Raw genomic sequence first — 288,358 nt, forward strand, 5'->3', positions numbered from 1 at the left:
CAACTGATGTTTGCACTGCAGTCTTAACAAAAGTCCTTTGAGGACTAAGTTGAAGACATCTATCATTTTACTAGGTGATAGATGATAGTGAATTGCATTGAGCAGGAACACACAAAAAATAACTTCAAAATGAAAAAAAAGAGTCTTTGACCAAAAATATATTTTGATGTAGGAGTTGTCTATATACATGAGTCATGAAGTCATGCAGTCATGATCTTACAGATCATGATCTTACATACAGATTCTGAGTCAGCATACACTTTGAGACATATATTTGCACTAATCTGGTCACTCACAGCTACACCAGATTACTTTTATTTTAGGAACCGTGTTTCAAAATAACACATTGGCTTAAATATACTACGACGTTTTAGCCATGTTCTTTGGATTTGCATTACATTTCAGGTTAATTTTCATAGAAATACTGCAATAACTTATCAGATATGGAGTATCCCGATGCAGATCTACAGAATGATGAAATCCTTTGTTTCAACTGAGATCCGGGTATGTTTGATACTCTTATTCTCAAATATTTAGACTTTTGCATAAGTCTTAAACTGTATTAGTTGGCACCATTAGCATAAATTAACATAAGAACATAAGTTAAAATAAGAAGTAATGCTATAAGGAAATGCATTAAAAAGGACATAATCATAGATGAGAACACTTAAGAGGTGCTGAATATCCCACAGCTGACATTTAAATGTATTTAATCACAGAATGATGAAATTGGACTAGTTAGCACTAGTTTGACTTCAGACTATCAGAATGAAGTGCACTTTCTTGAAACATTTATATTCAGATAGCTTTATATTAATGATTTTACGACAAAAATATTTCTGATGTAGAACTTCAAGATTTGACATTTGAATTCCAGAGCAGAGGTTGATCAACTTTATGGTTTTCAAATATTTTTTATTTGCGACACTACCAAAATTTTTCAGTGAACATGCATATTAAATGTAAATCTACTTATAGTAGTTTACTGTCCTTTTCTTTTGCTGTTTTTTCTTTTTTTTTAAGTTAGCAGGTCATGGGCAACATAGTTATACAGATCACAAACTGATTTCCTTCAGCATTCTAATTCTGGTGAAATAAGTTCTGCTGCTATGTTTCAGACTTCTGGCTATCTTCCCACTTCCCCATGAACAAATTTCATCCTTTCCCTTCTCCCAGCTTTATCTGTTCTAGCACTCAGTTTGCTGTGTTCAGATTTGTTGTTGTTATTATTATTTAAGATTTAACAGGGAATTTATTGTCTCCAGTAATGCATCTGTGTTTCTTAATTTTTTTTCTAATAAAATCATCAGGATTTATGCACTTCTATTCTCTTTTGCATAGCTGATGGCTTGAACTTTTGACAGCGTAACACTATGTTTAACACTATTGAGCAGAGACTAATAGATAACATGGCCTACAAATTCAATAACAGAAGGGCTTGAGTGGGAAGATGTAAGCAGAAATATTGTGAGTATTGTGTCTGAGATGAGCTGTAGACAAGATGTCTAATCAAGAGTGAAACTGGCTAAACTGTGAAAAAAGAGGAAACAAAGCAGTAGCCTGAATGCAGAGTTCTTACTACAAAAATTGGCATTACTCCCATACTTGCTTAAAACCCTTTACAGCTACCATCCAACTGCAGTCCTGTTCTGTACTGAAAAATCTAACTTATTCATGTCAGTTCTCATTAACTTCTTCTCCAAATATCATTTAGATCACAGCTAATAATAGTAAAAAGTGGGAGTTAGGTAGATTTTCTTGTCTTGGCAATGGGAGCAAAAGGCTAAAAATCTCAGTTGCACCTTAACACCTTTTAAATTCATAGCTGCTCCATTTTTTTACATTTTTCCTCAGCACATTGAAGGAAGTAGTGAATAACAAACAGGACACAGTAAAGTTTTCATGACAATTTTGCATGGGAAGAGATAGAGGAAGAAGATGTGAGGATGACTCCTAGAAGCAAGTAAGCTTGGTCAATTTCAAGTTTGGATAGTCAATGGATGTTATTTTGATTGTGGTGTTGCTTTTTGGGTCAATGCTTGAGTCAGCCAAGACCTGCAAAGTGGTTGTTTCTGGATGTAAAAAGGATTGGCTTGTCAAGGTTATCCCAATGATAAAGCAGAGCTTCCTTTGCTCTGGGAGGATAAAAAGGCATCTGCTGAGCAACCACAAGAGAGACTGTAGTAAATGATTAGTTTGCATTGGGAGTGGGAATCTCTAGGAGTATAAAATTCAATTCTCCCTGCACCCTTCTCTGCACTTTTAGGTATGCCTGAACCTGAGGTATAAATAATCAGTAATACTAGGCCTCACTTTGTCTTAGCCTGTAGAGACAGAGACGGACCATAATAGGAAATTAAGTTCGTTAAGCAGGACTTTCCCCTTGTGAACCCATGCTGACTATAACCAATGACTGCATTTTCTCTCAAGTGCTTTTCAATAAATCTCTATAATTTTACCAGGTAAAAGGCATTAAATATCTATGCTTTGTCTACATCCCTATTTGTGAGGTGGCTGACCTTGTCGAGCAACAGATCAATGTTATCTCTGACTGTACTTTTGTTGTTAACGTATTTTAAAAAGCCCTTTATGTTGTCCTTCACAGTACTGGCCAGCCTGAATGCTAAATGAGTTTTGGCCACATCAATTTTCTCCCTACAGCAGTGAACAGCATCTCTGTAGTCCTCCTGTGTCACCTGTCCTTGCTTCAAATGACCATACACTTTCTTTTTCCACCTAAGTTCTAGAAGAAGATCCCTGCTCATCCTTGACTCTTGATCATCTTTGAAAAACATGGTGATTAGAAAAGGTTCCTGAGGACTGGAAGAAGGCAAGTGTGATTATTATCTCCAAGAGGGAAAAGAAGGAAGATCCAGACAACTTCAGTCTGCTCAGTCTCACCTCGATTCCTGAGAATATGATGAAGTGAATCATTCTGGAAATCATTTTCAAGGATATGAAGATCAAGAAGATGACAGTGAGTTGTCAGCATGAATTTACAAATTTGAAATCAGGCTTAACCAATGAGATAGCCTCCTATGATGAGTTGATTGGCTCTGTGCATGAGGGCAGAGCAGGAAATGTTATTTATCTTTATTTTATTAAGACTTGTCTTAACATCCTATTAGACCATCTGATGAAGTACAAATTCAATAAGTGGACAGTGAGGGGGATTGAAAACTTAGCTGACCCTGCTTTGGTCAGCCAGATTGGACCAGATGATCTTCAGAGGACCCCTCTGACCTCAGCAATTCTGTCATCCACAATGACCAAGCCAGCATTAACGGATCATGGTGTTTTCTGTTGACAAAGGGAAACTTAGGGTAAGGTAATCTCAAGAATAGAACTAGGCCACTCTGTGACATAAAATCTAAGGTCTGAGTGAGATAAGTACAGCAGGCCATTAACAATTTCTGTTCTATGTCTCACACACATACACATGGTCTATAGATAACACACTCACAACAGTAAAAGTGTCTGGCCCAGCTGTTACTGGCACTGGGGTCTTGGAAAATCAGGACACTCACTCCAGCTGGCCAAGGTGTCTAAATACTGAGTGGCATGCAGAAGTTTCACTGCCAACTCAGCCTTCAGCACGGTGTCAGTTGTCCATGGATGTGTGGGGGTTGTGTGCATGTGTGGAGAGAATTATTTTAACTATTTATTGCTTTGCAATTTAAATAGCATGAGCTGCCAATGATGACTGGAAAAGAGTTAAATTTTGCTTAGATTTTCTATTTTTTTCAGTTTATACTCATGTGAGGTCTAAATAGGATCAAAGACAGGTACAAGGTTCACATGAGCTTTTACCTTAGGGAAGTATCTTCCTCTATTTCACTTCCAATGAGCTGTAAAAACACTTGTCTAACAGTTGTGCCATTGTATGTAATTCACACACATTGCAAAAATACTTCTGAGACAGTAACTTCAATAGAATTTCTATGAATATGCTTGAAGTTCAGTATGATTAGGCTGGAAAATTACTGCATCATCAGTCTTGGGACTGCAGTATTACTCCTGTTAATATGCTAGTTCAAACTAGGACTGAAAAACATCATTTCAGACTTCACGGACTGAAGCAGCATCCACAGAATTAATGTGTTAGCAGAAACTGAAAAAAAAACAAAACACTTCTCCGATCAAAGGATTAATTTTATATTCCTTTGCCATAACTAGGAGTCTGAAAATGGATTATAGCCTTCTATTGTGGTATAACTGGGCATATATTGTACAGCTCTTATAGTTATTTGTGATATTTGTTACATGATTTCAGAAATAGTGCCATATATTCAATAGCACTGTTTTTTTTTTGTTTTTTTTTTTAAACAAAACAAAACAAAACAAAACAAAACAAAACAAAACAAACAAAATACTGCCCTTGAACATTTATGCTGAGCTCTTATAATAGAAATGTACCCGGGGGAGAACCTGTCCATTTTAAAAGTTCTAGCAAAATTAAAGAAAAAAGCAATCAGGCTCTTGCCTTAGTTGCCTAGTTAGTGCCACTGTTTCTGACATAAAAAAAGAGTATTCATTTAACTATTGTGAGCTTATGACTATGGCCAAAGCAATAAGAAAAAAATGAACTATAAAAATCAGAGACAGTATTATCTGATAATACAAATAAAGATTTTTGTTTTAAAATCAGTTCTGAATTTCTTATATATTTCTTGTATTCATGTATTAATATATCATTGCAAAATGAAAAACAACTCTTTTGAGCCAATTATGACTCCCTCTGTATTATGATATAAGACCTACCCAAAAGTTCTTTGCTTTTACCTCCATGTTCCCCAGATATCACGTACATGAATTCATGGATCCTTGTAATAAGAAGGCTTGCTCATGTGTTTATTGTCTTCCCAGCTCAAAAGGATTAAATGGATCCATGGCTATCTGTTTAAAGTGACTTAGCAAAGACAGCAAAATAATAGCTAAACATTTTCAGGAAACAAGGAGGCAACAGAGAAGAGATAATGATTCCGATAATCCTAAGCGTAATTGTTAGAGTTTATGCTTGCAATTGTACATAATGCAAAAACATACCTTTTATCAGAATACAGTTCTCTCTTTTCAATTATTCTCATTGTTCAAGTGTTCCATAATATTATATGAAATGAAATATTGTATTAGCTTTAATTATTATGATGGAAATCATTCATATTTCCAGAACTTCAAAAAAATATGCTGTCCTAAAGACTCATTTATAAAAGTATATACTTTTAAAAAAATAAATATTATATTAGCTTTAATTATTGTGATGGAAATCATTCATATTTCCAGAACTTCAAAAAAATATGCTGTCCTAAAGAATCATTTATAAAAGTATTTACTTTTAAAAACTTATTGGCCAAATCTAGGGTTTATATGTAGATAATTTTCTATGTAAATCAGAGATTTCCAAAACATGTGCTGAATGCAGATGAGACATACTGTAACATGTCCTTTAATTAGAGAAAGCCTCTTTTTCTTTTCATTGAATTTTAGTTGGTTATCAAACATATATATCCTATGTCTTTGTCTCTCATTTTGAGCCTGCCCTGTCAATAACTGTCTACGCAAGCCATCTCAACTTTGCCCCATATAACTTATATGTTTGAGAGTTCAGAAATTCGGTTTACAGGTTACTATTTGCTTGATTCCTGACTACTTTATTTTCAGACTGTTATTATTAATATTATTATTACAAATAAATCATGAACTAAGATAACTGCATAAACAGGAAGAAAATTAATGTAGCTAACAACAGCAGTGACGGTAATTGTTCTCTGCTTGGCAGATGATTTCTCATTTGACAAGCTTATGTTACCAGAGGCCATAAGCATTACCCCAAAACTAGAATTCCAAACATCAAAATCTATAAATTAATCTCTGATCATTCTTAAGAAGGAACCATCCTTGTGAAGAGGATGAGGCCACAGTCCATCATCCTCTTGGTGGCAATTTTACATTTTACGTGGTCATTGCAACACCTATTTTTATCATTTAACTGGATCTCTTCAGGCTCATGTTCTTCCTTCACTTTATTTCTTGAACTTTTTTATATAATGTTAAGCACATTCATATGTTCAGGTTGACTTCATGAACTAAGGTAATATTGCTAAGTAAGGAGCCAACTCAATCTTCACCTGCTCCACATTCAATGAAAAGAATTATGCGCTTCCAGCTATGGATTTAGACCTTAGATGAACTGAGTAATTTTCTGGAGGTGTTTGCTGCCAGGGCTCTGAGTGCACCAATAAGCCTGAATTGCCTCACCTGTGACCTCCAACTTGCTCCCTCTGGCATTCAGATAATCACAGAATGGTCAGGATTGGAAGGGACCTCTGGAGATCATCTAGTCCAACCCCCCTGCCCGAGCAGGGTCACCTGCAGCAGGTTGCACAGGATGGCATCCAGGTGAGTTTTGAATATCTCCAGAGTTGGACACTGCACCACCTCTCTGGGCAGCCTGTTCCAGTGCTCTGCCACCCTCAAAGTAAAGAAATTCCTCATCATATTTAGATGGATCTTCCTATGTTCGAGTTTGTGCCCATTACTTCTTGTCCTATCACTGGGCACCACTGAAAAAAAGGCTGTTCCCATCTGTAAGAGACGACTTGTAAATTCCCTGAAACAAATGGTGAGAGACAAAAGATGGGGGAGGCCCTCTGAGCCTCCCTGAGGAATGTCTCAAACACTCCCAAGGACTTTGAGATATGGCTGTAGCCAAGGGGTGGATACTGTGGAGTCTGGACAACGTAGGCCTTGTGCTCAAAGAACTGACAAGACTAACACCTTCTTATCTCTTGTGTGACCCAGGAGAGAAAACTCATCTGGACAGCACAGGATGCGTCTGGGGCGGGGGGGGGGGGGGGGGAAGTCTTGTGAAGACAAGGTTTTCTGCTCAACTTGTGAAGCTTGTTAGTTTCTTTGTTTTCATGGCCACTGTGTCCGATAATGACCTTTGCCTCATTATCCATGAAAGGCATATTAAAGTCCACACCCTGCATATGCTAATGAAGATTATCGAGATCATGCTAAACATACATGACTATAGGACTCGTCTCTCCACCCAAATCATGCTACACATCACCTGGGGGGGAGAGAAACCTGAGCATCGTAACAGCGGGGCGGGTCATACTGATACCGCGAACATAAAAGGGGAAAATAAGTGCCCCTGGGGATCTCATTTTTCCTGGAGAGAGACTTTTTTCCCTGGAGATTCACAGAGGAGTGCTCCTACAAACCAGAAACCCCCGTTGGCTGGACCAACGCTGGAACCAGGACCGGTAATCTCTCTCTCTCTCTCTCTCTCTCTTTCTTTATCCCTCTGTTTCTCTTTCTTCTCTCCTTTTCTTTTAAAGTTAAGTACGTAACGCAAGGCATACCTTACCACTCACTATAATTCATGGTATAATTTGTTGTGTATCTGTTGCGAAGTAACACAAGGTGTACTTTATCACTTGCCATACTTTGTTTTACCGTTTGCCATAATTTGTTATATACCTAACCAATTATCGTGGACGTCATTAAGACATATATTAATCACTGTGGGAATCTAATAAATGTTTTTGTATGGACCTTGAGAGTTGTCTTACCTTAGTCCACACTGTTGGGGATTTGCGAATCTGAGTCACTTCCCCCCCTCTCTTGTGAGTGGGGCGTGACACCATCCCCCTGGGATTTATAAGCATTGATAAGACACCTCCCCCACAGTCTTCTTTTCTCCAGACTAAAAAGACCCAAGTCCCTCAGCCTTTCCTCATAAGAAAGATGTTCCAGTCCACTAATCATCTTTTATCCAGGAGCATCATTTGAGCTCAGGCCCAGAATCCTAGTCCTTGACTGAGACATGTAGGCAAGTATGTGTCCAGCCCTATTCCTTGACAGGCCTTCATTGCTAACCAGGCTTGTGGATTTACCTTGCATTCGACTCATCACTCAGGACTTGTGTCAAGATCACTAGGCTGGTGACTGAACCTGCTACTGCCAAAGGATCTGCTCTGCTTCCCTGGTTTGGACACTATGGGGCAGTTTTCTTCTTGTTGAGCTGATGATACCTGCTTGTATTGTTGTCACCTTTGGCTCCTGGATTGTGTTCACTTGCATAGTAGACCCACCATTCTTGCTTCCTTGCATTTTCTGTTCTGCAGTGATTATATGTCTAAAGTTTGAAAGGGATGAATTCAGGTCGAGGACCTCATATAGCTGTTGTTGAGAGACAACTGTGCTTTATTTTGGCAGATGATAATTGCTATTCACACCTACGCTATCTCTTACAAATCAATTTACCTAAACATGAATCTCTGAGACTATGAAACCACATCTCATTTAGAATGTTGCATAACATCTTAACAAAACAGACTGCTAGAAATACATTAGAGCTTTCTCTTTGAGTTCCCAAAGAAGTCCACAGCTATAGAAGATTCAAGAAAAAATATTCTGCAACAATTTGGGAGGAGAGGGACCTCCGGTTCTCAGCTTCCATCAATTCAAATTTTCCACTCCATTTTATTCTCTATGTCTCCTTATTTCTTAGTCCATGCTTCTTCCTGTCTAACATCCAATCTGCTCCTAGTTTAGTCTGTATCTTCGATCCAGTGTGCTGGTTTAACTACAACATTCTGTCAGACAGTTCCTGTCTAATCTAAATTAATAGCTTTCTAAATTTTGAGAAATCAATGTTTTTTAAAGTGAGTTTCATTGCATGAGTTGTATCTTCGTTTCTGACCAGACATATTCTTATGTTTGGCCAGAGTATGTTATATTGTTATATATCACACCAAGAGACATATTGGCGAGTATGTAGATAGCAGGTAGAGGGAGGTGATTGTTCCACTCTTTTTGGCACTTGTGACACTACATCTGGAGTACTGGGTACAATTTTGGACTCCTCAGTACAGAAAAGACAATGACATACTGGGATCCTGCAGAGGGCCATCAAGGTTCGTAGAGAGCTGGAACCCATGACATAGAAGGAGAAGCTGAAAGAACTGGGTTTTTTCTACCTTTAGAAGACAAAAGGATTTTTTTTTTTCTTTCTGCAGCTAACTAATGGAAGAGTACAGTGATGACAGAGCAAGACTTTTCTCCAAGTTGGACAGTAGAAGGACGAGAGACAATGGACATAAATTGAAAAATTCTGGGAAATTCTGACTCACTGTACAGAAAACATTTTTTCAACATGAGGGTGATCAAGCATTGGAAGAAATTACCAGAGAAGGCATGGAATATGTGTCCTTGGAGATTGTTCAAGTAAAGTAGAAGGCCTCGATGTTATTAGAAAATACTAGAAAAGGCCCGAATGCTATTAGAGAATGAGGTGATATTTAGTGAGTATTACATCAGCTCACAGAAGCAGTCCATAAATACATGGATAAAACTATAGAATTTTATTTTTATTTTTCTGCTTTTTTTTTTTATATTTTTCACTCAGTTGATTTCTTGGGTGTTGTTGTTAAGGTTTTTATATTTTATAAAAAAGGCAGTCTGTACCTTTTAAACAATAGCTTTTTTCAGTGTTTAATTAAATACCAACACTTACACTCTGATTATTCAAAATCAGATTTCAGGACCAGAAAAATTTTTATAGTTGAAGCTGAAGTTCAGGTTTACCTATGCTTAACTTGGCAGAGTAAGTAATTTTAAAAGATTAATATCTTGGAATTTATACCTAAAATACCAGAGGACAAAAAAGCAAGGGGTAAAACCAATTTTAATGGCATGCAAGATGGTGTAAGATATAGGAAAGAAAACCTGTTTTTTTTTTTCCCCACACAACAACTTCAGGTGGCCATGACAACAAGAAAATGAAGAAAAAACCAGACAAACTAAAGATTTATGTAGTTAGTGAAGCTGCAACAATTTCTGGATTTAATTTCAAGAGAGTATGTAAAATTAGTCCTCACTTACTGGAAAACCTGAAAATTTGTCCTTGAATAATAATTTAATAACAATTATAAAAGCCTTAATATCTCACTCATGAGAAAAAAAGTTGTATCAGCATTTCTAGGAAGGTAATGATTGTGAACATTTAAATTCAACAGCAATTGAATGTGACCTTATTGGTAAATTAATAATAGTGATAACACCAAACTTTTATGGGATGTTACCTGCTACAGCAACAGTAGACATTCATGTAATACTCCACTAAATCATAGAATCATAGAATGGTTTGGGTTAGAAGGGACCATTAAAGCTCACCTGGTCCAACCCCCCTGCAATAAGCAGGGACATCTTCAACTAGATCAGGTTACTCAGAGCCTAAAAATGTGTGGTCCCACTAAATCAGCTTTTATTCTCTGTTCTGAAATGCAAGGTGCAATATATCTTCTTTGAGAACATGGTAGAATAGAAGAAATCTTTGTTAAATCTACTGCAAATTAAAGGTCTTTTTCTAAATTTCATCGACCATCTCAGTTAACCACTATTAACTGGTAAGACTCAGATCATATTTTCATATCTTAATGTTTAAACTTCTCTTGTGCAGCTCACAATGAAGACTGAAAAAACAGAACAGATTTTCATTGTACCTTTGGTTGCATCTATTGGTCTTACTGTCTATACAGTAAGACTACAATAAAAGTAACCCCCATTTTTAGCTATCTTGTCAAGGACTTGGAGAGTGTATGAATTCACAGTGGAAAATGTGCTATTAAATGCATAAAATATTTGGAAATTCTGAATTTAATCATGTGCTGAAGTAGAAAAAGCACTGTGGAATGCCTGATATTGGCATCAGTCAGCCTATATTAGCCATTCCATGATTCAAAATATGTTTATTAACTGTAAGTAAATGACAGTTATTTCAACAGCATGACACTGACAATCTTTAGCTGTAAAGCAGAGATATCAAGGCAGAAAAAGGGGATACAGCTAATGAAACTGCACCTGCTTTATATAAAACAACTTATTCATAATGTTCCAGGATGTGTTCTCTTTTCAGTCCAGCTATTGTGTCATGCTGCAATAGATATGTAAATGCACACACATACACAAAGACATTTCAGCAAAACTCTAGAAAGCTTTTTTCACACCCGTGTCCTGCTATTATCTGGTTACTCAGGTTAATCTATCTTGGCAGAGAGCAGAGGTGCTACTGCAAGGTTGCCATAGCCATGGAATAATCAAGCTAGCTTACGGCTGGTACTCTGCTCTGAAGTCTTTTTTAGTCAGTGTGTTTGATGTTTGTCAAAAAGCATTCTTATTGGAAACTTTAGGTGCCCTGTAGGTGTTTATCTAGTGCAGAGAACTCATCTGCTAAAAGGCTTTCAAAGTTTTGTTGAAACAAGAATAATATTTAAGTTTATGTCATTGTCTTTCTAGTAGGTTTTATTCTACATAATTTGTAGGCAGATAATTTCCATGTTAAGTATCAGTTAGGAAGTAGCTATCATCTGGACATAGGAAGCTTGTTAGTTTTTTTCCTGGTTTGGTTTTGTTGTTGTTTTGTTTTTGGTTTTGTTTTTGTTTTTTTTTCTTTTCTGAATCTCCCTTACTGTAGCTTAAGTCCATTACTTCTACAGGTTATTTACAAGAGACTTAGGAAACAATTTATCCCCTTCACAACAACCTTTCATCTATTTGAAAATAATTATCATAACTACTCTCCTTTGTAGAATAAGCAGATAAAATGCTTCAATCTTTATTCATATTGTTTTATTATGCTATTATATCATACTCACTGAAAGAGATAATATTCCTTTCCAGTTTATCAACATACCAGGTTCTGGAAATGCCAGGAAATTCTGTGACCTCCTTTTTCCCCTAAGTACTCATTTCCTTCTTTACATGCCACTTTAACTTCAGTTCTTCTTGCTACTGCCAATCTTTACAGCCAAAATAAGTAAATCACAAATTAAGTGAATAAATAAAGAGGAGGGAAGTTAAGATTGGTGCTTTGCAGTCCAATATTCAGTCTGGCAGAGCTCTTCATCACTTCTTTACAGTTTATTTTGGCTTATAAATGTTGCACTTCAAACAAAATCTACACGTCACTTGACAGTATACAGTAGTGCAGAAGTCAAGGAGCTGTCTCAGATTTGTGTAAGAGAAAGTGTAAAGTTACTCATGGAGTGGTAGACCTTGTTTTTCATGGCTTAACATAGCCTATGCTTAGCTGAATACGGTTGCATCAATTCCTGTGAGAATCTTATACGAGTGAGGCAATATTCAGCAGCAGGGAAGGTGACAAGGATCAATGCATTATGTTTGAAGCTTTACAAATGGCAGCATTCTTATTCCTCTGATCCATTTCAAGCACTAAGGTAAATGAAATTACAAAGTTAAAATGTTTTTTGAATTCATTTTTAAGATGGTTTTGCCAATTTTCAATTGTATTTATACGTATTTGATTATGTAAACATTCTGCAGCTCTGTTTTAGCAGGAAGTATTTTATAAGTCTTAAAATCAGTATGATAGCTATCTACAGGCAGGAACACATATAAGATAACATATAAGAAAATGGATATGAGACCTTGGGTTTTTTTGGTGTATGCTGAAAGATATGTAAGTGGCACAATATGTTCAGTTTGTGCTTTACTGTGAAACTTAAAGACTGTCCTATTTTCAAGTGAAGAAGACACAATGAGTGATGGAAATGGAGTGGTGAGAGGCAATCAGCACCCTTTATTTTCTTTTCTATCAAGTTAAGTCATTATTTAACCTGCCAACTACCATTTTCTGTTAATACTTGGGACATATGCAATAGTAATAGCAATTATAATAGTAATGCAATAGTAACAGTAAGTTCGTTCCCTCACAGAAAAAATGTGGTAAATCGCATGGTAGACTCATCATACATGTGTCCAAAGAGCCAACTGTATTGTTAAATATGCTTGCATGTAGTGGTTATATTAAAAAAAAAAAAAAAAAAGAAACAGTTTTTAATGCATGCTAAATTGCTGTTACATGACAAAGTCCTGTGAGTTCAGGTTTCAAACCATAAAGTTGAGGCTGTCCTCTACTTTTTCACAACCGTTTGTTCCTGTTATGATACTGCCACCTTTGACTATGTATTTGGTTTATATGGCCAGGTTCTGGATGTTGGGGGGCTGCAGGGGTGGCCTCTGTGAGATGGCAGGGACCGCCAGAAGAGCTACAGTTGATTCCAGCCAGCTCTGCAACGGAAAAACAAATGTGAGGAGGAAGGATAGGCAGAAACCACTACCACCCATTCTCTATCCTCCCTTTTGCTGCTGGGGGTAGGGGTGGGGAAGCAGTAGAGTCAGGAAGGAAGGAATGAAGTTGAGCCTGGGAAAAAAAGTGGGTGTTTTTAATTTAATCTTTATTTCTTACCATCAAACTCTATTTTTAACTGGCAATAAATTAAAATAATTGTCCCAAGTTTAGTCTCTTTTGCCTGTGATGGTAATTGGAAAGTGATCGCCCTGCCTTTATTTTGACCCACCAGATTTTCAACTTATTTCCCCCTCATCTCTCACTTAAGGAGGAGGAGTGAGAGAGCAGCTGGGTTAGGGTCTGTCAGCCAGTCAAGTTCAACACGTAATACTGAAATAATTAAAAATTAAAATAAATTTCAGTAAATTTGTATGATTTTCAGGTATAGCTTTATTATTTTAACAACTTTTTTTGCCTCAGTCTTCACTGGCAACCTCTCTCCCCACTTCTCTCGTGTGGATGGACTGCAAGATGCAGACTGGAGGAACAGTCCCTCCCACTGTAAGAGAAAATTGGGTTCGTGACCACCTGAGGAATCTGAACATACAGAAGTCTGTGGGACCTGATGAGATGCATACCAGAGTCCCGAGGGAACTGGCTGAGGTAGTTGCCAAGCCAATCTCCATCATATTGGAAAAGTCATAGGAGTCAAGAAAAGTCCCTGGTGACTGGAAAAAGGGAAACAGTGCACCCATTTTCACAAAGGGTAGAAAGGAGGAACCTGGGAACTACCGACCTGTCAACCTCACCTCTGTGCCTGGGAAGATGATGGAACAGATCCTCCTAGAAGCTATGCTAAGGCACATGGAGGTCGGGGAGGTGATTTGAGAGAGCCAGCATGGCTTCACTAGTGGCAAGTCTTGCCTGACCAACCTAGTGGCTTTCTGTGATCGAGTGACTACCTCAGTGGACAAGGAAAGAGCTACAGGTGTTGTTATTATTATTTTAATTATTGTAAGAAATATATTTCTATCACTATATTAATTTTAATAATCAACATTGTTCTGGAAAATTCTTACTGTTTTTTTCTTACTCCTTTCACTACTTGTATCCTCTTCTAGCCTCTAGTTTATTATTTATTTATAAAACTTTCTTGGTTTTTGTCTGTATATGCTGAAGTGCTTTGTATTTGGGGAAAGAGGTGTTATTTATATTTTATAACTTCTTTCCATTTCCTTCATGGAAAATATGGATTTTTTTCTTGTATGTTTTCACTATTTATTTTTACACTAGAGTTTACAATTCTAGATAACGATTAGCTTGGAAATGTCTTAAATATTTACCAATTATTGTTCATACATTTCTGCTCCTACTTTTTTCTCTCAAATAATATGTTTCATAGTTTTTAAATTCCTAATGCTTACTTTTGCAATAGCTGGCCTTTTCTTTTTACCAATCAATTTATCTGTCAAGTGAGATCTATCACAGTGCTCTCCCATATTGGATAAAGGGCTTTCAGAGGAAGAAAATGTTTTCTGCAACTTAGAAATTGTGTAGATGTTTTGTATTTACAATTTGAGTCTCATAGCACATCACAGATTTAAACGCTACATGTTTTATTTGGCTCAGATACTATAAAGTACTGTTTCAGGAACTGATCAATCTATTTTCTAATGTGTTTGGGGGATTTACTGATATATATAGTGGTAATGGGTTCCAAACAGTAAAGCCTTCCTTGACAAAATGCACTCTCACTCACCTTGCCCCAATTCAGTGTTATCTGTAAATGTTAGGAATAACATTCCTGATTTTAATATTTCAGTCATGAGCATCTTCCTAACTGATAGATGTGTTTAGACACTTAAAATAGGAATTTCCATTTATTTTGGTTTAGCATTCTTGTTTATGTACAGTCAGTTAACTAATTGTTGAAGCAAATTCTAGGTCATAATTAATTTCTCTTTTATTATTAAGGTGTAAAAAATCACAGCAATTCTATTTTAGATCGAAGTTATTATTCCATTACTCTCTGTAATAAAATTAGAAAGTGAAATATAGAATGGGAATGCTGAAGCTAAAGCTGTCCTTTTAGCTATTCTGTTCACAATTCTAGGGATCACTTGGCAGTCGACTTTGAGACTAAGTCTTACAGTTCAGCTACATCCTTCCTCAGTCATCAAAGATGTGATGGTAACCTCAGTGACTTTAAACATCTCAGTGAGGACAACATGAAATGTTCTTCAGCTGAAGAATATGCCACAAAAATACACAAGAAGAATAAAAGAGGATTTCATAACAGCTGTGATCTCAGGATTTAAATCTCTGGGATCTGAATCCGTTTATTCTGAATTCCTTTATGCAATTAACTGTTTTGTATGTTTCTGACTAGTAATTTTATTGATGTGTTAATTTTACAGACATGAATAACCATTTCAAGCCAAATAAGAGGGAATATCAAAACTACATCATACAAGATTTTTAAGAATGATGTCAATCTGTTGATGTGTGAGACGTGAGTGTTTTACTGTCACAACTATTTGTGAAGTCTGATTAAACGTTTAAAATCAGGGAAGTACTGGAAAATTGCCTCCAAAGATATTTTTAATAAATATTTATTATGTTCTTCAACATCTTTTATAGGGTTTATTTCATGAAAGTTTTTAGGTCTGAAAATTAGATATCTTAGTCTAAGACAGGCTTCCATGGTAGAATGGAAAGTAGCAGATGCTTCAAAGGAATTGGACTGAACTTTCTTAGACAGCTATTGTAGGTGTCTACATGTGGTCAGATGAATCCCACATAGTACGTCTAATCAAAATTTAGTCAAGCTGGATGAAAAGAGATGGAATTCAAGCTATATAGAATCAATGTCTTTTTTCTTTAACAGCTCCTATTTCAAATTATATTGCATCAATATTTATATATCTTAAAATAGTTGGGACATAATTAATTTCATTTAACTTTCTGGAGGAAATTCATCACATCCTAAGATGGATATGTAAGATACAGGATTAACAAGCACCTAGAATTTTGTAACAAAAGGTGGGAATAATAAAATGTCAATCAAAATCTTATTGTTGTTATTATTATTATTGTCCCATGGTTTAGTGTGCCTGGCTGCTAAAATGAATGACAGATGCTTGCTTATCTCTCTCCCCTTCAGAGAGGAGAGAAAAAGAGAGGGAGACTTATGAGTTGAAAAGAAACTAAACGATGTTAATGAAATATCATTAATAAAATAATAACAAGAAAATGTAATAATATTAATAATAAAATAATTAAATTATTAAATATATAAAAGACCACCCGAGGAACCGGGAGGTGCACAAGTCCATGGGACCTCATGAGATATAACAGCGGGTCCTGAGGGAACTGGCAGATGAAGTTGCTAAACTTCTATCCATCATATCTGAGAAGTTGTGGCAGTCTGGTGAGGTTTCTGCTGCCTGGAAAAGAGGAAACATAACCCCTATTTTCAAAAAGGGAAACAAGGAAGACCCAGGGAACTACAGGTCAATCAGTTTCACCATGATCATGTGTGATCATGGAACAGATCTTCCTGAAAACTCTGCTAAGGCACATAGAAAATAAAGAGGTGATTGGTGACAGCCAGCATGGCTTCAGGAAGGGCAAGTCATGCCTGACAAATTTGGTGGCCTTCTACGAAGGGTTTACAGTGGCAGTGGATAAAGGAAGATCAACTGATGTCATCTACCTGGACTTGTGCAAAGCGTTTGACACTGTCCCACATGATATCCTGTTCTCTAAATTGAAGAGACATGGATTTGACAAATGGACCACTCGGTGGATAAAGAACTGGCTGGCTGGTCGCACTCAAAGACTTGTGGTCAATGGCTCGATGTCCAAGTGGAGAGCAGTGACAGGGTGAGCCGGGAATGGCTGGAGATCAGCCCTGAGGAGAAGGACCTGGGGTGCTGATTGACGAGAAGCTCAACATAAGCCAGCAATGCGCGATCGCAGCCCAGAAGGCCAACTGTATCCTGGGCTACATCAGAAGAAGTGTGGCCAGCACTTCAAAGGAGGTGATTCTGCCCCTCTACTCCATTCTCGTGAGAACCCCCCTGGAGTACTGCATCCAGCTCTGGAGTCCACAACATAAGAAGGACATGGACCTGTTGGAGCGGGTCCAGAGGAGGGCCACAAAGATGGTCAGTGGGCTAGAGCACCTCTCCTATGAGGAAAGTCTGAGAAAGATGGAGTTGTTCAGCCTGGAGAAAAGGAGGCTCCGAGGAGACCTTATTGCGGCCTTCCAGTACCTAAAGGGCTGGGGAAGGACTTTTTACAAGTGTACGTAGTGATAGGATGAGGGGGAATGGCTTCAAACTGGAAGCAGGTAGATTTAGATGAGATATTAGGAAGAAATTTTTCATTCTGAGGGTGGTAAGGCACTGGAACAGGTTGCCCAGAGAAGTTGTGGAAGCTCCATCCCTGGAGGTGTTCAAGGCCAGGCTAGATGGGGCCTTGAGCAGTCTGGTCTAATGGGAGGTGTCCCTGCCTATGGCAGGGTTGTTGGAACATGATGATCTTCAAGGTCCCTTCCAACTTAAACCATTCTATGATTCTATGATTTTACACACAAAGCCAGTATTGAGCTCCCAGGATGAGCGTCACATCACCAACAGGCACAGGGAAAGTCCCAGAGAGGACTCAGCAACGCATGGGAGCTGAACTTAGGAACTAGATTCAGGAATGCATGGATCAGGATCAAAGGCATACAAACAGACAAAGTTCTTCTTGGATGCCGGCCATTGAAGAAAGAGGCTGACCCCTTTGATCCCTCTGCTTTTATACTGAGCATGAGGCAGATGGAATGGAATACCCCATTGGTCAGTTTTGGGACACCTGTCCTGTCTGCTCCTCCCCACTGGTACGGACCCCTCTTTGGTCTTCCACCTGCAACCCTTCAACTTGGTGCATAACAAAGTTATCTGGTCTTGGTTTTTATATCAATAAGTATAAGCAGGAGCCTCTCTGCACACCATTCCTTGGTATTCACTATAAACATCAGATTTTATATGCTAGAAGCGGATACTGCCTGAAAAATATGTCATTAATTTCAGAAAGACTCAACTGAAAAATAATATTACTGAAAAGAAATTTGCTTCTGTTCTACCTTAAACCAGGACATACTGTTAAATGTTAGGAGATGTTACTACTTTTCATATAAAATACAAATGAGATAATTTGCTATGCTAATTTTTCTATGACTTTATCTATGTTTGCAAAATTTATCATCATATTAGTAAATTAATACATCTTATATAGTATGATCATCATACGTTATTGAGGCAACTCTCAAAATTAACATGTGTGAATGTCACCTTTAAGGTACTGTTGGTTTTGGCTAGAGGTAACCGTTGTGACAGCAAGGGAAAACTGCTAGGAGCTACCCGCCAGCCTTTTTGCTTTTATCGGATTTTCTCTCTTATACTTTTTAATCTACTTTGGTGCCTGAATAAAAAAAAAAGGCCAAGATTAATGGCTAAGTACGATTTTCAGAAGTAAGTAATAATGTCAGGCAGTGATCCTATTTTGGTGTATCTTAATTGACATGCAATGTAGAGGTTTGATTTTTACTAGTGGGGTGCTTTTTAAATTTTGAAAATCAGTAATCATTAAAGTGTCTCAAGTGGTTGTACTATAAACTGAGGTGACCAAAATATCAAGATGCTTGACTGTCTTAGCCATCTTCTTGGCCCTCAGAGTCTTCAAAACAATTCTCACAAGTATGCATCAGCAATGAAATCAGAATTCAAATTTGCATCAGAGGGCTAAAATTGTGCAACTTCCAAACTGCCACAAAAACAAAGTTTCTAAATTAGGACTAACCTTAAAATAAGATTTACTTGAGCATGTTTATCTCCTAAGTGTGTAATAGTGCTTTCTAGAATATAATATTTAGATTATCTTAATAGTGACACAGCCTAAAATCTCCTTTGGAATTTCTGGTCAAAACCTTGGACAGTTTAGATATTTCATATACCTCATGGTAAAAAAGCTAAGGGGCCTGCAAACAGCTTGAATACAAGCAATTATTTTAAGTAGCATAAAATAAACATGTGAAGAACAGGAAAGAATTCATTAAGAAAAATATAAGGAACAGAGAGTAATTTTGAAGAATTTCAAATCTTTGTCCAGTAGATATTCATGCACACATATCTGTGTACACATAATTTCATAATAATTCTGACTGAAACATGTATATTTCACATATATTATAAACATGAAAGTAATTGTTTCAGGAGAAGTATTTTAAAATATGTCAAACAATTTATATTCTCTGTGTTTTCTTACATTAATGTTTCCTTATTTTATTTTTGCTTGAGGTCACATAGATAGTTGGATGATTTCTGAAGAAATAAAAAAAGATTTAACATCAATATTTTACTAGAATAAAAAATACTCCTACTAAGTCTGACTTGAAATACTCATTCTGGCAATTAACGTAGAATTGACACACATTGGTTTTAAAATAGTAATTTTTTTTTTCTTTTTCATTCTTTAAGACACATGTGAATCAGTGTTTCTGGGAAATATTATATATATACAGACTACATACCTATATGTATATATCAACTACAAATATATATGCATTATATGTTTTATATATACATAATATTATTTGGATTTTTTGGTGGGGGTTGTTAGGGATTTTGGTTTTGTGGTTCATGATTGATTTTACATAGTCAAAAATCTATTACAAGGGACTTGAATAACAGCAATAATGTTCGCAATAATATTAGCAATAATAATGAAAGGTAGGACACTGAAATTCTTCCCTTCCACCCTTCTTTTTTGTTAATGAATAAAACAAACAGAAAAAAAGAAGCTGTACATGTTTCTACTATGCTGGGTGCCAATCCATATTCTGCTCTAAATAAATGAAGACAGCAGCTTTCCTAAAAATGCAGAACTGGGTTTATAAAGTTTAAAGGTAGTTAATTTTACAAATGACATGCTAAATAAAATAATGTGTATCATTATTGTATGACTTCAGCCCTGCAGTGATTTACGCTTTTTGCTTCTGAGAAGGGATCAGTCGTTATCTCCTTCAACAATGAAACCAGATGCCAAATCTGGAATGTGTTTCCCATCAATGTCATGTGGCTTTATGATTTCCTGGCTGATCTCTTTCATGGTCTTGTAGCTGATTCCACTTTTGGTAGTGGTTCTTGAAATGCGTGTAGGGCTAGTTTAAGATCAGGCTTTTGGACTGGCATTTTACAATCACATTCCCATTTGAATTGTCATTGGCTCTAAAGACACTAATTTGTGTATCAAAGATCCTAGAACTCTGCATATTGCTTGAAAGACATTTCAAAAATTATTCACTTTCAAATTTGAATATTCTACTACTCATAGTAATAAACCGCAACTCATAAATGTTAGGTATCACTCTGAAATTTCCTGTATACAAATAATTTTAAGTGGAATTGATGAATAAAAATGGTGTGATATTTTAGGTAGAAGTGCTTCCTTATGCTTTATGCAACTTTTCTATGTTATCATCACAGAAACAGATGTCTCGAAGGTACATATAAATGTATCCAAATAAAGATCAGGATTAATTTGCTTTGGCTTTACACATTGTCATTGGCAAAATACCTACCTGATATTTTTGTAAATTCATAAGTTAAAAACATTCTTATTTAGAGTAGTCTCTTGGGGTTGGTTTTGTGGTTTTGTGTTTTGTTTTCAGTTTTGGTTTTTGTTTTTTTTTTTTTCCAGTGGAACCTCTTAATATTCAGTACAAGTAGACTACACATAGAATAGAAAGAACTATGCTTATTTTCTCATACATCTGCATTTTTTTGTTGGAGCTGGGTAAAAACTGGATTTCTCAGGTCATCAGTGAGATTAAATGAATTGGAAAAATAAATAGTTCAGAAAAGAAACAAAAAAACCCGAACAAATAAATAAATAAATATAAAGACTGACTTAAAAAAGAGCAAAAAGCAAACTGGCTATAATTGACCAAAACCAATCTCAGATATGAGATTCCTTCTCTCTCATTTGAAAGAAAGAGGAAAGAAATCACTTCTGTCATTTAAAATGCTCTGCGATGTGTACATCAAAAAGTCATTGATAGGAAGCAAGAAAGCACGGACTTCAACTTTCATAATGTATCTTATAAATAAATATAATAAACACTGCAGGACTTTAGAGCTCTCAAAACTATTCTGGATCCATGTGACTGTCTAATAAAGCCTAACATACTATCAAAAACCCACTACGTTCTGGAATATAAAATAAACAAAAATATAGAAATTTCTTGCTTGCTTCATCTTTTGTTAGGCCTTAAGGAAAATGCTGTTTATCATGTCCTGAATATCTACAGTCTACCTCACTAAAAGTCTTCTGAAATTTATGTAGAGAGATATCCAAGAGAATTTAAAGTTATGACTAGTATGATGCTATGCAAGAATATTCTTTCACCTGACTGTGGTTCTAATTTCTGCTTATGCTTTCCAAAATCAGAGTTCCTGTGCACTTTGAGCAGTTTTCCAAAGCGTGATCTGGAGGATTTCTAGGAAGGAAATCTAAGCAAATAAATAGAACAAACCACTCTTTAATCTGTTCATCAGTAGGAAATGGTATGAGCTCATTACTGTATCCTTAGACCACAGGGCTCATGTACATATTCCTGTTTTATCTGAGTGAATAACAAGGTCTAGGCTGTCATAAAAGTACAGGTTTGCTTTATTGTCCAGTGAAGTTTTACAGCTTTACTATTCAACACTTTACTTTTTAGGTAAATTCAGAAGTCTTTTAGCTTTTTCTCCTCATGTTCATTACATTTTCAATGTTCATCTGAGTCTTGGAGCCTTGGCAAGTTTCTCTTTCCTCTGCTGATTCATGTCAATTATTGCTTTTATCCATGTTTTCTCTTATTGTAAGGCACTTGACCATGCTGAGTAACCAAACCAATTAAAGAAAGCCACCACACTCTTTTTTGAAAATAACAAAAAATGTGACTTGTATGTACTCTCATTGAGCCAATATTGTGCTTTTTTTTCTGAAGAATTATAGGTTTGCAATCAAAGAAACAGTATTTTCCAGAAGTTCATCCAGAAGTTAAAAAAAAAAACAACAAAAAAACAAACTTAAACAGCATTGTTATTTTTGCTAAAAAAGCAGAAAGATCCTTAACATTTTTCACATTATTAAATAAATAAAACAATCCACAATTGAATTCTTGTCCTTATAAAACATGTTTAAATTAAATAATTAAATTGTGGATTATATGACTGTAATCTGTTTTTATTTTAAATGACTTTAATTAGATTTTTACCAATTGTAATGCAAAATAAAATCTGAATTATTAGTGCATACCTGCATTTATACATTAATCACATAATGGAAAGTACAAAAATGATTAGTTTTGCACCCTGTGAACAACATTTAGTTCATTAATATACTGAACGTATTACTTCTGCATAAGTGAATTCATTCTCTCTAGCAAAGATAACTTAATTTCTCCAAAGTTGATTATTAAAAAAATCATCTTTTACTTTGTCAATAGAAATTTTAAGCATTAATAGATTCTGACTTGACTGCCTTATCTCAAGAACCATAAGTTATTAAGAGGATTGTTAAAAGAATAAGACTATGCCTGGGTCAATCCTTTCTCAGTGAAAAAAACTATCACAATACCACATTTGCATTCTCAGAGTAAGGTGAAATGGAGAGTCAGTATTTTTTATTAGGCCAGCTCTCATTTTTGGAGAAAAAAAAAGAAGAAAATCAGGCTTACAAGACATTCTTTAAATTTGTACCATATGCTCAACTGTATAATAACTGCTGATTTTATATTTTATGACTATATGTATTCAAGAATCTCCAGGAAGAAATCAGGCCAGTTTAAATTTGGTGCTCAGTTTCTGGGTATCTTCAAGTGAACTCACTGCTGCCCATTGACTACTTTCAGAACTTACACACCTTCTTCAGAGGATTGCTTCATCACATGCTAAAGATGTAGATGAAAATTTGGCAGCTAAGTTGACTAAAATAGTTCTGTTATAGTTTTAAGTTTTATGTCTTTAAAAGCACAATTTCTACAGCAATTTTAGGCTGATGCAGTGATTTGAAAGCTTAGGAAAGGACAACATCTAATTATAGTTGTGTGATTACAGTAATGTGGAGCTTTGGACCATGACTGATAAGGAATTAGATTTAGGCTAAGATGTCTGAAGTCCAACAAAAGACTGTGGACAGCTACATAGAGAGTGCTATACAGAAAATGAGATGGAGAATGTGAAATTCCCAAATACAGCACTTTGAGATATAAAGTCTGTGTTGAACATATGGTTCCTATGATTAAAGTTTCGCTGCATTTTTAGTGTTTAGATTATATACTTGGTCTACTGAGTCTGGCTGGGATGAAGTTATTTTTCTTCATAGCAGCCCGTATGGTGCTGTGGTTTTGGATTTGCAACTAAAACAGTGTTTATAGCACACCAATGTTTCAGGAATTTCTGAACAGTGTTGGCACAGCTTCCAGGTCTTCTCACTCTGCCACCCTCCCGTGAATAGGCTGGGGGTGCAGAAGAGGTTGGGAGGGGACACAACTGTAACAGCTGACCCCAACTGACCAGAAAGATATTCCATACCATGTGATGTCACGCTCAATGATAAAAGGTCGGGAAAAGGAGGAGTGAAGTGGGACATTCATGGTTACGGCATTTGTTTTCCCAAGTAACCATTACACGTGCTGGGGTCTGGCTTTCCAGGAAGTATTTGGACAATTGCTTGCTGATAGAAAGTAATAAATGAGTTCCTCGTTTTGCTTTTTTAGTGCATGCATTGTTGCTTCCCTTCTTAAACTGTCTCAATCTCAACCCACAAGTTTTTCTCAATTTTTCCATTCCAATTCTGTCCCCAATTCTCCTGCGGAGGAATGAACAAGCTGGGAGCTTAGCTGCAGGTTGAGCTCAACACACAATACCTGGTTAGAAGGTGCAGGGCAGCTGCAGTAAAAGAATCAATGAAATAATATATATCATTGACAAAGAGATAAATATCTTGGATTCTGCGAACACAGTTTTCTGTGCAGCCGGTCACACGAGGCGCTGTCTGATCTCCTCTATCCAATGTATCTGCCATGCTGCCATGGAAAAAATAATCTGGATGCCAAATCCCTGTTAAGCCAATCGGTGTGGCTGAACAGAGATGGGTAGCTCTGCTCGTGGGAACAGGTAACATTAGAGACAGCTTTGGTGTCAATCAGCTGTATACAGAGGATAAGCTACTATACTTCTGCATACCTGTAAAGAGTCAGGATCCATACAGTGCCTGGCTTCTAGTTCTGGTACATGATGTAGTACCACCCAGGATAAAACGGTAGAGTAGACACTAAAAAAAGCAACCAGTACCAATTAAGAATTTTGTTTGTTTGTTTTGTTTTGGGCTGTGGTATTTTCTGACTACTTTGTCACCTTTCACTGACCAGAACTTGATTTGAAAAATCAATACATTTAAAGAATACTTTGGCCAACAGCTATAAAATTGATGCCTCTTTTGCACCTCAAATAAGAATATATAAGCATGTATAAATAAGTGTACGTTTCTTAGTGATCCCATATGAAAAATATCTAGAACTTAAAGAAGCTGACAACAGAAGAATAAACATGTATCATTTCATGGAAACTAAACAAATTAGTTTCAGATTAGCAGCAATTTCTGCTTTACCTCGGAGGGAATCAATAGATGACACCCATAACAGGATTCGTTTGTTTTTTTTTTTTCCCAGAAAAACAGGCTGCTCACTGGAAGAGAACAACAGGATTATTGCTTTCATGCATTTTCAGCTACTACCTGTGCTTTTTGTCAGGTGAGAAAAGAAGAGAGTAGAAAGATTTTGCTGAGGGTCAAGAAACTCTTTATACCACTTGAGGAACAGACCTTTTCATTGGTTTTCCACTTGCACAGTCCCAGTCTTGAATCTGTTGTGTTACAGTGTAGCCAGGATCTAGGAAGCCATGCAACATTCAGTTGAACAGAATCCCAAGGATTTCATACTTTTTCATCCCCCCAAAATTGAATGAATTGAGAAATCAAACTGTCCTGGTTTGAGGTAAAACAGAACCAATTTTGTTCAGTAACTTCGCTTCTTAGTTGGGCCTCTTCTAACAACTGAAATTAACTGCATATTGTGCAGAAAATGTTCACTCTCTCAGAGTGATAAGACCAATGTTTACAGCTGATGCCCAGGCATGGTGTGCAGAGAGGCTCTTGCTTACACTTATTGCCATAACAGCCAAGGCCAACCAACTTTGTTATTTGCCATGCTGGAGGGTCAGAAGCGGAAAAGCATAGTGGGGTCCCACCTGCAGGGAGGAGCGGACAGGACAGGTGACCCAAAACTGCCCAACAGGGTATTCCATCCCATCTGCCTCATGCTCAGTATAAAAACTGAGGGATCAAAGGGTCAGGGGCTCTTCCTTCAATGGCCGACGTCTGAGGAGGACTCTGTCTGCCTGTGATCCCAATCCTGACTCCAGATCCGGAATCCAGTTCCCGTCCGTCACTGAGTCCAGCCTGGGACTGACCCAGTGCCAGCCGGTGACGTGACTGTCATCTCGGGAGCTTGATACAGTTTTGTATACATTTTTCATTATTTCTTTTTATTTTATTATTAATATTTCATTAAAGTAGTTTATTTCCTTATAAACTCATAAGTCTCTTTTTCCTCCTCTGCCTCTCTCTTTGTAGAGGGGTAGAGGGGAGCATCTGTCGGTCCCGTCTGGGGTCCCTCGGGTCCCCAGTGGTGGATTTGGCCCAAACCACGACACAAACTTATTTTTATTTTAAAAGAAGTGGCACAACTTGAGAACTCTTTTAAAATTAATCAAAACATTTTATGTATCAAGAAAGAAAAACAATGCCACTTACATACTGATACAAGAAAAGCAGGCAAGGAGGCACATAATTTTTGAGTGATACAATATTTAGCATAACAATTTAACTTCTCATTAATGCTGACATTTAAAAGATTTGTTTTCCATAAGTCTTCCTCATGAAGTACTAGCAAATACATGAATACTGAAAGATATTTTTTTTACAAATAATACAAAACATCTTTAATACTGAATTTGGAAGGTAAAATAGATAAGGAAAATGCTAGCAGTGCAGAGTCCTTTTTTCCCTACACTTTGCTTTAGGTATTCTAAGTCAATACAAAAATCCCACAACTTCTAAATAGCAGGGTTTGGGTTTTTTTAACTCTGTGTCTGTCATTAATGAATTTGTATATCCATGTATAAGTTTCACAAACAGTAGTGCAAAGGTTATTTTACAAAAAAGGTATTTTTTTCTATAATCACCCTATCAGTTTCAAAGTATTAAGTCAAAAGCCTCTTCAGTGAGCCATAAGAAATCACAAATTTTAGCAAATAATATTTTTTTTTAATCTCCTCCCCCAATCAATTAATCTAAAACATAATCTATATCATTTCAACATAGTTTCGACTGATAAGTTAGAATTTCTGAGGGAACACTTAGAATCATAGAATCATAGAATCATAGCATAGTTTGGGTTGGAAGGGACCCTAAAGGTCATCTAGTCTGAACCCCTTGCAATGAATAGGGACATCTTCAACTGGATCAGGTTGCTTAGAGTACCATCCAATCTGACCTTGAACACTTCAAGGGATGGGGCATCTACCACCTCTCTGGGAAACCTGTTCCAGTGCTTCACTGCTCTCATAAAAAAATTATTCCTTCTATATAGTCTAATTCTACTCACTCTTACTATAAAATCATTATCCCTTGTCCTATCACTACACACTCTGATAAAGAGTCCCTCTCCACCTTTTGTGTATGCTCTCTTTAAATATTGGAAAGCTGCAATAAGTCTTCCTGGAGCCTTCTCTTCTCCAGCCAGAACAACCCAACTCTCTTAACCTGTCTTCATAGGAGAGGTGTTCCAACCCTCTGATCGTTTTTTTGGGCCTCCTCTGGACTCGCTGCAACAGGTCCATGTTGTTCCTGTGCTGAGGGCTCCAGAGCTGGCGGCAGTACTCCAGGTGGGGTCTCACCAGAGAAAAGTAGAAGGGCAGAATCGCCTCCTTTGACCTGCTGGCCATGGTTGTTTTGATGCAGCCCAGGATACTGTTCAGCTTCTGGGCTGTGAGTGCACATTGTTGGCTCATGTCGAGCTTTTAATTTACCAGTAGCCCCAAGTCCTTCTTGGCAGGGCTACTCTCAATCCCTTCACCACCCAGCCTGTATTGATACCAGGGGTTGCCGTGACCCAAGTGCAGGACCCTGCACTTGGCCTTGCTGAACATCATGAGGTTCACATAGGCCCACTTCTCAAGCTTTTCCAGGTCCCTCTGGGTGGCATCCTGTTCCTCAGGTTTATCAACTGGATCGCTCAACTTGGTGTTGTCCACAAACTTGCTGAGGGTGCACTCGATCCCACTCTCTATGTCATTGATGAAGATATTAAACAGTACTTGTCCCAGTACGGACCCCTGAGAGACACCACTTGTCACTGATCTCCAGCTGCATATTGAGCCATTGACCACTACCCTCTGGATGCAACCATCCAACCAGTTCCTCACCCACTGAACAGTCCACCGAACAAATCCATACCTGTCCAACTTAGACAGAAGGATGTTGTGGTGGACTGTGTCAAAGGCCTTACAGAAGTCTAGAGAGGCAACACCTGTAGCTCTTTCCTTGTCCACTGAGGTAGTCACTCGATCACAGAAGGCCACTAGGTTGGTCAGGCAAGACTTGCCACTAGTGAAGCTATGCTGGCTGTCTTGAATCACCTCCCTGTCCTCCATGTGCCTTAGCATAGTTTCTAGGAGGATCTGTTCCATCATCTTCCCAGGCACAGAGGTGAGGCTGACAGGTTGGTAGTTCCCAGGGTCCTCCTTTCTACCCTTTGTGAAAATGGGTGCACTGTTTCCCTTTTTCCAGTCACCAGGGACTTTTCTTGACTCCTATGACTTTTCCAATATGATGGAGATTGGCTTGACAACTACCTCAGCCAATTCCCTCGGGACTCTGGTGTGCATCTCGTCAGGTGCCATAGATTGCTGTATGTTCAGGTTCCTCACTGAAAAAACTGTTATTAGTAAAGACAAATGCTTTATAAGCATGGTTTTATAAATGTTTTATTTTAAGGAATTAATTTTAAAATGGTTTTATCTGGGTATTGCTGCTTTTATAGATGACAATTGAACACACTTAAAAAAGACTATATATTTTATAGGAATCTTCGTTTTTAACATCTCATTTTTATTCCCTGCTTTACTAATCAGCTAATATTAACAGGTTATTATGTAAAATATGAATCTCAAAATATGCTTCTTGGATAACCAAGTTTTTTGAAACTGTTAGATTAATCTTTTATTATGATCAACAATTTTTTGTAACTTTTATAGAACAAATACAGTTTAGAAGCCGGGGGGGGGGGGGGGGGGGGGGGAGAAAGAAAGGAAGGAAGGAAGGAAAAGGAATACTACCTGACTTCTTTTGTTTTGAAAGAAACTGTTGGGAAAGCATGATACAGGGAGAAAACTTAACCATCATTGTGAAATATATAACTTTTTCAGAGATTTTGGAAATAAAATAAATAAATCTATGGTCGTAAAGCTATAGAGATTTGGTGGTCAACTAGTATCTGTTTTTATTACAGTTCTTCACTCCATAAAACTACTCAGGTCAAGGCTAGGGAAGCTGTGAATATGTATATGCAAAACTTGGAGGAAAGGGGCCTTTTTTCACCAGTGAATTTTTGGCACAACAGACTGCATGAACGCAGAGATCTGTAGTCCCATGAGTTAGCTTTACATGCATAACTGAATTTCCTCAGCTCAGTTAATGGATGCCTTAATCTTCCTCTGTAGTCAAATGAGAAAGATGAACACATCCAAAAATCAAGTCTCTGTCCGTAGAGGTAACAGTGCCTAAAAATAGACCAGATGAACTCCACTGACACAGGTAGCAAACAGGGTACAGGGCAATCCAGTACTGGATACCTCTGGGACCACTTCATAGGCACTTGCCATCTTCATATATATAGGCAAACCCTTATACTATTAGCATTTCCTAAACATTTATGTTTCTTTATTTCTAGCTGCATTTTTCTTTCCAGCATGGAAAGGACATCAGCTGGAGAAACTTCTGCATACGCAACACTTTGAGAGTCGCAACATTTTCCTCCAGTGCTGATATTGTGTATTGCTGACTACCCAAACAATTGGGCAGGGTGTGCTTCTAATCATCAGTAACTATGCAAAAATGGTTAAAATCAGGTATCTTAAGATGTGACAGAGAGCAAACAACATTGGCAAGTTTTCTCAGTAATGAGGAGAAACTGAGAAGATGCAACATAAAGCATGAAACTTTTTTTTTTCTCCAGGAGCTAGGAAAAACATTCATAATTTTAGAAAACTAGGCCCTCATTACTTCATAAATTCAGAGGTAACATATCAAACATATCATACGAAAACAAAACAAAAAAAAAAACCAAGAAGAGACAGCACCAAGAAAGAAGCTTCATTTCCTGGTCAGGCCTTATTGGGAGGGTTTCTCAGGAATGCTTCTCATGACTGTGAAACTTCCAAGAAAAATACTATTTCATAAATTGAAATCTATGAGGCAGTGACCTCAATTTTTTTCTTCCTTTTTTTCTTTTTCTTTTTTTTTTTTTTTTCTCTATATCTATTCTATGGAAAGGTAGAAAACAGAGAGGATAACTCGTAATAGAGAAATCAAGATGCCTGACTTAGAGAGACAAAACTTCTCCTAGTGAATACAGTGAGTACTCTGTTTAAAGGTTTTTTATCCTAAAATATGAAAGTAATTTATTTAATTAGGACATTAAATTATAAAAAAATCTTTGCTATAAATTAGACTTCACAAGATAGAGAACATAGGATTTGTTAAAAATTTAAATGTACACAGTTCATTATATTTAATTTACTGCTAGAATAATTTTTCTTAATACAGAAACCAAATTAATGCTAATAAGGCAGTTATATTCCCCTCATTCCTAACTAAAGATAGAATAATTTGCCTTTGTTGTTTTTCTGACAGTATCTGAAAAAAACTACTAGAATTACAAAGAGATTTGATCAGAAAATTGTTAATAATTTCTCTCTTGTTTGATCATGATTTCTTTTTATATTCATTCTATCTGCAATTTTCTACCTGTCAGTACCTGTCTGTTGATTAATATGATGGAAAGCCCAATATTTGGTCAGATAAAGCACTATGTATTTAAATACAAAAACAAGGTAATAAGTTTAAAAGAATGACATGTGACATCATTCAGCAACGTTTCCAGTTAGAGAAAAGATCTTCCCTGTACAATTTTGAGATTTAAAGTTTCCTTCTTGTATCTCAGAAGGAATTAATACTTTGTTTCTGTCTTTGTTACTGTTTTACATATTAAAAACAATGAAAAATATAGATCTATATACGAGAATTTGAAGATAAAGGTTTCAGTTTTTGCACTGACTATTCAGAACAGAGGTTTGAACCTTAGTCTCCCATGTCTCATGTAAATCGCCTAATGCTAGAGTCCTTTCTGATGTCCATTAATACATAACTTAATAGAATTTGCTTGTTTTACAGTGACATGATCATGTTCATCTGTAACACAGGCATGAAATGATAGATCCTTTAAAATGCAAAATAGAGCTTGAATATAAAAGTTAAGCTCTTTTCTTTCTGGTTCAAGCATTTTCACTGGCAATAAAGATTTCATATTTGGAACTGTAATAATTATGTTGATGATACATGAACCAAAAAAGAAACTCTGCTCTCGTTCTCTTATGCATTGGTTCTACAATGTCAATGGAAGCAAAAGAAAAGTAATGAAAATTCATTTTTGCCTCACAGAAGGCATATGAGATTTCAATTTAAACAGACTACAGAAATGTTGACTAAGAAGATTTCAGTTTTAAAAATACCCTTCTCTATCCATAACTGGTTTTTAAAATATATCCAAAGGGAAATTCCATTATCCGTTCAAAAATAAGAGCAGAAGTGTGAAAAGTTACAAGGAGAATCTCAAGGTCATACACGCTACCAGAAAATAACTTCTAAGTTAAGCGTTCACAGATTTTCTAATAAAAGTTTGTTATGCTATAGCTAGCATTTATTTCATTCTGCTGGCAATATACTATATAGAGCAATATGAATGTTATTTTAAGATCCATCTCTTAGCAAGGTTCACAATCTGTTGAATTTTTATGAAGTACTTTGTGTTTCCACATACATGGAAACCAACAATAAATAAACTGTTTTTCTAGCTCTGAATACATTTCCTTTCCTGTTGGATATAAACCTCAAAACCTCTGATTGCATCTCCTAATTTTCTACAATACACATTAACTAAGAAATCATTGATTTCACCCAGAAGCATCAAAGTATATTCTTCTTCAAGCACTGGAATAAATTTTTACTTGTCCTTCAAACACATTATGACTATCCATTCATTTTCAGAGAAATTTCTCCTTTCCAGGTGGAAACTATAAGGAAACATATTTCAATTCCAAATTTTTTATTTTTTCTTTACCACAATGATTTTCTACTCTGAGATCACTTATCAATGGATGATTTTCCCAGAATAAGTATATCAAAAGGGTTAAATAGACTCAGACAATAGGTTTGGGAAATCTTTGACCTGGTCTTTTGTTCCTATGGTAATGCAAAACATAAAACTTTAAGCCATCTCTCTTACAAGAGGAAAAAAAAAAAAAACCCAGTTAATTTTTATTACATAACTAACATTCTGAAGACAAACACATTCCTACTGAATGTCAGTACATTCTTAAGGTTATTTTGTTTTTAGTGGAAGGCTATCTATAAAAAAAGATTAATACTCTCTTTCCATTTCTCTTGTGATTAATTACTTTCACTAGTAAAATATTTTCTTATGGTTATTTATTCTTCACATTTCAGTTTTGGGCCATGATATCTTATTTTTAATTTGTCTCTTAAATTTAACTTACACCTCTTCACTTTTTAAATTAGATTTCCAAGGCCTGTGAAGACTACCACAAAGACAGTCAAACTAGATAAGCATATCCTTCCCACATGCTTTTGAAACCCTAAAATTAATTTTGATCTGTTCTTTGAAATCTTTCCAACTTTTAAACTAATTTTATTTTGATTTTAGGAATACTGATCAAAGCATTTTATTAATAGTTCCACCAACAGTACCTTCAAAGTTGATATCATCTTCATACTCTTATCTAAAGCTCAGTTTTAAATATTTCCAAATTATTTTTTTTTGTTACACACAAAATATTATTAATGTCCTTGATGGAAGCACTGTAGACGATTACTGTGTGTTCCACCCATCTCCACACTTGTGATACAAGATGAACTTAATACCCCTGGAAATGTTTATAACCAAAGGAATTCACACCAATAATAAGTGATGGCCTAAAGACAGTTTATGGAGCATATCCATATTGATCAAATAATTAAAGGAAATCAACAAGCTTGTGTCACAAAAAGGTTTTTTTCATGCTTATTTTCTGTCTAGAAGGCTTACAGTTAGAAATTTTCAATTTAATCTTTTGCTTCTTTGTTTAAATATTTTTCATAATGACAGATATAATAATAATTATGTTTTAGCCACTATCATCTTGAAGCACAATAATTCTGATAGTTAAGCTGAATGATTTTTTTTTTTTTGTATTAACTAAACATTAATATGAGTTTCCCTGGGTTGATACTATGACTGAAAGAAATTATCACCCAGGATACATAAGCCTCCATTGTCTTTCACAAGGACTCCTCACCCAGGCATCACATATAAAGCACTGTGTGTTGCATTCTGATTGAATTTTTAGGGCTTATGTTGAAAAACAAGTAGCTGCCATGCATAATGGGAAGCATAGTCAGTTCTTCAACCTTAGAATTCAGCAGCTAAACTACAAGACTCATGGACTACTAGAGCAACTAAAGTGAACAGATTTATACAGGAGAGGCTAAACAAATGAAATCTGACTTGTTTTGATGAATCAAATGAATTATCTTGATATTCTATGAAAGTGTAGGATTTTTTATTGTCATTCCAACACTTTTGAGTGTTCATTAATGTGTTTTTTTTTCTTTCATATGCATTCTTCATGTTTCATTTATCTATAATAATTTCATAAGGTTTTCTTTTCCTCTCTTTCCTATTTCCAGACATCATTTTGGACCAGTTTGGGGCTGAGGTGGGTTGGAAAAGGTATTAAGATGCAGTTTCAGATTGACACTGTGGAATACCAGAACAGATCTATGAACATTTCAGAGAAAAACATTCTATGCAGGCTTAGATGGAAAGTAATAACACGGTATTTTTCTCATTCTCTATGAAATCCAAGTGAATATGCCATTAATATATTATTTTTTTTTTTATGGTGAGCAATAGAGTATACGTTTTTTTTATCTTGATATTTCCTAGAAAGCTGTTTACGAACCCTTTTATATCCATATTAAAATACTAAAATAGCTTTTAAAAATTAAGGATTTCAAGATAGTTATTAAGGAAAACAAAACAAAACAGAAGCCTACCTGTGACAAAATATGACATTTTATAAAAAACTGGGAAAATCCTGATACTACACTTTGGCTTTTGTGTAGCATATTATTTTAGTATGCTAAACTAGCTTGGGAGTGTTCCAATTTATAGATGGCAGTTCCTTAATTACCTCTAAGTAGTCTATTAATGAAAAAAAAAAAAAAAAAGAAAGTGCTTTTAGTCTCATTAAGAAGATCTTTTGTCAACTTTTTATTCTACTTTAATTATTCTTCAGAATATTTGAGCTTTGAAAGAGAATTTACCACTATAGTTGCTACAAAGGGGAATAAAAATTTATCAGTCTGCTAGAATTCCTAAAATCTGACAACAAAATACTAGATAAAGGCAAAACAGGTAATATAATTTATGTAGACTTCCAAAATGCTTTTGGCAATGTGCCACACAAGAATTTTTTACAGAAATGAATAATCATAGATGAAGGTTACAAAACTTTCTCACATGTGAAAAACTGTATAGAATACCTAAAGCAAAAATAGATGATTGATTTTCAGTAGAGCAAAATATTAATATTAAGGTATTTTGAGGTTATTACTAGTTTCATGTAGTTACATATTTTCATTAATGATCTAGAAATGAGACTAATGGTGAGGCAAGAAAATTTTCAGAAAAAAAGATTTTTTAAATTGATCAAATCTAGACAGATTGAAAAAGATCGAAAGGTCATGGAGGTATTACTGGAGGTTTTGAAGGAAATACTAGAATTGCTAATATATTTTCCATGGAAATTGATTAGGATTTGTAAAAATATATTAACATATTTTATTAGAATTAATATATATTCCTATTTGGAGTGTGTCTTTTCTTAGGCTTGATTCACAGAAATGAAGAGGCAATCAATTTAAACAGCAAATTTAAAACAAGTTGCAAGTAGTGCCTTTCAAAAAATATCAAATAATTTTTAAATTGTTACGAAATACATTTCAAAGATTTACCCAACTTCAATGATAATTTTATATGGTTACTAAAGCTTAATTTTAACCAGTACTTTGATTTAGAGCACTAGCATGGATTTCAAGTGAATGCCTTGTTTACTGCCAGTGACTGCTGTTTGGTTCACTGTGCACAACCATTCCACTGCTTGCAAACTAGAGTCTTTTGGAAGTAAACATAATCACAAGTGTCACTCCAAGTGCAAGGCCCAAACCACGACATCCTTAACAGAGATGTAAGAGTATGAACCAATGATTTTACTTCTGGACAGCCTTGAATCAGTTGCAAGATCAAGACATTGAATACAAATGACCAGATTAAATGTAATGTAGAATAAAAACACTGAACTACAGATTGTATCTGTATAGAAGATTGTAACCAACTGATTCTATACACTAATATTTTTAAGATTAATTCCTTTCCAGTATAAAAAAGATGTAAACATGAGTTTTTATATTCAGTGTTGTTTTCACTTTTACTTCAAAGCTGTAAGAAGAGTTTTAAGACAATTTATATTCGAAACTATATATCAAAACAAATAAATTCTGAAATTTAGTTATTATTTATTTATTTTATCATTTAATTATTTCATAGAATCATAGAATGGTTTAGGTTGGAAAGGACCTTGAAGATCATTGAGTTCCAACCCCCCTAACATAGGCAGGGACACCTCACACTAGACCGGGTTGCCCAAGGCCCCGTCTAGCCTGGCCTTGAACACCTCCAGGGATGGGGCAGCCACAACTTCTCTGGGCAACCTGTTCCAGTGCCTTACAACACTCAAAGTGAAAAATTTCTTCCTAATGTTAAATCTAAATCTACCCTCTTCTAGTTTAAAGCCATTCCCCCTCATCGTATCGCCACATGCCCTAGTAAAATGTCCTTCTCCAGCTCTCCTTTAGGCCCCCTTTAGGTACTGGAAGGCCGCAATAAGATCTCCCTGGAGCCTTCTCTTCTCCAGGCTGAACAGCCCCAACTCTTTCAGCCTCTCCTCATAGGGGAGGTGCTCCAGCCCTCAGATGATCCTCGTGGCTCTCTTCTCGACACTTTCCACAATGTCCATGTCCTTCTTCTGTTGGGGACTCCAGAGCTGGAGGCAGTACTCCAGGTGGGGTCTCACGAGAGTGGAGTAGAGGGGCAAAATCACCTCCTTTGACCTGCTGGCCACACTTCTTTTGATGCAGCCCAGGATACGGTTGGCCTTCTGGGCTGCGATTGCACACTGCTGGCTCATGTTGAGCTTCCCGTCAATCAGCACACCCAGGGCCTTCTCATCAGAGCTGCTCTCCAACCATTCCCAGTTTAGCCTGTATTTGTGCTTGGGATTGCCCCAACCCAGATGTAGGACCTTGCACTTGGCCTTGTTGAACTGCATGAGGTTGGCTTGGGCCCACCTCTGCAGCTTGTCCAGGTCCCTCTGGATGGCATCCCTCCCCTCCAGCGTGTCTACCTCCTCAAATAGCTTGGTATCATCAGCAAACTTGCTGAGGGTGCACTCAACCCCACTGTCCATGTCACCGACAAAGATGTTGCACAGTAGAGATCCCAGTACTGACCCCTGAGGAACGCCACTCATCACTGCTCTCCACTTGGACATCGAGCCATTGACCGCAACTCTTTGAGTGCGACCATCAAATTAATTATTATTTATTAATTAATTATTGATTCTGTTGTATGTCTTCTTCCCAATACTGACTGCTGTAATGGATATGTCACTTAAGTCCTACTGTGCTGGAATACCATATAAATTGTTTTATTTTGTGTTTGCATTAGGCAAGAACAATCACACAAGCGATTGTTATAGTCAGAAGGTTCATAGTATCATTTAAAACTTGTTAATATGCTCCCAAAGGTGTAAAATATCAGATTAGATCAACAATAAATTCTATCTTTCTTGAGGATGTTTACATCCCAGATATGCTGGCGTAAAGGCATAATGCAAAAATTTAGTGTTGTTTCCAAAATTAATGAATATTTTCATATTTGCTTTCAGTTTGTGGATTTCGGTATGCTTATTTTCTTTCATATAAATTTTTGCATCACCATCTTGCGGTTTCCTTCACTAATGAAAAAAAACCTCAAGATTTTTTTATTCAGTACTCATATACTGAAGAACTCAACAGTTGATATTTATTCTGACAGGTTATGAAGTAAAAAGCCCTGTGTAACACTGTGTTGTGGTTTGGGCCAGAGTGGCTACTGAGATTGTAATCATGAAGAAAAAAAAAAATATGGTGAAATTTTTAAAATGCTTCTTTGTGTTGGACAGATCTTATCCCCATTGATTTTTTCAGGTGTTTCATAATGGCAACAACGATTATTTTAAGAATGAGAATGTATTTAATGAACATAAATTAAAATAAATAAAAAGGAGATGTATTCCCTCACAGCTTTTGAATCTGTTCCTTAACAGTCAAATGTTTTCAATAGTTGAGTTCCCACATTTGTGTGTAGTTCTGGGCCTAAAAATTTGGCTACTCTATTTCTGATGGTAATAGTACTTACTGATATTTGTGAAGAAGAATATTGAGAAGAAACATTAAATCAACAGGAACATATGAAGGTAAACTTTACCATCACCAGTCAAATTACAAAAAACGACCTCCTGACAGTTCAAGCTGGTCTTGTGTTCAGATTGAAAATCTAACCAAATCAACAGCTGTTTTTTGCTAATATAGCATAGTTTGGTTTGGGGTTTGGTTTTTTGTTTTTTTTTTTTTAATATAGATTTGAATTAGTTTAAATATATTCAACTAAGTACATAGTATTTTATTAAGTTCAGCTCACCAAAAAATGCCCCTAAAATTGTCATCAGGCTCTGTATTCCCACTCAGCAAAAAACCCAAAAACAAGCAGAGATTAAGTTAATGTTCCTGTATTGCCAAAACCAAAGCAGTGTACTTCTATATAGATTCAGAATAGAACATGAAAGATCAGCTGTGATTTGTCACCATATAGTAGAAAAGGATAACAAAGTATACTAATTGTCCCATAAAACTTCAAGTGAGCATGATTATTGTTATCCTATCGTACCTTACCATTTCATTTCACACACATATTTTCCAAGTCTACACTTAATTAAACCATTTGAATATTTAATCTTAGAGATTCTTCAAGGAAGTCCTTTACCTTTATATTAAGCATATATCATCACTTATCCATTATTATTGTGACAAATCAACCTTACAAGTGATTTGTCAAAATGTCTGGCAATAAAACATCTCTAACATACAGTTGCTGTGTTATATAGCAAATATTATCACAGAATCACGGAATTTTCAGAGTTGGAAGGGACCTCTAGAGATCATACAGTCCAACTCCCATTATGTTCCTCAATTAATTATTTTATTAGTTATTTATTTATTATTTTATTAACAATTATATCTTAGTAAGATGCTATATTTGTCATTCATTACTTACCCTAAATACCTTACTGAGAAATGGAAAGAAATCTTTATGTAGTTAACTGTTTGAAACAGTAGCATTCAAAATGCCTTTTATAATAAGATGGAGGGACTGTTCCCTAACACATAACAAGATCCAAATTATATAAAGGTTTTGATTGCAGGAAGAAAGAGGAATGTTCTGAGAAGAGGCACAGATTTTAATGAGAAACAAAACTTCTTTCTTCCAGGGTAGAGAAAAAACAGTTTTTTCAAACCCACTTTGAAAAGTTCACCCCTTAGAGAAGTAATGTATTTATAAGAGAATCCCGAAGCAAAAGTCGCTTTTATCCCAGTTTCAGAAGTATTTTAAACATGACTTGAAAGTGTCAAGAGCAAGATATTTCATTGAGAAGAAAAGTTATTGCTTCCCTGGATCCAAATGACAGGTTCATACAAGGTCAGTATACTGAAAGAATTCACTCATTGCAGGGTACTGCTTACTACTGTATTAAGCCATTTTGTGCCACTATAAAGCAGTTAATTATTCTTCCATGGGAATAAAAGGAATGAATTGGAAGAATTCCCAAATCTTTAGGCAACATACACAGAGGGATGCATCCTCAAACATTTGATCTGTGTCAGCAAAAGAGACTTCTTCTAGAGACAGAAAATTCCAAGCAGGTGACAGAGAATGTTGCCAGTTCTAGTTGTTCAACACCACAGAGGAAAAAAAAAAAAAAATCATCATAAAGAGGACAAAGCCCTATAAATTTAATTCAGAGCCAGGGTGAGCCAAAAACTCTATGTTTTCTTTATTATTGTTCTGACTATGCTAACCGATTTTAATTATTCAGAAAAATTTGTACATGAACAATTTCTATGAGTCTTAGCTTCTCTGAACTTAATTAGGAAAAGGAAAATTTGTTTGCATCAGCACACTTCTTACTAATTTAACAGTTTCTGGTGCAAATCCAGCCACTCCAGCCAATAAGTCATCTTCAATGGTGACTCAGCTTAAGTCTTACAGACTCTATGCAAACACCCGTAGCGTGGGGAAAAATCAAGAGGTGGTAGAGATGTGTGAACACCTGCAGAGCTATGAACTTATTGACATCACAGAGACCTGGTGGGGTGGCTCCTATAACTGGAGTGTCGTAATTGAAGAATACAGGCAAGGGAAATGAGGAGGGGGTGTCGCTGCCTATGTCAACGACCAGCTGGAGTGCATGAAGGCACCCTGGAGGTGCCTCCACCTGGGGATGGATGAGGAGCCAACCAAGACCATATGGGTCAGTATTAAAGGGAGGGCGGGGACAGATGACATCACAGTGGGGGTCTGCTATGGGCTAACTGACATCACAGTGGGGGTCTGCTATGGGCCAACTGACCAGGAAGACCAAGTGGATTAGGCCCTCTATAGACAGATAGGAGCAGCCTGATGTTCACGACCCCTGGTCCTCATGGAGGACTTCAACTACCTCGATATCTGTTGGAGGGACAACACAGCAATGCAGGAGGCTTCTGGAATGTATTGATGATATCACATCTCCAAGTGACAGAAGAGCCAACGAGGAGAGGCGCTACGCTGGACCCTGTTCTCACAAACAAGGAGGGGCTGGTGGGGAATGTGAAGCTCAAGGGTAGCCTTGGCTACAGTTACCATGAGATGGTGGAGCTCAAGATCCTGAGGGCAGCAAGGAGGGTGCACAGCAAGCACACTACCCTGGAGAGCAGGCTTTGGCCTCTTCAGGGATCTGCTTGGTAAAGTACCTGGAGGGAAGAGGGGCCTAAAAGAGTTGGTTAATATTCAAGGATGACTTCCTCCAAGCTCAACAGCGATGCATTCCAACAAAGAGTAAGTCAGGCAAAACAACCAGGAAGCCTGCATGGGTGAACAAGGAGCTCCTGAAGAAACTTAAAAAGAAAAAGGAAGCCTACAGAGAGTACAAGCAAGGACAGGTAGGCTGTGAGGAATACAGAGAAATTGTTTGAGCAGCCAGGGATCAGATTAGGAAAGCTAGGTCCCAGACAGAGTTAAATCTAGCCAGGGATGACAAGGGCAACAAGAAAAACCTCTATAGTTATGTCAGTGGTAAAAAGAAGACTATGGAAAATGTGGACCCTCTCTGGAAGGAAATGGAAGACCTGATTACCCAGGACATGGACAAGGCTGAGGTACTCAATGACTTTTTTGCTTTGGTCTTCACCGGTAAGTGCTTTAGCCTAAATTCCCAAGTTGCAGAAGGCAAAGGCAGGGACTAGTAAATTGGAGAACCAGCTACTGTAGGAGAAGATCAGGTTTGAGACCATATAAGGAACCTGAAGGTGCACAAGTCCATGGGACCTGATGAGATACATCCATGGGTTCTGAGGGAACTGGCAGATGAAGTTGCTAAGCCACTGTCCATAATATTTGAGAAGTCATTGTGGTCTGGTGAGGTTCCTGCTGACTGGAAAAAGGGCGGGGGGGAAAAACCTTAATTTTTAAAAAGGGAAGAGCAGGTAAAGTACAGACCAGTCAGTCTCACATCTGTGCCAAGCAAGATCATGGAGCAGATCCTCCTGGAAACTCTGCTAAGACAAACGGAATATAAGGAGGTGATTGGTGACAGCCAACACAGCTTCACTAAAGGCAAATCGTGCCTGACAAATTTGGTGGGTTTCTGTGATGGGGTTACAACATTGGTGGATAAGGGAAGAGCAACTGATGTCATCTACCTGGACTTGTGCAAAGTATTTGACGCTCTTCCACATGATATCCTTGTCTCTAAATTGGAGAGACATGGATTCGACAAATGGACCACTCGGTGGATAAGGAACTGGCTGGATGGTTGCACAAAAAGAGTCATGATCAACAGCTCAATATCTGGGTGGGGATCAGTAACAACTGGCATTCCTCAGGGGCTAGTATTGGGACCGGTGCTGTTCAACTTCTTTGGCAACATGGACAATGGAGTTGAGTGCACCTTCAGCAAGTTTGCCAATGACACCAAGCTGTGTGGTGAGGTCGACATGCTAGAGGGAGGGGATGCCATCCAAAGGGACGTGGGCAGGCTGGAGAGGTGGGCTCATGCAATCTTCATGAAGTTCAACAAGGCCAAATGCAAGTTCCTACATGTTAGTCAGGGCAATCCCAAGCACAAATACAGGCTCAGCAGAGAATGGATTGAGAGGAGCCTTGAGAAGGACTTGGGGGTGTTGGTGGATGAGAAGCTCAACATGACCCAGCAATGTATGCTTGCAGCCCAGAAGTCCAACCATATCCTGGGCTGCATCAAAAGAAGCGTGGCCAGTAGGTCAAGGGAGGTGATTCTTCCCCTCTACTCCACTCTCGTGAGCCCCACCTGGAGTATTGCATGCAGCTCTGGGACTTATAACAGACGTAGGACATGGACCTGTTTGCCCTAGTCCAGAAGAGAGCCATGAGAATGGCTAGAGCACCTCTTCTATAAAGACAGTCTGAGAGAGTTGGGGTTATTCAGTTTGAATAAGAGAAGGCCCTGGGGAGACCTTATAGTGGCCTTCCAGTTCTTAAATGGGGCCTACAGCAAAGTTGGGGAGGGATTCTTTATCATCGAGTGCAGTAATAGAATGAGGGGTAACCAATTTAAATTTAAGGAAGGTAGGCTTAGATTAGATATTAGGAAGAAATTGTTTGAGGGTTATGAGACACCGGAACAGGTTGCCCAGGGAAGTTGTGGATGTACCATCCCGGAAGTGTTCAAGGCCAGGCTGAATGGAGCTTTAAGCAACCTGGTCTAGTGGGAGGTGTCCCTGCCCATGGCAGGGGGGTTAGAACTAGATGATCTTTAAAGTCCCTTCCAACCCAAACGATTCTATGGATTAACTTTCCTACTGGGATGAGCTAAGAATTTTGTTTGTTATTGATTTTAGATTCTATGTCTTAGTGTTCCATGCTTTTCTTGCTTGATGCAACAGATCAGCATTTTTCAAGACCAGTGAATGTGTATGCATGTATAGAACCTTGTATCTCTTTTGAGCTATTATTGTGGTTAGGTTAATATAGTATTTTGCTTATTGAATGTGTTATTTTCTTTGGAGTGATATTTAGATATAGCTATGTACAAATGTTAAACTATCACAGGCATCCGTTTTGTTTTGGTTTTTGTTTTTTGTTTTTTTCCTGGAGTAGTTAATTCTTTTAAAATATCTATTTCCCATACATGTTTTTGACCTATTTGGAGAAAAACTTTAGTAGTATAGTTGTATGTACAGTTTACAAAAAATCCCCACAACACAACCCTCTCCCTAGAATGTCCTAGAATGACCTAGAATGTCAGTGACCATGCAGTCAAGAAACAAAAGTGAGAATGCCAGCATACTGTGATGAAGATACCTCCTGTATGAAAAGATTAATTTAGAAGTTGCCATTTTAAAGGTGTTATAACCAGTAACATTCCCTGAAGGTTTCTTCAGCTACTGCAAGCATGTCTTGATGATACGTTGATTTCATTTCAGCATTTCATAAATACTGTATTTGTGAAGCTCTGTGAAAAGGCAGCAGGAGCTTTTCCATACTGCCTGTAGTACAGATGACTTCATGTATTAGCTTTCAAAAGCACAAAGGCAGAAAGTTTTCATCGAGCACAGAGTGATGACATTCAAACAACTTTGAATAACTCAGGCACTGGATCCTACTCTATATATCAGCAGTTGGATGAGACTTAGAGGCAGGCCAATGTGTCAGGCATGCCTGTGGACTCCCACCGTACACCGCAATAGCACCAGCACAACAGAGTCACAGCTATTTTACTGTTGGAGGTCTCTGACATCCATATAGTTAAAGACTGTCACTTTTGTTCAAATTTAGACTCTTGACTAGATAACTACTCAGACATAGTATATTGCTTTCCATTCCAAATATATATACAAAAATTGTCAGTTTTATTTTCCAATAGTACCAGGTATTTTAAAGACCTTCAAATATTTCTTCTTCATAGAGCTATCACATTTTCATAAGCATGTAGATTCTATCACCGACTATAGAATGTTCTTATCTTAATTGCTTACTACTGTATCTGTCAGTACAATAAAAGCATCATAATATTTTGATATACAAAGAACACAAGAAAAAGAAAAATACAGAGCATTGTTCCTTATTTTTCAGGAACTATTGTACAGACAATAAACCAGAAAAAACACTATGAGGTATTAGCATAATGTTACAAACCTTACTTTTAGAACACCCCTATATCAGATTTTTAATTTAACCCTATTTCCCAAGGTTTAGGATAAGACTAATTTCCAAGGTTGGATTGCACCTGCAATCATTATTCTTATTTTGTAGTACAAATGTGTGCAAAAAGTATCTGTCTTCATCTCACCAGTACATTCAAGCTAGCACATTTAGAGTTTTTGTGGTATTTAGGTTACTGCAGATCCAGCCTTCCTTTGTTTTGATTATGTTTTAAGATAGAAGTCTTGTACTTTCAAATACGGGACAAATTGTGGCAGCAAATAATCTGATTAGTCAAGATCTGTTTTAGTATAAGTGGGAGAAGTAAAGCATATTTTGAGAGTTTACTTCAAAGCTACGGAGGAAATTTGATTTATAACACTTTATACTATGCCAAATCTTAATATTCAGTTCTCTTTAGCTAAATGTGTTCTGCCCATGTGAAATCACCCATATAAACTAGCTTCTAGAAAGAATCGTATGGAGTGCTCCCTCTTGCCCCTTCCAAAATAAGTGTCTAATACTTATGGTACACCTTTCTGAATGTCAGAGTAAATAGTCTTTCTGGTTTTGTTTCATAGAATATTTTTACTTTTTCCAACTTGAATTTCCTTTGCATTTGCAGTTCGTTTGCTTCCTATAGACCTGCAGAAAATACTTCTTCTATACATCCAATACACTTCCCCATCAAACATCTAAATACTCTGAATATTTTATACTGATATTTGAGGTGATAATATGAATAGTAATACTAATATAATCTGTAATAAAAACTTTTACAGCAATATAAAAATATCTATTTCCATCTTTATAGAACTATAAGTAGAGAAAAGTCATTATGACTATTTTTAAATACAGAGGTGTGAGATAAAATTCAAGTTGACATACCTGGGTATTTAAGTGTTGGAGTATGTGTTACACTGAGATGATAGTAAAGACTGCTAGTATGAGCTAGTATACTTTTAAACTGTCAGCTTGGTCTGAAAATTAGAACTTCCATGCTTAAGGGAATATAGTCAAAGGAAAATTCTTCAACACATCACACTGCACACTTCCCTATTCCTCAATTGGTAAACCACTTCAATTTAAAAAAAAAACAGCAACAATTATAATCACTCATCCATTTACTTTTGTGGATCTCTATTCTCTGCAAGCATGGTAAACCTGATGCCTCAATGATGATGTTGATATTTTTAATAGCCTCTGCAAGGTACAGAATATGTGTATATGTAAATGTCAACGTGCCATTCTCTCATATGAACTTGAACTGAGAGAAGACATCAAGATACCAGACAATAACACATGAATGTGTCTACTAACACGTTTATATACTTACTTAGACACATAAAACAACAGGCCCAGGCATATTTATTTTACTAGTATAAATGTTATGTAGCTGGTAGGGAAAAAACATCAATATTATTAAGCAGCATTATTCTTCAAAACAAGGTACTCCTTGCAAACAATACATTGGAAATGGTACCTGACCTGTGCCAGCTCCCAAATCGTATCTGTGAACTGCTTGGGTAAATTCTTTCTGTCATGGGCCAAAGCTGTGCACGAGTATCATTTTAATGGCTTAATGTTAGAGGAGTGCAATCCAGTGCACAGGAACATTTTCAGGCAGTGTCTGATTTGTCAGCATAGATATAGCCTAGCTGAACCAACACTTGCACAGAGGGTACCTAAATTCTTAGTACAAGCAATGGAGAGTAAGCAGGTTGTCCTGAAGATGCTGGAGAGGCAGAATCTGACTTCCTAAATTAGGCATCAAAATCAGATGGACTAGTTCTATCTAACCATCTAACAATTCCTGGAATCTGTATTATAAATAATGAAAAAGTAGACCTAATGAACACATAGCTACTTATGTGTAAGAAGTTGAAAACTAAAGAGAAAACCACAAAATATTATTGATCAAAATAAAAGGTTTATTAATACAAATAGGATACTACAGTAATTAAGTCATAAAGTGAAAAGCTATGGAAGGACAAGGGAAACTCCCTATTAAATTTAATCCACAGGGTTAACTGCCAGTATGACTCTGGTTTCTCAACATATTTTTGTTAATATTATGGTCTTTTAGCTGAACCGAAAGTTTACATAAAAACATGGTAATGTCAGTAGATTCTCAATAAAATCAGTGCTCCAGAGAATGTTAGTTGATACATTACTTTTAATTTATAGCTCTAAAAGAAATAATTAATAAGAAACTGGAAACAAACTTCCCACTCTGTGGAAATGTGGTTTTATACACGTTAGTCAAAGTATTGTTCAGTCTCATCTCCTCAAAATCTCATCTTTGCTTGAGATGTCACAAATTCACAAATTTTGTTCTGCTTGACTCAAGCAGCCACTGCAAAGGGTTATTTAATGCTGAAATGAAGTATAACAAAGCATTCAATTTCACAACCGGGTGCTTTTGTGCACATGCTCCAGCTATTATAGCCCTGTAGCCCAGTCTTACAACGACAATACTTCTTCTGTTATATTCTTTTTTTTTCACATGGAACACCAATTTCATTAAAAGATATGTTTATTTCAAACAGTTGGAATACATGATGTGTTTTGAACTCAAGTTGCCTTTGAAAGCTAACCTAAAGATTTTTATTGCCAAGCTTGTAAAGTGAGCTTTACTAAAACTATGGATAGCGTTGATAAAGTGTATTTAATGTAATATATACATGATAAATGTTCTGGTTTCATGAATCGTCACCTGATTTTATTTTTTTTTTAATTTCTTTCAATATTAAAATGTTGTATTCATATTCTTTTTCAGTGAGGTTTGGGGATTTTTTTGGTCATTTGTTTTGTTTTTCATCTATTATGATTCTTTTGGGAGGAACTTTCAGTTTATATTTTCTTTGGTGCAAGTCAACCAGAAAGAAATACTGTAAAAATAAAATATATGCAGTGGCTTGCAAAAGGACACTCAACTCTTAGTAGTATAAAAACGTTTGGGTGGTTTCTGTGTTAGACTAACTTTCATGTTACTTGCTACAAAAAGATGAAAAGATAAATCTTACATTTTCCAAAACAAAAATAATCTTAATCTTAAATTGTCTTTCCAAACCCACATATTTTACAGGAGCACATGGGAAGGAAAAAGACTAAAAGTAGGATTCACCTCATCTAACTCCAGCATCTAGAAAATAAGTACCTAGGCAAAACTCGCTTTCTAGTAATTGTCTATAATCAGTGTAGCTGCATCCTTGGGGCAATTCATGTCATTTATCTACTTTAAAATTGAATGAATCACTAGCTGGAAATGTCTTCCATTAACTTGAAAAGGAGCTTTGATATGACTCTTTGTCTCCGCACCTCAGAGTCCAAGTGTCTCTGAATCTTCACTTTGAGTTATCAGATCTGTAAAATGAATATAAACAGGAACTTCAATTTCCATTTTGCAAATGTATGAAATACAAAATACCTTCTGATTTCAGAGTAAGTACCCTTTAATTGAATATTATATTTTTATTTATTTATTTATTTTCAGAGAAGCTTGATAGTGGGAAGGAAAAGAAAACAGTCTTCTTGCACTCCGAGTTTTTGGATTCAAATTTTTCAGCTAACAGTTTGTAATTTTTTTGTGTGAGTGTGTTTCTTACAGGCAGTTCCCTAGAATGGGTATATGCTGCATGACACGTAGGCACAGATTCCAAACCATTATCTCCCAGTTTACACCAAGTATACATACTTTATGGCACAGTCTGTGACACTGTCAGATCAGTTATGAACGATTAACCTACCAGAATACTAAGTTGTTTTTAACAGCACCCCAGGCAGATTTTTAACTTTCTCCAGTACATAGCTGTAGTGTTTGTTCTTTAGTTTCCTTTAGGAATTTCTGTCATTATTTCAGACAAAAAGGAAAAAAGGGAAATGGAGGAAGACAGAGTGATAGAAAAAAGTTTTCTTCCCTGTACAATTCCTGTCTGTTGGAGATTCAGGGTTCATGTAATAGGTCAGACTCTCTTATTTACCTTTTTCTGCTCCGACACAATGTGTGTGATTGAATTATGGATATTTTCTTAATGCATATTTAGTGTAGAAGAGCTTGGGAACTATACAACAATAATTTAATAGACATAATATGTTTAGGTGGAGTAAATTAAAGCTCTATTATGTCCAAAGGCAAGAAAATCTGCAAAGTTGATCATTTAATGCAGGAGAAATATACAGTAAAACCTGTGAAAATAGTCTTATAATTGTGAATTTATTGCATTGAAACATCCATTTTTTATTTTTATTTGACTTGCTCCATTGTAAGTATAAACTCAAATACCCTGAGAAAGCAATAAACTGCAACAAATAAAACAAAGAAAAAACTCTCACAATAGCTGTGGTATAAGGTCTAGCGTCTCTCATAATCTAGTTTTAACACTCATTGACACACTTATAAACTTCACAACAAGTAGTGTAACAATATTTTTCTTCGCTCAGAAGTTTCTCTTCTTAATTACTAATTTTCACAAGGGTTAACAATTTTTAAATAACTTTTTCATACTCTGCAAATTCTGACAGGTAAAACAGATTTTTCACCATCATGGAATATATGAATACAAGTTCACATTTGGCTTTATTTTTTCATCCAGTAAGTGTTGTGGTTTGGGATGGACTGGCCACTGAAGCGAAAGACAGATGCTCTCCTCCACCTTTCTCTCCAAGGAGAGGGGGGAGAAAAAGACCAAACTTAAGAGTTTAGAAACGAACTAAAATACTTTACTAAAGTATTAATAATAAAATAACAAAAAGGAAATAATGAAATATATACAAAACGGTATCAAGCTCCCAGGATGACAATCACATCATCGACAGGCACGGGGAAAGTCCCAAACTGGACTCAACGATGGATGGGAACTGGATTCCGGATCTGGATTCTGGATTGGGACCAAAGGCAGACAAACAGAGAGTCTTCTTCAGATGCTGGCCATTGAAGAAAGAGGAATGACACTTTGATTCCTCAGCCTTTATACTGAGCGTGAGGCAGATGGGATGGAATACTCTGTTGGTCAGTTTTGGGTCACCTGTCCTGTCCGCTCGTCCCTGCAGGTGCGACCCCTCTACACTTTTCCACTTCTGACCCTCCAACGGGGCAAATAGCCAAGTTGGTTGGCCTTGGGTGTGATAGCAATAAGTATAAGCAATAGTGTGTCTGCGTACCGATCCTTGGCATCAACTATAAACACAGGTCTTATCACTCTTGAAAGTGAACAGTTTCTGCACAACATGTAGTTACTTTCAGTAGTTAGAAGAAGCTTAGCTGCAAAGTAAAATTACTGAACAGAAAATTGTTTCTGTTTACCTCAAACCAGGACAGTAAGTAACTCTACTGTTTCCACTGAATAAATGCAGTTTCAGTCAGGAAAAGTGACTCATTTAATGGAATGTGAGCTCAGACATAGACAGTATAGTATCTGCAGATGCTGTTGTATACTCCAACCAATTTAGTACCTGGCATTTAAAGTAGCAACATTTCTTTGAAGCACTTTAATAGCAACTTTGTTAACTACCCACAACTGTCACAAATATTTTCAATCAACATTTTACTTCATAAAGCCAAGCTGTGTAAAACTTTCATTACAAAAAACAAGCCCATGCAAAACAAGATTGTGTCATGTTTCATTTGTGAATGCAAAACTCATCTCAGTTGTCTGGCAATACCCAGAGCACAGGAAAAGATTTTGGTAACATGTAACTGTCCCTTCTGGTGAATTTATTTGCTTTCTTCCAAGGTCTTGAAAATAAAATGACAGAGCCCATTAAGGTGGCTGTTGCTTTCTAGCTTATCATATGATTTTGGCAAATATATTTTACTTCCTTTCTAAAGTTTTCTGTGGCAAGCTAGGACAGCATATATAAGGGTGAAAGGGGCACACACAACTGCCAAAAATGTCTAGTCATCCAGGAGAAATATGTCCAGCCCCTTTTATTTTTGAAAGATTGCTTTCTGACTGCATTATCTACTTGTATCTTATTACCTTTTCTCAGGTATTTTTTTGGAGACAAAAGATGAAAAAAGGAAAGGCTGCAAATTTCCTGCCAAGCAAAGAAATCCTTATATAAACCACAGTAGCATTTGGAGAAGGACTTTTTCTCATTTGTTTCTCTAGAGAGGGACTGGAGACAATCTCAGGAGAACCTACTAAAGAAGTACAATTTGGAAAAATATTCAGTAGGTGTCCAAAGAAATAATGAATTGCCATCCACTTCCACAAAGGCAAGAGTCTTTTTCTAGGTAAATATTTTGTTCCACATGCTTTCTTTTAAGTGGTAAGTCTCTTTGGGTGGAATAAATGAGGATGATTAAGACAAGCTTGTCAGGACTTTTTTTTTTTTTTATTTCTGACTTGCTCTGACTTCTATGGTTGCCCACAGAGTCTGTTTACAGTTTTCAAAGCCTGTACATTTTTACTCTAAGTTGCATGCGTAAGCCACACAAAGTGAAGGATTTGGCAAAGCTTTCACAGTACATCCAGATTTTTTGCCTAATACCTTGAAAATGAAAATCACTCTGCTTCCTTTTCCTTTCAGTGCATTTCTTTATAGTTGAAATAAATACCATCAATTAAAAACAGATAGACAATGATGGTTTAAACTGATAAACTTCAGTAATAATTGTGATCAGAACATGAAAAAGACTGACAAAGTGTAGGATACGTGAGGAGAAATGTTTTGTAAAAAGACCTACAACAATATTTGCGGAAATTTCAAAAGAAAGATAGTTTATCTACATCAAGGTTTGAGGAGTGGGACAGAGTATCTTGTACATGGTACATAAAAAACATTTTTGAATAGTGGTTGAACTTAGGCCACTGGTAAAGCAGTCTGTAAGAACCATTACAGAGGTGTAGGTAGGCCTTAACTGTGTCTTCTTCGCTTTTCCTCTGCCCTTTTTGACTTTGGCTCCAAACTCTGTTGCTCCTGAGAAAAACTAAAAAAATTGTCTGCACTGTTAGTAAAAGAAGTTAGAAAGTATTATTATTATGTGCTCATTTGACTTGACTTTCATAAAATCACAGAATCATAGAATACCAGGTTGGAAAAGATTGTCTGGTCTAACTTTTCTTGGTAAAAGCATGGTCTAGACAAGATAGCCCAGATCCCTGTCCAGGTGAATCTTAAAAGTCTCCAATGATAGCCAATCCACCACTTCCCTGGGGAGATTATTCCAATGGCTGATTGTTCTCATTGTGATTTATTTTTTTTTATTCTTGTGTCTAATTGGAATCTCCCCAGGAGCAACTTGTACCCATTACCCCTCGTCTTCTCTATGTCACTCCTTGTAAAAAGGATGTCTCCATCTTCTTTGTAGCCACCCTTTAAATAATGGAATGTGGTGATAGGGTCTCCTCTAAGCCTTCTTTTCTCAAGGCTGAACAAAACCAGTTCTCTCAGCCTTTCCTCATCTGGAAGGCTTCCCAGTCCTTTGATTATCTTTGTGGCCCTTCTCTGAACCCTCTCCAGCCTGTCCACATCTTTTTTTTTTTTTTTTTTTTTTTATATAGCAGGGACCAAAACTGAACACAGTATTCCAGGTGTGGCCTGACAATCACTAAGTAGAGTGGGATAATGACTTCTCTATCTTTGCTGGTGATGCCCTTGTTGATACAATCCAGCATTCTGTTCTCTGTCTTTGCTGCAGCCTCACACTGTTCACTCATATTGAACTTGTTGTCCACCAGCACCCCCAGGTCCCTTTCCACAGATCTGCTCTCCAGCCAGGTAGATCCCAGTCTGTGCTGCGCTCCTGGATTATGTTTTCCCAGGTGTAAGACCTTATACTTCTCCTTGTTGCCCTTCATAAAGTTCTTGTTAGCCTACTCTTCCAGCCTATCCAGGTCTTCCTGCAGGGTGGGTCTCCCTTCCAAAGTGTCCACTTCCCCACTAAGTTTGGCATCATCAGCAAACTTTGTCAGGGTACACTCAATCCCATCATCCAGATCACTTATGAAGACGCTAAACAGTGTCGGGCCCAGTATCGATCCCTGGGAGACCCCACCTGTGACAGGATACCAGTTTGAAAAGGAGCTATTTACCACCACCCTCTGTGTGTGGCCTGTCAGCCAATTCCCCACCCACTGCACAGACCACTTGTCTAAACTGTAATGCATCAGTTTGTCTAGGAGGAGGCTGTGAGGAACCATGCTGAAAGCCTTGGAGAAATCCGGGCAGACGTTGTCCACCACTTGCCACACATCAACTGAGCAGGTTACTTTGTCGTAGAAGTCAATCAGGTTTGACAAGCACAATTTGCCCTTGGTTAATCCATGCTGGCTTTTCTCAATCATAAGCTTCATTTGACTTGTGACAGCCCCCAGGAGGATTCATTCCATAACTTTCCCAGGGACTGAAGTAAGACTGATGGTCCTATAATTTCCTGGATCTTCCCTTAAGACCTTCTTGTATATGGGGGTGACATTAGCCTTCTTCCAGTCTTCTGGGACTTCCCCTAATCTCCACGATTTCTCAAAGATTATGGAGAGCCACCTCGCAATATCAGCCAGCTCTCTTAACACCCTTGGGTGGATGACATCAGGGCCCATCAATTTGTAGGGGTCAAGCTCCTGTAATGGTTCACATACCAGTGCTTCTTTCATGGATGGTGGGTTTGTGTTCGCATCAGCCTGAATTTTTTGTTCCCAAGGCCTGGGGCCCTACAGTGCTGAGGTGTACAGACAGAGGTGAAGGAAGTGTAGAGAATCTATGCCTTTTCACATTGTTGGTGACAAATTCACCTCTCCTGTTTAACAGCGGGCTAACATTTTCCTTCTGTTTCTGCTTGTTGTTTACATAGCTGAAGAACCCTTTCTTGTAGTTTTTGACATGTCTGGCCAATTTCAACTCAAGCTGAGCTTTTGTTTTTCTAACTGCATCTCTGCACACCCTGGCAATACCCTTGTAGCTCTCAAAGGGTATTCGTCCACTTTTCCATCTCTGGTGGGCTTCTGTTTTGATTTTGAGCAGACTCAGAAGCTTTCAGTTAAGACAAGGGTGTCTTGCTCTGCCTACTTCCCTTATCTTTAAAGGGGATGAATTGTTTTTGTGCTTCCAGGAGAGTGTTCTTGAAAAATTCCCAGGACTCAGCAGCTCCTTTAGCTGCTTCCTGCAGAATCCCTTCCAGTTGAGCTCTGAGAGTTGAGCTCTGAGAGAGCTGAAGTTTGCTCTTCTGAAATCTAAAACCTGCATCTTAGTACTAACCTTCAGCATGCTCAGCAGGATACCAAACTCCACAATATTGTGACCACTGCAGCCAAGGCTATCAGTAACCAAGATATTGCAAAGCAGGTTTTCTTGGTTTGTGAGTAGCAAGTCCAGCAGTGCTTCATTACTTGTCTACTTCACTACAGTGCTACATTACTTGCTTCATTACTACATCTAACATTTGTATGAGGAAGCAGTCTTCTATGCATTCCAGGAACTTGATGAATGATGTGAACTGTTGTATTGTTCTTTCAACAAATGTCTGGGTAGTTGAAGTCAGGACAGGAACCAGGTTTTGTTGAACCAAAGCTGCTTAAGTGACCCAAATATTCCTTCGTTGGCCTTTTTGTCTTGGTTTGGAGGTTGGTAGCAGATGCCTACTGTAAGATCCCCTTTGGAGACAACCCCTCAGATCTTGACCCAGAGGTGTTCAATAGGGCTTCCACAATTGCCGTGGTTGACTTCTATACATTCAAAGTTCTCCTTAACACAGTGTGACAACTCCTCCTCTTCCTCCCTGCCTGTTTTTACAAAACAGCCTATAGCAGTCCTTTGTGATCCTCCAGTCATGTGAGTTATCCCACCATGTTTCAGTTATTCCTATGATATCATCACTTTCTGACTTTAGGAGACAGAGGATTAGGACAAATTAATCTTTACGAAAGATTTCAATCAGAGTAAGATTTCAAAATGTCCACAGTATTCCATAACAAAATGTTACTTCTTTTTGAATAATTTTGGATTTCTGTGGCCTCTGTAACTATATATTGATTATACGGTATTTATCTTTTTTTGTATATCTAATTTTGTAGAAACTGGGAGAATAAACAGAAAAGATATCCATTGTGAAATTATGTAAACAAGAGTTACATAGAAATAATAATTTAGTGAAGTTTAATAGCTTTTATTATTTCTCATACAATAAAATATTTTGGTTTGGTTTGTGGGTTGGGTTTTTTTTCCCATTTTGTTTTGTTTTTTAAACCCAGCAACAACAACAACAAAAGAGTTAAATATATATATATAAATGGATGTGAATGGTACTGGGCTGAAACTTTAATGAAAGAAATAAGGATTGGGGGCGGGGCGGGGAGGGGGGGGGATCATTGAATCCAAGAGAGTTTGCAATAAAGTTAGAGTTTTCTGCTAATAATTTCCTTCAAGATTTTCTGAAATATACTTTAATAAAAGGGACCTGTTATTCATCTCCTTTTTTGGATGCGGAAAACTGTATTTCGTTGTCAAAAATATTGCCAATAAAGCCCCAGTGCACTAGCAACAGAATGCATATGTAAAATCCCCAGAAATAATTCCCAGTAGCTTCTCTGGATTTACTAATTCCCTCTGAATCATTTACTTATGTTGATTAAACCTAATCATGCGACCAGACAATGGATACAAGGACACCAGCAGGTACTACTTGTGCATAGTCTTTTGTGACTCAATCAGGAATGAACATCTGGTAGGCCAAATGTGCAAGTCTGTTGTAAATATTATCAAACTCAAGAGAGAATCCCAAGAGAAGCAGAAAAGACCCCGTAGGCTTTTCTAACCTAGTCCTTGGAAGTACTCATTAATTAGTGAGAGTCTAATATCTTGAGCTCTTTCATACCAAAATCAACAGCAACACTGTAAATTTCCTTTAATTGTAGAGCTTTGTGTCTATCTTAAATTAGTTTGTTGCTATTACATATACTAAATAAATAAAGTTTCTCTGTTATTCCCATAATTATCTCCAATTTCTTTAAAGCTAACAAATAAAAGTAGAGCTTTAGAAGTGACAACGCAAAAAAAAAAAAAAACAAAAACAAAACAGAACTAAATTACTGATGCATATACTGGGCCAAAATATATCTTAAATATGCTATAAAAACCCCAATGTACTCAGTGGTACATGAATATCAGTATAAAATTTGTGGAGGAAAAATAAAATAAAATCATCCCTCCACTGTTGGACCTAGTGTCCACAAAAATCTAAGTAGTAAATGTTTAAGTAATCCTGGAAGTAGGACATGAGCAAGATATACTTTTTCTTGTTGAGGGCTAAGGAATCGCAGTAACTATATGACTTTTGTTATCTTATGTAGGGTGGGAAATCTGCAACTGAGATCACAATGTTACCTATCCCTAAAATATGGCTCAGGGTTGACAGTACAAGACAAGGAGTCCTATGGCTAGCTGCCAATCACAGGGATTGTCCTGGGCTGCCTTTCCCAAACTTTCAGCCACTGTGCTCCCCATTTATTGCACTGGCACATCTGATCATGCAAGGAGCCAGTTCAGGGAGGAAAATCATCAAGGGAACAAGAATGCATGGCTGGATGTGAGGGGAAGAGGAACAGAGCCACAACCTTCAGCATCAGATCAGCAGATCATCTGATCACACTCTCAGGCACTTGTACAGATCTAAGGAGGGTGATGTGACTTAGACCTTAACTTGCTAAAAAATTCGAAGATTAGATGTGGTTTTGTTTTGGTTTGTTTTTATTATTTCCTGGGGGAACACCTAATATACAGTAAAGATAATGAATCAAAAAATAGACACAAAAGTCAGTCATTTCATTATTCACCTGCAAATACTCAACTTCAGTTCAGGTTTCCGTCCTTGTTTGATCCCCAGATCTGCACAGATCTAAGCTCCAGACCATAGAATAATGTACATATGTCCTTCTGACCACATGCATGGGAATCTACTCTGACAAAAAGGAAGGGTGGGTTGAACTGGGAGAGAATGAAAGAAAGCAGCACAGCCAAGCCTATAAATAGAAAGTGGGACACTGAGCAGGAATACAACAGACTGCAGTCTACAGGGAAAGCAGGTAGATAAGATGATTTTTCTTAAGCTAATAATTAGGGGTGGAAGGGGCAACGGTGAGAGAGAGCGACTCATAATAATAAGACTTTTTTAGAGCACTGTCCATCAAGTATTTCAGTATCTTCATCCCTGCTCTTTATCCAATTATTTATGAGTACTTTCTTACTCACACACACCCCCCCCAGCCTCCAGAAAAAGAAAAATGGTAGATTTTATTAACAAAGGATTGAAACTTAAAATTAATTTGTGTGTAAATATTTCCCTAATTTATCACAAGCTTGGGCCTTCAGGTATGATAACAGGCTAAAACCCACTTATTCAGGAAGCTGTTCTGAAATCTTTCCATCATGTTCTGTCAAATTACCTTGTTCTTGCACTGCAAAAAACTCACTTCTGTATTCCAGGTCTAACCCAAATAAAACACTCCAGTTGTGCTGAGTTGTAGTGCTTTTTATTGGAACACTGGTGCCTGGAAGAAATTGGAGTCAGTCCAAAAATCTCGGTTCATTTGAATGTTCTTAAACTGACTTAGTCCCAAAACGCTAAAAGTTGAAGATGAATTATTAAATTGCCTCTTTTTTTTTTTTTTTTTAACTAACTGTATCTTCTTAATAAAGTTTGAAAACAATACAAAACAATGTCTCAAAAATAGTATTTGTTATAATTTTAGAATAAGTCGGAGTTACTGAGATGAAATTTGCATGAAAAGATTAAGAAAAACACAATATGTAAGAAGGATGGTGTTGAATACCACTGTCCAGTAAAATGTATTAATGTTTGATCAACAGATACACTAGTGACAATAGCTAACCACTGAAAAATGTTTTAAATAAAGAATATTTTACAGCCATTGTTTCTAAGTTCACATCTCTCTATTTGGCAAAGTATTAAATCTGCCACAGAACTTTTTGACAGCTTAACAATTTTACACAATTTGAAAAAAAAATTCTTAAATCTTTCTTTTTTTTTTTTTTAAATATCAGATTTATTTACTCCTACTTGTGACAGATGCACTTACTCTTTTCTGAAATGGTTGTGTCACCTGGCAATCATGCTCTACCTGTGCATAGGTAACCAGCAGTGTGTCATGCATAAAAGCTGCCTTGTTATGCAGTCCTCAGCCTCTGAGGGTTTTTTTTTTCTTATTAATCTATGTTTGAAATCTCTCCAAAGCAGAAGTTTCTGAAGAAAATTCACAATAGTTTATCATCCTGAAGTAGAAACCTTAATTTTCTGCAAAACCAAAGGCCCGTGTTTGTTTCTGTTGCAATTAGTTTTCATGTAAGACTTTTACCAGTGTTTGCTGATTGAACTAAGAAATTGCAGCTATATCAATACCATACTAAATATATTCACTATTGGGATGCCTAAATAGTACAGATAAAAGATATTAGCTCCTCTTTCTATTGGTCTCTTGCTCAGGTATTTTTAAAAATGCATGTTTAAAATAAAATTGACGATTAACAAATACACACTTTATTGATGTTATTTATTCATTTTTAGAATAATCCACCAATGAATCCCTGCAAGGGTTGCACATCTATCAGTGGGAGTTCACAGACTTGAAATAGATCACAGAGAATTTTATAATAAGATGACCAATTAAAACAGGAAGCTTTTCTTGGGGATTCATTTCACTGTGCTTTATTATTTTTCTGTGCTGATTTGTTCATAGCTGATTGATGTTTCTGTGAGAAAATTATAATGGGACGCATCTTTTGAAGACACTTTTATTGCATGGGCAGCACAGCGGGAATGATTATACAGTCATAAAAAAGTATCAAAATATCTTCCCATGTCAAAGGACACTTTATGTGAGTGCTAGTTAGAAGAACCCGTCATGACTTCAAGATCTGGTTCTTCAGCTGGCAGGGAGACAGCACATCAGATCATAATGTGACAGTCCCCTGGGGGGCCAAAATGCATTAAGGGCTTTCACTCTCCCTGTAGTAGCAAAACAGGCTGGTTTAAATGTTGTTAAGGTCATAACCCTGACACAAAACTTCATTTTCCCTCTCCTGACCAGAATTCTGGAGTAGAGCAACTCAGTCCAATCTGTGGAAAAGGCCAGTTCTAGCAAAGAAAGAAATTCAAAAGACTTTTTAGGTTGTAACACCCAATCTAGGAAAGAGTTTGAGTCAAATTGGCTCTTAATTGCCGAGTATGACTCAGTGCACCTTTGTCCTGGTTCCGGCAAGGATGGGGTTAATTTCCCAAGGAGCCGGTAGGGGAGGCACGTATTCCATACCACGTGACCCATGCCCCGCTATAAAAGGAGCTAGCCGGGGAGGGGGAGTCAGTTGCCACTCGGGGGTGCTGTGTGGGTCAGGTTGGTGCATGTCCAGTCGGTGCGCTTCGCGGCGGTACTGTAATCGCATTCTTATATTCCTTTACCAGTGTTATTGTTTTTCTTTCTTCTTCCCTTTGTCTGTTCTGTTAAATTATAATATTTCAACCCACGAGTTTTGCCCTTTTCTGCTGATTTTTCCCATGGCTGTGGGAGTCGAGTGAGCGGCTGCGTGGTTCTCTGTTGCTGGCTGAGGCCAAACCATGATAACCTTAAATTATATATAGAAATAAAACCAGAATTAAACTTTTAGTAACAAAGCAGGTCGTGAGGAAAAATTTATATTAAAATGACATCTCAGAATCCCAAATAACATGATGTCAGTAAAATTCAGGTGCATATACCTCATCAAGTTTGTAAGACTTCCTGCAAATAGCATGGGAAACCTCATTATAACTTTAACTTCTTCAGGTGGTAAAGGTCATGTTGTAAGTAATATTCTCTCCAGCTTTTTTGAAAGACTGTATTAAAAATGCTAATCAATCTTTTCTATATGATCCTCGAGGATTTCAACACACAATACACAGAGTAACCTGAACATAAGGGAAAAGTTAGTCTGAAGAAAACCGATACTAAAGAAATGAAATGAAAATACAGTAAAAATCATAATTTTATTAAAAACACTGTGCACTTGGATGAAGTGTATGACTGATTTAGCATGTTTATTTAAAATATATATTTTTCTGTGGTGTTGCAGGATTCTCACCTGAAATCGTTCCTTAAACTTAAATGACACTTTATTTTTGATGAACTGGGTATTAATTTCTAGTGCTTTGTATTGCAGATAGTACATTTCTTACTCTGGAGAGACAATTACACTGAATCATGATTTGTTTCTGTTACATTGCTTTGTTGGATTATAGGTCTTTTATATGTCCCATCTCGCAATAATAATAATGGACTTCCAGCCTAAGAAATAGCTTTGGGTGTTACTTAATATGTTGGTTTTGACATTTCAGACCCCTTTTCAATGTTACATGGTGGCAATAGAGAATTTTTCTCTTTCTTTGAACACACACAGGGAGCCCCAAGTGATCTCCTGACCCAAGGGGACCACAGGCACCACACTTCTCCTGGCAATGACTGTGGGGTGCTTCTGTGACTCCACTGTAACCCCACACAACTTTTTTTTGCTTGACCTCAGGAACTGTTGCCCTCTGGACCCAGAGGAACACTGGATGAGTGTAACACCAAAGAAAAGGGTTAGAAATCTGAAGGATTTTGTCTATGACAGTCATAAATGTATTAGTGAGTCTTCTTTTTATTAGTCTGGGCAGTTTATTTTATTATTGTTTGTTGAATTCTGTTAAGAGTGTGTTCACCTCCTCCAGCCACTCCTCCTTCCACATACCCTTACACTGTTGTAATTGAATTAGCAACAACCACTCGTTGTATCTTGATTAGACTGCTCAGGTTGTAAGAAGGCAAACTGTGGGTTTTTTTGCCCCAAACAACCTTTTGGATCTACATTTATGTATAGAAATCAGATTGCCTGTATCAGGAATAGTGTGGTGAGCAGGACTAGGGAAGTGATCATCCCCCTGTACTTGGCACTGGTGAGGCCCCACCTCAAGTACTGTGTTCAGTTTTGAGCCACTCACTACAAGAAGCACATTGAGGTGTTGGAGTGTGTCCAGAGAAGGGCTATGAAGCTGGTGAGGGGTCTGGAGGACAAGTCTTATGAGGAACGACTGAGGGAACTGGGGTTCTTTAGCCTGGAGAAGAGGAGGCTGAGGGGAGACCATATCACCCTCCACAACTACCTGAAAGGAGGTTGTAGAGAGGTGGGGGCTGACCTCTTCTCCCTGGTAACAAATGATAGGACTAAAGGAAATGGGTTCATGTTATGTCAGGGGAGGTTTAGATTGGATATTAGGAAAATTTTTTTCACTGAAAGGTTTATTAAACATTGGAATAGGCTGCCCAGGGAGGTGGTGGATTCGCCATCCCTGGAGATGTTTAAAGAAAGGGTAGATGTGGTACTCAGGGACATGGTTTAGAAGTGGTTTTGTAAGGGAAGGTTAATGGTTGAACTTGATGATCTTAAAGGTCCCTTCCAACCTCAGCAGTTCTATGATTCTATGAGAAGAACAGATTTTAAATTTGACAGGAAATAAGGGGTGGGATCAAGTACAGAAGTAGGCATTTACATTACCTATAATGTATAAGGATGAGCCTGAACATAAATGCCAAGTGGCATTTGAGATGCCCTGGCATACTTATATCCTTTGACCTTCATCTGCTATTACAGAAAGCATAAGTGTTTCCAAAATTTTGTGTCATGTATGCCAGGTCCATATAGATATCTTTGTGCCTGATCTCCAATAGATGGAGAATGGATTGAGGGGACGGCCCTGAGGAGAAGGACTTGGGGGTGTTGGTTGATGAGAAGCTCAACCTGAGCCTGAAATGTGTGATGGCAGCCCAGAAGGCCAACCATATCCTGGGCTGTGTCAAAGCTGGCTGGCAGATAGAGCTCAGAGGGTTGTGGTTAGTGGTGGAGTCTAGTTGGAGGTCAGTAACGAGTGGTGTTCTTCAGGGGTCAGTACTGGGTCCAGTTCAATATATTCATCAATGGCCTGGATGAAGGGATAGAGTGTACCATCAGCAAGTTTGCTGATGACACAAAACTGGGAGGAGTGGCTGACACGCCGGAAGGCTGTGCTGCCATACAGCATGACCTGGACAGGCCGGAGAGTTGGGTGGAGAGGAACTTAATGAAATTCAGCAAGGACAAGTGTAGGGTACTGCACCTGGGGAGGAATAACCCCATGCATCACCACAAGTTAGGGGCTGACCTGCTGGAGAGTAGCTCTTTGGAAAAGGACCTGGGAGTGCTGGTGGACAACAGGATGACCATGAGCCAGCAATATTCCCTGATGGCCAAGAAGATCAATGGCATCCTGGACTGCAAGAAGAGTGTGGCCAGCAGGTCGAGGGAGGTCATCCTCCCCCTCCACTCTGCCCTTGTGAGGCCACATCTGGAGTACTGTGTCCAGTTCTGGGCTCCCCAGTTCAAGAAAGACAGGGATCTGCTGGAGAGGGTTTTCCTTTTTTTTTTTTTTTTTTGTAGCAACGAATACAATTTTTCCCCTCCATCCACATTTATTTGCTGCTCAGTCCTGCAAGTACTAACTTCTTTACTAAGTATGATTTCTTAGCTCATAATTGGATTAGGCAACAGCAAAGAGAACCTAACAGTTGCATAGCCTGTGCAGTTTTGCTTGTCTTTCCATGCAGCGACATGAAAGGAACAAACGAGCTCAGTCTGTTAATACGTGGCACAGTGGCTGGTGTCATCACCACAGTTTTGGGGTTTTCAACAATGGAATGGCCTATGTGGCACCAGGACTACTGGCAGCAGATGGGGGCTGACTCACTCAAAGAGGGAGAAGGGTTTTCTCCCCAAAATTACCAGGGCACGTGATATCCTGTTCTCTAAATTGAAGAGACATGGATTTGACAAATGGACCACTTGGTGGATAAAGAACTGGCTGGATGGTTGCACTCAAAGACTTGTGGTCAATGGCTCGATGTCCAAGTGGAGACCAGTGACGAGTGGTGTTCCTCAGGGGTCAGTACTGGGACCTCTACTGTGCAACATCTTTGTCGGTGACATGGACAGTGGGGTCGAGTGCACCTTCAGCAAGTTTGCCAATGGTACCAAGCTGTTTGGCGAGGTAGACACACTGGAGGGGAGGGATGCCATCCAGAGGGACCTGGACAGGCGGAAGAGGTGGGCCCAAGCCAACCTCATGCAGTTCAACAAGGCCAAGTGCAAGGGCCTACATCTGGGTCGGGGCAATCCCAAGCACAAATGCAAGCTGGGTGGGGAATGGCTGGAGAGCAGCCCTGAGGAAAAGGCCCTGGGTGTGCTGATTGATGGGAAGCTCAACATGAGCCAAGTGTGTGATCGCAACCCAGAAGGCCAACCGTATCCTGGGCTGCATCAGAAGTGTGGCCAGCAGGTCAAAGGAGGAGATTCTGCCCCTCTACTCCACTCTTGTGAGACCCCACCTGGAGTACTGCATCCAGCTCTGGAGTCCCCAACAGAAGAAGGACATAGACCTGATGGAGTGTGTCCAGAGGAGAGCCACGAGGATGATCTGAGGGCTGGAGCACCTCCCCTATGAGGAGAGGCTGAAAGAGTTGAGGCTGTTCAGCCTGGAGAAGAGAAGGCTCCAGGGAGATCTTCTTGTGGTCTTCTCGTACCTAAAGGGGGCCTACAGGAGAGCTGGGGAAGGACTTTTTACTAAGACATGTGGCGATACAATGAGGGGGAATGGCTTTAAACTAGAAGAGGCAAGGTTCAGACTGAACATTAGGAAGAAGTGTTTCACTTTAAGGGTGGTAAGGCACTGGAACAGGTTGCCCAGAGAGGTTGTTGAGGCCCCATCCCTGGAGGTGTTCAAGGCCAGGCTGGATGTGTCCTTGGGCAACCTGGTCTATTGGGAGGTGTCTCTGCCTATGTTAGGGGGGTTGGAACTCGATGATCTTCAAGGTCCTTTCCAACCTAAATCATTCTATGATTCTATGATTGCAGGCTCATATCCAGCTTTTCATCCACCAGCACCCCCAAGTCCTTCTCAGCATGGCTACTTTCCATCCCTTCATCACCCAGCCTGTACTGATACCGGGGTTTGCCATGACCCAAGTGCAGGACCCTGCACTTGGCCTTGTTGGACCTCATGAGGTTCACACAGGCCCACTTCCCAAACTTCTCCAGGTCCCTCTGGGTGGCATCCCGTCCCTCAGGCATGTCAGCTGAACCACACAGCTTGGTGTTGTCTGCAAACTTGCTGAGGGTGCACTCAATCCCACTCTCTAAGTCATTGATGAAGATATTAAATAGTACTTGTCCCAATAGGGACCCCTGAGGGACACCACTTGTCACTGATCTCCAGCTGCATATTGAGCCATTGACCACTACCCTCTGGATGCAACCATCCAACCAGTTCCTCACCCACTGAACAGTCCACCCAACAAATCCATACCTGTCCAACTTAGACAGAAGGATGTTGTGGTGGACTGTGTCAAAGTCCAGAGAGACAATACTTTGTCCATTGAGGTAGTCACTCGATCAAAGAAGGCCACTAGGTTGGTCAGGCAAGACTTGCCACTAGTGAAGCTATGCTGGCTGTCTTGAATCACCTCCCTGTCCTCCATGTGCCTTAGCATAGTTTCTAGGAGGATCTGTTCCATCATCTTCCCAGGCACAGAGGTGAGGCTGACAGGTCGGTAGTTCCCAAGGTTCCCAAGGGTGCACTGTTTCCCTTTTTCCAGTCCCCAGGGACTTTTCCTGACTGCCGTGACTTTTCCAATATGATGGAGATTGGCTTGGCAACTACCTCAGCCAATTCCCTCAGGACTCTGGAGTGCATTTCATCAGGTCCCATAGAATTAAGTCTGATCTCTTACAGGAAGGACTTTTCTCTCCTGGACCCTCTCTTGCAGTCCATCCACTTGAGAGGTGTGGGCAGAGAGGTGGACATTGAAGTCTGAGGCAAAAAATTTTTAAGTACCTCAGCCTTCTTTTCTGTTGTTACCAGTTTGCAACTCTTGCACATTGGGGAGGGGGGAAGGGATATGCTTTCTTTGATTTTCCTTTTCTGGCTGATATACCTGTAGAAGCCCTTCTTATTATTCTTTGCATCCTTTGCCAAGTTCAGCTCCAGCTGTGCCTTGGCCTTCTTGACCCCATCCCTAAACCAGACAGCATCCCTATACTCTTCCAAGGACACCTGTCCCTGCTTCCATTGTCTGTGTATTTTCTTCTTGCCCTTAAGTTTGACTAGCAGGTCTCAACTCAGCCGTCCTAGTCTCTTGCCTTCCTTTCTTTATTTCTTACACCTGGGGACTGAGAGCTCTTGCGCTCTAAGGAAAGAGTCCTTAAAGATCTGCCAGCTCTGTTCTGCTCCCTTGTCCCTGAGGGCAGTTTCCCAGGGGGTCCTGTTGATTAACTCCTTGAAGACCTGGAAGTTTGCTTTCCTAAAATTCGGGGTCCCAGCTTTACTCTTCACCTGAGTCATATCCCTCATGACTGCAAATTCCACCAGTGCATGATCACTGCAGCCCAGGCTGCCTCGAATCTTGACGTCACTAATGAGCTCACTTGTGTTGGTGGCCATCAGGTCCAGTATTGCATGTCCTGTTGCAGGGCTCTCTATTACCTGGCTTAGGAAGTTATCTTCGATGCACTCCAGGAGTCTCCTGGATTGCCTACAGCTTGCTGTGCTGCTTTTCCAGCAAAGTTGGAGTGGTTGATGTCCCCCAGCAGGACAAGAGCCTGTGAGTAGCAGTGAGGAACACAACCAAAAGGTGGCAGTACTGTATCCAGTAAACATTTGGTCTGTATTATATTATATTATATTATATTATATTATATTATATTATATTATATTATATTATATTATATATACATTATTCTTATATTCACATTAATATACCTGTGGTGATTTAAATATGTTTATGTGTGTTTATACCGTCTCACTTGTTTGTGATTATGTATGAAGCACAAGAAGTGGAAATTCAGTTTTTCATGTTACTTAAATGGCTTTCCACTTGCATTAATTTTTTTTAAACTCACAGTCCAAAGGCAGAAAGATGACATATATCATGAGAAAGTGGAATAAATGGGTAAAAGTTAAATGCAAATTATCTTCAGGAAAATTAAGTGAAACTGGATAGCTTAAATTCTCCATTTCTAAAAATATTTAGCAATTCTGAAGGGAAACATTGTCCTAAGAAAATTGTTACACTTGGAATAGCCACTCCATGGTTTTGGTTTTTTTTGTTTGGTTTAGTTTGGGTTTTTTTAACCTGTCTTTTAGTAAATCCAATTTAACCTCAGAATTTACAAAACATGCCTTTATTCTTTTGCAGTAAAAATGAAGTATTAGCTTCTGACAATACTGTTGAACTGAAATAAATTAATAAAATTAATTACAGTTACTGCATATAACCCTTTTAGATCACAATAAGATTTGTACAACCTTGCATTTTTTAATGCAGAAATAAACTATTTATTTACAATCTGAATTGTCAAGAAATAGAAGTATCAACATAAATTGTAAAATATGAACTTACAAAATTTAAAGGTTAACAAGAACTCAGAAGGAAAGGCTGAACAACACAGCTTCCTAAGGTCTTAGAATGAAATTCCCGTAGCATTTGTCTGGGGTTAGAGCTAAACATATTTTCCTATGTTTCTTTTTCGTGAATGTTTCTTAAAAAAAATTAGGATCGATTCTCAAAGGTTTTCAGTCTAGTGTGAGATAAATTACATGGAATAAAATAAAATGTTTGAAAGAATACTCTCAACTACTTAATATTTAGTTTTGTCTAAAGTCTTTAAAATGTTCTATTGTTTTCAAAACTCTTCAGAAGTCAAGATCCCTTGCTCTACTTGTACCTTTTATCTTTCTTATTGTATGCAACTAATATTTTTTCCTGTTTCTTAGTAGGTATTTCACACTGCTAATTAACAGCTCCCTAGTTAGTTTATTACTGGGTCTTGGTACCCTCACCATGTATGCTGCATAAATGCAAGTTCACTCCTTTGAAGTCAGTCAGCATTTTCCCTCTAAAATACATTCTTGGTTCTGCAAACGGTCTACCCCAAGGACAACTCCCATTGTGAAATATGCATGGGCCTTAGCTGGAACTTGGCCCCATGCAACCTTCTCAGCTGTTGTGCACAGTTACAGCAGACTTTGAATGCCCAAACTGTCCCATATGTTGTCACACTGCTCTTTTTAAGTGAGAAAAAACACCACTCTTAGAATCGCCGATCTGGTGACACAGTTCTATTATTTCAGTTACCATGAAATAGAAAAACAATCATATTTTTGGAGCCATGGAGGACTCGAAGAGACTCAGGGCCAAGAGTTATGGACTCGGCCAGGCTGCTGGTGAAGGGGTTAAGTGTGAGCAGTCTGATCATCAGCCCAGTCAGTCTGCACAGGCCGACCTCCAGGTCAGTGATAGCCTCCCAGTGGAATATAAACTCAAAGTTAGCAAAGTATCCAAATTATCCCAGAAACACACTTGTGTTTTCACAGAATTATAGAATGGTTTGGGTTGAAAGGGACTTTTAAAGATCACCTAGTTCCAACCCCTGCTATGGGCAGGGACACTTTCCACTGCACCAGGTTACCCAAACCTCCACCCAGCCTGGCCTTTAACACTTCCAGGGATGGGACTTCTACAGCTTCTCTGGACAACCTCTTCCAGTGTCTTACCACGCTCACAGTAAAGAATTTCTTCCTAATATCTAACCTAAATCCACCTTTTTTCAATTTAAAAATGTTACCCCTCATTCTATCACTACACTCCCTCATAAAGAGTCCCTCTCCATCTTTCCTGTAGGCCCCCTTTAAGTACTGGAAGGACACTATAACATCTCTCCCTTCTCTTCTGCAGGCTGAATAACTCCAACTCTCTCAGCCTGTCTTCGTAGGAGAGGTGGTCCAGCCCTCTGATCATCTTTGTGACCCTTCTCTGGACTTAGTCCAACCATCTGTGTATTTTCTGTGCTGAAGGCTCCAGAGCTGCATGCAGTACTCCAGGTGGGTTCTCACAAGAGCAGAGTAGAGGGGGTGTGGTTGTGCAACCTGTACTTGGCACAATTTCCTCCCCACCTGAATCACCTCCCTCAACCTGCTGGCCATGATTCTATGGTTGGCTTTCTGGGCTGCAAGCATACATCGCTGGGTCATGTTCCCCCTTTTTTATTCAGTTTCCCTTTTTCGGTTTTCAGTTCCCGTTTTCTTCCTCTACTCAAATATGGAGTATTTTTCTATGACACTTTTTGAAATCAGGCAAGTGAAAAAATATGGGAAACAATGAACAGGGTCAAGGACTCTGTGGAGAACCCCATAGGACAATTAGCAAAGGTTAATGATTTAGGAGACCCAGAAACAAAGGAGAGAGGTTCAAACCTAGTTACCTGCTAAGAAAATAATTTTGTCTAAGTAAGCTAGAAATCCAATATTTCTCACCACATCAGTAAAGACTATTCTGACAGACTCTGACCTTATATGTTCCCAAAGAAATATTTTATTTTATTTTATTTTATTTTATTTTATTTTATTTTATTTTATTTTATTTTATTTTATTTTATTTTTTATGGGAAAAAAAAAAAAAAGACATTCACTATGTTCCCTCTTCTGGTTGTCAGCTATCAGAGGAGTAAGAAGCAACTTCAGTTCTCCCACATTTCTGCAAATAGAGACAGAAAGATGAGGGCTGTTTGAAATACATTTTTGGCTTTCCTTGATTTAAAATTTTATAAGTAGCAGAGGAGGATACTGAAAGTTTCAGATGGCTTTTAAAGGACAGGTGGAATTTAACTTGACCTACTGTAGAAGAGAACTCAGGAAAAAGGAACTGAGAAAAGACAAAACCACAGGTGAAGCCAGGGAAGCAGAGATAAAAAATGGATTCACAAAAGTTAATTTTATCCTGTAGAAGCTGATTTCAAACAATTGTCTCCATAATATTTGGAAAGAGGCTGTTTGAGAGGTAATATAAAAAAAAAAAATAAAGCTAGGTTTTTGTTCTGAATTACCTTCTAATTTCTTCTACCAAGAGACATTGCCTGTCTCTTGTAAATGACAATAAAGTGACATAAGGGAAGTTAGTGCTTTTGGGTTGAAGTTCACAATATGAAATGAAGTTTCTTGAGTAGAAGATAAAGAAAAAAGTAAAATTTTAGACAGCATTTAAAAGGAAGGTGGAATTAAACCTGATCTAAGGAGGTTTTATTGTTCTTTAAAGCAAAAACATACAGAACAAAATAACTTTGCCAGAATTTTAAAGACACTGAGTGTGCTGAGAAATCCTGAGCATATTATTTGGTCAGAATACATTCTTTATCTCCCACATAAAATACAATAAAAAAATGAAATAATAAATAGTAATAAATGGAAAAAGGATGAAAAATGATGAAAATGGTTTCTGTGAAGCTTCACAATTCTTTTGCTAACATAATGAATTTTCTTTGAAAAGGAACACACTATTCCAAAACCAGGAGCATCATACATAAAGAAATTAAGTGTATAATGTATATCTACTTGTCTTGGTATAGACTTTATTAAAAGTCACATCAAGTTCTCAATGCTTCTTTACAATTAATTATGTGAGACTGTCTACCAGATCAGTGGTATTTTTACTTTTCACTGTGATTAAACTCAGTTCTTTAAAATTGATTGATGCCTGTCAATCAAGATCAGGCAACAGAGGAGCAAGTTTACTTAATCTAGAAATCGGGGTGCATGTGTGACTGCAAGAGTGTTTATATATATGCATTTTTAAATATGCATGTGCTTATATACATATTCATACACTCACAGACACACACAATTATTGTTCTGCTTTGGTGAATTTCATTAAGCCTCCTCCTTAATATCTGTAGGTGCTATTAATTTTACAATTCAATATAAAAGGAACACACAGAGACTCCCTGTTTTTCATTCTTCCTTGATTCACTAATCCACCCACACAAATAAACAAACAACTCTTCACACTGAACCCTCCCTACCAGCACCTGGAGATGCTAGGAAACTGTCACCTTCCTTCTGCTGTTGTTTGTTGAGGGCTTAAAAAAAGATCTCAAAAGTTCAGTATTGACGTATTTGGCAGAGAAAGTAATTGTTACAACACTGCAAAGTGAGCAAAAATTAAACAAATCATAGATACGTATTATAGATTTATCTATTATCTACCCTAAAAATTTAATCTAAATAAGAATCTATTAAAAATCTAGGTGAAACTACTTAAGAGAAATTATGATCCTGCTACTAGATACTTCTGAATTTGATGTGTTCCTATTTGTTGTAGTGCAATTCAAATTCTACCCTCATGGCACTGTATGTTTACGGCTTTGACTTAGAAATCTTAGCTAATTTCAGAAATAGATTCTCTGATGTAAGCCTCTGTTTGGTATTTTGCTTCTTCCTGGTTTAGGTGTCCCAGTGCTTGTCATTCTGGCTATGATAGATCCTCACCAAGGATTCTGATTCCCTCTTGTTTTATTCACACCCACCTGCTTCAAGAGGATGCATGCTCCCACAGCACAGATACTTCACTTTTGGTTTTGCAGTAGTGCACCCCAGTCTTCTCTTTGTAGGCCCAGCCATAATGCTCTTAACATGGAAAGACTTCTGCCATGAGGAGAAAGCTCCACTATAGTAAGCGAGAGCCAGCAACTAATGATGGAGTCAAGTTCACTGAAGTTCATTGCAAACTGAGAGTCTACAGGGAGTAGACATAAATTCCAGAGAAATAAATATTTACCAAAATGCGAAGAATAGAATATGAAGCACTGATTGAGGTGACAAGCAGAAAGAATGAATCAGACTATTTATGAGATTTTTTTTTAAAATCATTTTGTTTATGGAAGGATGCATATTTTTTTGTCTTCATGCTACATGAGCTCAAATCAGCTGATCTGTAACTTATAAGCAAGATGGATTTCAGTCTATGGGTGACAAGCCAATATGCCAGATATTCAAGACAATGTTTTTATAGAATCATAACTACCATTCCAAGCAGTAGTAAAATGTGCAGTTGGACCGTTGTTATTTGACTAATGCCCTGGAGCATTAGTGATGTAGAAACAAAGAGATAACCCGATTTTATCATATTTCAGATCAGAGACTGAAAAAGCTTTGTCCAGAAAGATATCACAAGATTATTTCACAATAAAACTGACATCAGGCTTAGGGCTGGGGAGCAAAGAGACGATAAAATTCAGTGCATACTAAGCCCTTACTCTTGCAGTCTGAAGTTTCTTTGACAGCTGTTGCCATGCAGCTACAGGGCCATTCAATGATACACCTCTAGCTACATCAGTCGTCTACGACTGTGCTGACACCAATTTTCAAAACTGACAATCTTCTTCATTAATCATTTGGGGGGGGTTAAAGAAAAAGGAAGTTTCCTGACTTATTTCCTGTTTCCAAAAGTGTTGATTTTTAACTACTTGGAAATGGAATCTTCTGACGTAAATCATCACTTACTAAGGAGCAGGCTACTAATGTCAAGGACTTCAAGGGCTTAGCTAATATCTGATTTCTACAGTACCAGATATAAAAAAAATGGTAGTTTTTTGGCAGAAATGAATAGTTACTTCTCTGTGTGCCTTCTTAAACTGTTGTATAATACAGAAGATCAAAGTCTCGGGAGTATTATGGAATATAAAAGGGATATGTTGTTTATTAAGGATTATCAACATATAGTATATCACATGGTGGAATATACGAGGGGCAACTGGAGACGGATTAAAGACAATCAGCCAAAAATCAAACCAACTAATTCAGAATGTCCTGCTGTGAAAATAATGAAAGAGGATGAGTTCTATCCAAACACACTGAAAATTACAAGCCATAAAACAGATAAAAAGCTAATATATATTGAGAAGTCATTTCAGTTTTATTACTTTTAACATTTTTTAAGGATTCAAAACTTGTACATGTTTTAGCAGAAGTGAGTGAGATGAGAAAGCAGGGATTTAAATGAAGAAACAAAAATAGCTTTATAAATCATGGATGGAAAATAGTGAAAAAAGGACAGGAATACAAATGGAAAAAGTAAGATATTTGTGATGTCAGGATCTGTGGACTGAACTGCACTTATAAAAGATCTGCTATATTCTTCGTAAATTCATACTGAGATTTTTTAAGATGTTAAAGTGAATGCAGATATATTTGGGACAGGAAAAAAAATTCCATCCAGGAAACCCAGACAAATTCTGAATAAGAATACTAATATTGCCTGAAGTATTTACATTTTCTGACACAAAGGGAAAATGCATGCTTTAAGAACTTGAGAATCATGCTTTTTTTTCTTTTTTTTTGTTTTCTCCTTATAGTTCATACCTGCCTCTTCTTCTTCCTCCTGATAAGATTACCACAAAGTTGGCTAAATAGAGTCTTTTGTTTCAATTATGCATACAACCTTGGAGAGGTTAGAAGACATTTTGTCACCTGCAAAGATGGGCATCAAATATGCATGTGTGAACCAGATTTTCCAGCAAGATAGAGTGACAGACCATGATGGAAAATAGTGTGTTTAAGCCTTTTCCTCATCCTCTGTCCCTTGAACATTTTCAAGCAGGTATAAATTGATCATTGGTTTTGATCACTAATGTAGTTGTAACACTGGTATAAATAAATGGTTTGTATATCTTTTTTTGCAAAAGAAAAGAAAAAGAAACCTCCATTATTTTATTATTTTGAACTTCTAAATAGATTGCTTGAATTCTATACAGAATGAATAAAGGCTAATATCTTATTTAGGTTTCACTACAGTGTAACTCTTAAAACCAATGAAATTATTTGTGTGTAACTGAAGAAAAAAAAACAAAAAACAGATAAAGGTAAGCCCATTTTTGAAATATTTTCCCTCTCAGATAGTTGTTATTTATCAAAGGGAAAATCAACTCACTCTCTTACTGTGATAAAAATAAAGTAATAAATTAATTATGGCAATTTAAGTGAAAACAAGTTTGCTGACAGTATCTAAATACACAGCAGTCTGAACTAGAAGACAAAATAATGTTTTAGTGAACAGATTTAGGGTACTTTGTTTCTATGTTAGACCTTACTGTTTTGAAAAGACATTTCTTCAGCCTTAGACTTCTTTTAGAGGTATACTAGCATTATTTATTTAAGCCCAATGACGTTTTGGTGGGTGAACTATTCACTGAAACATGCAGTGTTGGTCAGCCACAAGTGTTCCTGAATTTGGGTTGTACTCAAGTGAAAGAGCAGAAAGCTCTTGGATGGATTAGTTGTACTTGCATTATCTAAATTCTTTGCAAGTCTTATAATGAAATAATAAAAGTTTAGTTTAAGGTGAGACTTAATTTGTGTTTTCAGTGCTGTCTAATGCTATTTATACATTAGGTAACTTATGTCTTTGTTCTCCTCTTTTAAATACAATTATTTAATTTGTTTGTTATAATCTGGAAATTTCACAAACCACTACAGAAATTTTGGGGAAAACAATTAAGGAGCCATGCCAAGATTAAACTTTATACAGATCAACAGACAGTCAAAATAGTAATGAAATAGCAGTAGTAAGAAATCCATAAAGAAAAATTTATTTCCTTGCCTGGCATCTCCAAAGCTAGCTCTGGCCTTATCTCAAAGGGTGACAATTTTCTGTCCTAGATCTATTGTATGTTAGGACATGAAAATAGGATGCAGCTGAACAGAATGTGTGCTAAACTGTGTCCATCCTTCACATGTCAGCATATCTCAGTGCATGGAATTTAGCTTATCTACATATAGTGGCTTGATCTATTTGCTTCACATAGGCACCTAATGCCATTTAAGGTACTGTAGGATAAGCAAGATATGGGCTGGCAGATATGATTTAGGATCTGTGGGAAACCTGCATCCTCTGTATCAGCATCTGGAGACATGAAGGGAGACATATCAAATACTTAACTAGTATTTGATATCTATAAGTGGACAATTGAGTGATGCCTCAAAAATGAAAAAAAGATGAGCAGTCCCACCTGATAAATCTGTATGTTTTGGTTCATTTTCATTATCTTCTGTTTCATCAAATAAATGTATATTTCAGATTTTCATTTTTGATCAGGATGAAAAAAAAAAAATTGAAATATTAGACCTTATAGTGAAAAATTGTGGAAGAAGTTTGGATTTGGAACCAGTTATTTATGACATAAATAGGAAGGTAAACATCACTGATTCTTAGGGAAGTTGGAAGGTGGATCACTGGTTTCAGAAGGGAAGAGTTAAAGAGACAAAAGCAAAAAGCTATTCCTTTATCTGAAGGACATAATCTTGTAATAAGTAATTTGGCAAAAATTTTGCTTCAGCTAAAAATGAATGTGTGCTCGCTATGGCTTCAGCTAAGATGGGTGTGTGCTTGCTATGCGTTTGGAAAAGGGATAGTTTTAAATAGGATATCAGACGAAAGCAACAGTTAGAACTACCGAAAATTTGCAGAACAAAGGGTGGTGTAGTTAGCTAAGATAACCACAGAAGTGTAAGGAGTGAAGAAGCCACAAGAAGGACATGGTGATAAAGACTTTGGCCCTCCCTCCATGGACTATCAGGAAGACCCCGGAGGAAGCATGCCGCCTGGGAGGGGGGCATGTTGCATTCCCAGAACTCATTGACTATGTATTTGGGGGTGGGTTGCATTCCCAGAACTCATTGTTTATGTATTTGGGGGTGGGTCGCGTTCCAAAAACTCATTGACTATGCAAACTATGTTCCAAGAAGAAACATGAATAATTATAAGGAATACGAAATAAAAACAAGCGGTTGTAAAGGGAAAAATGAGGCACAGGAGGAGAAACCCCCTGTGTAACTCCCAGCGCTGTAATAAATATTCTTTGCTCCACCGAATTTGCCCCGGACTAAAATTCAATACAGTGAGCGTGTTTCTCACAATCTGAACACCAGTTGCAGTGGCAGCACCTCTAAAAATTCTTCTGTATTAATGACTCAGTTTAACGTAACAAGAATGAAACTTTTCACCTTATTAGCCAGTATGTGGCCCATGAAAAAAAGTAAAGACATTTTCAGGTAGCTGAAGCTCGTGAAGGAAGTTATTCAGCAGAGTAGATCTCATCTTGTGTTAGACAGCTTAGCAAAACACATTTGAAGTTTCTAACAGCTCAAGTTACCTAGTTCACTCCCTTTCTTCTCTTTCTGATCACTGCTTTGACAGCATCTATTGTATTACTGAAGAGCCCATTTTCATTAAACAGCTATGTTGATTTGAAGTGACAGTGCTTTTCAGTCACATTAGTAAACGTGCAGTTCTCCTCAGCCGTTCTCTGAGAAGTGTCAAGAAAAGACAGTACCTTCAAAAAATTCTGAAATTACATCGCTAGAGTTGTGGGATAGCTGTCTTGTTACCACTACTGCCTTTTCTCCACAGGTCAGAATAAAACCTTAATAATAATAACAGCAACCATTTTTAAACCTAGAAAATATTTATAGAAAAAATAATAATAATAATAATAATAAAAAAAGGATATTTTGTGTAGTTTTAATGACCATCACAATCAAGGTGAGGAATTTAATACTGCTCCTACCAGTGATTATGTCAGATGAACAGTGAAGTTCTGTGTTTGGTGTGCATATTACTTGTTCTTTTCTCAGCTGAACATTTGTGTCTCTGATTGTGAGACAGTCATCATCAACAACAAAGAAATAATAAATAGAAATCCCCCCGAGACTTAGTCTTCAGATTATGCTTCAAGAATTTTTCTATGAAGAAGAATGTTGATGGATGAGGGGGTGTCAATAAGTTCATCAATACGTAAATATTTTATCAAGGTGGCTAAATCCGTGCAATCGCTCAGGCTTTAACCTAAGCAGGCAAAAAAACCACATTAATAAAATCATTGCTCTTCCTACTTCACTTGTATAAATTGATTCACTACTGAATTGATTCCCTTACTGCATCATCCAGGAGATCCAGCCAAAATTCTCATGGAACATCTTTCTTTGCAGCTGCAATAATTGAATGGCAGGAAACATTTCAAAGACAGTTCTGTGGCTGTTAAAAAGAATACAATATTCTGATGCAAGAGACTACAATCCATTGCATGTTATGTCTGATTCCAACACAAAGTAAAAGTACATCAAGCATCTTAAAAACAATAGGAAAAATTGTGATCAACACCAAGCTGTCATCTTGCTGTCAATATGGCATTAGAGTGCTTAATAACATGTCTACAGATAGAGGGAATTTGCTTTACCATCTGCACATTTGTTAGGTTTAGAGCTTTTTTTTTGTGGGAATGGTACACCACAGTGAAATAATTAATGGCATGATCAGGTTTTAAATAAGTTAAAATCTTCAAACTAAAATACAAATGTTTTAATGGATTAAAACTTCATCTGCCACACTTCATTTATTTATTTTACTTTAGGGGTTTTGTTTTGTTGGATATTTTTTTTAATACTTTTGTTTTTACCAGAGATTTTACTCAGGGTTTTGGAAAGGCTTTAGGAAGTGAAATGATGAAACCAAGTGACTATTCTTCATTGTTCTGGGAAGTTGTTTGTTTGGTTTTGGGTTGTTTGGTTTTGGTTGTTTTTTTTTTTGTTTTTTCAGGGGGATGTTACTGCAGCTATTTTAATGAAAAATTTAATTCGTATTCCCCCCACAGTCTGACAATAATTTCCTAACTGAGGCGGGTGATGTAGTTGTTTAATTTCGTCACTGTTTACTGTATGTGCTTTTTATGTTGTGTTCTGCTCAAAGCATATGGCTGAGCAGCAAAAAAGGCAACCACCTGTTTACCTCACTTTTGGATAGTACTTTCTGAATTAAGTGAAACTGCATAGCAGGAACATGGCATTACTATTTTTCTGAAGCCAAACAGTCATGAATAGTTTGGAGAGATCTTCTGGGAAGTCAGATGGGATGAAGCTATTGTGAAATTACACAAATAAAGACCAAGAGACTGCTGAGAGGAGCAGAGAGCAGACAGGAGCCAGTCCTTTCAGGTGACCAGAAAAAACAAAACAAAACAAAACAAAACAACAAAAAAACCCAACGAACAAACAGGAAATCTTCCTGGGGGATGAAGAGGGACTTTATTGTAGTACAGCAAAACCCTGAGAGTTTCTGGACTCAAACCTAAGCAAAAAGGAGAGCCTTATCCAGGAAGGACAAAGAAAGAAAAATGGTAGATTTATTTTCAATTTCTTTTATTTCAACAGTTTTTTTTCTGTTTCAAATGATATTTAATCTTAATGTGTTTTCTGATATTACATCTAGGTGGGGTTTTTAAGGATGACAACATGTGAAAGGGAAAATGTTGCAAAAATCTACTGAAAGAAAGGGATATATTACTGCTACTAGGTGTACAGTCATTCAATTGGTGATTTGTTTTTGGTAGAATTTCTTTGCTAGGTGTGGTCAAGTTCCATATTAGGAGATTTCTGTTAGATAGGGGAAAAAAAAGTACAATGTTACTTCACATACCTGCGAGATTTCCTATATTTAAGTATTGTCTCCTATTTTACCCAGCTTAAGTATAAAAGCACAATTAATCTTCCTTTATAACATTATGAAAACATAGCTACAGGATGGAAAAATATTAATTAAATTTTTAAAAGAAAACTTGTGCTATATGAATGCCTGTCATGATTTCCATATTTTTGCTCTCATTGCAAATTGCTTTACATTTCTCACAATATTGAGATGAAGTAAAATATTCTACTAATGTGGGCATAAGGAAGTGTATTTAACAGTGATGATGGGGAAACATTTAATGAGGCCACTTTGAATAATTCCTAGCTGACTATAAATAGTTGACAAAACTGATTATAAACTGAGGCATTGTGTCTGGTATTTGAAGTGCCAAACAAGCAATCTGAATAGCTTTGGAGCTTGTTTTTGAAGTACTGAGGGTGATATTCATTAGGTCATCCACTTTTCTTTTTTCCCCCTTTGTGATGCTTCAATGGACATATTGATAAGTCAGTTCTCAGGGAATTCTGAAATTCCTGTATTCACCATAATTTGTTAATACCTGTCTATTTTCTTTAGTATACAATTAGATGATGGTAATTTAAATATTCCAAAATAGACTATGGTAATGAGCTCTTCAGGGGGTTAAACTTAAATCAGCCTGATAACTGAAGCTAGTAAAGAACACAGCAGCCTGCATATCTGCTGACATATTGTTTTGACATGCCATGATACCTTTGTGCTCCCTAGTCTGCCTGTTTAAGCTCTTGGTATTGCTGGTTTTGCCTAAACAGCTCAAGACCCAGACTTTTGCCATTCACCCTTCAGACAGGGCTACTTACAGTAAAATTTTAAAGAGTTTCCTTCCTCTTCAGTAGGTCTAAAACACATTGAATCTGTTGAACTTCAGGGTTCCCTGTTCAAAAGTTTAAATGGAGGTCTTTCTGAGCTTTGTTAGCCTCTCACCTTTCTTCCTTTATGTTCCTCTAAGAAGGAGCTTTATTCAGTTGCTGAACAATGTTGACCCACAGCACTTGATTCATTGCTGGCACGCAGACATCCAGAGCTGTTAGAGATGTGCCAGGGTAAATAAGACATCATAAGAGGGCTGATGGATGTCATGCAGGAGCTGTGGAATACCTCTCTTAGTGTTACCGGCGGTCAACCAGGATCACCTTTGGCGTCTCAAATGGCACTGCACTTCTTCCTGTGCTTTCTTCACAGCTACATTTTTGGTTTGGGCTTTTTTTGTTTTGGTTTGGTTTGGTTTTTGTTTTGTTTTGTTTCTGCTACTCTGTGATATTTAGGACACGTAAATCCTTTTCTTAACTCATGGACACGAATTTGCAAGAAATCCCTAACCTTTCAAAACCTAGATCTACACTTCAGTAGAGTGCAATATCTTCCTTTTCCTAGAATTCTTAGTATCACCCGATTTTCCATGAATGTTGTTCTAATCTTCTGCAAATGTCTTTTAGTTCTGTGGCATTTGCATCTTCTGTCAAAGCCTGCAAGTACAGGCAGCATGACTGGTTGTTCTGGTATGCCTTTCCGCTTGCTATGTTTCTTTTATCTATAATATTTCTTCTGGGCTGGTCCTTACATACATCATGCACGTTTGTGCTTATCCTTGTTTTCTTTACTGAGGGTCACGTACATAGATTATATTTCTGTCCAAATTATTTAACCTTAGGATTTGTCATATATATTTCACAGGATAGTTTGATAACTACAATGTTAGCTTTAAATTGTCTGCCAAGCAAACAATAATAAATGCGAAGAACAGATGATAAAATGTCACAACTTGTGCAACCAGATATTTTCAGGCACATTTTGCATAAAATAGCAACTGTGGAAGCATTAAAGGCTTTGTCAAAAACATGAGGTATAACCATGCTTCTGCCTTCCAGGGCAAAGCTCTTTTTCTTCTAAGCAGTTCAATTTTACCACTGACTCAAATCTTTACTTTTCATAGATTTGGAACTGCCATTGTCACTGACACTGTAAAAAAACGTTGCGCTCACCCAATGGCTGGTGATCCAGTGCTTCCAGAGCTTTTCATTTCTACCAAGTCACCTGGGGCTTCTTGTTATTTAGTTTTAAATATCTCCAGCATATAACTGGTTCTTCATGAACCAGTTATATTAAATACTCTCCTCACAATGGAGGCACATAGTCAATATGAGAACTCAAATGGATGATCAATTGTAGAAGTACCTTTTATGACATCATCTCTAGAAGTATCATTCCATAAAATTAATCTAAATGGTTAGGTCAAATACAAAATGAATGCTATAGATACCCGGATAAATAAACTACATTCCAAGACCTTTAGAAAATCCTGAGACTGGAGTATACCAAGCACTCTGGGACATATGTTTTCATGTTTCTGTGCCTGAGATTCTATTTCTTTGATGGTACTGGAAACGAGCAGACGCTGGATGGTTGTTCAGCACAGCTGGCATTCCGGCTTTATAGCAGCAGTGAAATTGATAAGAGTGTCAACTGCACTGCACATCTCCAGCATCTATGGAACAGATGACATTTCAGAAAAAATGTGTCAATACCTACATTTTGAATTTTTTTCAATATTTTGGATTTTCCAATTTTTTTTTTGGGGGGGAAGAGGCAATTCAGGCAGGTGTTTGTGTTTAATTTAAACAAGATACAAACTAAACAACTCTTTTTCACATGGAGAATCTTGATTATTTTTCAATTCCTATAATATCAGTAACTGTTTTCCAGTTTCTCACTTTGATTACAAATACTAGCTTTCTGTCAGAATAGTTTTAAAACAAAACTCAGAAATATTCTCAAACCTATAACTATAGTAAACATGTTTGTGGGGTTTTTTTGTTTGTTTGGTTGGTTGGTTTTTCTTCTGAAGAAAAGCTGGAGGTTTGTTTAATTTTATTTTGGTTTTTTTTTTTTTTTTTGATGTAGCTGATTAAGAGCTATTTTTGACTCATGTATCATACTACTCCAGCAGGGCATAAGAGTCAGTTTTCTTATACCACAAAATGTGAAATAAGTAAAGAAATTATATTTTTCATTTCATATGAAGTAGAAAATAAGATAATATATATAAACTTCTCTGTTGTCTAGTTGAAGTAGAGAAGGCCATATCAGGAATTTCATTACCTTTGTGTCATTGTGACAGCAAAGTCATATAGCCTTAAATTAATGCATAAGAAAGAGAAAGACTGTACCGCAGTTTGCGAAAAAGTTTTACAACAAAGACACAATGGGCAGTTAGAAACACTGGGTATTACCACTGTTTTTATCTTTATTTCATTAAACTGACAACACAGTCACAGTTCTTTCAGATAGGGCATACATTGCATTTGTTGTGAAAGTTCTTGAGTGTCTTGGCAAACTAGGAATTCTCAGTATGAGTTTCATTTAAGTACAAAATCACAGTGTGATTTGACATTAGGTACTAAGCCCTTTTGAAAAAAAGAACAGGCATTAATATCCTCAGTTTTTCAAAGAACACAAACAAAATGCATTATACCATTTTAATTTTGCTGCTATCTACACAAAAGTGAACTATAAAATCGAGGGGAAAAAAGCAAAAAAGAATCTCTAGATATCATCAAATTTCATCTCAACCTGGTTGAACAGCTAGAGAAGCTGATGAAACCAATGCAAATTAGCTCTCCTCATAGTATAAGGTAGTTGTATATCACAGTATCACAGAATTGTTTAGGTCGGAAGGATTCTCTGGAGATCTTCTAGTTCAGTGCTCGTGCTAAGAGCAGGATCAGATACAGCAGGTTACTAAGGGCTGTGTCCAAATTGAATTATCAATATCTCCAAAGGGGGAGTCTCCACAGCCTCTCTGGAAAACCTGTCCAGTGTTTGACCACCTTAACAGTAAAAATGATTTTTCTTATGCTTGTGTGGATTTTCTGGTATGTCAATTTATGTCTTCTTGCCCATTCACTGAATATCACTAAAAGAAGTTTGTCTCCATCTTCTTTACTCCACACCATTGGGTATTTATTCACATTGATAAGATTCCCCCAAGCCTTCTCCAGGCTTAACAGTCCCTGCTCTCTGAGCCTGTCCTCACATGTCAGATGTTTCAAGTCCTCAATGATTTTCATGACTCTTTGCAGTGTGTTCATGTCTCTTTTCCACTGAGGAACTCAGACTTGGACCCAGGACTCCAGATGTGACCTCACTGATGCTGAGTTAAGGGGAAGAATCACCTCCCACAACCTCCTGGCAATATCCTTCCTAATGGAGCCTGGGAAGTTGTTGGCCTTCTTCGCTGCAATGGAGCATTGCTGGCTTACGTTCAATTTGCTGTCCATCAGGACCCCCAGGTTCTTCTCTGCAAAGCTGCTTTCCAGCTGTTCAGCCCCAGCATGTACTCATGCATGGACTTATTCCTTCCCAGGTACAGGACTTTACATTTCCCTTTGCTGAACTTTTTGTGATTACTTTTGGCCCATTTCTCCAGCCTATCTGGTTTATGAGCCATCTGGTTTATCAACCAATTCTACCAGGTTTGTATCACCTGCAAACTTTCTGGGAGAACACTCTGTCCAAACACCCAGGTCATGAATGAAGAAGTTAAACATTATCAGCCCAGGTACTATGGTGACTGGTGTCCAACTAGACTTTGTGCCATTGATCACAACCCTGTGAGTCCAGCAGTTCAACCAGGTTTCAGTCCACCTCACTGTCCACTTATCTAAGCCAACTCTATTTTAGATGCATTGTCATAGCAACATGGCAATGTAAAAGGGTAAACCTATTATGAGCTACTGCTAAGAGTGAGTCATCGCCAAGCACCAGATTTTCATCATTCGTGAAAAAAGATCTATATCAAGTGCAATCCTGATATCCAAGTAGTTACCTACGTAGACATTATCTGAATCTATAGGCTACTTTGTTATGTTTGTCCCTCTTCTATTGTTTGCCCCCAGACTCTCATTTTATAAGTCACAATAGTTAGTTATTGAGTCTGGTTCCTGTGTCTGCAGTGGTAGTTTAGATACCAATATTTTCATACTCATTTCCAGCTATTTTGTAGTCTAATTTGTTCCACACACAATAATTTTTTGGATTCCCTAACATGTCATTGTTTGATCTGATTGAGATTAAAGAGGCTTTTTCTAGATTAATTTGTATTGGCTTATTTGCATTAAGTTTTGATAATATGATATCACTACTATTTACTAAACTTGGGATCACCTAGGATACAGATCTAACAGCAAATAGACAAAAAATTCATTCAGTTGTTAATGAGAAATCATTTAAATTATGAGGGCAGGGACAAACAACATGTGGCATACTGAGGTCTGAATGGCTGAAGTAACATGCAGAAATAAAACCTCATCTAACAAATTATTTAAAAAGTGCAGGATATCAAACCAATAAGGTTGGAAAATTGCATGTGTTACGGTAGAAATTTAGTAGTTTAATTTCTTAGGTTCATACAGAAGTTTCAACTTCAGAATCTATATAATGTAATACGCTCAGCACATATCTCTTTGGAGCTTCATTTAGGGTTGCACTGTATGTATCACTTTTTTTTTAAAGCCTATTCTAAAAAACAAATTACAAATATTACCATTTTATACACTGATTCTTGGATCTCTTAATTCAATATGCTTTTGAATATGACAATATCACTCCATTTTATATATACAAGAATATCAGCACAGCATTACCTTTGTTTCATTCATTCTGCACATAACATCTACTTTGCTGTTTAGGATGAAATTTAACTTTTGTTGAACGCTCCAACACAAGGAAAATGGGAAATATCCTAGATACAGACACTTCCCTTTCTTCATAATCATTTAAGTCACATCTCACTGCCTGGCTGCCAGAAGCTTGTCTACAAGAAAGTTTATTACTGACTTTCTAAAGCTGTACAAGGGCTAAAAGTCCCATTAGAGTTTTGTTCTAGGAACGCTTCCTTTTGGATGCTTTCTCCTAAATCTCTGATTTCTACCTTACAACTGGAGAAGACAGTGGGAAGGGCTACATGTTCAAAAGCGTGTTGCTCTTCACTCTATTCTCCATGGCAGAGCAAGGCATCAATTATTTCCTATTTCTAATGTCATTTATGTCCTCACAGGGGACTCCATCATCCTGTTTTTAAATATCATTTACTAGATTTTAATATTAGATTCTTCTCCCTCCCCTCAGTAGTTATGATACATATGATCTCCTGAATTGGAAAGATTTGTGTTTTAGTTTATCTGTCCTCTAGCAAGTGGTGTGTCCAGAATCTTCAAGGCACTATTTAATTTTTATTTTCTAAAACTTTCTTTTTCAAAATGTGTTTTTGTGAGGAGTCTTACTGTTTTAACAATTTAATAAAAGATTCAGCTGATATCTTTTCTGAGCTGCTACCAATAACTGACAAGACCCTTAATTAGAATCCTTAATTAGAATCCTTAAGAACCTTTAGCACAGATTCCAAACAGTGGCTATATTGTACTGTCCCCAGTTATTTAGAAAGTACACACTATTCTGTAATCAGACAATCTTAAATACTTTTTCCAAGAATCTGCTCTTTATAAGAAATGTTAATAGACCTATGGGAAATTCTTTTCTGGTCATTCAAAGTGGATTGGTTCCTTCAGAATCAAATGTATGCTTTCAGTAGTGTTAGACACCACTGGACAAGATAGTTTATTGACTAAGAATTTTTTGTCTTCCATCAAGTTTTTTTCCATTAAAACTTTGCAAATTAGCTTCTTGTTTTCTGATATATTGATAATAAATATATATACCTATGTCATACACATGTAGGTACATATCTGTATATACGTACACGCATATACATATATGTATATATTTATAAATATATTTAACAGTAAACATATTTTAAATTAAATAATAAGCATACAATTAATATGCTATAGAATATATTTAATTTAGCTAGTATAATAAGTGGTTCATATATTTAAGTATATTTAATATGTATTTAACATCTATATATATTTAACAGCAAAATGACAAAGGTATTTGTAGCTGTATTCAAGAATTAATAATATCAATAATTTTCTGTAATGTTCACTATGTATTTACTGAAAGTTTCCCTCCCTATTTCTGATGTTACTCTTTTTACTTTGTATTAAAGTAGTTGTAATTTTGATTCAATTCATTCTTCTCCATTTAAGTTACTGATGTTTGTAATAAAGGAGGTATCAATGAAGCTGATGAGCTACAAACCCATTTCCACTGTTTCATACAGTAAGTAGTGAAAAAGATTGTGTATTAATATTCATATTATTTGGTGGCTTTTTTTTTAATTTTTGGAATAGAACTTGACTGATTTAAGAGGTCAACCAATGCAGAGATTTTGTTAATAGGATGCTGAACTCTTACTATGTAGCACTTGATATTTTTTTTTTTCCATGAAATCTCTGCATTATGATCAAACTCTTACATTTTTCGAGGATGTAAGTGAAAATATTCTGTCTTCCAGATCTATTGACTTTTAAGTCAAGTTTTACAACATCTTCAGGTTTGAACTCTGTTGGCATAGACGTTATTTTAAGAATACATTTCGCATATTTAATCTGGCTGTATATTTTTAAACTATTCATAAATTTTAAACTATTTGTGGCCAGTAGGTCGAGGGAGGTCATTCTCCCCCTCTACTCGGCACTGGTGAGGCCACAACTGGAATACTGTGTCCAGTTTTGGGCTCCCCAGTTCAAGAGGGACAGGGAACTGCTGGAGCGAGTCCAGCGAAGGGCAACTAAGATGATTAAGGGCTTGGAGCACCTCCCTTATGAGGAAAGGCTGAGAGAGCTGGGACTCTTTAGCCTGGAGAAGAGAAGGCTGAGGGGAGACCTTATTATGGCGTACAAGTATCTAAAGGGTGGGTTGAAGAAGGATGGAGCCAGGCTCTTTTCATTGGTTCCAAGTGACAGGATGAGGGGCAATGGGCACAAGTTAGAACACAGGAAGTTCCGTTCAAATACACGGAAACAGTTCTTTACGGTGAGGGCGACAGAGCACTGGAACAGGCTGCCCAGGGAGGTTGTGGAGTCCCCTTCCCTGGAGATTTTCAAGACCCGCCTGGATGCAGTCCTGAGTAATGTGCTCTAGGCAATCCTGCTTTAGCAGGAGAGTTGGACTAGATGATCTCTAGAGGTCCCTTCCAACTCTGATAATTCTGTGATTCTGTGATTCTGTGATTCATAACAACATAAATCAACTATAACATTTAATACATTTTAGGTTTTCTTGTGTTTTTGCATATAAAACCTCTAACAGAAAATAGTTCCGCTGTAGTACATCTCTTTTTCCTGTACCAGTTTTGAAATAGCAGAAAACTACCATTTTCTGTCTGTGGTTCATTGTTCTCTTCAAATATTTTCCAATGAAATTAACCAGAGAAGACTCCATTTTCTATCTGTTCAGTTGCTTTTATTAGATTATATCATGTCTGTTCACTCAAACGGCTCTACTGTACAAGGCCCAGCACACAGTCCAAAAAACCCAGTAAAAAATGTTTTTAGTGTTAGAGTGACATCTTCCATCAGCACTGTCTTGCTCATCTCTGCAATTTTGCTCTGTTGGCACCAGAGCGCTAGCTTCAGTGAAATTTTTTTCTCCATGTGGAAACACTGAAGGCCACCGTGAAGACTCTGCAGTATCTGCTTTTAATGTATAAGGTTGATGTCAGCAAAGGAATGATTTAAGGTCTGTTCCTGAAAACTTTTACCACTGCGGAGCTGTAATTTAAGTCTAACGAGAATCAGTGACTTCCCTCAATTTCTTCATTATATTTGCCTTCAACTATTTTGAATCTCACCAAATGTGACTGTTTTCTTTAGTTAATTAAAATCTTAGGTATTGGTTTTGCTCCATACAATTGTTGGTTTTAATTTGGCCTTCCTATCTAGTTACATTCTGCCAGACTGGCTTATGTTCAGATGTCTGTCATTTTGTAACAGCCTTTTTTGGAAACAGAGTAGTTGATCTTATAAAAGATATTTCCACTGTGGCATTTATCTGTAACAGAAATACAGGCAAGAACCAGCTCATGAACATATGCACCATCTATTACAAACAGTACTGTAAATGTAGAGAGGATAGTGAGGAGATGGGAAAGATAACAATAGACTATGGAGAATGAATGAAAACAAATGGTTTAAAGGAAAATAATTTCCATGCATAAAGTAAGTGGGAAACAATATCAATTGACAAAACCCCTATAAAATTGTCATGTCATAATAGGGTAATTTCATAATAGAATCATGAGCTTGCTGCATTGTGCTTGAAAATTCCAAGCTGAAAGTAGGCTTCGTATGAAAAGATTTTATCCCTGAAGTGAATGAGTCTAATACCTCAGCAGAGACAGAGAAAACCTATGGCATTTTTGCAAAGGGCTTTATAAATATACTCCTTAAGTGATCTTGAAAACAAGGACAGGAGTAGAGTGACCTCTGTTGCCTCAAATGATGAGAGGAAAAGATTATCAGTTTCCTACTACAGGAGAATGATAGGATGTGTATCAACAGCAATTCTGCGTGAATTTTGAACCTAGAACGGTATTTACAATGAACACAAGAGTCAACATTCAAGCCTAGAAAACTTGTGGGTTTTGGGCAGAAAAAGAGATAACACTCATTAGTTTGAGTTATCTGTTATAAAAATACGGAGGAGGTGTCATTATTGGTAGTCTACAGTAGGTCAGAGTAGAAAGGCAGTAATGCTACATTTTTAACTCTTTTTCTGCTTTGCTACTACAAGTGAGAATCTGTCTTTTCCGGTGACAAGACAGAGACTGCAGAAGCGTGTTGGATTCAATAGAAGGAGGTTCCATTCAAATGGAAAGCTTGTCTAGAGCAGAACTAGAATAATTCCTAGTAATATATGTGTTAAATAGAACAGCTGTTCTCTGGACATGTGTTGTGCTGGTAAATGCTAAGGTAAACCAGCAAGTCAAAAGTGTAACCTCATCATGTTTTTCTGAGAATGAAAAGAGAATTCCACCTTTTCCAGTGCTACAAAGAAGCCTCATTTTACCACAAACCATAAAAATGGAAGGCAGGAGGGAGACCACTCTGCAAGTTAACTCCATCTGCTTCCCAGCCAGTCTCTGAAGCTGCAAGCCAAAATTAGCATGTCACCTCCCAGCAAGTCACAGAAGTATTACTAATTAAAATATTATCAGCATGTCAGATTTGATTTTAATCAAGTAATTACTAGTGCTGTGCACTAAAATAGATCTGAAAAAGTACTGTAAAGTACATTTTAATCCCTTTTCTTCATTTTTTTTTAATACACAGTAAAAAAATTGTTTTCTAGTAAAGCAACTCCATTAACAAATTGAATTTTGGTTCCATTCTGTAAAAACCTCACTAAGCACTATACCTACTGGCTTAGGAAAGTGGACACTGAGATAGGAAGTGTATGGAACTGGGAGCCAAGAACATTTCCATCTTAATACTTTACTTTTAACAGATTCATTAAAAACTTACCTATTTTTTTGAAAGTACTCCCTGTCTGAATGACATCCATAGCCAGTACAAATATTTTGAAATAAAAGCCAACTTACTAATTAATGAAAATCCTGCAAGTCTCATTTAAAAAAGTGGATGCTTTTACCATTTAACTGGTTTAAAAGACAAAAAATAAAACAAAATGTTTCATGAGAAATGTAAGAATGTAAACATCATTTAAACTTCATTATATACATAATCTTATGTCTGGTAGATAGACTAAATGGTTAGGTTCTGGTAGTGAAATTTATCACAGATAATTTTAGCTAGCTAAAATTCATGCATCCAATTTAAGGAACCTCAATGCCTAAGATCTGGCCACTGAACTGAGGCTTACGGTGGACTCGTCACCAGGTTATAGATCTACATTTAGCGTTTGGATGTAAATGTCTTGGTCAGGTGATGTGATTCAGTTGCCAGAACGCAGGCATATGTGAGATGCTCTTGAATAGCTAAGACATCTTTAAGATGCTGATAATTCCGACATCATAAATTTCTGCTTTCCTGGAGCAGTATCTGGAAATTAAATGGGATATACCAGGACTTGTCAAATAAGTGTAAAAGCTCCTTCTTAGACAACTGAAAATTACCTTCTACTAAAACAGTAACTTAGACATCTTGAGATGGGCTTCACTGATTAAACTCAGGCTGGTTAATGACATTGAGATATTTGGGTCAAGACTTTTATCTTCTGCACGGACCTGGCTTATGTAAGCCTAGGAGTGTAAGAGACCTTAATCTTGGTAGAACAGCAATGATAGGCTATTCCAAAGAACATAAAATGGTAGAAGACTAAGGATGGGTAGCTGAATCCCTTTCTTAGTTCACATGAACGTACTTGCATTTAACTGTCTAGGACTTGGTTCAGTTGTCTAGATAGAGGAGTTTAATAGTATTTAAGAAGCTTTGGGTAGATTGAGATGTCTCCATGAAGGTGGCATATATGGTACTACCTACAGAAGAATGCCTTTCTGAAACAGTAGCTGAAGAACATCTGGGATACTTTAAATCATCTAAAGCAACACCAGACTGCTGTGTTTAGGACACTGAATTGATTTCTAAGTACAGAATACAACTGTTGCATGAGGCATCTAATTTTACATGCAAAATTGCCTTTCTTCAGTCTGGAGTCCACCTTTATATTTAATACCTCTTGCCATAAACCAATAAAAATCTCCAATTTTGAGTCCATCATTTCTCTAGATTTTCTGTATTTTCTAAATAAACTAAATGAGGCATTTCTGGGTTTCTGTTTGTTTGTTTGTTTGTTTCCATACAAGTTCTCTATGATTATAAGATCAGTTACACTACTCCTCCTTAGGTACTTCTTTGCTTACTCAAATTTTACATTATTGTAAGCAAATTGGCTTCAGATTTATCATATCTGTGAAAGTAGAAAAATATAATTTCCTTTGTATACAAATCTAGTTCTGAGCCTTTGTCCCTTGTGAAAACCCAGTTTTTGGAAGAAGTCATTATGCTGAAGATCAATATATACGCATATAAAGTGACTTTTGTCCCAAGTCTTACGTTTAGAATCAAGAAGAAAATAGGATGTCAGTTTCTGTATATCCTGCTCTGCCCTGAACAGCTGAGACCAACATGATAGATAAATGAAAATATGGCTTTGCAGAAGTCTGGAATTAAACTATAAACACTAGACTTCAGTCCTTGAAGTGACAGGCCATTTAAAGGAATTGATTAACAGATTAAAGTATCACTGTTAGACAAGTTGAAAGGATAAAAGAAGTAGTTTTCTGCAGCCATGCTGACATTACATGAAACCTAAATTAGCAACATATGCAGTAAGTCAAAAGGGAATGAAAATAAAGTGAATTTCATTTAAATATATGTACTTTACAAAATGTTTCATGGCTATGTCCAATGACTTATTTTTTTTAAATTGTTATTCTAAGTAAAATTCACATAGCTCAGACTTCCAAAATTACTGAGCTAAAGAAGTCCTAAATTCACCAATATGTTTTAGGAGTCAAATATATGTTTACTAACCCCTTCTTGATTTTAGATGATAGAGATACCCAGTCATGTTCTACAGAAACTTTTATAAAACATATTTAAATTCTGCTGGAGAAAAATATTAATGGATGGATTTAAAATTTGTCTGTCTATAAATGGGAAAAAAATCACACCCGTATACTTAATTCATTCATCTAATATGTTCCTGAGGTCTTCAGATTAATGGACACGTACAGAATTAATGATCTAACTTCTGACTTTTCTGGGTTGCATTCTGATTCATCTTAGAAATTATTCCAGAGTTTCAAGTTTATTTCACATAAACCTGAAAAAAGTGGTCATGAAAAATTATAATTTAAAAAATATAATAATACACATTTAAAGAGATATTCATTGTTCGTATATAGTATATCATACATCATTATTTTATATATTATAATTTTAAAATATTATAATCTAAACTATAATTTTCATTTCCATTAAAAAATACAATCTTAGGTAATTCAGAAGCTTAAAAAAATAATCTTTTACTGAGCTAATTCTTAGAACATATGTGAGTGAAACTGGCTTCATATTCCTATCTTGAATCATACAGAAAAATAAAATCCTAAGTAACAATAGGAGGTGATGCTTTGGGATTAAGAAGTGGGAACTGTGATCCAGATGAGGTAACAGCTTGTGTATAGGCCAGTCTTTTGAGGTAATCTAACCATTCTTTATTGACTAATGTAGCTAGAAGAAACCACAGAAGAAAGTAAATATTTGAAAAAAAAAAAACAAAGCTGGAGATCATAACATATCTGGCTGAATTCAAGGGAAAAGTCAAGAAGTTGAAAAGGTTTTCACCTGATGTTTTGGGGAAGTAAAGAAAGCTGTGACCTTTTTCCTTTGATTTGAAACTGATGGTTTGCAAGTGTGACAGCTACCATCCTGCTATATTTTTAGCTGATACCTTTTACACGGATTTTTTTGACAAATGTTAAAAAATATTTATTGGGACGCATCAGTGAATCATATTTTAATCCCCTCAAAGAAGTAATAGGTGGAAAAGAACACATTGACACAAGCTTACAGCACACTTTGCTCCACATATTAACAAAATGAGCCTTACAATAGTATTTGTAAAATCACATTACAAGCAACACTTTTTGCTTTTCTTCATCAGATAATGATTTTGAAAGACACGGTTATTGACATTTTGAGGGGAAATTTAATGAGGTATTTTTTTTTCTTCCAGTTGTTTTCAAAACTTTCATACTATCTTTTACTTCTAGTCCCTTCGGAAATATATCTGTATTGTCTCATGAAAATAGACTCAAGTGTGGTCTGCCTGTCCAAGCTGGATCATGTTGATTCAAAACCTCTTTTGCTGACAGCAGTGATACACTTGAGAAACTAGGCTGATTAGCTCAATCAAACTGAAGTCCAATGTAGTAACATGGTTTTTGGACTAGAGCTGAATTGCACCATGTCATTTTGGAATGTGAGCACTGTGTGTTTAGGGCTGTCTGCAAAAGCCATACAAGCATAGTGAAATAAAGATATCACTCTTCAGTGTACTTTCATATTTGAAAAGGGAATGCCATAAACTGACCACACCATTGCAGAAAAGAACGTCTCCCATGTCTTTCAGGCAATGCTTTTGTTAGTATACCCAGAACATCTTTTCTCTTTTTTTGCAACAACAACACAATTTTGAGTGTGTTGAAATGTTTGAGGAGCTTTAAAGTAAATTATTTCACGTTTTTATTGTTCCTTAAATTTTCCCAGTTTATTGCATTGTGTTTCTCGTTCTTTTTCATCTAAATTAATGGTATAATTTGTACTTCATTCTCTGCAGCCTGAATGGCTCATCTTGCTGATGAAATTATTTGGCTTTAGGAGGCAATATCACTTCTCTTAGGCACCTCTTGGCATGTGTAGGCCTACATGTACACAGCTTGCTCCTCAGAGCATTTTATTGATAGAATATAGCTTGTAAGACAATATTGTAAAGGAGTTTCTTCTTTTTTCCAACAAATGCTTTTAATTTAGACATTAAAATTATAGACCAACATACAAATTTATTCAATTAAAAAATTTGAATTGTAGTCTACCCACTTAAAATGCTTACAATTTTCCTTTTCATCATTTAAAAAATTACAAATTAATGAACAGCACTGCACATAAGACAGATCCCTGTGAGGTAAGACAGTGAATAACCTTCAAGTTTCGGAGCATGTTACTGATAACTACTGGAAGGATGTTTTTTCCAACCACTTGTGCATTTAACCTGCATAGATTTTCTCTTCATCACATATCTTTTAATTTAGATGTCAAACTGAGTGAGAAATTAGTATTATGATTTATAGTTTGGCAGCTATCATGATCAACAATTTTGAACAGACCCTTTTTTTACTTGCTCCTCAATAGAGAAACAACTGTTTAGTTCTTAGTGAAATGACATCTCTCCCCAGTACTTGGCATTTATTTGGGTCCCCTGCAGCCACAACAACTGTGTGTTTTAAAAAAAAAAAAAAAAAAAAAAAAAATAAAAAAAGGTTCAGTTCAAGCAGAAAGTATTTTTTCTGTCTCTTTTGAGAGGAAGTAAACTATCGGTACTGCAGAGCATTGGAATGGTATACTTTAAAATATTTTAAAATTGTGAAAATATTTCTGGTCAATGTTTAAAACAAAAAAAAAGATATTTTAATGAAAGTTTAAAACATAATTTTCTGCTTCTGAAATGAAAAATGCCATTAAAAGCTTCATATTTTACAATGCCTATATATTGGGGAGAGGGAGAAAGATGCTAGTTAAATTCAAGTCCGCTGAATTATTTTCAGACACCATGTTAATTATAATTGCTATTAATTGAAAAAAGCCCAATTCTGAAAATGACAAAAGGATGACTGAATGCATCAAAGGGTTTAATAAAGTCAAGATAGATAATAGTCACCGGTGGTCAGAGACATTAATGTTTTGATAGAATTTATGAATGACTACCAGCATTTTAGGCATAAACACTTCAAAACTTCTCAAAAGTGAGTTTCATCAGACCCTATTTATTTGCATGCATGTATCCCAGTCATTTGCTCTTTAATCAACTCTTTCCCTGTTTTAGTTTGTGATTTTGATTCCCAAGTTAATATTAATCTTACCACTTTTCTATTAACATTAGCTATAGTCCTCAAAACAGCCATAAATTCACCTTTCCACAATAATGAACCTCTTACGTTTCTCTGATTTCTGTGTGTCAATCTGTCAGGTTTTGTATGAAGATACACTGTGATGTTTCTTACCTGCCTAGAAATAACCTTCATTCATGGTTTGCCAAATTTACTTACTTGTTTAGGTCATAAAAGAGAACCTTTAGTCCTCACTATGCTTTATCCTTTTACATACAAATCTGTATATTTTTCAATTAATGATTTTCATATCCTCTCTTTTAAAAAGCTACCCCTATCTGCCCTCAGTTGCTTTACTTTCTAGATATGTCAGAAGATTTTTCCTGCCAGTTCTCTGAGCTGGATGGAGTCAGGGGGTGTGTGTATCTGTGTGTGTGTGTGTGTGTGTGTGTGTGTGTAGTATTTTGCTGCTAGAAGAACTCCTTTTCGTGTAACCACAACTTCTGTTACATATTGAACCTTTTCACTAAAACTATTTCCTGACAGTAATTTCAAGAAGTTGTAACCAGTTGTATTTGTGACCACCTAATAAAAACATCAATACTTTTCAAAAATTTACTATACAACCCATTTCCTACTATATTTTCTGACTACATGCATTATTTCATGTAAAACTATATGACTTCTTTCTGAGATAAGAAGAGGGGTAAATCTCCCATATCATTGCTCTAGGTTTTCATTTCTTTCATCTTCACCCAGAACTTGTAGTCTCTTTAATAATTATTTGTTTGGCATTTCATTCCAAACTTTGAGGTAACAGCCCTCTCAAAACCCACGTGAATACAGATGTGCATTTTCATCTGATATACTAAAAGTTCAGATCCTTTGTGAGTGTCATACTGCTGTCATTCTACTAACATCTGAAATATTCAGGGTTTTGCTTACCCCTTTATTTTCTCTACTGATTTTTTTTGACTCTCAGTACTGTGCTGTCCGCACAGATTTCAATGTTTTGATGAAACTGTCATTTTTTTTAACTATTTTCTAAGATTTACAATTTTAAGGTTTATCATCTCTTTAAAATTACTCCTGCAGTACAACCTCTTTCTTTGCCAGAAGTTGCCTTTTTAAAAAAGTAATATTTCTTTCTGAAATAACAGTGCATAATAAAAAATCAAAAGTTACATGCTTATCATTTACTGAATCTGCTAGCAATTTCCTTGTTTCTGGTGTTAGCATGTGGATTTGATTCAATACCATATTATAGTGGTCTGATATTCCTAACAAAAAGACATCATTCTATGTTCCATTTTATAGTCTTTAAAAAAAAATAATTTAGCTTACTAAATTATTAAAGGAAAAAACATAAGCTACCAATAAAATGAGCATTAAGACTGTAAACTAAGCACAGACAATTTCAACACTAAGATCATATTTTGCTTTTTATGACCCTAAAATGTTAATCACTATTTATGGGGATAAAATAGTAAAGCAAGAAAGACAAATATAGTAGAACAATTTATTACTGGAATAGTTATTCATTTAGTATTTTGTACTAGCGTTCAGTTTTATGTGCCAAACAGTGCAAGTGCAAAGTAAACTGTAAAATATTGTACTGGGCCTGGCTAGGGTAGGATTAATTTTCTTCATAGTAGCTCATATGGTGCTGTGGTTTAGATTTTTGACCAAAAGAACACTGATAACACACTACTGTTCTAGCTTTTGCTGAAGATCATCAAGACGTTTGTTTCTTACTCTGCCCACCCAGTGATCAGTTTAAGAGGTGTAGAACAGGCTGTTAATGTGCACAACTGAGCAGATGACCCAAACTAACCAAAGGGGTATTCCATACCATATAACATCATGCTCATCAACAGAAAGGAAAAAAGGGGTTTTTAGCAGGGTTAGCCATCTTTTGCTCCGAAACTGGCTGGGCATCAGTCTGTCCATAGGAAGTGGAGAATGATTGCCTTTGCATCTCTTCTTTTGTTTTGTTTTCTTCCCTCTTCCACTTATCTGTCGCTTATTAAACAATCATTATTATGTTTTTGATTTATATTTAGTCCCAAGTTTTTTTTGGTTTTATTCTTCCTTTCCTCTTCCTCAGTCCTACTTGGGGGGGAAAGGAGAGGCGTTCCATGCTTCTGTTCATCTTTGTGGCCCTCCTCTGGACCCACTCTAACAGGTCAACGTCTTTCTTGTATTGAGGACTCCAGATCTGGATGTAGTACTCCAGGTGGGGTCTGACAAGAGCAGAGTAGAAGGGGAAAATCACCTTCCTTGACCTGCTAGCCACACTGCTTTTTATGCAGCCCAGAATACAATTAGCTTTTTGGGCTGCAAGTGCATGTTGCTGGCTCACATCCAGCTTTTTATCTACCAGTATCCCCAAGTCCTTCTTAGCAGGGCTTTTCTTAATCCATTCATCCTCATGATACTGGGTATTGCACCAACCCAGGTGCAGAGCCTTGAACTTGGCCTTGTTGAACTTAATGAGTTTCACATGGGCCTACTCCTTAAGTCCGTCGAGGTCCCTCTGGGTGGCACCCCTTTCTTCAAGTGAATCAGCTGCACCACTCAGCTTGGTGTCATCCACAAACTTGCTCAGGGTACACTCAATCCCACTGCCTGTACGATCAACAAAGATATCGAACAGTATTGGTCCCAATACGGACCCCTGAGTACACCACTTGTTACTGATCTCTATTTGGACATCCAGCCATTGACCACAACTCTTTGGATGTGCCTATCTATCCAATTTCTTGTCCGTCAAATAGTCCACTTACTAAATCCACATCTGTTCAATATACAGGCAAGGATATTGTGCAGGAACATGTCAAAAGCCTTGCAGATGTCAAGGTCGATGACAAGAGTTGAACTTTCCTTCTCCATTGATGCAGTCACTCCACGGTTGAAGGCTACCGTCAGGTACGATTTGCCCTTGGTGAAGCCATATTGGCTGTCTCTAATTACGTCCCTGTCATCTACATACCTTGACATAGCTTCCAGCAGGATTTTTTCCATGAACTTACTGGGCACAGAGGTGAGGCTGACTGGTCCTATTTTAGGCTCCTTAAGACTACTGACTAGCTTCCAGTGGACTGCTTTAGAAATTCCAGGGTGTCTGAGACTTTGCAGAACTGGCAGAGGTGACACAGAATTTGTGGGAGACCTGTACCATTCTGGAATAGCAGCTGGAATCTAAGTAGGGTACAAAAAGGCTCATAAAACTGTGTGCTAAAATATACCTGTAGGTGTTGTGGTTTGGGACGGACTGGCCACAACAAATGACAGATGCTCTACCTCAAACCAGGACAGTAGGCAACTAGCTTCCACCATGGTTATTTAGAGGTGTGCTAGATGTCTAAATCCCACTATAGCTAGTGAAGATTTTGTCAGTACATTCAGTGGATTTGGGGCAATTTTCTAGCTGACCAAACACAGGTAAATATTTTTAAGGTAAACTGAATAGCCTTCTAGATTTCATTAACTACAGTGGGAACTTCTGACACCCAGCTTGCAGGCAGACACCTAACTTTGTAAATTGAATTGTACGTATGTGTAATCTAGTGTTGAAGTATACTTCTGAATTTAAAGTAGTATGTCTTTGTGTAATGATGTCTGCTTTAATTACAGCTCACTTTTTATTAATCATAATGATATTTTCTCCCCAAAATGTTTCTGCACATTAAAAGTTAATGTAGCTAACGTAAAAAACAAACAAACAAACAAACAAAAAACCAACAAAAACCCCCCAAAAACTTAAATTGGCTGTATCAGTTTGTTGAGTGGACCATTGCTTAAATTATCAGTATATTTTATTTCAAACTATCTATTTTGCTTTAAATGTACTAGGTGAATGTGTTCACAGGAGTTTTTGTATGAAAATTTTAAAGATTTAAATTTTATGTATCCTTAGTTAGGGGTAGGGGGATTACATTACTAGTACTCATGGCTTAAAATGTCTTTGAGCACAATATGGCACTTTGTTTTGATGGAGCAACAGATTTTTCCCTCCAAATCAATTGCTGTCTCCTAAGTAAACCATTAAATATTTGAAAACTCTTTACTTAATATCTCACTTCTCCCTCCCTCCTTCTGATGTAAAGGCAGATCCTTCGTTCCTTCTTCCCTCCCTCCCTTCTCTATTTCTCCTTCTCTTTTCTCTTTCCCTTTCTCTTATCCAAAAGACAGAAAACTAACTTGTAGCGTGTAACTGTGTTTTTAAGGAAAGCAATCAAGAGCTGGGAATGAACTACACTTGTCTGTTGCATTCTACAGCTATGACGAGCTAAAATGTGCCAGCTGTACAGCTTGTCCACAGCTGTTGTCTTTCAAATCTTTGTATAATAGCCATTTTCTCTCCAACATTTACAGAGTTTATAACTGCAGTGAGAGTTGATCAAAATTACTCTAGTATAGAACACTGCTAGTATAATAGCTCTTACTTTTAAGCTATGCATAAGGGAATCTATGCCAGAAATAATTCTTCACATAATGCTTAAGACTGCACAGATGTCTGTGTTTGATCTAAGAAGGCATAATTAAGGAGAAAATGCTGACAGAAATAAAGTAGACATACCACCAACTAAAGCAGGAAAAAAGCGTGTAAAGGAAGCTAAAATGCTCGTGTTGGGGGAGGAGAATATACGAGGAAAATATGTCACCTATGTAGTTTGGCTGTAAACTAAAAGACCAATATAGAGGGGGGGAAACAAACAAAACCAAACATCAAGCAAAAAATAACCCACCACTAGCAAAAAAAATCTTCAATAACATTAACTGATCAACACTGAAACTTTTCTAGATATTTTTTTTTTCGTATATCAGTACTTGTACTACCAGTTCATAGCAAACTGGGAGAAGAAAACATGGTCAAGAGGCAGATTAAATATAAATGGGTTTATATGTAAATGTGTATACATGTATATGAGTTTAAACTTCAGTGATGAAACCTTAACACTATAAAATTTTGGACAGATGGAGAAAAACAACATACTCTCTCACCTGTACAAGGAGCATCTGTTTCCTTGCTTACTTAGATGTTTTTATATCCCATGAGATCTATTGCAGAGCCACAGCTGATTTGGCAGTTGCTGAATAGCTGGTTTCTGTGCCAAAAATGTATGTAGTCTGACATGCTCCTGAAGTCCAGGGGGAACTGTACAGTCTGGCTTTTTCTATTATGATAAATAAAAAACAAACCAGGGACAAGTCCCTGACACTGAAGTCTAAGATGGTACAGATTCACTTTCATTCCCATTATTTTGGGTAGTAACCTCAATGGCAGATTTATACTACAGACATAGTTGGAATGGTTCAGATCTGAGCTAGGAAGCAGAAAGAGAGAAAATATGTCATGCTCAAACAGTGTTCAAACTTTTCCTTTGCCTATCTTTTCTTCAGAAGTACACATATGCTGTCTGAGTCTTCTGCAGTCTTACCAAAAACAAATCAACTATTAGAGATATTACCATACACGTAAATAGTATCTGGAATAACTTGGGAGGTTATTGGAAATGAGAAATTATAGAATGTGTGTTTTTTATGTGTATACACCAATATATATATACAAGGTAATACACATTTTTATAAATCGACATAAAAACATACATGGATATACAAGTGCAGAGAGACACACAGAAGTATATAAACATACAGCTGTACCTATATATTCCTGTTTTTCTTAAAAAGCTGTAGCTGGACAAAAGTGAAGTAGGGTCTAGTTTTTGTGCCATGATGAGTTCCTCTAGTGGGAGGTTTCACTCCTACCTGAAAGAAACTAACGGGGGATGTGAAGCTAAGGAAGCTTTATGGAGTAGAGAATGCAATTGGAAAGGGAAACGTAGACTGTAAGGATGAAGTAGCATCCAGGGTCACTGAGGGGAAATTCAGCTCATGAATTTCCAACAACATTCCAACAAATGTCTGTGGCTGTCCAGATGGTGACAGGAATCTTTGTTGCAAAGTTCTTGTCTCTGTGAAGATATTTTCAGCTAGATCAGGTAAGACTTCTCAAACTGGTTCTAATGAATCCTTATATCCTGCTGGTCCATGATCCTGTGTGACCAAGCATCTGCATGATCCATTATTATTATCTTAAACTACCACAAAACTTCTCTGATTCACCATAACTATTTGCAAAAGTCTGTTCTGTGTGACCATTTCTGAATCTTCAGAAAGAGTTTATGCTCGCTACTTACATGTTTTACAAATGCACGGTTTGGTCAATTCTGCAGCAGAAACTATGCGGGATAGTACTTGGGGTGGTCAGATTTTCCATGTTAATCAACACATTTAAGCATACAAACATTGGCTATCAATTGCAAAAAGCACATCAAAATCTGCCTGGAGGAGGATCATTGGGATTATATGAAATTGATACCCACAGAATACCTGTGCCAATGAGTCAAATACTTTTTGTGAGGGCAGCGGGGAGTTCAGTAAATCACTTTGTTTCAGGTTAGTCCATTTTCTCATCTGTGCAGGTGACTAGCCAGGGAGTTCCTTGGACATCCAAAGAATTAATGACAAAGTGTCATACCAGGTACACCACAACTATTAACTACAGGGCAATCTCAAATGTCTCCTTTAGAGAGGCTGAAAGAGTTGGGGCTGTTCAGCCTGGAGAAGAGAAGGCTCCGGGGAGATTTTACTGTGGCCTTCCAGTACCTAAAGGGGGCCTGCAGGAGAGCTGGGGAAGGACTTTTTACTAGGGCATGTGGCGATACGATGAGGGGGAATGGCTTTAAACTAGAAGAGGGTAGATTTAGATTAAACATTAGGAAGAAATTTTTCACTCTGAGGGTGGTAAGGCACTGGAACAGGTTGCCCAGAGAGGTTGTTGAGGCCCCACCTCTGGAGGTGTTCAAGGCCAGGCTGGACGTGGCCTTGGGCAACCTGGTCTAGTGGGAGGTGTCCCTGCCTATGTTAGGGGGGTTGGAACTTGATGATCTTCAAGGTCCTTTCCAACCTAAACCATTCTATGATTCTATGATTATTTAACCCCCATAGCTCTTGTTACAGTTTGAGAAGCCCTAAAATATCTCTTCTTCTTGTCTAGCTGCTGTTCTAAAATGTGAATATGTTGTTGGTGCTGTCATAACTATCAGACCTGTTCATATGTTCTGTGTATCTGAGGGCATTTCAAATGATACTAGACACAAATGTTTAGACATCTGAGTTTCCATAAACTTCAGTGGGAAATTTGATATGTAGCAAACATCCAGGCTACGTGTAGATATCCATATTTAGGTAATTATCTATAAGCTGAATCTCATCCTAGGACAATCCTTGCAAGAGTAGGAAACAGTTATACAAGTCCCGAGAAACATTTAGATATAATAAGTGAATAGTAAGTGAATCAATGCTGATGTAGTATATATTATGTGCTGAAACCCTGAGAGTGTGTATGCTGTGGAGACAGACATTTGTTTCGTGTTGCATCCAGTTCTTCTTTAATATTCATTAACCCACTTGAAAGTTTCTGCTTTCCAAGCTGTCTCCATGACCATGAAAAAGTCAGTGACCTGATACCTACAGGGTCAGGTTTCTGGTACCCAGTAGGTTTCTTAGACATATATATATATGTGTGTGTATATTTGTACTGATATATATATGGTTGCATACACACACATATTTATGTTTATACTATTTTCTAGGCTTTATAGACCTCCAGAAAGATTTAAAGCAGAGGTTAACATTTCTTCATACTTAATTGGAATAAAATTCAATATAAGGGAAAAGAGTTGTACCTGCTACAGACCTTATTAATGTTTATTTCTCACAGATTAAATATGTTCAGATATACTTACTGTTGAAAATAAACTTTGGTTGTTTTGGGCACCTCTAGAAGGACATTGCAATGCTCAACCTGGAATCAATGAAGAAGGGTATTTGAATTCTTACTTGAAGATCAGCAGTTCTAATATTTCACTACTTGAAAATGGTACTAATCAGTTAGTTTTAAAGTAAGCATTTAATGCATCAGCATGCCTGGAGTTTATTATTTGTCAGCTTGCTATTCAAATTAAATTTGATTAGCGTAAGCCATTTTTACACATCTGTTCTGTTATAAGGTTTCTTAAGTCACAGTATGAAATTGTAAATGTATCATTATAAGCCATTACATAGATACAGCTCTATCTATATATTCTTGTTTTTCTTAAAAAGCTGTAGCTAGACAAAAATGAAGTAGACTCTAGTTTTTGTGCCCTGATGAAATCCTCTGGTGAGAAAAGTGGGACATTTCTCTCCTAACTGAAAGCAAATTTAATGAAATTTGATTAGTGTAAGCCATTTTTACACATCTGTTCTGTTAGGCACAATATGAAATTGTAAATATATCATTATAGGCCATTACAATTTGAAAAATTAATTGGTCCAAGATATTAATTATTTTAAATACTTATCACATTAAATTTAAAAATGACATTATTAAATATTATGTGTACACTGATAATTGTAATATTGTATATGTGGTTTACAATAAAAAATTTTAAAGACAAAACTGCTTAGGGAAAAAAAAAAAAATAAAGCATACAAACAGCCCTCACAGTTTAACTCTGTTCATTTTAAAATTAAAGATATGTACCTAAAGCCTAGTGATGAGTTTATTTTATTTTTTTAATGACCTGAAAGAACAAGTCAGAGAAAAAAGTATTTTTTGCACGATGAATGAAGGCTGTATGTATGGCAGATCCAAGATCCATGTGTACCTACTAAAATCCTCACTGCAAAAGTCACAATCACTCAGACAGTAATAAGATACCAGATATATAGAAGTTAGTCTTCTCAGCATTCTTTATTTGTTTTGTACTGAGTTTATGAAAACAGTTGAGGTCAACTTTCCTGCTTCTGAACAAGTCAGACAGTTAAGATGTTTCATGTGTTTTAGTTTATGGAAATGTATAGTCAAGTGAAGAATAAAAGATGTAGTTGTGACATTAGATCTTTTCATATAAAATGAGATAAGTTGCAGAACTTTGGCTTATTCACCTCCATAGCTTCACTGTCTTGGGTTTTGCATCAACGTGGCAACCCAGGAAATAAAGCTAATTACCTGGTTGAATTATAAAATGGCTTTTGAGAGATGTATTGTGACTGAATTATCAATACTAATTTAAAAGATGTTGTATTAACCTCTTATAAGAAACACTGAAGAGCAAGAACATGGGACATACAACACCGAAGAAGGTACATGTGCAAATAAAAGTGAGTAAAGAAAATATAGTGTTCAAAATTTTTAAATCTGACTATAGATATATTATTGAGTGCACTATACTGAAAAAATATTGGCAATAAATAAAATAATCCACTACTTGAATACTTACAGTTAATACTTCACATGTGCAATATTTTGTTGAAGAGGTTTCTCTTAAAAGGAGACTACTTATTGTCCCCAACTTTCTAAATCTATGCAAAATTGCATTTAAAGAGATTTGCACTCCAAGATAGGTACATGTAATGCATAATATTAGATTTATTTTTAAGGTGTTATGAATATTACCCCGCACCCAATAATTGAAATAAAAAGTCAGTTTTGAGGAAATAGCTAATGTGATTAAAATAAAGCTACTATATGCTGATGTGTATAAAAAAAATAGTATTTTAACCTGTTCTATATTGAAAGATGATGGATACAAAAATGTGCATTCAAGGAAGACATGTACAGATCAACAACATTTAGCTGATGAACTACAAATGAGTGTCTCATATTTGGGGGCAGCAAAATGCTTAGAAAAACAATTGACAAAATTAAATGTTTAAACTTGATCTTGCAACTTTTGACCATAGTGACTGCAACATTTGCTTATGAGACTGTTGTAATATCTACATATCCTTGTTTACTTCAGTGAGAAAATCCTATACATTCAGATTTGGTCACAGAATTTGGATGCATTCACATGATCTGTAAGCTTTTAGGTGTCATCAGCTAAAATTAAATTGATCCTGTAACCTTTCCTGGCTCATAAAATGTCTGTTTCTATTAAAAAAAAAAAACCAAAAAAAAAAAACCAAAACCACAACCAAACCTCACTGAAGTTTACGTAATTCCATGCAAGGAGAGGAATCCCCTCATTCAAATCTGCAAAAACTTCCTAAGAAATGTACCAATCCACTTAAACCAAACGTTTCAGTAATGTTCTAACTGCTTCAGGATATGATTTATATGAGTTTTACAATGTTATAGTTCTTTATCTGAGCTTAGTCAAACGATACAGTCTTTGAAATAGATGACATTAAAAAACCCAAATCAATCCCCAAACAAACAAACAAACAAACAAACCCAAAGAAAGTTTTCATCAAGTAGTGAGCTTGTCTCCCAGGTATATACTTCCTATAGTATGTGCTCAGCTGGCTGTCACTTATTCAGAGTTTTGCTTGTAATGGCTGGCCAGCCGTAATCTCTTCTGCACCATGCCCTTGGCTCCTACCAAGCTATAAAAGACAATTAATTGTATCTGCAGGATTTTTTTTTTTTATTTAAGACACTCATTTGTACTGTTATGTTCTACAAGCCACCAAATTTCAAGGAGTTGTAGGACTATGTAAGACTCCTATCTCTAACTCTATTTGGAATTAGTAAAAAAAATTCACAGCGGTAGAGAGTACGGGAACAAAAAAGGCAGAGGCAGACTTTATAAAAGCTAGCTTTAGTGGAACAAACAAACAAAAGAAACAAGCTCATTCCTGTTTCTTAAAAATTGATAAGTACATAGTTGATTATTAGGCATTGTAGAGAAATAAGATTTTCTTCTAATTGGCTTTTTTTTTTTTCTTTTGGTAAATGAAGTTAGAAAGACCAAACAATTGTAAGCTTCTTTCTATCATTATAATTAAAAAAATGAGTAAAGAAGCAATAATAAAGCCTTTGAATTTCAGTCTTAAAACTTGTCAGTCTATGAACAGTAGAACTAACACTAGGCTTCATATGAATTTCAGTTGTTTACCTCCTGCAGTATTCAGCAGCTACCCTGCTTTCTCTCAGCTGCTTGAGAGACCCTTGTAAAACTTGGCAGAAATTGCTCAGGTACAGAAGTTCTTCATGTGAGGAGGAGGAGGGGAAATGTGTAAAACTAACACGTAGTTACAAGCACTCAGACAGTTATAGCTCATTCCTAAGTCTCATTTAACTGAATAAATAAGCAAAACCAAAAAAAATAAAACTTGAGCAAAAAAATACCCTCCAAACCCAACAACAGGTTACAGTGACATATCTCTACTTATTATCTTAGTACATCATGCAAAAGGTGCTGAACTACCCTGCTCCACTTTGGTAAGTCTGAGTGTTATAACAGGAACTATTTCAAAGAGATGAAGTCAAAATGAAGAAGAAATAAATAATGATGTTTTTGTTCTAACTGAATTATTGATTCGTTATTTTATAATCCTACTCATTTAATCTTGTCACAGATGAGAAAAAACTAGAAATCTGTCTCCTGGTACATAGAAGAACAAGGAGAGCTCTATGGCTTTATGATTTTGTACAGAAACATGCTTTGTATTAGGTACATATCGTGAGTTCTACTCCAAGCCTAAGAGATTTTGAATTAATTAAAAAATGAAAAGTTGGCTGAGAATACAGGTTCAGAGGATTAGCTGAGTGAACTGAGATTCCACTTTTCATGCAGCAGTTAATAATGTGGACTGTGGTTAGAAACGATGAAGAATTCTTCAGTAAGCATCAATGTGCTTAAATCTTCATAGGAATGTATTGATCACAGTGATCACATCAGCTAAATTTTCTCAGATCTACAGTGAAATGGCACATGAAAAAGAAAGGTTACCACTGAATAACCAACTGTTAGGGTACCCACCAGACTGGGACTCCTCTGTTCACATCTCAGACTGGTGATTTAGAACTGAGTTTGAGCTTGAAATAATAAATATTGAAGACTGAGCTAGTCAGCAAAAATTTCCCTGGTATTCAATACAGAGAAATTGAAATTTAGAAAAGTGATTTATGTTAATCTGAAACAGATATCTAAAACTATTAAATAAATCATACTCTGGAAATGTGTTTCTCTCCTTTGACCACAGACTTTAGGGGACATTTTATTTTTAGAAAATTATTTTAGGGAGATAAATTTATGTTTCTAATCAATTCTTCATTGCCATCTGTCTTTTCTTCTGACCAGTCTTCTTCAAATGTACCCATTTTGAAGGCTGTGTAAGACCTCACAAACTACAGATTGGTTTACTAAGTTATACTAGTTACCTATGTGCTCTGTCTCACCTGATTATGTTTTATATTCAAAATACGATATACAGAGTTTCAGCTTTTTCTCTTCTATAAATTTTCATAAACAGATATTAAAAAGTCTTATTTTTGTCTAAACAGGAAGCAAAAAATTCTTAAATTAAAAAAAAATGAGGAAAATGTTTTTTCATTTTGAGCACAGTTTTGAAGGAAAACTTGAGATTAAACCAGACAATTAAAGTTCTACTGTTTAGAGAAGAGTTCCAGAGAAAACTAACAATTGTATATTTATGTAAACTAGTGTTTCCCCCAAAACAACAAAAAAATTTTTTTTTTAAGTAGCACTGTTTTGGTTTTTTGTTTTGTTTTGGTTTTGGTGGTTTTGTTTTGTTTTGTTTTTTATTATGCGTGTGAAGGCGTTTTTAATGCTATGTTTAATTCTTTTAGAGAAGGCCTAGCTAAGAAATACTTCCATATGTTTTCAGGGTAGCTGTATGTATTCTTAGGAACTGAAGCGAAAATTCCCATTGTAACTGCTCAGAAGCAGTAATTTGTGACCAAAGAATGATCTGGCATAGAGGGCAAGAAGGACAACTACAGAAGGAGAGACACAGTGACTCCATACAAGGCAGTGAAGTTTGCTGATGAGATAAGAAATGCTGCGGTAATTTCTTGTAATAATCATGGAATATGAGTGCTCAGGGGCCAATTTTGGTAAACAGAACTGGCTCTGAGGGAAGAAATCAACACCAGTTAAGGTGCCTGATGTTGATTCTCACAGGTTCATTACTGGTGCAAGTGTTTGTAAGGAATTGTCTCATGATGTGTCTTAGCAAAGTCCTTGCAAAATCACTTATGGAGGTAGTAGGACTCTGCCCAATGCCCATAGAAAGTTCAATAAAGGCAAGTGCAAGGTCCTGCACCTGGGTCAGGGTAATCATCAGTATCAATACAGGCTGGGGGATGAATGGATTGGCAGCAGCCCTGCAGAGTAGGACTCAGGGGTATTGATGAATGAAAAATTGGACATGAACTGGCAATGTGTGCTTGCAGCCCAGAAAGCCAACTATATTCTGGGCTGCATGAAAAGAAACATGGCCAGCAGGTCAAGGGAGGTGATTCTCCCCCTCTACTCCACTCTTGCGAGGCCTCACCTGGAGTACTGCATCCAGCTCTGGGATCCCCTGTAAAAGAAAGGCATGGACCTGTTGGAGCGGGTCCAGAGGAGGGCCACAAAAATGATCAGAGAGATGCAACATCTCTCCTATGAGGACAGGCTGAGAGAGTTGGGGTTTTTCAGCATGGAGAAGAGAAAGCTCTGGGGACATCTGACTGAGACCTTTCAAACCTTAAAGGGGGCCTATAAGAAAGATGGAGAGAGACTTTTTACCAGGGCCTGTAGTGACAGGACAAGGGGCAACAGTTTTCAACTAAAAGAGGGTAGATTTAGATTGCATGTAAGGAAGAAAATTTTTTATGATGAGGGTGGTGAAATACTGGAACATATTTCTCAGAGAAGTTGTGAATGCCCCTATGTTGTATCTGTTCAAGGCCAGGTTGGATGGGGTTTTGAGCAACCTGATCTAGTGTAATCTGTCCCTGCCGATAGCAAGGGGGTTTGACTGGGTGATCTTTGAAGGTCCCTTCCAACCCAAACCATTCTGTGATTCTATGATTGTTCACTAAATTTCTTTATATTTAAACACAAACATATGTTTCATTTACCTCAAGGGGCACAATAAAAGTTCCCCAATATAATCCAGTTTAGTCACTGATGTATGTAAAAATAGGATGTTATCAAAGTGTTGCCACATTCTTTACTAAGCTAAGAGCTTCTCATATAAGAATTTTATATTCCATTTTTCATGTTGCTGTTTCTATATTTTTTCTGGTTTTCGCTGGGATAGGGTTAGTTTTCTTCGTAGTAGCCAGTATAGGGCTATGTTTTGGATTTGTGCTGAAAACAGTGTTGATAATAGAAAGATATTTTCATTATTACTGAGCAGTGCTTACACAAAGACAAGGTCTTTTCTGCTTCTCACACCACCCTGCCTGCGAGTAGGCTGGGAGTACACAAGACGTTGGGAGGGGATACAGCTGGGACAGCTGACCCCAACTGAACAAAGGGTTATTCCGTACTGTATGACATCATGCTTAGCATATAAAGCTGGGGGAAGAAGAAGGAAGGGGGAGGATGTTCAGAGTTATGGCTTTTTGTCTTTCCAAGTAACCATCACATGTGATGAAGCCCCACTTTCCTGGAGATGGCTGAACACCTGCCTGCCAATGGGAAGTAGTGAGTGAATTCCTTGTTTTGCTTTGCTTGTGTGCACAGCTTTTGGTTTACCTATTAAATTGTCTTTATTTCAAACTGAGTTTTGTCACTGTTTTTTCCTTCTGATTCCCTCCCCCATCCCACTGGGGGGAAGTGAGAGAGCAACTGTGTTGGGCTTAGTTGCTAGCTGGGGTTAAACCATGACAGTATTCCAACATATATAGTAGTAAAATGTTCATGTTTTAATGATGTAAAAATATTTTAATTATGTCTGTAATTTCACTTTTTTTTTTCCTTCTAATTAGATCAAAATAGAGATAGAATTCAAATAGTGACATTTCTCTGAATTGTAGGGTAAGATGTGGAGGGAGAACTTTTCTTAGAAGTGCTATGCGTTTGCAGGGCAGAACAAGTAGTTTATCAACTTTTGGAATCCCTGATTTCATAAAGTCTCCAGAAACTGTAGAAAGCACAGTGCAGATCATTTGGTAATCCTTTAAAAGAGCTGAATTCCTCAGTCTTTCATTATGGGAATTTTTTAATGCTTCTGTGCTATTAATGCAAAGGATAACACAAATTTCCTCTATGCAGACTGTAATTAATGACTATCTCTTTTTTAAGTTACATGTTCTTGTTTTGAAACAGTCAAAATTTAGCCAGTATGTCACCCCGTGAAGACTAACAAACACACAATATATTTCAATTCTTAGAAAAATAATCTTCCTCAAAAGAAAATATCTTCTATAAAACACTGCTTTCAAACACATTATATTTAAAAATTAATCATGACTAAGAAGCCATTAGTATATGATGGTACATTCTATTAATATGTGAGAAAAAATAAAAGATCACCTGTAATTATTTCATTTTCCTTGAATTAGTTAAAATGAATATTTCTGAACCTAATGTTCAAAAATGCGCTTTTTGTTGTTTCATCAGCATGTACAACTTAAAGGTCAAAGCAAGTAGAATTCAGTCTAGGTTCTGCCACAGACTTTAAGTTTTCCATTAAGCACAATGAGCTTTGAATTTAGTCTGTTATCAGTAAGCAGGTTCATTGCCCAGCAAATTTAGACACAAAATTGTTTAAACTGAGACTTTCTTATTAAAGTATGAGTTATTATAATGCACCCTCATAGAATATGTTTGATTAGGAACTAATGAAAAAGCCTATAGAGGAGAAAAAGAAAAGACTGTCTCTAGGGTTTGGAATTAATTTAATGTTTGGTTAATGAAATTAGAATTTTACCTTTTTAATAATCTCTCTCCCTTATAAAAATTGACTTAATGACTGGAATTAATATGATATTGGATTAACGAAATGAATTTCAAGTAATTACTTCAGTCTTTTCAGTTTAGCTAGGTTTTTTTATATATAACAGCTTTTAAGAAAGACGTTTCCCGATGTATTTTCAGGAGCTGATCTTAACAAATACTGGGTGATTTGATAGGTTAGTACTGTCTTTTCTGAGGATCTATGATCTGCTCTAACCTCTGTGCAATGGAAGGAAATAAAAAGAAAGAGTTCTCCTGATCAAAGAAAAATTGTTTAAATCTCAAATCAGGCCTGCTTGATGAATTCCTAGTATAAAAGACCTATTTACTTGATTACAAACAGCTGAAAGGGCCATATGGTTGAACCATCAGCCAGGGAACAAAGTAATTGTCCCATGGATAACAATAATGTGAACAGTCTCTTAAAATATTCAGCATCAAATCCAAGTTTGAGGTATCCTGTCATGTCATAATTTCTCAGTGGATTTTCCCCAGATTCTAACTTATTTGTGAATATCACCATGTTATTGTTTTCCGTAAAGTTTCTTCCATCACACATATTCTAATTAAAAGTCAAGAGTAGTACAAAAAAACATCGTTTACAGGTTCATACAGATTGTTAGTCAGTCTTACTTTTAGGCTTATTCTTATGTCTACGTTTTTATTACATTTGTAATACTATCTGTAATACTGAATTATAAAAAAGAATTTTCACATTCAGTGGCAATAAATAATCACTTCTACTTAGTATTTTTTTTCGCAAAAATATGTTTGAAAGAGAAAATGTTTCCTGATATTCTTTGGTTAAATAAGAAAGAATAATCAACTTTGAACGCTGCTGTCAATGTATGCAGCTAACGTATTTAATTCAGGCTGTCATGGTTTCAGCCGGGATGGAGTTAACTTTCTTCCTAGCAGCTAGTGTGAGGCTATGTTTTGGTTGCAGGATGAAAACAGTGTTTATAGCATACTGGTGTTTTCAGTTGTTGCTAAGCAGTCAAAGACTTTTCTGCTCCTTACACTGCCCCACAAGTGAATAGGCCAGGAGTGCACATGAAGTTGGGAGGGGATACTGCTGGGACAGCTGACCCCAACTGAACAAAGGGATATTCCATACCATAAGACATCATCCTTATGATATAAAGCTGGGGGAAGAAGAAAGAGGGGGAGGATGTTCGGAGTTACCGTGGTTGTCTTCCCAAGTAACTGTTACACATGATGGACCCCTGCTTTCCTTGAGATGGCTGAAGACCTGCCTGCTGATGGGAAGCAGTGAATGAATTCCTTGTTTCGCTTTGCTTGTGCATGCGGCTTTTGCTTTACTTATTAAACTGTCTTTATTTCAATGCACGAGTTTTCTCACTTTTAGTCTTCCCATTCTCTCTCCCATCCCAATCCAGGGAGCGAGTGAGTGGTTCTGTGGTCCTAGTTGCTGGCTGGAGTTAAACCATGACACGGGCTTTTAAAACTTTTCCTTTTCATTAGGGTTAAAAAAGCATTGCTTATAAAAAAGAATAAAGAGCTTTACAATTTGATTGTGTGTTTATTGCCATATAGGTGTTTATTGCTTACAGAGAGATGGATTTTGATTGTTAGAGAGCACATAAAATATATTTTCTTTATTTTCTTTTTTCCCCTATCCTCTGGACAAAATGTGTTTCTCTGTCATTATAGCATATATGCATTTAAATAGCTTGACATACTTCATATCTAACCCTCAAATTTAATTAGAGTAAACTTTGATGTTAAAAAGTGTGAGCTGAAAAACCTTTGGGAGACAATAAGAAAGCATATTGCTAAATGTCAAAATGTCAAGTAGGTTGGAAGTTACAAGGTCTACTGAAGGTAAGGAAAAACAGGAAAACTTAATCTGAAGAGATTAAAACACAACTACAATTAAAAATATATTTAAATATAAAAATGGATTTCCATTTGAAAAAAACAATATGAACCAGATTAATTTGGAAGAATAAAAAACTTTCAAAAAGGCACAGTTCTGGAAGATGTAGATGTAACAGTAGATAGCAAAATAAATGTGACTGTATTATGTCTTTGTGGCAGAAAAGAGACCTATAGGTTTTGGAATATATATGCAGTTGTATCAGGAAAAGAAATGTCTAAAATTTTTACATGGAGGTTGCTTATCACCATTACAAATGTTATTATAATACTAATTTGGAGAAAACTAACAAAGATAGAAGATTAAATACTTCTTAACATTATACACTTAAGAACTACTCTAAGGGGCACTAAAAGGAGTCTTAACTTGAAGTTAGCCTAAAGCCAATACTTGTTTGACATTGGTGAGAAAAAAAAATCAAGGTCACTGTGTGGAGAGGTTTTTTGTCAGCTTGGCTTTTCATAGCAGAAGAAAAAGTATTTATGAATATAGCAGATTTCTATTCAGTTATTTGGTTAAAAAAGAAGACAAAGTAACAAAACAAATTGTGTCCACCCTTATTTCCTATTAATGTACATATCAGAGCAAGGAACCACTCTAAAACCCAATGCTATGTTTAAAGAATGATATCTACCAAAGTCGATACTATATATTTAACATATGACCTTTACCTTCTTGCTTAAGACTGCAGTGGTTTCATACTTAGCAGGACATTCTGAATAAAGGTTACAACAGACCACGTGAAGTTTGAAGACCATGTAAAACTAGAGATGCAAGCAGGCCCAAACAGCAATGTATTCATTCTTCACAGTCTTTACTTTCAGGGTCTTCCTAGGTTCTTTCTTTTCTGACTTTGTATGAAAGCTTATTTGCTGCCATTTTACTCAGCCAGTGTGCAGTTATTAAAAGTTACTCTCAGTTTGCAAGACAGAGAACTGTGACCATAACCTCTCCTTTCAAGGAAACCTTTTAATTCTCATTCAGTTCTCTTTTTTTAACTGAGGTTGGACCTACATCAAGAAAGAATAATATCTTCATGCCCTCAAACATAACCCCTTCATTTTTCCCTACCGCCTGTAGCATTCTATCCTTATCCCAGGTGTACAACAAGGTCAAAATCACGGTCCCTCCTACACTGTTACTCACAAATGGCCTCGATGTGGGAATCCTATGGCATTTCTGATCCAGATTAGGTAGTCTTTCAAGTTGTGTGACTGAACTACAGATGAAGTTTTCCATGAAAAAGATGGTGTCAGGACTTCATGTTCCCTCTGGAAATCTCAGAAGCTTAGTGTCCCTCCTTTGTTGTGGGTTGTCTGAAATTCAAGTCATCTTTTCTGTGCCAATAAGATTTTGCCTAAGGATTTATCTGCCTCGGGGGGCTTTGTTTGTTTCCCATTCTCTGGAAATGTTTAGGTTTGAATTCAATAATAATTTAAATGAGAAATGTAAAAACTAGACTTTTGTCTTGGGTTTTTTATGTCTAAATCCAAATAAGCATGTGACCTGGTTTGAGGACACTGTAATTATATTTTTATGTAAGTATGCTTTCATTCCCTGCATATTTCTTAAATATGGTGTAGATGACTTTCTAAAACTTAAATTTCTTCCGTTTTGAAGAAGAGTTCATAAATCTCAAACAAGCAGACTCAAACAAGTCTGTAGTTTGATTTGGTATACTGAGAATTCAGACAGGGTATCTGAATAAAATATTTTTTTTTCTTTTAATTGAAAATAAGAAAACCAGATGGTTCATCACAGATGAATTAGTATTTGGGGGGACTATATGACCCTCAGCTGTGCATCCAAGGTTTTGCATTTCCCATGCACTCATTCATTCAGATTTTTCCATGTTTTTTATAAAGTATTTTTATACTGAAATAAAAACTTTAAAAACAAACTAAAAATCTTACTGAATTAGCAGAATATACTAACATTTAACATTTTAGAGTGAAGTAACACTAAGCAAAGCAAAGCCCCACAAAATGAAATAAAACAGATCTCACAATTCCTTTTCCACTGCGCTTCTTGATCCTAACAGCCGAAGTCAACAGATGTAATGGAGAACCATTAGGTTTAGGGTATTTCAGATAAATATGTAGAAACAAAATCAAAAAATGAAGTGCTTCCAAAGGAGATGCTGCTGTGATTTCTTTCTTCCAAACCCTGAGAATTACACACAAAAATATATAGATATCTGTATCCGAATTCAGGTTAAAAAATGATAGTCCAAAAGATGACATTTGTCTCACTTAGCAAATAATGAACAAAGGAGACTTCTATACATGGTAACTCATTAATAAAATTTAGGGTTAAAAGGGATGATCAGTCTGTTTCCACCTTTATTCCACATTCTATTTCAATTTTGTGTCCATTCATTCTTGTTTGGATGAATTATATTAAGATTAAGCTTAAAAATACCTGTGGGGATAGGGTGAACTGAAAACCCCACCTCTCAAATCTTTCACCTCAGTCTTACGTATTGCAAAGTAAAAATAAGAATAATCTTATTTATAACTGAAAAATAAGAATAAAAAAAAAAGGTCCTTAATATTTTCCCTATTCTGAGATAGTAATTTTAAAATAGTAAAATAATAAAACAAACTTAAAAACCTAATAACTTCAAATAAAAGGGCTATTCTGTTCTCAGAGTTTATCATCTACACAAGTCAGAATCATAGAAATGTTTACTTGAAGAAGCTTCTAGAGATGCCTTTGTCCAGCATCCTTCTCAAAGCAGATTTATCATCAAGACTGAATCAGATCAGCCATGCCTTTTTCTATCTGAAGCATGAAAAACTCCATAGACATGTTTTTTTTTCTGCAGCCTCTCTAGGCAACCTTTTACAGTGATGAACTTTCTGTCAAGTGAAAAGGTTTTTCCTGATGTCTAATCTCAGCCTCCAAAACAACAACTTCTGGCTCTTGGCCACTGCTACATAATCTGCCACTACTGAGAAGAATTCCTCTCTGTTATTTTTGTAACTGCCCTTCAAATAATTATAATGACAGACCATCAGCCTCCTCTCTACCAGACTACAGAACCCCAGTTCCTTCAGCATTGCTTCATAGGTCATGCTCTAGGTCTCTGACCGTCTTGGTAGCTGTCCACTGGACCCTATCCAATTTCTCAGAAATCTTTTTGAGGTGTTTTTGTGGTGAGGCCAGGTAAAATAAAACTGGATACAGTGTTTCAAATGTAACTTCCCCAGTGCCAAGGTGAGAGGGATAACAATTTTCCTCAATCTGTTGGTTTTCCTGCTCCTAATGTAGCCCACTATACACTTTGCAGTATTTGCAATTAATGTACACTTTGGGCTTACATTTATCTTGGTATCTGCAGTAACACTTAAGTCCTTTTCAGCAAAGCTATTATTCAGCCATTTTGTTCCCAGCCTGTACTCATACAGATGGTTACTCTCTCCAGGGTGTAGAACTTTGCAGTTCTCTATGTTGAACATGAAAGTGCTTCTGTTGGCCCAGTCCTCAAGTTTGTCAACATCTATTCTGATTGAAGCTGTATGATTCAGCATGACAGTAACTCCCCTTAGTTTTAGTATCATTCAAAATCTGTGAATGGTGCATTCATCTTCATTAAACAATATGGGACACAGTATCAACTTCTGGGATACTCCAGGAATTACTGGATGTCAAGTAATTTATTACTATCCTATGAGCCAACAGACTATGAACATGTTTGTTGCTTGGATTGTCTTTCATTTTCTATCCAGGACGTTTTTTTTGTATCAACGGTATCTCTTTTATGTTCATTCATTATTAGAAAGTAGCAAGACAGTCAGATGCATAGCTTTTGGTTGGTCTCTTTAGAAATATCAGGTTCCCGTTTGTTTAAGTTCTTATGACATTGTCAGGGCACAGCATTGGGGCACTGGAAGCCCCATGGACAGGGGCTGCAGCCATGGACCCACTGCAGCCAGCAGGACAGGGGCCTCACCAGTCAGGGCCTGTCCCACCACCTCCAGGGAGGGCTGAGAAGGCAGCTTGGGGTAGCTTCCACCCTAAGACATCAGACATCTTCCTGTGGGGAAGATGGGGATGTGCCAAAGCTGACCTAGGCTGTCAGTCTGTGGGTGGATATGAGGATCAGGGCCAGTGAGAGGAACCAGGGTCAGAGACAGCCCTGGGATGGCCTGTGCACTGAATAAAAGTGTGCCATTAAACTCTGAATGCACGTTCCATGGGTGGTAGATACAGCTACAGTATTCCCTTGAAAAAGCATTAGATAGTATGCTTGTGGTGCTAAATAACTGAGGGTCTTAGACTGCTGACCAGTTTATTTGCTAGTTCATTCCTTTGTCCTACTTTGAAAAACAGCTTTTTCATTGTGTTGTTTGGGGTTCCCCCCCCCCCCCCCCCCCCCGCAAACCAAATCTATTTACAGAGGAGAGAGAGCAGCATGCACATGGACTGTCCATCTTAGCCCAAGAATCAGACCTTGGCCCTCTGTTGTTTTGTAGTGTAGACATAATTACATAGACTTCCTTCTACCGTCTTGGATGTCCAGGTTAATTTGTAGTCAGATAACAATAACAGCCTCTCCAGTCTGTCCAGATCACTTACAAAGAATGAAAATCTAGTTGGAGAGAGAGAAGAGGGATGATCCCACTATAAATCTTCCCTTGTAGACAGTTTGAGCATTTTTTGATTGTCATGTGCGGTTAACCTTTTAATTGCTCAATTGTCTTAAAAACCTGTGGAGATAATGAATTCATAGTTACAGGCCAAGGCACAGGTAGAAGATGTCTTGTGGGGCCTAAATATACCAGACAGTTTCTAAACTAGCAGGCACATCCAAATAGTCTGTCCACTGTCTTATGTGTCAACAGGAGGCTAGTGACACACTGTGTTCATGGCTCTTCTTTCAAGCAGTCTGATATTCTGACTGAGACCATGAATACTGTAGGATGTGTTTCAAACTGATTTTATACAGTGGGCTGGTTCTGATATCCTAACAGGTCACATTAAGCAAAGCTAATTCAAATAAAACAAATAGTGTAATTATTAGTGTGAACCATATTGACCTGTTTTTATTACACAACAAAATTGGGAAACAAACATAGAACTAAATTGCTTTAAAAAAATGTCAATCACACAAGTTTCATAATACTGTTGAAAATATAATCTGTGCATCCTTCTCCTGTATCAACACTATGAAAGCATTTCATTGAACCTTTACCTGTTGTGTGATTAAAGTGTTTGTACATAGTATATATTTTCCTACGTTTATGTGCATAAGCCTAGAACCTGAAGTGCTGATAGAGTTTTAGGTAAACACTGAGGTTCACACCAAGGTCTGTCCAGAAGCAGTACTTACATGATCAAAATGTTTCTGTGTCTGAAATGTTACAGTCCCATGGTGCTTGTGGACAGGAGTCAGTTGTTAATATTACTGATTCTTCATCATAAATGAAAAAGAATATATTCTATGTCCCATTGTATGAAATAGATACACCCAAAGATTCATGGAAATAGGCTTGAACTGATCATGTTTGATCCCAGTTTGGTGGAATCATTTCATAATTCCTCCAGTGCAAGTTTCATTCTCTGCCTTAGTTATCTTTTCCATGTTGCTTGGGCTGGTCATACTAAGTGACACTTTCATCATCACCTTTACTAAAGAGTCCTAGAATGTCCATTCCTTGCCTACTTTCTGCCCTCCACCACACCTCTTTTTTCCTTGTTTCTCTACCTGTAGTGAGTAGTGATGTGGCAGCAGTATTTTCAGGCAGTTTACCTCTGTTCTCCAGACCAGATTTAGCACTAAGACCTTAAAGGTGACAGTACAGTAATAGACTATTACAACTTTTTAACAGTAAATTAAGTTCTTCATAATGAATAAATTAAATTGTAATTTATATTTCCCTTATTTTTTCATCTGTAGATAAGGAGACTAATAAAATATATCACATTTATAAGCAGATTCAAGCTGTCAACATTAAGATATAGCATTTATGATGGATATGGAGAAATCCATTCTAACACTATGAAAGTAAAATATCAACATATGCAGTATGACAGTCAAACACATAGTTCTGGTGCAAATTTGAACATCCTGAAAAAAATCTGTTCACCTTCAGAATAATTAGTTGTGCCAGTTTGCTGTGATTCACTGAGTAGGTATACACTATAAAATTTTAACTCTGAATTCAAGAATATTCCTCAGTTGTTTGCCAGATGAACTTTTGTGATTATTTACTGTTTCCCTCTAGCAATGTAAAATTGTTTTCCATGGTACTGACCTTTAAGACAAAGCAGTCTTTCTAAAGAAGAAAACTGGAGAAAACTAAGCTGACATGTGATATGAACTTTAAAGGAACTAATAGGAAAAGATCCTGCTGCAGATATGAAAACACACAGATTCTTCTTTCATCATTGTATTTTTATCATTACTATGTGAAGGTAGACTAATGTAGCCCTCCTCAATGTTGCAAGTCTTAAAGGATCTCTCAAGTAAATTCTGCCTTCAGAATTAATGTAGCCTCTTGGGGTAGACAGGATTCCTCTTCCTTGACTCTCGACATTTGAATATTCAGTGTTAGGTTCGGTTTTGGCCACAGTTGACCTAGGCTCGCTTTATAGGCAATGGATAGATTGGTAATCTCCCAAGGAAATTAATCTGGTTTTAGATCGGATCCTAAAATATAGGTTGCTAATTGGAATCTTTATTTCTCCTACTGACTCTAAGAGGAGTCTCAGATGATTAGCACAAAAGTAGACCTCAAATCCCATTTCAACTATCCACACACCAAGTCTAATTCCAGTTGAGATTCTGTAGGGTGTCTGAGGTATTCCTGGGGGCATATGAAAAAGAATGTAAGGATAATTTTTGTTGTTCTGAAAGAACAGCTAGATGTGAGGTAAGATATCTAGTCATCTCAAACATTTCTAAGTGCCTATGTGTAGGCAATCGAATTAAGAACCCCAAATTTTCGGATATTTGAAGTTAGGGCGGACATGCACTATCCAAATTTTAAGGATAATCAGTCTTAGGTTCTTAAAGCAATTCTTAATAAAAATATTTTTGCCTTTCATCACAATCTCTTAATAGAACCCATTTCTTTGAGACTCATAGGGAATGCTGACAGTGTGCTAGATGTGAAGGTGATTTGCAAAGATTTTTTGTTATTTTTATAACATTGCTCCATTTAAATTAATATAATCAAAGCCCATAAGGGGATAGCTAAGACTATCAGAGTCAAGCATCTGATAAATCTGTGCAGTATCATGTAGAGACATTACAGAATATTTGATATATAACTGGTGTTTCAGTGATATTTACTAAACTGGAAAAGGGATTAGATTAAATTCAAAAGTAGTAGGAAAATGCAGATACTCTATTGCATTCAAGACTGTATTCCTTTACACCATGTATATGCATGGCCCAAATAATTTTATTCTGCTTTTATGGCAATTACCCACTGTTAGAAATGTTCAAAATGCTTCCCTTGATTGCTTTTTTATTTCATTTGTCAAGGCTATTATCCCTCTATAGATTATAAAAAATATTTCATCAAATTGTTTGTTATGTTTTCTTTTCTTAATGAACTGTCAGGATACACAGCTTAGCAAAGGGCATCATTGTGTGTCTGTATTCAATAAATAAAAATAAACTCTATATCAGTCACATTGTACAGTTGTGGTCATCAGCCTGTATACCTTCTTGTTTTATCATTAAAATCCGTTACTTCAGTCCTTATAGTTTCTAAGTACCCTGAGACATTTTCCAGCAGAGTACGTTAATGCATTGTATTACTCACAGGACAATGGCCTGCTGCTGATTTGCTTTTGATGTGTTAAGTATTTTCTTGGATGGAAGAAAGATTGCTCAGCACAGAGTATAATTAATTTAACAAAATGAATGTCTCGTCCTTAGAGTTTCCATCACCTCATACTTTGCTCTACTGATGCTTAGTTTTGCATGTTACTGCTTCTATTCATTTACTATGAATTGTGTAAGAGAAAGCTATATGAAATAATGTTCATAATTAAGTTATTTTCCTATTCTCTTAGTTTGAGACAAAATTTTATCTAATACCATGTTTAATATATATATATATCAGATTGCGTTGCCTTTTTCCAGTAGTGATTGTCTTTAACCTATGCTAGCTTAATTAATTAAATTACTTCCTTAATTGATTTGTATCTTATTCTAAAATCAGGCTAATTTTCTTACACTCCACACTCCAACACCCAGTTCTTCAATTCAAGATCATTATGTATGGCCAAGTTTTCCATAATGTCTGCACTACAAAGGGAAAACATAACAATGCACTTGGATTTATTGCAAGTATATAATAGTAAGCTTGATGGTATTCCTGACAAGAAATTTCACAGAAAATGGGAACACGAAAAAGCTGCTGACCTGGCTTTATTAAATCACTTTGTATAGTAAAACATGAGATATCACACTAGCTATTTTAGAGAAGATGAGAACTGGTAAAAGAATTATGCGATACAAGTGGTTTATGAGACAAAGGGTATGTTGCAGACACACGTTACTAGAGGTATTCAAGGAAGATCAGGTCCAAGACTGATTCTATTTAATAGTTTCATAAATTATTTTTTGGGGGGAAAAGAAGAGTGTGCAAAGGAAATTTATTTGTGGCACAAAGCTGAAGAGAATCAAATGTATCTAAGAGAATCAGAAAGTGTGGCTAGAAAGTGTGAATTTGCCTTGAAGAACAGACTAATGAGGATGAAGTAAAAATCAATACTACAAAATATTGTAGTAATTGGAGTTTAATAACCAAAAAATGGAGTTTAATAAACAATAAATTATTGTAGTAATTGGAGCTTAATAACCAAAAAACTCTGCTATAATAAGAGGCCTCATTGTGGGAAGTGGGTATCTGCACAAGAACCAGTTAGAATTCAGAAATACCATAGGCACGGTTACATATTCCCAGTTCAAGTCTGACAACAAACTTCCTTCACAATCATGCATTTTCATTTTATCCTGGGTGTAACTCAGGCTAATCCTTCAGTGTTCTTAATCTGTTTTGAAAGAATTAAACTTGGAAGCAGGTAAGGTGTACTGTGACAAGCCTATTTATGCCCAATCCTTCAGGACTGCATCAAAGTGCTCATGGTAGAGTACCATACCATGGTCTGAGTTTTCATCCCAGGTCATGCACCTCTCCTTGCTTACGAACAGTGTGGAAGTTAGGCAAAATTGGGACTGAATAGAGGTTGAGTTATCTGCTTGATTGAAACATAACTGTTTGCACTGCATCTGCATTATGAGATATGGATTTGGATACATCTTCCCCAACAGCTGTGATGTTTCACAGGTCTACACCCTCTGCAATTTCTGGTTCTAAGTTTCGCTGTACTGCTCACAATTGTGAAATAAGACACCCTAAAAGAACTTTTTTCTTTTGTTCTCGGAAAATAAAGACAAGCTGAATTGTGAGAAAAGATAACATAAATGTGCATCAGGATTGTTAGCGGTTGCTGAATCCAGTAGCCCAAGGGAGGTGAGGCTGGTGCAGCTCTGTGTCACCAGATCCTACACATAGTGAGTCTGAGCATGTGCTCCCAGTAGGCACACACATGCAAATACACAGAGACATAGGTGCACACACACATATATATAGAATCATAGAATAATTTAGGTTGGAAAAGATTCTTAAGATCATTGAGTCCGACCATAAACCTAACACTACCAAGTCCACCACTAAACCATGTCCCTAAGCGCCACATCCACACATCTTTTAAATACCTCCAGGGATGGTGACTCAGCCACTTCCCTGGGCAGCCTGTTTCAGTGTTTGATAACCCTTTGGGCGAAGAAATTTTTCCTAATATCCAATCTAAACCTCCCCTGGTGCAACTTGAGGCTATTTGTTCATGTCCTGTCACTTATTGTTTGAGAAAAGACATTGACACTTACCTTGCTACAATCTGCTTTCAGGTAGCTGTAGAGAGCAATGATGTCTCCCCTGAGCCTCCTTTTCTCCAGACTAAACAAATCCAGTTCCATCAGCCACTCCTCATAATAATTGTTCTCTAGACTCTGTACTGGCTTCTTTGCTTTTGGCATGTAAATGTATGTATATGTGGGTATGTTTATATGTAGCCACATAGGTCAACACAGACACAGAACACTCAGACACAAACAGCACCAACAGCCCTATCCTGTTCCCCTCTCTGGTTTACCAGGATGAAGGTGCCTTACTGGGAATATATATACATATGTGCAAAGTGGATCCCTCCAGTAGCTGAGCTCACAGTCTACGCAGTAGGTGGCCCTGGATCCCAGATTGCCCATTTGCTGGCACAGAGACATACAAGCCCCCAAGGCTGCAGCCCTACTCCAGGTGCTGGTACAGCCACCCATGCACACATTCAGCTCTCCCCACCCAGCCCCAAACATATGCTGTGAATCCCTCCAGTAACGGGGCTTGGATAGACACACAGTCCAACCAATAACATCCAGGCCTGGATCCTCACTTTTCTCAATTGTCTCCTGCGCAGAGGCTTGGGTAACAATCTCCTCCCATGGTCTCACTCTTAGAGACACATGCATACCCCTGGCTACTCCAGGTAGAATTTAAGTCCACTCAGTCCAGTCTCTCTGGTTTCTGGCACCATGGACACAGGAGGCTTCCAAACCATGGTGTGAGTCCAGTTGTCCACCCAGACCTGCACACATACAGTTGCACACAGAGAGTGTCTCACTCAGGAAAAGAGTCAGAAGTAGAATTCAATCAAACAGGGCAGACTGGGATGATTAGGCACAGGAAATGACCAGAGAAGCCAGTACATTCTCAAGGATTGGACAGCAAACTGCTTATACATAACTGACCCTTTTTACTCATTATCTGTTTTCCCACATTTTTTCCTCACCCAAACCACTTTGATCCTTCCCTTTTCTGGCTTTTGTTCTTCATCTAAATGGTGCATCATAAGTCTTGTGTAATTCCAAAATGCTCTTCCCCTGCACCCCAACCTAACTCCTACTTGGTTCAAATCAATTTTCTGGAGACTATATCTTAGCCTTAACTGTACCACTGACCAATATCACTTTTGCATTTGCGGAGTGGGAGTAACATTACTCTTTTAGTATCTCAACGTATAATTTTAAATATTCACTTGGTTTTATAGGTAGTTCTGGTAATGAAAGTTTCTTCTTATTTTGTGTTGTGCTTTATATTTCATCATATTTCAAATCCCATATGCCTTTACAAAATTCTAGGACTTTAAGAAACCCACACTTCATTATATTTCATCTTAATGGCCATTAGTTTACCTGTCTTCATAAATAAAGTACCCTGCATTGCTTATAAAGCAGTATTTCCACATGAAAGATAGTTTTATTCATTGCACTGAGTGTACCTTTCCCTGAAGAATAAAAAAGGAGAAAGATTCCTATGGTTGTTTCTTCTCCCTTTTCATTCTTGCCTGTGTTTACTTTACTTTCATTTAGATGCTAAGAAACTTACATCCTCTAGACTCAAGACTAATTCCCTTAGAAACTGAGATTAAATGATGGAGAAGGCATGCAGCAAAGTACTAAATAAATTGTATACAAGTGAACAGACTAGAATGGTGGACTGCATATTGCTTCTTAATATAGTTCCAGCATAATCAAAAAGCAGGATCACATGTGAAGAATTACTGTCAGCAGTGATGGGACTGGATCTCAGCATGATGGCTTCAAATAAATGTTACATTTCGCCTGTACTTTATGAAACACTGTAATGAAAGGGCATCAAATATTAATGTAGTTTTCCAAAATTAGTAACATAGGTTTCAACCCAAATCAAATCAAATATATATGTTCAGCTTAAGTATACACACATGAACACATAGACATAAACAGTTAAAAAAACCTATATAAGTGTATAAGCATAAACACATATATGTACAGGGCTTCCACTAAAAAGCAAAAGCAAAAGCAAACCAAGCTATTGAACAAAGAAGCAGTGACAACACAAAACACAGTATGCAAAGATTATAGTGGGAGAGGGGAGGCCAGTTTCAATCTATGTATACTGAAACAAACTTTTATTTTTCCAAAAACTAAGTTTGTCCTTTTGTTGAAATGGAGATATTTTAGAAGCTAATATTGTCTAGAGTACAGAAGTATAACAGTTTGTTCAGTTAATGTGCTGCTGATTTTGACAAAAGATTTAATGGAGCATATATATCACACAAAAGAAGGAAAGAAAAGTTAATGGAACTTTGTATTCTTATTTCTCTAATTTAAGAAGGTCCTTGTAGCTTTTTTCCTGAGATATCAGTTTTGAGAATAATCAACTTTAATGAATTGCTTTCTATAGAGGTGCTGAAAGACTCAATTTCTAATGTTCAGTTTAGTTAGTGTGCTTCTGTGTGTTCTGGACAATCCACTTCATTTTGAAAACATGGATGAAATCTGTTATAACATAGCTTAATTTTTCCTAAGAATAAGGCTCTACTCCGCAACTATTACTATTGTCGCAACAGACAATGAAGGGATAACATTTTAAGGACTGCGTCTTGCAGTAAGCTTTTAGTACAGAAGTTCACTCTTATAGAGACTAGGAAGGGGTAATTTACACAGATTCAGGACAAGGAACTGTATCTTTACCCATGAATCTGGCATTAAGCATACAAAAATAAGTTGTCATGCATACAATTGTAAAAAAAGATTCAAACTTCAAGCCAGAGAGTTATCTTGGTTATAGTACAAAAATGGTGGGACAGCAGGAATGTCAGTCAGAATATACACAGCCCAACTTGTATTTTTATAATGGGGAAATAAAATAGAAAGTTAAATTCTGAAGTGCAGTCATCAAAAGTTGCATTAATTGTATACAAATATATTTATTTACCATAAACAATGACTAAACTATCCTTTCCAGGAAGGATATGAAGACTGACACACCTATTTGTTGTGATTACAATATGTCATAAAGATGATTTACTCAAAAAGGAAGGAAAAAAAAGAAAGAAAGGAAGAAGAGGGGTTCTGTTATAAGAGTAATAAGAGAGAGACAGCAATTCTGAGTTTGGATCTTGTTTGTTCGTTTGTTGGTTGATTTGTCTGCTTGCTTTTACAATCCATAGGATTGATTTTAATTTTCTGTATAAACTAATAGTGTTGGTTTTAATGATTACTGAAATTGTGACCAATGATTAAGTATTAATTGTTGATGCTATATAATGACATATGGTTACATAATAATGCAAGGTTAGGTAGGAAAGTAATACAAACACACACATATACTTTAAAAGTTTTTAATGGAGATCAACTACTATTTAATTTTAATTTCTATAAAATTTTTATGTCAGTAATAAAAGACTAATAATATAGATGTTCACTTTATTGTTCAGGAAAAGAAAAAAAAAAAAGTTGTTGAGCCTAACTACTCAGTTATAACTGGTGCTTTATTCAAATTAACTTGTTATCTTGAAGAAGGGAGCTGAAACCAAGTTCATATTTTAGTTTACCATCCTAAACTAATTTGAAGGGGGATCAGAGAATGGCAAAGTAGCTAGTGGAAATGACCTTAATAAAATACTTTCATATGAACATATGTTTATACACATTGTGTTCACTCATTTTGAGTGGTTCAAAAAGGTTCACCATGGATTTGACTGTCACAGTCAGTTGCACAGTAAAACAATTTTGTTTAGATCATGAGTGTTTCTGTTGTACAGTCCTTTCATAGAATCATAGAATCATGGAATGGTTTAGGTTGGAAAGGACCTTGAAGATCATCGAGTTCCAACCCCCCTAACATAGGCAGGGACACCTCCCACTAGACCAGGTTGCCCAAGGACACATCCAGCCTGGCCTTGAACACCTCCAGGGATGGGGCCTCAACAACCTCTCTGGGCAACCTGTTCCAGTGCCTTACCACCCTCAAAGTGAAAACCTTTTTCCTAATGTTCAATCTGAACCTGCCCTCTTCTAGTTTAAAGCCATTCCCCCTCATCCCATCGCTACATGCCCTAGTAAAAAGTCCTTCCCCAGCTCTCCTGTAGGCCCCCTTTAGGTACTGGAAGGCCGCAATAAGATCTCCCCAGAGCCTTCTCTTCTCCAGGCTGAACAGCCCCAACTCGTTCAGCCTCTCCTCATAGGAGAGGTGCTCCAGCCCTCAGATCATCCTCGTGGCTCTCCTCTGGATGCGCTCCATCAGGTCCATGTCCTTCTTCTGTTGGGGACTCCAGAGCTGGATGCAGTACTCCAGGTGGGGTCTCACGAGAGCAGAATAGAGGGGCAGAATCACCTCCTTTGACGTGCTGGCCCCACTTCTTTTGATGCAGCCCAGGATACGGTTGGCCTTCTGGGCTGCTTCCTTGACTCCTCCTGCTGTTATTAAAGGTGTGCACCTTACAGACAAGGCCAGACACAGTCTTTGAATGAATGGAGAGGAAAAAAGGGCACAAGGAATTGCCAAGGAAGGCATTTAGCTATGACCAGTAATGTTTGAGGGAGTATGCCAACTACAGTGACTAGTGCTAATGGAGGAGGAAGAATTCCAAATTCTGGCAAGAGCTGGTCAAGAACTAAGGAATGTTAAGGCAAAGGAATGCTGGAAAATACACATGTTAACAGAATAAATACATAGCATGAGTCTTCAAGGTTGCTTAGAAAGGAAAAAATGTTTCCAGGTGGAAAGCAGATACTGAGCCATACATCAGTCACTGTGACGAAAATCTATTCTATACTCACTTTATAGAAGGACATTGTCTGCACTAAAAACAATTCTGAAATCTCCAGTGCTTGATGGTAGTGCAACATTTTCAGTATTGATAGTTAAATGTATATACCAGTTTATTCATATTTTCTTAGAAGAATTCAATTCAAATGCCATACACATATTTATAGATCTAAGATCAGACTAGAATACTGTAATTTAATCATATCTAAACCATAAAAAGAGTATATTTAAAATCTAGTTTTAAGCTTAATAATCCTGATTAAATTCCAATTAACCTGTCCTTAAAAAAAAAAGAAAAGAGATTGAAAATCCAACATTGCAATAAAGATTCCAGTTACAGAAAATGTTGGGGTCCTGCTGGCACCACAGACCTCACTGAGCTTACCTGCCCCCCCCTCTCAGTTGCCCAGGGGGCCCAGGACCCCATGTCACCCCTTGGTCACCCATCAGCCCCTGACCCAGCAAGGCTGCAGCAGGGCTGGTCTCCAGCTCTCCAGAGCCCTGCCCTGCTCGGTCACGAGTCCCACTAAGCTGGGCACACCCATGAGCCTGTGTCCTGACCCATCAGCCTGCCCAAGTCCCCATGGTACTGCTGACTATCCTGGGGCTGTGCCCACAGGGACCTGCCAGTTCATGCCGCACCTGATGGCGAGGTTAACTTTTTAAGTTGTACCAAAAAGTTTGCAACTTTTCCCTTTCTCCTGTCTGTCTGAATTCATCTGCCTTCAACTTCCAGACACTGTGTAACCAACGTGCTGATGTGCATGGCATAACATTTGTGTTGTATTTTTCAGAATACAATAGCAAAATGATCTCAACCTTCCATTTTGTTCACACTTCATCACATAAAGAAAATCTTATTATATAAGGAAATAGTAAACTTTCAAAATCTATTGTTACATGTGTATGAATGTTTACCTATACCTACATTTAGCTTCTTGACAGGCAACTCAGACACCAATAGAAGGAGCAAAGAAGTTTTATACATCTTGAGTTTTTGTTTGCCGTGAATTCTTGTCAGATGGGTAGGAAGTGAAATCAAACCACATTTTATGACACCTGGAGAATCAGAATAACCGATCATGAATTCAACCCTGACAGCATTCTAAAAAGCAAATATTTTTTTTTCTTTTTTTTTCCCCATGTGCAATCACTCACAGTTCTTCTCTAGAGTTATGAACCACAAAGGGTCTCTATACACATAGTATAATAAAAGGCTGCCCTGTTACAATTGGAACCTATAGAGTGATAACGGACACAGCTGCTGAATCATTAATATAGTGCAAGCAAAGTAAAAAATAATATTTTTATAACTCTATTTCAAGAGCAGCAGTTCTATTGATTGATGATTTAAATTATTCTCTGTACTTAAATGTCAGAAAGGAAAAAACAAGTGCTGCATGGACATCTTAAAGAATAAAAGGGTAAGTTTACATTCAAAAAGTATGCTTAGACTAAAGTACTAGTAAAGCTTCTACCTTGTAAACCCACAAAGTCATAGCATAGATTAAATTAAAATCAGTAGGTGCCTCTAAACAATCACTCAATTATCACTGTTAATATCATTCAAATACCAAGAGAATAATCTGGCATACTATCTTCAGTGATTAATTATAGATAATTTTTAAGTTACTACAAAAGTGTTAAGATTTTATTTTATAAGACAGAAAAATGAGTGTTTAAGAGCAAAATAATATTTATTCCATTCCTCCAGTGTCTGTTCTAAATTTTTTTATCCTTAAATTAAGCCTGAATATTTTTCCTACTAGGGTCAGTGTAAAGACCACAGTTCTGATACTGTTTCTGTGACTTAGTTTATTCATTGCAGCATGGCAGTGTAGTTTCAGAACTGATAGATATAATTGTTGTTTAAAAAAGTGATTCATGATTATGGTCTAATCAGCACATTAGTTCATCTGATCAAATAACAAATCAGCTCCAGATTAAGACTTCTAAATGAAGGTGTACTCCTGTGAAACAGGCATTTATGTTCCCTTTACACTCAGTGGAGAATTAGGCAGTAGACTCAAGGGAGCCTATGATGTGATACAGAGCACCCTAACTTGGATACTTAGAGCTGGGAAGTACCTGAAGTTATTTTTCCTGATTCAAGGCCCGTCTTCCAGTAGCTGGTCCAGAACAGTGCAGGTTTGCGTTCAGTTGTGTTCCTGGATGCCCTAGGGTGTCACACATGGCAATGGGTGCCCACGTCTGGGTAACTGAAACACCCTTTTCATCTGAATAACTCTTGACTATGCTGAGCATATTCACCAGGAGTGAAATTCTAAATAAATATGTTAGTGAGTTGTTTTGAAATGTCAGAGACCTACATGAGGCTGTTGGGCACTACAGAGGACATAAGGGAGACGTATGCTGTTCCAGGGTGACAACTGGAGACAAACTAGGATAACCTGGGGAATTTCAAACACTGTTAATCATCTATATTTAGGCAACAGAACTAAATCCTAGTTCTCTGTTAAATATAGTGGCATCTTCCAGACCTAGAGATCTCTTCAGTTTCTTGCACAGAGGTAGATAGTTTTATTTTAGAAGACTTAAAGATAGCTAAAACACCTGTATTGTGCTGGAAGCTATTACAAAGGACATATGGAGGACCTGTGCCTTCCTGGAGCGACAGCTGGAAGCCAGGCAGGATACCATAAGCCTTAATGCTTTTAAGACTCAGTGCTTATGTTTGGACAACTAGATTTGGTCCCTATCTCAATCACTGACATTAAAATTTATATATCCTAAAGTTCAAATCAGTTACAATCATTTGAGACATTCTAAAGCGTATGAAACATCCTCAGAGGACTAGCAGATACCACAGAGGACCTGTGGAGAATCATGCCTTTCAAGAGGACCATGCTAATTCTACGCAGGATAGCCCAGGATATATTAAAGAACACTAGGTGTCTAAGTGTGGGCAAAGGAATCTAGTCATAGATGTCTATATCTGAATTATTATTATACATTAGTTATAAGTACATGTGGCCACCTAAAGGACGTTTCAAATAAATCAGTTGAATTATGCCTTTGTGAGCGTTGCTCCCTCTTTTCATTTAAAGGGACTCAAAGTTCATTAGCTCAGATATGGACATGTAAAGACGGGTGAGATTAATCTTGTTTTCAGTGTGAATGAGACATCATTTGCAGAAATTATTCCACGTTACAGATAATGATTTGTTTCCATTCCTGTGGTTATCAGTTGTACTAGTAGCTCAGGGTAAGTAAATGCTACTGAGAAAAGTTACCTGTAAATAAAACACATATTAAGAAGTAAGGCTAGCTATCTGTTTTGCCTATGTTCTTGCAGGAAATGTGATTTTATTTTTAATCTGAGTGGCAATGTAAGGCACCAGTAAAAAAAACTGGCCTTGAAGAGTTTAAAGAGATAATGAAACATATACCTTTCTGAGAAGGGCAACAGAAAGAGAAGTTTGTGAGAAAAAAGAGGAGCAGTGACTGCAGCAAAAGAATCATGGTGACTGATAACTTTAAGAGAGCAGAGGGGGAAGTTATAAAACAATAAGAAATACGTAGAAACACAGGGGAATCAGTGATGAATGATAAGGAACATGGACGAGACACTGCCATATCCTAGTCAAAATTTTAAGAGCTGTATTTGAGGAGAGCAACTAAGTAGCTAAAACCATGTAAGAGGAGGCATTGAAAATTTGGTAGTAGAAACAAGTGCTAATGAACTGTATGGATGGCTTTTAATTTTTCTTCAGATTTTCCTTGTCATAGAGGTTTTATACAATTTATTTGTAAAATAGTAGACTTTTCAGTCTTTAATGATCTTCTGCATAAATATATAATTTCACTTCTTATTTTACATTGGTTTTGTAACTTCAGTTCTCCTGATTAATTTGCCTGGGTTTATTTTTTTCTTCAATACTATTTCTCATAAAAATTCTTATAGAAAATATTGACTACTTTAAATGCTTAGTGGGCTCCAATTACTTCAACTATACTTATGCACTCTTTCTTTAGAAATTGTTACAAAGTGGCATTTGATTTTTTTCTCGAAGTATTTAATTTCAATAAATTTTGTTTCTTTCAAAAATCTTTTGAAAGAATTTATTGAGCTTTTTCTGAATTTCATGATGGTGTATGGGGAATTCAGCTGGATCATTTTTTGAGAGAACTTTAAGAATGATATGGAGCAGAAATATGTTTTAAGTAGCAAAAATCAACAGAAGCAGAGGTTTGGTTATTCCTTCAAGGATCAATTAGTGTGGGAGAATCACTGGGAATGGATAGAAAATACAGTTTAGAGAGCAGATGGTCTGAAAATGTCAAGGATCCAGGAACAATAAGAAGAAAATGGGTTTGGTGGGTTTTGGTTTGTTTGTTTTTTGTTTTTTGGTTTGTTTTTTTTTTCAGAATTACTGGCTTTTTTTTTTTTTTTACTGTTCCATTCAATTCACACACAAACCAAAGCAACTGTTGTGTGAATCAATAGATATCAATAGATATATTTTTGTATATGACTTAATCTACTTAGAAAACTAAGGTATATAGGTTCACAATAACACTCCAAAAATGTGCATGTATCAGTCAAAGTCATGTCTCTTTCAGTCATTCCAAAGCTCTGCACTGTTACCAAAGTCATTCTACAGGATTTTTATGCAAAACATCATAAATGTAATTTTTAAGTTTCATCTTCAGTTTCAGTCCAGGCAAGTCAAGTCATTGCATGAATGAGGCCTTAAGTCTGAGGTGATGCAGGGTGGGCACAGTGCTACCGCAGTGCAATGCGAAGCTATGGTGCACAACAGTTTGGAGCAGCTTGGACTACCATTCCACTAGCTTGGACATAGCATCAGATTTATATAATCCCATGACTTCCACCCTGCAGACTATTTAGCAAATGTCAAGACCGCATCTGTCTGAAGACACATCCTAACACTCAGCTTAGTAATACTGCCCAAGGATCAGTCAAAACCCCCTTCTATCTGAGGAGCAAGAATGTCTAAATCACAAATTGCTTCTTCAGGTATGATGACTGGATATTACTTCTAATCTGGTACCAGATTCAAAATAGATTGAAAATCTCCTATCTATTTTAGTGTCAGGGGTTCTTAGAAATTCTACTCATACAGTACTGGAGGTTATCAAAATGTAGATGCTTCCAGAGTCCCTGTGCAAATATCTTCATCCAGACTGTGGAATAGGGACTGGGAAGTCTCCACGTTTTCCTCAGAGGCAGGTTGGATGTCAGTTTTTATCCCAGTAGAGGCTGCAGCAGAATCATCCTGACAATACCAAAGTTATTTGTTGCCTGCTCCTTCTTTTTTCTTCTTGGTGTTGTTTTCTTAGTTTTCAGGTTATTCACTGAGTGAGCCAAAGGAGATTAGAAAATGGCCACTAGGTATGTGATCATGGTTTCTTAGGTTTCCAGTGACTAAAAAGCTCTGTCTCTTTGACAGAAGTACAGTAAACTGCATAAAGATATTTTAATAGGAAGAGTTTAAATTATAAAATAGGAAGATTAAAAAAATACACAAAATTCTTCCTTTCATTCTCAATAAATATCTGTTGAAGGAAAACCAAAAAGACCAAACTAGCAAACCCCTGGTCCTCCATATACTTTAAATATGTTTCTTTCACATTTCGTTGTATCAGATTATCTGTATAAAGAATAACTTAATTGCAGTCTGTTCTCATAGATTTTTCAACTGCAGTAAGCAACTGACTAAAACCCCTTAGGGATCAACAGCATTGAAGTGATTGTCTAGTTTTACTCAGTTGGTAAGAGGGAAGAAAAAATCTCAAAAAGACTGTTTTTTTTCAAGGATCTGCTTTCTTCTATTGATTAGGAGAAGGCATTTTTGTTCAATATGTCAGTTTTTCTTTCTGTTTGCTTCAGGAATTAATTACCTGAAAGACTTTTCAATTTATTTTATACAACCATTATTTGGTGGGAATAAAAATCTATCTATCTAACTATGTTTATTGCTGTACAAGTGGAATCAAAGCTCTTTTAGCCATTTTGAGTTTGTTTTCCAGCTATATAGTAACAGGACATTTTGCAGTCTACCAGGAGACAATCTGCTCATATTCCCGATAAATGAACAATGTGATCTTTACGATCTCCTGGGTTACCATGGATACCAACACGTATTCTGTCTAACACTAAGTCACAAGATGTACTTACACTGTTTCTGAATTAAAAATCAGTTTTCAGAATTGTTAAACATGATAGAACAGTAGAGTTTTGTTTTGGTTAGGGATTGGGTTTTTGTTGTTTGTTTGTTTTTTTTTTTTTTTTTTGAAGTCATAGTAATACTAAAGGTAGAAAAAAAATATTATACTCACCAGTAGTCATTTACAACTTGACATCTTCATCGGCTGAGCTCTCTTCCTTAGTTGCTGAGTGATAATGATTTCATTTTATGCAATTTTACTTTGAACTACTAAAGGTTACTATGGAAACCTCTACTCTGTTCCCCTCTTCACATTCTTTGAACAGGTAGTAAGTCTCACTATGTGGGGGAAGTGGCATATCCACTGAGATATTACTTGAAAATCAGCTCCAAATTGCTTTTACCATTCATGAGGCAATGTTAAATTAAAATTTGTCAGTCAGTCTGGTAAAGAAGGGAATTTTTTTTTTTTTTTGGGGGGGGGGGGGGATTTGCCTAAGTATCTGCCAAAAACCTATTTTTTAACTTACTGAAATTTCATCTTTTCTTAATTATCATGGTTTGTTTTTATAGTTATTATAAAGTTTTCCAAGATGGAATATAAATTATGCCAGCAGTAATCAACATAATAAAAATAGTGCAGGAGATATATCCACATGGTTGCTCTTGTTTTCATCTTTTGATTAGCTTACTTTTTTTTTTTAATTTTTCAACCCTGTATCTGACTTATCTTGGAATTGCAATAACCTCTTTTCCCCCTCCTGTCTGAATCATCCTAGCAATTCGTTTTCAAACTACAAGTAATGGATATCATTTGCCAGTTCTTCTTTTGTCACCTCCAATTTACTTCTAACATTATCATTAGTTTCTAGCCCAGAATTCATGATGTCTGATCAGAACCTACAAGTGGGTTCCTAATTTACATTAATCTAAACCTTGGTTCACTATTTAGAATTTTGAAACATTTCATTTCAGACCAGTCTTTAGCTTTGCCATCAAATAATCTATTTCTTCATATATTACAATCCAATCCTGCCCCCCAGTCTTTAAGAACGCAAGACAATGATCTGGGGCTCTTATTTGTTGACATTTCTTTTTAGTCAAGTAGCAAAAAATAATACATAATAAAAATATATAGTTTTTTCTCCTTGTCATTGACTCTTCTGGGTTTTATCCTTTATTTGGGTTTATCTGCTCTGAATGGAAATCTTCCAATAACAAAATTAAACAACACTCAGAAATAAAGCCAATAACAAATCTTTGACAATCATTTCTATAAGGCTTTTGACTGCCAGAATTTAATTTAGTATTTTTGGAAGAGACATCAGTAAATACTTTACTTCACTTTTTAATTTGCATTCAAAGTGGAATTGAAGGGCAGAAGAGACCAGAGCCTCCTTTGCCAAGAGCAGATGTCACATTATTCATCTCCCAAAGTTGCTCAGGCAATATCCAACTGTAAATCACTTTGTTCTGCTACATCAAAGACTTATCCTTCTTCACCACCATCAACCCACACTATATTCAAGTACATGAATCTTACATATTCTGTTCATGCTGCCTAGGAAGCCCAGAAAAATATATATTTTTTGTTAATGTTTAAATGATAGGTTTTTTGCATGGCAATTCAGATTCAGGGAAGCTTTTGTGGGACATGGAAATATCAGACACTTTTAGCTCCACTTTTTCTTTCACTTTTATTGAAATTACAATGACAAAATCAATATGAAATGTTATATTCCAGATTTAAGTGAAGATTTCTATTCTTTTTTTCTCAGCTGCCAGAAAACAATAACCTGATATGTAGGTGGGTAAAAATTCTCTTTCTCTAACTTTTTTTTGCTTACTTTTATCATTAGCGCTTTTTTTTTTGTTGTTGTTGTTGGTTGGTTTTCTTTTTAAAAGGTATCTAAATATCATCATTTAAAACTTTTCAAAGAAGAAAAGAGGAATCATCCTTTTTCTTTTTTTTTTTTTTTTTTTCATATCCCAAGTCAATTTTGATATGACATTTACTCTCAGAAATGCACAAAAGTAAGTACATGGTAGTTTAGATTCTCCAAACTGATTAATATTTTGATAAACACACTATCTCACATCAAGACAATTGACATTACTATTAAATAAACAGCCTTGTATGATCTCTGCTACATCAAGTTTTAGGCCTTTGGTTATTAGCTATAAACTATAACAACCAACTTGATTATTTAAAAGAAGCTAGTAATTTCAATCTCTGTGTTAAAGGACCGTGTGTTTCTAGAGACAGATTAGGCTTAAGGAAGCAAGAAAAATAAAACAACATTGTTGACATGTTCAAAGGTTTCCAGTTGTTCTTTTAGAAGAGATAACTTTACATTCAGTTATGAATATAAGAAGTACCATTATATGAAGAACAACATGTAAGAATTACATACTATTTACTGTAATAATACTAATACTGAAAGCAATAAATTATTGGTGGACTTGGCAGTGGCAGTGTTAGATTTATGGTTAGACTCAGTGATCTGAAAGGTTTTTTCCAACCTAAATGATTCTGTAATTCTAGGACTCTGTGAAATATTAAATTTATTTTACTAGATATTATTTATTATCAAGTATTTTTTCTCCATGAGAAAAATAAATTATGTAGAATTCATGGGCTTTTTTTCCCCCACTTGTATGTTTCCATACTCATATGCAATACAATTTATTCAAAAAACAGCTCTAAGGAACTTGAAGTTATTTACTTGCATTTAGTCCTTATCCCACTCCAAAATAATTAATTTCCACACATTGGAATGCTGTATGAATGTACATAATATATCTTATATTAATCCATACAGAATTGAATCTGAGGACTAAGATGGAACTGTTGGAAGTACAGACAGACAAGAAATCATAATAAGATCAGACCTTCATTAAACTGATGATTTATGTGCCAAATTCCTAGCTGGTAATCTTGTCATAACGTGTTTCTAATCAATATCTTTCTACATGTTTGTTTAGTGATAAATGTAAGTGAATTAACATAGCCAATGCTACCTATATTCAGTAGATATCTAGTCAATACTAGTAGCTACAGTAACAGGTAGTCAATACTACTTACAATATCTACCTGTGGGCCTGAAGGTTGGTAGTAACTTTTATCATCAGGAGATGGGAGTTTATGATGCAGCTATTCTCCACATTTTCCATATCAGGTTTCCAGTTAGGTCACTCACCTGTTCTGGCCCATGTTAACTAGGAGAACTCTATCACCAACAAGTGTTGGGCAATGGTGGCAAAAGCTCCACAGCTTATTCTGCTATAAGCACTGGGTTACAAGGAATGAAGAATTATAGAGAAGGAAAAAAAGACGATGGATGCTACAGGTCTAGCATATTGGTTAACATCCAAAATAGCAAACCATAATTGGGAATGGCAGACCTAGAAGTCCTAGACTAACTTTGTATTTAAAATTAGATTTCGACTACCAGTAGCAAGGGAACAGGATCAAGATCATATCTATTACAGCCTAAGTGTGGATTAGCACCCAATAACAAATGCTGTTTTTTTCCTAGTCATGGTAATAAGTATGCAAAATGTATGTGAACATCTTTGTTTTCAGTCACCTTTAATTTAAAGTAGCTGGAGTAAACATGTGAAGATTCCAAAGAACTTATCCTTTTGGCCCTATAGGGGGAAAAAAAAAATTAGAGATTCAGGAGTTCCACTGCAATAAACACTTATACTAAAGTGTTGGGTGGGTTTTTTCCCCCATATTATGTTTCTGCATTTGAATTGTACTGTTTTGTTGTCTGACTCCTGATAATTATGAAAGGAAAAGTGTAGGTCTACCTGAAAAAGCCCGTGTGAACTTCAGGTACCATTTTTTTTTTTAAAAGCATCCCATTATGTAGGTCAGATACAGGTATTTTTATTACTTTTGACAAGTCTTCTATTTTTCATCATTAGTACACCTTTTGCTATAATGATATTGATTCTAAAAACACTTTTACTTTTAGGCTCCATTCACTTGTTATTTAACTTTACATTGGGTTTGAGGTCACTAGTTCTGACATCAGATAAAACAATGACTGTGTTAATTCACTGACATTATCATCAAACAAAATTTACTTTGAAAGCAATTCTTTTCCCCAGCTAGTTAATCTTTAGTTGGATGTAATGACTGTAGTTGTGGATGTAAATTCTTAATGTCTACTTTAAAGTCTGTAACAGACTTTACAGATGTCCTTACAGTGATGGCTGAGATAGAAATTTATGAGATAGATGACATTATGGATGGCAATTTGTAGAGTATGTTGGTCTTTAATGAGAATTTGATTAAGGAACACAGTGAACTGGTGCTGTAAGTTCTTTCTGAACTGTTTACCTCCTATGGCAATGTTTCAGTAAAGAAGGCAAATGATAGAAGGTCTCCTGTAGTTCAGTGGCAATCAATACAGGAAGAGAACAGCTCAAGACAAATTTGAAAGCATTGACAGAGAGTTGAAGGAATTAGAAATCACAGAAACAGATGGAGGAGGGTGAAAGCAAAACAAAATGAAAAACCTTTAAATTCTAGTTACAAAGAAATGAAAGATCAGCGTGATTATAGGCAAATTTTACTCAGCTATTTTAGTTCAACCTGACTTGACACATTATGAATGATGTTTATTCAACCCTCTGCTGTCTTTTCAACCACAAAATTCTTGTGGATTCTGGTGCAGTTATTGATATTCTTTCTATTTCAGTATTGCAGATGCGGTCATTAAATTACTCTTGGGAAATAGTGAAATGCTGCTTCATAAATATGTGCCAGTGGAGGCTTTCTCAGAGGCTAGAAGCTACCCAGGATGCATGGGTGCCTGCTTTTTTTGTCGTCCACGTGGGTAGACCTTTGCCTTAACAACTTCATACCAATCCATGCTATAATCTCACCTTTCTGTTATGTAGACTTAGACTTCAAAAAAAAGGTATGTCTGGTGGGTGTTCACCTTTTCGCTTTCTTCCCAGTTAAAATTTTGCAAAAGGAATAACTGAGCTCTGAGTGACTTGTTTCAAAGTCATGTAGATTGTATGGCATTCAGCCGCGGAAACCAGCTTACATATTTGAACTACTAGATTATACATCACTTCTTTCTAACCTTTCTAATGCAAACACCAAAACCCCCAAATTATCTTGGACTGATAAACCATCCAAAAGTATAGAATTCGTAATACCCTTGGTACACAGTTATTCTTTAGACTTAAAATATTAATTCAACTAAGCTATCCTACATAAGCTAGATAAGGAAATAAAAAGAATGTTGCCATTGTGAAGGGTAATTTTATGCACAAAAGCTTAAACTTTATCACAATCCTTTCCTAATAGTTTTGAAAAAAAAAAGTACAAAAGCTGGTCTACCCAGGCAATGAATAACATAATTACAAAAATTGCATAAATTGTTATGATAATAGATTTCTGACAATGCTAACTTTGCTTTCTTTCCCCCTTCCCTTCCCTTCCCTTCCCTTCCCTTCCCTTCCCTTCCCTTCCCTTCCCTTCCCTTCCCTTCCCTTCCCTTCCCTTCCCTTCCCTTCCCTTCCCTTCCCTTCCCTTCCCTTCCCTTCCCTTCCCTTCCCTTCCCTTCCCTTCCCTTCCCTTCCCTTCCCTTCCCTTCCCTTCCCTTCCCTTCCCTTCCCTTCCCTTCCCTTCCCTTCCCTTCCCTTCCCTTCCCTTCCCTTCCCTTCCCTTCCCTTCCCTTCCCTTCCCTTCCCTTCCCTTCCCTTCCCTTCCCTTCCCTTCCCTTCCTTTTCTCCTAATGTATGTTCTGCTTTTCAGGAGTATTTCTTAGCAATAAGAAAGAGGAAAGTTCTAAATGGTTTTGGATTTTTGGATGGTTCATTTTTATGAATGACATATATAATATATATCAAGCTGTTACCACTGATATTTTCATGTTTGTCTTATTTAAGACACATACAAAATTAAAATTATTTTGTCATGCTACCTAAGTGATGCTGAAGTTCAAGAAAGATGCACTACCTTCTAGAATACCTAAAAAAAGACATCTATATTTTGTAATTGTCTTTTCCAAGGTTTTCTGTGCAGGAAGTGTATTCATCAACTGATAAGTAAGATATACTTTTTTCATCTATTATATATTAAAAGAAATTCGAATCATTCTTGGGGAAATTTCCCCGTTCAAAGTTATGTAATCTATGTAACCCTTTTATAACCTCCACTGTAACTTTTTGGGGGCCTTAGAAACTTGGCTGTTTCTGTTGTAAGGATCTGAAACCTTGCACTGATACGGTATTTGCCCAGACCCCAAATAAAATTGCGAAGTTCTGAGAAAGAGCTGTGAAAATATTTGTAGAGGCATAAGGGCATAGAGGATGCCCTTATGGATACAGGAGTCCAGGAAAGGATGGACAGACTTCAAGAAAGAAGTCTTAAAGGCACAGGAGTAGGCTGTTGCCATGTGCCGAAAAAAAAGTAGGTGGGGAAGGAGGCCAGCCTGGCTAAATAGGGATCTCTTGCTGGATCTCAAATAAAAAAAAAAAAAAAAAAAAAAAGAGAGAAAGAGAGTCTACGACCTTTGGAAGAGGGGGCAAATCTCTCATGAAGACTATAAAGATGTAACGAAGCTGTGCCAGGAGAAAAGGAGAGCCAAAGCACAGCTAGAGCTCAACCTGGCTGCAGCTGTTAAGGATAATAAAAAATGTTTCTATAAATTCATTAATAACAAAAAGAGGATTAGGGAAAATCTCCTTCCTTTATTGGATGCAGAGGGAAACATAGTTACAAAGGATGAGGAAAAGGCTGAGGTGCCCAATGCCTACTTTGTGTCAGTCCTTAACAGTGGAACTAGCTGTTCCCTGGACACGCAGCCTCAAGAGCTAGGAGACAGAGAGGGGAAGCAGAATGAGAGCATCACGATTAAAGAGGAAGAGATTAGTGACCTGCTATACTGCTTGGATGCACACAAGTCTATGGGACCGGATGGGCTACACCCAAGAGTGATGAAAGAGTTGCTGGCAGACGTGCTCGCCAAACCGCTTTCCATCATTTACAGGTAGTCATGGCTAACTGGGGAGGTCCCAATGGATTGGAGGGTTGCAAATGTAACACCCATCTATAAGAAAGGCAAAAAGGAGGATCCAGGTAACTATAGACCTGTCAGTCTAACCTCGATACCAGGAAAGGTCATGGAGCAGGTCATCTTGAGTGCCATCAAAACCCACATAATGAGTAACCAGGGGATCAGGCCTAGTCAGCATGGGTTTATGGAAGGCAGGTCCTGCCAGATGAACATGATCTCCTTCTATGACAAGATTACCAGAATATTGGACGAGGGAAAGGCTGTTGATATTGTATACCTGGACTTTCGAAAAGCATTTGATACTGTCCCCCATACAATTCTCGTGGAAAAACAGGCTTTGCACAGCCTGAATGAGCATACGATCCGCTAGATCAAGCACTGGCTGACTGGAAGGTCCCAAAGAGTGGTGCTCAATGGATTTAAATCCAGCTGGCGGCCGGTCACAAGTGGTGTGCCTCAGGGCTCAGTGTTGGGACCATTTCTGTTCAACGTCTTTATTGATGATCTTGATGAGGACATAGGGTGTTTCATCAGCAAGTTTGCAGATGACACCAAGTTAAGCAGGAGTGTTGATTCCCAGGAGGATAGGGAAGCTCTACAGAGAGACTTAGATAGATTGGATCATTGGGCCAACATCAATGGTATGAGTTTCAACAAAGGCAAGTGCCAGGTCCTGCACTTGGGCCACAATAATCCCATGCAGCGCTACAGGCGTGGGGAGGTGTGGCTGGAAAGGTGCCTGGCAGAAAGACACCTGGGGGTTCTAATTGACAAGTGGCTGAATATGAGCTGGCAGTGTGCCCAGGTGGCCAAGAAAGCCAACGGCATCCTGGCTTGTATTAGAAATAGCGTGGCCAGCAGAAGTAGGGAGGTGGTTGTGCCCCTGTACTCAGCACTGGTGAGGCCACACCTTGAGCATTGTGTCCAGTTTTGGGCGCCTCAATACAAAAGAGATATCGAGGTGCTGGAGCGAGTGCAGAGGAGGGCAATGAAGCTGGTGAAGGGCCTAGCAGACAAATCATATGAAGAGTGGTTGAAGGAGCTGGGACTGTTTAGTTTGAGGAGGAGGAGGCTGAGGGGAGACCTCATCACTGTCTACAACTATTTGAAAGGACACTGTAGAGAGGTTGGTGCTGGTCTCTTCTCACAGGTAATTAATGACAGAACAAGAGGGAATGGCTTCAAGCTCCAACAGGGTAGATTTAGACTGAACATCAGGAAAGAATTTTTCACAGAAAGAGTGGTCGGGCATTGGAATAAACTGCCCAGGGAGGTGGTTGAGTCACCATCCCTGGATGTGTTTAAGAGATGTTTAGATGTGGTATTGGGGGATATGGTGTAGGGGAGAACTTTGTAGAGTAGGGTAGATGGTTGGACTCAACGATCCCAAGAGGCTCTTCCAACCTAGACAATTATATGATTCTATGATTCTATAACAAACATAAAAGTACAGATGAATGTAGAATTTCGGGGCAAACATGCATCAAACACAGCATAGCCAGCTGGACAAAAGAAGTAATTATCCCTCTGTATACAGCATTGGTGCGGCCTCACCTTGAGTACTATGTGCAGTTCTGGGCCTCAAAACTTAAGAAGGATGTTCAGGTCCTCAAATGTGTCCAGAGGAGGGAAACGAGGCTGAGGAAGGGATTGGAAAGAATGTCCTATGATGAGAAGCTAAGGGCTTTGGGCTTGTCTAGATTGGAGAAAAGGAGGCTGAGGGGAGACCTCATTTCTCTCTACAGCTTCCTGAGGAGGGGAAGTAGAGAGAAAGGTGCTGATCTCTTCCCCCCGGTATCCATTGATAGGACGCGTGGGAGCGGTTCAAAGCTGCATCAGGGGAGGTTCAAACTGGACATTAGGAAATATTTCTTTACCAAGAGAGTGGTCAAACACTAGAATAGGTTTCCTAGAGAGGTACTTGATGCCCCATGCCTGTCGGTGTTTAAGAGGCATTTGGATAATGCCCTCAATAACACGTTTTAACTCGGTCAGCCCTGAATTCGTGAGGCAGTTGGACTAGAGGAACATTGTACATCCCTTCCAACTGAAACAGTCTATTCTGTTCTATTTGAAGTAGAAGTTTAAGGACTCAATAAGAAAAATATCAGTTTTGAAAGGTATGAAATTCCAAATTGAAAAACATGGAATCATCATTCCATTGTTAGTCAAGTCATTGGTTGGTCAGTCATCATTTATTGTTTCTTGTGTCACCAGTATCAATATATTTCATTGGTAATGGTGATTAAACAACAATGAGGATGTTTCCAAAGAGCAGCAGAGGCTGACTCTTCTCTCCTGGCTGACATCTGCTTTGCCAGAAATAATCCTTCCAGTATTGTCTTGGAGGTGCTTGGACCATGACTGTTTACCTTAGCATCTCATGAAACACTAGTTATTTTACACTTGTATTGGAAAATAAATAATAGCTTTATGTTTTTTAGGCTGTATATATTTTTGGAGAGTCTTTGGGCACAGTCAAAGATATCTGAACAAAGTGACTCAAACAAGGGACAGTATCACATAAGATACAAGGAATGGCCATGTCTTTAAAACGTGCAGCTTCAAAGTGTCTGGTGTTTTTTTTGGTTTAGTTTTGTTATGTGTTGTTTTTTTGGGGGGAGTCAGATTGAGTCATAATAACACATAACATCTCGGTGATCAATGTTGTAATTTCATAAGATTTAATGACTTTCATCATTGCAAAGAAGTTCCTGAATCTCCTTACTCACTTTATCCTTACCACTGTTGCTTTTTTCTGTCTTCACACTTCGCTCACCTCTATATCAGTGTAATGCTTTGCGGGAGTGTAGTATAGATTTGATTTAGAATTATAGAGTAGTTTGGGTTGGAAGGAACTTTTAAAAGTCACCTAGTCCAACCTTCCCTGCAATGAGCAGGGACATCTTCAACTAGATCAGGTTGCTCAGAACCCTGTCCAACCCAGCCTTGAGTGCTTCCAGGGATGGGGTGTCCACCACCTCCCTGGGCAACCTATTCCAGTGTTTCACCACCCTCATTGTAAAATATTTCTTCCTTATATCTAGTCTAAATTTTCCTTCTTTTAGTGTAAAACCATTACCTTTTTTAGTTAGCCTTCCCTCTTTTAGTTTAAAGCCGTTACCCTTTGTCCTATCACAACAGGCCCTGCTAAAAAGTTTGTCTCCATCTTTCCTGTAGGCCCCCTTTAAGTACTGAAAGGCCACAAGAAGGTCTCCTCAGAGCCTTCTCTTCTCCAGCTGAACAACCCCAACTCTCTCAACCTGTCTTCGTAGGAGAGGTACTCCATCCTTCTGATCATTTTTGTGGCCCTCCTCTGGACTCACTAGAACATGTCCATGATTTTCCTGTGCTGAGGGCTCCAGAGCACTACTCCAGGTGGGGTCTCACCAGAGCGAAGTAGAGGGGCAGAATCGCCTGCCTTGACTTGCTGGCCACACTTCTTTTGATGCAGTTCAGGATATGGTTGGCCTTCTGGGCTGTGGCTGCACATTGTCATCTCGTGTCCAGCTTTTCATTCACCAGTACCCCCAAGTCCTTCTTGGTGGGGCTAGGGAAAGGGACAGAAGGAATTTATGAATGGACAGACTAAAAAATAACCCTGGTTTTGGAGCATTATCTTCAGCTTATTTAATTTTGAGATGTACTTACACAGTACAGCAAGACTAATGCAATAGATGCTACAAGAAAGGTCTGCATAATGTCTCCACTTTCATTCCTTCATTTGCTGGTGACCATCTGAACCTCTGACTAGGGACCTAACGATGCAAACAGTGGTTTTGGAGAGATCTTTGGCCATTTGGTATCAGTGTAAATGCTGACATAGGACAGGAAGCAGGATGCAGTGGTTAAGCAGGGAAGGAAGGGAAGGTGTGACTCGGCAATGACCAGACACTGAACAAGTTTAGTTGCCAAGAGAGACCTAAAGCTTAAAGATCCAGATTTAAAGCATTGTTTTGCAAACACTTTGAGCAGCATAACTGAGACTGTAGAGAATGAGGACACAAAAGGAGAACAAGGGATCAGAACTGTAAGCAGAGGAAGAATTTTTTAGTTCAAACCAAAACAACATCCCACGGACCTACGGCTACAGGAAACAGACTCTGAAGCCTAAAGATGTGACCATTCATTTAGGATTCCTATTGGTTTCAGCTGGACTACGCAGATATCTCTGTATTTGATGGTCAAAGTAAAGTTTCAAAACTCAGGTCTGTTGTATATAAAGCCACTTGAGACCAAACCTCATCAAAAGTCTCCTAATTATAGATTTAATGTGCAAATTTTCTCATTTTCAATCTATAATTGAGATTCTTGAGTGAAAAAATGCACATAATAATGAAGGTGATTTTAAAGCAAGCAGACTGAATTGGCATTAAGCCAACCTACTACTTCATTGCATTATGCTTTTGAGTTCTATTTACTGTAGTTTATATAAGAATAGCTTGCTAGTGGTGTGACATATACTGCACATAAAAATCATTTGTGGGAGGGTAAGCAACAAACACTACATTTTGGAACACAAAGTAGGGCAATTTATAAGAACTAAAGTTGGATAAAAGCACCATCAAAACTACAACAATTTAGGTATAGTTTCCTAGGCTTACTCTGACTGTGCCTTTTTAATTTCTTCCTTCTATCCCATACTTTTTGAATTTTGAATTCCAGTTTCAATGGTACCTTACAGTGGATGTGAGATCACAAAGATAAATCAGTTTATATATATATTTTGTATAATATTGGTGACAGTGTAAGCAAGACTTGTATATGTGTAAGTATATGTGGAGGTAGAAACTTACAAAAATTCAGATTTTATTAATTCTGAATTATTAAGTCATACATTAACAGAATATATATATTTGAAATTCAGCATTGACAGTTTCTAGAGGTCAGAGAGATGATTATGGAAACTCTAGAACTGTGAAAACAAAAGAGAATCAAAATTTGGTGGGAAAAAGCTTTCTTTTCTTAATTAACTTAGAATTAACTTAGATTTCAAATGCTACTAAATGTAATTTTTAGTTTCTTTATTTTTTAAAGTTTTTGGAATGTTTTAGGATATTGACATTAAAGGAATTTTAAAACCTCTATGGAAGCTCACATGGACATTTACAAAACAAGTTATAGAAGTTTTTTTTGTGCAAGTTGTTGCTCAGTAAGCATTTATCAATCAAAAGTTTTTCTCAGAAGCTGAAAATTGTATTTCCAATAGGAACATTCTCATACCAGAATGCAGTTTGTGTGCCACAGAAGAGTTCCCAGTTACCCTTTGGAGTTGCAAAGATGATCTTTAGAAAAAGGAGTCTAAATTCCTGCTATAGCACCTGTAGTCTAGTTTTGCAGAGAATCTCTGTTTCAAAAGCAAAATGAAGCGGACGACATTTTAGAGGCCTATTGTCCTGTGGCAACTTAGCCAGATAGTATAATATCAAACAAGTTCTTCTGAATTTTCAATTTCACTTTTGTGACTTTTTTTTAAAGTACTGCCAGTTTTTTTCCACCTCATGAAAAAGAATGTCTGAAGTCTGCCTTCAGTTTCCAGAAGGCAATTTAGCAAACAATTTTTATCTTTTTGAACAAACACTGAGAACAATCAAAGGCTTTTGTTCCCAAGAACAAAAACGACACAAGTGGGAGACTATTAGATATTTTTGAAGAAAGTTTTCAACTTTTATTTTAAATACTTCAGCATCAATGACTGAGCCTAGTCTTTTTCTTTATAAAGATACTGACCTTAATAGACTCCATCCAGACTTACACTATTTTAAGTGTAAAAACCCCAAATAATTAGAAGAAAGGGAAATTGAAATTCCTGCATTTGCTGGCTATGTGCAGACATTCCAAGAAACAGAATATTTACAAGGAATTCATATGTTAAGTGAAATTACTCCAATTAAACTAAACAGCTACAGATAAAGTCAAGATGGTGAAATAGTTACAAAGGTAGCTTTTAAATCTAAGTATCTGTTTTTAAGGAAACTTCACCTGGAAATCTGAAAACGTCCAATGAAGAAATAGTAGTAATTAAAACAAAAAAGGCTTATCTTCATCCTGTGCTATATTATCTCAGTATTCTTGCAAGTAGTACTATATTTTGCAAAAATACACATTCTCGTTTCTTCTTAGCATTCTTGTACTAAGTGTATAGTGGTAAAGAAGAGTGGTAGCAAGAGTGTTATATAAAGGTAAAGAGGAAATAAGTGTCAAAGAAAAATATTTTGGAAATAACTTCACAGTAGTTATAAAGTAATATTCAACAGCTATGGTTTTTGCCACTTTTGTACATACTTTATTAACCTTACTATAACATTTCTTCTGTACATCTGCCTAAGTTTGGACAGAGTGATTGACAATATATTATGCAGCAAAAGTTCGTTCACTTTTCTGTAAGACATCCAGAGCATGGTTTAATATTTCATACAAAAAAAATCCAAAACATACTATTCATTTTGCAAAGCAAAACACGTCGAAGTAAAGAAAAAAAGAAAGTCAGAATGCTTGTGGAATGTGGCTGTCAATGCTTGTCATCTGTGGTTCTTTGCATGTAGTTCCACAAAAGTGAATCCAAACTGCAATCGTACTGCAGTATCCTGTTTCTAGCTTCCTCACGTCTCCAGTTCTTCCAATAGCTGAATTTTGCTTAGTGGGAGCTTTTAAAAAAATATTCCCCTATTCAAGATGACATTTATTTTCCTAGAGAAAAAAGCACTCTATTTTGATAGAGAGATTTAGATTATGAAAATTTCCTTTTCCTTCTCCTTAACCTCTTTCCATCAGTCCTACAAAGCTCCCTTGGGAGTTTTGAGATGGAAATGGATGGAATTATAAAAAAAAAAAAATTAAAATGTTTCAATAAGGTTTTGGTTGTATTCTGCAGTAGCATCACAAGTATAAAACAAGAGCTCCATTTTCTGTCCTTTGAAAATGACTCCCAAAGGCAACATGCCGGATCTATTCCTCATCCTCTGAACAGTTTCATGTGCAGATTTCCAAGTCATTCTAAACATTGCCTTTAAACCACTCAGTGCTCTTCAAGACCTTTTTCCTTATGCAGGTGAAATAGGACATGACATAAATAAACATTTTATGTTGCTCCACTTCTTGTCATTAAGGTGTCATATCAGCAAAAAACAACCCTCGTGAGGAACTCATTTTTGTTCTGGTAAGGACTGTTGCATACTATCATCCTTTGCTGTCTGTAAGCTTAGGACACAAAGTTTTCAAAACATAAGAAATCTAGTGTCTTGACAACACTTTCCTTACAAAAAAAAAAAAAGTAAAACAAAACTGAATTTAAAATAACTTATCCTGAATTCAAAAGAAAGCTAGAGCAGAGGAAAATTCTTGTTCTCTTTCAGCTATTACAAAGTAAGGAAAATTAACAAAGGGTAAAATGGGACTAAATGCACACTAGAACATCATATGCCTGTGCATTAACTTTCAAACTTTTGAAATTTATTTTATAAGGGAAACTTTCTCCTTAAAAGGCTGAAATTTAACTGCCTGGGGAACATTTAGGTTAAATCTAGCTATTAAAATTAGCTGACAAGCAGTTTGACGGGAAATCTAATATCTAATATGAATCTGATATCCCTCTCCTTCACAAGATTTTCCTTTTATACTGATTTTTTCTTTGTTACAATAAAAACTCATCACAGTTATAAATAACAGCTCACAGTTGTCTTTACTTGTGACCTAAAAATATTCCATGTTTGGAAAGGAATTACACTGAAAGAGCTGCTCAAATGTTAATGCAACTTTTTTTGCCAGCATATGTCGATTTGTTGAAAACAAACATTTCTTGAGCTATTGTTGTAGTTAGAGAATGCAAACATTGCTGTGATGGAAACATAACTTACTTGTGCCTGTAAGCCCCTCCAGGTGCCTGGTATGTGGATGTCATAAGGCATCTTGTGTTTCTGGTGTGAAGAACATCAAAAGCCATAGCTTCAGCAGGGCTAGGGAACTATGAACCCAGTTGCAGAAGAAATCAACAGCTTCACTGTAGGACAATCAGTAGATTCAGGAGGTGAAGTCCCCAGCTATCACTATCTAAAGAAATCAGCCCAACCAGGCTTTGAAAATTCCACAACCACTGTGTGAATTTGTGAGTTTTCTTGTTCTGTGTCAGTGAACAGAAGTACTAAAATAGATATAAATCACTTCAAATTAATTCAGCCATTGTAAAACACACACAGTGTATTTTGTTCCAGATAGAATAACTATCAGTATTTTCAACAACACAGGCTTTCTGTTTTATGTTATTTTGGGTGCAGAAAATCATTGGTCTGAATTAAAATTTCATATTCAAATCCAAGTTTTGAAATGGCAAAAGAAACACAAAACCTAAGTTTCAACTTTTTCTACTGGCAACAATTATTCCAGAGGATAGAGTAAATAGACAAGAATAGAGGGGAAACCTTGTTTAAATTTCCATTTGACAGACTCCCTGCAGAACATTTATCATTGAGTCAGTGGGTAAAGTTAAAATTTTTACAAAAGTATCTAGAAGAATTACTTTGACATCAGCTTACATACTTCAGGTAAGTTTAAGTAGTTTTATAACTCTGTTTATTTGGCTTAAGAGATGTATGAGATGAATGAAATTTAATTTAATTCTCAACAAAAAAGATCAATGCTAAATGGAGTTGTCTCACATTTGCTGCAGGCTATAAGCATGCTAAGCACAGAAGCTCATTTAAAGAATGTATACTCATTAAATTGCTAAGAAATTTGATCAACTATCTGAGTCCTGGAGGTAAGGAGATATTTTGGACCACAGACAGAAAACACTTCATATTTTATAAAATAAAATATTTATCTTATAAAATAAATGTATTTTTAATATAAAATAAATATCCCTGCTTCAGGAATGACTTTTCTATATGATCCTGCATATGTATGAGACTCCATTCTTTATTTTTACTGATTATGTGAATAGTTTCTGTTAATATTTCAGGGTTTATTCCATCAAGCTAGCTAAACAAGTGAAATGTGAGGGCACATTTTCAGTCTAGGGTGTCTTTCCAAGCCAAAATTTTCTGTCTCAACCTTCTATAATTTATGGATGTTGAATCTCACAAAAGTTTGCATTTATCTGCACAGAACACCCTACTCAAAAAAGCTGAACGCCTTAACTATTGCATATTGCTCAGTGGCCATGTCCACACAGCCAGCTGGCTCTTACCACTAGATACACAGAAGAAAAGCTTCTTCATTTTGCGTTCATGGTTGTGGGATCATATCCCAAAGTCCTTAGCTAGTCTTTCGGCCTTTAGTAATCTGGAGGATGTAACAGAATACCAGCTGGAAATAGGACCTAGGATTAAAGCCTCAGAAATTCCTACCTGGCACCACTTTCAAGCCGATATAGCAACAAATAACAGTGCTCCCTGGTAGGACGCTGTTTTTGCAAATAAGCAGCAGCTTGTATTCAGCAGCTTGCTGCCAACCAGCTCCAGTTGGCTTAATAGTTTGTGCAGCTGTTTTCACAACATCAGCAGTTATCCCACGCCAGGTGCACCAGGAGGAAATGACAGCAACTTAAATCAACTTAAATCAGCTGCTGTTGAAGGGTCTCGGATGTGTTTTACTTGGTAAAGAACCATTGATGGGGTCATAAAATAATTATCAACATGTTTTCTGGAATCTTCCTCAGCTGAGGCAGCTGAGGAAATGGGGCAAAAATAAATAGCTAGAAACACAAGGATGAAAATTTTGTCTAGTAAATGTGGTTAATAGATCTTATAAATATATTTATTGGGAGTAATTTGGAATACGTGAAAGATTTGTAATCATATCAGTATGGGTGGCTAGCTGCACTGATTTTGGGTGGCATGGCGTTAAATTTCTTCATAGTTGCTTGTATGATGCCAGGATTTGGATGCGTGATGAAAACAGTGTTGATAACACAGGGGTGTTTTAGCTGTTTCTGAGCAGTGCTTACACAGCCTCAAGGCCTTTTCTGCTTCTCGCGCTGCCCTGCCAGTGAGTAGACTGGGGGTGCTCAAGAAGCTGGGAGGAGACGCAGGTAGGACAGCTGACCCCAACTGACCAAAAGGATATTCCATAATATATGAGGTCATGCTCAGTGTATAAAGCTGGGGGAACAAGGAGGAAGGGTGTTTGGAGTTATGGTGTTTGTCTTCCTGAGTAACTGCTATGCAAGATGGAGCTCTGTTTTCCTGGAGATAGCTGAACACCTGCCTGCTGATGGGAAGCAGTGAATGAATTCCGTATTTTGCTTTGCTTGCCTGCACAGCTTTTGCTTTGCTTATTAAGCTGTCTCTGTTTCAACTCATGAGTTTTCTCACTTTTACCCTTCTGATTCTCTTTCCCCATCTCACTGCGTAGGGAAGTGAGCGAGCGGTTGTGTCAGGCTGAGCTACTGGCTGGTGTTAAACCATGACACTAGCCTTTTACCCAGAAGAGGTTAATGTAGTAGGTTGTTAACCACAGAGGAAGAAACAAGATCAGAGAGTGTTTTGTGTTTTTTTTTTCCTTTTTTCTTTTGTTCCTTTTTGTCCATTTCTGGTTAAGGGTTGCTTACTGGATTTTTTTGAGAATAAAGATTGCTGAAATAATAACAAAGTAATGGTAATAAGATAGGATGTTCCAGTGAAGGTTTAAGGGAGCTTGTAAAAATATATTTTATGTCTTAATTATATCAGATAGAGACACAGAGATAGAGTACAAATATTGTGGAAAACAAGTTTATGACTAAGTGTATGAAAATGTTTGAGGACCTTGTTCTTGAAAACTTTCTTTCACAGACTTCAGGCTTTACTATTCCTGTAGGCAGTGTTAAAAAGGCATTAAGAATCCTGAACTAGTTCTGTCCTGTTGTATTGTTTTGTTTCATGATGAAAGAAAATTGTTATGTGTTAAATAATAAAAGACTAATACGCTTCTCAATGTGTTTTTATATCTATCAAACACTTATGATTTACTTCAATATTTTTAATGTCAGAGATAAATTGTCTAGAAAGACAATAAATCAATTTTGCCTACAAAAGCAACAACTCCTTGCTGTCATCTTTTTCTAGGAACTGCATTTTCTACTCTTAGGCATTTTTAGAAATGACTCTGATGTCATCTATCCTGAAGAAAAATACTGAACTCCACCCCAGGGACAAAGAAAGCACATGTATTTCTTAAATGTCTGTCTTTCTATTCCATATAGGAACATCTCAGAAAGTATTTAGCAGTATCTAATTAACATTCCTCATTAATTCTGGAAGAGAAGAGTGTGCCCATCCCTTCGTCGTGTTGGTGTCCCCCCCTGTCCCCCCCCCGGCTTTTGATTACATCGCATTCAGGAGAAAATTATGATTTTACTTGTTTTTTCCATAATGATTAACAAAAAAATTCTTCAAAATATGCCCATAAACATAGGAAATTTAGAGAGGTGGGACTTCAGGACATTTATAAAGCTTCAGTATTTATATTCTGGCCTTAAAAAAAAAAATAAAATAAAGATCATTAAGATCACATATGATCCAATCTTGTCCTGCCTGCTTATAGCACATTGTTGAATAGCATGGAATATATTTATTGAACATTGGAAAAGTAATAAATAAATGTGGCTTTGAAGAATAAGCTTTAAAGTTCAAATTATATCCCAGTTCAATCTAATGCTCCTAATATTCATCCATTATTAGACTTTTGTTTCACAGCACATGGAATCTCTTGTATCAAGATAAATACTGTAGGTGTAGAGGGCTTATTTTTAGAAACAGTGGTTAGAACACATACTTCAGTGCAATGGTCATGGTCTGATTTTATTTCCACCTCTTCTTAAATAGCAAATTTATTTATATTTGTAAGGAATTATTTTAATATGTATATATAGAGAGCTATTATAATGATGTTTAAAAATGTGTTTCTGTACAGTAATATAGTATTCTAAGTACAAGATATAAAAATGTGAACAGATTGTAAAGCCTGAAGTGACCAACAGGATCACTCTGTCTGAGCTATATGTACCATAAGAGTCATAGAATCATAAAATGGTTTAGAGTTGGAAAGGACCTTGAAGATCATCGAGTTCCAACCCCCCTGCCATAGGCAGAGACACCTCCCAATAGACCAGGTTGCCCAAGGACATGTCCAGCCTGGCCTTGAACACCTCCAGGGATGGGGCCTCAACAACCTCTCTGGGCAACCTGTTCCAGTGCCTTACCACCCTCAGAGTGAAAAATTTCTTCCTAATGTTTAATCTAAACCTGCCCTCTTCCAGTTTAAAGCCATTGCCCCTCATCCTATCACTACATGCCCTAGAAAAATTCCTTCCCCAGCTTTTTCCTGTATGCATCCTTTAGGTACTGGAAAGCTGCAATAAGATCTCCCCGGAGCCTTCTCTTCTCCAGGCTGAACAACCCCAACTCTTTCAGCCTCTCCTCATAGGAGGGGTGCTCCAGCCCTCAAATCATCTTCATGGCCCGCCTCTGGACACACTCCAGCAGGTCCATGTCCTTCTTACGTTGGGGACTCCAGAGCTGGATGCAGTACTCCAGGTGGGGTCTCACAAGAGTGGAGTAGAGGAGGTGGAGAATCACCTCCTTTGACCTGCTGGCCACACTTCTGATGCAACCCAGGAGACGGCTGGCCTTCTGGGCTGCGATCGCACACTGCTGGCTCATGCTAAGATTCTCGTCAATCAGCACACCCAGGCCCTTCTCCTCAGGGCTGCTCTCTGCCTGTATTTGTGCTTGGGATTGCCCCGACCCAGATGTAGGACCTTGCACTTGGCCTTATTGAACTGCATGAGGTTGGCTTGGTCCCACCTCTCCAGCCTCTCCAGGTCCCTCTGGATGGCATCCCTCCCCTCCAGCATGTCTACCTCACCAAACAGCTTGGTGTCATCGGCAAACTTGCTGAGTGTGCACTTGACCCCACTGTCCATGTCGCCGACAAAGATGTTGAAGAGTACAGGCCCCAGTACCGACCCTTGAGGAACACCACTCATCACTGCTCTCCACTTGGACATTGAGCCGTTGACCTTGAAATTAAGCCCCATTTGAACCAAAAATTTCTCAAAGAAAAGAGCTATTCCCAAAGAAATTTTTGTCATCCTGCCCAGTTCACCAGTGGTATACCTTACATCTTGATCTCTTTCATCTCTTCCCATCCAGAGAATATTTTGGAGCTTGCTTGTGTGCTGTCTGTGCAAGTGGGGTGCGCACCTTCAGGAACTCAAAGTCAGCTCTGTTCTGGAAACCACGCACTAACCTTCTTAGAGGTCTCCAGTACTTCTGCAGACACAAAGCAGGTAAAGCTGATCACGAATAAGGCCAGTTCATCCTCAGCAGACAATATATTTGCAGCACACCAGCTCCAAGATTCACAAAAGGAAAAACAATAGGCAAAAACTACTTACAGAAAAAGGAACCATATCTCTGTAGATAATCCAGGTGAGATAACAGGCTATAATGTTAAAATACCAGATATTTGGTATCAGTAAAAACTATCATTATTAACAACAGTCCCATAATACATTAATGGATTCTAGCTTAACTTTGTTATCATGTATTTGGATTTTTGATGGCATACTGAAATACTCTGTTAAAAGATTATGTATATGAATCCACCTTAATCAAAGGCAAGAAATTCAAAGACCTTAACTCAGCATTTCTGAGTGACCGTACTACTGAATTAATTCATCTAGAATTGTAAAAATGGAAGATCAGGGATAGATTCTACAGCTTTTCTAATTTATCTCAGCTATTTTTACCCAATTCCATGAATGGCAATGGGAAGTTTACAGTTAAATAACTCCTTCCACACATTTGTGCATATAAAGGATACATTACAAGCAATTGTCCAGTTGTACGGTAATAGAACAGGAAGGCTTTAAAAGATTTACACAGCTTTCCTGTTTCCTTTAAATAAGTATTACTGCTACTTTCTTTCCCAGATGCCAGGGATTGTGACTAGTAGATAAAGGAATCTCCATGGCTATGATTTTATTTACTCTTTTTTCCTTACAGCAAGAATATAGGCTATCCATTGTTTTCCTTATAAAAGTTGTCTTTAAAAGCTGTGAGTAGATATGTTGTGATATTGATGACCTGAAAACTTCAATGTCATCATCATGTGCCATTTTATCTTCCTTTTTCTGCTGTTCTTTTTGTTGCCCCCACATCCATACAGTCTACCATTCTCTGTCTATACCTATTTTATTATTTCTATTGTGAATGTCTACAATTTAAATTATGGGATAACTAAGTCTTTTGGTATTTGTAATGCTCTCCTGGCTGTGAGAACTATGTAATTGAATTCTCAGGTTACATTCAAACTGATAACCTACACAAGACCAAGACATGGAGTCAAGAATTTGTCTGTTATCATGCAAACTCTTTAATAACAACACCCCTTGGCTTGACTTTCACCCATGTCATTTAACTCAAAGACAAAATCTGAGCACTGTCCAGAGAATAGCATGTTCTAGAGACTTTCCCAATAAGAAGGTGGCTGCCTTGTTCTGGAGGAGAACCCATATGTACTATATGGATGCCAGCTGCGCCATCAATTTTGCCCTCATGTCTGAAGAACACTTATGGCTCATGTCTATGTACTACCACAACTGTAGGTTCTATTCTCAGATGAAGTACAGCCCAATACTCATTTGGTTTTTGTTTGGTTGGGTTTTTTTTCACTGAATGAGTGTTCTACCACCAAATGCCTGTGCAATATGATTTTGGGCCTCATAAGACACACAGTTCAGAAAGAATGCTTGGTAGTGAGAATTCCAAACAAGTGGAATTATTTAGGTTTTCCTATGATTTTTATGTACTAAAGAAATAATTCTGGAATTAACCGTCCTCTCTTCCAGCGTATCTCTGAAATACTCACATTATGGTTTATGAGTTGTTACTCTATGTAGCAGGTAATATTATTTGGTGTACCCCATTTCTCCAGTGATATGAGGTTACAGAATGATTTTGTATACAAACTTGATTTAGTCCTGAATAAATAAGAGGACCTGTACCACACTGAATACTGCACGTCAATAGTTTTCCACTTTTATTTTGCTCTATACATTTGCTTAGTTGTAATCCATGACAAGCAACCCTGAGACTTTGATTACCTGCTTGAATCTGATAAAGAATGTTTACTGAAACAGATGTTGATGTTATCGATATGTTGTTAAGGGGATTGCTTAGCATTTAAATCTGGATTGTTTAACTATTTATGATTAGAGAAATTTTACTGTAGCTACTGAGTGTTGAAAAAAGAAACAATACTGACTGACTGACTAGTTATTATTGATAGCTATCTGTGCTTAGTTAGGAACTCTTCATAGAGTGAGCAGAAAATCTTGCGTAAGATATTTTGATAAAGGTCTTTGAGATGTTGTCATATAAGGCATTGTATCAGTAGTGAGAAGTTCACAAACCTTATGTTTACCCACAAAGTCACTGCGGCAGCCCTTACCAGATACAAATTAGAGCAACCAAAGAACTGACTCCAGAAAGGAAAGGTAAAAATCCCAGCTAGGGGCTGGTATACAAAAAAGAATCAGTGATGATAAAATTTTGAACATGTTTGGATAAATGTTTCTTTACAGTTGGTTGACAACCATTCACAGATGTTATTGTATGAGGCAAAGCCTCAACAGAACTTTGAAGGTTCTGTGAAAGACCCCATGAAACTGTATTAGAAAACAAATGTTAAGAACCACTAAAAAAAATGTCCTTTTCCAACCCCTTTATCCCCCAGTTCATATCACAATTTGGTACCTGAACTCCTGAAAACAGACAGCAAGTTTTTGTGGAAAAAGATAACACGTCAGGGAATTCTGTAGCTAACTGTTCAGACACATCAATGGACTGTTCTTTTGATGGCTGAACACATATAGTCATATTGCTTCTGGTACACTTTGTAGAACTAAAAAGAAATCAACATCAATGATAATTTCAAGTTACAAATACCTGCTAATCAAGACTTTATGTAAAATTTTCCATACATGCTGTCTCTTTTATTTTATTTTCTTGCTTTATATAGCATTTTTAAATTTTCCTATATAAATCATGCACTGACATTTGAGACATGCTGTCATATAAGAAAACATATTGTACTGTACCACTTTCAGTTACACATTTTTCAAAAAACATGAGGTCTTGTCTTTCAGTTGGTATAAATCACTCTAGCTCTGCCAGCTGCAAATCTGATCCAGGTAGTGAATATTTAATTTTTTGATGTTATAAATGTTGTCTTGTTAAGAAAATATGAGGAAGATTGGATTAGATTTTTAGTATTGTAAATAACAGTGATTCCATGATTTGAAAAACACTTTTTTTAAAATCCTTTGGGGAACGGGAACATGAGATCTACTTCTTACCACTGACTTTTTGGAATTTAGATATTTGTTTTTCATTGTACCATTTCACAAAATATCTAATATTTAGACATAGATTAGGTGGCCAGAAATTCACTGTATAGAAGAGAAATTCTGAGCTGTGAGACTTAGAAGAATATCATATTGAAATTTCTGGAAAAAGACATTGTAAATTATTCTATAAATAATAGTATATGTACAATATAAATAATTTTAAGCATATAGAACATATACTTAAAAATTCATTTAATACAAAATAAGAATGAGAGAGAAAACATAGTCCTATTATGACTATCCTGTCCAATACATATATAAATATTCCCCTCAGGGATTGGCAAAGGAGGCAGAGGAGTTGGTATTAAAGTAACAAAGCTGAGCCTAGGAAAATGAGGAAGGCAAAGGAAAGGTGTGTTTAATTTTGCCTTTGTTTCTCACTACCCAAAAATATTTTAATTGGGAAAAAAAAAAATTCCCTGAGTTGACTGTGCTTTGTCTGTGATAGCAATTGACAAGTGATCTCCCTGTCTTTATCTCGACCCACAATCTTCTCATCTTATTTTCTTCCCTTGTCCTGTTGGGGAGGGAGAGTGAGAGTGACGGGGTGCATATCTGGGAGCCAGAAAAGGTCAACCCACTACAACTTAACAAAAAGCCAGGTTGGATGAGGGTTTGAGCAACTTGGTCTACTGGGAGGTGTCCCTGCCCATGTCAGGGGGGTTGGAACTCGATGATCTTTAAGGTCCCTTTCAACCTAAACCATTCTATGATTCTATAAAAAAAATAATAGTTATGCAAAATAAACTATAAATATATTATATTTTTAAAGTACATTATATATATATGCTCTAATAGGCATAATATTATTCACAAAAATAGGGTATATTACAGGAAAATATTAATAAGATTTTCTAAAAGAAATAATACATATTTAAAAAATAAATTATAATAATCAAAGTAAAAATCAGAAAATCAAGTATTTTACATACAAATAGTATTTTACATACAAAATCAAGTATTTTACATACAAAAGTATTTTACATAGAAAGAAAGAGACGCAACATTTTTGGTGCAGATAAATCTTTAAGTAAAACTTTATTTCACAATGCAAACTTTTTTTTTCCTTTATCCCTTCCCTTCCCTTCCCTTCCCTTCCCTTCCCTTCCCTTCCCTTCCCTTCCCTTCCCTTCCCTTCCCTTCCCTTCCCTTCCCTTCCCTTCCCTTCCCTTCCCTTCCCTTCCCTTCCCTTCCCTTCCCTTCCCTTCCCTTCCCTTCCCTTCCCTTCCCTTCCCTTCCCTTCCCTTCCCTTCCCTTCCCTTCCCTTCCCTTCCCTTCCCTTCCCTTCCCTTCCCTGGCATCTGTTCAGGAGATAGAATTAATGTAATTTTAATGCAATACCACTTCAGTACTCCTTTCCTTTTATTAATAATTTAGATTTAAGCGATCCCTTAAAAAAAATATATGGAATCTTTTAAAGATCAATTTTTCTTCAATATACTTGAACAGTTTGTATTAGTGTTGACAGTGAGAGTAACAAAATAATGCGTTAATCTTAAATATCCAAGAGTTAACATCTCAATTTTTTTATATAAGATGCTGTTGAGTGGGTGTTCAGGAGGAAAAACAAGGTTATCAGAAGTAGTCAACATGCATTTACCAAGGGGAAGTAAAGTCTAACTAAACTGGTGGCCTCCTATGATGGCATGACTGGATGGGTGGATGAGGGGAGGCCAGTGGATGTTGTCTACCTTGATTCGGCAAGGCTTTCGACACTGTCTCCCACATCATCCTCATAGGCAAACTTAGGAAGTGTGGGTTAGATGAGTGGACAGTGAGGTGGATTGAGAACTGGCTGAATGGCAGAGCTCAGAGCATTGTGATCAGCAGTGCAGAGTCTAGTTGGAGGTCAGTAACAAGTGGTGTTCCTCAGGGGTCAGTACTGCGTCCAGTTCAATATATTCATCAATGGCCTGGATGAAGGGATAGAGTGTACCATCAGCAAGTTTGCTGATGACACAAAACTGGGAGAAGTGGCTGACACACCAGAAGGTTGTGCTGCCATACCACAAGATCTGGACAGGCTGGAGAGTTGGGCAGAGAGGAACTTAATGAAATTCACCAAGGGCAAGTGTAGGGTACTGCACCTGGGGAGGAATAACCCAATGCATCAGTACAGGTTAGGGGCTGACCTGCTAGAGAGCAGCTCTTTGGAAAGGGACCTGGGAGTCCTGGTGGACAACAGGATGACCATGAGCCAGCAATGTGCCCTTGTGGCCAAGAAGGCCAATGGTCTCCAGGGGTGCATTAAAAAGAGTGTGGCCAGCAGGTTGAGGGAGGTTATCCTCCCCCTCTACTCTGCCCTTGTGAGGCCACATCTGGAGTACTGTGTCCAGTTCCGGGCTCGCCAGTTCAAGAAAGACATGGAACTACTGGAAAGAGACTAGCGGAGGACTACAAAGATCATCAAGGGACTCGAGCCCCTTTCTTATGAGGAAAGGCTGAGAGACCTGGGTCTGTTTAGCCTGGAGAAGAGAAGACTGAAAGGGGATCTCATCAATGCTTATAAATATCTAAAGGGTGGGTGTCAAGATGATATGCCCAGACTCTTTTCAGTGGTGCCCAGCAACAGACAAGGTGCAACGGGCACAAATTGGAACACAGGAAATTCCATCTGAACATAAGGAAAAATTTCTTTACTTTGAGGGTGGCAGAGCGCTGGAACAGGTTGCCCAGAGAGGTTGTGGAATCTCCTTCTCTGCAGACATTCAAAACCCACCTGGACACATTCTTGTGCAACTTACTCTAGGTGTATCTGCTCCAGAATGGGAGTTGGACTAGATGATCTACAAAGGTTTCTTCCAACCACTATCATGCTGTGATTCTGTGAGTTGTCCAGGGCTTGTTCTTGCATTTATGTTTTGCTGCCTTAGCCAGTTTAATTGCTGTTGTTCATCTATATTGTCATTTTAGCACCACCATGACCAGACATGAGTACTTTGAATTTTTCTATTTCATATGTGTTATGTCTTTTGGGTCAAACTTTGCTATGCCCCTATACAAATTCATAAATTATACCAGGATGTATATAAAAGGAATTTACTACCTGTGGTGCAAGGTCCTACATATTGGTCAGGGCAACCTCCAATATCAGTACATGGAGTCACAGAATCATAGAATCATCGAGGTTGAAAGGAACCTTTAAGATCATTGAATCCAACCGTCAATCTAACATTGTCAAAACCACTACTAATCCATGTCTCTAAGCACCATATCTACCTGTCTTTTAAATACTTCCAGGGATGGTGATTCCACCACTTCCCTGGGCAGCCTGTTCCAATGCTTGACAAATCTTTCAGTGAAGAAATTTTTCCTAATATCCAATCTAAACTCCCTTGGTGTAACTTGAGGCCATTTCCTCTTGTACTATCACTTGTTACTTGGGAGAAGAGGTCCACCCTCACCTCTCTTCAACCTCCTTTCACGTAGTTGTAGAGAGTGATAAGGTCTCCCCTGGGTCTCCTTTTCTCCAGACTGGACAACCCCAGTTCCCTTAGCCTCTCCTCATAAGACTTGTTCTCCAGACCCTCACCAGCTTCCTTGTCCTTCTCTGGACACGTTCCAGCACTTCTATATCCTTCTTGTAGTGAGGGGCCCAAAACTGAACACAGTATTTGAGGTTAGGTCTTACCAGTGCTGAGTACAGGGGGACAAATGACAGCAGCCCAGCAGAGAAAGAAGTGGGGATATTGGTGGCTAAAGGATTTTACATAAGGCATGGGTGCTTGCAGTCCAAAAAGCCAATTGTATCCCTGGCTGCATAAAAAGCAGTATGGCCAATAGGTCGAGTGAGGTGATTCTGCTCCACTACTCTGCTCTGGTGAGAAACCATCTGGAAACTGCATCCAGCTCTGGTGTCCTCCATACAATAAAGACATGGATCCATTAGAGTGGGTCCAGAGGAGGGTCACAGAAATGATCAAAGGGCTGGAACATCTCTGCTATGAAGAAAGGCTAAGAAAGTTGGGGTTGTTCAGCCTGGAGAAGAGAAGACCCTGGGGAGATCTTATTGTGGCCTTTCAAACCTTAAAGGGGTCTTTTAAGAAAGATGGGGACTGAATGTTTTAATAGGGCCTGTAGTGACAGGACAAGGGGCAATAGTTCTAAATTGAAAGAGGGTAGATTTTGACTGGATTTAAGGAAGAAATTTTTTCACAATGAGGGTGGAGAGACACTGGAACAAGTTTCTCAGAGGTGGATGCCCCATTGTTTTATATGTTCAAGGTCAGGTTGGATGGGCTTTGAACAATCTGATCCAGATGCCTCTGCCCATGGCAGGGAGTTGGACAAATGATCTTCAAAGATCACTTCTATTCCAAACCATTTTATGACTGTGATTCTATGATTCTAATTTCAGGTAAACATCTCAAAACAAGTCTTAATTTATTATACGTATCAAATTAATTGGCTTTAACATTTATTCCAGTTGGGATGTAGATAGTAATGTGCACATATATTTCTGGTGGTTAGGAAACAGTCTTCTTAAATTAAGGATCTAAAGTCCTGATGGCCTGTGAAAGCAATAGAAAGCTTTAGGTGGTATAGAAACCCCTGGACGAAATGTTTGTGCCCATGCTCATTTTTATCTTTTTAATCTCTCATTGAGCAGTTGAAGTCCTGAAAAGCCTCCAAGCTCAATATTTGAGAAAGATGTTAAAAGTTATAACTTAATAACTTCTAACTTGATAACTTGAGTTCAAATGGATAAACAGAAAAGTAAGTAAGGCTGTGAACATGGCTGAGTGAAGGTGCAGATGAAATAAGAGTGGCCAGACTTGCTACTCTGGCTGTGTACAAAGTAGGTGGAAAGCCCTTAAGATAGCAACGTTCTCACTCAAAAATTTTGGACTTTATAACAGTTGGAGTTTATGATGTCAGTTGCTTCTCCATGCAATAGCCTGAAAGCTGTAATGCTTAATAGCTGAACTAGACTTTTACTTTTAGGATCCTGTCTTATGCCTGTAGTCAGGCTGCACAAGGGAAGAGTGAAGAATCCAGGCTGAGTCAGATTTCCATACTTATCCCACCTACATGAGCACCAGTGCCACGAGCTCACCAAGCATTTACAAGCAGGATTACAGTTCAAAACTCTGTACTTGGGCCAATTCTGGGACAAGTTAAGTTATCTGTACTTATTGAAGAAGCCCATCAACTTCAACAAATTTTGCTTATGCTCTGTTATGTAACCTTAAGCTTGCTTTAAATATGTTTAATGATCACAGATGATACAATTAATTTGGGCTTTTGGTATCTGTAGATGGATAAGCAGTTACACACTCTTTAGAGTAGCTAATTCATTAAACATACTGCAAGGCAATAATTTAGATTTGAATGATGCTGGAGAATGTCTGATAATTGACTAAAAGGTCCTTTATTAAAATACCCTTCAGGTATACCTTAATTTTCTAAAATGAGCCTGAAAAATTATTCTGGGTAAGAATGTGGTTAAATAAAAATTTAAAATAAAAATCCTTCTTGCTCTTTTTAATGAACTCTAACTCAACTAACTTAAAATTAGTTTGTTTTCATTTTAAGACTGCATAGTAAAATAACAGGCAAAGATTCTTGCCCTCTGTGTATATCATCAGCCATAAAATAAAGCTGTAAGAAAGTTGAGTACATGATGAGAAGGAAGAGCTGTGTATTTTTACAGTGAATAGCTGAAAAACTTTCTCTGTTAAGTCAAAGACATCTCTAATGAAGATACTTTTGAGTCCTCTGGTAAGAGCCGGTAGTATTAAATGTCTTTATGGGCAATGACATTTGAGAGAATAGTGAAAGCAAGTCCATTATGCATTTTGTGTAAGGACATTGCACTTTATCCTTATGTTTTATCCTCTTACTGGATGAAGAAGAAGAGAGGTTCAGCTGCTGTGGTATTCAGGATTTACAGATCTCTTAGGCTGACACAACACTTTAGTTTCGATGCTTTTCAAGAAATATTTTATTTAGTGGAATTATTTAAATGATGGCATGATGTATGATGCAACAGCAGCATATGATACACATATGAAGCAGTACCATAATCAAAAGTGTTTCTCTACTCCTGAAGCAGAGTACTCTGTTCGGTTGTTTAAGTCATGGCTACGGTTGACCTTATATAAATGCACAAAAATTCAGTACAACCTAGTTCTTTGCCTGCACCAAAGGACAATTTCTCATCAATTTTATCAGGATGTAAAGTATCCTCAGAGGATATTTTAACTTGAAGTTTGGATTGAATTCTGGATATATCCATGTTAATCATTGCTAACAACTGGTCAGTAGATACATATTGGAAACACTTAAAAAGTTTATGATGACTATCAACATTCCACTGCTACTTGTCATTTTTAAGTACCTTACTTTTGTGTACATTAGAATAGTAGTAGCATTACTAGAAATGAAAATATGTTCAAAGGACTTTTGAACTGTAAATGTTTCATTGGCTAATATCTGAGGGTATAAATACAAACACCTCTTCCTGCAGTCAAAAGCAGTGCCCTATAAAGTACAAAATCAGTTTTGTGAGCTGGATTATAACCAAAACTTAGCACTGTCAGTTTATACCTTGTGTTTCTACGATGCTCTGTGCTCAAATTGTGTAATTATATAGCTCAAAGATTTATACTCAGGCTAATATAGCTTTGAAATTATAATACTTCTCAGAACACAGCTTATCATGATGAAATAAATGATCTAATACCTACCTTTTTTTTTTTTTCCCCATGATAAAAGGTCTGTATGATTTGCCATGGTGTATCACCCTATGATTTGAATGGCAAAAAAAGTATTTGCGTCTGACTAAATGGGGCATCTGAACTATCTACGAAAACATCTGTGTGATTTCTTTTTGACATAAATTATGCTTTTGGGTGAGGATTTGATAAACAGAAACAAAACAATTTAATGGCAACAATTATAATGTTATGCAACTGGAGGATAACAGCAAGAATATCCTCAGTGATCTAGAATCTCACTTAGCAGAAGTAACAGAAGAAGAGAAAGTTTCATAGATGTCTAAACAATCTTACAGGAAGGATATATGTAAATGTATAGTGTTATCTTAGGATGTTTCACTGCAAGTATGCATAGTAAAAATATAAATTTCAGTCTATAAAGCCCTAATAGAATGACGTGTGCTTTGTTTTTATTACCTTTGTTTAACCAGAATAAATTTAAATTTGAACAGATGTAAAAGGAGCTGAAGATATATAAAAAAAAAAAAAGACAGTTTAATATAAACAAATAAAAACACTTCAGAAAAGCAAAATTAATCATTAAGCTCAAGTCCAAAGCCAGCAAAAAAAATGAAATGGTATAAAGGATCTGTAAATAAGTTTAGGCTGAAAATTTAAACAGGATTCCAATCAGCAGAACAATAAGAGCCTGAATAAGTTTTTCTGTTAGATACCAAACCCAAACACGTTGAGGAACAGGAAGTTATTGGAAGTGGTCAACATGGATTTACCAAGGGTAAATCATGCTTGACCAATCTGATAGCTTTCTATGATGTTATAACTGGTTGGCTGGATGAGGGGAAAGTCGTAGATATCATCTACCTTGACTTCAGCAAGGCTTTTGACACTGTCTCCCATGACATCCTCATTAGGAAGCTGAGGAAGTATGGGCTAGATGAGGTGACAGTGAGGTGGATTGAGAGTTGGCTGCGGGACAGAACTCAGAGGGTTGTGATCAGCGGCACAGAGTCTAGTTGGAGGCCTGTAACCAGTGGTGTCCCCCAGGGGTCAATACTTGGTCCAATTTTGTTTAATATATTCATTAATGACCTGGATGAGGGGACAGAGTGTAACCTCAGCAAGTTTGCTGATGATACCAAACTGGGTGGGGTGGCTGACACCCCAGAGGGCCGTGCTGCCATCCAGCGTGACCTGGACAGACTGGAGAGCTGGGCAGAGAAGAACCTAATGAGGTTCAACAAAAGCAAGTGCAAGGTACTGCACCTGGGGAGGAAGAATGCTAGGCACCAGTACAGGCTAGGGGTGGACCTGCTGGGAAGCAGCTTGGAGGAGAAGGATCTGGGGGTTGTGGTAGACAGTAAATTATCCATGGCCCAGCAATGTGCCCTTGTCGCCAAAAAGGCCAATGGAATCCTGGGCTGCATAGGGAAGAGTGTGGCCAGTAGGTCGAGGGAGGTCATTCTCCCCCTCTACTCTGCACTGGTGAGGCCACAACTGGAATACTGTGTCCAGTTTTGGGCTCCCCAGTTCAAGAGGGACAGGGAACTGCTGGAGTGAGTCCAGCGAAGAGCAACTAAGATGATTAAGGGCTTGGAGCATCTGCCTTATGAGGAAAGGCTGAGAGAGCTGGGACTCTTTAGCCTGGAGAAGAGAAGGCTGAGGGGAGACCTTATTAAGGCGTACAAGTATCTAAAGGGTGGGTTGAAGGAGGATGGAGCCAGGCTCTTTTCAATGGTTCCAAGTAACAGGACGAGGGGTAATGGGCACAAGTTAGAACACAGGAAGTTCCGTTCAAATACACGGAAAAACTTCTTTACGGTGAGGGTGACATAGCACTGGCACAGGCTGCCCAGGGAGGTTGTGGAGTCCCCTTCCCTGGAGATTTTCAAGACCCGCCTGGATGCAGTCCTGAGTAATGTGCTCTGGGCAATCCTGCTCTAGCAGGGGAGTTGGACTAGATGATCTCTAGAGGTCCCTTCCAACTCTGATAATTCTGTGATTCTGTGATAAACAAGGATGTAAACAAATTCCCTGTTTTAAAAATAAGTTTTCTGAATCTCTGAAAATGAATATGTGAAGTAGTAACCTGTCCTCAACGACCCTGGAAACTCCTTTGAGTTGCAATTCATTCTTCTTCAGTAACTACAGCTGTGCTTCCAATCTGCAATTTGTTGTAATTCAGCATCACCAAAGCTTTCACAACAATGAATTAAAAGTAAAAATAAATTTAAAAATAACAGAAAAATATTATTTTTATTCCACTAGACTCATCAGAGTTGTCAAATGTTGTTTTTAAGAGGAATAGTTCAATGAGGATTTTAAAATGTATGCTGATTTCTTTTTCTCATTCATAATTATTTATAATTAACTTTTTGCTGGTTGCCTCTATTAATTGACCTTTTTTGGCTTAGCAAATAATACGGCCAAGAGAACCAACAGATCAAGAATGTGGGCTTGGTAGTTTATTAATTTAAGCCAATTGCAAAACCTATGTTGCTTTCTGTAATAAAAAATAAGTAAGCACAAAGAAAAAAAAATGGAGATTTATAGAGAAGTAGAATACAATAATACATGGCACAAATATGAAAACCTTTAAAGAATGAAAGAAGAAAAAAACGAGAAATTACATATAATAATATATTCCAAAACTATACTAAGAAATTATGCTGTTGTCAGAGTATTACAGTATTACATAAATGAACTGCTTGAACTTGACTATGAATTAAAATTTCAAGGAAATATATCATGAAATAATAGTTTATTAATGCAGAAAAGCAAGGATCACATGTCGACTAAGATTACAGTCTGATCGCAGTTCCCACACTTGATGCACTTCCTGTCAGATTTCCTTAATCAAAGTTTAAGTTCATCCCATGTAACGTTAAGTACCTGAAAGATTTCAGAACCCAAAGCTTTCTCTGCATGTAATGGAGATCTTCTAACAGAGTAATTTAGACATTACTTGATCATAAAGGTAGCCCTCATCAGGACAGGAAAAATTTTGTTTTCTGTAAGAGGAAAATCTACCACAAAAGGCGATCCTCTCACGTGGGGCTTCCCGGTGTCACTGTAATGTAAAAAGCAATGCAGGAGTAACATTTTGCATTTAGATTCTATCCATCTCTGATTGTGCATCTAGTCAAAAGAGTAGAAAGTCATCAGTAAAATACTTTTATCGTGTTTCTTATTCCCCCAATTTACCTACCTTTTGTTCTTCTATTTCTGTTTCCATCCATTCACACAGTTTCCAGGGTGGTTCAACATGGTGCCATCAATTGTAAAGGATTGGCAAGGTGCAGAGGAAGAAAATAAAGCCAAGGAATCCTTCATTCAGAAAAGCACCTGACCATCTTAGCACAATTGAATCTACTTGCTTAATATTGTGACAGGAACTTAAGAGAATTTTGTCATTTAGCAGAGAGAGAGACAGGAAGGGAGGGAGGAAAAAGTTCACCCAGGTGTGCATTATGTCATGATGGCAATAGCAGATCAGCAGAACACTGAAGATTCCTGTTAAGGTGAAAGGACTTCCACCATTATCAGAGTAACTGAATAATTATTTGTATACCTTATTGATAGTTCTTCAGAAACTGTGTGAGTATACTCTAAAGACAGTAAAATGCACAGTCTTAAAACATGTTGTTATAGCTTGACATAGGGGGAACTGTATGGAGAAAACCCATTCAATTTGCTTATTTAAGTACTCCGTTGGAAAAATAAAAAGTAAAAAATAAGGGAAAATAAATAAAAAAAAAATTCTCTCTTAAAGAAAACCAGTTCTTTCAATATTGAGCTGGTGAAATATCTTCAACTATCAAGACAGAGATCATAAATGATCTAATAGCAAAAAAATTTACTCCATTACCAAGAATGTTTGGGTTTTTTTCCTTGTATTTTTTTTCTTTTAAATAAACCAAAAATATCTATTTAAGCTGTGTTTGGCTTGTTATTCATTCACTCCATTAAATATAATACAACGGAAGGATGACATAACAGCCAGTGTTGTAATTAATCACCTCTTTTTGACTGACTGTATTTACTGAGGTAAGCAGTGATCTGGTTACCTACATCACAATGAGATGACATGTGCTCTGGAAGTTCCGTTTCTCCCCACTAAGAAAAGAATGGGTATAAGGAAGGGTGATGGATGACTTGATTAGGGAAGAGAAGCAGTTTGTGTAGAAAGAAGCTAGTAGAGAAAAATCTATTAATCTTTCAATTTCAAATGTAGGATAAGTGGTAGAAATTCAAAACTCAGTGCTATGGTTGGGTCAAGAAACTCTGAACTGAGTAGTCTTAAAGGAAAAGTATCATAATTATCTATTATAGTATTCTTCATGGAGAAAATAAAGATATTCTCATTCTCTTCACATAATGGGGAGAAAGGATCATGGAATCGTGGAATCATGGAATCACGGAATTTTCAGAGTTGGAAGGGACCTCTAGAGATCATCTAGTCCAACTCCCCTGCTAAAGCAGGATTGCCCAGAGCACATTACTCAGGACTGCATCCAGGCGGGTCTTGAAAATCTCCAGAGAAGGGGACTCCACAACCTCCCTGGGCAGCCTGTGCCAGTGCTCTGCCACCCTCACCGTAAAGAAGTTTTTCCGTGTATTTGAACGGAACGTCCTGTGTTCTAACTTGTGCCCATTACCCCTCGTCCTGTTACTTGGAACCATTGAAAAGAGCCTGGCTCCATCCTCCTTCAACCCACCCTTTAGATACTTGTACGCCTTAATAAGGTCTCCCCTCAGCCTTCTCTTCTCCAGGCTAAAAAGTCCCAGCTCTCTCAGCCTTTCCTCATAAGGCAGATGCTCCAATCCCTTAATCATCTTAGTTGCCCTGTGCTGGACTCACTCCAGCAGTTCCCTGTCCCTCTTGAACTGGGGAGCCCAAAACTGGACACAGTATTCCAGTTGTGGCCTCACCAGTGCAGAGTAGAGGGGGAGAATGACCTCCCTTGACCTACTGGTCACATGCAAGGATGCAATTGATTGTAAAAGATTGCAAGGATGCAATTGATCTATTTCCAGTTGTCATCTTGTCTGGTAAATATATATTCTATACGTATATTGTTATTTCATTTCCTGCACTTGTTCTTTTCTTTCCACTTCCTTTGCTGTTTTTGGTTCAGTCTGATTTGTCTTAGTCACTGACTATCTGGGCAGGCATAGAATAGAATAAAATAGAATAGAATAGAATAGAATAGAATAGAATAGAATAGAATAGAATAGAATAGAATAGAACAGAACAGAACAGAACATTTCGGTTGGAAGGGATATACAATGATCATCTAGTCCAATTGCCTTCACAACCAAAAGTTAAATCAAATTATTAAGGGCATTGTCCAAATCCCTCTAAAACACTGACAGGCATGGGGCATCGAGCAGCTCTCTAGGAAGCCTGTTCCAGTGTTTGACCACTCTCTTGGTAAGAAATATTTCCTAATATCAAGTCTGAACCTCCCCTGACGCAGCTTTGAACCGCTCCCACGCGTCCTATCAATGGATACCAGGGGGAAGAGATCAGCACCTTTCTCTCTACTTCCCCTCCTCAGGAACCTGTAGAGAGCAATGAGGTCACCCCTCAGCCTCCTTTTCTCCAATCTAGACAAGCCCTAAGTCCTTAGCTGCTCATCATAGGACATTCTTTCCAACCCCTTCCTCAGCCTCGTTGCCCTCCTCTGGACACATTTGAGGACCTGAACATCCTTCTTAAGTTTTGGGGCCCAGACAAGCTGAGGCCACACCAGTGCTGAATACAGCAGGATGATCACCTCTTTTGACCCACTGGTTATACTATGCTTGATGCACCCCAGGATGCGGTTTGCCCTCTTGGCTTCAGAACACACTGCTGACTCATATTGAGCCTTCTATCAATCAGCACCCCCAGATCCCTTTCTGCAGGGCTGCTTTCCAGCCACTCTTCTCCCAGTTAATACTTATGCACAGTGCTACTCCATCCTAGGGTGCAGAATCTGGCATTTGACTTTTTTAAATTTCATCCCATTAATCATTGCCCCATACTCCAATCTATCTAGATCTCTCTGCAAGGCCTCTCATCCCTCAAGAGAGTCAACAGCACCTCCCAGTTTGATATCATCATCAAACTTGCTAATGGTGCATTCAACTGATGCATCCAGATGGTTTATAAATATGTTGAACAGAACCGGCCCTAGGATTGAGCCCTGAGGAACACCGCTGATGATCCATTGGTACTCCCTTCAAGAAGCTAAACCTAGAACTTGCTTGTGATAATCATAACCCAACAGAAACATGTAAAATACCAAGTATTAACATATTTATTATTTTCAAACTAAGAGTTATTTGTTAAGATCTGATAGAGCGGGGTCTTTTCCTCCTATTAGCCTTTTGGTCAAGGACTTTATGAGGCTTTTTCATGTAGATAATTATTTCTTGCTCAGTTACTTACCATTTCTTTTTTTTTTCACCCAGCGCTAGTGAGGTTTTTTGGATTTTTTTTTTTTGACCTGATGAAATTTATTTGAAGGAGTTGAGCCCTTTCTCTCTAGCTAAAACATTATACATGTCAGTGCTCTCATAGTGTCTCACTCCTATTCATGTTTATAGTATCACTTACTTTCTGCAGTGAGTCTGCTTTAAAGTCAGCCTTTCCTTTTATCTTTTCTAAGCTTGGAAGTAGTTAGTATCTTCAAGGACCTTATCTTCATTCCCTCTGCTCTTACTGTCTCCTGTTCAGGCCGATTACTTTTTCTTTCTTTCTTTTTCTTTCTCTAGGTTTTTTTCTTTTTTTTTTTTCTTTTTTTTTTTTTTTTTTTTTAAAGTCTGTGTCCTCTAGAGACCAGGAGAGCTATCCATACTGAATTTTTGAACTTTGCTTCTTCTAAATTGAGTGACTTTTATCTGTTAGCTTCAAAGATTTCTTTTTATTTGAAACAGATTGTATAGATATAGGCTCCACCAGAGGTCCATTCCATGAAGCTTGCATCTGTCTAAGAGGCATGGGGAGATGAAGGGAGCAATAACCACCTTTGTATTCTACCCACCAAGCAGCAGGTGAGCAGTGTGAGCCAAGAGTGTTTCAGTCAGCAATGATTCTTGCCTGCTCCTCTCACCCTCATCCATTAGCATTCAAACTCTTTTCCATATCAGTCATGATGTTATTATCTTTTACCTAGTAGCCAGCCAATATGAAATATCAATGTAAGAAGTCTTACTCAAATGCCTTTTCACAGCAATCACAGATTATGTACAGGACCAGGTGTTCCAGCACCAGCACTTCTGCCCAAGCAGACTACTTTAGGCCTTGGGGTGGGAAAGAGGAAGCCAAGGACCAGGGCAGGGGAGTACTGAGGTAAGGCCAGCAATTACCTGTGAGTTGAGCTATGTTTATATGCCTCGTACAGGCTTACACTGCACCCTTAGGTGACTCTATAGAAAGACTTTTAGGAATCCATTCTCTACAATTCTTGGGGTAGAAATGCTTAGAGACTAGGCAAGCATAGGAAAACAACTTTGTCATAATGTAAGTACTGAAATAACAGGACTGAAGGTGCTGAAAATTACAATTTTGTATATGGAGTTGAAGTATGATGGTGTCTTATCTTGCTACCTAGAGATTGTCAGTAGATGTGCTGATCCACTGGGGATCCTCAGGTCTGTGTGAACTTACATGTTCCTCAGGGTGCACCGTGTCTGCACTTCAGTCAGTGCTTGAAGGTGTGTTTGAATTACCAGAGTTGCTGCTGAAGATGACAGTGCTAATCCTTCAGTGGATAATCTATAGGCATTGAATGCCTTTTGCTCTTTATCGCTGTAAATCTTTTCTCAGCACAGAACCTCTTTTCCCCCTTTCCAGTCTCCCTTCCATGATCAGGCTGATTCCTGGGATAGTTCAATATCTTAATCCCATTCCACTGTCAAAAATTAACAAATCTGTGTTTTACAGTTCCAGGAATATATGGTAGTGAAGCAGTAAGAAGCAAAGCTGCATTCTATTTAGACATTTGATTTGTCTTTGATCAAAAGAAATACATAAAGTTAAATAATATCATGTGTATATTTCCCTGTTGCACTTTCTTACAACAGTTTTGTGGGCTTCTTCAGAGTTAATATCCTCTGAAACCTATCCAGTGCACTGCAGATCTTAGCTAGAGGTAGTATGAGTAAATATGAATGAGCACATAAACAAAATGAAGCACCAAAATAATTATAATCCGGGACCCAGAGGTTATATAACCAGGACATAAAAGCATTGCACCCATATCAATTTGTCCTATTTCTAAACAGAAATAATCAATTCAGGTACAATAGCGTGTTGACATTTTGTCTAAACTGGAGTACCTGGTAGAACTTATTATATACAGGTTCATACCCTGGATAAATAACTTTTTAAGTCTTCAGTGTATTCCACCATGAGCCTTCTCACTTCATACACATACAGAAAAAATGTGGGTAGGGGATAGGGAATAAAAGAAAATTTTGACTAACAAATTTATTTGAGTAGAAAGATGCAATTCCCAGTACAGATGATTAAAATTATTATTTCCCCCACAATAATTGTCTCAGCGCCTTTCACCTCATCATTCTGTTACTTTTGGACCCCAGGAGTTCATGTAACTAGGTTCAGATAATTCATCTGTCTTCATTCTGAGTCAGATACACTTAAGCCTGTTTCAATTTGGAAGAAATGTGTGATTGTCTGAAAAATTATTACCTATCCCAAGCTAACATACTCCTACTTTTAATGAATTTATTAACTCAGGTTAAAGTCAACAGTACTGACTTTACCCAAGATAGAGCTAGATATCTCAATAGAGATATTCCCTGAGTGAAAATACAGGTGCTGAATTCCTCAAAAGCCAAACTACTTATGTTTTAGCTGTTAGATGACTCATCTTAGCCTAAGGTAAAGCTCTATAATGGATCAGGTGAACTCAGTCCAGAAAGTGCCTATTTCTATTAATTGACAAAAAGTACCCAAAAGGATCCAAAGGACTTGAGCATAGCTATCTACAATCAAGACATCAAACAATTAAGGTGAATCTCATCTACAGAATCAAAAGATTACTTTTTTTCTCTATCTGCTTGAATTTTACATGAAATTTTAATGGTAATATTTTTGAATACCTGAAATAATCAACATTTTCTTGTCACAAATATTTTGCTGCAGTAATACATGAGAATAAAATAAATGCTAAACAAATATGCATGTACATCCCATCCCTGTTATATGTGTGTACTTATAACCTAGTTTTTAAGTCAATAAAGAGAAATGGGGCAGTTGGTTTTCAGCTCTTGTCTTTTGGTAATAAAGCTAAATAAAATAGTGTCTTGGGGAAAGCTGTGCGCATTTGGGTAGCCTGCAATGTTTTATAAGATGCATAATTTATTTATATTTTATTACTTTCCAGATTGCAATTAAGAATTATATCTCTGCCCACAATGACTGATAATCCCTAAAGTAATGATCTAAACTATGCCTCCTCTCAAAAACAGGAACCCGTTTTGCAGTTCTAGCAGTAAATTAAACATGGCTCTGGCACAGCTTTGATAGCAGTCTTCAGTAATTCCTTGTTATGATTTAGGTCATCTTTGCAGTTGTTTTTTATTTACAGAGTGGACAATAGCTCAAGGAAGTAATTAGAAAAGAGCAATAAAGGGAACCAAAACCTTGTCCATACAGTCATTCCTATTCTGATAAATCATGCTTGTACATGGAAAGGATTGGCCTAACCTCTACATTAATATGTTCATCATGTGTGTAAGAACAGTCAGCTTGGGTCCAGAATCTGTTTTATATGCTACAGGTGTTGCTAAATACATTAGGTTCAGAGAGATCATGACCTGCTTGTTAAGTTGTGGAGACTGAAACGTGTCCATATTGCTCATGCAGGCACATGTCCTAGGGTGGACTATTTTCATCACAGCAATTGTTCCTGGGTCCGATACTAAGCTCCTGACTTTCTGTGTCTTAATTACTATTTTTGTGAGTTGTTCATTTAGGAGTATTTAAATAACATGAAGCTGTCACAGCCCAGCTGAGTGCTGTTTTTATGAAACAACATTGAGGGTATGTTGTTCAGGTCCTGGATGTGTTATAAGGGCAAGAGGGTGCAAAGTCTGCTGGAATAGTGTTGGAGAACTGTGGAAAGAAGGTAAAAACACTGCCTTATGGGAGCAATTCCTGGAATAAAGTATCCCCAGAATCATACAAACTGGACATTGCCTTGGAGAAAACTAACTAGAGAGAGCCAAAAATGGAAGACAGAACAATCTAAACGTTAAGCAGCGTGTATATTCACAGAATTCAATTTTCTATATTGGTCCCCTCTATTATCTCATCAAGGAATGCCTTTAAAGTCTGAACAATACCTTCAAGTCAGTAGTAATTGATATGTACAGAAATTTAATCAGTTTTCTTACAATTTATTTCTGTGAAATTTTGATTTTTGCATAATTAGCTTATTAGTTTTCTTACAAATATTGCTTTTCAAGAAAACTGGCTTCAGGACCTGCCATGACATGATGTATGTCATAACTCCTCTAAAGTACAGTTTTGCTTAATGGACTATAGTTCTAAAGGAAATCCACAGTGTCTTCTAAAGCCTACCCAAAGAAAAAATAAAAAACTCACGAATTATGTAAATGGCACAGCATTAATATGACTACAAAATAGAACAACATATTTTATACCTTTATTTATATATTCTTGAAATTATTCTGAGATTATTCTGAGAGTAATTATACTTTCTTTATGGTATCAAAGTCCAGATAAAATTTGGCTACTGACTTAGGAGGAGAAATGAAGATGTATACTGACTAAGAAACACGTAATTTTTGTTGGCTTAAGTGTTTGAAAGAACATTTGAATGGAACTTGTTTTTCACACCTCTGTGACTATTCACGTTTTCTGAGAGGAAAATGTAAAGTATGATTGGCTAGGTAGATGGGGGAAATCAGTGGACATTGTCTACCCCAACTTCAGCAAGGTTTTTGACACTGTCTCCAATAACATTGTCATACGTAAGCTTAGGAAGTGTGGGTTAGATGAATGGACAGTGAGGCGAATGAGAACTGGCTGAATGGCAGAGCTCAGACGGTTGTGATCAGTGGTGGAGAGTCTAGTTGGAGGCCTGTAACTAGTGGTGTTCCCCAGGGGTCTGTATTGGGTCCGGTCTTGTTCGACGTATTCATCAATGGCCTGCATGAGGGGACAGAATATACCTTCAGCAAATTTGTTGACGACACAAAACTGGGAGCAGAGGCTGACACACCAGAAGGCTGTGCTGCTATACCTCAAGACCTGGACAGGCTAGATAGTTGGGCACAGAAGAACTTAATGAAGTTCACCAAGGGCAAGTGTAGGGTACGGCACCTGGGGAGGAATAACCCCATGCGCGGGCACAGGTTAGGGGTTGATCTGCAGGAAAGCAGCTCTGCAGAAAGACCCGGGAGTCCTGGTGGACAACAAGCTGACCACGAGCCAACAATGTGCCCTTGTGGCCAAGAAGGCCAATGGTATCCTGGGGTGCATTAAAAACAGTGTGGCCAGCAGGTCAAGAGAGTTTATCATGCCCCTCTACTCTGCCCTGGTGAGGCACAAGTTCTGGGCTTGCCAGTTTAAGAAAGACAAGGAACTACTGAAAAGAGTCCAGTGGAGGGCTACAAAGATCATCAAGGGACTCAAACACCTCTATTATGAGGAAAGGCTGAGAGACCTGGGTCTGTTTAGCCTGGAGAAGAGAAGACTGAAAGGGAATCTCATCAATGCTTACAAATATCAAAAGGCAGGTATCAAGAGAATAGAGCCAGACACAGGACAAGAGGCAACAGGCACAAATTGGAACATAGGAAATTCCATCTGAACATAGGGAAAAACTTCTTTAATTTGAGGGTGACAGAGCACTGGGAACAGGCTCCCCAGAGAGGTTATGGAATCTCCTTCTCTGGGGCTATTCAAACCCCACCTGGATGTGTTCCTGTCCAACCTGCTCTAGGTGAACCTGCTTTGGCAAGGGGGCTGGACTAGATGATCTCCAAAAGTCCCTTCGAACCCCTACCATTCTGCGATTCAGTTCTGTTCTTTTGTGATTCTGTAACTGATCTTCTGGACAGGCATATAGCTGTTGTCTTTGGCTGACCGTACTTTTTTCTGACTCTGATATGAAACAGTTTATTCTTCCTGAGTGGAAGGAATATATTCAAGAGACATTAATTTTTAAAAGACTTTAAATTATAAAAAAATGACACAGCAAGGTTTCTTATTCATACCAGCTCTGATTAGGGATGAGTGGACAGATGTACTATGGAAGACTTTGTCTAGTGTAAATTTTCCTGTTTCTTAGACAATAAATTCCATCATCTGTTTACAAAGTCTGTAGTTTCAGTAAGACATGTCCATTAATATTTCTCAGTGTTCCTTAGAATCAAATGTAAAACCCCAGAAGTAATAACATGAGAAGGTGTATCTTTCTTCTGATCATTACTATTAATAGGTGAAGGTCCATATACACCAAGACCTTTCTCTGGTGATTATAATTAATTTTCATCATATTTTTTACACATTTACAAAGCCTTATTTCTTCTTGCTTATTATCTTAATAATATTTAATATTGAGTTTGAGGTTTTATATATAATGTGCTTGTTCTAGATGATAAAGTTTGGAAATGTTTCTATGATCTAATCTAAAAGATTCTATGTTCCTGTGAAATATTCTACAAAAAATAAATCACTAATTTCAAAGAATGAAGCTAAAAGAGTGTATGTAGGTTTGCTATTAAAAACAAAACAAAACAAAACAAAACAAACAAACAATCAAAACAAAACAAAACAAAACAAACAAACCAAAACCAAACTGTTAAAAATAGCTTTGTTTCAAAATTATTAGTAGGTCTTTACTTTGGGGTAAGGACATTGGAATTTACTTCCAGAAAGAATAATGAAGTGTTGTAATTAAAGAGTGAATTATAATGTCTCTGAACACATAAGCTAATTTACTTTGTACAGGAATCCTCAGTTTTTAAATTTTATGATTTCTGAGTACTTTGCAATGTTATGGTTTTTTTTTTTTTCCCAATTCTAATGAAGCTTCCATTAAAGACATGGAGTTGTCTTCAGTTGACATTGTAACACCAAATCTTACAAATATTATCCTAACACTGAAGAATCTGAAAACATTTAATTCTGAAGAAGGCATACTTTAAGATTCCAAAACGTGATCTCAGCTTAAACTTCAACATCTTATAGTATCAGAAAAGCAAGACAGTAGTGTTTCCCTTTATGACTATTTAAAAGGTTATCTATTAAATCAAAGGCAGGGGGAGAGGCTTAGATTCTGCTGAACTGAAATGTTGAGCAAGCAACATATTGATCAAACAGGGCAGATCAAGGTCAGAAGCTGTTTGATTAGAATCTTTTTCTGATAGCTGATGAGATGGTAGGAGACAATAATGACTCATAAGCTCAGGACCATACTCTAAATCAAAGATAACAGGCAAAGAAACTCAGGAATTAACTTAGAAAAAATGTTCTGAATGAAGAATTAGGAGTATTCTTTCTTTCTTTGATTTTTCGCCTGAAGATAGGTATTTTATATAAAACTTCGGCCGGTCTTAGCATACTATGGTATGTATAAAATGCTTCATAAGGTTATACTGAGTATTTGCAAAGTATGTAGCTTATTAATACAGTGCTAAAGACTAGAATAACATACGATATACATGCAGAGAAATATTGTGGATTATGAATAGATTGTGTCATTTATTAAAATCAAAATTAGAAATATAATATCAAATGTATGTTGTTCTTGTTTGCTCTAACAAACCATCTGGTACACTCATGCGATCTGAAGACCATAGTACTTTTATAAGGCTTGTTTAAATCAGTGAGACTAGACACAGACTGAAGTCGTTTTACATATATGTACACACAGAGCTTGCTGAAAAAATTGGCATTGCAGAAAGTGACAATTGAACAATTACCATGATGAGGCCTTTAATCACTTGTAATTCTTACAAAAACTTCATTTGGCGGGATGTCTCTTTCTTATCATCTTGCTTCTAGCCTTTTGAGCTATAAGTGCACTTCCAGGAAGTATAACAGAACCCACAAGTACAGATACATTTTACTACACAATTATTCTGATAAATGGCACAATTCTTTAGATAAATTACTGTGTTTCTAAATTCATATGTCTTGTCAAGTGTGAGATTGCAGTGTAATTTACACAGTATTGGAGAGAGTTATTTGATGATAAATACAAAGAGTCACAACACCTCTAAGTAGACATTTAACTTGTAATTAAGAATTATAATAATGAAGTGCAATGCTTGACAGGGTTTATTTAAATAATTAGATTCTTCTGGGTCAGTTGTGTATTACAGGAAATGTGACTGTTCTTACGAAAGTCTGCATTCTGTTGAAAACCATTGTTATCTTTTGGTTGTATTTTGACTACAAAAATCAGTGGACAAGAAACTTTGGGAACTTATGAGGCCATGTCTAATTCAAAGTCACAATGATAATGATGTGACTAGTATTGACTCCCGTCCGTGAAGTTCTTAACGCAACAATGAGAAAGGAAACTTGAATTTCTTTAGTTCTTTTGTTCTAGTAAATCCATGCTTCAGAACTCAGGTGACAGTATAATCAGATCCAGGCTGTTTGGCATAGAGCTTACACACTTGCATTTGTGAGAGAATAACTAGATTTTGAAACTTTCACAGACTCTGGATACCTGCAAGTAGACGAGCTGACTAACTTTTTTAACATTTAACATCCACAGCAGATCAGATTGTCTCCTCTCCTTTACTTTCTAACCCCTTGCATTACTCTAAACTTACCCTAGATATTTAAGGCAAGATGTTAAATATTATTGAAATACAATGACCAGTTATATCTTTCAGAAAAAGGAAAGCCTTGTATTATACTGCATGCACATTCTGGGATATGTGGGGAGAAGAAGGTGAGGAATTTGGTGTATTTCCCAGTGAAGCTGGGCTGCTGTGCAATCAAGAACACAAAAGAATTCTAGGGACCAAAAAAATGAGGTGAAGATAAATATTACTTTAGTTAGTGGCTACAGACCTCAACTGGAAAGGAGAAGAAAATAGGGGATTGCAGTGCCTCTTTGGGTTGTTTCTGCCTGTCCAAAGATAGGCAAATATGAAATCCACAAACAAGCTATTCAGCAATCAACTGGACAAGATGGTTAGGAGTCATCTACATGCCTAGTTTTATCCTAACTGGCTATTATGAAATCATCCTCTCATGTAGAATATGTGTTCGAGACTCATGAGCTTCATGAGGGTTTGGAATCTATTTTTAGCTTTACCTGGGTGTCTAATGGTTAGGTTACTATGCAAATAGCAGCTATTACTAACTTCTCTTTCTTCGTCTCTTCTCATTTCTTGATACATTTAAAAAAAATCTGCTTGAAGAAGCAGTTAGAACTGCCTAAAATGTACCTCTGATTCAACTCGGAGGTTGAGAGGTCCTCTAAAGCAAGAGACAAGACTTGTTCGTGCACGTCGCAATTTTCACTCAGCTGTACATGGAGAGTCTCTGAATATCTGACCTGTGTATCTTGAGAGGGTCCTTGACTAGAGGCCTATTGGAGGCCAATTCTGTGGCCCCACTAGAGCCTGAAATCCAAACTTCCTACGGAGGAATAGAATTAAATTGGTTTTAGTGGATTAATTTCACTTGACTAGATGTGTCTAATATAGAAATATGATTCTAATAATCACTTTAAAATTCTTTTCAATTGAATAGAAAAGAAGTTTCCCACTTTGAGGGAAGACAAGTAGTAAATGTCCATTTCAAGAATAAATTAATTAAACACCAGAAGTACCTTTGTCATGGTTGGGGCTGGGCTGGCCACTAAATGAATGACAGATGCTCTCTTTAACTTTGTTAGCTGACCTTGGTTGTTTTAGAAATAAGTATAAGCAAGATCTCTGCATACCATTCTTTGGTATTAACTGTATACATGAGACATTATCTGCTAGAAGCAGACACTATCTGAAAAATATGCCTTTAATTTCAGTTGGTTAGAAGAGGCTTAACTGGAAAGTAAAATTGCTGAGAAAAAATAATTGGTTCTGTTCTGCCTCAAACCAGGACAGATTTCAGTTATGATAAATGGTGTCGGGGTGACATGGGTATCTACATTATCTATACACATCTAAAGTTACAGAAAATTAAACTTAGCCATTGCTCCTTGACCTTAACTTTTATTTACATTCTTTTAAAAAGCATAGATTTTATTGTTATTAACATGAAGGGAAACACATTTCTTTATTTGTTATTTCCTTTATAAAAGCACAGTTCCCCCCCCCTTTTTTTTTCCCCACAATCAATACTGATTTTCTCTAATAAAATGCTAATTTTCCATGCATTGGCATTCTTATGTCTTTTTTTTTTTCTTTATATCAATTTTGCTTAGTCTAGGAGAAATATGAAAAAATACCACAAGGAGGGAACCTGTTATTGGCTAAACTTGAAGTTAGAGATCAAGGCAAGCTACTTATTTTGGAATGCAGGCCACATAAAAAAGCATAAATGTGTTAACTTATTTTGAGCTCATTTTGTTGCAAGCAGTGTATTTCTCAATTTTTTTTTTATAAAACTTCTCATTATAATAATTCTGTATCATTTTCTATATCCCAAGGGTCAAAAATATTAGTGTACTCATCTGTGGAAATATATATAGAAGACAAAAGTATGTGAAAATGTAGACATTATTTTTCCAAAAACGATGATGTGGAGATTGCATAACTATTATCTCAAACAAACAATTTGAATAATCATAGAATTAAAATGATTGTCAAATTATTATGTATTTCTTTGGTGAAATTTCCTTTATCTATTTTAGATGCTTTACATTCCTTTATCAATGTATTTAAGAAATGCAAATTAATGAGAAAATAGAAAAAATCTTCTCAGTAGAGCAACCAGAGGTTTGCATTATTTTGATAATTTAACCCACTTTTAAATAATCTCAAATGCTTGTTTAATTGTCTTGATGCTTGAAGAGGTGGTAGCATTTTTAAAACTCTAAGTTTTAACAGAGAATTTTAAAGTTATATTTAAAGATTTGTTGAATATCATTGAACACTGATATGTGACTTTCTGTATAAATCATTCTAGTAAGTGTTAACTGCTTGCAGGTTGTCACCATTTTCACAGTATGGTAAGGCTGTAGAGGTGCCCCTGGTATGTCTGCGACTTTTCAGGGAAGTGTGCCAGCCTTTAAGATGACTTGATGACATTTTCTTTAAAAATTGCTTAAGATTCTAGATAATGTTATTGCAGATTGGAGTACTTGGAAATAATTTCTCAGACAAGCAAACTATCCTAAAACTTCTATTCCCAAATCTTATGAAGATTTTCTATCTCAAGACGTCCCTGATTTTATTTTGGATTAATAGCTTTCTTTAAAATCACAGAATCACAGAAGAGTTGAGGCTGGAAGGGATTTCTCGAGGTCATCTAGTCCAACCACGTTGCACAAGTAGGGCCACTAAGAGCCATTTTTCCAGGATAGGGTCTAGACGGCTTTTGAATATGTCCAAGAATGGAGATTCAACAACCTCCCCGGGCAATCTATTCCAGTGCTAGTCGCCTTTGCAGAAAAAAAATATCTTTCCTGATGTTGAATGGGAACCTCCTGCATTTCAATTTGTGCCCATTGCCTTTGTTCCTGCCACTGAGCACCACTGAAAGAGCTTGACTCTGTCCTCTTTGCAGCCTCCCTTCAGGTATTAATACACAATAATAACAATCCCCCTGAGCCTTCTCTTCTCCAGGCTGCACACCCAGCTCTCAGCCTTTTCCTATATGTGAGGTCATGCTAGTACTGAGGTAAAGGTGGTATTCAGTACCTCAGTCTTTTCCACGTCTTGTGTAACCAAATCCCCACCTCATGGAGCAATGTCCCCACATTTTCCCTAATCTTCCTTTTGTTGCCTCTGCACTTGTAAAAGCCCTTCTTGTTATCTTTGATATCCCTGGCCAGATAAAATTACAGCTGGGCTTTAGCTTTCCTTACTTAATTTCCGGATGTTTAGACAATGTTTCTGTATTCCTCCCTATCTTTGCTTCCACTCTTTGTATGCTTCCTTTTTGTGTTTGAGTTTGGCCAGGAGGCCCTTGTTCATCCACACAGGCCTCCTGGCATTTTTGCCTGACTTCTTACTCATTGGGATAGAGGTTTGTTGAGCTTGGAGGAACTGATACTTGAATATTAACCAGCTTTCTTGGGCCCCTCTTCCCTCTATGGACTTATCTCACAGGACTTTTCTGAACCCGTCTTTGATGAGGCCACTCTGCTTTCCTGAAGTCCAGGGTTGTGGGCTTGCTTTCCATTCTCCTCCCTGACCTCAGGATCCTGAATTACACCACCTCGTGGTCACTGCAGCCAAGACTGACTTTAATCTTCACATTTCTAATGAGCCTCTCATTGGTGAGTATGAGGTCCAGAAATGCATCTCTCCTCATTAGCTCCTCTGTCACTTGCAGGAGGAATTTATCACCAATGCACTCCAGAAATCTCCTCGATTGCTTATGCCTTGCTGTGTTGTCCCTCCAACAGATATCAGGGTGGTTGAAGTCTCCCATGTGGACCAGGGCTTTCCAATCTGAGGCTGGTTTTGTCTGTTTGTAAAGGGCCTCATCCACTTGTTCTTCCTAGTTGGATGGCCTTTAGCAGACATCCACTGTAATGCCAGCTTTCCCAGTCCTCTCCTTAATCCTAAATCAGAATCTCTCCATCAGCTTCTCTTCCATGCTCAGGCAAAATCCCCAGCCAATGCCCTAGGAAGAAAAAATATGTTCCCCCTTTGTATTGTTTTGGCCTCATTTTCCAAGGAAAGATGACTTACAGAATCACACTGCCAGTTCTCTCTAGATAACTTTTGAACCCATTATCTAATTTCCAGCAAAGCTGAAAGGAGATGAGATTTCAAAGACAGGAATTCCCAACAAGTTGACTAAAGATTAGCATCTAGATAGAGAGAAAAGACAAAGATTTTGGAAAGCCTGCACGGTAAGTGCAGCAGTTAATCGTCATATGAGTATTTGGAGTTAATCAGACCACATATAGCTGAGAATCAGCCTAGGACATGCTGCTTTTTGTCTGACTAGTGCTCAGGGATGTCAGAGAACTGAGGTATTATGCTGAAGGAGAGTCTGCAAGGAAAATGAAAAAAGGAGGGATTTGGAAGAACACTGAGAATGTTGCAAAATGACAATGTTATGGACTACAGCAACTATGACAGAAAAAAATGGAAAATGTTCCATGCTTTCATTAGTTTCTCTGGTTATTAAATAAAACATTTATTTTCATTTCTAGTTATTAATTTTTCATAATTTAATCTGATGGAAAAAACTTGATTGACAATCTTGATAATCAAAGTCATTAACAAAGGTTACACAAAACTGACACTGTCCTAGTTTCAGCCTTTCCTCTTTCCAATAAGTTTAAAATATGATCTGAGGAAACACTGCAGGAGGTGAGAAGTCAATTTGTGCTTTCATCCTGTGGAAATTTGTTTCTGTGCTGTGTTTACACAGATTGGCTTATGTTACTCTTGATGGTAAGTTTTTATCATACACATTTCTCCATCAGAAACTGGAATGAGACAGGCAGCTCATTTTGCATAAGCCACCCAACAGTCTGGACAATGTTTCCTAACCAGGGATGCATCTGAACAAGTGATATATAGCTTAAAATAAATGTCACTCATTTGTCATCTAAGCTGAAAGATTCCTGCTGAAGGTCCTTTTTATTATTAGCACTATTCTATTTCCAGTGATTTAGGTAAGTAGTGAATAAACAAGTACCCAAGTGCATTGAAATATTAAGAAAATACACAAAATCCTCTCTTTACTGAAACTGAGAAACTATTTTTGCTCAAATTTTCAAACAAGCTAAAATCAAGTCATTTGGTATCTTTTAAAACGGAATCTTGAAAGTGCACAGCAGGCTGACCACCCTTGACTTTAGGAGAGCTGACTTTGGCCTCTTGAAGAATCTGCTTGGTATGGTGCCACGGGATGAAGCGCTGGAGGGAAGAGAGGTCCAAGTTGGTTAATATTCAAGGACCACCTCCTCCAAGCTCAGGAGCGATGCATCCCTACAAAGAGGAAGGCAGGCAGAAAAGCCAGGAGGCCTGCACGTATGAACAAGGACATGACCAAAAGAAAAAAGGAGGCCTATAGGGAGTGGAAACAGGGGTGGTGGGTAGCCTGGGAGGAATACAGAGGAATCATTCGAGCAGCCAGGGATTGGGTTAGACAAGCTAAAGCCCAGATAGAACTAAATCTGGCCAGGGATATTAAGACAAACTAAAAATCCTTCTTTAAGTATGTCAGCGAGAAAAGAAAGATTGGCGAGAATGTGGGCCCTCTCTGGAAGGAAACACAAGAACTGGTTACCCGGGACAGAGACAGAGCTGAGGTACTCAATTACTTTTTTGCCTGTCTTCACTGGCAAGGACTGCAGCCACACTGCCCATGACGCAGAATGCAAAGACAAGGACTGGGAAAATGGAGAACAGCCCACTGCAGGTGAAGATCAAGTGCAAGACCACCTGAGGAACCTGAAGGTGCACAAGTCCATGGGACCTGATGAGATACATCCGCGGGTCCTGAGGGAGCTAGCAGATGAGGTCGCTAAGCCACTAGCCATTATATTTGAGAAGTCGTGGCTGTCTGGTGAGGTTCCTGCCAACTGAAAAAGGGGAAACATAACCCCTATTTTCAAAAAGGAAAACAAGGAAAACCCAGGGAACTGTAAGCCAGTCAGTCTCACCTCTGTGCCTGGCAAGATCATGGAGCAGATCCTCCTGGAAACTCTGCTGAGGCACATTTTAGAGTTTTTACCACAACTAAATCATATATATTCTGGTTTAGTTAGTTGATGAATTTCCCAATTGTGCTCCCTACCAAGCAAATTATGGAACATAACACAAGCTGGAAGTATTAGTGTATTATGAAATAAGGTTTATAATATTGCATATAAAATAATACATACATATGTATATGTGTACCCACACACACATTCATATAAGCCCATTCATTAATATACTTTTTAAAAAACATTTTATTTTCCCCCCTCATTTAACAGCTAGTACAAGCTATTTTCTTTCAGTGAGCATTATGCGGAGCTGATTGGCCAGTATGAACTAGCCTGCAGCTGAAGACCTGAGGAGGGTGGACTAGATATTTACAAGTCACTCTGCTCTTGCCAGGTCAGGTGGTAGCACTGTTGCTGGATCAGAAGGAAGAAGTTCTCAAAGATCATGTTGAGTGTGTGTGGATAGTATCTGTATACTTTTGACACCTTTGCTGTCAGATGTTTACTTTTTTTTTTTTCACTTACTGGATCATTCCAGGTCCCCACTGCCTCAGAAAATGTAAAGCTGACTGCGTAGTAATCCCATTGTGTCCCATGAACAGGCCAAGTATAGAAAATTGATCAGCTTTCTTACCAACTAGCTTGCTGAATTCTTTGGAAGACGCCTCTGGGCACTTAGTTTCAGGAGCAAACTCCACACTTTACCCTAAAAACGGCTGTCTGCCTTTGAGTCACTGACTTCTCCATGAAGCGATAAAGGGGGAAGAAAAGACAAATCCCAGTATCTCAACATTTTTATTGCTTACCTTCTGGCATCTTCCTGCTGAGCATATAGGCTCCCTGAGAATACGTTTCTGATGGATCTAATTGCAATTATAAATGGTACTTTTTTTTTCTTTTTACATTTCTAGAGGGTAGAACCAAAATGTTTCAGAGTTGAACTGGTAGGCATTTATGTATCTTCCTGAATCAAACTCTTCTATTTCTTTTGACAAGCCAGATTTAAAAACTAATTACCAACATAAAAATTGTCTGAGAATTTGAAAGTATTACCACTTTTAGATTGGAAAATAGCCAGACTTTTGATTCTTTTTGGACTGTTGCAATTAGGAGAAGTAGTTAATGAGGAGGCCATGTATTTATTTGACACAGTCGTTTTCATTCACTAAAAATAAATAAAGTGCTGTTTCTCTAAGAACAAGAGTAAACAAATTATAGGAGACAAGTTCCTGTCTCACATCCTCAAGGGGTTTTCAGGCAGAAGCTGACCTAAAACCTCCTCTCTGGGTTCCTTTCAGGACAACACATATTCTCCTTCTCCCAGCTGTGTCAGACTGTCTTGTTTTATTTCTCACTACCACTTTCGCTCACAACACACACAAACACACCCGTACATTGCTACTTAGCAATGTCCAATGGGAAAAAAAAAAACAACTCAGCACAGCTTTAATCACTGAATTGATTTACATATTTATTTTTAACAATTATACATTTCCCTTTCAGTTTGGGGGCCACCTATTGCTTCTTTCAATCAATCTGAACAAAAGGCAATTACTACCCTTAAAAGCTTCATGAGTTTTGCTTCCAAAGTGCATATTAGTGCCTTCATAAATGGAGAATAGAGGCTAAATAAACAGCAGTGTTGTTTTCTACTTGCTTCTTTTCTGAATTTCATGCTTCTAATAGAGAAAAAAGTGATGTGCTATTTTTAGACTTGTAAACAGTCAGCTGCGTGTTAGCTTATAGATTCTTGATCACCTGCTGCCAGCTTTTTTTCTGTCTTATGACTCAATTTTATTTACATTTAAAATAAATATTAAAAAGGAAGAAAAGGTGTAATACCAAATGAATCAAACCAGGATTCTTCTAGTTTACTTATAGTTAATAATCTCCCTTTAGCATGGTTGGCACTTAATGCAATCTTAAACACAGTGACAAGAATGAGCTATACATTATCAAAGCTTCAGGAAAGAGTTTGCTATTACTTTATTATCCCATTAACAGGATGCACAAATGGGACATCCAATTTAGTAATGGCTCATTAACTCTTTTCCGTCTTAATAATATTATGAAAAAAGGGGTTTAGAATACAAAATCTTTTAATCATATTGGACAGCTACAGAAGGGAAAAACCCCTTCATTCTGACAACCATATTTTTTTAGTAGGGATGGGGCTATTCTATAATCAGTGATCTGTGCCAAGCCTGTGACAGTAGCAGTAATTACCTCCATCCAGTTGTGCTGGGAATGAAGCTGTCATTTGTCTCCATTATGGCTGAACATTGAAGCTGCCTTACACTTTATTCAGTAAATGAAATGCTTTAACATCTGACTGTGAAATGCTACTGAAAAAAAAAAAAAAAAAAACAAAACCAAACCATAAAGGAAATTATTATCACAAAACAAAGATAAGAAACAATGCTTACTCTTCATAAAACATATTCTGTCATAATGGATTCTCTTTGTTAGAAAAATCAGGGATCCACACAACAGACACTGGTACACGAGTAGTCTCTACTAATGCTTTTGTTGATTAGTATTTCCAATCTGTCTTCAGTGTGACATATGAATACAATCTATCTCACACTATTTTTTTTTCTATACTCTACATCCTTGTTTGTGATGGAGAAGCCATTGATGCAAGCTGCATGCTAAATACAGACCAATTATAATTTTACTTTGCTATTTTGAACAATTGTCTTCTCATACTAGTATGAAGTAAAGATGGGGCTACAGAAGTGATCTTTGTTTTTTCCTAGTTACAAGATTGGAAGCTCTTTTCTGAAAAAAAAAAAAAAAAAAAAAAAAGGAAAAAAAAAGTCTTTTAGGAAATATCAACTTTTCCTGTTCATTACACCTAAAAGATATTATGGTCCTGTCTTTGTATATACGTGTACCACCTTAAGTACTGAGTGGGAGTACACCCATGAATCTTAGTGCTGTGTCTATTGGTTTCAGGGGAAGGTTTTTCATTTTTTTCAGCAGCTATTGGATAAATCTCCTGGTGAGAAACTGACTTATCACATACAAGGATAACTCAATACTAACTGCAGTAGGTGTTATTTCAGAGACACACACATTGTAAGGGAAAGTTGAAATGAATCCCTTGTGGAATTACTCATTATCCTAACTCTTTCAGTGCCTACCTTATGATGGCTAGTATGAATAGCTAGTTAGAACATAACAGCCTGTCTACAGGCTAGCATGGAAAAGTGTATGCTGTGTACATCCTATAATTTTTTTTCATCCTACAGGGACATGAACAGACAACATTTTTTCTGCTTTATTTTTCTATCTACTTTAGTGCTGGACTTTTTACAGTTAACCCTTTATTATCTGGCAGAATGAGGAAGTTGACTAGGTGAGAAAGAAAAACAAACAAAAAATCCCAAAGAACACATTTACTACCATGAAGTAAATGTAAAAAAGAATTTTTCAATTAAAAATAAATTTAATAAAGAATTTATTCTTATTTATATTTTTTGAAAATGAATTTATTCTTTAGTTACACTTTTTAAAAGTAAATGTAATAAAGAATTCACAAGTCAGTGACATTAATAAGTCCCATCTGAAAACTCATCAATTTACCCACAGGTTATCAAAAGTTGACTGTAATTTTGGGGATTCATATTCAGAATAAAACTACAGGCCTTCTTTGTCTTTGTAAAGTATACAAGTTAATACCGGCACTGTATGAATCAAGATTATGAGAATCAATTATGAGAAATCATTAACAAAGCATAAAAATTCATATCATTAACAAAAATATCAACTTCAAATTTTAAGAGCTGTGGAGGGATCTTTTTTTTTCCTATTATTATTATTTAATACAATTGTAGTATACCATGAAAGATGGAACTTGTCTGAGCTTGTCTCAAGAGGTCTCTGTTACAGCCGAAAGGTTGCTCCTTCTCGTGATATGCTCCAGAACTAGAGCTGGAGGACAGCAATCACTCCACAGCAGTTACGCTTCTCTTCATGTGCACTAAATAGTAATGAGTAACTTAAATGTAGATGCCCAATTTATTAATGTTCCACACTAGTAGAGAGGAATTCCTCCTGGAAGGATTCAGTTTTCATAGATCATGAGGATCTTTGTTTCAAACAGGCAGGTGTGCACATGAATAAACCCTACAGTTCTACAGTCAGTTCTCACCTAATTAGCATATATCAAAACATCTCATAACTGACCTCATATCCTATCATATGTGAGATTCTGGAAGATGCATAGGTAACTTCTATAAAGTCTTCCTTTGCAAAAGCGTTCCTGCAGGGTTTTGAGTACTTTATTACTTTAAAGTATTTTAAACTTCCTAACCGTGAAAAGTGTATTTCAGCACTGCTGCTCATATACAAAAATAAACAATTCTCCTCTTTGCAGATGAAGTTGTAAGACTTTGTGGTTTGTCTCTCTCAGAACACACTGAAATCAGAACATTTATTTCAGTCTGTGACTTTATATGCTTAGAGTAGCATCAATGGAAGTAAAAGACAGCTTTTTCTTCCGGAAAATATAATCACATTGAAAAAAGTGCACCAATGCATTCTAATGAGAGTTCAACTTACAATGAATTCTGTCTTTTAAAGTCCATTTCCTTTGTGCTGATCTGACCTTACTACTTCTGCCCTTTCTTAATCTGAGATCTGGTTCAACTAAATTTAGGCACATAGATAAATGCCATAGATAAGAGGTGATGACCTCCCTCTGACAACTTTATTCGCTTTGACAGAACAACTTAGGTTCTTCAAGGATCTTTTACTTTGACCCTAAAATAGGAGAAGGTTAGATACCGAAATTAAATGCTCAATTCCAATTGTGTTAAGTTTGATTCTATATGATTGTAGAGGTACATGTGATTTTTATATCTAAGGCTGCACAGTTAGAATTAGTCACCTAACTTTTCTTGTTTCTCTGTTTGGATTGGTTCAGTTTTCTTGTCCTGTTTTGTTTGTATGTCACTGATAAAAAAAGCAATGCTCTGAAGCCTTCCCTAAGTACTGAAATGTTTCTGTGTCTCTTCAAACTTAAGGCAGAAGAATTTGTTATTAGTATATTTTCAAATAACATCATGGCCTAGTTCTGAAAAAAATACTAAACAGATCTCTAGCCATTATCATTCACAATGGGACAACTGAAATTCTTCTCATTATATAAACCATTCTAGCTGGTTTTAACCTCTACTTCTAAGTCTTCACTTCTAGGTCCTCATGCTCTGATTGTTCCAGAAACCATGCTGTATTGTTCAATTTTATTATTTCTTGAAGAAGTACTATTCCACAAGATCTCTGCTTATCATCTTGAACGATGGTGCAAACATTACCCTGTTTGTACTGGAAATCCTTCAACTGATATATCTTAAAAGTCTTTATACAACATTTCACATTGGTGGCATATAGTCATTCAATAATGAGGCAAAATTTATTTTCCTCTTGCTCTGACATTTCAAATCATGATTTCTTGGTTTACCAAGAAAAACTTATTATTTTCTAAAAGACTGTCATTTCACTTTGTAATATTAAATTTAATTTCATTCCTATCATCAGTCCTGCATCTCCAAAACAGATTAACTAATGAATTATAGACCAATAAGTAAAATGTTATTGGCTGTATCTTGTTCCTGTTAGGAGAAAAAAAAAATTAATTCAATATACACAAATAATACATAATTAATTGTATTTTATATGACATTGTTGAATGTCATGTGATGTTTTTCAGCTGATTTGCCAAGACCCTCTGCTTTCCACCCTTCTTGAGCAAAACTAGAAACAACAGCTGTAGAATGCTGAGGAAGAAAGGAAGGATATGCATAACACAGGATAGAAGGGATAGATACTAAAAAAGCTGCGTGTATCAATTTGAACAATATCATAATTGGCAATTAACTTTAATAACTGAATGATTTCAAATAGAAGTATTAGTATTAGTATTATTCTGATTGGACTAGTAAAAATTCTTTAAATAGATTTTTAGTATAGTAATTAGACTAACAATACTTTACTGTAGCCTGCTTAAAAATTACAATGTTTTTTCTGGTACCCTGCCTTTGAGAACTGGCTATTAAAAATAAGAAGCAACATAGCCTACTGATTCATATTCTCTTAAACTACATATATTCCATTTTAGCTAGATTTTAAACGTGAAATTAAAAAAAAAAATCACTGGGCCACCTAAATAAAGTATATATAACAATATTTTCTCAGTATTAAAAAGTGTGTGGATTTTCCTTTCACTTATTTTTGTTTCAATTTGTCTGAGATACATGTTAAAGTAATATTGGAATTTATTCAAGCACAAGGAGGTTTCTTGCTATTTTTTTTTCTTCCACAATGTGATCAGAAAAATGGAAATTGTGACATCATTTCCAAAGAGCTGTACCCATCAAAACATGGTTCATAGTTAGCCAGCATCAGCACACAGCATTCATATCGAGTCATTCCTTAAGGGGAAAAATTTCAACTGAACATTGTTGCACTGAATGTATGTTGAAAATATTTGATTAGATAGATCTGTAAAAATTATTCATACAATATAAATTACGGATAAATATACATAATGTTGAAGTGAATTGACTTTCTGCATCATCATATTCAGTCTGCATTTACCTTTGTGCACTGTAGTATATATTTCTGTCACACAGTCTCATTATGGAACCAGGTAGGGATATCTTAATTCAGTAAATTCATACTGATTTACACTTGCTGTGGATTTGGCTCAAACAATTTTGAAAATACTATATTTTTAGCAGCTTCATGGAATGAGAGTCCTGTAAAGAATTTCACATTACAGACTTCATGACAGGAACACTTATGTTGCTGAGTACTCATTTTTACTTTGAGTTAACAGAAAGCCTTGTAAAAAAAAGTCACACTTTTGCACAGCTCACTACCTAGCCAAAGAAGCTTAACAGGTTAAATTGCTATAGCAAGTTTGAATTACATTGAAGAAATTTTGTTCGCTTTTTGATGTAATGTTGTAGAGAGAACTATTTCCACACCCAGGTGTTCTCTTTCCAGGGTATTCACACTCATTCTTGATACTATGAAACGTAAAAGAATAGTATCCTGTAGACAGAGCTTCCTCTGATTAATAATAAAAAAAAAGTGATCTGCCATTTTTTATCAGGCATTCCATACAGACCTTTAATGAATAAATTATTTCATCTAATGTTACGTTGCATATGTAGATCTCTGGGATAATGAAGAGAAGTATATGCAAATCTATTTTAAAGCAGTTGAAGTGTTTCAGTTTGGAATATGTAAAGCATTACAGAAAGATGTACAATTGGGGTGAAATTAACAGCTAATAATTCTGCGGGGACAAAACTACATCTGCTAATTTGGAAGCAAAGTTTGCTTCCAACAGGGAGAAGGATGTTGATTCTTTCTAGACAGAAGCTGATGAATGATATATAGGAACTAGAACTTTTTAGTTTGGTCAAGGTAAAACTGCTCAGAAATATATGACAAAATACTAACATGAAAATGTAAGAAGAGACTGAAAGATGGATGATTGAATTTAACCCTGAAATAGTTGTAATTCAGGAATATAACCCTGAATTATTTTCAAGGTTTTGAAGCTGCAAATCTAGATTTCTCTTCCAACAATATTTATGAAGATTTTACACATTTGTTGTGTCTAAATGGTAGAAAAGCAGAGAAGTAATAGCTACAGACTGTACAATTCTCATGCCCAGAATTCCTCAGTATTAATAGGTTTGTAGCCTTGCCCAGTCAGTTGAATATCAGCTGTGCTGTGCTTATATGTGCATGCATACATGTAAGTCTAAGGTCTCTGCAATTGGTCTGGCTGAAAAATAGCTGCAGAAGAATGGCTGAAAAAAAAAGCATTTAAATTTGCAAGTCCAAGCACAAGTACAAAAGACTGAAATTAAGTGCTAGGGGACTCAGCTCTGACATATGCATTCTTACAAAACTGTACTTTATTATTAATATGATTTTACATAGGGCTATAACATAGCTTTATAGAGATGAAAAACGCAAGTACTTAAGAAGTAAATCATGAGAGATTTCTGTTTCATCTCATTATGTCTTCATGAATTACTTCATTTTGTTGCTAAGCGGCTTGAAAGCATGCTTTATTTCAGTTTGGTTTTCCCCATCTACAAGTAGAAGAAAAACAAAATGATGCTTCAGATTTTTTTTTTTAAATCAAAATAATTTATAATTAGAGCATAGTAAAACTTCATGGTCTCTCAGCTTTCAGTATTCTCATAATGACTGTCACTGCAAAGTATTGTCTTTATTTCTGTTTAATACTGATTTTCCGTAACTAAATACATACTTTGTCAGGGAGAAAAGGAAAATTCACTAAGAAAAAACAAAAATCACTTTTTTTTTTTTTTCTGAGGTTCCCTTATGTTTCACAGAAATGGTATTAAACATAGAGGAACACAGCATATTTGGCTATATTTCTGACATGAAAGGCTACAGACAATAATTACCACTAGTAATCTCTGCAAAGCTTTATTACCAGTGCAAATATATAAGTATGCAGGAACGCTGCAGTAAGGTCAACTCAGCACACAGCTGAGAGGGAAAGCCGGTTGTCAGTTTTAATCACAGTTAAGCTCATACAGCCTTCAGAAATGGTAGGAATCACTTTCTCCAGGCTTTGCATAGAAATGTGCTACTAGGTGCCTTTTTTTTTTTTTTTTTTTTTTTTATGAGACGTAAATTCAATTATAGCTTTGGGCCAAAATTTTGGGTGTGATAACTTGCTTTGGTGACACATCTGCTCATTAATTATGGGTACTTCTAGAAGTGTGCTTCATCCCTGCTCTCCAGCTGATAGTTTGCTCTGGTAAATCCTAGTGATACTACAGGAACAACTAAATAAAGTCCTGGATGTAGTAAGTACTTCTTTATTTCCTCTTAGTTGATGGGTTCTTATGCATACAAATACCTAAGAGAGTGTTTTCCAGTCAGCTCAAAAACATGCTTTGAGACAGATTGTCAAGAGACAAAACCTGGCGTAATTTTGATAAAATCATCAATTTTTGCAGTTAATTTTGACTCATGTTCCTCTCTTTTATTTTCCGTTTGCACTACTTAACGTTCTTTATTTTTTGATAGTCTGGGTTTATGTATTTTTTGTAGATTACTGAAAGATTTTAGGACTTATTTTTTTTAAAGCAATTTTCAATGTTTGTACTTACTTGACGAAAAGAGCACCCTGGAATTTATTTTTACAAGAAAACAATATGGATTTTTTTGTCATAAAAGCTTAATGTTACCTGCAAAATCAACATTCTCAGTAATTTGCTACATTCTTACTTTTCTTAAATGACCTTGTGAAACATTAACAAAGGTAATAGATTACAGTTTTCTTTCTCATCATAGCTAGAAATCTTCTCAAACAAAAAGTAGGAACATATATTTATTAATGTATTTTTAAAAGTATTCAGCTCAGATTTTTTCTGTGTAGTGTTTCGACAATCTACAGAGAAAAAATGTTATATTATATTAATGCAGATATGTTTACGAATTTCCTTCTTCCCTGACTTAATACCTCTTTACTCCTAAATTTAGTTATTAAGTTAAAGTCCTTTCTTTAAGCAAAATCGTCACAAGAATTTTAACAAGAATTTCAAGAAGATTTTGTTGCTTTTTTTTTGTGGTGGTGTGGTTTTTTTGATTGGTTGGGTTTTTTTTTCTTTTTAAATACAACTTTTTTCTCCTCAATATTTAACTTCATAGTTACCTCTTGCTATGTGGAGCTACATATATCTTGTCCTTTTGGTGGTCACAAACTTAAGTAAAATGCTTATAGATTGGTCCTAAATTTGACTTCACAGTGTTACAAACCACTTATATATTGCTGTTATACAGTTTACATACTATACAGTGTTGCTAACACTGTTTTAATATGCTTCTACTTGGGCTCAGGGTAAGCCAGAATTATGTCCCAATTAGTGCATTCCTACTTTATGGATGTTACAGGCCTCTGCTTTCACTAAAATATGCTCTTGAAAAAGTAGGAACGGTGATTAAAAAATGATACTTGATCTAAAGAGTAGTAACCAAACTTTACCTTGGTCTTGAAATTTTGAAACACACATTCTAAAGTAAAATCATTTTTTAAGCACTGTCAAAAAGCATGAATGTCACATTGCAGCAACTGAATTTCATCTTTTGTCTCTCTGTATAATTGTGCAGCTGCAAGTCACCGTATTATACATATTTCCTTTTGTTAGCAGGTAAATCCAAGCAAACTAGGGGAGTTTTTGCCTTATAGGACTTACTGGGGATAACTGACTTACATCCCTGGGGATGCAGGGGAAGACAATTTTGGAATAAAGCAGAGAGCTGGGAGATTGTAAACCAATTTTTATGGAATGGTGGAGGGATCAAGACCAACCAGGAAAGAACAAGCTTGGGAAAAGGGGGATAAAAGGGAGAGATCACATATTAGCAGAAGCTGGTCATTATACTTGTCAGACTGAATGCAAGTGTGATCATCAAAGTCTGTCCTACATTGTTACTAAATCCTATTTCTAACTATCTTCTATGTGAATGCACTCCCTATTTTGAGCCTCTTTGTGTGAACATCACGTTGGAGCAGCCAGTAAGTAGGACAAGAGCTCTGGATGCCAACTACCAGGGAATGTGATGTGCATTTGTGTGAAACTACTAGGGAACTTTAAGGTGATGATCTTCATGCATTTGGAATAAAGATCACGCAAGGGAATGGGAGAAAAAAAAAGATGGCGAAGAACAGCTTAAGTACAGTTCAGTAGACAACAAATATTTTCCTTTCACTTCCTAGGGATTTTACTGGGAAAATACCTGTCTGCATCAAAATTCTGAATTTTTTCCTACTCTGTAAAATAAATGTCTTGCAAGGATTGAAACAGCTTCTGGTGGCTAAATGCCTTTTGTGGAATAAGAAAAACACATTTTAACCTAATCATATGTGGACTCTTTCCATAAATAAAGACTCAATGGAGTACTGGAATTGCTGAAGCTATCTGCAATTCCTGTTAACTTCAACTGTGTTAGAACTTCAGGTCTCAGTTCAGAAAATAATTGTTCTAACATTCCCATTGAAGAGGGCTCAAATGTTTATATGAAAGTCTGGTTAAAGAAGTAAGAATTTTTTATATGAAAAGAATCTGTTGATTCTGGGTCAGCTAATTGTGTGAAATCTTTGCTTTTATACCATGGATCACAGAATCACTTAAGGGTTGAGGTTGGAAGGGACCTCTGGAGGTCATCGAGTCCAACCCTGCCCTGTTCAAGCAGAGCCACCTAGAGCCAGTTTCCCAGGTCTGTGTCCAGACAGTTTTCGAATATTTCCAAGGATGAAGACTCCACAACTTCCCTGGGCAACCTGTGCCAGTCCTCGGTCACCCTCACAGTAAAAAAGTGTTTCCTGACACTTTTTACTGTGAGGATGACTGCACACTGGAACAGGCTGAATTTAGGGGTTATAATGTATATATATTATAGATGTGGAAGTTTTTAATATATATTATAGAGCTAGAAGTCATCTATTTATAGATGTACAGGCTATAGTGTACATACAAAAGCTACATGTGAGTCATATCAATGCACAGTTTAAACAAATGACTTTTTTCTTACTTACATACACCTGAAGTATGTTAAAAAATAAATTCTGATTGCAATAATCACATTGATATTGAGATTTGCTGAACTAAAAAAATACACTTTCACACATTGTTTTCTTTTTATCAGCCTTCTCTAAGTGAAAGTAGATTTTACCACTGGTGATATAACATAAACACACTTACTGATTTTTTTTAGAGAAAAAATATTATCAAAATGCTGGCAGCTACAGGTATGAAACTGATATAGCCTACATCCAAATACAATAAGAGCCAAGTGGCTATAAAACCTACACTCCACTTAGTTACTAATGTTTTGGAAAAGAACCAGTTTCAGAGAGTCCATCAGACATAACTACATCGTTCTTTTCCATTAGGCAGACCAAAAGATTATTATTTGGTATTAAAATACTGTTGATCAAACAGCTTTACTGTTTCAAACAACGCTATTTTTGTTATAAACCTATGCTGTCTTAAAACTCTCTCAAACATTTAGCTAACTAAAAATTTTAAATCCCTCTCTAAATTAAAAAAATATATTTACCTTTATATAAACTGCATCCTGTAATTTATAATTTTAAATTGAATTTTAATGTGTTTAATGATCACTATGAATAGAAAGTATTACTGCTGATTTCTTTGCCTACTAATGGTATTACTCAAAAAAGGGACTTTTAAATTTCATTTTATTTATTTTGTGGCTTTTTTTTTCCCCTTTCTTTTTTGTCTTAAATATAAAGGGAGTTGAGATATTCTTCTCAGAGATTAAAATAAAGTTGAACTGTTAGAAACAAGATTGACTCAGTACTTTAATTTATTACTTCCCCCAAACGTTGCATATATAGAGTTACATGTAATTTAAAACCTGTGTGAGGGTGTGAATAAGTGTGTCTGTGTGTGCTCCAGTCAAGATCCCTACAGAATACAATTTCATCTCTGGCTAGTAAAAAGTGTACTGTAAAATGAAAAGATTATTAGCAGCCTGTGAAGAACAAATAGCCAATTTGATCTAACTTACATCTCTCTGAATGAATAAAATATGAGTGTTCAATTAGTCATAATGTTGATAAAGGATATGTATATAGTTTTGTGTGTATGTCCATATATATATGGCTATTTGTCTGTAGTACTTTTGATTTGATGCCATAGAAGATTCTTGATTACTCAAAGGTGAAAGGAAAACCTGATAGAATTTACACACAAATTTAGAAGAAAAAAACAAACAAACAAACAAAAAAAACCCACAACCCACCAAACAAACAAACAAACAAACAAAAACACAAACCAAAATTGAATGACCAGTTTAGACTTGGCATTAAAATAAATTACTAGTGGGCTGTGCCTGAGGGTTTGAAGTTGTCATGTTAAATTATAAATTCAGTTGTTCATGACTCTGATGTTTGCTTCATTTTTAGGACTCAATGGTTCGCAGATATTGCAGTATGATATATGCTTTGCAAAGTATCTTAAGCTTTTTATGCACTTAAAGGATATATCTTGGGGAAAAAAGCATTATCTTTATAATTATAAAACGTATGTATCTGGGTGAAGTTTAAAGGAATACTAATCATGAATAGAACAGTTAGTTTTCAACCTTCTTTTTTTATGATAAGTTTACAATACATGCTATAATAACAATTATACAATTATACACTGTATAATAACCATTCACTATTTCATTGCAAAATTAATTTGGTAAAAAAAAAAAAAAAGCACCAAATCAGAATCAGTCTTTTAAGAATATAAACATTTCTTCCCAGCAAAAACTGGGATGTTGGCCCTTGCAAAGTTTTGTTGAGAAAACTCTTAAGTGTTTATTACTCTTCATGTAACCAGGGTTAAGTTGCTTATCAGATCTGGTATGAAGAAGGAATCTTTTTCTCAATCAGGTTAGCAGGGACTAAATACTTGTCTGTGTTTTCCCCTAAAGCTTGTAGCCTAGTAGCATTTCTAAGATTATCTGACACTTTCACTTAGTAAATTCTCCTTTATTGATGACAACAGTTTATCTTGTTTTATTCTGATGGTATTCTGTAGTCTTTGGCTATTTTCTATTGAAGCTCTGAAGCTCGCTGGAGGGAGGGTATGCTTATGTTTCATGAATGGGGCTGTATGAGTCTGTTGCTGGAAGTAGGGAAGAGATGGAGTTACCAGATACAATTTGTGAATATTTGTGAAGGTTGTTGAGAAATATGGTTCAGTGCACACTCAGTTGCCCTGCTGGCTCAAACCTGTGTGGTTGAGAGCTACACAGTATGTTGTAGAGTAACATAAACTTACCCAGCCCTCAGCTTTTCCATCAAATATTCCACAAGAATAAGCCATTGCTTTTAAAACAAGTTTTAAGTTCTGGAATAGTTAGAAACAACAAAAAATATTTGTGTTAAAACAATGCAAATTCAAATAACTGAAGATTTTCCAGTGAACAGATTAATTATAATGATATATCTTTAAAATTCTTTCTTAAGGAAGATATCAGCTTGTTCTCCCCAAAAGTGCAAAATCCAAAAAGAAGATGGCACATTCGTTTCCTAATTCCCATTCTTTTAAATATAGGGAATTTTTACTGTGTAATATGAATGAAAATAAATTGTTTTGATAGTATCTTAAAAAATATTCTACTTCAATGAAGTCTTGTAGAACTTGGAGTCAAATGTGTGAATTACTTCAACAAAAGCAACTCAAACCAATCCCCTAGTTCTATATATCTGTCAAGTGGTAAGAGAAATTTAAGTCTAGATATTATTAATTTCTTATCTCTGTAATGAGATAGATGAACATTTAATTACAAATATTAAATTGAAATTTTTATGAGAAAGAGTTCTTATGCCTAGATCTGCATTTCAATTTCCTTTCCAACCAGAAATTAGGCTTGAACATAATATCTTACTGTAAAGTAGAAATGGCTATATGACCTTTAAGTTTTCTAAGAACTCTCTTAATTGTCTAGGTGTGATACTTTTTCATTACTCTTACCTTACATTGAGACTGTAAGACTCACAGTGCCTTTCATATGAATTGTACACAATAGAAAAGACCAAAACGGAAACATAATAAAAATTAAGGTGAAAACCTAATAAAACAGCATGCTTTCAAGTCTTACTCTAATGACCTACATTCGTGCCTTTTCATGTTTCAGTAATTGGAAAGTTCAACATCATTTGAACGTGCTCAGCAAATACTTATACTGCTTTATAAAGGAATTAAAAGCTTCCTTCGGTTATTGGAGGTGGCTTTACCTAACAAAGTTTTAACTCCACACAATGAAACTTTAACAGCTTGCTCAAAATACAATGTTTTGGGGGGACAGCGTGTAATGAAAGGAAGTGGGAAGGACTTGAGCAGGACCAGAGGCAGTGAAATCAAGACAGGGAGAATACCGAACCTCTGGCAAATGGGAAGGAAAGCTGGTGATGGAGGACATGGAGAAGGCTGAGGTACCTGAGTCCTTTTTTTCCTCACCCTCTACCAGCCTGGTCTGCAGTCCCAGGTTTCCATGTTGAGTTACCAAGCTTGCAGGAGAGGAGTACTACCCTTCTAACACAGGCTTGAATTAAAAGCTGCTTGAGAAAGTTGGAAATACACAAGTTCACAGCTCCTGAAAGTGTGCATCCAAGACTACTGAAAGAGCTGCTTAATATCATTATGAGGCAGCCCTCTCCCATTCTGCAAAGGTAATTGCAACTGCAGAAGGGTCCTGATGACTGGGGAAAGACAAATGCCATTTATATATTAAAAACAGGCAAGAAGATCTGGGGGAGCTACAGCCTCCCTGCAGTCTTTGGGAAGATCACAAAGCCAATACACCTGAAGGGTCATCGAGGCACATGAAGAAAAGGAAGGTGACAGGGAACACCAGTATGTATTTAAAAAGGGCGAACTCTGTGTGGCCAACCAAACTGCTCTGTATGATGAGATGACTGGTGCACTGGCTGAGGGTGGAACAGTGGATGTCATTTGCTTTCACTTTAGCAAGGCTTTTGATATGGTCTCCTGCAGGTAATGAAAACATTGTGAAATACAACAAAGGCAAATGCAAAATCCTTCATCTCTGGCAGAACAACTTATTTTCAGTACAGTCTGGGAACTAACTGGTTAGGTACCAATTCTGCAGAAAAGGAGCTGGGGACCTTGGTGAACTCCAGCAGTGTGCCCATGCAGCACGTCCCATACTGTTTTTGTAAAAGTATAGCCAGCATGTCAAGGGAACAGGTTATTCCCCTCTATTTGTCATTTATGACACCACACCTCTAGGACAGCTTTGAGCTCCCAAGTACACAAAAAGATATTGATGTACTGAAGTAGATCTGGTGGATCTCCAAGGTGATCAAGACTAAAGCCCATTATGGGTAAGGAAAGGCTGAGAGAGCTGAGTTTGTTCATCCTCGAAAAAAAGGTGGCTAGTGGGGGGTATATTTTTCTATCTTCAGCTACCTAATGGAAGACTATAGAGGAGAAGAAACATGACTTTCCTTGGAGTGATAGGACAAGAGGTTACAGACAAAAGTTGCAATACAGGAAAATTTTCACAGGAGGGTAGTTAAGCATCGGAATAGGTTTCCCTGAAAGACTGATAGAATCTCCACCCTTGAAGATATTTACAACTAAAACTAGAGGTGACCCTGGGGTACCTCTCTAACTTTGGTGCTACATGTGACTTCAATGTCGATCCTGATTTGGGAGAGTGTTTGGTCCAGCTGACCTCCAGGGGTCTCGTCTAACCTTAACTATTTTATGATTCTAAGTCTCATCTTCCGAGACCCATTTTTATTCAAGATAAATTTACTAAATAATCATTCCCTGTTGTAAAATTATCATTCTCTCCAGGTTATATTCTGGCTTGGATGAAAATATGTCTGGTATCTAAACACATACTTTTAAAATGTTTTGTTATTTTTTGCATGCTTCATGTTCAAAATACAAATGGTGTTAATGGTCAGCTCTACATGCCAACAAATAAATTCAGTTTTGCTGTATGATACACCTTAGCATAATCTGTCTTGTTCCCGGCAAGTAATTTTCCCCTTGCTACTTGTTTTTATAAATCACTGACTATGAGTGGCTATGTGACAGTTGGTAAAAATGGGGAAGATGTTGCTGTGGAAATTGGACAGCATTAAGCAGTGAATTTTCAGCCACAGTATGTTTTCAGTATTTTATGTTTGAAATATAGTTGCAACATCCCTCAGGGACAATCTGGAATTATTATGAAGTAGTTAAGCAAAACAGACCAGAACATGAGTTGGTTACAATGGTGGGGTAAAAATAAATAACTAAAAATACATACACTTAAATACAATAGAATTTATGAGAATATCTTCCTAATTTTTTTAAGTCATGAATTATTTAGGAGCATAGTGACTGAATTAAACATGAAACATTTATCAATGGGTCCTCTGGAAAGAAGCTGAATAGAAAAAAAAAAAGGATTAAGAAACAATGCCAAGTACATAATGCTGAACTTCTTATCAATAATCAAGATTCACTTTAACGTTTCAGAGATTCCTCTTGAATAAAAACTTCTATCATATGTGAAAGGAAGATGTGGGTGGAATGGAAAATGCTGGATTGCATCAACAAGGCATCACCAGCAGTGATAAAGACATCATAATCCCACTCTACTTGGCACTTGTCAGGTCACACTTGGAATACTGTGTTCAGTTTTGGTCCCCACTATACAAAAAAAGATGGGGACAGGCTGGAGAGGGTTCAGAGAAGGGCCACAAAGATGATCAAAGGACTGGGAAGCCTGCCGTATGTGGAAAAGCTGAGCAAATCAGGATTGTTTGGCCTTTAAAAAAGAAGGTTTAGGGGAGAACTTACCACCATGTTTCAGTATTTAAAGGCTGGCTACAAAGAAGATGAAGACTCCCTTTCTACAAGGAGTCACATAGAAAAGTTGAGGGGTAATGGGTACAAGTTACTCCTGGGGGGATTCCAATTGGACACAAGAGGAAAATTTTTCACAATGAGAACAATCAGCCATTGGAATATTCTCCCCAGGGAAGTGGTGGATTCTCTAACATTGGACACTTTTAAGATTCATCTGGACAGGGTGATGGGCCACCTTGTCTAGACCATGCTTTTGCCAAGAAGGTTGGACCAGATAATCCTTGAGATCCCTTTCAACCTGGTATTCTATGATTCTATAAATAACATAGAAGTGTATCAGCACACTAGAAGAGATACAACAGCACATACAGCAGTGTAGATTACTGCTGAACAGATTTCTCTCTTTCATGAGTTTTATTCCTTCATATCAACATTAGAACATTAGACTTCTATCTTCTAACAAGAAGCTTTGATGCTTAAGTCTCATGATATCTACTTTCCTTCCTTCCTTTGGCTGACAGTTGCTTGACAGCTGAGTTTGCTTAGCAAGTGTCTATATGATTAACATTGAAAGCAGAGTACATGCAATAAAGCCTTGTTATTTTTTTCCTCTTGTACAAGCATCCAGTATAAGCATTTCCCCTTTATCTTCTTTTTATTATTATTTATAAGTTTATCATGGTTTCTCTTTCTTCTTCTCTTTTAAAAGCAGGTCTGCTGTTTTTCTTTAGAATTTGGGAATGTAAATTTTATGTATGATCATTCACACTGTAATTCCATCTGCTCCTTAAGATGTATGTCTATCAAGTGAAAACCTTTCTTTGTCACAGGCATTAAAATGTTGTGAACTTTCTAATTAGAATGGAGTAAAAAAAAAGCATTTTAATCTCTGACTACTTAAAGTGATGTCCTTATGAAAGGCAAGAAATAACAGTGAGTTGACAGTTCAGACTTCAGGGAAAATAAAGCACCTACACTTTTTGAGGTAATTGCTATTTGGGAACATTTTATTGACATAGCAAACATAGCAAAGTCTGGCTTGAGAAATAAAGTCTCAAAAATCCTGGCCTTTTTTTTTTTTTATTATTTTATTTAAAATTAGGGTTATTTGAAATTAGGAATAAGTTTCAAATAAATAATATATTTAAAGAATATAAAAGTAAACAGGTACATATTTGCATATGGACTCTGAAATGTTAACCTAATCATCATGAAATTACCCTTTAAAGAACTTAAAAAAAAAAAATGGTTTTAATGTAAAAATATGAAACCAGGTCTACAGAATTTTATGAATAAGAAATGCAGGTGTTAGTGTGCTTTTGTTTGAAAAAACAAACAAACAAACCACAAACTAAAACAAAACAAAACAAAACAAAACAATAAAGAAACATAGCCTTTTACTTTTCCACCTTTGCTTCCCATTTCCATTTAACTCAATATGACTGCTACACATTACCAGAAAAAGTGGTTTCCTGGTTAATATCAATCTTTATATTTTTTATATAAATATCCATATTTCACATTTTAAGAGACTATTTTTCTGAAGTGCCATAGTTCTTAGAATGTCTTTGGAAACAATGAAAGATATTTAACTCTTAGAGATGTCTGTTCAGTTTCCAGAAGTCATACTGGACAAAATCATTAGAAAGTCTATGAGATTCATTTTAACACCTATGGTCTAAGTATTATTTTCTAGTTTATAATGTGAATTGAGCTTTATTTTATTTAATAAAAAATGAGAACATCTGTGTCAGGATGTTTTCTTAGAGTTATATTACTTCATTTAAAAAAAATAAAGTTGTATAAAAAAAAAACAAAGAAAAATTGTTCAATATCTTTCTTTATACTTCCTCAAGTTTTGTTAACTTTATACATCCATTTTTTGTACCACTATTACACATTCTTCTTCTTCCTTTTGTAATTGTTTTCTCTTTTCTCTGCTATTTACTTTAACTTTAATCCATTTTAATGGCTACAGTCTTATGATTAAAATAAATTAGTGTTAGACTGCCCAGGCTATTTCTTTCTTTACTTTCTTGATTTCTCATAGCTGTACTGCAATGTGAAAACTTACATGTAAACAACTGATATGGTAAAATCTAGATACTACAAAGTGTTGTATGTTGTAGTCATCCTCACTGCATTTGAAAGATAGCATGTGTACACAGCCTTTTCTTCAGAAAAAAAGAGATAGTCATATTTCTTCTTTCTTGCTAAAAAGAATGATGATGTTGGTAAAAATATCTGGCTATCAGCTGTTGAAGGATGTATGTGGTTATTTCATTTATTATAAACCAGTGACTCTTTGAATAGATACATATTTTCTTCAAAAAATATTTCAGTTGTGCTCAGGGTCTTTGTTGGTTATAAGACAGTAATAAGAAGCCTCAAAATATTTGAGGCACATTTAGATGAAAATTAGTTTCTCACTGGAAATCGATAAAACAAATAAATTTATCTGATTCTTTTCATCACACTTCAGTCTTTAGGCTTTCCTAAATAGATCTCAATAAACCTGGATTCATGCAAATGCCATCTCCTTGCTGTATTCAATTCCTGTCTGTCTCTCAAGCACACATTTATATGTGCGTATGTGCCAATTGGTATTGTCACTGTTAAGCATCACGTCAGGGAAAGTGTTGGCAGCAGCAAAATCATGACTCAAATAGAAAGTGAAAAGAGGGTTTAATAAATTCATTTTAGCAGCTGTGAATCATTCTGTTCCTTGTATTCAGACTTGTTCCACAGCTAGTCACAGCACAACCAGGGATGAAATGATTTTCTGGATATGTATTTAATGGAAGGTAGAAAAGATATTTTGTAATGGAAATAGCTATATTGGAATATAGTGTTGGTGCTTTCTTTTTCGTTCAGAAAAATTTAAGCTAAATTTTTATTTCATCTTTCCATTATCTCTTAGTTGACTGTTTAGTTGCAATTGGCACATCTAGCTGATTGGATTTATTTGTGAAGTTAGACATGAAATCATGAATAAGGTTTAACTTTCTAGTCACATTAACTTTTGGAATTTTTTGCACAAAATAAATGAACAAAGATTGCCTTTCTGAAAGTAGTTACCTAACACAGGTGTTTAATAGCTGGCCTTACCAAGAATATCCAGCAGCATACCTTGTGAGTGGAACTATATTTTTTCACAGTACATTAATTGTTTATTCCTTAATATTAATCTGTAACGTCAAAGGTAAATTTTTAATAACTCAAGTATAATATTGTCCTGGTTTAGGCTGGGATAGAGTTGACTTCCTTACTGGTTGCTGGTGTGGTGCTGTGTTTTGGATTTGGGATAGGAATGGTGTAGATAGAGCACTGGTGTTTTCAGTTGTTGCTAAGCAGTCAGGGCCTTTTCTGCTCTTCAGACCACCCCACCAGCGAGTAGGCTGGGAGTGCACAAAAGGTTCAGAGGATACACAGCTGGGACAGCTGACCCCAACTGACCAAAGGGATATTCCATGCCATATGACATCATGTTCAGCATATAAAGCTGCGGGAAGAAGAAGAAAGGGGAAGGATGTTCAGAATTATGGCTTTTTGTCTTCCCAAGTAACCATCGCATGTGATGGAGCCTTGCTTTCCTGGAGATGGCTGAACACCTGCCTGCTGATGGGAAGCAGTGAATTACTTCCTTGTTTTTCTTTGCTTATGTGCATGGCTTTTGCTTTACTTATTGAACTGTCTTTGTCTCAATCCACAGCGTTTTCTCAGTTTTACCCTTCCAATTCCCACTAGGGGGAAAGTGAGCAAGCTGCTGAATGGTCCCAGTTGCTGCCTGAGGTTAAACCACGACGAATATTCTTAAGTATCCAGAAAGCGAAATATTAAATGATTTAGATCTTGCCATATAACATGGTTAAAACCACTTATAAAAGAAGATTATCCTCTGTTCAGTGCTACAGGATTTACAGTACTTTATGTATTAGTCCAATGATTTAATTCCTATTAAATTGATCAAATTTAACTAGGATTTTTTCTGACATTTGGATTACTGGAAGAAATACAGAAGAAGCAAAGGCTAAGGATTAGTATCTAATGTCTCTTTCATTTTTTACCCTCTCTTTAGCTTCCTTTTGCACAAAAACTACAAGTAAAGATGACTAGCAATAATATTTGGGATATCAGCTGGTTTTAAACTTCTGTTAGTTGCAAAACTTATTGGCAGTTTTAAAACGTATTTCTCAAAATCATAGAATAGGTTGGAAGGAATTTCTGGATGTTATCTAGTTCTACCTCCTATTCAAAGAGGGGCCAACTTCAAAGTCAGATCAGGCTGCTTATGGTCCTGTCTGGTTGAGTTTTGAAAATTTCCAAGGATGGAGACTCCATAACCTTCCCAGATCACATGTTCCAGTGCTTATACCTCTATCACTGAAGCAACTTTTCCTCACATCTGACAGAAATGTCCAGTGTTTGAACTTGTGAACTTTGCCTCTTGTTCCTTTGCAGTGGACCTCTGAGGAGTTCTCTGGAACTCCTCCTTAAGTAGTGGAATATTGTGTTGTGAAGTAAAGGAGCTGCAAGAGGAGTTCGGTGGACTGAGCAGCATCAGAAATGATGAGAAAGATTGTATGGATCTTCTCTGAGACCCTGCAGATAAAAAAGCCTCAACCAGCAACTATATTAGAGGAGGTGTAGGTAGACTCTGCTTATCAGCTGGGGAAATAGACACCTCTGTGATGGTAAAGGCTGGAAGCATGTGACCTCTGGCACCAGGAGGATGACTATTGCTTCACCTGCAGTTCTGCAACTGCAGAAAAGGTTCAGTGCCCTGGAGCTCTCTCCAACAAAGCAACTGAGCTAGCTGAGACTGAACCCTACCAGCAGCACTAGGAAGAAGTGGTGAGTGGTCTGATAAGTCCAGTATTGTTTGTTCACCAAACCTAAAAACTCACATTGTTCCACAAGAAGGTAACTGCTTAACAAGATGTAGCAAGATAGCCAACATCTTGTTGTGTATATGCATGATTGTATATGCATGATTGTGCAAACAGGGCTAAGACGCAAAGTCAGGTTATGTAAGCAAAGTATGATAAATTGTGAAGAGGACTTGAAGAAGGGGGGACTCAGTCAAAAATATAGAGAGACAATAACTCATTGTACTAATTGACTAGTAGTAATTCATAACCTAAAAGACAGGCCTGATAAAAAAATAGACGAAGCAAGAAGTCTTAAGACATTGCCAAGGACAGCTCCTGATAACGAATAAGAGAAGGCCTTGAAAAGCGGCTAAAACCAACCCTGTGGTCTGGACAACGACCAAAGAAGAACTAAGTCTGCGCAGGGACAAAAAGTTACTTGCGGTGATGAAGAGGAATCAGCAGCCTTCATCCTCACGACCCTCAGCGACCACCACCAGGAGGCATTGCGCAAGCGCAGTTGGGAGGAGTTTATGAAAATGACTTCTTAAAGCTAATTTTAATACGAAGTGGGGACAAGCTATGCATATGTATAAGCGTATTGGAAAATCTTATGATTATGTAATTAAGTACTATATATATTTGAGAAGGCCGCTGCATTGGGCGCGCGCCGTCGGTGGAGTGAGACTCCCGGGCCGCCCAGCGCTGTTTTGCTTGCTGCCGCTTGCTAATAAATACTTCAAATTTTAATTGACTCTGTCTCACATCAATTTTGTGAGATCAACTTATAACAAGTGGTACCATTGGGAAGATGGTTGAGAAGACTCCCTGCAGCAGGAGAAGGATGTTCCCACTTACCAACCTGACCTGCTCTCTGGGGTGATTTGCTGCTTTCTGGGGCCTTGGACTGAGGATGTTGTCGGAAATTTGCTATAAGGCTTGTCTGGCCCTTGAATTGTTACCCTTTATTGATTTTCTATATGAGCACCAACTAAACTTCCAGGACACACTCTTGGCACATTGAAAGTAATTTACACAGCTCTGAAGGTGAGATGGGCCCAGGGGTCCAAGAACATGGAGGCCCAGGTTGTGTTATCCTTGATCCTGCTGGTGTGCATAAAGCCCTGAAGAGAAGTGAACAGATCCTGTATGTCAACACCAGATCCTCTATGTCCTGTTGGCAGCAAGAAGATTGGGCTTATATGTCTGCGGAACCCTCTTGGAGAATTAAGGAATTACTAGTAAGAGATGGTATCCACTTGATAAAGTGGGGGAAAAGCAGCTTGGTTAACAGGCTGGCCTGATGTGGAGAGCTTTAAACTAGTAATGACAGAGGACAAAGTTGAAAACCCACCATTGAGTAAGAAAATGGTGGACCAGCTTGGCAAGCAAAGGGTGTAAGATAATGTGGACATGAGAGCTCCAAGGTAACAAATAAAACAGCTGAAATGGGCTTAACTCAAGCATATTCACACCAAAAAGGAAGAGCTGAGAAGAAAACAATATGGAGGAAGTTCTCTGTTTTTTGAGGGTTAAATCAATAGGACTCATTATTTCTCTGAAGTGTCTGTACACTAACATATGTAACATGGAGAACACACAGGAAGCATTAGAAATCTGCATGCAGTTGCAGGGCAACAAAACCATGAATATCAGAGATGCAGTGGGATAGCTTGCATGACTGATGTGCTGCCATGGACGCATACAGGCTTTTCAGGAAGGACAGGCTAGGACAACAGTGGTAGAGCTGCTTGTCCTGGTTCCGGCAAGGATGGGGTTAATTTCCCCAAGGAGCCGGCAGGGGAGGCACGTATTCCATACCACGTGACCCATGCCCCACTATAAAAGGAGCTAGCCGGGGCAGGTGAGTCAGTTGCCGCTCGGGGGCGGGCTGCTGCAGCGTTGCGGGTCTGGGTCGGTGCGCTTCGCGGCAGTACTGTAATCGCGTTCTTGTATTCCTTTACCGGTGTTGTTGTTTTTCTTTCTTCTTCCCTTTGTCTGTTCTGTTAAATTATAATATTTCAACCCACGAGTTTTGCCCTTTTCTGCTGTTTTTTCCCACGGCTGTGGGAGTCGAGCAAGTGGCTTCGTGGTTCTTTGTTGCTGGCTGAGGCCAAACCACGACACTGCTTTTTAGGAAATGCATAGAGATCTGCCTGCAGATAGATGATGAGTAAATTGAAAACCTATGGGTGATGATTAGAGGGCAGGCCAATGTGGGTCATGTTGTGCATATCTGCTCTAGAGTAACTGATTAGGGAGAATTAGAAAAGGCCTACTTCAGACAACTGGAAGAAGGTAAACAACCTTGTCCTCATGAGGATTTTAACATCATCATTGACAAACTTATGAAGTATGGGACAGATAAGTGGACACTGAAGTTGGCTGAACTGGGGGGTTAAAGATAAGAACAGTGATAGGAAGTCCAGCTGGAGGCCCGTCATTAGTGGGATTGACATTGGGTTCAATACTGTTCAGACTCTTCATTAATGACCTGGATGATGATACAGAGTGTACCCTCAGCAGATTTGAAGATGACACAAAACTGGGATGATTTTGATAGACCAGATGGTTGCTCTGTCATTCAGGAGGACTTCAGCAGTCCGAAGAAATGGGCAGAGGGGAACCTCATGCAGTTCATTAAAGGGTAGTGCAAAGTCCTGCACCTGGGAAGGAGTTATTCCTATACATCAATACATGCTGGAGGCCAACCAATTGGAAAGAAGTTTCCCTGAGAAAGAGCTGGGGATCCTGGAGGACAACACAGTGACTGTAAGGCAGCAATATAGGCAAGCAACAAATAAGGACAACAGCGTCTGGGACTGCCTGAGGAAAAGAGTTGCCAGAAGGCCAAGGGGAACGGCACTTCCTCTGTATTCAGCACTGGTGAAGCCAGATCTGGAGTGTTGTGTACAAGTCTGGTCTCCTCAGTACAAGAGAGGTGTGGACATACTAGAATGAGTTCATCAAAGGACCAAGAGGATGATTAAGGGTTTGGAGCAACAGTCATACCAGGAGAGGCTGAGAGCTGGGGTTGTTCAGCCTGGAGAAGAGAAGGCTGAGAGGTGTCTTCTCCCAGCATTAGGTATTAATATATCTTGACAAGAATACGGAGCCAGACTCCTCAGTTGTTTCCAATGACAGAACAAAAATCAGTGGATACCAGTAAATTCTGTGTAAGCATAATTATATTATCATCTTTATTGTGATGGTAATCAAACACTGGAGATTGCCCAGAGAGGCTGGGAAGTCTCCATCCTGGGAAATACTCAAAACCTGATTGGACACATCCCTGAAAAAATCTCCTGTAGCTGGCCCTGCTCAGAGTAGGCCAGTTGGACTAGAGGATCTCCAGAGGTCCCTTCCCACTTCAACAATTCTGGTTCTGGGATGAGTTCCTGTGAAACTTCATTGAAAGTCAAAGGCTCAGTATTACTTTATGGGACTGAGCCACATGTAAAACAGGGTTTCGTCCAGTTGAATACTAATTTCTGCTCCTGTTAAAAGCATTTTCAAAAGACTAATGACTAAAGTGAGAGAATCAGATGTGTGAATGTACCATATTAAATTTCTATATTGTATATTATTTGCATAAAATGCAAGTTAACAAAGTTTGTTTCTTATAAGTTTTCTGTGACTGGAAAAACATGAATTTGGCAAAGCTATACAAAATTAAAATAATCAGTATCACAGGAAACTTCTGGCAGCTAATGAAATATGGTAATCTTTAGCAGTTAACCACTTTTATAGATGTTGCTTGCTAACAATAAGACTTACTGCAATTTCACTTTGCAATGACATTTGGAAAGACAGGATTCTATTAATCAGTTGATATTTTTATTACTGATAATGTAGTGATTTGTTTAATTCAAAAATTTCTACTTACATTAAGGAATTCTATTTACTTACAGGCACTTTAGGAACCTCCTGCAACGGTTCATTAGTTTGTAATTTAAAGGTTTCTGAAATAAGAGACAAAGTTCTACCTAGCTTGCCAAATATTATAATTCCATAGTGTTAGTAGTCTTCACTTATCTAGGGCATAACCTGTTCCAAATGAACTCAGTAGGAAAGCTAGAAGGAACTTTTGAGATGCAAAAGAATGGGAAGTCTAATTAGATTAACATAATATTCCATTCATTCTTCCTGCTTCTCTCTGCTTAGATTTCCATTCCTGCACACTATTAGTGTTTTAATTTGGAAAGTAACAGCAAGTGATAAAGGCAGCCCCAGTGGTAAGTAACTGCTACTATGAGTATTGCAGTGTCTGTCTTTTGTCTAGTCTGGCAGCTGCAGGAAAATCCATACTCCTAGGTCACATACATACAATCCATACTTCATGCTGGGAAGCACTGCATGTTCAGGAACAGTTCACACTAAGAAAACAGCAGAAAAGATGCAGCAAATATGAGTCTTAAATTAATTCCTTACGGAGACTGGAGCTCTGTGGAAACTCTCAGTGTGAGTGTAGACACATTTTATCCAAAGTCAGGTCTTAAAACTTAAAAACTGAGATGGCTAACAGTCTCTTTTTTCAAAGATGATAAAGGACATGACAGTAATGTAGTCTTGCATTTAAATGACCTGAGGAAATTAAGTTTAAAGTCAATTTTCTGTTTAGTAATAGCTTCATGTAAGCAGTAGACTCCCAATGAAATCAGAAAAATAGAATCTTTGTCAGCTGCTGTCACACTAATACTTAAAACCAGCCAGAGTGACATACTTGGTCTTCAAGAAAACGTCTGTTGCCTGGGAAATAGAAAAAGAGCAAGTGTCCATGGAATTCAGGGACTGCAACATCTATGTATAATAACCAGGGGCTTAGAGAAGTTAAGTTTTTAAATCATTATTTGTCACTGCTGGAAGTTATACAAACCCAGTCTTTGATAGTATAAGTGCCTATGTCCACACAGAACCTGGAATGACCTCTATTCTGCTCTGGTGAGACCCCCTCCCGGAGTACTGCATCCAGCTCTGGGGTCCCCCATACAAGAGAGACATAGACCAGTTGGACCAGGCCCAGAGGAAGGCCATGGAAACGGTCAGAGGGCTTGAACAGCTCTTCTATGAAGAAAGGCTGAGAGGGTTGGAGTTGTTCAGCCTGGAGAAGAGAAAGCTCTGGGGAGACCTTGCTGTGGCCTTTCAGTGCTTAAAGGGGGCTTATAAGAAAGCCAGAGAGTTTTACCTGGACCTGTAGTGATAGGACAAAAGTAATGGTTTTAAGTTGAAAGAGGGTAAATTTAAATTAGACAGAAGGAAGAAATATTTTACAGTGAGGGTGGTGAAACTCTGGAACAGGTTGCCCAGGGAAGTTGTGGATAACCCATCACTGGAAGTGTTTAAGGTCAGGTTGGATGGGGCTTTGAGTAACCTGGTCTAGCTGAAGATGTCCTATCCCATGGCAAACTAGATGATCTTTAAGGTCCCTTCCAACCTAAACCATTCTACAATTCTATGATTTCCCCCTTAGGTGCCTCAATTAAGTGCCTAAAGTTTAAAATCAAGTGCTTAGAGGGAAAATCCTTATCTCCTCTATGTATCAAGCTAAAACTTGGAATTTAAAAATACAGGCACCAAAAACTCAGAGGAAGTTGGATTATTAGTTGCATATCTATACGTGCTTCTTTGTTAGCTGGATACCAAGCTAAACATGAATGATATCATTAATAATCTGTGAGAGATCTTAACTAAATAAGTTACTTTTTTCTTGTTACAAAGCTCGGAAAATTGTGAAATTCACTAAGCAGAAACTTGTATTTTTAATATCTGAATTTCCATTGTTTGAGTTTTTGTAAAAATGCGTTCGATATCTTAATTTAGTAGGACCATTATTGTAGCAAGCACTTAAGAAAATTAGCTCAAACTTTTCCTAAACATAGACTGATAAACTTAGGGAGCCTTTTTATAATCTTGACCCCAGACTGTAAAATTAATTTTATTAAAACTGACCTAATGAGCATCTGCAGAAGCAGTCTTGGAAAAAATATTCCCAGTTGTTGTTGTTTTTTTTTTTTTCCATAGTTTTATTCTAACCTGATAGTATATAATCCAAAAATACACCTTTCTATTCATAAAAATATTTTTTTACAGAATATTTCACAAAGGCACACTGTCTACTTCAGGAATATTTTTGTTAACCCCTCTTACTTTTTCCTTAGCATCAGATGTGAAAAGTGTGAATAAACAAATCTCTCAAAGATAAAGTGTAAGTAATCATGCATCTTTCGTATTTCTTTTTGATCTCCTACAGAGATCAGATGGTACACACTAATACATTAGTATGGGATGCGTTATGGTCATTTTAAAACAAAACAAAATCTAGTGTGCTACAGAACTCACTAATTTTATCATAACAATGCCTTGCCTTTTAAGTACATACTGTAATAGGAGATAATTGTGTGTTCTAGACAAGAAACACTAGTATTTATGGTTCAAGACAAAAGAAAAAAACCCTCACAACAAATTACAAAAAATTGAAGGCAATTTGCAAATAAGGAAATACTGATACACATGCATACAGAGTTTAAAAGTAAAGGAGGCCACAGCAAATTGCTAGAGAGACAGAAACAGTTATTTATAGCTATACTGTGTTGGTATAGAACATTCTTTAAAATTAGATCTAAGTTCCAAAGAAAATGAGTGGTACTGGTCAGAGTTTCTTGCATTTGAGCTGTTTGAAGAAGGATTTTCTATCAGACTGGATGATGGATAATTATATTTCTCAGTTAAATGTTAATAGGGAAAAAAAAATGTTGTGCGTTTGGGGTGGGTTGTTTTTTTTTTTTTTTTATTTTAAATAAATTGTCCCCATCCTTCACTAATTTCAAAGTTTGTCTTGGAATAACATTCTTGCTTAGATCCTGTTACAGATTTCAGGGTGCCCGCATAAATATTTGTAACTCAAAATTCAAAATGAGAAAGTACATTTAGCTCTTTTATTTCCTATTGTCCTCAGTTTGAAATTAATTTCATAAGGAATAGATAAGTTAAATGATTCCCTTCCAGCACCTGAAGGGGGCCTACAAGAAAGCTGGAGAGGGACTTTTTACAAAGGCGTGTGGAGGTAGAACAAGGGGTAATGGCTTCAAACTAGAAGAGGGTAGATTTAGAATAGGTATCAGGAAGAAATTTTTCACTATGAGGGTGGTGAGACACTGGAACAAGTCTCCCAGAGAAGTTGTAGATGTCCATCCCTAGAGGTGTTCAAGGCCAGGCTGGAAGGGACTTTGAACAACCTGGTCGAGTGGGAGGTGTCCCTGCCCATTAAACTAGATGATCTTTAAGGTCCCTTCCAACCTAAAACATTCTATGATTCTATAACCTATTTTTGTCAACTGCACTAGAACATCAGACTTTCACAAGTTTTAATACATCCCAAAATTCATGATGTGCATGCTTTCCAGGTGATTGTCTTTTGTAGACCTGTGTCCTAACTCCTGAAACAAGGTTTTTTGTGTTTTGTCTTTTGTTTTCCCCAGAGATACATGTATTTTTTTTTTATTTTTTTTTTTTATTTTTTTTACAACGCTCGTACATTTCACATTTTTTTTTCCGCACAATTCTTTTTTTGTGTGCCAATAATCAGATTGCACTACAAAAGAAACTGCCTTTTTTTTTGTCGCCTTATTCTTTTATCAGTTGCCAATTTCATTGGGATTAGAAGATAAACAGCGTTAAAGTGCTTAAATACCTTTTAGCATCTCTGTTTAGTTAATTACAGTGCACCACAATTACATTGCTCAAGTGTGCATTGGGTAACATTGACCTAATGGTTCAGAGAATAAATTCAGTTCATAAATATCTGGACTACTATCTTGTTGCTGTAAAACATAGGGAACATCCGTTACATGCGCTTGTTACGTGATAACACCAGCAGTATCTGTGGATGACTTTGTAATGGCCATAGCCATGTCAAGAAGGAGATGGGCTGAAGTCATTCTTTCTACTGTGCTGAGGCCAACATCGAAAATTGTAGACAACGTTGCTGTAACAATTCATCCCACATCCTTGCATGCAGTAATATAGCACTTTTCTAAATGTTTCCTCTTAAAAACAGTTGGAATAGAAGCCTGGACACAGAAGCCTGACTGAGTTTTTGTTTTTTGTTTTAAGTGGAGTGCCATTGTTTACCAAAGGAGAAAGCTGAACTGGCATAATTCAATAACACAGTTCATTTTCTGTGTAAATAAAAAATGAATTTATATATACCTTGAAGACTGGGTGGGCGTAGGGAAGGAAACAGAGGAAGATATTTGCATCATTTAGTGCCTAATTTACTTTGGTTTATGCTAGCGATTATAACAAAATCCTACTTTACATGTGACTTTTCAGAATGCAAGAAAAATATCAACATTTTTCAGCTGCTCAAGTGCAAAAAAAAAAGATCAAAGCCCTCTGTTAAGTTTCTTAAGTATGACAATCTAGTCATGGACAACATTACAGTTCAGAGAGGAGAAATTAAATTGGTCATGGAATAAACTTCGTACTAGTAAAATCTTCTGAAAATTCTAGAACTGACACTTAGCCGAGGATTCCCCCCCCCCCCCCAAATACTATTCTGTAACTTTTCAATAAAGCATTTATTTGTTTTCTAATGGAAGTAAAAACTAATATCTTAAGTCTTCGTCTTCTGCTCTGAACATTAAGGTTTTGCAGCACCAACAATGAACAACAATAATAATAAATTGTAACTAAAGGGAAACAGCAAAGAGAAAGAAATAAAACCCGAGAAAGAAAAGTGATTCAAATTAAACCAATGCCAGCCAATCCCTGAGCAGTGGTCCCGCAGCCAACCTTCCCCCTAGTTTTATGGTGGAGCGTGATGTCATATGGTATGGAATATCCCTTTGGTCAGTTGGGATAAGCTGTCCCTGCTGTGTCTCCTCCCAACATCTTGTGCACCCTCAGCCTACTTGCTGGTGGGGTGGTGTGAGGAGCAGAAAAGACCTTGATTCTGTGTAAGCACTGCTTAGCAATAACTAAAGAATCTCTGTATTATCAACACTGTTTCCAGCACAAATCTAACATGTAGCCCCATACTAGCTACTGTGAAAAAAAAATAACTCTACCCCAGCCAAAACCAGCACAAGACAGAACATAATTATTATTTACATTGATTTGAACACTTCACTACAGTATCTTGTTTATTTGACATTGTTTAATCTTTCCCCTCATCATCCTTTTATAGTTAGATTATGGTGTGCTTTGATACATTCTTTTTAATCCTGGCACAACAATACATCTCACTTACTCATTATCAAAACAAAAATCCCTAAAGACATAGAAATTTAAGATATTACACTCTTCTATTACTGGTTTAAGTGGTTAACAACATATTGTTCAGTCTATGCATTCCATTACTGTATCTCAATTTAACACGGTAAGAATAAACTCTAAGAATCAACAATAAGTAAAACTTTAATTGAATCTATTGTATGCACCAGCACAGGTGGTATCTTGGTTCACAGCTGTGGTGGGTTGACCTTCACTAACTTCCAGATGCTTCCTCATTCTCCTCCTCAAAATGGCAAGAAGAGAAAATAGGATGAAAAAGCTTGTGGGAGATCACTTGCCAATTACCTTCACAAGCAAAACAGACTCAGCTTGGGAAAAAAAAAAATAAAAATTGCCAATTAAAGTAGATTTAGCTAATCAGAAACAACAACAAACTAAAACACCTTTAGCCCAACTCACCCTTCTTCCTAGGCTCAATTTTAGTCCTTTATTCCTGACTCCTCTACCTCCTCCTCACCCTACTGCATGGCACAAGACAATGGAGAATAGGGGGCTGTAGTCAGACCGTAATGGTTCCTTTCAGACACTACTTCCTCCTCACACTTTGTCTTCCATGGGCTGCAGTTCCTTCAGGAAATATCTACCTGCTCTGCCATGGTCTTCTCCACAGGCTGCAGAGAAATCTCTGCTCCATCACCTGGAACACCTCCTCCTCCCCCTCCTTCTTCTCTTACCCTGGTGCTTGCAAGGTTGTTTCTCACTCCTCTCCCTCAGGCAGTATTTTTCCTTCTTTTAAATACACTTTGCCTGAGGTGCCACCATCACAGCTGAGAGCCTTAGCAGCACCCTGCAATGGGTCCATTTGAGCCAGCTGAAACAAGCTCACAGACCTTCCCCCATGGCCCCTCCCACCAACACCTTGATACCTACACCCAATACAAGTTCTGTGTACCTATATGTAACTCTAACTTTTATTTTGTCATTATTCATTTTATAAAGTGAAATTTTATACATTAAAGAACAGAAAGAATACAAAGAATAGTAAAGCTCCTAGCAGCTATTTATTAGGTTTATATATTGGGTTTATATATTAGGTTTAGGGTTTTTTCCAAAGTATATTTGGAAAGTTAACCATGAAAGTTCTTTTTGTTTTCATTTTGCAACTTTTCAAGGTTAATCAAGCTGTCAGGAAGAAATTGCAAATACATGTGCCTGCACTCAAGAGTACAAATGTGCAATCACAGCAGGAAAAGGAATATGTTTTTCACTTGGTTGCAATGCATTTATCGGGAGAGTTCTCAAGGAAAATGATCTGTAACTTAGCTGTAGTTTTAAGTCATTTATAAAAAATCTTCTAACATTGTGTTGTTAATGCCATTTCAAAATACTGCTTTGTAAGGGCATAAACTAGGAATGAACTCATAGGGAAGAGAAATATATAGTTAAATCATATTTCTTTGGTTTATCTTTGTCTTATATTGATTCTTAGCACTACATTTTCAAAAAGATGAGATTGTCACAGCCACCACTGACAATTGCTTATCTAATTGGGCATGAATCAAATTGCATGCAATTTAGCTTTTCAGCAGGTAACAAGATGAGACATAGGCTTGGCCTAGTAAAGATAGTTAGTGAATCAAAAGAGAAAAGCATTTATTTTTAATTCCTTCTCCTTTCTTCTTAAAAGCAAGTTAAGATCAATATCATTTAAACAACCTTCTATGCTTTTGCATGGATGGCAAAACAAGCTGGTAGTGTTAAAAATGAACTCTTCCCTTTCTTTACTGCTTTCATCACTGGTCTCTAAAAATTATTTTCTCTCTGGATTGATCAGCTGAACTGTTAATGGGGAAGGCATAAGTCAGATGTATTGCTGCAGGAGCCTCTATTAAAAGAAGAAATTCCTTGCTTTAAGACAGTACTAATTTTACTGAGGCAGCAGTGAATGAGAGTTCCTCATCATAAGAACAGACAGACTAGTCAAATCAGAGATATATCTAGCCAGGTAACTGGTTTTGTTGGTGACCTGCAGTGGACAGTGAAGTAAAAAGCAGATATTGACACCTTTATTTTGTACACCCTTTGAAATAGCAGTTATGACTGGTAATTAAGCTTTCAAGTAATATATAGCTTATATTTGTCTTTTCCTGGAGCTATTTTCCACCACTATAGTTGTGTCATCATTTGAATACAGCATCAAAATTCAAGCAGACTTTATGTCCTAGGGAGAAAGACAGGAGAAGCAAAGCAGCAGTAACAAGACAAAAATCTTACTTTGAGTGACATGCATATTAAGTTTCTCATTTGTGTGTTTATTTTTCTTCAGAAGGCTGATAATCAGCTTTTTCAAGAGTAACGTAAAGGTGCTCTTAGTTGCTCTAAGTCAAGCAGCATTTCAGTGGTTTTCTGGTGGTTATTTTAGGCTTTCTGTCTGTCATCTCTGAGTACTGGCTATGTTTGCACCCTGCTTTTCTCAGTGTTGTCTCAGTTTGCTCTGTCTTGCACCACTCTCTCTCTCCCCTGTCTCCCCTCCCTGTCTCAACCTGCCCTCTGCTTGGTGCTCACTGAGGCAACACATTTCTTCTGGAAAGCTCTAGTTGTCTCAGTATGGACCTGACAAACAGCTGAGGCAAACAAGTTTCTTTCCTCCCTGATGGTCAGAAATATGTATCTTTTTACCACATGTTTTAAACCAGGAATTTCTCTCTTGCAGGCACTTTGGGATCCAGGTAAACTTAATTTTCTTCCTAAACTGCAGATTAGTGACTTCCTCTGGTGGCCTTCACACGTGTTTACGCTGAGTTTGATTGAGTACATGATTAAGATGTTGCCAGATGTGAGATGGCAGACACTGTTTAACCTAAAGCTAACAGCACCACGCCGGCTACTGGCAGACCCCCCCAGGTGTCTGCACTTTGTGCACTAGGCAGATAGGACCAGTATTTTAGGCTAGTCAGAGCTGTCAGGTGTTGCTACGTGTGAATGCTAAACTGCTTGATAACTGTGGAAGCAAAAAAATGGGATTCTGTACTTTTTCCCTGGCTGAATTTTGCCCTAATATTAAGCATTAAAAAGCAAAATTTATTCTGCATATGTTACTGAAACTAGCTGAATGAGTAAGGGTTAAAATACATGAACAAACGCTCCGAACAATTTGGCTTCAGGGTCATAAGGTTAACAAAGTAATAAGATACTTCCATAAAATGTCCTTGAGCTTTCGTGTTGAATTTTTGTTGATTTATGTTGAACAAATTTTACTTCACTTCCCAAAATCAAAACTACATAATCAACTTTGTCACATTTTTTGTATCCTCATATTCAGATTTTTATCAATCATAACACTTTTCCTCTCCATTTCATATTCTAACACTGCTTCTCAAAGCCCACCTCTTTCACCTATAGCCCATCGGTTCTTGTCTGCCCCTCATATGAAAGACAGCAGTATTTACAGCCACAGCATTCTCCTCTTCCTATTTCTGTGATCAGGCTCCTTCTCTCTACATCCTCTCTTTGAGTCTTTTTCAGTGTCTCTTCTCTTCCTTAATTCCAACTTCATTTTTCTCAGTGGAATAAATAATTCCTAATTCCCTCCTTGTATCTGATCTTTCACCACATGTCTCTTTGTAGCTTGAATACTCTTCACATCCTTTTAGCCTATTTGTATTCTCCATGCACTGTTACTGTCAAGCTCTGTGTTTCCTCCCCTCTCTCCTTTACATGGAATTATTTGCCTGCACTGTAGTGTCCTTCTTCAAAACCAGCTCTTCTGTTATTGCTTTCTCATTTTCTTACATATCATTCCCCAAAGAAGAGTATCAGGACATTCTTCTGATAAAGTAATGTAACATTTCATCATCTTTATTTCTCTAGGTCTCCATCTATTTCCCTTTTCTCCTTATCTGTGTCATTTTAACGGACTCAGCAAACCTTCTGAGGCATGGGTAAAGAATCCCTATAAAACACTGCGTGACACTGGTGAAAATATATAAATTTTTCAAAACATTAAAAGAATTAAAATTAGAAATACTTTCTTTAAATTTATTTCCAGTCTTTGTTTTATGGTGAAAATGGCACAGCTACTAAATGAGGTCTACTATTAGCAAAGACAGAATCAAAAGTAAGATGTGTAATATACAAACCATCTGCTTAGAACTTTTCCATTTTTCCATTTCAGTTTTACATAATACTTCTTATCCTACAAAATTTTTGTTACTGTTTTTTAAGTAACCTAAGAATGATCATAAACACTAACCATTTTCAAATTTCCTTTGAAAAGTACTGAATATTTTTTCTTGTGCATTGATGTTATTTTTCAAAATAGTTCTTAGTATTGTGGATGCATTGTATGCTAAAATGGATTGTTTTACAGTGTCTACAAAAATCACTGCTTTTGTGATGAGCGTAATTGGCTTCCATTGGCTGTTAACTGTGAATATGGTTGCTTGCTAATTGTTTGTTGTTTTCTTCTGAGCTATACTTTTCACAAATCAGATCAGCAAACTGACATCTTCTTAGAATAAAAATAATGCAAAAGTCTTTCATCTGGTAACTTTTTTTAATGTTTCTTTAGTACAGTGAAAGCTTTGAAAAAGATTGTCTTCTCTTTTTGCTTTGCAGATTGTCCTCAGTCATGAAACGAGCCTGAATTTGCTCTATAGAGACTGCTCTGACCCCTCTGCCCCTATTTAAAATTGTATCATTTCTGCTGGTGGTGTTTTAGGTTTTTGCTGGTTTAGGTTTTGGGTTGGTTGGGGTCTTTGTTAGACAAGATTTGCAGTGCCATAAGAGTGAGATAAGATGTCATCCCCGAGAGTAGATGAGGTTAATATTCACCAACTGTAACCTCCAATTGTAATATGAGGAGCCATTTCTTTGATAAAGAAAGGATAGTTAAAATCAGATACTTCTAATGATTAAAAAACAGGAAAAAAAATAAAACTGTTCCTGGAGTACCATAGCAAAGCTTAAATGTTAAAAACTATGTATGCATAACAGTCGGATAAGTCAGAAATTTTTCAAAAACGTTTTACAAATATCTCAACAAAATACTGAAGTTCTTAATCATAAGTAATTTTCATTTACTAAACCTGTCTCACTGATGTATATGCCCATAACAGACAGAAACAAACTGCCACCAAGGGCTCAGAGGGCAGTATCTTTTTCCCTTAGGTGGAGGCTGTCATGCATTTCAACAGGTCCCTGATCTGAACCATTAGGACACCAGTCACTGAATTCCAAAGAATGATACTACATCCCAGCAAGGAAGACTAGGTATATGCTTCCTAATATGCCTTTGCCACTATTTTAGGGTCCAAATCAGTTTCACCCCATTCTTTTCATCTGTAAAATATGAAAGAACCCTTATGTGAATGAAGGATTTTTACACATTCAAGCTATTACACAGCTCAAGATAATAATAATAATAATAATAATAATAATAATAATAATAATAATAATATTGTAATTGTGTCTTAAGCAGAAAGAATACTCAAATTAGGAGTATGTAAAACTGTTGTCATAATTATTATGAGGATTGATGCTCTGAAAATGGAAGGCAGAAAATGTTTATATTTTCAAGCTGTTCATCTCATTAAAATATCGTTCCCTTTCCCACAGATAATTTCTCTGCAGTCTGATGAGCCACACATACTCCAATAGTTAATTTGCTTCTTCCTTCAGGGTTCTAGCAGATGGGAAGTGAGTGGTAGGCTAGGAGTGTTGTACCATCCTCTTAAACCCTTCTACTAAAAATAAATTAAAGCTTAATAAAGTAACAGGAATTGTCACATGAACAAATGAGAGCTAGGTGAGTAAAGTATTTTTTAACACAGCATGAAGCTTTTTCTACTAAACTCCAGTCATTTATCTAACTCAAGAATATATGTATTTCTTTTTCGTGTCCTACCTACCTAAAATACCTACTTAATACTACAATATTTTACACCAAGTATAATGTTATATTTCATGTTGGACGTTATTAAAAAAGCTAAGGAAAATATAGGACTCCCTTCTCAAAACAAGGACTATGTTTATGGGAAACAATATCAATTAAATCCGCTGACACCGAACAAACATGTTTTTCCCAAAAGTTTGACCTAACTGTCTAAAACTTCCTACAGGGAGGTGGAGATTTAGAAAGTTTTAATGTATACTTTTTTTGGTTGCTGAACTTTGCATAGAATTTCTAAATAATGAAGTGTTGAGTGTTGGGGAAGATAACAAAGATAGTAGCAAAAGTCTGCGTTTTAGACCAGCCACCTGAAACAGAGGGTTAAGGTTCAAATTCATTCTTCCATATATCAAAGGATACCTTGAGACAGGCAGTGAAAAGGCACAGAAAATTGTTCTGTTTTTCCCAGATACTCCATAGCTTGGTATTTAAGAAAATCCTCTAGCAAATTGCAGGCTTAAGTCTCCTGAGGCAGCAAAATAAATTGAATCAGGTTTTCTTAAATTGTGTGTGAATGCTTTAAGCATCAAATTCTCTTCATTAAATCTGTGATTTTAGCTGTCACACATGTCTGTTTTTTAAACAATACTATTTGGCTCATTCAAGCTAAGTCCTCAAATACTTGTAAAATGATTAACACCGTTTTTTCTTGAACTATGGTTTCATAAGCAAGACGCCAGGTTTTACTCTACACATACAAAATCTATCTTTACACAAATAATTAATAAGGGTCAATTGGAAACCAAAGAAATCAAGCAACTCCTAACCAAAGTGGCATGTTGCAGCAATAAATAAAGTGTATTCATAATAAGATACCATGAAGTTTGTTCAAATCAACCTTTTCATGAACAAGAAATAGCTTTTTGCTAGAATTACTGACACTTTTGGGTGGAAAATTAAACATAATTACATTTATTCAAAAAACAATTGTGAATTGAAGTGAATTCAGTTACAACAAATTTTTGAAAAATAGCCTCTTATGGGATCAAAAGAATTAAAAATGAACTAGCTTGTTTTGAAATCAACAAAACACAAAAAATAATCAATATATCACTTCAGGTGAAATTAATTTTCAGGATTTAATAACAGATGAAAACTGTTATGATTTAGTTTTTAAATTATTATTTTTGCTCTGATTTTTTTTTTTTTTCAGTTGGTCTGAGTCAAAAAACCCCAAACCCTCGAAGAAGAGCTTTAAATTTAAGAGAGTGTTCAAGTTGGGCACCATGCCTGCAAGCATTTTCACACACATTAAAACATACTTATCATTTAGTGAAGCCCACATTCCCTTTCAATATCCAAATTCATGAAAAATACAGGGTGGAATTCTGTTGCCTAAATTGAGGTATTCAGTGTTACTTTACCTGACACTCTAGGATACTTCCTCTAGCATCCAGGTCTTGCTCCAGTAATGCATTAGTTTCATGTGGGTCTTCCACCTATGTATGTCAGGCAGCCCTATATGGATGTCACCAGGGGGAGTACAGTTCCCTGTGCAACAAGAGTAGGTTCTCTGATTCCTTTAAGAATAGGGAATATTTATAAGGTTGCGACTAATGTGATGGCTTCTGTATCTAATGGGACTGTATAAGCAGCTAGTAATGAGTTTTCCCAAGGTAAATATCATGCTTGGGAACCTTGCCATGCCTTTGATCCAAATCAAATAGGAGTTCATTGGGCTTTATCAGAAACTTTTTGACACAATCCCCATTGATACTCTTTTTCTGTGACCCCTATTCGTAGCGTAAAAGGGGGGCCCAGTATTACAGGGCCCATAGCCTTGTATTCTGAAACATTGCATATTAATAAATTAAATGCTTCAAAAACAACTGTCCATCCCAGGTAGCACACTTCTTTAGCAAATCATATAAGGGTTAAGCAATGATACCAAATCCTGGAATATGTGCTTGCCAAAATTCTAAAGTACCTAAGGCTTGTTGGAGCTCCTTCTTATTAGAGGGCAAATGTAAGTCCAGTATTTGCTGCAAGGTATCAGAGGGAATACGCTACCACCTTGCCAGGTTATGCCTAAAAATCTAACCATTTGACTAAGTCCTTGTTTACCTTCAGGGATAGTAATTCAAAATAAGATTTGTAATGGAAGGGACAGCAGTGATAAAAGAGACAAAATATTTATCATTCACTATTAGCTGTATACAAGGGTTTTCACTAGTATTAATTAAAAAAAAAAAAAAAAAAAGGTGACTGGGAAGGGCTTGTCAGAAGTTCCTCTGTTCATTTCCTAGTAATAGGATTGGGGGAGCAAATAGGACAATATCGCCAGGCTGTCAGTGCAATGTCTCTCATAATTAATCCCATAGCTTCTGTAACTCATCTGTCCTAAACCCCAATCCTCGATTGAGATGCCTTGAGTATTTCCATTCTAAGACTCTTTTCTGTTTGTCAGGGGGTTCTTTTGTGTCAGACGGATTAGTTCTAATAGGGATTTTTTGAACATTTTGTCCCTTACCATTTCCTTTTGTTGTTTGAGCAATCTTGACCCAAACTTCTCTTTTTCCAACTCTTGTTCTGGGGGTAGTTCCCTGTCCTTGTTGCCTTCCCATAGGGGCTATCCAATTTTGCAGCCTGTGAGCCATTACAGTCTTCCAATCAGTGTTTGTACTGTGCAACATTAAGGCTAAAACCTTTGGCCCATCCAGGCACTGCATTTTGCAATAGTCCTGTTTTCCCTGCTGCTGTTGCCAGCACAGTCTTATGCCCCAGGCTAGAGCACCCTGTCCCTTAAGGACATCCTGAGCTCTCAGCCTCATTGTCCATTCAGAAAACCTGTCAGAAGTATTTCAGGGAGGGGTAGGGTTACATTTCCATGGTCCTGGCATTTGCCTGAGAGCATGTATGTCACGTCCCAGTCCAGGACATGAGGGGTCCAGGAGGATCTGTAACAATTCCACGCGTGAGATTAAGACACAAATGAAGTCAAATGCCATCTGCTAAAGTTTCATTGTTATCTCCCAGCCTTGATTACTGAAATGAGCAATAGAGTAAAGGAGGAAGTAGAGGAAAGGTAGAAGAGAGAAGCAGTATTACAGACCACAGCAAGAGTATAGTCACCACCACAGACTTCAGCGTCCTGACAGTCCCCTAATGTCAGCAGCATCCCGTTGACTCACAATCCTTGGATCCCAACAATGGCGGGGATTCCGGAGGCCCACTTGTAGAGGGACACAGCACTAAGTTATAATCAAAATTTGCTCGATACTTGACCAATCAGTATAGAGGCCATTTTTGCTCGGCTGGTCTTTCTTGGAAGATTGTCTACTTGGAAGATGGTTGCTCCTGATAAACAGGTTGCAGTTGGTGATCATGGTGGCAAATCTTGCAGCAAGTTTCAGGTGCTCCTTGCTCCTGTTATGAACAGGCTGTGGCTGGTCTGCTCATGGTACACAAGTTTTGAGATATTTTGATCAAGACATCTTAATGGTCTCCTACAATGTATCACTGAAGATAATAGAGAGGATGTATAGGGACCAGCCACTGCATCAGCATTATGAAGAATTACTCCTCCTCCCAGAAATATTTGTTTGGTCTCATTCCAATCAAGAATAATGGTTCCATCTCCCATTTGATAACACCATGCCACCTATTTAGACACTCTGCTTTTTGCCACATATTAAGGACCTCTGCACTAGTTATTGTGCAGTATAGATTGTAGTGGTCATCGTGACCTGGGGCAGCAGGGAAGTGCCTTTGTTTCTGGCAGGAGCTAGGAGTTGTACCATGGAAGTTTGAATGATGGGGTGCAAAGGGGCTGTCCTATATGGATCAGATTCAGGTAACAAAGTGGGGGTAGGAGGCTTGTTGCCAGAACCAAACACATGAGGCGGGGGAAAAAGGCCCAGAATCATCCTCCTCACTATCAGTTTTCAGTATATGTGTCTTCAATGGTCTCACTCTCTGAGACTAAGCGTGTATGGTCTTGCTCTTGCTATAGTAAAACCAGAGGTCTGAGATTAGTTTCTGATTCTTGAAGCTGGCTTTTATCAGAACTATCAGATTCAAGGGGCGGTTGCTCTAACACATTGTAAAACGTTTTGAGCGTTCTGCTTAACAGCTCTCAGCAAAGTTCTTATAGTTGCATCTGTCTCTGTGAGAACCCCAGTATTTTCCTGCCACTCCTGTAATTCTGCTGGCAGGGTTTCTTGCAATTTTCTGTGTTATTCCACCACCTTTTGATGTTTTCTCCTACCTTCTCCCAAGTGTCTGAATCCATTACCTGTGCATTTTACAGAATCCCACTTCTGAAACTAATTAATGTCACAACATAAAGGGCTACCCAGACTGCAGGTGTGTAGAGATAACGACTATGGGTTTGTAGAAGTCCATAATATACAAGTATATGGAGGCTTTTATCCTCTAAATTTCTCTACTGTATTACAGATTACCATAAATACAACAAAAATCACCTCTAGCAAGTATACTACCTCAAAAAATCATGCCTACCAAATATACCTATGATTAATGAAGTGAATATATATATCAAGCTATTAAAAAATACTATCAGTGATCAAAAATGTAGTATCAATCAAAAATATGGCAGCAGTCAATAACGGCAGCAATCATTTGCATAGCAACAACCACGTAGGTATACAGTATTACAGGTTACTACAAACTTATAATTAGTTAAGCAATTTATCAAGAACATAACAGCAGGTATACTTAGGATAGATTACTTATATGGGTATATAATATCAATATCAAGTGAATTAGACAGATTTCAGAAGGGGACAAACCATCCCAAAGTAAAGGACAAACTGATCCCAGAAGGGGACCCAACCATCCCAGAGGTGGGACAACAAACTGTCCCAAAAGTGGGACCAAAGGGGGGACCAACAGAGTAACAGACAGAATCTCACTTCAAAGATTATCCATGTCAGAGTCTGGAGTCAGCCAGGTGTCCCTGATGAGAGTCCAAGATCTTGTAGAAAGTTTGTGGGGAGAATTCAGCCTGTTTGGGAAAGGAAAAGTACATGCAGCACAGGAAGTTCTCAGAGAGACAGGTTACATTTGGAGTAAAAATTAAGTTCTTTTTATATCATAGAGACATAAGAAGGTTTAGGGCATCACTACTTGGAACAGTCAATAGATGTTTTTAATTTCTATTTTTCACCTGTAACAGCCAAGAGGTTATTATGTTTTCTGTTCTTTCAGAACAATTTTACTTTTCCAGACTGTTTCCACTATTTCAGATGATAAGTTGCAATTACAGTTTCTTGGGCTTTGCACTTATTGATGGTATCTCAGGATGTCTTCAGTTTTTAGGTACGCAGCTGTACTTCAAAGACACCAGCTGCACTTTTCAAGGATGTTTCTGGTTCCCAGCTCTAGTTCCCAGGCTCACAGCTCCCAGGCTGGCAGACAATTTCTCTGTCAGTATTTTTCAGCAGACATTTTCTTCCATTCGGTAATTTTTCCCTTCTAACCAGGCCACCTTTATAGCTGCGCACATCAACAGTAAAGTCCTCCATCTCCACTCACAATAACTGGAACTTTGACACTTACACTGTGGACATTAAATGCAGTTGTTTTGGAACCTGAAGCTGGGCCTACTTGAAAGTAAATCTATTCCTATGCGACAAAGTATTTGAAGTCACTGCCATTCCAATATGAAAGAAGCCACAAACAACAGAAAAAAACCCAAAGGTTTGCATTAGTGAAGTAAATATTTTCATCTAGTTTGTGGGAAGTATTATCTCTGCCATTATGCACTATTACAGTACATGTTTTTATTCTGTCAGTGATCATTATCCAATCACTTCAGACCAGAACACTTCAGAATACTTTTACAGTCAGTTCTAACAGCTCTGAGGGTGAATAGTATCAAGAAATAGAATCATATACCATATATAATGTATAGAATCATACAATATCTGAAGTTGGAAGGGACCTATTGAGTCCAACTCCCTGCTCCTCATCGGACTACCTAAAACTAAATCATATGACTAAGAGCATCATCCAGATGCTCCTTGAACAAAAAAAGGGGAAATATTTTAGCCCTTTTCTATTCAAATACTACTACTGATGTTTCTTCAAAAGTTGTAAACTTAGCTGAAATGAAATTCTTAAGGGACTGACCATACATTCTGCTCACATATTTAAGTTTTGATATTAAGACACAAGTTTTATCTGCGTCAGGCTGTTTGTGTTGTCCTCGTTGGATTTCTGCAGTAATGCTTGCGTAGCATGCGGTATGGCTGACTACATAGAGCCTGCTTGGAATTGTTAAGTTGCATCTTATCTCGAGGTCGGTGCAGTCATGATGCCCTGGCAGTCCATTTCTTTGATTGTTCGCTGAGATTTCTTCAAATGCATTGCACTTCCCTCACTGAGTATACACCAATCTGTCCTTACAGGGAAACAAGGATACAGATACTTCACATCTAAGAGATTTCATCCCAACAGGCAGTCAGGATGCAGCCTTGAGGTGCTATGGAAATTGGAAGCTGACCAGATATGTGCTTAGTGATCCTTGCCATCTCCTAGCAAGTCTCCATGGCTAAATACAAAAAGGCCGGGGAACAATCTCTGGCCTGAACAACAGGTAGCACACATAGTTTCTTGTAAAAAGTGATTAGAGCTAATCTACTAAATATCAAATGCATATTAGATATGAGCTTGTTAAAGCAGCTAGTGATTCCACTTTACAACCATTTCAGAACTTATAATTCACGATTATAATAGAAAGACTTTTATAAAGGCACAAAGAGAAACCATACTGCATTTTTGAGAAACAAATAGTACATTTCTAAGTATTTTCAGGACTATGCATTTTCAAATAAAAGTATGCATGAAGAAGCAAAAGGTTAAATACTTAGATGTCACAGTCATAATATATATGCAAATAGTAGATCAAATTTTGAACAGTCAATCTATTTTGTTGGCATTTTGCAAACAAATTATATAACACTAGGTTGAATAATATTTAGCAATATATGAGACAGAAACCTACATTCTCTTCATTGCCAGTGCTTTTAAGTGATTTGTCTTGTTTGTTCTTTCATGTAAAATTATCCAGGTGTGTTTTAAAGGTGTAGTTGTTATTTTATTTAAACATATATTTATGTCTTTCATGATTGATGCAATTAATTATAGTTATACTATTATGGTTGTTTGCAAGTGTAATTTGTATGCAAATTTAATTCTGAATTATTCATCTTGTTAAATTTGATTTTCCTGATAAGCCATGAGACAATTAGTGTCTTATATGATTGCATTGTTTTCCTGTTTTACACACAGACATGCTATTATTTTAGTGATTTTTCTTAATTACATGAATAAATACCCCTAATGAAAATAACAATAATGACTGAAAAAGATCTAATATACCTTTAAAAAGTAAATACCAATTCTAATAAAGGAATTGGTTCCCAAATCTGAAGGAACCTAATCTAATGGAAACCTGAATTTTCTAATGTTTGCTTTGTATGAGAAACACTACAAGATAAGCAAAGAATACCAAACCAAAAAGCAGCACCCCTTCACCTCAGAATAATTCTCGAAACAGAAGTAAGGAGTTCCCATTTCAAATAACTAAGTTTATTGTCAGGCCATGGACCCAGACTTTTCTCTCATCTGGCATTTTTGCTGCAGTGGTGGCTTTTGTGAGAAGACACCAGAAGCTCCCCCCATGTAGGACGGAGCCAGTTTCAATCATCTCTAAGACAGACCCATGGCTGGCCAAAGCTGAGCCCATCAGTGATGCTGGTGGCATCTTTGTGATAACTTATTTAAGAAAAGAAAAAAAAAGGATATGCAGCAGGACTAAGAAAATGTGAGAGGTACAACTATGCAGGTTCCAAAGCCAGTGAAGAAGTAGGGAGAAGATGCTCCAGGTGCTGGAGCAGAGATTCCCTTGCAGCCCATGGAGACGACCACAGTGACACAGGTTGTCCCCCTGTAGCCCATAGAGGACCACAATGGAGTGGATATCCACATTGCAGTCCATGGGGGACCCCATGGGCTGCAGTAGGTGGATATTCCCTGGAGGAAGCTGCAACCTGTGGACATTCCACACTGGAGCAAGTTTTCTGGCAGGACATGTGACCCCATGAAGGACCCGAGCTGGAGCAGTCCATTACTGAAGGATCCATCCCATGGAAATGACTCACGCTGGAGCAGTTTGTGAAGGGCCGTGTCCCGTGGGAGGGAACCCATGCTGGAGCAGCAGAAGTGTATGAGGAGGAGGGATCAGCAGAGACGAAGTGTTATGACCTGACTGCAACCCCCATTCCCCATTCCTCTGTGCCACTCATGGTAGTGGGAGATTGAAGAGTCAGGAGTGTTGAGCCTGGGAAGAAAGGAGGTATGGGGAGAAGGTGGTATTAGGTTGTTTTTTTTTTATTTCTCACTATCCTACTTTGTTATTAATTGGCAATAAACTAAATTAACATCCCCAAGTCGAGTCTGTTTTGCCCATGAAGTTAGTTGTTGAGTGATCTCCCTGCCCTTATCTTGAGCACTGAGATTTTCAATGTATTTTCTTCCCTGGTCTTCCTGAAGAGAAGGAATGACAGAGCAGCTTGGTGGGCACCTGGCAGCCAACCAAGGTCAATCCACTACAAAGGGCTCAGTTCTACAAGGAGGAGAGAAATCTCCTCACAAATGTGAGATAATTTATAACCTCCCAGACTATAATTACCATTGTAGTGTTTGGTTTGGTTTGTTTTTGTTTTTTTTTTTTTTCTACAGGAAATATATGATCTATGTGTAGCATGCATCCCAGCTTCACAAAACCAGTTAACTGCAACAGGAAGTGAGATGCCTAAGTCCAAGAGTTATACACTTTCAGATATACTCCCCCCCAGAATTTCCCATTGGCTTTCAAGCTCATTTTTATCCTATTCTTTGGCATATAATTCTCCCATGTAATCTATACAAAACTTTTAAAAGTTTAGTTCAGCACTGCGAATTCTATTCTTGTAATGAATTTTCTAACTTTTAGTCAATGAATACATCACCAAGGATCACAATGCCTAGACTCGTTCTAACTTTTGCTCTGAAGTTTGTTTCTGGCTCTGTCTCTGTGCCCAGAGTTCTAATTGAATGAACTAGAGAAATATTTATCTGAAACCCATGACTCTTCATTCCATATTAATAGTAGATCATCAGAGAAAGTAAGCAGCTGATAGATTTTTGAGGGAGTTAGGCAGCTTAATTGCCATTTGTATCTCTGGAAATATTTTTGTTTAAAATACTGAGTCACAGAAAGTTTATCAGAAATAAAAACTGGAATTTAGAAGTAGGAAACTACCCTGGCTGAAGTCAATGTCAAAATTTGGTGGATCTTGACTCTGTGTATCTAGTTATACCAGTCTATTACAGACTGTAATATTCTCTGTTTTCTTGACTACCGTTGGAAATTCTATCACTAGCATTAAATGATCAAATGTTTTGTAAATTGCTAAAGTACACATTTAAAATGTTTTGTAAGCTGCAACAGCAAGGTATTTTCCTAAATAAATAAATAAATAAATAAATCTTAAATAGATCCATACATTTCAATGTTGTCTACTTTTAACGCATATTCTCATAGAATCATAGAATGATTTAGGTTGGAAAGGACCTTGAAGATCATCGAGTTCCAACCCCCCTGCCATAAGCAGGGACACCTCCCACTAGATCAGGTTGCCCAAGGCCACGTCCAGCCTGGCCTTGAACACCTCCAGGGATGGGGCCTCAACAACCTCTCTGGGCAACCTGTTCCAGTGCCTTACCACCCTTAAAGTGAAAAACTTCTTCCTAATGTTTAATCTAAATCTACCCTCTTCTAGTTTAAAGCCATTCCCCCTCATCCCATCGCTACATGCCCTAGTAAAAAGTCCTTCCCCAGCTCTCCTGTAGGCTCCCTTTAGATACTGGAAGGCCACAATAAGATCTCCCCAGAGCCTTCTCTTCTCCAGGCTGAACAGCCCCAACTCTTTCAGCCTCTCCTCATAGGAGTGGTGCTCCAGCCCTTAGATTATCCTCGTGGCTCTCCTCTGGACACGCTCCATCAGGTCCATGTCCTTCTTCTGTTGGGGACTCCAGAGTTGGATGCAGTACTCCAGGTGGGGTCTCACAAGAGTGGAGCAGAAGGGCAGAATCATCTCCTTTGACCTGCTGGCCACACTTCTTTTGATGCAGCCCAGGAGACGGTTGCTTTCTGGGCTGCGATCGCACATTGCTGGCTCATGTTGAGCTTCCCGTCAATCAGCACCCCCAGGTCCTTCTCCTCAGGGCTGCTCTCCAGCCATTCCCCGCCCAGCCTGTATTTGTGCTTGGGATTGCCCTGACCCAGATGTAAGATTATCATAATTATCATTTTTGAGAAAGTAACATATTTCTTGTCTGGAAGGATTATACTCTGCTAGAACCACTGGAAGTTATGAAACTTTCAATTGGTTAGATGGAGAGAACAGTAATTCTTCAAGCTTAGTGAAGTTTCACTCTGTAGTTATTACAATAAATTAGATCTTGTGAAAACAATTAATATAATGAAATTCTGCTTGGAACAACAAAAGACTTATTGCATTTTTTCAGAAGTTCTTTTTTTACCTTGGGACTGTTGTATGAAGTAAATTTCCAATTAAATGCATCAGAAATGCAGTACTACAATCTTGGTCCTTAAACATTAAAAAACCCAAGCATTTTCACAAAAATAAAGACTAATATTAGAAACTTAGGGCTAATTCAGTTCTCAGCACATAGCCATCTACTGCTTTATGGATTTTTCTGGTTCAGAAGGGCAGTTCTTGTGTAATATACATGAGTCTTTCGTGGATGCCTTAGATATCCTAGGAAATCTCAGAGATATTAGGCAACTGAACTCAGTCCTCAGTGTTATCCTCAAGAAAGTAAAGAAAAATAGAAGAAAACACGATAGAAGGACTAATCAATATCTAGAACTTCTTTTCACCTGTCCTATAAAATGAGAAAGGTCCACTAAATTAAGAAGTGACAGACTCAAGAGTCTTTATTTATAAAAGGAAACCGTTCATACATGGACATGCAAATTGGTAGACATTACTGACAAAGGAGGTTGCAGAGACCAAGAAACCGGTCTGTGCAAAGGAAATGATGTTCATCTGAGCCATTATTAATAGGTCATGTTAAGAAACAGAAATCTGAAGGAAAATTAAATCTCATGCCTATGTGTTGGAAAGAGCTTTCTAGTAAATAAATAAAAAACACTACTAAGAGGGGAGGGTACTAAAACAGATAAGGACAAATATTCTAAAACAAGCTGTTGTTCAGGTTCTTATAACTAATGCTGGATGGTATGGAAAGTATTTTTAATTGATTCTGGCATTCTCCAAAAGACTCACAAAATATTTTAAGGCATGTCATTATTGTGAGCTCTAAAGCATTCAAATGTAACAACCAGGTAAAAATTAATAAACAAGAAAAATCTTTCATGGTCACTATTGAAACTCAAGTAAACAAGATTGGTTATTGGAGTGAAAACTGCAGACACATTCAGGGTTTGAAAGTAGTAGTGTAAACAGTAGAATTAAGTTCTTAAGAAAAGAATGGAGACTTCTGAAGGAAGGTAATTTTAGAAACAATTAGCTTGTATGTTCTTAATACTTTGTATTCTTTTCAACATTTTAAACACAAAATGAGAGAAAACAAATAGCATGTTTAAAAAATATATTTTTCATTAAAAGTAAGATAAAAGGAAATAAAAAAATAGATTGAATATCCCAAAATAACAGTTTTATAGAATCTGAAAACTTTAGTGGAGAAATGGCCAACTTTAAAACTCAAGCTTTAATACTCCCTTTTGTCTACTTTTGCAGTTTTCTGGAGGACTGCCAAAGCAAGTCACCAAGTTTTAAAATCATGGCCATTTACATTTAGTAAACTAATATTTATTTATTTATTTATCCATTTATTTATATTCTGCAATGTTTTCTCAGTGTTTTTGTTTCTGAATGTAGATATTAATGTAGCAGGAAAAAAAAATAAAGAACTAGATGAAAGACTACATTGATTACTTACTTTATGGCAAGTTTTTATTTAGCTTCCCTCCCCTTATCCCACCTATAAAAAGGGCAACATATCTTGATTCTTCAAAAAGAAACATTTGACATGGTAAAGTATCTAGTCTGCAAGAGCTACTTTTTTTTTTTTTTTAATTTTATTTTCTGCAGAAAATGGGCAGCTATGAAAAAATTTAAGGTATTTTTCCTTGTTTGATGAAGTGGGATGAGATTCGGTTGACAGTTCAATCACATACATCCGGATACCTATATAAAAGTAATTATACATGCAAGGCAGTTATCTAAGCTTCCATTTAAAATAAAATAGTGCTAGACAGGAATGTTTTAGCTGCTAAACAAGGCTCATAGTACTTGATCTTTTAAATTACTCCCTGCTTTTATTGAGAATATACACTTGAGAAGACAGCTGAATTTCTGTGCCTTAATTTGGAATTTCAATCCAATTTCAAGTACAAGATGAGTGTCAAATCATACATGCTGTAGTGCCCCTAAGGTGTGGCCAACTGACTACGTAGTAGCATGTGGTTACCTTTTAAGTTCTTTGTTAAATTAATTAGTTCTTTGCAAACATCAAAGATACCACTGGACATTCAATTTCATTAGGTGCCTGTACTTAGGTAACGGAATAAATGGTATTACTGGGGGGGGAAGTGTGTGCAATTTGGCTCATTTACAATTGAGTCTTATAGTCTCCATATTCCTTTAGGCAAACAATACTATAGAAAACTATAGTCCACTCTTCCTGGCAGCATAAGGATTTCCATGGGAAATGCATTCATGATGGCATTCGTCTTATTTATTTCAAACACTGATAAAACATATTTGGGTAAACTGAATCATTCTCTACAGGTATTCTACCTGTTATAGATGCCTTCTAAGGACAAAACTGAGCTTCCTTAAACATAGGTGTGCAGTGTCATCAAAAGCACCCAAGGGTATTTTTCTTGGCCTTGACATGCTACTCCAGAAAGTCCTGGGATCATATAGAACTATTTTATTATGACCCAGTCTTGTGCTAGATACCTTAGGACCTTTCTAATGACAGTAGAAGACTATCTAAGCAACTGAGTTGTCTTAGATGTCTAAAGTTGCATGATAATTCTCATCATAGGAGCAGATGTTTCAGTAAGGAAGCTCATCTGTGGTTCCAAACATTGCTTTGGAAACTTGTTTAGGAGTTCTTAACAGCTTGCTGAACATGAGATATTTTTAATTAAATAACCAGGGCAAAGTGAACAAACATTTTTATTGATTGTTTTTCGTACATAAAATGTGGACTGAGTTCAGTTTTCCCTACAAAGGTGATTAATCCCATTTGTAACACCTTGTAGTACCCTGTCTCACCTATAATTGGCACTCTGATTTTGTTTCGGTGTCACAGCTGCTTTCAGATCTCTCAAAAGCCTTACCACATTGCACACAGTATCACACACTCACATATGGGCCAGAGTCTTGGGTGACAGCACTGGCACAGGCTGCCCAGGGAGGTTGTGGAGTCCCCTTCTCTGGAGATTTTCAAGACCCGCCTGGATGCAGTCCTGAGTAATGTGCTCTGGGCAATCCTGCTTTAGCAGGGGAGTTGGACTAGATGATCTCTAGAGGTCCCTTCCAACTCTGAAGATTCTGTGAGTCTGTGATTCTGTGATTCATGCTCTCTGCTTCCCTGCTTGTACATGTATCAAAGTCAATTGCTAACAAACATATTTTCACACAGAAAAACATATTCTGTTACATTGCTCAGGGGTTTCAGACTTAAGTGTGTGTATGTGTCTCTAAGCACAGGCATCTGCAGGTGTGTGTATATACCTACACCTCTAAAACGCAAATTTTTAACAAGCTTGTAACTGAAGCACTGGAAAACTCCATCCCTGGATCTTACAGTTCCTCAACTATATGAAAGAGAGATTCCTGTACCAGAACTTCATCAGTGTCACAACACAAGAAGAAAAGCAGAATGACCTGAAATAGCAGGTTTGCATGACAGCAGAATACAACCACTGTCTAAAAAACCAGCCCCCTCGTCTGTAGGATAGTGAGGAAAAAAAAAGTAAATGATGTTACAAACAACCTTTCTAAGTTAAATTTTCTAAAGTAAAAAACCGCAAAGCCACCACCTCCAGGTTTTATTTTAGAGTACGAATTGATGATGAAAGGAAAAAACAAAAACAAAAACAAACCACAGTGATTGTCAAAAAAAAAAATGTATCTGGAGATTGTTTTTAAAAATGTTCATTAAGAAGTCTCAGAATGATAATATATGAAGTTATATCAGACTTAAAAAATATTAGCCAATGTGAATACACAGAAGATACGTTTCCTTTTGTAACAGGTCTCTGGAGGTCATATGGTCCAACACTCCTGCTTAAGCAGGGCCACCCAGAGCTATGTCCAGTTGGCTTTTGAATATCTCCAAGGATGGAGACTGCACAACTTTTCTAGGCAACGTCTTCCAGTGTTCGACCACCCTCACTGTAAAAAACAAACAAACAAAAAAAAACCAACAAAGTGATTTTTCATATATACAACCACTAACAGATTCTGTGGGAATTACTAGCAAATTTAGCAGTATGCTTTGTGTGTGTTCTTTAAGGAAAGAGAACTGCACTAACTGTGACTGATAGAGAAAGCAGTAACTGCAAGATATTCTTTTATTCCGGTGCTTCAAGCATTAGAGGGCATATGAATCACTAAAAGAGAACATAAGGAAGTAAAACTATTGACTAAACAGGCATCTATTTTATGTACTATACATTTGGGGGCTAAAATTCCACCACATTTTATCCTACATGGGCACTTAAAACTGTAGAAATCTTGACTGGATGGGAATGGTTGCACTTCACCCCAGTTTTTCACAAAATATACAGGACAGTATGAAAAGAACTTGCTGATTAGTGTGCCTAATACACCAAAGATATTATATTAAATGATTACATATCTACCTTGCTTCCTTAGTCTAAATCAGGTGAAATTTGTTTTCTTGACTGTGTAGTCCCAAGAAACTGTGCTTCATGTAACTGTACCCAGTGTACCAAGACCAGAACAAAATGAGTTCACTGCACTGTTAACCAAGAAATCAAGCTCTGCAGGGAAAGTTGCAGTAGACCAAAATCTGCAGTAAAGTTCATGGCTCATGAGTTACACAGGGTGGTGAAGAAGTGTCTTTAGGGTATCTACAAAACTACCCACACATACGTACTAAACCATGATTTAGGTATCGATGGGTATATATACACTGCTAAATGAACGAAAGGAGAAAGAATATTCAAGCATTGGATCCCAGTCATCTGCGCAACTTCATCCTTAGGATGCTCCCTGGCTCTGTTCTGAATCTGACCAAGTAGCTTTCCCTAAGTCAGATTTTATACAGTGGGTTAGCCCTGCTTGCAGAGGGTGTGAAGCAGTGCCATTTGGCTTCAAGGCCAGGGAGCAACGTGTGTGCCTCTTTCATTAGCACTACAGTTTTGTCATACATCTGAGACTATGCTACAATAACAAAAACTTAGTGTTGCCCATTAAATTTCTTTTGCAGTTGAATTTTCTGCAGGCACAAAGTTCTGTCTCTGCACATGCCCTGATTTGCTCCGTTTTGATAATGCTAGGTTATTTAGCACCATATTCTAATGCTTTATGTGGATGCAGGAATTAAGTGTAAAGCCACTGAAGGGCTTAATTAGGAAGGCTTTCTCAAGTTATGTCTTATGTCCCCTAACAAGATTCATTTCTCTACAAAATGTCATTGTAATTAGTCCCATCTCATTACAGTGTCATTCTGGAATATAAGTCTTATGGGTAAAGCACTTTTAAAATGCATAAGGCACAGATTCAGTTCCTTCTCATGTAGTTGGTCAAAAGTACAATGCCTTAACTAGTAGGTTACTGAGTATCCTATTTTGGGAAAGGGATGGTGTGAAGATGGTAGTTTTTCATCTATCTCTTTGAAATTATGCTATTATATACTACTACCACTGCAACAAGTTCCTAAGTTGGGGAGAAAAAAGGAAAAAAGAACACCTAATGATGACTGTATACCCTAAAGGTTAAGTGACTGATACAAAAGGACAGAGTTCAGACTCCTGGCCACAGCAACAAAGACCAAGAAAGCAATCCTAGGAGCAAGCTAGAAATGGATTTGTCCCTCTTTTTGTTCCCCCTATGCTCTAACCATAAGGTTAGAGAATCACGTCACCTGCTGCACTCACTCTTTTGTTTGTGATTTTTCTCTTTAACTTGAAGACTCTGTAGTTCTTTTTCCACAGGGGCAATGTAAGCAGGTGGGGTTCCCTTTAACTAGACAAAATAACCTTCTCTGTAAGCTGTCATGGTATTGTTTTCTCTAAATATTGTATTAAATACAAAGAAAAAAATTACATTTATATAGCTAAGAATTTATACATAAAGATGCCAAAATGGCCTATTTTGACACCTTCAGAGATCTTTTGCTGTGTATTCTTTCTAGATGAATTTTCAGTGGAATCTACTAAGTTAAAAAAAAACTGTAATTAGAAAAAAAAATGTACATTCTGGTAGAATGCCATCTTAAAAAAATCTTTCCCTTGTAGGAAACTAAACCTAATTAAAGACTCGGCTGAAGCAAAACCCTGAAATACATGGTACAATAGCAATAAGATACGTTGCATTGAGTTAACTCTGTTACACAACTTATCTAATTTGTTTTAGCACCCTTTTATTAGAAAAAAATATGAGTCTGTAATGCTACCTCAAAAGAAATTCTATATTGCCCAGTCAAAGCAATGAATCTCTTCTAGTACATTTGGGTTTTGATTCCCCTCCCCGCCCCCCAAGTATACCAAATAACAACATATCTTCATTGTATGCATTGATTTCATGGCATTTTAGGGATTGCTAAGTAGGCCCTCTTTAGGTGTTAAAATGAATAATGTTAGCTACGCTGTTATTAATAAATATCACCTTGACTTTTGCAACACTGTCTCCAACAAAACTCTCTTATCCACGTTAGGACATGGTCTGCATGGTTTTACAACCACATGGGTAAAAAAAGGCTTGAATGATAAGGCTCGGATTCTAGTGGTTAATGAGTTGTACTCTACCTAGAGTACAGTAGAAAGAGAACTACTGCATGAGTCTATTCTGGAAGCTGTCCTGTTTAACACCTTTATCAATGACCTTGAAAAATGCATCTTCATCAAATTTGACGATGACACCAAATTGTAGGGGCACTAGCTGATACACTGGATAGCATGATGACCATTCAGAGATCTAGACAGGTTGGAGGAACTGGCCAACAGGAACCTCATTAAATTAATGCAACGTCCTGCCCCTGGGAAGGAAGACCCTCCTGAAGCAATGCAAACTGAGGACTGATGGGCTGGTGAGCAGCTCACTGCCCCTCAGGGACCCTGTGGGCACCCAAGAGTCTTTTGGCTCCTCCTGGCAGGGACCATGGGGTGTTAATGGCTTGTTGTAACTCTGTCTCTTTTTTCTTGAGGGAAACTGGGGATCAACATTAGGACTCAGAGGAACACTGAAAGGGTGAGCAAAACACCACTGAGATGGGGTAGATGATAGGAAAATTATATATATACATTCTAACTGTAGTACTACTGAGCCTTTTGTGCACCAATTAAGTAACTTGGGTGGTTATTCTGTTAAATATTGATCAGACTAACAAGGAAGGGTGTGCTCCCTTCTGTTACAACAAGATTTTGAGTGTGACAGAGGTTTTGAGCAGGAATAATCTGGACATGGAAATGGACAGTTTACTTCTTCACTTTTGGGTCCACATTAGGTGATTTTTGCACGTTTCAAAATGCAGCATACTCTGTTGCTTTTACTTTATTAGTCTGTTAAATTCAAGTTGTATTATAGGTGGTATAGTTACCATATATAGGATGGATACTGGCTTTTTGTTGTTGTTTTTTTTTTTTTTTAAATAAGTAATACAGGCTTTAAAGTAAAATGAGTTCATAATAATTATGAATAGATATATATTTTAAAATAAAAATAGTTTTAAAATAAAGCAAATAAACAGAACTAACAAACAATGCCAAAAAGGCAATTAAAGAATTGATTTCTATATTGAAACTTCTGAACTAACCAGTGTTTCTGGCTGGTTTGTCTATTTTAAGAAGCTAGTATTCTTACAGAAAACGTTTCCTGTTGAATTCTGTCATCCACTAAAAATGGAAAATTTCAATGTGTTGCCCATATTACAAACAAAATATGCTCTATGGAACATAATGTGCTTTAAAAGTGCACCATGAACAGCAGACTGCAATGTTCCAAATGAAAGCATCTTACTATTAATCAACAATTACCAATTTTCCAAAGAGCAGATTTTTCCTTCCAAATTATTGTAAGATTTTAAGAAGCCTAGGTGATATTTTGAGGCTAGCAGGGGCATTACAGGCTCTAGTTTTATTTATAATAATCACTACTGTTGCTAAAAGAATAGGAAAAAATAAAGGAGAATGGGTTTTAACAGCAGGCAACAGAATACACAGACAAAATTTGTACAGAAGATTAAGGAGGCAGCAACTATAATTGTGGTAAATCCTAGTGTTTCTTCTGGATAGCGTCTGAAAGTTAGAAGAAAAAAAACCTCTGCTATAAAAATTATCCTAAAGTATTCAGCATTGGTGCGGCTTCACCTTGGATACTGTGTGCAGTTCTGGGCCCCACAATTTGAGAAGGGTGTTAAGGTCCTTGAATGCATCCAGAGGAGGGTAACAAAGCTGGTGGAAGAGCTGGAAGGAATGTCCTATGAGGAGCACCTAAGGACCTTTTGTTTGTCTAGTTTGGAGAAAAGGCGGCTGAGGAGCGACCTCATGGCTCTCTACAGCTTCCTGAGGAAGGGAAGGGGAGAGGGAGGTGCTGATCTGTTCTCCATGGTACCCAGTGGTAGGATGTGTGAGAATGGTTCAAAGCTGTGTCAGGGGAGGTTTAGACTGGACATTAGGAAGCATTTCTTTTCCAAAAGGATGGTCAAACATTGGTACAGGTTTCCTAGAGAGGTGGTCAATGCCCCATGCCTGTCACTGTTTAAGAGGCGTTTGGACAATACCCTTAATAATTTACTTCAACTTTTGGTCAGCCTTGAATTGGTCAGGCATTTGGACTAGATAATCATTTGAGGTCCCTTCCAACTGAAATAATCTGTTCTATTCCATCTGGCTTTGTATATTTATATATATAAATAAGCATCAGATTATGTTCTTTAACTTCTGAGTACTGCTACATGGTTCTGTATCGTGTTTTTTTTCCTGTCTATGTGTTTTACATTTCACGTTTTTATTGTCAGATTAAAATTTTGGAAGAAGTTTTAACACTTTGAGGGTGGTAAGGCACTGGAACAGGTTGCCCAGAGAGGTTGTTGAGGCCCCATCCCTGGAGGTGTTCAAGGCCAGGCTGAACATGGCCTTGGGCAACCTGGTCTAGTGGGAGGTGTCCCTGCCTATGGCAGGGGGGTTGGAACTTGATGATCTTCAAGGTCCTTTCCAACTTAAACCATTCAATGATTCTATGTAGGAATATTAGCAATCTTGGATATATAATGAGAAGGTTGTGAAATTAATGGACGACATCACAAATATAGAATAATAATTCTTTTAAAGCAGTTAGCCCTCTCAGGGTCATCAAATTCATGCTATCTTTCTCATATGGAGAAGACATGTCACATCTTAAAAAGGGTTTTCTAAACAACACGTTAAAAATCACATAGGAAAGGTGTTTGTAATTATCCATCCATAATGCATTGATATTACTGATTCCTGTCAGAATATGTGCAAAAACTTATTTAATATGCAGAAGCATAATTTAATCTCACTTTAAAGCACTTGGATGTCACTGCACAAGGTCTTGAAAAGAGTATCTACATGCTACTTTGAAAATAACTATTTCAGTAAACAAGTACTATGGCACATTTTTCAGAAAAGACAAAAACATTTAGAAGCTGCTATTTAATAAACAACTTTGTACTTCCATAGCCTTATATTAAAGGAAAAAGCTGCATTTTGTTCTGTTTTTCACATGATTAGTGGATTATATGATGCTTGTAATAATTTGGTTCGGCTGCACTAAAGCTGTGTAGAGTATATAAGATCTTCTGGATTTTCCTACTATGTACAAAAACTGCAAATTATTTAAAAAAAAAACAAACAGCTTTCCTTTTTTTCTTGCTTTTAGAATAGTTAAAACCAAAGATCTGTTTAACATAAGCTTCTATACTGCTACCAAGCCAAGAGAATTATAGAAAATTCTACTTTCCAGAATATTAAAGAAAAAGTAAATCTCAGTAATGCTGATATACAATCTAGAATATATCAAACTGTTGATTCTTCTAACATTCTTTAAGTTCTATGTCAATTCTATAAAATAAAATAAAATAAAAATAGAAAAGTAATATATATATATGAAGATTTACTGACAGTTGGTACCACAGCTTGAGAAATGGCTTAAAGAATGTGCAAGAAGAATAAGGGTTTATGGGATAAAGCTTAATAGTCTTGGAAGCTATTTTTTCTCAGATTTATTGCAGAGATAGTGTACCAAATTGGTTGGAGGACCCTGATGGAGCCAGGGACTCCACCTTTATGTACGCCCTTGAAATGAAATGGAGATCTAATCAGAAATCTAGTCTTTTGACCTATTCAAAATAAGTTACTCATTCACAAATATTACTATTACTGAGTAACAAATGAGAATATTTTAAATATTTTATTTTCTGAGGAGTATAATAACAAAAAATAAAAAAAACACTACTATTGTACAAATCTTTAATTGAACTAAAATACAGGCCACATTTACTAAATAAATTTAGCAATTTCATATGTTAAAATAATTTAACAGCTGCTAAAATATTTTCAATTACTTAATATATTTTCTGTCTTCTGTATTGTTTTTATTATGGCTTTCCTACTGTTGACACCTTAATAATATAATTGCCAGATAAACTGGAATGGTTCTGGATGAAATTCATCAGTAATGCTACCTACTGGCCATAATACTTTGTCTGTTATAAAACCAAAACTGCTTAAATCAGTAAGTTAATTAGCAGTCAGGAACAGCCTGTTATAGGATCTCAGCTTCATGATAAGGAAGTTCAAAATGCTGCCCAGCTTAATCATGTCACAGACCAGAGCATATGAAGTTTATCAGCTGGATGAGATATCATTCTAAAAGCTACCTAATTATGCATTATAAGTGATTACTTAAATTAATGAGGATGTTTCTTGCTCAGCAGGTAACAAATATTTCCTAGCTTGTTCATTCCCGCTGTACCCCTTAACTATTGAATTACCATTTGTTATTTTGCTTTCAAAGAATAACAATTATAAGCCTGTTCCAATTCTCCCATATGGACCTCATCTCATGGTCCCATTTTATGTTTCCCACCTCTCAGACATTTCTGCTGGGCACCTTGACTTCCTGCTGAATATATGAGATTTCTGAAAGGGCAAGAGCCTTGCAGTCCCTTACAAAAGCCTTGCTGGAAGGCACGTGCTGATTACAATGGTGTATTTTAATTACCTTTGTCACATAATCACACATATGCTCATTCAATTTTTGTGGGAAAAACAAACAAACAAACAAACAAACAAACCACCAAACAAATAAACAAAAAAGCCCCAAACCAGCCAAACTAAAAATAACAAAACCAAACCAAACAATAAAAAGAAACAAACAAAACCAAGAAACTCCACCAAAGCCAAAAATCACCAACAAAGGCTCTGTATCAGGTTATATTTAGTACTAAATTTGTATACACTCTGAGCCATGTCTCTTAATGGGGACTATATAGAAAGTTGAAAACTCTAATTCAGCTTTCTAAATTCCTCACCTGAGTTGAGTCTCTCTCAAAATTATTCATTACATTTCTAAGTAATTAAATTCCTAACTCTCTTGACATCTAACTCTTAGAACTGGAGCAAACAAAACATATGAAAGTGCTGACTCATTCAGATTTCCTCGAATTAAACATTTCTCAGAATAAAGTCCAAAGTCAGTAATGTAAAATCATATCTCCAAATATTAGAACTTACTATTATGCATGTGTTTTGGTCCTGAGCATATTCTTCTTGAAAACATTAATGCAGTTAGGAAAGAAATACTAAATGAAATCCCACCAAGACCAACCCATGTCAGCCATTTTGCAATAAAGACTGGGATGATGGTATATTTGAGACAGAGATTGAATTTACCCAGTTTGCAGAAGAAGCAAAACTAGGATGATTAGTATTAAAAATAATCTTTATAAACTACACTAAGATCCAAAATCAGCAAAGAAAACATTCAATCAAGGCAAGTGCAGAGTGTTATACTTAGCAGGAAGGTCACAGATACAAAATATTAAATAGTAGAACCAGTAATTTCAGTCCTACTTTTAAAATTTTATTTATTGCTAAATTCAGGTATTTTTTGTCAATTCTGGGGAAAAAATAACAAAAATACCACTAGAACAAACATTTGCAAAATGCCTAGACCAGCATTTATTATTCTCTTTATTACTATAACTTTATTATTTAACTTAAGCTAATTGGTAATCAATTAACTTAAGCTGAAAGAGATTTAAAACTCTGGCCAAGAGAAATCCACAGGGGGAGAAGAGCTTGACAGATGAGTTCTGAAAGCATTGCCCATGTTGTTTTTTGGCTATGATAGGTAGTGGTCTGATCATGCCAGATACTTAAAATCTCTTGTGAAGTTTTGGTTGTTAGTTTCCACTGGCTTGCATTTCAAGACTAAGGAGGAAATAGGTATGGTGCCTAGAAGGCAGAAAAAGTTACTTTGTGATACATGACATATCTACATATAATACATAGAAATGTGTAGGTGTTTAAAAAAAAAAACAAAAAACCAACAACAACAAAAAACCAAAAACGACAAACCAGCAGGGGTTTTTGTCACATATGTATCTCAGGATTGCAGTGAAGCCCCCGTCTGATACCCTAAGGAACATCCACCTGTAAAACTGAACAGATATTACATTAGGAATTTGCTTTATTTCACTGGAATTTGCTTACTTGATTAAAAAAAAAAAAAAGATTTAACAAAAAGAAAGGCCATCTTGCTGTTCTGCTTTGCTAACAGGAGGCTTATATAGCTTCTCTCTAAGTAATCATAACGAATAATGATCATAATATGAAATCCTACCGGCAGCAGAAAGGCCAATATTTTACTGTGGATATTAAGAAAGCTAAGAAAAGAAAATAAATCAAGCAATATTTGTTATTGAAGTTCTTAAAAAATCAAAACAGATACTTTTGGAAATATGTTAGAATACTATTAAAAAATAACAGTTCTAATAGAGGGGTTAAAAAGACAAATAATCAGCATTTTTTTTTACTTCTAATCATTTTACAGTAAGCAGGATACAATCTTATTTGCACTGTAAAATGTAACTGTTCTTAAATAAAGTGTATGTATTAAATAAGTTTGTTGAATTTATTGGATATATACATGTATGATATTATTTCAGGTTTATAAGGCATAATGAATACTGAAAATTCCTGAACACATGTCACGGTTTAATCCCAGACAGCAACTAGGACCATACAGCCACTCGCTCACTCCCCCCATGGCAGAATAGGGAAGAAAATCACAAGAGTAAAAGTGAGAAAAGTTGTGTGTTGAGATAAGGTATGGCAGGGTGGTATGAGGAGCAGAAAAGGCCTTGAGAGCTTAGCAACAACTGAAACCATCAGTGTGCTCTCAATGCTATTTCTCAGCCCAAATCCAAAACATAGCACTACACAAGATGCTAAGAAGAAAGTTAACTCCGTCCCAGCTGAAACCATTATACTTTTCACCCCTTATTCCATACTATTTACGTCATGCTGAGGTCCCACCCTAGCCAATACAACCTCATTAACCACCACCACCACCCCCTTCCCTTACTTCAAAACAGGACATCATCCTTTGGTACAATAAACAGATATCATTCCCCTAGTCCATGGAGTTCATTTAGTCCATGACTTTGGGCTCCATTTGCTGTGGTTGTCATTCAGAACAGGAGAGGTTTGGTGTTGCACGGAGTTATTGGGTGCCAAAACCACCTCAGGCGAGGTCACTGCTGCACTTGCACTGTTTCTTGTAAGGCTTTTTCTCCATTGTTTCAGGTGTTTTCTGCTATAGCAATTCCAATAACATGCAACTCAAATACCAGATTTAACTTTAATCCTGATTTCTCTACTTTCTGCCTCCATCTCCAAGTGGTGCAGGGGGATGGGGAATGGGGGTTGCAGTCAGTTCATCACATGTTTCTGTTGCTCCTTCCTCCTCAGGGGGAACGCTCCTCACACTCTTCCCCTGCTCCAGCATGGGGTCCCTCCCATGGGAGACAGTTCTCCACAAACGTCTCCGATGTGAGTTGTTCCCATGGGCTGCAGTTCTTCATGAACTGCTCCAGTATGGGTCCCTTCTATGGTGCAGTTAGTCCTTTGGGCATCCACCATTAACCTCCATGAGCTGCAGGGGGACAGCCCGCCTCATCATGGTCTTCATCACAGGCTGCAGGGGAATCTCTGCTCTGGCACCTAAAGCACCTCCTCCCCTTCCTTCTTCGCTGACCTTAGTGTATGCAGAGTTGTTTCAACTTGAATCTACTCTGCAGTTCAAGCCTGTTGGCAGCACACAAAACAGAAACAGCAGCCCTGGCCATCTGCCAGCCCAGGTGCATCACCACTGCTGCTAGCAAAATGCTCCCAGACACAGCAGAGTAAGACGATAAGCAGTACAGCAAATAACAAAAGCAAGAAGCACGAGCTAGCACCACTAACGAGCACAAGACTAATTCAGTTTTCCATGGCAAGCACAGGAGCCTGCCAATTAACAGCTAAACAACAATAAAAGCTATAAATTCAGTCTAGCACATTCCAATCAAATCTATAATTATCTTTGAGGCCTACGTTGGGCACCAAAAAGGACTGTCATGGTTGAACTCCAACCAGCAACTAGGACCACGCAGCTGCTCAATCACTCACCCCACCATGGAATAAAGAGGAGAATCAGAAGAGTAAAAGTGAGAAAACACGTAAGTTGAGATAAAGACAGTTTAATAAGTAAAGCAAAAGCCGCACACACAAGCAAAGCCAAACAAGGAATTTATTCACTACTTCCCATTGGCAGGCAGGTGTTCAGCCATCTCCAGGAAAGCAGGGCTCCATCATGCATAGCAGATGTTTGGGAATACAAACACCATAACTGCAACCATCCTTTCCCTTCCCCTCCTGACACATTTCAAATGTATGAGTATCAGAGTGTTATTGCATAATCTTCAAACATGTCAGATATTAACAAAAATTGGCTTATTATTTAGTATACCAACTTGGGGAACGATAATTTAAGTATGGATTTGATGAATTTTGAGTTGTTACAAAAAAACAGCTTGGGTGAGACTCATTTAGCTTTATGGGTAGATTCCAGTTGCCAAAAATCAAGCAACTTGTGTAATTTGAGTATAATCTCTCATGTTCTGTAAGGTCTCCAACTGATGATCAAGAAGCTTGTGAATGTCCCAATGGTCCAGTATTGTATCTATAAAGTGCCTTAGAGTATGTGAAGTGTGTCCATATTTAAGCAACTGTATCCTGTCCTAGACGCTTACAATAATAATTTCTGTAGTGTGGTTCACTTGACCCAATTTAGATATGTGCCTTCAGATTCAATTAAATAGCTTTAAAATACCAATATCCCATCATAATGGAAATTCAGATGACTGTTGCAAATGTAGCTACAGTACAGTTAATAGAGTCTAGAGATCTTTTCAGCTGACCAGATGTAGTGTCTGCTTAGGATGTGACAATTAAAGACTCAGTTCAGTAGCCTTTATGTGGACTTCTAGTGCTCTCTAAGATGCCATAGAATATCTGAAACATCCCCAGGCTTTTCTGGAGTGCCAGCTTGCCAGGTTAGATGGAGTCCCCGATAGTGTGTAAAAAGACTTAAGTTCAGGCAACTGAACCAAATATCTTGTGTCTTTTTTTACCACAAGCTGTTAGAATAAGTCATATATTTCTCTGCAGTTTTTGTTAATTACAAAGAAGTCATCAGTAAGATTATTATTAATCTTATAATTTGTTGTCTATGTTAAGAAATATAGAGACCCAAAGGAATGGTACTAATCAATGCAACATAAATAGTAGGCTAAAAAATACACTGTGAAAATTCTTATTTTTTTAATGGCCTGTGGTAGTGATAGACACAAAATAGTGCAGTTAGCAAATAACTTTTCTTCGTAAGAATAGTAGGAAGAGGGCTCCCTAAACAAGTAGTAAGTGTTTGATTAGCGTGATCATACATTTTGTTTTGGTAGCAACTGTACACTTTGGTGAGTATTCTCAGAGATTTCAGAGTTATTTGTGGAGTTGTTACCTTTCAAGAGTTTCTGAAGAGAGGTGCTGGGTAAGGCTTTCCATTGATCTGGAGGATGGCACAGAACCTGTCCTTTTTTAAAGCCTGTGCATTGTATTCCGACTAAATTTCTTTTCTTGTTCCAGATAATTTTCAAGACATCAAACAGACATTCAAGCTGTATACTTTTGGCTAGTTTTACTTGACATGCATCATGTTCTTTTGTTTTCTTACATTGTTATTGGCTGCCAGGTTTTTAGGAGGGAGCATAGTTGTTTTGTTTTTTTTTTGGGGGGGGGGGTTGGTTTGTTGTTTTTTTTTGTTATTTTGTTTGGTTGTGTCTTTTTTGGGAGGGGAAAGCTGTCTTTAATATTTTAGTAATGGAATTAACACATACCTCACATTCAAAACTAGCAGTTTCCTGACGGACTTCTCTGTGGAGACTCAGTAAGGGTTTTTTCAGACCACACGCATATTAAGTAAACCAACAAATTCAGTACACAGTAATATTGAGACTACTGCTTTTGCTTTTTTAAAATGTAACTTTAATAGTAAACAGTGGTATGTGTCTTTCACATACTGATCTGTCATTAAAGACTATGTTTATATAAAATTTGGGCTGCTGACATCATATGCTGGTACTACCTCTAGAGATGATGAGAGTCTGGAAAACATTTTTTTGTTGTTTTTAAAGAGATAAATCCTGTATATGTTTTCTTCTGATAGAATAACTTATTTTACTAGGAAAAATTAACTAAACTGCAATCACTGGACCCAAAAGACTGCAAACTTCAGACAAACCTGAATCTGTGCGTTATCGTCCTGACTAGAGTTTCTTCCTTTTTATTACTGTTAAACTGCTGATATACTGTCATTACTATTCCAATATTATTTTAATAGAGACTGAGACCAAGGTAGTACAAGAATTGTGAAAAAATAGGAAAAAAGCTATTTTTATTTTTTAGAAGGAAAAATAATAATCTTTTTGTTCAAATTAGCTCCTTCCACAAAATCTACCAGTTACTTAACAATACAAGGTAGCAATACAAATATGATACAGAAAACATCATGTCAACAACAAAAGCCTCCAAGTATGTCATGTACAGTTTTCCCTTTATCTACTAGATATCCTATCAGAGAAATAAATGAAATTTACTTAACACATTTTATTCTTGACTGTACTATATTGGCTATTTTTAACCCTTAATGCTTCTCAAAAAAAAAAAAAAAAAAAAGCAATCAAACCCTATTGTTAGTCATTTCTTTGTGCCTCCTTTGTCCTTGATAAGCACTAAAGATTCAGAGACTGCTTCAGTTGATTCCTTAAATACTCTAGAGCAGTCAGGCTCCATCAATTTAGATATGTATAACCTCTGCATAGTGTTCTTCCATCTAATTCTTGATACTAGCCTGTAATCCTAATCTGTTCCGTTAAATATTGCAATTAATTATGTTTAAAAATGAGCTTTATGTCCTCTAATTGTATCCATATAAATGTGTAGTATTTAATATAGAATACATCTGGACTGAAAGTTAGTACAGAGGCAAGGGAGCAGTAGCTGGGTCTATTCAATCTGAAGAAGATATCATAGACCAATTGCTGGGAATATGCTCTTTTTTAGTCCACTGACTATGGAGAGTGTTGAGGGCTTGCTTTGATGGCAACACAGAAGCAACTGCTGACTTTTGCAATATCATTGGGTATCCCAGCTAGCTGGCACTCCTGGTGTAGCACAACATGTGTTGAATAGAATGAAATAATCACATCCCTTGGTTTGCTGGCTATATGGTTGCTCGTGCGTTCCAGGACATGGTTTGCCTTCGTTGCTGGAAGATGTCATGTTCAGTTCACCATTCACTAACACTCCTGGTCAGTCACACCCCAGCCTGTACTGCTGGTTGGGATGATTCTAACTCAGAATTTCACATTTATCTTTCTAAAGTCTAATGCAATTCTTCTTGGCTAAATCTTCTAGCCTGTTGAGGTACGTCTGTGTTCCTTGTTTTCAGTGTATCTACCTCTCCTCCCACTTGCTATCATCTGAGGTGAGGGTGCATTCAATCTTATCATTCAGATTGTCTAAAAAAGTAATGAGTACTATATGTTCTAGTAAGGACCCCTGAGGTACCTCCATTGTGACCATCTGACAGTTTGAATCTGAATCATTAATGACCACCAGAACAGTTTAGTCAGTTTTCATTCATCTTGTTGTCGGTTTTTCCAGTCCATATTTTACTAGCTTCAAAAAGAATGTTATGAGAGTTCATGTCAAACACCCTGTAAAATTTGAGGTAGATGGACATCCACTGCTCTCCTTCCATCCACTGAGGAAGGTATTTTATCAGAGGAGGCAATCAGGTTAGTTAAGTACAGCTTACCCTTAGTAAACTCAGGCTTTTCCCTGTCTCCTTCTTGTCTTTCATATGTGTGGAAATGTCTTCCATCTGGACCAGTTCGATAATTGTCCCAGGGAGTGAATGGAGGCTACCTGGTCTACAGTTTTCTACATTTTTGTTTTTTCCTGTAGATGGATATAAAATTTACACTTTTTCAGTCTTATGGGTCCTTCCCTGATTTCTATGATTTTCCAAAAATGAAAGGCAATGGCTTTGCAATAATGCATTCTAACTGTCCTCAGATGCATCCTGTCAGGTCCCACAGACCTGTACATGTTCAATTTGTATGGATGGTCTTGACTGAGCTCGACACTCCTCTACTGTTGGTGATCCACCATTTGCTTTGTCATTTATTCTTGGCATTGAAACTCAGGAGCTTACCCTTAAAGACCTAGGTGAAGAAAACACTGAGTACCTCAGCCTTTCCTGTTTCCTAACTGCATCTCTGCATACTCAGGCAATATTTTTATATTCCTTTTGGGATATCTGTCCATCTTTCCTCGTCTCATATGTTGATTTTTTTTTTTAATTTTTTTTTTTTTTTTTTGCATTTGAGATCGATGGAAATCAGGCAATAGGCAATGGAGAGAAAATATAACAAAGGCTCATAGGTCAATATAAGGACCGGGAGAGATCACTCACCAATTACCATCACAGGTAAAACAGACTCGACTTGGGGAAATTAATTTATTGCTAATCAAATCACAGTAGGATAAAGAGAAATAAAAACAAATCTTAAAACACCTTTCCACCATCCCTCCCTTCTTCCCAGGCTCAACTTTAACCCCAATTTCTCTACCTACTGCCCTCCCCAAGTGGCACAGAGGGACAGGGAATGGTGGTTGTGGTCAGTTCATCACACATTGTCTACGCTTCTCCTTACTCCTCACACTCTTTCCCTGCTCCAATGTGGGAGCAGGGACAGTCCTCCATGAACTTCTCCAACATGGGTCCTTCCCACAGGTTGCAGTTTTTCATGAGTTGCTCCAGCATGGGTCCTTTCCATGGGGTGCAGTCCTTCAGGAATAAACTGCTCCAGCATGGGTCCCCCATGGGGTCACAAGTACTGCCAGAAAATCTGCTCCAGTTGGGCCCTTCTCTCCATGGGGTCACAGGTCCTGCCAGGAGCCTGCTCCAGCATGAGGTTTCCACGGGATCACAGACTCCTTTGGGCACATCCACCTGCTCTGGCATGGGATCCTCCATGGGCTGCAGGCGGATATCTGCTCCACCGTTAACCTCCATGGGCTGCAGGGAGACAGCCTTCCTCACCATGGTATTCACCACGGGCTGCAGGGGAATCTCTGCTCCAGCACCTGGAGAACCTCCTTCCCCTCCTTTTTCACTGACCTTAGTGTCTGCATAGTTGTTACTTTCACATACTCTCACTCCTCTCTCCTGACTGCTGTTGCACAGCATTTTTTTCCCCTTCTTAAATATGTTATCACAGAGGTTCTGCCACCCTCGCTGATTGGTTCAGCTTTGGCCAGTGATGGGTCCATCTTGGAGCTGGCTAGCATTGGCTCTATTGGACATGGCAGAAGCTTCTAGCAGCTTCTCACAGGAGTTGCCCGTGTAGCCCTCCTGATACCAAAACCTTGCCACAGAAATCCAATAGAGCTGGTTTATTTGTGTGCCTGCTTCTTTTTTCCATTTAGGGGGATGGATCACACTTCTGCATTGAGAATGCTGTTCCTATAAAGTCTCACAACACTTCTGAGGTCTGTTTTGTCCTCCAAGACATATTGTTTTTTGAGCACTTCTAGCAGTTCCCTGAACAAACTGAAATCTGCTCTTCTGATGTCTGTGGTCTTTATTCCTTTACTTGTCTTTATTCCTTTACGCCCCTGAAGATCTTAACCTCTAAAAGTTTAGGGTCACTGCAAGCAAAGCTGCTCTTGGCAACCACATCTCTGAACAGCTTTGGCTATTTGCAAGTAGTAACTCCAGAAGGGCACCAGTCTTTGTTGTCATACTCCAAAACTATGTCAAGAAATTGTCTTTGACACAGTCCAGAAGTCTCCTAGATATCCCCCATTCACTCAAACCCCTCTCCTATGTAGCACACAATCCCTCCTCTTCTTCTATCCTTTACGTCTTTCTGTAAATGGAACTGTTCTTTTCACTGCCTTAATTTTACTCTGAAATGTACTTATAAAACATTTCCTTTTTCCTTTTTTTATGTCCCTGTGTAGCTGTAACTGATTTCGTTGTTATATCTTTCTGAAACAATCCTTACATGCTTGACCTATTCCTTCATAATAATCTTCAATCATGTCCTTATTTTCAGTTTTGTATGATTCCTTTTCTAATACATTTTAAAGTCATTACAGCACTCATTATACAGCCATTATGTTAGTATGCCTGCTAGCTTTCCTCATCAATAGGGTATTTTGCCACTAGTTCATTTGTCTTATTTTTTTGCTTCCACCTTTCCTTTCTAGCATAGCAATACTTTTTTTTTTGTGTGTGTGTGTGTGTGATTATTCTTACCCATATTACCTTCCAAGTTCAATAATTTGCCTCCAAAAATTTTTGAAAAAAAAGTAAAAAAAGACATCTAAGGTAGCTTCTCCCTAAAACTTTCTTCCATTTTATGAATGAAGACATTTTTCCAGGAACCTTTAGACTGTGTTCTGATAGATTTATATTCCAGCAGATAGTTAGCTCTTACTATCAGTATGTCATATATTTTGAATACCTGTATTATAAAAGAATTTTTAGTAGGAAAAAAAAAAAATCTTGTGTCAGTATGACCCTGGATTTACTCCATCTAAACAAAATTAGGTGGATGTGTTACCCCTTTTTATTTTAAAAGATAAAATTATGACATAATAAGGGTGGGATTTGCCAGTACTGAGTCAAAGACTGATCTAGACATACTAAGTTCTTTTTATAATCAAAAGTATTGATTAATTTCAAGAAGCAACTAATATAGGTCAAATGAGTAGTTCTGTAGACTTTTCTTTTCTGTGACTATTTTAAATAAACAAATATTATATCTTTTCTTCCTAACTTATACCGAAGAGAATATTAACTAATCTCTTAAAATCCAGCAATAGATTAGCTGATTTTTTGTTCCTTTGAATATTAAAATAATTTTGGAAGTTTTGATTGCATATTAGATATTCAATATAACATACTGAATGTGATAAGTATGTAAGCCTGACATCATGCTTACTGAGAATTTCCAAACTGCCAGAACTTCAGTGACTTCAGGCTTTGGAATACAGTGTTGCACACCTGTTAAGGAGTTCACTCTATCAAAACTATGGAAGAGGGGAAATCATCTTTTGGTCAATAAACTGATTAGTTATGAAAGAGAGTTTAAGCCATCTTACATTCTGAAAGAGCTAAAGTGCTGGTTTCTACTGCAGTGACTTAGAGACTCTTACACTGTTCCATAAGAAGACAGGTGAATGGATGCAACAGTCCAACACATTACTTACTGTTCTGAGAGCATTTTGAAAGTTAACCACTAATAGCATATGGAGATGGTGACATGACCTGATATATTTCAAATATTACAAGATCATTTAAAAAATATTGCACTTTGCGTGAAGGAACTCAATCAGTTAACTTCTATAGTTCTGAAATATGTACAGAAAAAAATGGTTTGTTGAACATTTTAATGCAAATGCATCATCTTCAGTAGACACTAGAAGAGATGTTTATTATTATTTATTGCCATGAGAGACAAAAGATAACAATTATACCATGCTTGCAAAAAGCCTTAGATTTGGTTATATGAATGATTTTTACCAAGCTGAAAACTGTGAGATTTCTCTACTAGGTAACTTCACATAAAACTCCTAAGGAAGGCAAGATTTACAGGGAGAGGTAATAACTTTTTAAATTAAACTAAGTGGTGTAATTCAGGGAAGACAGCCTTTTTGGGACACAAAGCCTTTTTATCATATAAGCCAAAAGCCTTGAACAAATCAGTGTATCAAAGTTTTCACCTAGAAATGGAGATGATTCTACGTGAAAAATGCTTTTGTTTCAGTCTTAAAGACTTATGCCCTCTGTAATGTAACGTACCCTCTCACACGTAACAGAAAATTTCTTACATCTACTCAAAAAAAACTATGAGTATTCATTGGATTTTTTGCATCAAACTACCATTGTACCTTATTTTTTAAGGATTTTTATACTGTACTTAAAATAGCAGCACAAAGTTGTTAGCAATAAAAGGAGAAATGAATAGAACAACTCAGGAAATGCAAGTAAAGTTAAGAGTATTCTGGTTTTAGATATCAAAATAAAAATTGTATAGAATCTATAGTAATGCTAAAAGCAAAAATTGTAAGTAAAATGCATAATGGTAGGAAAGATATAAAATTATACAAAGAAAAGAAATCAAGAAAAAAAAAACACAAGAAAATAATCCCACTTTTAAAAGAGCTTTGCAAGATACTATAATTGAAACAAAAATGAAGAAAATAATTAAAAATTAAGACAAATTATAAAATGTACGGAAAAGGAGAAATGTCGTGCAGTACAATAACAAGGAAAGGTTCAGACAATACATTCCCTCTCTAAGAGAAAGAGCAACAGATAGTGAGACTGAAATAAAGGTTTAGATTAGAAGTGAAGAGGATTAGAAGTGAAGAGCTTCAAGCATTGTTAGAGTTCAGAACTGTATTCAGCCTGTCTGAGCATAGGCATAGTAAAACTGAAAATTTTAATATATGGTCTAATTATAAAATATTTTAAAGGAAAACATTTTCACAACCTTTCCAGTTGTTCACCAACTGTTTTTACAGAGCTTTCCTTATTTTCTACAGTGTGACATGGGAAGAAAAGAACATACTGCAACTCCACTTTTAACTGGCACTACAATTGGGAACTACTTAGGATTCAGTCTCTACAGTAGCCAACCAGTGTCTGCAACACGACATCCTCAGGCAGTTCCAGCCCTGATTTTTTCTGTAGGTTACAGTGGGGCTTACATAGACGTGCCCCAGTGGAATTAGTGAAGATGATATATAAAATTACCTATTTTTGTCACAGTTATCTGGTATTTAGGGTGTGATTCAGATTTAATTCAGACAGCCAGATTTAGGTGCTTGAGCTCCTGTTATAGTCATAATGGACACACAGTCAGTGTTTTCATCTCTGTTGAGACTGAAGAGCTATTTACCTCACCCTAAAGCAGACTATGTCTCTGTTGAGTCACCTGAATATAGGTACCTTTTGCAATGCTTTAGGTGTCTGAGACAAGAGGGTTGCCCATATAGACGACCTGCAGTATTTTGGAAAGACAGCTGGATGCCCAGCTGGATACTCCAGAGCATTTTGACTATCTCTAGACATCTATGTGTAGTTGAATGAACTAAGTCTGTATCTTTGATCTAGTAAATCACATGCTAAACCTCACTGAATATTTTAGCTAAATCTCCATTGACTATAACCAAAGCTAAATCACATCACTCACATACAGACAGTTACTGACAGTTAAACCCAATATCTAATTCTGATACTGATCAGTCCTACTCCTGACCTCCTTCAGCTACTCACATTTTTCATAGCACCAGTTCATACTAAGTTTACTTGCTAGAGCAAACTTTGAGGGTGTTCTGCTAAGGAAAGCCAAAATCTGGGCAAATTTTCCTTTGTATCTTTCATTATTTTTTTCAGGATCTGAAAAAATGTCTGCATATAAATATGTTTGTCGAAGTTACCAGAAGAAAAAGAATAACTCAACCAGTTCAAGGAAGACATACTTCTATAATAAACTGATGATATTCTTTAAGCTACATAATTCTTTGTGCTTGAAGGCAGACAACAAAAATGCCTTTTTCCCACAGAAAATAATCTAAATAAGAACGATGACTGCATTCTCATTACTGTTCACACACATATTCCCACCTACACAGATTCACTTTTTTAATTCTGTCTAACAAGAGAGATCTTGCATTTCACCTTCTCATGTATAATGAATCAGTTTCTGAAAATATGCTTTTTTTTTTTTTTACCTGCAATGGAATGTCTGTATCCTGACATTGTAATTAAAAATTGGACCTACAAACAGGAGACAGCTTTTACGTGTGCTGTTCCCTGTATGGTTTCCAAAGCAGAAAATGATAGAATATATTTTAGTCCATTATTTTTTCCCCTAGCTCAAAACTAGTTTAGAAGGCAGATGCACTGGATTGTTAATCCTTTAATTCAGCAATTAAAAATAATAAAAATACAAAAAAGTTCCTGAGCATAGCTATTAAGAAAAGCAGGATATGATGCTTACTAATATCCATAAAAACACACACACATATTCATGTACATAGTATGTTCAATTAAATATAACAAATCTGCTATTCTAATGTTTATGGGCTTACACCAATTCACTTTCCAAGTAACAAGATAATGACCAGTCTATAAAACTCTGGAAATATTATGATCATGAAGTGAGACAAAAAATCATCACAAGTTTTTCTATAATGCATGAGATCAGAATCAAAGTTTTATTTCTATATTCACAAATTATTTGAAAATAGGCTTTTTAATCACTACATCTAGTCTATCACATGTTGCAGATTTGTGGAACTAGATATTTGTATATATAGTATTTTCAGATAAATTAAATATCCATTCTCCTAGAACAGTGAATGATACATATTTAAAATAAATGTGTTCTTGTTAATAAAACAGCTCAGCCAACATGGTGTTACTAAGACAAGTCACCCAACAACTAGATGTAAGATTTTTTTTCTTTGAAAAAATCAAGTAAACTCCTAAGTGACTAAAATCTACTCATTACTACACAGTAGTTTAGACCTATTATGGATACTGCTATTTATTAATAACAAAAACAATAGAAGAAATAAAATGATAGTTGTTACATTATTATACTGTTGTTGTTACTTTTGTTGTTATTGCTGTTACTGGCATTTGTGTTTAATTGCATCTGTTAAGATAAAAAGTTCTTGTTTTATCTATACAGATATACATAAAGATTTATACTATCAGAATTTTCTTACTTTAACACATGCAAAAAGGAATTCAGGCAGAATTTATATCTTCATACCTGATGCAGAAGAAACAGCAGTCTAGCATCATCCAGTTGTGGAAGTCTGCAATTAATAAATCCTTTTCTGATTAGTCTGGAAGTGCCCTTGGCACATAAATTTAGATGTTCAGTCTGAGCACTCTAAAGTGCTTAGTTGAAGTATTTAGGAGTAAAGCTGCAACAAAATGTCAATAATAATTGGAGTTCAAGAAGAAAACACCAAAGTCATAGAAAGATGTGATTCAATAAACATGTTGCTAGCATGCTTTATACTACACTGACACAGTACAAAAGCACGTTCACCAGAAGTACCGAGTTAAACACAGCTGCAATATATACCAGCATTCACAAATTGTGGTAATGGTGTTTCTAACAACCTCTTTGAACAGTAGGTTCACAACACACACAGAGTAGGAGACATGGATTCTTGTCCTTCTGTAGCTGAAAGGAACAGAAGCTGTAGTTCCCATTTCCTAGGTGAGTGCACCAGCCACTAAGCTAACAGGAGCAATGAATGGGAAAAGGGGAGATGTTCAGAGCCCCAATTCACCGGCTGAAGTAGCCCTCTTATGAAAAGAGAAGAAAAAAGGTGCGGGACACTGCAAAGCTAATGGCTGAACTTTTTCTCAAGCAATGCAAATGACACCTACTTTATATTGTCAATGAGGAGACAGGGATGGCAACAAGTAAGTAGTTTACTGAGCACTACAGAATGCAGATAAATGAACATATGAACATATGATTATAGTTACATACTTAAGTAAACTTTTGGAATTACAGTCAGTAAAGCAAAAAACAGCTGCAAATAGAGTTTATTTGTAGTCCAAATGTCTGGTAAATATCTGCCATGATAAATAGATATTAAATTTGTTAATAGTTTTTGTTTGGTTTGGTTTGGTTTTTTTTGAGTGAAACATTGAATGTCATTAAGTAATAGATGACATTTTAGATATTTATAATTTAAATACATTGGAAAAATAGTTTTTAGACCCCTAAATTATAAACTGTGGCTCACAGGCCTAATTGATATGTTCCATCCCCATAATTCTGTTTTACGCTTAAAAAATCTGGCATTTTTCCAACTGATAATTCTAGCATTTTTTTTTTTTTTCTTTTTAAGCTGCCTGTATTCTTCAAATATTTCTTAGGAATGAGATTAATTTAATCTTGTAGGAGCTTTCCTTCTGGTAATTTAAAATCATTAGCTAAAACGTTTTCTGGAATAGCAAAGACAGATATAGATAAACATTTAACAAAACACATTCATTACCACTTCCAGCCCATTTTACTTCTGAAACCCAGGGCCTTTCACAACTTAATGTATTATGTTGTTATGTGAACTATTTTGGCAGAAAAGAGAAGATACTCAAGCAATACATGATAGATTTAGATTTTGTCACTGGGGTTCTATTCTGCTGTTCTAAATATAGTCAACCTTCCTTATGTATTTGTCAAGATACCTCCTTAGGAGCATTGGTTTATATTTATTGTTAATTGGCAACAGTGCATATTTTCATTGACTGTAATGTAGAGTTACAAATGTTCTTTCTGATCTGAACTCATTTCTAGTATTTTCCAAACAATACTTTTCTGCAAAGTTACCATAGAAATAACATAAAAATCAAAAGTATCTCCACTGAAGAAAAAGCTGGCAAGTGCCATTGCTGAAAAAACCTGGGAGGCTTGGATGTCTCTTTAAAGAAAAAGCTAAAGGTGTAATTGAGAAAATAGTTTTTATAAAAACAAGTTTCTTTTATTTCAGATGCCCCAAAATAACTTTCTTGAAATCTTTTCACTCTAAGGACAATACTGGTCTCAAGTGACATGTTCTACATTAAGAACGGATGCTTCCACTTGCTAATAATAAATAGAATCTGTAGAGAAGAAGTTGGGATTTCTTCACATTTTATTTTGTACTCACGACTGAGCAAAAATTCTCCACGGAATACAAGTCAGAATTGAAAGGAATGGAAGGTAGGTTGTTTTAACATTGTATCCCTTCAGGCTTCAAGTGAACTTCAGGAAAACATTTATTTTCTGTTATTTGCTTACTCTGAAGAGACTGTCAATTTTATTGCTTACAGAAAAAACACTTACCGAGTCACAGTGCTCTGCAATTTCCTATTCAGACTAAGATTTCTGTATATGTACTATTTCTTAAATACTTGTTTATTATGAAGCCTGTACTTGTCACATGCATCTCCTTTTCATTGGTCTTGTTTTCATCCCTGTCTTTGTGAAGATTCATCTAGGTTTTTGGTACTTCATTTTAATTTTCTTTTCTTACTGACGGCACTACTTCAGAAAGAAAATGAGTCATATTCGTGTATGACAAAGTTGTCTTAATTCTAAGACTCCTTTGGCTATTCAACCCACTTCAATGGAAAGCACATTTCCGTTTAGGAGGCATACGCACCTGACTCCTTCTGTGATGCTTAATGTAAAGCTCTCATTGCTGGCCAACCTTGACAGGACCACAGTAACATCACTTTGGCCTCAGATAATGAAATGTTACAACAATGTTGCAGGCTGACTGTGTCAGCCTTTAACCCTGTCTATCTTCACCTGCAATTATGGAAATCTTAAATGGTAACTGCCAGCTCATGGCAGAGATTGAAATACATTTGTTTTCAAACAGTTTTATTGATGGTCACAGTTGTCATGCTGTTATTAACTGTTAGATTTCATTGACTCCAGAGGTCTTGGGGAGATCACCCCAGTATTTTTTTTCGCCTTTTTCATTAATCACAGTCCCATTTTTATTTCACCACAATAATGATAAATAACAACAGAAAATACCTGTAGAATCATTCAGAAAGGATAATGGCAATAAGTTTTAAAGTAGATATCCAGTGTTCCATTAGATATAATAAACAATCTTCTCACATTATCTTTTTTGCTGTTGCACTAAAATGGATTTCATATTCAGGCAAGAAAACCCACGATTTAATTGAAGCTGCAAGAATTTAAATCATGGTGTGGTTTGTTCTTTTTTTCTTTTAAAATGTTCTTAAAAGATTCAGCAGGTTTTGTAACAGGAAGTGACTCAAAATAAGCTTTCTTAAGCATCTTTGGTAGCTGGAAGAATTACCTTTAAAGTGACTGAATTTTTCAGAGTTGTTGGAGAAATTAAACAGTAGAATTAGAAAAAAGAAGCTTTTCATTCAGATAAAAATGAATCGTGCAATGTATTATTTTCTAGTATAGTCTGAATATTTCCAGAAATATTTGACTGATTTGCATCAGAAAGGTACAGGGCTTGTTTTAAGTTGAACGTACACAGGGATCCTGAGTCACTTGAGGGGACCTAGTATATCCCAGTTGAAGACCAGCTGCAACTCCAGAAAGGTAAGGTCTTCTCTGGGACCTTTATTGTGGCTTCCAGCCTCACACAACTAGTCTACTCAGCATGTCTCAAAGGACACTAGCTGGCAAAGGAAACTGAACTTAGCTCTTCATATTCCTGGTTGTTTTAGAAGAGTGCCCCTCACATACCTGCAGTGAAGTTAGGCATATGGGGCTCCCACTCATGAAGCCTAAATGCAAACATTTAGAAAATATTATGTAGTTACCATACAAGTTACTACAGGTAACCTTTACTACAGGTACGCATAAATTTGCATTCCCAGCAGTGGAGACAAGATGCAATTCTGTTGAGTCTGGACTAACAATTTAAGAAGCAGTGAAATCACTTTATGTGTTCTTTGAATTGTGCTCAGCTAACTTTGCTATTCCTGTTTCCGTAAGAGTTTAGCTACTATGCTGTATGGAAAATACTAACCACGACAGAAGGACTGTTTTGTTTTCTTCTTTTCTGAAATTAAACTGAGAGCAAGCAAGTAAATAAACCATGAATATGTCTGGTTTATTTCATCTACATGAACTGGTATTATGATGTGGTTTTACTCCAATTTTTATACATGGTAAATGTGCAATAAATATTCATTAAAAATATTTTCATTATTTATAAGTTTTATAGATTTGAAGATTTTTTACTTTAACTACTGTATATTTTGGAGTAAAACATAATTTGCATTCCATAATATAAAACAAATCAAAATATACTATTTTTTTTCTCTGCAGTCTTTTTTTTTTTTTGTAAGTAGATCTGTTCATATTTATCCCAGAAATCTAAACAAAACATCTCATTTTTCATTTCTTACTCAAACAATTCTAAACCTGAAAAACTCTGGTGTTGTTAGAAGCATTTTCTATTTGTAAAAATAGCCACGGATCATAAATAGTCCTCAAAAGTCTATACCTCCTAAGTTTTAGATGCCAGACGGTCGTGATAGCAACATGTAAATTCATGTATCACCCAGGAATTCACTTCATTTATGGATTTAAACCTAGTCTTTTTATTTGGTGTATAGAGAAACTAATTTTTTTTTCTACTTCTGCTAGTCTCTCCCTGAATATGGTGGTTTAACCTAAATCATCAAACTGCATAAATTCAAGTCTAAGAAGTGTTGATTAGATCCACTCATTTCTTCTACCCCAGAAAAGAGCTATAAACCACAGACTCTTACCAGCCTTTACTGATAGGTTGATCCTTTTATGTTTATGTAAACAAAAATCATAAAGAGACAAGGAAAAGGTAGGAGCTTAGATTATCATGAGGAAAAAGTGATAAATATTTGATCACTCCAGTATTTATGCATTCATAATGAAGCTGTTCAATTTCACAAAGATGAGAAGACTACCTCAGCCTAGAAAGAACAACAGTGTTTATTTCAATCTCAGCTCATAAATGATCATAATAGCAGTGACTGTCAACTTACTTTTCAACTCTGTTTTGTTTCTGAAAAAATATCCAGCAGTGACCAGATATTTCAAGGACATCTTTTACACACATGGAAAGCGAGAAAAAGGAAAGATAAACAGTTGTGAAACAGTAACCATTTTGTTTTACTAAGCATATACTTGACATTCATTCATAACAGAATTTGTGACAACGACTGGCCACCTCTTGTAAACACAAGATCCACAAGTGCTTGAAAGACAGAGGTAGGATGCAAGGCTGCATTCAGTTTTGAAAGCAAATTAAAATGTGATTCAAGTGAGGGAAAGTGGTCCTCCAATTATTCTGGGTCTCCTGATGTAAGACATTTGTGTGCGTTTGTGAAGAGGCAATTGTGCTTTCCTGGTGGGGGATGTGGGACATCATAGAATTATAGAATGGTTTTGGTTGGAAGGGACCTTAAAGGTCCTCCCTAAGGGGGGTTGGACTAAATGATCTCCAGAGGTCCCTTCCAGCCCTGACCATTCTGTAAAGATCATCTAGTTCCAAACCCCTGCCATAGGCAGGGACACCTTCCATTAGACCAGGTTACTCAAAGCCCCATCCAGCCTGGCCTTGAACACATCCAGGGATGGGGCATCCACAACTTCTCTGGGCAACCTGTTCCAGTGTCTCACCACCCTCACAGTAAAGAACTTCTTCGTAATAACTGATCTAAATCTAGCTGGATGGTAGAGGAGTTCTCAATTGGAGATGATTAATCCTAAGTGATATGCTCTGGATAAGACAGAATCATTATAGTTTTAACTTAGCTCTGCCAAGCCTTTTCATCATATGTAATAATTTTGCTGTGCTTTAGCTAGGTGGAATGTTTTTTTGCTTTGCAATAACAGAATTAAGCTGATATTAAATTTTTACTAGCTTGTGCAAATAACATGTTAAGATCAGCCTTTTGCCATCAGTCTCAGTAATTAGTCAAATTTAAATCAAATTTTATTTTTTCTAACTCTTTTTCTTAATGCAACCTTAACTTTCATACATTTTGTAGTTAATGATTTTAAAGCACCTTATTTCTAGAATTAATGTGGTCAGAGGACACATTACCAGGTAAGTCTGCATAAAGGTTTCCATCAATGTGATAAATAAAGACATGGTTATTTCCCTAACACAGTTTTGCTGGATGGTTATGTTTCATCACAGTGTCATTATAAGGGGTTCTTCCTGTTCCCTTCATACCTGTATGTGGCTTTAATTGACAGCTTGTCTTTTTGAACGGTACACAAGCTCTGCGAGATCAAGTACTGCCTTGTGTTCTTAGCTGATCTTATGTATTATCTTTTCACAAATATGTTCATTTTATCCCACGAATAAGCTTTCCTCAGAATTATATGAGGGTACGTGGAAACAGAGTGTCTGCTTCTTTAAGGGTATCTGGTCAAGGATGTTTTTCAAAGGTTTAGGATTGATAGAGTTGTACAAACCCATGAGGAGACACTCAGGGGAATGGGATGCAGGGAGGAACAAAGAGGGTGGGCAGACAGAAAAGGGTATAAAAGGGGCCAACTGCATGTAAACAGAGGCCATCAGTACGATTGTCTGGCTGAGCCCTGTGCCTGATCATGACAGTCTGTCCTGTCTTCTGATACCTTTTTATTAAATCTTTTCTTAACTCTTTTTCTGTGTAAACTCACTCTCTATCCCATGTGTACATGTGTTGCAAGGACTAAGTGCCAGCTGCTGGTGAGATATGTGTGTGTGTGAGTGGAATTTGTAGGTGGCCTGTGGTGTCTAGCTGCTGGAGCAAGTGGAGGTCCTAGTGCCAGCAGTTGAAGGGGCCATAGCACTCCGCATCTAGGGAGGGTCCAGAGTGCCCAGAGTGCCAGTTACTGGGGCAACTGGCATGAATGGACCTGGTGCCAGGTACTGGAGTTAGACCAGTGGTGTAAGTGTCCCTGACCTGTGATGTCAGCTCCTGGAACAAGTGTGTGTCCCTGTCCACCACTCATTCGGGTGTAGTCTCTAGCTATCCCACCTCTGCTGCATTCTGTCAGTCAGGCTCTCACTTCTTCAGGGTCACTGTGGATACCCTTAATCTCCTGTTTATCCTCCTGATATTACACAGAATGTTTATTTCATCCAACTCCTTGTGACAAAACAGGAAAAAGGACTTCACTGAGAGGTTCAAATTAACAATTTATTTGGACTTCACTCACAGGTCCAATATGTCACTATTGCAAGTTCTATGTGTACAATGGCGATTACACTATTGCAATTTAAAAGAAATTAGCGGGATACACTATTGCAAGCTACAAATGATCCCGACAAGTAACAACACAAACCACAAGTGTGCTAGATATTAATACCTTAAAAGAGTGCATCAATCACAAACTTAATAGCATGCCATATACCGTACGTATGTTTCTTAGTCACTTACCCTCTCTCTCTCAGGTAAGGTCGCTCAATCTCTGGGAAGTTACCCTGTACAGCGTCCTGGACAGGGGGAAGATGGATCTCCTACAGGCCAGCTGTATCATTGGAAGATTCCCCATTTTTGTCCCCAAACCTTGCAGTTATATTTCCTGATTCTGTGAGGGTGCAGGATTATGCCTGAGTGGATTACACTATCTGGGATATTCACCTCTGGTGGTGCGATAGTTAAGTCTCTAGAATGCTTAAGGCTGGAAAGAACCTCTGGAGGTCATCTGGTCTAGCCCACCTGGGGGTTGGGTGGGGTAAGCGCATTTTTTATCAAGAACCAGCCCATCAGGAAGCAGCTTAGAATCATGAACCTGCCAATCAAGAAACAGCTAACAGAAACTGTTACTTGCAGGGTCCCCTGAAAGCTTCCAGAAGTGTTCTCTCTAACTGTGTGGCTACCTTTGAAGCGCTTTAATTGGAAAAATCAAACCAGCTCATGTAATCTTATACAACTAATAGACCAAAAAAAGAAAGTGGGAGCACAACAAGTATATATATGTACCTGCATGTGAGTGCATGTGCATGTGTTTGTGTAGCTAGAGATGGCCAATGGTTAAACCAAGCAATGAGAAAAATAAATCTCTCAATTGCGCCAAAAAAAGTAAATCAGATCTTACTTATATTTTAGTAACGGGCCTAAACACCTCTCAATTAATATACCTAAGCAGGAGAATGGGGGCAGGTGATTAGAGAGGAAGAAGCCAGGTCTTCTTCAGTGATGCCCAGTGACAGGACCAGAGGCAATGGGCACAAACTGAATCATGGGACTTTCCCTCTAAACATCAGGAAACAATTCTCACTGTGAGGGTGACTGAACACTGGAATAGGTCGCCCAGAGAGGTTGTGGAGTCTCCATCCTTGGAGGTCCCTTCCAACCTCAGCCATTCTGTGATTCTGTGATTCAATTCTGTGTTAATTACGGCAGAGATGTATAGCTTTCATTACATTCTTCTCAACTTAAGTCTTTAAAAACCTACAATGTCTATTTATAAACTACCAACTACCATAGTAGCTAAGCATATTTCTTCAGCATTTTTATAAAATTGATATGAAGCTTTGAACAAAGCTAGTGACACAATATTTTAATTTAGCAGTAAAATAATGCTCTGAGCTTAAATCCAAGGGGGGGGGGGGGAATAAATCTTCTAAATGCATGTTGTGTAAGAGCTATCTTCTAACATAAACATTGACAGACATTTTCAGCTATTTCAAGAGACATATATGAAAGGTTTTTTTCAGCATCCTGAAGAAAGACCCTAATTGGAAACATCAGGGAGTGAATGAGTTTGCTAATCACTGATCATATTCACTTGAAAATAAGGAAACTTTATTCAGGTCTAAAACTAAAATCTCTTAATCAGCAGTATGGCTGCCAATTATCTTCATGTGGATATTCATAAGGACTCCAATGATGTGGTTTAGAAAGGGGATTTTACAACAAAAGCAAATATTTAGAAAGTGTTTTGGCACTTCCAGGCATCCCAACTATAAAATCATAAAAAGAATTCCAGGACAAGCAAGATTCATTGCTGGAGGATACTAGCATCTGGTCTTTGTTTCCTCAAGACATTTTACTTCAGTAATGAGAACACTAATTCGTCTTGTAGACTGTAGAAAGTAAAAAGTTCTTTCTTTACCAATAAATTGATTGATGAAGTCAGAAGAGTTCCAAATATTACCAATTTTAAGAAAGAACACTTGTTAAAGTTTTTAGTGTTTTAATTGCAAAAGAAACCCCACCCTTTGAAAGTCCTACAAGTATTTTGCACACATAGAATCTACTGCAGATGCACCCTGTTTTTTAAGAATAACCCGTGTCAGGAAATACACTTCATCCTCTTCCTGCCCTTCAGTTTGGTTTTATTATTATTATTATTATTATTATTATTATTATTATTATTATTATTATTATTATTATTTATTATTATTTATTTTTGAAGATGCAATATTTATCAAAAGTATTAGGAATCCCATCAGCTGTGTGCATTGAGAGTGGCTTCAAGAGCTTTTTGGAAAATGGAAGTCTAAGAACACTTCAAAGGATGAAGGATGACTGGCAGAATTTTTAAAAAGCTGCTTTTGGAGAATTCTTAAAACCACTACCCCTCCCCACCCCTCCTCCTCTGGCCCTGGTTATGGCAGTGGTGGTGCAGCCTGGCATGGGTAGGACAGGTCTCCCTCAGGGGCAGGGCAGCCTTGGCTAGTTCAAGCTGGTTGAGGGAGGTTTGCTGTCCTTCCCCACAGACTGACATGACTGAATCTGGTGGCAATGGCCAGACAGACCATGGGCTGATGTTGAAGACATGCAATAGCCCCTGTTTCATGGGGGCTTTTAGGGGGCAGCTTCTGCCCTCCCATGCTGGGACCCCAGAAGGCAGCTGATAGGTGCTGAGGGTGAAGGAACGCAACCCAAGATGTCTCCATTTGTGCTCATTTTATGCCCTGCAGCGATATCTGCTAGGCTAATTTCGTCTGTTTCAGTGTCTTTTTTTCCAGTTACTGTTTCATCAAAACTGTTTTGTTCTTGGTAGAGAAAAGAATGATTCAGATAAATTGGCATTTTCTGTTGTAAATCTGTTTAGTTAAAAATATCCTTGTCTACTCTGCCAAACACATGTACGCTAGCAGTACTGTGCAGTTCAGCAAAATACGTAAGCATGGGATTTAAGCATATAATTGAGTACGCTCTTGTTAGGTAGGGATTGCTTAATTAAAGTCAAGCATTTATTAAGTTCCTTCCAGATGATTCAAAGGGCCCTTGTCATTGCCTACTCATTAATCCCAGCATAAACAGGTTGTATGGTGCTTCAAGACTGTTACTCTTGTTTCTCTGATCCTTGTTTGGTATGCTTTAAAGGTTATATTTGTTCTATATTTACTGTTATATAAAGAAGAAAACAGTGTCATCCTTGTTGTGGTTTAACCCCAGCTGGCAACTAAGCACCACACAACCACTAGCTCACTCTCCCCCCAAATGGGATGTGGGAGAGAATCGGAAAAGTAAAAGTGAGAAATAACTCATGGGTTGAGATAAAGACAGTTTAACAGGTAAAGCAAAAGCTGTGCACACAAGCAAAGCGATACAAGGAGTTTGTTCACTACTTCCCATTGGTAGCCAGGTGTTCGGCCATCTCCAGGAAAGCAGGGCTCCATCATGTGTAACAATTACTTGGGAAGACAAACACCGTAACTCTTCTTCTTCCCCCAGCTTTATATACTGAGCATGATGTCATATGGCATGGAATATTCCTTTGGTCAGTTGGGGTCAGCTGTCCTGACTGTGTCGCCTCCCAATTTCTTGTTGCCTCCCAACCTACTCATTGGCAGGGCGGTACGTGGAGCAGAAAAGCTTTGACACTGTGTAAGCACTGCTCAGCAACAACTAAAACATACCTGTATTATCAACACTGTTTCCAGCCCAAATACAAACATAGCCCCATACTAGCTATTATGAAGCAAAATAACTCTACCCCAGCTAAAATGAGCACATTTTTTTATATTTTATGAATATTTGAGTATCTGTGTTTATATATTTAGCCTGAGTAGTGGATAGTTACGGAAGTGTATAAGGTCAGGGTAGATGTATTGTGCTATGTTGTCATGACTGCAATCGTGACAGACGTAAAAGAGGTTTTTCTAGACATCAGTGTTTAAGAGAGAGGAATTTGGATAATACACACCAGGACTAGAGAACGCTGCAGAGTTACTCCAAATTGCAAATACAGACATGCCTATGGACATTATGAGAGAATAACAGGAATAATGGAGTGCAGATGAGAAAAGTTCTGTGATTCAGCCATATGGCAGAAGACAGAGAAAAGGGAATCCATGTGTCTTCCTACTAGGGTTGAACAAGGAAGACAAGGAAAGTAGTAGTGGATTGCAATCTTTGAGAACTGCAAATCTGTCTGCTATGAGATGTGTGGCCTTGAAAATCTGTATTTCATATACAGTCACTCTGTTAGGAGACATACGAGCACAAAAAAAAAAGCATAGGAAATAGTTTGACTAATTGCAATCACCTCTAATGTCACTTTTGAATACACAAAGTTTTAACAATATAAGGAGAATATGTTTGTTTTATGTCATAGAATTGTATACACATGTATGACCAGCCAACAGCTGCTCCAGAAGAGCTTGTAAAACTACTGAATTGCAGAAATACTAGGAAAAATTAGGAAATTCTAAGAAAGAACTACATGCTTATAAGACTATAACTCATTAAGACAGCCTAATTCTAACGTGTTAAAAATTAGAAGCATTCAATGTGTAGCCAAAACACAGGCCCATGACATATATAAATTAAAAATCCATTAATCAGAATATAATTGAAATTAGTTTACTTTGAAATCAAATATAAGCTTGCTAAAATGGTGTAATCAACAAAAATAATTATTTTGTAATACCGTGATGCAAGACACAATGCAGAAGCATTTTACATAAATATGTGACAAACAAAGTGGCAAATAAAAACATGTAGTTGCACTCAGGAAGCGTGAGGAAACATAAACAAAGACTGAATTCTGAGAAATTGCAAAAGGAAGAGCAAAGAACAAGAAAAGCACAAGGCTTGCTTTGGGATTAGGACTTGGAATAGATAGAATTTCTGCTGAGCACAGAAGAAGCATACCTCACAAAACTGAAAACAAAACAAGCATCACTGGAAGAAGATGAGATACTGTCTCTGGGAAAGAGGCTAGAAACAAACCTAAGGATGACTGAACAAAGATGGAGATGAAACAAGACGTGCTTGCTTCTGTACTGACTTTTCTCACCAAAGAGCTCTCAAACTTCATCATCATAACCTCTGCAACTGAGGACTGTCACAGACAATAGCCCTCAGTGTTGACTTTATGGCATGGTACTGTATACTCAGTGCTAATTTAGGCTATTATAGCTAGACTTTGTCAGTTTTGTATATGTAGTAATGATGACTAATAATTTGCAAGAGCTAACCATTTGCACCACATGTGCTGTAGATTAATTAATTGAGTAAAATTGTTTTTTAAACTTGGAGACATGCCTGATTTGTCAGTCTTCTAAATAAATGATTCTCTAATTGTGTATATGCACATATATACAGTTGCAACAGATGCTTATTTTAGTGAATGAACAACAGACCTGACTGATTAGTGTTATTATAAAATTATCAGATAATGAAGTAACTATCAGCTGAGGGAACCTAGTAGGAGAGTTAGTCATTATTTATCTTATTTTCACTTGTAGTAGCAGATACATAACCATTTCTGCCCTTTCTGGCTCTCACTGTGTACTGAATGTAAGAGGAACCTAAAGTCAGTTCTTCTATTAGAACTTTGATAGATATACAAATTAAGTTAAATGAAATTTAGGCAGAATACTTAATTTTTTATTTTAAGAGTGCATTAAGATTGAGTTTCAATTCTTACATTTTGTAGGTTCATTTACACTTCAGAGAGTAAGAAGTACTCCTAAAACAAAACAATGACATTTTTTTTTTTTCCCCAGGAAGTCAGAAATAGAAGATCTGTAGAAATAAGCTTACTGACTTTAGTCGGACTGCTAATGTTTTCAGTTAAGTACAACCTGAGATGCTTCAAGGGACGAGGGCCTAAGGACTTTGTAATAATACTTGAAAAAATATTCTCCTGTCAGAATGTGCATCATCCACTTCCTCATGCAATTTTTCAGGAATAGTTGTAATGTCCGTAAGTGTTTGAGTATAAAGAATCATATAAACAAGAAATATAGATAAAGAAGGTTTTGGTACATTCTCCCTTTACGTTGGAGATTGAAATGGCTTGGTGTGCTTGTGGAATGATTACTAAAAATGATCAATAATACACCACCAATTCCCTGTACAATATTGCTTGCAAAGCAACACAGGGAGTGGGGTGGAGACTCCAAGGCCAAACCCTGTGATAATCCGGAAAACATGGGAAAGAGATGGCACCATGGAAGAAAAACAGTTCAAAGGATGGAGCCCTGAAAGGTCTTACAAAACTGACGAACTGCCCACTTGTTACCCTGAGCCAATGATCTGTCATTTTTTTTGCTGAAATACTGTCTGTAGTGAACTTTGCTGATTATAGTGTCATTATAATACCAAAACACACCTCCATCCCAAAAGTTACCTGCCTCCAAGGTGTGACCACTCCTCCTTGAGTCTGCGCCCTGAATTTTTTGCAAACTATACCTTTAAATGCGAGGTGAGAAAATTTTACATCGATCATAATGAAAGTATTTATGACTGGAGTCACTCAAACTCCACCTTGAAGATAAAAAATAGTATAAAAAAAGCCCAAGAAAAGGGGGATGTGAGGTAAGACACTATCTTGGACTTCTGGGACCAGTCGATGGGCTCTCTTCTCCCTCCATAAGGACGCTTGTGGGTAAGATTCAAACACTTGGCTATCCAAGTGCTTCCCCAGGAAACTTAGAAATCTCTATATAGAGTGGTTTTATAACTTAGCGGTTTTGTAACTGAGCTATATCGCTAGCATCTTTAGTATTCACACGTGCTTTGCAGACAGTCACTATCACCGGCAATCCAGAAGAACTTGTGTATCTGTTGTTTAAATAAACTATACTGTGTAGGCAGCTTGTCGTTTGGGTTTTCTCATTGAACGTGACCGAAGCGAGGCTGTGTTAGTTCATGAGCACGACTGGGCTGAAAGTGCAGTCTGATATTAGTGCATCCAGAAAGGTAACAGTTTAATATATTAAATGTGCCTGGGCTGATAGTGGTGAATTGGGCATCACTCAGAATTTAAACCTAGCCGCACCTAGCCTGCCACCTCAGTGAGGAGTGTTAGAACGCAAGGGGGTTTATTTTCTGCCAAAACTACTTTGCCCCTTTAACGCAACAGTGCTATATTTCAATGATTTTATAAAGCACATTTTCAGGTTTTGTTCTACATGAAAAACAGTAGAAGAAAGTGGATCTTCCTGACCACTAGTGATAGTGCAAGTGTTTTAGGCATGCTGATTAAGGTTGTTAAAATATTTTCTTGGATTTTTTTCTGCAATGGAGCTGATTGAATTAATCTGTTGCTAGGAAATCTTCAATACTTCAACATTAATTTATGCAACATATTTAAGATTCTCTGTTCTTTTACATTTCTGTATATGTTTATATATCCTCTACAAATGGTTTTAAACACGCAATGTTTGTATTGTTAAATAGCAAAACCCCAACTGAAGGCTGACAGCTGTCTGGTACAGAAGCAAAAGTCAGTAAAACACATTACTGTTGATTTATTCAGGAGTGTCTTTTTAATTTGAATGTAACATTTTTTCAGATTTTATCTGTTATACTCACCTGCGTAAGCTTTTTGTTTTTACCACATTCCATCAGTTACAAATTATAAATTGTGCTTTGACTTTTACTGTCTATTGTGCTGAAACCTATAAATGAATGTTCTCAAAATGATTCTCTCTTTACAGATGACTTTTGTTTTCCTCTTGTCAAAATTGTATCCACTTGTTTTCCTGTTTTCATCATAATCATTGATGTTTTCCTTCTTCTAAAGACATTTAGATAATCACATTACCACATTTTCCATTACAGAGCTTAGTATAGTTTCTCTTCACCCTGTCTGTTCACTGCCTGGGTGAACAGTTCTCTATAATTTCAGTCATAATCTTCACCAAGCTATTTCAGCAGTCTGGATTATCCCAGAAGCTCTACTTATTTCTTTTGGGTGTACATTGTCTAGTATCAGTGGGAAAACATCTTAGGAGAGACCAAGGTGGTAACATTTTCTGCTTTCTTTTTCTTTTCAAGGTTTTACCACTCCATTTTTAATTGTAATTTTTGTCATTACTTTACCTCAATTTGTGTTCTATACAAAGCAACTGTTCACGCTTAACAAAGAGTGGTTATTCATTTTTACTAATTTAAAACAATGTTATTAACCACTACAATATTACCTATTGTGTTTAATGAGGCTTGAGAAAAAGCTTAGTGAAGTCAATAGCAAATTTTCAATTAAGGACAACGATGTAGAGTATATACTGGATTTGGAATGAATCTTTATTTTCATTTTAAATAAATATTTAGTATTTAACTAATCTTTAATAATAGCAATATGTCCTACAATTATTAACATTACTATTTGTGAAAAAAGGAATCTTTTGATGAAAAGTATGTGACTAATTTTTTTGAGCTGCATTCTTTCCAGAATAGCAACATTACATCTTACTTTGACATCAAAGCATAACATTTTTAAGACAGCATGTAAATACCCATACCTTTAAAAAAAAAAAAAAAAATCCTCTGCAAAATGTCAAGCTGCTTGAATAGATTTCCTTCTAAGCATCTTGGTGAAAACTAGGAAAAATGAACCAAGATTAATATGAGTAAGATGAGAAAAAGTAAGATAGATCTTTACTCCTGAAATAATTGACTGTAATGCTACCATAAGTGAAAAAAATTTCCAGGCTTTGGTCCAAGGTCCTATTGGACCACCTGGGGAGGAATGACCCCATGCACCAGTACAGGTTAGAGGTTGACCTGCTGGATAGCAGCTCTGCAGAGAGGGACCTGGGAGTCCTGGTGGACAGCAAGTTGACCATGAGGCAGCAACGTGCCCTTGTGGCCAAGAAGGCCAGTGGTCTCCCGGGGTGCATTAAAAGGAGCATGGTCAGCAGGTCAAGGGAGGTTATCCTCCCCCTCTGCTCTGCCCTGGTGAGGCCACATCTGGAGTATTGTTTCCAGTTCTGGGCTCCTCAGTTCAAGAAAGACAAGTAGCTACTGGAGAGAGTCCAGTGGAGGGTTACAAAGATCATCAAGAGACTGGAGCACCTCTCTTATGAGGAAAGGCTGAGAGACCTGGGTCTGTTTAACTTGGAGAAAAGACTGAGAGGGAATCTCATCAATGGTTATAAGTATCTAAAGGGCTGGTGACAAAAGGATGGTGCCAGACTCCTTTCAGTAGTGCCCACAGACAGGACAAGGAGCAGGGGAAAATCCTGTACCAGGGATGGAGTAACCCCATACACAGTACAGGATAGATGCCAGCTGTATGGAAAGCAGCTTTGCAGAAAAGGCTCTGAAAGTCCTGGCAGACTGCAAGCTTAAATTGAGCCAGCAGTATGCTCCTGAAATGATAAAAGCCAAATGCATGGTATTGTAGTGGTCTTAGTTGTATTAGAATTATCCAAAAAGAAAAGGGAAGTGTTTCTTTCTCCCCTTTACTCTGTACTTCTGAGATCGTCTGGAGTACTGTGTCCTATTTGGTGCTTTTTAGTACAATAAAAAACATTGACAAACTGGAATAAAGTCAGTGGAGGGCCACTGACACCCTATGAAGACTGAAACACTTGATATTGAGATAGATGGATTTATTCAGCTTTAAGAAAATACTAAGGGGACCCTAATCATAGTCTTCAGCTACCTGGTGTATATCTATAGAGAAGATGCAGCCAAAATTTTCTCTGAGATGCACAGTGAAAAGATAAGAGGCACCAGATACAAGGTGCGACAAGGGAAATTTCAAACAAATGCAAGTGAAAAATTATTCAAAAGGAGGGTGAACACATACTGGAACTGATAACCCAGGGAAGTTGTGGAATGTGTATCCTTGAAGATATTCTGGACTTGAGTGGACAAAGTGCTGAGCAACCTGATGTAACTTTTATGTTTGCCCCGTTTTTTTGTGAACCACTCAGATGATCGCCAGCTATCTATGACTCAAAAAGCATAAATTCTGAATGAAAGTTTCTTTGTTGTCTGTGAAGATTTCTAAATCACCATGTTTTAGATAAACCGGTATATTCACTTTTAATTGGCACAATATTTCCTTCACTCAGTGCTTCTCACAGAAGCTCACACAGTGCTTCTGAGTTGTGAATCCTGATTATACTCCTTAATACAATAGATATAGGTCTTAAAATGTAGAGTTTTCAGATTTTCTTTTTTTAAAATTTATTTATTTCAGAGCACAGTGTTTAGTGATGGACAGTCTTTTGGTCTTTCTTCAGTATGTTTGAACTACCACTTAGGAGACCTAACTCATCAGCAAAAACAGATATTGTTGGTCGAAATGCATGCCATACATGACATTCAGAGATGTTTTTTCTTAGCAAAATCAATGATAATGCCAATTAGCTTCTTCCTATTTCCTGTTCAAATTGATTAATATGCTTAATATTATAAGTAATCCTGCAACTAACTGGGCTAAAGTATATTTAATGCAAATTTAATCTTTCCACACAAGCCATACATGAATTAAACTGAAAAAAATCACAACTGAAAAAAAAAAGAAAAGAAAAATAGGAAAGAGTCTACTAAGGGAAGATTAACTGACACATAATGAGTTTCCCCTCTATAGGTAAGTCTAAATTTGTATCTATGCAGATAGCAATATTTTTTTAAGGTTAGATATAAGATTGGAGTAGCTTAAGTAACTATTTCACAAACCAAAGTTTCAGGCTCACTTTGTTAGTTGAATATTCATTCTAAAAATATCAGGCACAATTTAATGTAACATTTAAAAACATCTCATATAAAAAATAAAATTCTGAAGATCTTCCAGTATTTTTGTACAGCTAGTGTCGGGGAGGAGGTGAAGGAAGAGCAATAGTGCTGTGTAGTCAACTACAACATAAACAAAATAGGCTTGTCATCACTATACTTAACTTGTTAATTTTTTCTACCTCACTTTTACTAATATAAATGGTTATATAAGATTAACAGTGAAGAGATTTTTTTTTTCTTTTCTTTTCTTATAATGAGATGTATGGGAAAATTGGCATGTAATATAAAGACAGGTAAAAGTAAGCACATTGTTTAGATCTTCTTAAGAACATATATCAACTAGTTTCTGGTATATACATATCTACATGGCATTGGGATGCAGTCAGTCCTCATAAAGTCTATAAATATTTTTTCTACAGTACTAGTCAGTCCTAACAAAATATAATTAATAACCTAATTACAAATAGTAGTTAATATTATTTGATGAGTTCTATGGTTGCATGATTGGAAGAAAATCTGGCGTGATATTTTAAAGTGTGCGTATGTGAAGTTGGATGTCTGATTTACCATCTGCATTGAAAGGACAGTAAAAAATGTTCAGAATAGTACAATTAAAAAAAAAAACACCATCAAAACAAGAAGGAAAAACAACGCTGAATATTTTTCATCTTTTTATACATGTGAAAGCAACATGGACTTTGTTTTGAACAGAATAATTTTGGATATATTTCCATAAACATAAACTAATATATTTTCCATTTCTAACCAGTATATTATACTGTGTAATATTTTGATTGCATTTGGTAAGTGTGAAAGCTGTTTTTCAATAAACTCATGCAAGTTTTGTAATAAATGTATGTGTAAAACAATGTTTTGAGGTTATTTTGAAATAGGCTTATTTAAAACAATGTTTAGTGATGACTACTTGTGATCTTAAATATTAGCATATGTGTTTTAAAAGAGTAATTTAATAACTATTCTCTATTTGCAAATTTTTAGTAACACTTATAAATAGAGACACGTGCAGACGACAGTGCCGTTTTTCATTTAGTTTTTCTTTTGCAGTGGCTTTAATTTACTTTTAATTTCTAAAATTATCTTGGCATATATAACAAGTGATGGACATAGGAGAACTCTGCATTACTACCCTCTAATATAGTCTACTGGCCAAGATCCTTCAAGGATTAATAACACTGCACGAAGTAAATTGCACATTTTTTTATTATTTGAATTATATTAATAATTAACATATTTTATTATAGATTAAGAAATAAATACATGAAAAATCTGCTGCCAGAGTTCCTGATGACCGCTTACTAGATGCTTTAACATCTATAAGTATTTGATTGCTATCCCCCTTGACCTGCCTGCTGTCTTCATTACAGGAGATAGTGATATGTCTGAAACCGCATTCTGACCTGGATTTCATTATTGTGACCACTCATGTTTATTCCTAAATTTCTGCTTATTTTAGCAAACATCTGAGAATGATAGAATGGTTTGCATTGGAAGGGACCTTTCAAGATCATCCAGTCCAACCTCCCTGTCCATAGGCAGGGATATCTTTCAATAGATAAGGTTGTTCAAAGCCCTTTCCCACACTTCCAATTACAGGTTATCCTCAACTTCATTGGGCAACCTGTTCCAGCGTCTCACCACCTTCACAGTAAAGAATTTCTTCCTTATAACTAATCTAAATCTATCCTCTTTCAGTTGAACACCATTACACTTTGTCCTATCACTGCAGGCCCTGGTAAAAAGTCTCTGTCTGTTTTGTAATCCCCCTTTAAGTATTGAAAGGCCGCAATAAGGTGTCCCCAGAACTTTCTCTTCTCCAAGTGGAATAGCCCCAACTCTCTCAGCCTTTTTTCATAGGAGAGGTGTTTCAGCCCTCTGATCATTTTTGTGGCTCTCCCCTGGACCCGCTCCAATGGGTCTGTGTCTTTCTTTCATGGGGGACCCCAGAGCTGGACGCAGTACTCCAGGTGGGGTATCACGAGAGCAGAGTAGAGGGGGAGAATCACTTCCCTCGACCTGCTGGTCACGCTTGTTTTTGTGCAGCCTGGGATACGACTGATTTTCTGGGCTGCAAGTGCACATTGCTCATTCCACCAGTATCCCCAAGTCCTCTGCAGGGCTGCTCTAAGTGCATTCATACCCAGTCTGTACTGACACTGAAGATTACCCTGGCCCAGGTGCAGGACCTTACACTTGGTCTTGTTGAATTTCATGAAGTTCACATGGGCCCACTCCTCAAGCCTGTCAAGGTCCTTCTAAATAACATCCCTTCCCTCAAGTGCATCAACTGCACCACTCAGCTTGTTGTCATCTGCAAACTTGCCAAGGGTACATTCAATCCCACTGTCTGTGTCACTGATTAAGATACTAAATAGTATTTATCCCAGTATGGACCCTTGAGGGGCACCACTCATTACTGGTTTCGTCTTGGACACTGAGCCATTGGCTGTAACTCTTTGGATGCTGTCATCCAGCCAATTCTTTATCCATCTAACTGTCCACCCATCTGTCCTGGTACCAGCAAGGATAGGGTTAATTTTCACAAGGAGCTGGGATGGGCTACAGGTATCCAATACCACGTGACACTATGTCCAGTGTATAGCCCATGAGTTTCCCGGGTTTGGTTGGTGAGCAGTGGTACATTAATAGTGTTTTGTATATTCCTCTATCAGTATTATTGATGTTTTTTCCGTTTTTCCTTTGTTGTTTCGTTCAACTGCCTTTATCTCAACCCACAAGTTTTGCCTTTTTCTTCTGATTCTCCCCCTATCCCACCACGGGGTGCGGGCAGTGAGCAAAAAAGATCCCATGGTTCTTTATTGCTAGCTGGTATTAAACTACAACACCATTAAACCTGTATCTCTTGAGTTAAGAATGTTGTGGGGGCCATATCAAAGGCCTTACAGAGGTCTAGCTAGATGGCATCAGTTGCTCTTCCCCAGTCACTGCATCACAGAAGGACACTAGATAACCCAGTCATGATTTGCCCTTGGTGAAGCTGCATTGACTCTCAAATCAACTCCCTGCCTTCCCTGCCTACATGTCTTCCAGGAGGATCTGTTCCGTGATCTTGCTGGGCACTGAGAAGAGGCTGAGTGGTCAGTAATTCCCAGGATCTGTCTTTTTCCCTTTTTAATAAATGGGTGCAATATTCTCTTTACCAGTCACTGGAAACTTCTTCTGACTGCCATGACTTTTCAAATATGGTGGAGGTGGCTTGGGAACTACTTCAGCCAATTCCATCAGGATTGGAATCGTGGGGGCACAGTTTAAACCATGGTTTCCTTTCCTGTATTTTGGGGGTTCTTTTTAAACTATTGTCTACTTGAATAGAGTTGATTTGAAAACTAACTTCTAATCCATACTGACCCAACCTCTATATTTCCTTTTCATGCACTAGAAATATTGAATAGAGAAAGTCTGCTTGCTTGAAGTCCCACGATTTCCCAATTTCAAACTTTTTGTACTGTACACAATTTCTTTAATGTTCTTAAGCGGAATTAACACAAAGAGCAGATAAAAGTAGGCTGCTTCTTAGTAAAATAAAAGTTCATAAATAAAATACAAAATATTATGAAGCATGACATAGAAAAGGAGGCAACTGAGGTTTCCTGACTTTTGTAACACACTCTGAAGAGGATAAACTAAAGCCAAAATGGAAGACATTAAGGATTTTGTTTTGTTTTGTTTTGTTTTTTTGTTCTCTTATCTTTTTAAATTGAAATTTCTTCTTAACATATTTTAACAGAAGTTATAAATGGCTTCTGTACTTATTGTTAGCCAGAACTATCTGAAATAGTATTATCTCACTGGAGAGATTATAACTTCCTCTCTCAAAAAAAAAAAAAAAAAAAAAAATTCTCCCTTAATAATAGTTGGTATAACAGAATTAACAAGAGAGTTAACTAATACTCAACAGCACTAAGTGGAGTTTAATATCAATAGAGATTTACCCCTTCTGTTTCTGTGCCAAATACTTTAAGTGAAAAACATCCAGTGCCTCATTACTCTTCAACTTAGGTGATAAGGACATTTTTTTGCATCTGCTTCTGCAAGTTGCCTATGTTAGAATCATACTAAAAGCTTAATTGCTATTTAGGATCCTAATTTTGAATAGAACCCTAATTTTGATGAGTGTTGTTTTATTTACCCTTTTCATCATCTCAATAGAGAATCCAGAGCAAAACTGTGTTGCAAATCCAACCATCACAGAAACATATACATTAAACTTAAAACTTCCAGATTAATTGTAAGGTTTTGGAAACACTATTGCAGATCTCAATACACTCAAAAAATTGGCATGTCAAATGAAAAAAAAAAATACTTTTGATTATGTTTTTTTTTTTCTTTCCCTAAATAAATAATTATTGTTTCTTTTAGTAAGAGTTGCTATTTTATCTCAGCAGGGATCATGGTCAGGCTTTCCTCACTACTATGAGTACCTAGTCTTTAGTTTCAGCATCTAGAACTAATTCCATGGAATTCTTTCAGATATAAGTTTATGTAAATTATATCAAATATACAAGGGAATATATTACGTTTGTTTTTCTTTTACCTGTAAGCTTTTTATCTCATAAATAAAAGATAAGTAAAAGGCAGAATTTTAGATTATGCATTGTTTTCCCCCAAAGTTTAATATGAAATTGATTATTATTTGTTTATCAACACATGTGGAAAGAAAAAAGTTCAACTATTAAATGCAGAATAAATTAAATGTGTGTTATTAGGAAATAATTGAGGAAGTTGTTACGAGCGGAAGAGGCAAAGAAAAGGGTAAAGAGAAGATGACCAGCATCTCTGATGCTGTTCTGACTATGAGAGTACTACAGCTACAAATGACTCAAGCTCTACCCAGTGTATAGTGTCCCTGACAGATGAAAATCCATTTTGGCCTATTGCTCAACCACTTTCAGAATCACTGTATTAGCTAGTACTGAAATAGAAAAAAGATGTAGAAAATCCATCCGTTCATCTTAGCTTCTCTAACTGCACAAACCACAAAAGTTCCCTCTATTGTCTTTTTTCCCCCTTATTATGTATAGGAGAGCTGAGGCAGCACTGTAAATTGAAAAACAGGAATAAATACTGCATAAATTAACTCTAGTTCCTTAACACTGTCAATACACTCTAGATCTTCATGATCCCCATTCAGCAGTTGTTTTAGAAGCTGTAAATTTGGGGCCTTTTTGCAGCTAAGGTGGTATCAGACTCATTCCTTGCCTTTTTCTTTCTTTCAGTCATCTATTTTCTAGTACATAGCTGTCTTGTAGCTGTCCCATTTCCAGTTGATGAAGCACATACATGCTGAGAAGTAGACAGATCTGCTTTGAATGTAAATGAATTACCTGAATGTCAGAGATGGTGAAGAAGCATTGTAATACCACTTGCAAACAGTTTGGCATGTTCAGTCAGCAATTTGCCAAAGCCCAAGGCTTAAATGTGTCCAAATTCTGTGAAGTACTACATTACTCTTAGGACTAGGAGTAACTCGTAGTATAAGATTTTCCTTATTTATTAGGGAAAATAAATAGATTTTTTTCTTGTTACTCACAGCATGTTGCAAAGGACAGTAGAAATGATAAATTATTGTTAAATATTTATATCATGGAATCACGGAGTTTCAGAGTTGGAATGGACCTCTAGAGATCATCTAGTCCAACTCCCCTGCTAAAGCAGGATTGTCTAGAGCACATGACTCAGGACTGCATCCAGGCGGGTCTTGAAAATCTCCAGGGAAGGGGACTCCACAACCTCCCTGGGCAGCCTGTTCCAGTGCTCTGTCACCCTCACCATAAAGAAGTTTTCCGTGTATTTGAACGGAACTTTCTGTGTTCTAACTTGTGCCCATTACCCTTCGTCCTGCCACTGGAAACCACTGAAAAGAGCCTGGCTCCATCCTCCTTCAACCCACCCTTTAGATACTTGTACGCCATAATAAGGTCTCCCCTCAGCCTTCTCTTCTCCAGGCTAAAGAGTCCCAGCTCTCGCAGCCTTTCCTCATAAGGGAGATGCTCCAATCCCTTTATCATCTTAGTTGCCCTTTGCTGGACTCACTCCAGCAGTTCCCTGTCCCTCTTGAACTGGGGAGCCCAAAACTGGACACAGTATTCCAGTTGTGGCCTCACCAGTGCAGAGTAGAGTGGAAGAATGACCTCATTCGACCTACTGGCCACGCCTTTCCCTATGCAGCCCAGGATTCCATTGGCCTTTTTGGCAACAAGGGCACATTGCTGAGTCATGGATAATTTACTGTCTACATATTTATATATATAAATAAGCGTCAGATTATGTTATTTAACTCCTGAGTACTGCTATGTGCTTCTGTATTATTTTTTTTTCCTGTCTATGGGTTTTACATTTCATATTTTTGTTGTCAGTACTTCAGTGTCTTTTTCACTTGTTTTGATCATCCCATGTGTTTTAACTGCAATGTAAAGTACTATGATTTAGAAATAACAAGTATTTAATATAGAGTTTAGAGAGTTGGAACCCACATGTCTACTTAAACTTTCAAAATCTCTTTCCAGTCCAGAAACTAATGGTTGCTGTGTTTAATTTGCAAATCCTTTTGTGAACTGAACCCTGCAGAAATCATACAACCCTATACACCATTTGAGATTAATAACATCTGCAGAAAATCAGTAATAGAGGAAATAAAACAGGAAAGGCAGAAAACAAACAAAAAACCCCCCAAAACCTCAACAACCATGAGAAAGAAAGCAGTACAGCATTAGTGAAATTCAGTTGCCAGAGAAAAAGTAACACTACATAAAAAGAAAATGAGCATTAGGATTAGACAGAAAGATGCACTTCTGACTTGTTTTTTAAAAACTGAAAAACTTCAGCTTTGATATTTCCAGATTAATTTTTCCAGAGTTATTATTCATTATTTAATTTTTTCTCACAGTTACAAACAGGGATCCTTATTTTCAGCTATTTACTCTGTTAGTTTTTTCTGGTTTATATTTCTGAAAGCTGATTAAAACACAGAATTTTTGTAAAATTATGAGACAGGATATTATGGCATTTTGAGTCCACTGATATGTTTTTTCAGATTAAAACACTTCTTTTCAGTAACAGCTCTCATAACACAATTAATATTTTTTTCTCTTTTTTTAAAAAGGGGAAAATACTTTAAGGTAAATTAATTAAATATTCTGAGTATCAAAATATGACTTGTTATTTTTATATTTCAGAATTAGTGCATAATAATTATAATAGAACTTGTTATTTTATGTCTAGGCACTCCATGAAAATGTCAATAATAGCCACAGTACAAAATGATGTCAAAGCAATGTTTTATAATATTTATATATATATATTTAGAAATCACAGCAGGAAATTAGTAACAATCTCTATATCACAGAATTGTCTAGGTTGGAAAGGACCTTTAAGATCAAGTCCAACCATCAACCTAACATTGCCAAAAAACACCACTGAACCATGTCCCTAAGCACCATGTCTACACGACTTTTAGATACCTCCAGGGATGGCGACTCCACCACTTCCCTGGGCAGCCTGTTCCAATGCTTAATGATCTTTTCTGTGGCCTTTTTCCTAATATCCAATCTAAACCTCCCCTGGCATAACTTGAGGCTACTTCCTCTTGTCCTATCGCCTGTTACTTGGGAGAAGAGACCAACACCTACCTCTCTACAACCTCCTTTCAGGTATTTGTAGAAGAGGGATAAGGTCTCCCCTCAGCCTCCTCTTCTCCAAGCTAAACAACCACAGTTTCCTCAACCACTCCTCTTAAGACTTGTCCTCCAGACCCCTCACCTGCTTTGTTGCTCTTCTCTGGACACACTCCAGCACCTCAATGTCTTTCTTGTAGTGCAGGGCCCAAAACTGAACACAGTACTCGAGGTGGGGCCTTACCAGTGCTAAATACAAGGGAATGATCATTTCCCTCATCCTGCTCACTACACATCCTGATACACACAGGGTTCTGTTGGCCACCTTGACCACCTGGGCACACTGCTGTGTGACAGCCAACTGTCAACCAACACGCCCAGGTCCTTCTCCACCAGTCAGCTTTCCAGCCATTGTTCCCCAAGCCTGTAACACTGCATGGGGTTGTTATGGCCTAAGTGCAGGACTCGGCACTTGGCTTTGTTGAACTTCATACCACTGGCTTCGGCCCATCAATCCAGCCCGTCCAGACCTCTCTGTATGGCTATCATACCCTCAAGTAGGTCAACACTTCCGCCTAATTTATTGTCATCTGCAAACTTACTGAGGGTGCACTCGATCCCCTCATCCATGTCATTGATAAATATATTAAAAAGATCCGGCCCTAGTACTGAGCCCTGGGGAACACCACTTGTGACCGGCCACCAACTGGATTTAACTTCATTCACCACCACTCTCTGTGTATGACCATCCAGCCAGTTATTTACCCAGCAAAGAGTACACCCATCCAAGCCATGAGCAGCCAGTTTCTCCAGGAGAATGCTGTGGGAAACGGTGTTGAAGGCTTTACTGAAGTCCAGGTAAACAACATCCACAGGTTTTCCCTCATCCAGTAAGAGGGTCCTCTTGTCATCAAAAGAGATGAGGTTAGTCAAGCAGGACCTGCCTTTCATAAACCCGTGCTGACTGGGCCTGATCACCAGGTTGTCCTGCATGTGCCGCATAATGACACTCAGGATGATTTGTTCAATAACCTTCCCAGGCATTGAGGTCAGACAGGAACAGGCCTGTAGCTCCCCAGATCCTTCTTCCGGCTATTCTTATGGATGGGCATCACATTTGCTAACCTATTTGCTATCCCCAAGGAAAACAATTGATTATAAGGCAAAAAGTAAGTATTCAAACAAAATTAAACTCTATATACAGATAGTACTTTTTTTTCTTTTTTCGCTTAAAAAAATATTCCATACTGTGTAAAGACCAATCTTAAATCATAAATCTTGCTTATTATACCGTAGACTACTAAACTTTGAACATTATGGTAGAACAAAGGTAGCAGGATATAATCAAATGGAGAAAAAAACGACGCAGCTACGGTTTGTAGTAAATATAGCTTTTGCCTAATTAGAATACTCTCTCTCAAACTAGAGAAAAGGAAAAAACAAAACAAAACAAAACAAAGCAAAACCACCATCTTTTGTCTTAGTTGCTTCAGTAATATTTAATCAAATGTCAACAAGTCTTTAAATGTTTATCAGTGGTTCTTCACTACATCACTAGATTGCTAGATGACTGGATCCTAGTGCATGAGCAAGTGAATTAAGCCATTTGAAGGGCTGTGGTTAACAATCACAAGAAAGACAAAAGAACTCCAGTAATATGTTTTATTTCAGCCTTCAGTAAACACCTAACAGCCCTACCATTTTGGGGCATCAGTTCATCTGAACCATCATTTTAGTAAAAACTTCAAAAAACTTCAGAAGTTGAAAATACTAATTTGATTTCTCCCAGATGTGAATAATTTGACTTAAGATAATCTTACATGTTGTTTTCTCTGATATAAACCAAATGTATCAGATAAAAATATCAATGCTGCATGTATGTGGCTGAACACTCTCTGAAACAGTGTTCATTCAGTATTCTTATTCAAACAAAACATTCACAAAAAGGCAATATTATTAATAGAAAAAATTGGATGTTAGTGTAAGCATAAAAATAGGACCCCTTTTACCATGGTGAGGCAATGTTTATTGGTTTATATAAAAATTTGCCAGGATGTCTGACTTTCATGGTATTTGGAGGGTTTTCTCTACACTATTTCACAAATAAGTTAATCTCTACAGAGTCTTCCATGTTGGTATTAGGTCTCTGAAAAGTACTTTTTGCCTGTGTTTTTTCACGTGGGCTTTCACTGTGATTCTGCAGTTTAGTCCTCCAGGGTAAAGTCTTGGCTGCTTCTTTTTGGAGCACTGATTTCTCCTTGTTATGTTTTCTTAACACAGAACTCATCATTTTGAAAATTCTTTTTTGAAGCATATGGATATTTTTCCCTCAAGATTAAGGGCTAAGTATTCACTTTTCTTAAAATGAAATTCTAAAGAGGAATTAAACTAAAAAAAAGACCAAAACATATTTGACCTGTGAAATAAAGCAGACTGTATGGTATAAGGATCCTTTTCTTCACTTAAAAATTTCATTTTGGATGGGGGCCTTGCATTACTGCTGCATTTTATGTTGGTCATAAGAATATCATCCAACCTCAGCGTTAGAAAAACAAACACAAAGAATAGTAATTACTATTATTATATAATCAGCAAAAACATAGCAACATCAATAGACAAAGTTTATATAAGGGTTTGCTCTCAGGGTTACACTGCTTTTGCTCAACCCCTTACATCATCTGGACTCACTCAAGTATATTAAGGATTTATATTTACTTCATAGCTGCCTCTTATTCTATAGGCATATATTTTTATGGGTGTTGATATGAACATTGTTTTGAGTATAATTTGATTTATTTGCCCTGATTGCTTTGCCCTTAAAGTGAAATTATTTCAAATAAAAGCAGTCATCACACACACAAAAATACCCTGAGGCTGAAATAATACAATTTGTAATGCTTCATTTCTGTTTCAGACTAGAAGTACAATGGTATCCTGCTCTTCAAATTTGTCTCCTCAGAGTCTGTCTTTTTCAGAGCCGATGATACAAATAATAACATCAAATTATGAATAAATGAGTCAGAATACTTTTAGTAATCAAGTGAAGAACTTAGCATGGGACCATCAGTTTATAATGTAATTCTGTATTGTTGATACATGCAATTAAAAAGATTATTCATGTTTAATTAATGAGAAAGCATGATACCAAGCAAAATTTATCTCAGTACCCTGTGTCAATGTATTGGGAGTAGGTGCCCAGATGCTGGCAGCAAAAAACTACAGGGTGGCTTCTGTGAGGAGAGGCTGGGGCTGCTCCATGCCAGACACAGCGGGTTCCGACCAACTCCAGCAGACTCATTGCAGGGTACGGCTGACCCCCTCAGCTGTGCTGGTGACACTTCAGGAAAATCAGGTTTAAAAAAAAGATAAAATGCTCCACAGGCAGTGAGGAGCAAAGAAAAGAATTCTGAGAAACAGACCTGCAAGCACCAAGGTCAGAGGAGGCACTCCAGATGCTGGAACTGAGATTCCCTTGCAGGCTGTGGAGAGGACAATGGTGAAGCAGGTTGTCCCCATGCAGCCCATGAAGGACTGTGGTGGAGCAGTTGGACATGCCCTGAAAGAAGCTGCAGTCCATGACAAGCCCATGCAGTAGCAGGATCTCATCTTATTTTCTCCTCCTGTTCTGCTAAGAGTGGCTGGGTGGGTGCCTTAAATTAAAACGAAATAATATACAGACATATAGAAGCCTGATACAATAGAAATTTTTGTCAAAACTCACATCATTATTTGCTGTGGATTTCACCAACAAGACCAGTCCCACTTCCTCTAAACTCAGTTTGTAAAGTTCAGGGCTGTTACTACATCTTTTAATCAAAGTGTTTCAAGAGTTTAACCTGTGTTTTGTGTTCTATGTTTGGACTGGATACAGGCCTCTACTTTTCTTTATTCCCTTCTATGCTTTCTCAGTTGCACGTCTTCATACATTTACTGTTCCTTGTCTTTCTTACACCTCCCTACCTGTCCATATTCTGTGCTAGCCACCATGCTTTTCTTCTCAGATACAATAAATGTGTTTCAAGGTAACATTCACTACAATTCTGTAATGCAGAAATAAAACATCAGAATGTATACAGAGAATGTTATTTTCTTCCTTTCATAACTGTCAGCATCGCAATTTCTTGGACTTTATTTTATCATCTGTTATCTCCATACATGACCTAGTCTTGTCCACATGAATCTAACCTCTGGTGGAAAGACATATTTGGCAAATACAATCTTCTAGTTACCGTGACAGAATTAACAGTTACATTTCATACAGTCCTCTAAGGTACCTTAGAGTTCAACTTCTCTCTCACCTGAAAATTCTTAGAATGTTTGCAAATTTTTTTCTCCCCTACACCAGGGGAGGTTTAGATTGATATTAGGAAAAAAAAATCTTCACCAAAAGGGTTATCAAATATTGGAACAGGCTGCCTGGGGAAGTAGTGGAATCACCATCCCTGGAGGTATTTAAAAGACAGGTAGATGTAGTGCTTAGGGACATGGTTTAGCAGTGTTTTTTGGCAGTGCTAGATTGATGGTTGGACTTGATGATCTTAAATGTCCCTGACAAACTAGACAATTCTATGATTCTGTGATTCTATGTCCTGCTCCAGACAGTTCTACCTGAAAATACCAGAGGTTTCATACCCATTTTGTCCATTAGGTGTGTACCCAAAAGCAGAATAATTTATTTTTTCACCCTGTTAATGATAGAAAGAACCTTTGTTAGGGGGATGTGTAACCAATTTTTTTCACTGGAGTTACAGAACAGGTTGCTTGAATTCTCAGCTGTTTATTGTTAGCCTTATCAAAGTCTTAACAGTCTAAACAAGTTATTAGTAGAGTTAAAATGAGACTAACACTGTTCAAATTATATGCAGTTAAAATAGATCTGTTTGTTTTTTAAATGTGTATAAGTTGATAATATATATATTTGTAAGTTATACATGCGCATATATATATATATATATATCAATAATTCCTAGTATCAGTCCCTTTCTCTGGTTTCATGCTCACCTTTCTACTGCCCCTGTGGTGCATCTTAGAGTAGATGGTTTCTGTCTGAGAAGGATCTGTATGGGGAGTCATCAGCAATCTAAGTCCTTTTCTGGGAGTAATACAATGTTGACTCTGATAGCTTCTTCATCTACACACTAGGATTTACCTTAGGTCATTTTCACGTGTCTGCTAACACACTGAACACCTTGTTCCCTTTTCAATGGTCTGCAAGTCCATGATGTATCCAAATGCTCTGTGTATGGTGTGCTTTACATATGATGGATGCTTGTACTTTGGGTTTTTTTTATCTCACAGATTTATTTTGTTCAGATCTGAAGACTGCATTTCTTTGATGACCACTAATTGACCATTGGTGTGTTGCGTATAGGTCTAGAGCCTCCAGTATTGTGCTGTGCCTGCATTTTCAGGGCCTTTGCTGTCTTCCCATAATGGCAGTCTTCCATACTACATTTTGTTCTAGGGTCTTAGATAGTTCTTCCTAAATGGCATAAACTGTGCTATAACTATCTGTTAGTCAATAAATGCATACAATGATACACATTGCACCACACACTGGTACAAAACAATGAAAGCTAAAACAATAATATTTAGCTGGTCCTTAGATAATTTCTGTTACAAGTTAAAGCACATCTCTAGGCACGCCAAAACAAGTCAAGACAAAGCCAGGCAGGTTTTGGGCTCTGATTTGTCAGCTTAGCAAATCCTACTGCGAGCAATGCCAACTCAGTATTCACTGGGGTACAGTGCTACAAATAGTAACACTGGGCATTAAATTAGCAGTACCTCACCCCTAATTCCAGCCCATTCTCTTTATTTGCTTTGCATAGCTGCTGCTACTACTATCACTTTACCATGGGTGAAATTCAATAACCACATGGATAGCAAAGAGGATTTTTCATCTCTAAGTGATTTTACCAGTATTTCCAATGCTATAAGTTTAGAATTTTTTAGTTATATATATATTATAAATATAACAAATTTCCAATAATTTACAGCTATTTTTAAAATAAGCCCAGTCACAGCTTTCTTCAATATTCCATGCTTCAGCAAACCATAATAGCAATAACTAGGATACGTTAGTTCAATAAAACTAAGGAATTTCCAGAAGTGAAATGACCTGTTGTATGAGAATTTAAAGAATATTTAAAATTAATATCCCTTACACTTCAAGGTTACTAAACTTCTGTAATCCCCACAAGTGTTCAAGACCTCTGTTTTGTTATATGCAGTTAATATATACCATTTTAAATATAGCAGATTGTAAACACTATTTCTTTTTCTTGTATATTGGTAACAAAGTTTTTCTTAACTGTTAAAATAGATGTTTGGCTGACAACAGTCTGATATAGTTTCATCTGTATTGCCTCCTAATGTGCACTTAGAACATAATTTACTTCAGAGTTGAGCTGCCTCAGAAAACAAAATAAGTCTTCAGAATTCAAAATTATAATGGAATCTAGCTTAAGGTTTATTTTTAATAATTTGATATTTTCATCTGTCTTTTCCAGTGAAATGTTTCAGAGAATGGCATGTGTTATTTGAATTTGGAAAAAACATAGATTTTCATTAAACAGTAGGCTGTTGACCAAGTCTTAAAACAAGTTTAAGATTTCTAGAACTAACGAATACTCTCCTTCAGATGAATTGTGTCTCCATCTAGAAGTACCCATTTCTATATAGAATTGTATATGACTGCAGGAGCATCCTCAGATGCTTCTAGGAAAATTAAACTCATCTTCCTTTCACATGGATATAAACCAAAACCAGCCCATGCAAATATTCTCCCTCTCTGCAGGCCAGGAGTCCTGTTTAGCCATAAGTCAAAAGCCAAATTATGCCAAACTGCTTAATTGTCAAAAATATCCTTTCCTCTAATCTAATCCTCTGTTCTTGTCATTCCTGATGTAATGAATCGAATTTTAAGGAGGCATTAGAAAATTAAATAATAAGAAGAAACTGTCATGAAAGTAGCATTCAGAAACTTTATCCTTAAAATAAATCTATGTGCATGTGCATGCGTATATATATGTATGCATGTTTATATATATGCATAACCTGTTTCTTGTATGATGCTGTAATTTTATCCATTAATTTCTCCAGGCAGGTTCTTCTAGTGGAAAGAAAGATGAAGCAGAGATAATAGATTTTGAAATAATGAAACACACAAGATGTGAGAACTAATGGAAGATCTCACAGGAGTATACAGTAAACACAGAATCACGTACTGTCAAAATTACATGTGAAAAATGGAAACTCCACAGAGGAGTTCTGAATACAATAGACAATGATACAGGATTTGTGTTCCTCAGGAAAGCGAGAAAGTGCAAGTACCTCTTCTCCCTGGTTACAAGTGATAGGACGGAGGAAATGGGTTCAAGTTATGTCAGACGAGGTTTAGATAAGATATTAGGAATTTTTTTTTCTCTGAAAGGGTTATCAAACATTGTAATAGGCTGCCCAGGGAGGTGGTGGATTCACCATCCCTGGAGGTGTTTAAAAAAAGGGTAGATGTGGTACCTGGGGATATAATTTAGAAGTGGTTTTGTCAGGGTAGGTTAATGGTTGGACTCGATAATCTTAAAGGTCCCTTCCAACCTCAGCAATTCTATGATTCTGTGATTCTATTGTTCAGAGTGAAGAGTATGTGGAACTTCTCAGGTCTGGTGTAAGTGGATAATTCAGCTTAGTTTTTTCTTTTACACCTACTTAGAACAATTTGAAAGGATAACAGATCAAGATGGGTTATTTGCTAAAAATTATTTGGGCTCTTTTTTTTCCAATTATGCTTGTTTAGTTGACAGTATAGACTCTAAATCCCCATACTCTACCTAATGGAAGCTATAACAGCACATTGATTTCTGCATTTGAGCCTATATCTTCATACTTTGTGCATAGGTCATTAAATTGGTTGCTACTGAAGGAAACAATATACTGTCGTCAATCCAAAACTTATTTTAAGCATGATTTATGTCATATCCCAGAAAGGCTCAACAAATAAATTGTGTTTTGTAGTACGAAGGGTACATAAAAATGTAGAAGTGCGAATATATCTGATTTTATCAGAGTGCACTTTGCTGCTTTTTTCCAATAAAAATAAAATACTTCTAAATCTAAGATTCAGCCTCAGGACAATTAATTATTATTTTTTTCCCTGTGCATAAGGACTGCTTTTATTTGAAGTAATACTCTCCCATTCAGGACTGTATGGCCATTCCAGTTCTATGGTTTTGAAAGGCTGTTATTCAGAGAAAAAATATCAAGGAAAAATGTTTTTTTCTGATTGACAAGCAATTTAGTTCAGGGGAGAGTTGGTAAACTGAGTGCTGAACTGGCAGATATGGATGCTGAAGTCCTGATTAACGGAAAATCCATGTTACTGCTTTTGTAAGTGACAAAATACATTTTTTCAGGTTGTTTCTGCCTCTCTGCTTCTAACTTTGTTTGGCAGGACAATCTCTAGGGATAAATAAATCGTTCAGGCATTGACTTCTGAGACTGCCAGAAATGGAACCTCACAAAAGAGTTATCTTTGTGAGTGGATAATTCGTGAAATGAACAAGTTCCTTCTGCAACTAACTGTGGTTTCAAGTAATTTCTCTGATTTCAAGAGTACTGATTTGGAACCAAGGTTTATTTTCAAGGGTTAGATGTCAAGTTACAGACATTTCACACTATATGTGTAATTATGTTATATACTTAGACATGTATATGTATACACATATATAGTAATATATTTTTATATATGAATATACACATTACCATCTATTTAATAGACGTGCAATCTAGAAGACATATATCTGTTCTGTGGTTTATTTCCACCCAACCTCAATGACCAATATTGTAGATGTGCAAAGGAGATTTCCTCCACAGTGGAAATAAACAATTATTCTAGGAAAAAGGAGAATTCCAGCAAGAATTTTGAGAATAAGAGAGAATTTTGAGATAAACAGGCATAGATTATAGAAGTGCTTATTTCACTCTACTAATTTTAAAGCAACAACACATCTACATGTGACCAGATAGATCCCACTCTAAGTTTCTATCATATTGAATCAAATACTCTTCCATCATTTAAACCATGTGTCCATACACAGTCACTTCTTTTCACTATGTCACAGTTCTTGTGACATACTCAGTCATATGAGTGTATGACATATCAATGACATATTGCCTAAAAGTGCACTATTTTAAATGTTGTCCAAACTCAGTCAGATTTCATTCTAAAATGTTACTTTCAACAGCAATTTCAAATCTTTTTTTTTTTTATTATTTTTT

The sequence above is a fragment of the Vanellus vanellus genome, assembly GCF_965231255.1.
Source record: "Vanellus vanellus genome assembly, chromosome: 1".
Taxonomy (NCBI): Eukaryota; Metazoa; Chordata; class Aves; order Charadriiformes; family Charadriidae; genus Vanellus; species Vanellus vanellus.